We start from the raw sequence: 288358 nt of genomic DNA, 5'->3' as shown, positions 1-288358 counted from the left end.
TCAATCATCCAGGAAAGTGAGTCTGTTGCTTCTGTTCATCTGGACGCAGCGTTTTGTGGGAGAAACGTGTCGTCATCATCAGGTGACGTCTTCAGTCTCAGCTGCAGGTTTCAGTCTTACAAACAGGACATTTGCATAAAGACTGAAAGCAGCTGCAGGAACGATGGGCTGGGAGCTCCGTTCCTTCATCTTAATTATGCAGATTCTCAGGACCATTGATCAACAACCACTGATCCATGTCCATGAGTCCCATTCACAGAGATGTGGGAATGGCTGCAGTCACAGCATGTAAGATGGAAATAAATGAGAAGTATTTAGCTGAAGTGGATTTGATTTATGTTACTTCTTTTTTAACTTGTAGTTCTACATTGGAAGATTATTGTGATATTGGAATATAAAAATAAATTTATATTCTATTATTTTCTCAAAATAAGCGTCACACTCGTGGAAGCCGGTGTAGCCGCCGAAACGCCTGCATTTATGGAGACTTTCAGCCCCAGGTAGGCCAGTTATGGATCTTGGATCCACATTATGTCAGCAGCTGTTCTCCACCGTGAACTGTGTTCAAACAAACACGCTCACGCCTCACAGACGACAGCTTACAGTCCTGTAGAGATAAAGTGACTTCGTACAGCCCCGTCTTCAGTCTTGTGGAGATGATCTCGACGCTTTGGTGGATGTTACTAGCTCCTATGCAGTATTTTGTAAAGACATGATTACACCCCGTAAGCGCGTTAAAATTTACGCTAACAATAAGCCATGGGTCACTAAAAGTGTCAAATCCTGTTTAAGGAAAAAGAGACAGGCCTTTAAAGAGGGGCTGTTACCGATTTTCAGACAGCTACCAAGGAAATGAAAATCGAGATGTTGAAAGCAAAACAGACAAAAACCTTCTTGAAAGCAAATTTGCTGCAAAAACTTTTGGGTCTGCCTGGACTTGTATGAAAACCATAGCAGGGTTTCAAAATCCCCAGAGCAGCAGTCAGGTCATTTTAGATGTTTTAATTCAGACAGAGATTTTCAAATGCTTTAAACATGTTTTATGCTCGTTTTAGTTCTTCTGATTTCAGCGAGGATATTTGGGAAGTGAAACAGAAACTGAGAGATACTCAGCACTTTATCATTGAACTCAGCGATGTTAAAAAGGCCTTTCATACAGTCAATGTGAACAAGAGCCAGGTCCTGATAATATTAGTGGCCGCCTAATTAAATCTTGTGCTGATGAACTCAGTCCTATATTTCAGGTTATTTTTAACAAATCCTTGCAAACACAACATGTGCCCTCTCTTTGCAAAGAAGCAGTCGTGGTTCCTGTCCCTAAATCTAAACGACTTCAGGCCTGTTGCCTCACTTCAGTTGTCATGAAAGTCTTTGAAAAAATCATCAGAAATGTGATTATGAAGAGACTGAAGGTCAGCTGGATCCAATGCAGTTTGCATACAGGCCCAACAGAGGAGTGGAGGACGCACGTTTGACTTTACTAAATCTGATTCTTAAACATGTAGAGAGTAAAGGGACTTTTGCAAGACTTCTTTTCATTGATTTTTCTTCGGCTTTTAATACAATACAGCCCCATATTTTAATTAAAAGACTTTTAGAACAGTTTGAAATCAGGAAAAACCTGGTGGGCTGGATTTTAGATTTTCTAACTGACAGGTCACAAAGAGTGAGAATAAATGGGGTTCTGTCTGACCCAGTGTTCTCCTCCACAGGTTCTCCTCAAGGCTGCGTCCTATCGCCCTTATTATTCACTCTCTATACAAACATGTGTCAGGGCAGACATGAAAACAGGGTCATTATTAAATATGCAGATGACTCTGTTATTGTCAGCTTACTGAAAGAGGGTGAAACTAACCACGGCCCAGTCATTGATGACTTTGTTCAGTGGTGGGAGGAGTCTTATCTCCAGCTGAACATATCTAAAACAAAAGACATGGTTGTTGATTTTAGGAAAGAACAAAATGGGCACGGAGTCACTTTAATTAAAGGTCAGAAAATAGAGCAAGTACAATCATATAAATATCTTGGGACCATAATCAATGAAAAACTGAACTTTGATCAAAATTGCAAATCAGTTTGTAAAAAGTGTCACCAGCACCTTTATTGCCTTAGGAAACTTGTTCATTTCCACATTGACCAAAAAATGTTAACTTTGTTTTCTCGTTCTTTTATTGAGTCTGTTTTATCCTTTTGTTTGGTGGCATGGTTCGGTCAGACCTCTGTCACAGAGAAAAACTCTCTGAATCAGATAGTGAGATGGTCCAGTCGTCTGATAGGTGAGCCACAGTCTTGTTTAGCCTCCCTGTACTCTGAGCAGGTACAGAGGATGGCTTTATCAATCCTTAAAAATGGTTCCCATCCTCTAAGGGGTGAATTTCAGCTTCTTCCCTCAGGACGGAGGTTTCTATTTCCGAGATGCAGGACAAAGCGTTATAAAAACAGCTTTGTCCCCGTTGCTGTCACTGAATTAAATAAGAACTGTTTTTGATTCGAAATATTAAAGTATGTGTCACAGTGAGTTTTATATATTTACTAAGTATGTGTGTTTTTAAAGGGATGTCAAATGCTGTCATTTGTCTGTAAAGCAAATTTACCTTGCCTTTGGGTATAAATAAAGTTACCTTACCTGCAGACGCTGTGCGCAGAGGTTCAGGAGCAGAAGTCCCGTTGTAAACATATCACGGCAGACCCGACGATGTTTGCATGAACGCGCTTTTTTTAAAAGTCAGGTCAAGGCTCCAAAAGCCCAAAGGCGATATAACAGTTTGTGTTTGCTACATGGATCATTGTAGTTCAGCTTTCCTTTGTTATATTTCTTTAAGAGCTCAAAATGTCTTCATTACATAAATCAAATGTAATTTTCTCTGTAGCACTTCATGGATTTCATAAGCAACACACTGTAGTTGTTCACACAAAGCATAAAGGTAAAAACAATATACACAGTGTTATCTTCATTTTAGATGTCACAAAGTATTTGCGGCTCCCAGTGTTTTCCCGAACCCTGACCCTTTGCGTGGAAACCGGGTCCAAAAGGCTCTTTGGGTGTTAAAGGTTGCTGACCCCTGCACTAGGCCCAACTGACACATATATTTGATTCCAAATACAAAAAATAATGTGTAACCTGCTGGAAGAATGTAGGAGGTTGAGACAGGATCTCAACACTTGGTGTCTGCAACAAAAGACAACAATATGTGGGCCGATCGTGGCTCAAGAGTTGGCAGCTCGTCTTGTAATCGGAAGGTTGCCGGTTCGAGCCCCGGCTTGGACAGTCTCGGTCGTTGTGTCCTTGGGCAAAAAAGCACTTTGGGGTCCTTAGGGACGAGTAAAGCGCTCTACAAATACAGGCCATGTAATGGCAGAAACATTCTCTAGTGTAAATCCTGACTAGTTCATTAACTACAGATCAGTTTCAGTGAACATTATTCACAGAGGGATCTGAGTTCCTTATACCAGACTCTACAGAAACTGTAACACTGTGCAGCTCTGCGACTCAACAATATGACAACAATGTAACACACACTAGAATAATCAAATAAAGCCCCACTAACCACTAGAACTAGAACTAACTAACTAGCACTGGACACTTGCATATTAGAGATTTCTACCACCATAGGAGGCGAGATATCATCCTTGAACCAGAGCATCCAGCCCTCAGTTTCGGACATAAAAAGCGACGTGGCCAGGCATGATAACACTTTGACTGAACTGCAGGACTGTGCCTCGAACCACTCTGACACCATCGCCACTCTCCAGGCCACTGTGGAGCGTTTGTCTGCGGAGGTAAAGAAGTTAGATGAGAGATGTGGAGCTCTTGAGGCACTCCAGGAGGAATCATTTAAGAACTGCAGGAATACCAGAAGGCACAGAGGGACCCAAGATGACTGAGTTGGTTCACACCTGTTGGCGGAGGCGCTATCTCTCGAGGAGAAGCCACTCATCGATCGAGCACATAGAGTGAATCGCCAGCGTCCCAAACAAAGTCATCTTCCTCGGCCCATCATCTTGAGATTGCACTACTACCACATTGGTGAGGAAATTCTGCTGAAAGCTGCAGAGAACAAGAACCTGATGTATAAGGGTTTTTAAAATAAACATCCTCCCAGATTTCCCTCCCTCTGTTGGAAACGCAGAGCCGCATTTGCAAATATGAGAGGAAGACTACGTGGGATGACCGGCGTCAGGTACAGACTGCTATACCCTGCAAAGCTGTTAGTGACCCATGGTGATGTGAGGAAAAGCTTTACCGATCCAAAAGAGACCGTAGACTACGCGGAGAAGCACCTCTCCCACCCACCTTCAAATGTATTAAAAGCAAGGATATATCTATATGTCTAACGCTGACACAGCACTGTGTTTCTTCTTTCCCTTTATATTCCATGTAAAGGTGAATATGGAGCGTTTATGGAGCTCGTTTATTGACCAGCTGTCAGTTAGAAGGTAAGAGTTACTAGGTTAACAGAGGTTAGCAGTAACAGTACGGGGAAGTATATTGTGTTGTTCTTTTGTTGTTTTTTATTTTATCCTACTTTACTTTGTTATTTTGATTTTACCTGTTGTGAGTGCTTCCCGTAATTCTCCTTTTTCTTGCGCCGCTGCGGCCAGAGTTCACAACATTACATATTTTTGTATCTATAAACAGGAAGCTGACACTCTCCAGACTTTATCAAAGGTGTGAGCGTCACAGCAGAGGCCTTTGTGTCAACGTAGCTGAAGACAAAACACAGAAACACATGAAGGAGATTTTCCTGGCCTGGATTTTATACAAATATTCTGCAGTACATCAAAAATGAAAGAAAACCATTAGTCAACATATGAACATCACCTCTGAAGTTACAGAGCTTTGATTGGAGACACAGCTGAGCGTTTTGCATTTTGCATAATTAATTACATAATTAATTATGTAACCATAATTAAATGGTTACATCATCTTTAAAGTCCCCAGAGATCAGGAAAAGGGCCTGAGGGTGCTGTGTTTGGAGTCTGCTGGTTACAGTGTGCAGGACCTCACAGGCTGCTGCAGCGTTAGCAGAGGGCGGGACATACACAGCTATCATAATCACGTGTGTAAACTCTCGTGGTAGATAGTACGGTCTCATGCTAACCGCTAGCAGCTCAATGTCCTTACAGCATAGCGTCTCTTTGATAGATAAATGCCCAGAGTTACACCATCTATCGTTCACAAACACAGCCAGACCCCCTCCTCCCTTCTTACCACTCTCCGCTGTTCTGTCATAAGAGGCTCAGCAGCTAAAGCAGCACACCTGGGTCTCCCAGCCTATTAAAAGCAGCCCTTTGCTTCACCTGCTTCACTAAACATTATTATTTTAAGCAGAGTGGTGTGATTTATGTAGGCATTGCTGTGTGACAGGATGACTTTTCTTGCACACCCACCAAATGAGGGCGCACATGCTTCCACGCCCACTGGTGACTGCACACATCCTTTCAAGGAAGCATTTCATTCATCCCTAACAAATGGAAGAAAACACTGTGCAGCGTGTTCAGGTTTGAACGTGGCCCTGGCCTCTCTCTGCATCCACCTGGCACATGCAACACACATCCACTCCCTGCTGAACTGCTTGTATTTGATGTGTTGAAGTTTTGGTAAAGTTTGAATAAATTCCACTTTATTTATAGGAACATTTCATCTGTGGACTCCTGCTTCCCCTCTCCTTGAGCCAGTTTGTGACGGGAACATGACATAAGAAAAGTAATTTATCCCTTTTTGATTCTGTGTATCTGGCGCTCATCCAGTGAGTTCACACTTGGCAGAAACAGACTGAATTTGTCTGGAGAACTTTGGCTTCAGCCAAGTTAGATAAACACACTGTGTCTCTGTCAAAACAGCAGTGTAGTTGTGGCACCCCTGTGAGGGAATGACCACATGAATATTATTTTGTGTAAAACACTCATGTAACGGGACATTTTTCATTGCTATATGTATTTATTTTCAGTTTCTTTAAGAGGATAGAAAATCCATGTAACAGGGATTCATTTTATGTTAGAAAGCAGTGAGGGCGGAACTTTGGTGCTTGCTCCGGGGTTTCGGGGTGCAGTAAGTGGAGCCCACCTTCCGCTGCTTCCTCAGACACGTTCTGGAGGAAAGCAGAGACGCATCGTGTCTTCCTTACTCTGCTCTTCACCTGCTTTTACAGGTCGGTACACGGTGCTCGCACCGAAAATGTTGTTTATTGTCACCATGGTTACCCACGTTAATGTGAATGGGAGAGTTAAGGCGGTCCGCCAAAGTTATTTATATGTAAACACGGGAGAAAACCAGAGGAGTGTCCCGCGCGACCGCACCGCGAGCCCGCTCGTTAGGTGGAGCGCTCGTGAAGCAGAGTCAGTGCGCTCCTATGCTCTGTGCAAACGTGTTGTAATGCTCCAATCAAATCAGTTCTGTGAGATGTGAATGTTAATAGTTCTGTTAAAGTGACTGAGTAGATTAGCTAGTGTAACACAAGCACTCTGAGCAACTCTGTGTAGCTAACAGAGGCATTCATGGGTTGATTCAACAAGCTGTGTTTCATGATGCACTAAATAGTGATTTTGCCAGTAAATTACTGGAGGGAACAAATGTAATGTATTTACCAATGCTGTTATTGAATAGAACTGTTTAGCCAGTAAGACACTGCAGAAGACAATGTGATGTGTTTATTGATATGATAAAAGGATGTAGCTGTTATGGAAAGAAGTGTGAACTTGAGAAACTGAACCAGTTAAAAAGAGTATATTTCACTGATGTTGTGAAATAAGTAAATGTAATTGATGTGAATGAGGAACCAGCTGAACAGTATATTGAAAGCTCATGTTTAGTGTTTTATAGCATTTATTTGTGTGAAATAAATCAGACTCAGACACGTTCTGGAGGAAAGCAGAGACGCATCGTGTCTTCCTTACTCTGCTCTTCACCTGCTTTTACAGGTAACATATTTGTCATCGAGGTCTTCATCCTTGGGACCCGTAACATAGTAACTTCTTCATTGTTATACTTCTATAGTTTTCCCATTTTGTGAGCTGTGGATGTGGAAAGTGTCTCAGTGACACATCCACATGAAAACGGCGTTACCTTCGTTCATTTGCACGTCAAATGAACGAGCTGTTTGGACTTTAACGTCACAGCTGATGCTTCGATACTCGAACTCAAGAGTTCAGCTTCCACTCAGAGGTACAAGTACACACAGCAAAGATAAACGTGTACACAAGGTGGAACCCACAAGTGCACAGCTCCAACCAGAGATGGGCAGTAATCCCATTACTTTTTTCAAGAAACGAGTAAAGTGAGGGATTACTATTGCAAAAAAGGTAATTAGATTACTGTTACTTTGCCGTAAGCACGCTGCGTTACTGCATTACTAAAACCGCAGCTGTGTGCAGATGAACAATGGATAATCTATCGAGTGTGGAGAGAGTGTGAGCGTGCAGCGTTTAAAGCGTGGAAGCACTGACCTTACTTTGAGTTTGACTCTGTAAAAAGTGACAAAAACATTAGCATCCGCTGTTCACTGCGTGGGAAGACAACATGCTCACTCACTATGTGTTAATGGGCACGCTTATTTATAACTTTGATAAAATGTCATAAAAATAATTCCATGCCAGCTCTCCATTGGTGATCAGGTAGTTTCTGTTCCAGTTCCAGTCCCATAAATCATGAAGCTTGCTGCCAGAAAAGCTTCAAATCTCCTTTGAAAGCTGTTTGTGGTCTTGATTGTGGGAGCTTCAGTTGTCTGACTCCAGCTGCCACACAGTGCTCACTGATATCATTTGCAAAAACCCCAGTGTGACAATATTTATCAGTGAAGCAGAAATCAGGAAGTGACGACTTTTCTTTGAACATTTGCTCAGGCTAAGCTGTGCTTTCTACCACAGTTGGGAATTTCCTGGTTTACAACAAATTATTGTGTCAACACCGCATAAGATTTCAAACTACAGGAAAATCACTGGAGTTATAAGAGGCAGACAACGACACACACACCACATGCATGCTGTTGCTATTTATTGTGGATTAACCTGTCAAGGGCAAGAACAAAAGAATTCTGCCTCAAATACAGGAAATCATAGCTTTCCTGTATTTCCTCCATTGTTGGCATGCTGGTTAGTGCTGTTGCTCCACAGTAAGAAGGTCCTGGGCTAAATTATCCATGAATGTAAACGGCTGTGTGTTTCTATCTGATAGACTGGTGAGCTGTCCAGGGTGTACCCTGCCTGGTAACCTATCACTTCAGGGTTATTTCCCAGCCCTGCTGCAACCAGGATAGAGATAGGAGGATGGTAGTTGTTGTAGACCCATTCAGTTTCAATTGAAGGATTAAAATGTTCCAGGAGCTCAACTTACTCCATCTGAACATGTTTCAATCGTGTTTTATGAACACAACATGCAGGTTTACTGAATATGAAAAGGTTGTGTTGATTTAACTCAGTTGTTTAAGTTTCTGCCAAAGCAAAACCTTTGTGTGCAACCAGTGTCCACTATTGAATCAAGTAAATCCAACATGTTTTTGTCAGTGCAAAAGGAGTTACGGTGCCTGTATTCCTGCACAATATTGTCCCGGGAGGGAGGAAAACTTTCTGGTGAAGTTTTGGTTGATTTTTGGGTTTTGCTTGACACTAGGTTGATTTTATCAGTGAGGTTTGGATTGTTTTCTTTCTCTAAGAGAGAGAAAGATGGTTTTATGCTTGGACATGTTTGCAATGGGCCCCAGTATTTGTTACTTTATTAGTATTTTATTGGTTGCGTTTGTTTGTGCTTTTGTTACAGTGCACTGAGATAAGAACATCTGAGAGGTGTGATCCACCGGTGGTGATATTTTGGTATTTTGTGAGTTCCCGATTTAACAAATCAGCTCTTTAATCCAGACCTGAGAGGTTGAACTTTAAAGCGCTATAAAATATTCTTACTTGAAACAGTCGCAAAGTGTTTTTCTCCATGATTATAATGGGCTTGGGAGAAATTCACTTATATGTGACATTGATCACATGAGAAGTCCTGAGCCTAAAAGGATTGCAGCGAGTCAATCCAGTCCAAAAACAAGGAGCTGTTTTCCTTTAAAATGATGACGTCATCTTGCTGGTGATGGAGGCTCGAATAGGCTGCGCGTGAGACTCCATTATCAGCAATATCTGGTATGAATGTGTGTGGATGTATGCATGTGACTGGACTGTGACGGACTGACGACTAAAAGTTTAACTGACTTGATACTGAGACAAAAACGGTGCCGACTTTAGGATTAGTGAATGTCCACAACAATTCACCCAGCCTGTAGAAGAAGGGTGGAGGTTTTGTCTTGCTTTGTTTGTGCAGGAGCAGAAGGATGACAGAGACTAAAGGGGGAGGCTGTAGCTTCACATGAGTGTGAGCTGCAGACTGAACCCTTTGGTTGCTAATGTTGAGTCACTGATGTTTGCATTAAGAAAATTGTGTTTTATTAGCTGTGTTTTAATTAAGGTATCACATTATATTGTTGGGAATGTTAAATGCTAAAGTGAAGAAAAGCTTTGATTTCACTCATGACTGAACATGTTATTATTAACCATAGCAGGCCACTGTAAAGAGTCAATTAACTGTTATAGAGGAAAAAAAGGCCAAAAACTCTGTTAATACCTATGAATAACAGGCAATGATAGACTTGTCACATTCAAAATAGAGATATGTAATAACAAACACGGGTCCGTGTCATTTAGGTTCTCCATTGAAATAGTCAATCATTTAGAAAAGTAGAATATATATATATATATATGTCTCAACGCTGTTTCTCAATAATATTAAAAACCTAAAAACTATTGTTGTGGAAGATAGAAGTCACTGTGACAGCCCTCTGACTGTGGAGGACGTTTGTAATCCTATTTCTGCACTTAAGGCCAACAAATCTCCCGGCACAGATGGTTTGACTGCAGAGTTTTATGAATCATTTTCTAATCTCCTGGCTCCGTTCTTACTGCAGCTTTTCATAGGAAGTGTAGAGAATAACATCCTCCCTCCTACTCTTACTCAGGGTCTCATAACACTTATTCCAAAGCCAAACAAAGACTTACTTCTTATTGATAATTGGAGACCCATCTGTCTGCTCAATGATGACTATGAGATTATGGCTTTAGTACTTGCTAACAGAATGAAAGAGTTCTTGGACACAATTATCGATGAGACACAATCAGGCTTTATGAGAAACAGACACCTTTCTAAGAACATGAGACTGGTTTTAGATCTACTTGATTACTCTGATTTGGTATCTGACTATAGCTTCATTCTCTTCCTGGATTTTTAAAAGGCTTTTGATACAATTGAACATCAATTTATTTTCCAGTCTTTGGAAAAATTTGGCATTTTTCTGTAAAGCTATCAAAACCTTGTACACGAATGGCAATAGCTCAATTAAAATGATTAAGACTCCACCCCGAGATTTGACCTGTTATACAAGGAATCAGCACAGCTGATAAGGAGCTCATCATCAGCCAGCTAGCTGATGACACCACACTCTTCTTGAAGAATGCAAATCAAATCCGTCCAGCCCTTAGTGTTATTAGTGATTTCTCTGAGGCATCTGCTTTATGTCGAAATCTAAAAAAATGTGAATTACTAGCAATTAAAGGCTGCACTGCAAATGCTCTCTGTAACATTTCTGTTAAACAAGAAGTCACATATCCAGGACTGTTAATATCCAAAGACCAAAAGTCAAGATGCTCGTCAAACTTGTCAAACAGTGTTGGGGAATTCTCAATGGTGCTTGGTGCCATACCCTCAGGGACTTTAATGTTATATAAAAACACTGACAGCTCAATATCTGCCTCAGTCACTCTCCCTGATCCAGCTGAGTCAGCAGTGGGAAAAATCTGCTTTTCACAGGAACTTGGTAACAGCAATAAGAGAATACGTAGTTTATTCCAAGAAGATATCATGTCTCTCCCATATATAGAATATCTTACTGGAACCGACATGTTCCAGATATCACCTGGAAGACAGTCTGGATGATCCCATAAATATCTAATTGTGAACAAGGTGAAGGAAATCTCCTATAAAATTCTTCATAAATGTTACCCAGCCAGTCACTATATGGTGACATTTAAAAGAGACATAAATACTAATTGAACTTTCTGTGGGGATCATCCAGAAACTGTGGCACATGTCTTTTGGTTCCTCTACACAGAGATTCTGGAAGAATTTAGCAGTTTTGTTATTGTCCATATTTTAAGGGAGTTTTCTTTACGATGGGAAAATGTTTTATTCTGTTTCTTTAAGTTCCCCAGGAAGAATGATAAATGTTTTTTTATTAAAAATTGTTAATACTTTTAGCTATTTTATATCCATAAATGTAAGTTTATTAATAAAACACCATATTTCTGCCTTTTTATAAGGATATGAATTGTACATACAATCAATTTCAGACTCAACCAACAAAAAGCCTCTCAGAACAATATTTATATGTTGATTTTTTTCGCCTACTCATATCATAATTTTTTTACTCCTGGTTCTGTATGTTCATGTTCTGTTCTTTTGTAAACTTCATCTGTTTGTATGTTGTATACTCATTGTGTTTCAATAAAGTTCGATTTAAAAAAAGGTACGTTCTAAACGAAGCTTCAGACGTCACTGATCACGTGACTCTGGCCAAACAAATCAAGCCTCGACACGGTGCTTCTGAAGCAGCGCGTTGATCTTTCTGACACACGCACCGGAGCGTCAGCTTCAAGCGGACCATCACTACGTCTCACATCTAAAGGTGTCAAGGTAACTTTGAACTGAGTTCAGTCAATCTGGAGTTTTTCCAAGTTTTCTGTTGCTCTCTGTGAGAGAAGAGCGTTAAAGGCGGGGCTCTCCAGAGTCCAGCAAAACAGGAAACCACAGCTGGGTGTGTGTAAGTGTGCAAACCAATAGAATGCATCGTGGTGGGGGGGCATCACGGGCAAGAAAAAAATAAAATAATCGGTCGTACCCATGCTTCCCCGACGTCATGCCAGCGCATATTGGGAAATTCGTAGGCACCGATCGGTTTTCTATCAGCCATTTGCTGGGAGTAAGGGCGCCCTCCGTTTGCGAGGTGCGCCTGCTGCTGGCGGCACAGGGAGGAGAGGGCGGGGTGGCGGGGAGTCTCTGGCTGGCTGGAGCGGCATCTAATAACCAACTCGCAAAACAAAATAAAAACAACAAACAGATATTATGATACAGACTTATAATCTGCACCCATGTTTTTTCTACATTCTATAAAGTGAGCGCGAGAGCCCTCGGTGCGCCTGCGCGCTGCTGAAGTCAAAGTAAACTTTATTGTCATCTCCGCTACAGACAGTCCAGCATATAGAGAGACGAGACGACGAGGCTGCAGTTACAGCGGTGCAAGTAAACAAACAATAAATATAAGAAGAGTAAGAAAATAAATCTACACTTTAGGACTCGGGGTAAAGGATCAATAACAATTTAATTTATAATTTACAGTTTGATGATTTAAAGTCTCACACAAGCCGTCAAAAGGGGCGGGGCCGGCTGCTTCCAAGTAGAGCACATTTCATTTATAATGATGTAAATCCAAGCCCATCATGGATTCACGATCTGAATCCTGGGTTGTGTGAAATCCCAGAAATCAACCTTAGACAAAGTGAATCTGTGAACTAAGGTGTAGGTCTGTTAGGTTAATTGTGCTGATCCTCGGGTTGGGGGATTTGTGTTTGTACTGGAGCGCAAAATTCAAACCAATGGAAGATGGACAACAAAAGTTCAAAGCCATCAGGTGCTCAGGTTAGAAAAAAGAGAAAAGATGCAGGTAAGCAGACGTGTGATTGGATAATGGCAGGTCATCCTGAACCAATCAGACTAAACTCCAAACAATACATTATGTTACAGATTTTAATATTAATTAGTCATTGTTACTTGTTGATTTGTCCTTTTCTCATTGTGTGACGAATTATGACGACTGTTTGGTAGCTGTTATTGTCTCTCTCTCTTCATGTGTGTTTCTCTGGTGAAACAATAGTTTTGTGTTAATGTTAGGGCTGCACGATTTTGCATAAAATGAGAATCACGATTTTTTGGCTTAGAATTGAGATCATGATTCTCTCATAACAATAAATAAACATAAAACAACAAATGTCTCACGTTTTGTTGTTGCAGCAAAATGTTGTCCTGCTTGAAATTCCGTCTCCACCGTTGCTCGACGCTGCGTGTACAGAGCAGGTAGTGCAACAATAGAAAAATAGTTGCGGGACGGCACTGTGTAGCGTTTGTCTAGGGTGTTGATCGTTTTCCTAAATCCCTCGTTTTGCACAGTGTTGATGGAGCCATATCTTTGGTCAGGTGATAAGTGATAGCCTCCGTGATGTCTTTGTGCCTGCGGGAGTTCGACGTGTATAGGGAAGCGCTGTATAAGGTTCCCGTTATTGATGTTTGGGTGGTTGACCGGGACGGATTTTCTCCTGTCACTTTCTCGTCATCCCTGACGTGCTCTCCGTGGTTTTTTCCCTGCTAATTTTAGCATCACACGGCACAGCTTCTGTATCACGTGGTATAAGGCTCCGCCCTTGTCATTTGTTGAGCAGGAAGAGTGAGCGCTTGTTTTCATGCAGAGTACGTCCCGGATCAAAATGTGAAGTTTTACAAATCACCACTTCTTTAGTCAATATCATTTCAGTCTCAGACAACCTCGTTTCTCTTACAGAGGTTGAATGCACCTTCTGCGGATGGCGGTACCACACAGTGTGCGTGGACTTCCCCTGCACAGAACGCAACTACAAATGCTGTGAATGCTAAATAAACAGAAACAAATGATCCCTGTTGTCTTTGCTTGATGATTGGTTTGAGTCTTGACAATCCACATTGCTGGCGTTGCATCTTTCAAAGCCAGCAATGGCAGGTATCAGTGCTCAAACCTTTTGTGTTGTTTCCAACAAGTTGCCCACCTCGGGAAACAAAAATGTGTTCTTTTACTTGTCAGATGAACATATGAGACACTTTGACTCTTCAGTGCAGTGTGGAGCCTAACAAAGATCTGTTTTGTGTCCCAGCTGATCAGCAGGAGGAGGAGAGTCTGACGGAGCAGCAGAGGAACATTTTCAGCTACTTGGACTCAGCTCAGCCACTACAGAGGAAACAATGAGCTCAACACAGAAGGTGACAGACAGAGCAGGACCATATGACCAAAGATATTTATCACCATATACATTTGAACATTTGCCATAACGATGTAGCTGACGATAGAATTGACACCAGACAAAATACTTTACAGCTCCACAATGTCATGATTCGAGTTTTGAGGAGAAGACAAACGACTGCATGGTCTCAGTAGATGCCAGAATAGTGATCTTTATTACACACTTCTAAGACAGAAGCATGGGAAGACAAGCGTACAGCCACAGATCTCCGCCGGGCGGCGGCTCTCCATATCTTTTATATTATTCATGATGACGTCACACAGACCTTACTGGAAATGATATCAAGTCCCCACAAACCCAAAAGTCTTCCTTATATAGACATCAGATGGTACTTTTAGAGAAAAACAAGTGTGTGATCTGTTGTGCATTTTGTGAAACTGTGAGTCCACTAGAGAGGATGTCCTGAGACGACCTCCCTTTGTTAATAAGTGTGTATGTGAGGGAACGTGCGTGTCTTTCATAAGTCTGTATATATGTGCACGTTAGTGAGGCCTGACTACGTGCATAACTGAATGTAACAGTCCAGCTCGAGTGGAGTGGTGATGTTGCAACAGTTTAAGCAGAGAGAAAGTAAGCTGGTGGAGAATTACCTTGTAGCCGATTTACTAAGAATGATATGATGAATGATACAATGATATATTGCTGATAAAACTGATGCAGACTAATGAAGTAATAATGAACTAATAACAGTGCATGTAAATGATATCAGTGAGATTAAAATAACATCCATTATCCTAACAACTCCTTTGAAACAATGTAAGACATTCAACATAATACAGGTCAATCCAACAGATCTAATGATTTTCACACTCTTCTAAGTCAGAGGTCTAATGCAAACTAAAACTACATACCATATTATAATGCAACTACTTTGATCTCATATATAAGGTAACATATGATAACAAATTAATCTCCACATTTCCCCCTTTAATCTCTTATCTCAAAGAGATTCCTTACATCATACACTCTAATGTTGCAACGTCCACATCTCCTTGGTCCCGAGACCCTCTGTCCCCCTTTAACGGGTGGACCGTATGGGGGATGACCTCTGCGTTTACGCAGTTCAGATGCAAACAAAATTAGATTTACACCCATGACAGCAGTTACAGATGACACTCCCATCAGTCCCCAATTCTCCCACAGCTTTATTTTGGTGCTCCGGTTTTCCACCCCCTTTTTACCACTTATACCCTTCAAATGTACTTAGAATAGCCCCTCTGTCTAACGGGCTTTTAACCTTTATTTTATTGGTGCAGCTACCAGTATCTTCCAGTCGGGTGATTCTCAGCTTCTTTCTTCGACTTCCGGGGTTAGACCACCCTTTAGTCGTTACACAGATCTGGGGATTATTCTGCCCCACTTTCAAACAAAGATCTGTGTGTTTGTTGTCCGTTATCACCGCCGTGTCCCCCTTTTTGCCAAGAGCCTCTCGAACCTCGTCGGTCTCTTGTGTTCCTAGTTTTCGCCAACCCCTTCCTGGTTATTGCTGTGGTTATGGGATCCATCCTCTCAAGGAGCCCCAAGGCCATGACACTTGACCCCAGTTGCTATCTCGGCAGTTCCTACATCTGTCTCTGCTGTTAGGGGTCCTCCTAACTCCGTGTCCCCGTCTGGTGTCTGTTCCTTTCTCTGCAAGAGACAGAAAGCCAACACCTCTCCCTCGCTGGCTCTCCTAACCTAATGTTGTTGACTTTGTTTATTCCAATCCTATGCCATGCTTATGTGTGTAAGCGTGCATGCATTTAACCCTCTGCACGTGAAGTCAATAGCTCCAATATATCAATCCGATCCGTTGTCGGATGAAGCTTTTGACCTTCACAGACTAAGTGCCAGCTCCTTATAAGCACATTTGCAATGTGTGTACAAGTGAACAACAAACCTCAAACAAATTGGGCATTCTTAATTCCAACTTAAGTGTAGTACTCAGTTTCTGATCATCTAATTATGCTTCTCACTGGTCCCGTAAATTGTCTAAAAACCTTTAATTTTGCCATACCTAAATTATTAAAACACAAACCAAATCATAGACCCCCTATATAGCTTTTGCCTTTATGAACCTGAGCACAATTCTATAATGAGCAACAACCTGCAATACGTACCAAAAATCTTCATGGTCACACCTGCAATTAAAGATCAAATGCACTTTATACCTGTTTTAATTCTTCCTTATATAGAACCTCCTCAGTGTCAGGTTAGTTTTAATTAGTCTCAATTAATTGTTCTAGTTGTATTTTGCAATCTCCCCACTGCAAACTGCACAAGAACACTACACATCCTCTCTAAAACACTCTCCCGCCAACCTGTAACCCTGTGTAAAACATTAGTCAGCAGTTACCTGTTAAGCTCCTTTAACTCCCAATTCAGCTAAAAAGCAAACCTGTTAAATCAAACAGCTTATTTACAACCACCTGCAAATCATAAGAGTAATAAGAGATTCAGCACAACAGACAAGTATCATGTTCCGGTTTTCTCCAATCATTAAATCACTATTATTGCCGCAATTTGTTTTATTCACCCTTTGGGCAATGTTACTCCAAGAGCCCCCTAATTGGCCAGTTAGTGAGCTCTATGTCAAACTGTCCCCAAATTTGTTATTTGTTTTATTATTATTCTTTGTTTTCATGTCACTTGTCTGTTTTCTCCTCATGCATTCTTAACAAAGCAAAGCAAACATTAGCAGCACATTGACCGCGGTCAGCCATCTACCTCCCAGAGATGCTATAAAAGATTTCCTGTAAAAAACATCACAGTTTTCAAGACAGGATGTGTCTTATCCAACACCCTCCCAAGAATACAGTGTAATGGCATCACCAACTCCTAACCTAAAACACCGTTTCTTCACACATCAGCCCAGAAATCCTGTAATAAAAAACTTATTGGCAAGCATCAACCACTTGTCAACTTAAAAAGAGAGTGTTAACGCTGCGCAAGTGTGTACACACAATTTCACATACACAGAAAGTTAAAGTTAAATTGTCATGCAACCTCAGATGTCGCTGTCCTCCTTCTGCTCCTGTAGAAAGAAACACATAAATTCATCCACCCTTTTATCCTATCTAGGTGGAGGTTAACCTTGAGTCATGGTCAAGTCTTGTCATCTTTTACCAGTCAGTCCGTTTGTTTTTATTTCCATCCATTCTTTCTTTCTTTGCTGATAGTGGAAACCATCGCCGCATTTAGATTTCCGCCCTCAGCAAAATGAGCTCATTTCAAAAAGAAAAACAAGAACTTGAGATCGGATTACCTCGCTGAATCCTTTTTTAGACAGGGACTCTCGTTTCTAATTGTCCCCATAAGTGTTTCCTCCAGAACCCATTTCAATGCGGAGAATACTCACTTACAACAATTTTCTCGCCGACGTGTAATGCTTGTAATTTCCGATGTGCAGATCTGCTTAAAGAAAAGATTCACAAACCAAAATCAGTGCACTGTTCAAAATATAGAACAAAATAAAATGAAAGATAACAAAAACAAAAATGCAGACGCCCGGGTCTTAGGACTTGTCACTGAATATTCCTCCTATCAGTAAAAATACCAACCTAAACCTACACAGAGTCAAATCAACACCACCTCAACCTTTTCATATTCATAAACCTATATATTTTGCTTTCGTGCAACAAAATAGAACCATTTCCATATTATGTAATTTGAGCTCTTGAAATGTTTTAGTGCTCTTAACTCTGGCAGTTTACCCCAACACTCATTCAATAACTTTCATTCAACTGCTACTTGGTCACTCAGATTTTACCTGTTCAAATTGCCTAGGGTTCAACAAAGTCTAGATCCTAGTTATCATGAAACTTGAACGGGTCTACAATGATTTACTTACACTAATTTAGAATCATCACTCAACCTAGCTCTAAGACTGGCACTGCGTGACTTTTCTCACACTGGAAACCAGAATTTAGTACAGATCTTTAATACCTCAGGCAATCGTGTTCAACAACAGAGCTTTCTCTTCTTCTCTTTTTTTAGTGTACAGTAAACAATTGAGTCGAGGCCTTAAGCCCCAGATATCTCGCACGGGCATCGTTTTCATAACCAAACTGCTCTGGACCCTGCTCCCCAAACCACACAAATGCCCTCTGGGCTTATTATTATTGTAACAGATTCTGTATTTGGATTTGTTGTGTGCAGCATTGAGCCTTTGTCAATAAAGCATTCTTCATTGCAGCAGCTGGAGCATTGTGTGTCACTTCTTAGTGAATTGAATCAACATTTTGATTTTGGTGCATGGGTGTGTATCAATTTTCACTCACTCAACGAGTGCATAAGTGTTCATGTGTGTGTTTCTCTTTTTCCAAGTCGGCGCATGCAGAAGTGTGTGTTTTGTTCATCACCTTCCTGTTCTGTTGTTTGGGTAAACCAGCGGCCTGAAGCATGCCCTGGGGTCCTGCCCTCCTCTTTGGGTCTGTTTGCATCCGTTGTTGCAGCTGCCTGCATCTTCTCCTTGTAACTTGACCCTTTTGCTTCTGTAGCTGCCGCCTGATTTCAAGTCCTGTATGTGGGACTCCAAGTCTGACTGATGGGTTCAATTAGCAGCCAGCTCCTCTGGAGCCATGCTCAGTTTCTGCTTCTGATACCTTAAGCTCTTACTGAGGGCAAAAACCTCAGTCTTTTCCTTCCACGTCAGATCAGAGTCTATTTATGTTGTCCTTACTTTGCTCCACGGCCTTCTGCAGCTCTGCTGTTCGGTTCTTCTCAGAGGTCAGCATTCTTTTGCTCACCCTCCCTTTTCCTCCTAGCTCCATGTGCGTCTCGTCACAGCTCTGTCAGCTGACGCAGTCTGGGAATTTCCCCCGTGTAGTGAAACGGGCTTTAGGTTTAGTGCTCTCCGTCTCTGCTGCATGAGATCGCATTCCTGCAGCACTGTTGACATTTTCCGGTCGTTGTTGTGGGTCAAAGATGGTAGCGGAAAGGGCAACGATGGTAGAGGGGAGGGTAGGAGTCCAGGTCAGCCTCGGCTTTTCATAAAGAAAAAACAAAAACAGGCGAACAGGAAAATGATGTTGTGTTGGCTGTGTTATTCGGAGAGGGGAGAAACAACGGGGCCTCCTCTCCCCCCTTTTTGTTTTTTCTCACCCTATAATCAACTCATAACCCCCCAAGTTGGCAGGACAACACAGGTACGTGTTAAAATTCTTAAGATCCTGTTTAGAAACCTAAAAAGGAATTTTCTATCATTCAGTAGTCATTTGTCTTAAACAATCAACAAAAACATGTCCCAATTCGACCCTTTTAACCACTAAATTTGTCGTGTCCTCACTTAATCATCAGACCAATGTCTTTTTCTTTCCAAATTAAGTTGTTGTTCTGCACCCCAGAGAGTTTATTTGTCAGTAGTGGATAAACAATATCCTTTTAAAAACAGGTGTATGTTAAGTGTCGCTGCTTTAACCCTGCTTGTACGTGCACACGTATGTAAGCTGTTTCTTCCTTGTGTATGTTTGTGTTCTTAGCCAGGTTTAATTAATGTTTATGCATTAATCGTTATGCTTGTCCTTATGAGGTTAATGCATTTTCTGCTTATATATGTGAATTTGCATGTGTTGCTCTTGCAGTCTGTCAGACTCCTACACATTTCTCCACTTGAGCCGTCAGTTTTCTTCCCCCAATTTGCTAACCCAAATTTTAAGTTCTGTGGAGCAGGGAAATTATTTTACTGCTATTGTTAAATAATTGTCATCATTACCATTGCATTAATAATATAATCTGGAGTTTATATTGCATTCAGGGGTTGAACAGTGTGTCTTTCAGAAAGGCTAAAAGTAACAGGACAGGAAACAGGCTTGGAGAGTTTTGCAGAAGTGGAAGTTATTTTGAGCAGCAGGCTAAGACGAGGCTTTAACAATGTAACAGATAGCTTTAAGAAGGCCTTAAGCAGTTATGACTATTTTATACACAATGCATATCTGTGCTTATTAAAGAGTTGGAGCTCGGTCAATTAATTGGGGGTCGGAAGCTTTGTTCGGCGCGATGTTCGGACAATCTATTGTGCAAGTGACTTGGAGCCATAGAAGGAATTGCAATACATGCTTACAAAACACTTATATATCAGATCATTTTATATTAAGCTTTTAAGTAGAAGTTCTTGGTTAAAACATTTATTTAGTAGAAGACATACACATAGTCTCAGTGAGCCTCTGGTCTGGTGAAAGGTCAGAAGTGCAACAGGTGAATTGAGAAAGAGCATGTGAGGTCGTGACACACACACATGAGTTAAATTTATTTAGAGGAGAGATTAGTCATGTCTGGTTGTAACTGCAAAAGTGTCTCGGTAAAAGAGGAACCGTCCTTGTTGTCTCGACAAGAAAGAGGAACAATTCACTTTAAGATAAGAACGGAAAGTACCAGCCATGAAAATAGAAGATGATCTTCTGGGTGAAAAGCCATTGTGGTGTTGATCTGATCTATGTATAAAATGTATCTGTGACGCATGAAGGGGCGTCAGTAAATCAAACCCTGATGCTATAAAATATCTGTTTATGCTTTGATTAAGTCGAGGACTACTGGCTGTCTGCGTACAGAGTGTCTTCCCACACGTGTGTTCATTAAAATCATTGTTTGACCAAGAGCTTCTGGACCAAGGGTGGTTTGTACTCTCCTTCCTCAATTGTGAACCTTAACAGTTCCCACCTTATTAACAGCATTCCTGGTCCTCAGCCAGAAGTTAGGGCCCACTTGTCAGGTTTCATCGAGACATGGCGCTGTGAACAATTCAACCAGAAACTTGCCTTAACATATCCAGTCAAGTTAACCTATAGGTTTTTCCTCCCGACCGCTGCACGTGGAGAATTGATCCAGGTCTGTTTATTTTCCACCTGAAAAAACATAACTGAGACATTTTATTATCATCATGAGTACTTAAGCTACCCGTTTCCCCCTCTGGCCAGAAATACCAGCTTATGTCAAGTTCATAAGTGTAAGCAGGTCTTCGTTGCTTCTCCTATATGTTTTTGTTAATGTTCAGTGAGTGTAAGCTGCTTTCTTCATTGCCTCTATATGTTATATTCAGAGTGAATTCATGCATCGTTTCACTGATTTCTTCATTCAAAACTATCTCACTTCTGATTCTTTATAAGAGTATAATTTCACATGTAACACTTTGTGTATGTGTGTTTTCCATTCACTCATTTAATTGTCAGTTATTTTCTTTCTTTATTTTATCTTCTTCAGTTTACCTCTTTTAGTTTTCTAGTGGACATCTCTAAACACCATCATGAGTTCAGGCTTTCATTTCAATCTAATTATACCCTGTATTTTCGCAGTCAAGCTTCACCTCTCCACTGGTTCCCGTCCTCTTCTCTCAGTGTCCTTTTGTGGTCCAGAATTCTCCAGCACAGTCCGTGACCTCTCCGTTTCTCTTCAGTATTTCCTTCTGGATTAAATCCCAGCCAGCCTACAGTCCACCGTGCATTTCCATCACGTGGTTTCTTCTTCTCTGTTGATGCTTTCAATCGTCTCTTTCACGATTACTCCAAGCATGGCAAATCTGACAATCAGTGTCCAGTGCTTTCCCACCGTTCAACTGTCCAGCCTGTAACTCAGAGTGCATGTCAGTTTGGTTAACAGTTCAGTTGCACTATTTTCGGCTGCTTGTAAATTCTTCTCAAGTTCACGATGTTCTATTGGTCTTCATCAGGAGATTAATTGTCCTTTTGTACTTCTTCTCAGGATAGGGACAAGTGCCAGGTCAAGCTGTAAAATTTTAAGCCAAAATCTGGCCTGTTTTCTCCCAATTATACTACTCTACTGGTTTTGGCGCCGTACTCAAAATTCCAGGTTGAGAGAAGTCCACCTTTATTTATCTGTAACCTGTATTAACACACTAAAACATACAATTAATATCATTTCATTTCTTTCCTTAAAGTCTCCATGGCCTCAAGCCCATTCAACCCCCAAAGAAACAGAGAAAAAACAGTTTTGCACTTTTTCCTTTAATATTATTAAATGGACGCACGCTGGCCCCCCTTTCTCTCCTTCTCTCTCTGTGCACATACACACACTCAATGCAGGGTTACAGGCCCCCCTTCTTGCAGCTGCTTGAGACAGAGAGAGAGAGAGAGAGAGACACTTTTCCTTTTTTCCTGCCTAGAGCTTAACTCTTATATGGGCATGCACACTTCCTGTCACACACACACAGCCCCAACCTTTTTTCCTCCAACACAGAGAGTTTCTCTACTCTTCTCTTTTTTTTTTTTTTTTTTTTATCCCTCCAGCACACATACACACACAAAATCCCTTCTCAGAGGGAGAACAGAAAAGAGAAAAGAGTTTTCCTTTTTTCAACAGGCAGTTTCAGATTTAACAAGATGACAGTTTATACACTAATTTACACTTTATTCACACACACGCACACAAGTAATTTACATTCTATTTATATACGGGCCCGTATAGACATAAACACACCGCATGCCAGAACCACTTATCTCGTTTATGTCTCTAGCGGTGTTCCTAAACTTTTGAGTAATTTAAAAAGCCTCTAAGCCCAGGGCCGCGCCCTTACTGATCAATTACACGTTTCAAGTACGCCGCCTTGGAAACGGTCAGATTCCTAAGTCCTAGTAATTTATAACTGCTTCCCCACCAGGAAAAACCGGGACCTCCACCAGCCGCGTGAACTATCCCAGATCACGCTTTTGGCTTTACTTAAAGTTCCCAAGCCCCAATGTTAACAGGATACAGCCGAGTCCGACTCTGTCAATCAATCAATGCAGTAGAAGGCAATCACTCGTAGATTACCTGACCTGTTAACGGGCGTCCGAATCTCCGTGGAAGGTCACTCCAGGCTAGAACCTAACCACGCGTCTGCGATTAGGGGTCAGCGCCACCTGCTGGACAACTGCATTCTTAGAGAGCCGCGCTCTCAGTCCTAAACGAATTTACTTGTTTTAAAAGCCTCACTGTTGGACCCCTGCCATCCAGTTTCATTTATCTGAAGCCCAAGACCGCGTCTCTGCTAATCGATTGGATCAAATCCCCTACACTACCGATTGACTGGCTGGCATTCCCAGTCAACCCACATTTAAACCTTTTAAACCGTATAGACTTAAACACATAACCTCTTAACTCAACAGTTCACTCTCAAAATAAACAGCAATACATTTACTCAGTTCACTATTCCCTGCCTTTAACACTAATTACCCCAAAATCACCCCGGACAGACCAGAAGCCCCACTGAGTGAACATTTAATTTAACTCAATTTCCAATTCAGCACCTTTGGACATCACTCAACAGGCGGTGCTTACCTCTCCTATTTCGGGGCCCATCACTCAGTCGAGCTCCTGGCCGTCCGTCTGACACCACTAGACCGTCAGCCAAGGTCCATTATTAGTCTCCCCCTCAAACCGGTGTTTCGGCACCAAGAATGTCATGATTCGAGTTTTGAGGAGAAGACAAACGACTGCATGGTCTCAGTAGATGCCAGAATAGTGATCTTTATTACACACTTCTAAGACAGAAGCATGGGAAGACAAGCGTACAGCCACAGATCTCCGCCGGGCGGCGGCTCTCCATATCTTTTATATTATTCATGATGACGTCACACAGACCTTACTGGAAATGATATCAAGTCCCCACAATCCCAAAAGTCTTCCTTATATAGACATCAGATGGTACTTTTAGAGAAAAACAAGTGTGTGATCTGTTGTGCATTTTGTGAAACTGTGAGTCCACTAGAGAGGATGTCCTGAGACGACCTCCCTTTGTTAATAAGTGTTTATGTGAGGGAACGTGCGTGTCTTTCATAAGTCTGTATATATGTGCACGTTAGTGAGGCCTGACTACGTGCATAACTGAATGTAACAGTCCAGCTCGAGTGGAGTGGTGATGTTGCAACAGTTTAAGCAGAGAGAAAGTAAGCTGGTGGAGAATTACCTTGTAGCCGATTTACTAAGAATGATATGATGAATGATACAATGATATATTGCTGATAAAACTGATGCAGACTAATGAAGTAATAATGAACTAATAACAGTGCATGTAAATGATATCAGTGAGATTAAAATAACATCCATTATCCTAACAACTCCTTTGAAACAATGTAAGACATTCAACATAATACAGGTCAATCCAACAGATCTAATGATTTTCACACTCTTCTAAGTCAGAGGTCTAATGCAAACTAAAACTACATACCATATTATAATGCAACTACTTTGATCTCATATATAAGGTAACATATGATAACAAATTAATCTCCACAACAACTTTATTAAAAACCCATCAATGTATTTTCACTGAAACAAGCAGCTGTTGTTTATGTGCATTAAAGTTATATAAAAATGTAACAGTGCAAATGCAAATTCCTCGCTGACAGTTTAACCAAAAGGCGTTTCCAGTGGAAACTGGCCGACACATCCTGAGCATAACCATGTATAATATCCACTAAACTTCAGAAGAGGTTATACAGTCGTGGCCAAAAGGTTTGAGAATTGCATAAATATTGGAACCTGGAGAAGTTGCTGCTTAAGTTTTTATAATAGCATTTTGCCTGCACTCCAGAATGTTATGAGGAGTGATCAGATGAACTGCATCGTCCTTCTTTGCCATGAAAACGAACTTAATCCCCAAAAAGCCTTACCACTGCATTACATTGCTGTCATCAAAGGACCTGCTGAGACCATTTCAGTGATCGTCTTCTTAACTCAGGTGAGAATGTTGGCGAGCACGAGGCTGGAGATCATCATGGCTGTATCCCGATTCAGGTTCTGCAGCTTTAAAGTCCTCAAGGGCCGCGTACTCAAAGACCGCTAAGGCCGAAGTGCGAGGCTCGTAGGCTCGTGAAATGGGACGTCTAGCCTCCGTCGCGCTGCCCAGGTTGCCTAGCAACCATGATACTAACAGCTGGAAACGTTTCATACAGCTTTGTTTGACAGAAATGAAGGAGAACATATTTAGTTCATTTGTTTCTACATGAGCTCTGTGTGATTTGATGAGTATCTGAGGCTGAGACCACAGGACTGTGAAACATGATTGTTGGGCTTCATTTCTGTGCTGAACAGTCGTTTAAGATTAGCTGTAAATAACAATTAGCTGATGTTGTTCATGAGACTAAAGTCAGTGTAAATATAATATGGCCAATATTATAGTTATCATATTAATCACTTCACTCACAGATAAGTATCTGTGACAGTGTGTATACAGATGTATCATATATAAGAGACAAATATTGTTCTTGTAATATGTTGGTACTAAATGTGGCTCAATGCTTACATATATGTGTAAAAAGCAAATGTAGGAGCTGTGATAACTGTGTCTGATAGAATGAAGAGTAGACTGATATATGAAATATTCCTTTATTGGGTGAGAAAATCAGACCATGTCATAACTGCTTTAAGTCACACAGAATAGATATCAGAGCCTTAAACAGGCTGACTTCTGCTAAATGGGTCAAACTGGGCAGAAAGTCTACAAACACATAACATCCTTATAGAATATGATGTAACACTATAGATCAACTTAGCTCAGAATATATAAAGCATATAAACAGTTACAGCAATATGATGCAACAAAGACAGCAGCTACTGATCCAAAACACTCAAAGCTTCAAAGAACTGAAACCAACATTTATTTTTAGCTCCATCCTGCTGCTGATACAGACTTTAGGTTTCTGAACATTAAACTTGTTGCTGCCTTTCATAGTGTGTAACTTGAAGGCCCTGAGTACTTTCTCCCACACTGAAAACACTGGGATGATCACATTATTTGAACATTACCTAATAAGACTGATTCAGCACAGACAGTTATGTTAAACTTTCCTAGCAGTCCTTCACAAACAGGGAACAGTCTGTCTATTCCCTCCATCTGTCAGCAGCTGCTGGCTCTTCCTCCTCCTCTTCCTCACACACTGCTGAGTTTGTCCTGGTGGATCATCAGGGCTGCAAAGCCTCACAGATGATGTGCAGCAGTGGGTCCCTCAGTCTGTCCTCACTCTGGACACTTGCAGTCGTCACACATGGAAATCAAATGTGTGATAAGCTGCAGGATTCAAACACAAGTGTAACTTATAAACACATGTTCATACTTTTATTCCACAATCAGAGAGAAAGAAACAGAGAGAGAGTGCAGGACAGACAGACAGGTGACAGTCTCAGGTGTACACACTGCTACACAACAGCACCAGAGAAGCAGGATTTAGTGTTTGTGTTATTACGAGTGTAAACAAGAAGAGTTCCAGATGGTGCAGTGGACACATGTGTGACTGCTGTGATTAAAGCATCTTTCTTTCAGCTTAACGAGTGAACCGTCAGCTCGTTCAAACACACGTTAAAGTGCGTTTGGCTCGACACCACCGAACAGAGGCAGCAATATAACACAGCTAACATTAACAGTGCAGTGAATCCTGCTTGTGCCGTGATGTTCAGGACTGCAAACCGAGCAGCATCACTGACTTTCAGCTTGTTGTGTTTGTGGATATATGACTGACTTTAATTATCCACAAAATCATCACATTCTCTGTAGGATTAAGGTCGACTATTGAACGGCGTATATTTTAAAGGCTTTAAAACCAAGTTAACGCTGAAAGTACAAACATCACTAATGTCACATAACTCTGCCGACAAGGCATAGCTATGGCTATGAAATGCTCTTTGTGTATCACTTCTTCATTATGAAAGATGTCATTAATGCACTAGTAATGTCTCATCTGGAGTATTGTTCAATCATTTGGTCAGCAGCTAATAAGACAGATCTTAACAGACTTCAGTTAGTCCAGAATAAGGCGTCCAGATTAGTGTGAAGATGTTCATACTATACTAATATTGATAAAATGCATAATAACCTTTCTTGGCTTCCTGTACAGGCTAAAATATTCTATGGCTTACTTGTAGTTCTAAAGAAAGCAATTCTGTTAAACACACCACATTTATTCTGCTCAGCTGCAGTATCCAGATGAAATACATCATCATATTACACAGTTTTCAACAAGCTGCAATTTAGTAAATGCTCGAGTTAAAAGTAACGTTTTGTAAAACTGTTACATTTAGAGCAACTTTTAAGTGGAATAAGTTGCCTTAAAAAATTAGAGAATTATTCAAAACTTCAATGAACACTTAAAAGCCGATTTACAGAGCTTTTAGTTGTTGTAAATATTGTAAGACATGATTTGTTTTTGAAATTTGTGTAATGTGCCTCAATGTTATTGATATTATTATTATTATTATTATTGATTGCTTATATTTGAACAATTGTGAAACCTCACTGTGGATGTAAGAGTGAAATTATGTGGATATCTTGAATCCACTTTATTGTGTAATATTTTATGTGAGTATTTGACGGAAGACGAGCAACATCTGTTGTGGAAGCTAACGGGGTTCCTTTAGAATAAACAAACATAGGATTTATTATCACTGAATAATTCTGTATAAATCTATACAAATTATAGAAATATGTAATAGGAAACAACAAAATAATCTAAATTATAAAATTGTGTGTGTGTGTGTGTGTACAATCAGGAGGGATGGGCATGATTTTAGTGTTTGAACAGTCATGAATTATCTTTAACAGCAGGTTGGATGTAATGTGTTAGAACTACCAGCAGGTGGGGATAAGAGACCTTTAAGGTGTTTGGTGCCACGCTCCACCTTCAGGTTTAAAACTATTGTTAATGGAGTTTGAAGGTTGAGTTTGTTCCACGACTGCATTTCACTCACTGCCTCTGTTTGTATCTCTGTCACTGCAGGACCAACATGGAGCCAGAAGTCAGCGCTCTCAGGAGGCCGACAAACCTCACAGAAGAAAGGGAGAGAAAAAACACACCTGTGACGAGTGTGGGAAGGGTTTTACTGTGAGGGCTAAACTAAAACAGCATCAGGTCATCCACACTGGAGAGAGACCGTTCAGCTGTGACTTGTGTGGAAAGTCTTTTTCCTTCAAGGGTTCCCTAAAAAAACACCAACTCATCCACAGTGGAGTTAAAGCGTACAGCTGTGATCAGTGTGGCAGAGCTTTTACTGACAGTAGCAACTTACAGAAACATCTAGTTACCCACTCTGGAATTAAGGCATACAGCTGTGATCAGTGTGGCAGAGCTTTTACTCAAAGTAGCCACTTACAGAGTCATCTAGTTACCCACTCTGGAATTAAGGCATACAGCTGTGACGAGTGTGGGATGGAGTTTACTGTGAGGGCTTCACTAAAACAGCATCAGGTCATCCACACTGGAGAGAGACCGTTCAGCTGTGACTTGTGTGGAAAGTCTTTTTCCTTGAAGCGTTCCCTAAAACAACACCAACTCATCCACAGTGGAGTTAAAGCGTACAGCTGTGATCAGTGTGGCAGAGCTTTTACTCACAGTAGCCACTTACAGAGGCATCTAGTTACCCACTCTGGAATTAAGCCATACAGCTGTGACATCTGTGGAAAAACTTTCAGCCAGAGAGGGAGCCGAAATAAACACCTACGCATTCACACCAGACATGATGTGTACTGCTGTGAACAGTGTGGCAAAGAGTTTATAACTCACACACACTTACAACAACACATATTTACCCACACTGAGGACAGACCTTATCAATGTGACCTGTGTGAGAAGACTTTTAAAACTCCACGTCACCTGAGACGACACCAACAGATCCACACCAGAAAGAGACTCTACAAGTGCAGCTACTGTGAGGTATGTATTTATATTGTTATCTTGTCATTTTAGCCTGACTGTTTGGAACAACTCTGCTCATTAAACTGTGTTAGCATGTTAGCAATTCTACTGCATGGAAAAGCAGCTCTGAGTGATTATTCAGATTTTCCTTTCAGTTATGATTTTAGTATTACTGTAGTATTATGGTGGTAGTATTGTAGTTATTGCAGCCCAGTAAACTGAGTGTGTTAACTGAAACAGTCAAATGTAGTTGGACGTCTGCAGAGATGCTCTTTATTTCAGGCGACGTTCAGGATACAAATGTTGAAGGACTGACTTACACTGTCTTTGTGTCTTTGTTTAGAAGCAGAGCGACACAGATGGATCCAGTTCTCAACCCTGTCATCACTGTGGTGGTGGGAAAGACTTTCATTGTGACCTCTGTGGAAAAACTTTCAGTCGGCAAGCTGCCCTTAAAACACATCAACGTAGACACACTGGAGACAAACTGAAATACTGCAAAGAATGTGGGAGAAGCTTCACCACACCAAGTGATTTAAAAAAACATGAACTGATTCACAGTGGGGTTAAAAAGCACCTCTGTGATCAGTGTGGGTCATCCTTCACCACTGCAGGCGAGCTTAAATCACACAAACGAGTCCACACAGGGGAGAAACCACACAAGTGCAGACACTGTGAGAGAAGCTTCTCACATTCAGGTAATCGTAACATTCATGAACGTACACACATGGAAGGAAACTACAGCTGTGACCAGTGTGACAAGAGCTTCAGGAATCTCAGTTCATACTCTGCACACAAACGATCCCACGTTACTAATAAACTGTTTCACTGTTACCAATGTGCCCAAACATTCACCTCATTGTCTGCTCTGTGCAAACATCAGCGTGATCACTCAGGGCTGAAATCACTCCCATCACTGGATCACAGTGAATCTGAAGACACAGAAAGATCCTCTGGTTTCTGTGTCAGACTCAAAAAGCTTGAGATCAGGCTCCACAGAGTTCAGATAGAATCATTTGTGTTGAACTGAACTGGTTGCTGGGCTGAACTTCTACATAATACAGATCTACATGGGATCTTCTTTTCTGTTGTTTTACTGAGTCAGTTTTGTCCTTTTTTCTCTGTCCTGGTTTTGCTCGTCTGTAAATGATTGAAACTCAGTCAAATAGTTCATTGTTCTCCAGCAAAACGTTTTGGAAACTCATGTTTAACCTTTAAAACTCTGACATGTTTTAGCACACAAGGCTTCATCGGGGAGTTCACTCATGATTGGACCATGAGAACAAAGGTTTTTAGTTCTTTCAAAGAGAGTCTTGGAGATGTTTGATGTTTCTGTTTTTCTGAAACCACCTGAAAGAAAAACTATTTTTCTTGCTTTATGTAGTGTGGAAGTTTTTAATGTTTCTTCATCTGTGATGTTCTTGAATGTGTTCACGTGAAGATGGTACAAATAAACTGTCCTTTCAACTTTAGCTCCTAATTTATTCATTATTTATGGATGTAGCACAGCAGCCGTCTCTTGATTAACACATGGAGGGCTCGGGATCTGATGGTGTCGTCTCCCTAATTTGCCCACTCAGTAAATCTCACTCATGGCCAAGAAATTGAAATAAACCTTGTTTCCCTGCTGGATAGTGATCCACTGTAACTCTGCTCCTCCTTCCTGTTTAGGATTTCTGTGGCTGAAGTAAAATTCCCTCCATCCATCACTTATCCGGCGCCCCCCGTGTGCGGCAGCCTGTTACAGCAGCTCTGCTCATTCTGAGTTTCTTTCTTTCTTATCTTTTTCTTCTCGTAATTTTTTATAACTAACGTATCAGTAATTAGACTCTGCAACCATGTTCTACCGTTTTGTGCTAGTTCTGGTCGTTTTTCTTAGTTTATTTCTACTTTTTTCCCGCGTGTCTGGGGACCCAGAGCAGGGATCCTTTGTTTACAGTAAGGATCAGCTGTTAGCGCTGCGTCCTGCAGCGGTACTGTCGGCGGACAGACCCGACATTCCCAGCGAGCTGAGGAGGAAAAGACGGGGGTGTCGTGCTGGGAAGGAGCGCCGTCGCCCGAGAAGGAGACGTTATCGACCATCTCTTCCTTCTGTAATCATTGGAAACGTAAGATCTTTGCCCAATAAGATGGATGAGCTCACGTTGCTAACCTGGTCACAGAGGGAGTACCGACAATGTAGCATCATGATGCTAACGGAGTCGTGGCTAACACCGCTAACTCCGGACACGAGCGTGACACTACCGGGATTTCAGATGCTGCGAGCGGACAGGACGAGAGAGAGCGGTAAGAGGAAAGGAGGGGGACTGACAGTGTTTGTGAGCGACAGATGGTGTAACCCTGGGCACATCACTGTGAAAGAACAACTCTGCAGCAGAGACATTGAGCTGTTAGCCGTTAGCATGCGTCCGTACTCTCTGCCCCGGGAGTTCTCGCATGTTATCGCAATAACAGCATATGTCCCCCCCTCGGCCAACGCGGATGCAGCCTGTGACTCTCTCCACTCTGTGGTCAGCAGACTGCAAACACAATCACCGAGAGCCCTTCTCATAATATCAGGGGACTTCAATCATGCCTCACTGGACTCCACACTGCCCACCTTCACCCAGTATGTGACCTGCCCAACCAGAGACAATAAAACACTGGACTTACTGTATGCCAATGCAGAAGAGGCATACAGTTCATCACCTCTCCCTCCACTGGGCAAATCTGACCACAACCTGGTGCACCTTGTCCCTGTGTATGAGCCCTTAGTGCGCAGGGATCTACCAGCCACCCGCACAGTGCAGAGATGGTCGGAGGAGAGCGAGGAGGCTCTTAAGGATTGTTTTGAGTCGACTGTGTGGGAGGTGATCTGTGACGACCACGGAGAGGACATCGACAGCCTTACTACATGCATTACTGACTATATTAATTTCTGTGTGGATAACACCGTACCTACCAGGACTGTACGGTGTTTTTCCAACAACAAACCTTGGATTACCCCAGAAATTAAAGCTGTCCTCAAGCAGAAGAGGGGGGCCTTCAAATCCAAAGACAAAGAGGAGTTGAAAAGGGTGCAGAGAGAGTTGAGGGGACTGATAAGGAATGGGAAGGACAGCTATAGGCAGAAGATGGAGAACCAGCTTCAGCAAAACAACGTTGGTGAAGTCTGGAGAGGCCTCAGAACCATCTCGGGCCACAAACAGCAGAACTCTCTGCCTGGGAGGGATGTGAGATGGGCAAATGAACTGAATCATTTCTTCAACAGATTTGATTCAGCCATGAGGCAGTCTGCAACATCGGCTGCAGACTCACCCACCCCCACTGCTGCTGTTCCACCTCAGACACTTCACACCTCCTCTATTCACCCTGCTCACTCCCCCCACCCCCAACAACAGCATCCAATACACACTCAACACAAGGCTCCAGCCTGTCTCTCTCAACCACCCAGGTTAGGAGGGAACTGAGGAGGATGGCAAGAAGGCAGCGGGCCCAGATGGCATCAGCTCGAGGGTCGTCAGGTCCTGCGCGGACCAACTGTGTGGGGTGATGGAGCACCTCTTCAACCTGAGCCTGAGGCTGGGAAGAGTCCCACAGCTCTGGAAAACCTCCTGTGTTGTTCCAGTGCCAAAGACTTCACGCCCCAAGGACCTCAACAGCTACAGGCCGGTGGCTCTGACATCCCACCTGATGAAGACCCTGGAGCGGTTGGTCCTGGCTCAGCTTCGGCGCCTAACAAGCTCATCACTAGACCCACTTCAGTTTGCCTACCAGCCTGGCATTGGAGCAGATGATGCCGTCATTCACCTCCTACATCGTTCCCTCGCTCACCTGGAGACCGCTGGAAGCACTATGAGAATCATGTTCTTTGATTTCTCCAGTGCCTTCAACACCATTCTTCCCTCGGCTCTGAAGGACAAGCTGGAGAACTCTGGAGTGGACCATCACCTCACTACCTGGATTCTGGACTACCTCACCGACCAACCACAGTATGTGAGGACTCAGGGCTGTGTGTCGGACAGGGTCGTCTGCAGTACGGGGGCCCCACAGGGAACGGTTCTGGCTCCGTTCCTCTTCACCATCTACACTGCAGACTTCTCCCACAACTCCACCCAGTGCTTCCTGCAGAAGTTCTCTGATGACTCTGCAATAGTCGGCCTCATCACTGATGGGGACAAAAAGGAGTACAGAGGACTGACTCAAGACTTTGTGGACTGGTGCCAGCTGAACTACCTCCAGATCAATGCCAGTAAAACCAAGGAGCTGGTGGTAGACTTCCGCAGGCACAAGCATTCTCCACTGCAACTACTGAACATCCAAGGTATGGACATTGAGGCTGTGGACAGCTACAGGTACCTTGGTGTTCATCTGAACAATAGACTGGACTGGACTCATAACTCAGACGCCCTCTACAGGAAAGGGCAGAGCAGGCTGTACCTGCTGCGGAGACTCAGGTCATTTGGAGTGGAGGGCCCACTCCTGAAGACCTTCTATGACTCTGTGGTGGCTTCTGCTATCTTTTATGGTGTGGTCTGCTGGGGCGGCAGCATCTCTGCTGGGGACAGGAAGAGACTGAACAGGGTGATCCGAAGGACCAGCTCTGTCCTAGGATGCCCTCTGGACCCAGTGGAGGTGGTGAGTGACAGGAGAATGGCGGCTAAGCTGTCATCCCTGTTGGACAACATCTCCCACCCCATGCAGCAGACTGTGACAGCACTGAGCAGCTCCTTCAGTGGGAGACTGCGGCACCCACGGTGTGGGACGGAGAGATTTCGCAGGTCTTTCCTCCCCACTGCTGTCAGACTCCACAACAAAGACTTTAACTGAACAAACACACACATCCATACATATGCAATAATACTAAGTGCAATAATCTTTTCTGGCATCGTTGTATTTTTACTCAGTGTATATAGCATTTGTATTCTATTTTTATCTTATTGTATATTTTTATTCTATTTTATTCTACTGTATATAGTATATTATTTTATTTTATTCTATTCTGTACAGTTGTGTACTGTATTTATTCTTATCGTATTCTAATTTTTGCATCATAACTTTTGCACTGTCCACTTCCTGCTGTGACAAAACAAATTTCCCATGTGTGGGACTAATAAAGGTTATCTTATCTTATCTTTATCTTATTACTGATTACTTCCCCAAAAAAGTAATCCCGTTACTTTACTTATTTTCAAAAGTAATTAATTACTTAGTTACTTAGTTACTTTTTAAAAACACGATTTACAACCTGAAGAGGTGATAAAGCGATAGATCTTTCAGCCCAATTCTACTTTTTCTACATAATCCATCATACAAAATGTAATCAAATGGAAAAGTCTCTTTTTTTTACTTGTTTTATCAGTTTTAATCTTTTAACTTTATGCATCAAGCAAAAATTTAATTATATGCAATATTCTCTGACTTGAATAAATTAGTTTAACATTTAAACCTATTTTCTGCACATTCCAGCACATAAAATAAAATATTTTTGTGTTTACACTCACTCTTTCAAATAAATGCAAGTAAAACACAGCAGAAAATAAATAAAGTCAAAGACTCAGCGGTCCTGTTGCTCTATTTTCACCTGTAAAGCAGGAGTGGGGTAGGCGGAGGTTTACCCTGGTGCAGGTGTGCCGCGGTCAGTTGAAGAATCCGCGAGTTTCTCTGTGAATTTCCCATTACGTCGTTGGGCACTCTGAGCTTGCTTGGAAGTTTAGGGTTTTTTTTTTCCTTGTAAAAAGTTTTCTTCCCACGCACAGCGGACGCTAATGTTTTTGTCACTTTTTATGGAATCAAACTCAAAGTAAGGTCAGTACTTCCACGCTTTAAACGCTGCACGCTCATACTGTCTCCCACAATCGATATGTGATCCATTGTTGATCTGCACACAGCTGTTGTCACTGACGGCGCACTCGTCACTGTCGTGAGACATTCTCGCAAAAAATCACAGTTTTAATAACGCAGTAATGCAGCGTTCCTACGGGAAAGTAACGGTAATCTAATTACCGATTTTGCAATAGTAATCCCTTACTTTACTTGTTACTTGAAAAAAGTAATCAGATTACAGTAACGCGTTACTGCCCATCTCTGGTAAGTACATATGTGATCATAGCTTTAGCTTTTAAATGTTTATTCTAGTTAACACAGATCAGGTGGAACAACTCAAATAAAATATCAAAAATATTAAGTGGTCATCGGTACTCAGTTTGTTCAATACTGAATACAATGGAGCACAAATTGTCCATGTCCAAACTGTCACCAAAGTGCAATTTAGACCTGGCCTGTGGTTGTTATCTAAGTGATAACCATCAATTCTACTAAAACAAATACAAAACAAAGAAATTTGACACATTCTGTTGATATCAAAAGCACACTGAACAATTCAGTGTTGTTTTACTGCTGTTCTCTCTTCACTTCTTCTCCTCTGATTCTCTCCACATGTTGCTCTGCATCAGTGCTCAGTTTCCTGACAAAACAAGATTAAATATTGCTAAATATAATAGTATCTCACTACACTTCAACATAAGTGTTTTATTTTTGTAATTGTTTATCTGTTATTTTTCAGACTGAGTCACTGTGACCTGTCAGAGAGAAGCTGTGAAGCTCTGGCCTCAGGTCTCAGCTCTCAGACCTCTAATCTGAGACAGCTGGACCTGAGTAACATTAACCTGAAGGATTCAGGCGTGAAGCTTCTGTCTGAAGGACTGAAGAGTCCACACTGTACACTGGAATCTCTCAGGTGAGATCAAGCATTTTCCTTTCATCAACTGACAGAATTAGCAGATTAATAATAAGGCAGTCCTCTAATAAGAGGAGAAGTGGAGGTGTTTTGAAGGGCAACATACTCTTATGTTAACAAGACAGGAAGTAGTTCCTGGGAACTTCTTCCTTTGTTATTGTCTAAGTAGAAACATGATGGTGAAACAGTGATGAGTTTGCAGAGGTGGATCCACAGCACACAACACAACAATACTGTTGCGTGCTGAAAGCAGACTTCTCACAGATTCTGAGGCTGCAGGTTTCATCACTGTCCAACCAAAATTCACTGAACCAGCGGTAAATGAACGTCCAAAACTAAGCTTCATGTTTAAAAAACAGATGATCAGGGGGATTTGTGTTTACATCTTTTTTGTGTGATCTGCTCACCTGCTGTTTTAGCTGTTTGGTGGTTGTTGAGATGGTTTTGTGAACTTTTAGCTGAGATTCTGACATTTCTGTAGATACCACAAGTGTCTAATTACTTTGTACAGCATGAATGGCCATAACAAGGTTTTTAACAGTAAGAAAAGTTGTAAAACTTCAGAAAATATAGTTAAAAGTCCAAAACCTTCTACGTCTGGTGGCTTGTGGTAAGGAGCAGATCAAACGAGTAAAGAATTACGTTATAATTATAAATGGCTTCAACAGCACATTCAGGTCTGTGAGACTCATTCAGACACTGAGCTGTGGCTCTGTGCTACATGCACATATTTCTGCATCTCTGCCATTCAGACACACTTTATATATAGTTTATTTTATGTAGTATTCAATACTGAACTGTACATTTAGTCTTTTTAAAGGCAGCAAGTTTTATTCAGTGTTTTCATAAAAGCCTTATTTCTATCCATTTACTGCTATTAGGAAGAACACGTGAGGTTTAAGACCTGGACCAGTTTGAAACCTTTTGTCCTCCACAGTGGAAAATGGGTGGAAATAAAAATGGGTCTCACTTTAGCCATCTCCTAATTTTATCAGTTCTACTCTCAGCGTCTTCTGTATATCTCCTGTATAAATGTTGCACTCAGCTTTGTGGTCTCCAATATCACTGAAATGCAGCCAGATGCTGCTCATTTTGCCTTTTCACTCTTTCCTGACACGCTTGCATTTCAGTACAGCTCCCATTTCTCTGTGTACTGGTCTCTACCACTACCCTTGCTGTCTATGGGACATTTCCGTCCTCTTTCACATAATGGTATGATCCCAGTCTGTCTCTTAAAGTGTTTGGCCACATGGTTTGCTCATCAGTAGTGCATTGTGTACTTATTTTAATAGTACTGCCAGTGGCGTGCACAGACATTTTGGGGGGCAAGTGCTCCAGGGGGAAAAAAGGGCACTTTTTGCATATGTGGAAAACCTTTTCTTTTTATAATAAAAAAATCGCACAGGTTAAATGCAACTTTTAACCGGATTATTCGTCCAGAATTGCTGTGCGTTGCTGACCTACAGCAGACAAGAGCTTCTGGACATCTGGACTCACAACTCCAACAGTTTTATCGCTGATCTCCGACTCATCCCAGAGATCTCCAGAACACCGGAGGCTGCCCACTCTCCCCGGCCGGGCGGAAGTGCACGCAGACGGCGCCGAGATCGTAAACAAAGGCGAGGTAGGCACGGAGGGCTACGGGCTAAGCTAAAGCTAACACCACACCGGCTGCCTTTACCCAGTATTTTCCTTGCCAATGTCCGTTCTCTGGCAAACAAAATGGATGAGATACGGCTCTCCATCACTAACAACAGACGGATTATGGACTCAAATGTCATGTTTTTCACCGAAACATGGTTGAACAACAGCTGCCCGGACAATGCTATCAAGTTAGCAGGACGCCACACACACCGAGCCGACAGGCTAGCAGATGACTCCGGCAAGACCAGAGGTGGAGGTTTGTGCATTTATATTAACAATGCTTGGTGCATGAACTCCACTACTACTGAGAGTCACTGCTCACCTAATGCGGAGTTTTTAATGGTCAAATGCAGACCTTATTATCTCCCCAGAGAACTCACTTCAATCATACTCACTGCCGTGTATATCCCCCCCGACGCTAATGCTAGGTTAGCCATGAAAGAACTTTCTGCAGCCATCAACAAACACCAGAATAAACACCCCGAGGCTGCTTTTATTGTTGCTGGCGACTTCAACCACACCAACTTAAAGACAGTCCTCCCCAGATTCCACCAACATGTCTCCTGCCACACCAGAGGAGACAAGACTTTAGACCATGTGTATTCCAACCTGGCTGGAGCCTACAAAGCCACACCCCTCCCCCACATTGGACAATCGGACCATCTCTCCCTGTTCCTCACACCTAGGTATTCACCACTCATCCAACGTGTGAAACCTGCTGTGAGGACAATTAAAGTGTGGCCAGAGGGGACAGACGCAGTGCTCCAGGACAGATTTAAAAACACAGACTGGAATATGTTCACCCACACAGACCTGGACCAGTACGCCTCATCTGTACTGGATTACATCTCCAAAACCACAGACAGTGTTACCACCCAGAAACGGATCACCATGTACCCCAACCAGAAGCCTTGGATGAACCGGGATGTTCGTCTCCTCCTGAAGGCCCGCAACACCGCCTTTAGGTCAGGAGATACACACGCCTACAGCACAGCCAGGGCTAATCTAAAGAAGGGCATCAAAAAAGCCAAACACCATTACAAAAAGAAGGTAGAAGAACACTTCTCCAACTCCAACCCCCGACGCATGTGGCAAGGACTCCAGACCATTACAGACTACAGGACCACCAAACCCTCCCCCGCATCCTCTGATGTCTCCTTCCTCAACGAGCTCAACAACTTTTATGCTCGTTTTGAGCGAGGGAACCCCACAACCACAACCAAAGCAGACATGACGCCAGACCACCAACCTCTGACTCTCTCCCCCACCGATGTAGGAGCGGTGCTGAGCAGGATCAATGTCCACAAGGCTGCAGGTCCAGATGGCATCCCCGGGCGTGTTCTCAGAGCGTGTTCTGGGGAGCTTGCAGGAGTGCTCACAGACATATTCAATCTGTCCTTGGCCCACGCTGTGGTACCGGCCTGCTTCAAATCCACCTCCATCGTCCCGATACCCAAAAACTCCAACCCATCTTGCCTCAATGACTACCGCCCAGTAGCACTCACCCCCATCATCACTAAGTGCTTAGAGCAGCTGGTCCTAGCACACTTCAAATCCTGTCTCCCCCCCACCCTGGACCCCCACCAATTCGCATACCGCCATAACAGGGGCACAGAGGATGCAGTCTCCATCGCACTGCACTCTGTCCTCTCACACCTGGACAACAACAACACCTACGCCAGAATGCTGTTTATAGACTTCAGTTCAGCGTTCAATACAATCCACCCCTCACAACTCATCAGGAAACTGACAGACCTGGGCATCAGCTCCCTCATCTGCAAATGGTTACTGGACTTCCTGACCAACCGCCCCCAACATGTCCGGCTGGATAACCACTGCTCATCTACCATCACAATGAACACCGGTGTACCACAAGGCTGTGTGATGAGCCCTTTCCTCTACTCCCTCTTCACCCACGACTGCAGACCTGCTGATGGTTCCAACACCATCATTAAGTTTGCAGATGACACCACGGTGATTGGCCTCATCAGTGACAACAATGAGGCCGCCTACAGGGAGGAGGTGGATCGTCTGGCTGAGTGGTGCGACACAAACAACCTGCTGCTTAACACCGAGAAGACCAAGGAGCTCATCGTGGACTACAGGAGGAATGCTGACCCACATCCACCCATCCACATTAAGGGGACGGCTGTGGAGCGTGTGAGCAGCTTCAAGTTCCTGGGAGTCCACATCTCCGAGGATCTCACCTGGACGACCAACTGCTCCAAGCTGGTCAAGAAGGCTCACCAGCGCCTCTTCTTCTTGAGGACCCTGAGGAAGAACCACCTGTCCTCAGACATCCTGGTGAACTTCTATCGTTGCACCATCGAGAGCATCCTGACCAACTGTATAACAGTCTGGTACGGGAACTGCTCTGCCTCGGACCGGAAGGCGTTGCAGAGGGTCGTGAAAACTGCCCAGCGCATCGCCGGAGCACCACTTCCTGCCATAAAAGACATCTACAGGAAGCGGTGTCTGAAAAGGGCTGGGAAAATCATCAAAGACCCCAGTCACCCATCACATGGAGTCTTCACCCTCCTGCCCTCTGGGAGGCGCCACAGGAGCCTCCGGACTAAGACCACCAGGTACCGGAACAGCTTCTTCCCCACAGCTGTCAGACTCCTGAACTCTGCCTCCTGACATCTGACCCACGTTAAACTCATGCACTGAACATACACACCCCCACAATGGACAACTGTACCCTCAAACACACAATAATAACATGGACTGAACCACCACTCACAACCACTAGCACTTCATATAGCCTCTGTAGAAACTATCTACACCCTCACTTATCTTAACTGCACTACTGTATAGCTCTGTGTAAATAATCATTCTGTACATTCAATAATCTTTAATCCTACAACTGTTTACAACTTGCATAGTTCCCATTTCTGTATAGCTGTATATCTCAAATTTCTGTAAAGTTATTTATTTCATATTCTGTATAGTTTTTCATATTTATATCCTGTTCATAGCCTGTACATAGCTTGTACTCACTACAGCCTGTACATACTTAGTTATAGAATATTCACAACATACTTCATACCGTGTACATTATAACATACCATAATAGACCCATTTCTGTAATATACTTACATATCTATACTATTGCTAATATATATTGTAATATATCTATATCACTAAAGCACTTCTGGATGGATGCAAACTGCATTTCGTTGCCCTGTACCTGTGCATGTGCAATGACAATAAAGTTGAATTCTATTCTATTCTATTCTAAAGTGACTCTTTTAAAAACATGTCTGCCTGAAATTCACATTTCATTTATTTTGGGGGATTTTAACAGAGAGATAGAACTTTATGAATCCCTCATGTTTATCCTCCAGGGAATCCAGTTTGTAGTAGCAGAACACCGACAAATTTTTACACAGCACAGAATTAGGATATCAAATAAAGGGGAATAAGAGAATATGAATATAAGCATAAATACACTGAACAAAAATATAAACGCAACACCTTTGTTACTGCTCCCATTCCCCATGGGATGGACGTAGAGACCTAAAATTCATTCCAGATACACAATATAACCATCCCTCCCAAACAGTGGTCACAAATCAGTCCAAATGTGTGGTAGTGGGCACATCTGCTATATTGAGATAATCCATCCCACCTCACAGGTGTGCCACATCAGGATGCTGATCTGACATCATGAGTAGTGCACAGGTGTACCTCAGACTGCCCACAACAAAAGGCCACCCTGGAATGTGCAGTTTTGTCTCACAGCAAAATGCCACAGATGCCACAAGCAATGAGGGAGCGTGCAATTGGCATGCTGACAGCAGGAATGTCAACCAGATCTGTCGCCCGTGCATTGAATGTTCATTTCTCAACCATAAGCCGTCTCCACAGGCGTTTCAGAGAATATGGCAGCACATCCAACCGGCCTCACAACCGCAGACCTCGTGTAACCACACCAGCCCAGGACCTCCACATCCAGCAGGTTCACCTCCAAGATCGTCTGAGACCAGCCACCCAGACAGCTGCTGGAACAATTGGTTTGCACAACCAAACAATTTCTGCACAAACTGTCAGAAACCGTCTCAGGGACGCTCAACTGCATGCCCGTCGTCCTCATCGGGGTCTTGACCTGACTCCAGCTCGTCGCCGTAACAGACTTGTGTGGGCAAATGCTCACATTCGATGGCGTCTGGCACGTTGGAGAGGTGTGCGCTTCACGGATGAATCATGGTTCACATTGTTCAGGGCAGATGGCAGCTGAGAATGTCCCAGTTCTTGCATGGCCAGCATACTCACCGGACATGTCACCCATTGAGCATGTTCGGGATGTGCTTGACCGGCGTATACGACAGCGTGTACCAGTTCCCACGAATATCCAACAACCTCGCACAGCCATTGAAGTGGAGTGGACCAACATTCCACAGGCCACAATTGACAATCTGATAGACTCCATGCGACGATGTGTTGCACTGCATGAGGTAAATGGTGGTCATACCAGATACTGACCGGTTCTGGGTCCCCAGACCCCCAATAGCGCAAAAAACTGCACATTCCAGGGTGGCCTTTTGTTGTGGGCAGTCTGAGGTACACCTGTGCACTACTCATGATGTCAGACCAGCATCCTGATGTGGCACACCTGTGAGGTGGGATGGATTATCTCAATATGGCAGATGTGTCCACTACCACACATTTGGACTGATTTGTGACCACTGTTTGGGAGGGATGGTTATATTGTGTATCTGGAATGAATTTTAGATCTCTACGTCCATCCCATGGGGAATGGGAGCAAAAACAAAGGTGTTGCGTTTATATTTTTGTTCAGTGTATATACATATATACACAGACCTCACACAGAGACAGCAGCTACACTGTGTGTGGATGTGATCCAGTCACAGCTGTGGGTTTCAGTCAGTGTGTCTCTAACTTCATGGTCACATTTCAAAGCTTATTGGAGCCAGAAGATGTTCAAGTAAAAGATTTATTGCTGTACTCGTCTACCAGGATAACAGGAGGTTCATAAAGCTGTGTAATACTTCAGCTTTACATCATGGAGTAGTAGTTTATTAAACCCCCCAAAATATGACTATCCAGAGTTGGGACCAGGAAGCAGAGTTGCAGTCTTACACGCCTCTCTGCAGCTTCTCTCCTCCTGCTACCCCCCAAAAACCCATCTCCATAGAGACTGTGTCAGCTTCCAAACAGACAAAAAAACTAAAAACCAGCAACAAACAACTTAAACATAAACAATCACAAAGAAAGAACAATACATTATCCACATCTGAACCAAAGAGTAAAGCAGTGAAATGTGGATTATTAAACATTAGGTCTCTCTCCTCCAAGTCTCTGTTAGTACATGTTAGTAAAAACATTTCTGCATTTTACCCATATTTTATTTTTAACTCAAAATCAAAGATTCCAGATTCTCCTACATGTTGGTTTTGAATCAGATAGGACGACAGATTTCAGGTGGCCCTGTGTCTTTCTCTATTACATTTGCCACTGTGTAACTCAAAGTTATTTAAGGACTAGTTTATTTCAATGGATGAGTTTACTGACTGACGCGCAGAAGAAATAGTTCTTTATGGAGCCGAGATGGTGTGAATGATGAGACCAAAGACTGCAATATCTTGTACCAAAAATATATTGAATAAATGGAGGAAAGGGGAAATGGAACAAAATAATTAACACAACACACAACATAAATGCCCACAATTAAATAATAAATCAATGCTGTGATCTTTCTGTGCAAAAGTCCTTTTTGGTCCTCTTCTTTTTAAAGTTCACTTTTGAGGTATTCCTCCTTAGAGTCCAGCTTCATACAATGAGGAAATATGTCCGTAATCCAAAGACGGCTAAGTGGGGGAAAGAGGGGAAACAAAGAATGGTCCTACCGGCTCGCCACTTCAATATGAAGAAGATTAATTCAAAGGGAGGGAACAAAACCTGACCTGTAGGTCAGAAAAACATCCATTAGCACATCAAGTTCGATTCAGTTTACCGGTAAACAAATATATTTTTCTGCAAGCCTATGTAACAATGCAAATCATCATCAACCAATGTACAACAGTTAAATTATTAATTATCTTGGCTACGTAGCTTAATCTATACATTCCAGTAGCGTTCGCTACAAACAATACAAAAACAACAATAAAGGAAAACAGCTGTCTAACAGACAGCATAGCCGAATTCAAGGCAACACATAACAATAATCATTCAATCGCACTTTGTTTCAAAGTAAGCCCATTAAAATGCTCAAGTAAATAAAAGTGTTCAAAAACAGCGGTTTTTGAGCCGGAGTTCTGCTCGCGGTGGGAACGCCGCCGCAAAAAGCCACTTTTTAATCGCGAAAACGATCGGCTGGTTACTGACAACCAAAAGGTTGTTTTTGGTAGATATTAAAGATCATGGGTGGGCGGGGCAAATGGAGCAGTTTTCTACAGTCGAGTAAAATTCCAGGAAAGAGCTGGGTGTGGCTTTCCTTTAAATCACATGATCAACAGCTTTAAGATGGAGGCAACTCGCTCAGTGTTTCCTGTTTCATTCTTAGACTGTGGCGATGGTAAGTAGCAGCTTTTCACTTGTTACCTGGCATCTTTTCAGCCACCAATGATAGTCATTGTATGTTATCAACATTTCACTAACTATGTTTTCTCTCATGTTTAAAATAGGCCGACCAAGAGCAAAATAGGTATGTCTGCAGACTCTGCTGTAGCCAAAGTTATCAGATCTCCTGTGTCTTTAAATCCCTAACTGCTCGATCATTATCATTTTAGAAGACAATTTCTCAAAGGAGGTTCAAAACTAATGCCTACAAGATTACCAAGAGGATGGTTCGGGGCTCTTACATGACTCCGGGAAGTCAACACTTGGTGGATGAGGTGTGTTACCTTTGACACTTTTAAGACAGTCCTGTTTATCACTACTAACAATAAGCAAATATGTTTTCACTCAACAGATCCTTCACAGCATGTTGTTTCTGGGCAAAATCAACAACATCCCCTTTTCTCCAGAAGAAATCTTCCCTAATCCTTTTGTTTTGGGTTCTTTAATGAGAAGATATCCCAGGCCTTTAAAGTTGTATTCGACTCAGCTTCCCAGGCGAAGTCCCTTCTCCTGTGTGCTCGACATGGTAAGATAACTCTTCTCACATTTTCAGTCAATCTGACAAACTTCCAGTTTTTAGGAAAGTATAATGCAAAGTGCTTTTTTACTGAGAAATCCAAAGAAAATCCATACTGTACCTTATACTTCAACATATGCTTCTAGCTATACTTCTCCACCAAACACAGAGACTGCAGGAGAGCTGGAGACTTGCTTCAGAATTTGTTAGTTCTAAATAATGTCTAACAGACTCATTATTGGAGATGCTTACAGTCTTCAAGGCGTATATGATGCTGTCACTGTGTAGCTGCTGGATCTGTTAAGTCAGCTCAAAGACTCTAAATTCAGCGTGTTTTGACAGCCCGGCATAGCAAAATAGAAAAAAAAAGGTCAATTAGCAAATTTAATTATAAATTAGTGAGAACAAAGATGGATTTTTGCTTATTGATTTAAAATTAAATAGATTTTTGTGACTTGTTTCACCCCCTATCTTAAAATGTCTAAACCAAAAGCATCCAATGGTCCTGCATAGTTAAATAAGTCAAGCAGCGAAACAAACATGTTGATCAACTTTCTATGAAAAACAACTATATAATCAGGTGCAACACTTTGACCAGATCTGTAACTGTTTTCAGATCATCCTGCAAAATAACTCAGAGAATGAAGAGCAAATAAAGCAGAGTCTGCAAGATCTCCTCACAGACTTGGACTTAGAAGAGAATAATAAATAAACAGCTTTCGTCTCGTCCACCATCTGCATTTCTCAAAAATCCCAAACCAACAAATCAGAAAGGTACTGCGGAGTCTCCATGTCCACCAAAGGTCCTAACGCTGGGAAAATTATGATTGCTGCCTCCTGTCTTAGCAAATGGCATAAATATGTATCTGGTGCGGTGATGACCTATTATCCAAACACAGTCCAGAAAGATTACTTTGATGGAACAATTGAAGTACCTGGAAATATCAGGTGTGAGGCTTTTTGTCTCCGTGATGGTGCCAGAATGAAGCCTTGCAGATCATGTAAGAATTTGTTTGGCTTGAACACAGAAGACCTCAGAGAGTGGCCATATGGTAACTGTGCTGAAGCTGAGAGCCTGAGCAATTTGCTTGAAAATGAGAGAGAAGTTGAAACACATGTGGATGAATACTCAGCTGAAAAGGATAACAGGCAGAGAGCTGAGGATGAGGTTGGTAGGGTTCTTAGAACCGTGTTGCAAAGGATTCGGTTTAACTGGACAGGTGAATTTTACAACCCAGAACAAGAGTGAGATTTCATGAAATCATTTGCATTCATCATTCTGATAAATCAAAGATTCTCTGCTCTGACAGCATCTGTGTGGATTTTCTGTAATCACAGAGACGTGTATAAGCACGTTTACTTTCCATCTCCATGTAATTGTCACATTTAATAATTAAAACTGGCTTCTATGGGTTTTTGTTTGTTTGCTTACATATCTAGTGTTTAATGCAATATGAAGCATTATCAGACAGCATTTATTGGGAAGAATCCCATATTTATACTGGTCTGTACCCAGGGTACACAGAAAATAAAAACACATGTTTTCTTATTATGATCCCAACTATAATTTACTTAAGCAAAAGCACTACATGTGTAGTTATAATATTTATAGCAGTTACTGTTGAGCTTTAAATTTATCATCTTAAATGTTTATATGCTGATTATATTGCTTTATATAAGAAAGGCCTAACTCTGAGTACACTCTGTGCCAAAAAGTGCTGACAGGAAACTGCATGCTTTTGCAGAAACGTGCTTTTGCAGCTAGAAAGTGAAGCTGATATATATCAGTTTTAATTAGTTTTTACCAACTGCTTGCTAGGGCAATCCCACGAGTTTGGTGTTTTTGTATTGAACATGATTCCAAGTGCTTTCTATAACACATAGCAGAGGTGCCACAACAAAGACTGAGAAGAGGACAGGAAGAGACAGTGAAAGAGATGCACTCCTTCGCCATTCATGTTAAAGCGTTGCATAGCTTTAATTTTAGAGAGTGTTGCATAACTTTAGTCATTTTTCTACCACAGGTGAAGCCAAGAATTGTGAAGCTCTCTTTTGGCCAAATACCAGAATCTGTAAGAAGAAGAAAAAACAAACAATCAAATAGGTCATTATTAAGAGGACAACAATCTCTTGATGATTATCCACAGTGTCTTTGATAACTCTGAGATACAAACTGTCAAGTATATACACATCCCAGCAAACAATAGCTGTGTTTGACTAAAGCGATTAATAACAAGGACAGAGCTACAATCACTACAGTCAAACATAAAGGGCTTAATCCTGAATCCAAGTCTGAGCTGTGATGCCGTTGGTGCTGAAAGCTGCTCAGATCCTGAAGCTGCACGTTTTGTCTCTCTCTAACCAAACCAGCAGCAAAAGAAGACACATTTCGCTTGACATAAACATTGTCATGAATTCCCTCTTACTTTTGCTGGTTTGCTTCCACCACCATTAAAACACACACAGAAAAACAACACAGCACAGCTCTCTGCCTCTCTCAGTGTACTTTAAGAACACCGTTTCCCATCTCAAATCTCTGTTTTTGGCATTATTCGCTTGCTTGTTATGAAGCAGTCTACCGTTGTTTACAGCCATTTTTTTTTTAATGACTTCCGACAAGACAGCCTCATTTCTGCTGTTCAATACCAAATTTTATTTATTTTTTTCAAATTAAGTGAAACTGCAAAATGCTCTGCTGTGTCTCTATTAAAACCTCTTATTAAAACCTCTGAATCACTTCAGCAGCATCAGCCAATGTACATTTGTTGAGTCGTGGTTCTCGTCTGCTTTTGTTCTACTGCAGAATAATATTTTTAAGGTTATCTACTGTAAAAAGCTAGGCCAGGAAAATCTGCTTCATGGTTTTGTGTTTTATCCTCAGTTACTTTGACACAAAAGCATCTGCTGTGATGCTCACACCTCTGATGAAGTTTCACAAGTGTCAGTACTGATAAATGATCAGAATTATAATGTTTCTGACTCTCTGAGTAAGAATTAAATGGAATCTAATTGGGACCTTGTGAATTGGAATTGAACAGGTTCTAGAAATCAGTGATGATACTCAGCTCCAATACCCACCTATGATATGAGGCTTACGAACGCTGACTGGGTTTCATTTACCAGCTTTTTATGTTCTTCCTGCAGTTTCCTCCCCACATCACTCATCTTAACTTTTTTCCAGTCCTCCTCAGTCTAAACAGAACACACAACAATACAAAGAAAAGCTCAGGTGATTGATCTCTAACACTAGGCATCCCCAGTCTTATTCTTAGCAGTCTAACTTCTCACCATATCTTTGAAGGCCTCTCCATTGTAGTAGCGCTTGGATGCTGGATACTCTATCGTTTTGTCACATAGTTCCAGGAAACTGGAAGCCACCAGATGCAGCTCCTCTCCGTCATAGCCGTACAGCTTTTTGTCCTCACACGTCATCAGCACAAGCTCGTCACATGGACATGAGGTGCCCTTTACCACACCAATAACCTGCATTTTTACAATCTCGGGAAGGTAGAATTTTCCCCAGGCGTTAACTTCATCATCATCCCCGTTGTATTTGGTGTTCTCAAGCTCTTCTATCCACAGGTCAGCACCACTTGGCTTCTTCAGGTGAACGCACATGCTTTTGTTTTTGGAAACAAAATCTTTCACCCATTTCAGGTACTTTTCACCTGGAAAGAAGCAGACAAGGAAATATGGATGAATGTAGAAGTGTTGGAAAAGACAAATAGCAAGGTTATCCTACAGCAGTTTGTGAAAATGTTGTATCTTGAAATAAGCAGGCAAAATGAGGATCTCACTTATCTCATATGTTCTGACTACCGACTTTCTTCAGTTAAAGGACAAAAAAAGGGCACACTGGAGGCTGACAGAGTGTGCGATGGTGGGAATCATTTTGCAGAACTCACTAAAGTTTGTTTCTCCTGGAACAAGCTTTTTACACTTCGGCAAATGAAAATACTGTGTTAAACTAAAAAAGAGCACCAGACCAAGGTCTACAGTACTAACAGAAAAGCATGCCGTTACCTGTTGCCTGTCGACACAGCTGCTGATCTTCCTCACCAAAAAAATGAGGATCCCTGAAAGGAATAGAAAGGTTATGTTAAAATGAATGACTGTCACGGTGATCATGGGAAGCTCCAAAATATCACAACAATAGCTACGAAATCACAAAATGCAGTGTGATGTCTGTAAGCACCAAACATGACATCTCTGCAAATTCATCTTGAAATATGTAGGTACCTCACACGTACAGCTGCAGCCATCTCAGCCATTTATCACTGTGGCTGCCAAGTGGCTGCCACTTCACAAGCGCATGGCACAACATAGAAGAGCCACCTCCACAGGACAAGACTCAGCAGTCCATCTGCATCTTAAGGATAAAGGACACTCTTTCGAGGATGCTAATGTTCACATTTTGGGCAGAGAGGACAGATGGTTTGAAAGAGGAGTGAAAGAAGCATCTATGTCCACTGTGAGCGACCATCTTTGAACAGAGGCGGGGTTTACGACACCAACTCTCTGCCATCTATAATCCTGTTTTGAGATCCTTCCCAGACGCCTTAACGCCCACTCACATCCTGGGCCATCTGACCTCAGGAATTCGCATGATAAGGTGGGGCCAGGTTTCACAATGAACTCACCCGAAACTCTGGCTGATTGGGGCCCACACCCAGTTTCACACCTTGGCTCAGGTGATTAGAGGATCATCAGGGGGTCCTTTTGTCCCTCTGTGGGGGGTCACTCCCACTAGGTTTATATCTGGGACTCTCCACCATTTGACCTTAGAACTGAAGAAGCTTCTCGGATGAGAGGTGAAACGTCTTCAAGTAACTTAAAGAAGTCCAGACGCTTTTCTTTGCAAGCTCCTTTGACTACGATGACCTGGATGACTGAGAACCTTCACAGACATAAGGTGAATGTGACAAACAAAGCGCCTTCTTGTTCTCTGTGATAATGTAAAGTTATTAATGAAAAAACAAACGAGTAAAAAACGGACTGGAAACATGTCTTCAATCAAAACTCGACAAAAACAAAGAAACAGCCTCACTTCTCTGCGACGCTCCCTAAAAATGACGTTACGTGTTACGTACCAGAGATTTCTATACAGCCCTTTATCAAGCCGAGAGAAAGTGACGCAAAACCCTCCAACTAATAACGACTAGCAGAGAGGCTCAGCTGAGTGTAGTTACCTGGTTTGCAGACGCATACAGACGTTTCCTGTCCTCTCGGACGCAGCTGTGATAGAACATGTGGTGCATTACCGCCACCAACTGGCTTGGAGTGAGGACCGGAAATCGCTCATGCCAAATCAAAAAAAAAAAAAACATAAAGAAAGATTAAGTGAAGAGATAAATGAATACATTAAATCAAGAAGAAAAAAACCCACCACCGGACATATACATCCTCATATCCTTCTGTACAAATGAGTTTGTTTTAGAAACTGAAAAAAGCCACAAAACCTTCACATCTAGAAATCCTTTGCAGTAAAACTTGTTTTTTGGCAGGTTCCACAGGTTTTGAATCAGTTTTCTTCTTTATTCCTGATCATTTTGACAATGAAAAAGAACATGTTCTATAGGGCTTTGGAGTTGACGTCACGCCGCAATGCATTGTGGGAGCGCGGCACCATTTTCGAGGTCTACGAATCAAAACAAACACACTGTGTTGGAACGACGATTACAAGATGCTTAAAAGCAGCTCAAAAGAGAATGGACTGTATAGAGACCGATTGCGTCCAGAGGCGAAGCGGCGGTACTTGCAGAAAATAGCGTGCAGTGGAAATGTGGACCCGTATGAAATACGGCCGTGGAGTAGAAACCCTGAAGACGTAGCCTGATATATTTTCGTACCTTATCTGTGGAGTCAGCGCGTACAAGTCGTCATTCAAACAAAGGTAAGTCAGCTCGAGTACTGCGTGTGAAATGCGTTTGATTTCCCTGCAAACATTCACATTAGTGCAGCATAAATTCATTCATGAGGGGAAATTACAGTGAGAACATGTGGAGGCTGTTAGAGGGAGAAGATAGTGAGTTCAGTGCAGGGCTGTGCAGAGAGGTTTAAAGGGGCGGGTGCTCAAAGTTAAAAAGGGGCACATTGAACCAGGCTGAATAACAACAACACACATTCATCAAGAATCTAATATGGGAAGGGCAGGGCTGTGTTGGTCTGAGACTGTAGACATTAAAAAGTCCACAGGAGAGATGGTAGCTGATTAAACAAGTGTCATGAGATAATAACAAAATGCAAAGATTGGTGACAGCGCTTGGAACCATAAGGCAACAAAAAACTATGTATGTAAAAAAAAAAAAAAATATATATATATATATATATATATATATATATGTATATATATATATATATATATATATATATATATATACATACATACAGTGGGGCAAAAAAGTATTTAGTCAGCCACCGATTGTGCAAGTTCCCCCACTTAAAATGATGACAGAGGTCAGTAATTTGCACCAGAGGTACACTTCAACTGTGAGAGACAGAATGTGAAAAAAAAAATCCATGAATTCACATGGTAGGATTTGTAAAGAATTTATCCGTAAATCAGGGTGGAAAATAAGTATTTGGTCACCTCAAACAAGGAAAATCTCTGGCTCTCACAGACCTGTAACGTCTTCTGTAAGAAGCTTTTCTGTCCCCCACTCGTTACCTGTATGAATGGCACCTGTTTGAACTCATCATCTGTATAAAAGACACCTGTCCACAGCCTCAAACAGTCAGACTCCAAACTCCGCCATGGCCAAGACCAAAGAGCTTTCGAAGGACACCAGGAAAAGTATTGTAGACCTGCACCAGACTGGGAAGAGTGAATCTACAATAGGCAAGCAGCGTGAAAAAATCAACTGTGGGAGCAATCATCAGAAAATGGAAGACATACAAGACCACTGATAATCTCCCTCGATCTGGGGCTCCACGCAAGATCTCATCCCGTGGGGTCAAAATGATCATGAGAACGGTGAGCAAAGATCCCAGAACCACACGGGGGGGCCTGGTGAATGACCTGCAGAGAGCTGGGACCAAAGTAACAAAGGTCACCATCAGTAACACACTACAACGGCAGGGAATCAAATCCCGCAGTGCCAGACGTGTTCCGCTGCTGAAGCCAGTGCATGTCCAGGCCCGTCTGAAGTTTGCCAGAGAGCACATGGATGATACAGCAGAGGATTGGGAGAATGTCATGTGGTCAGATGAAACCAAAGTAGAACTTTTTGGTATAAACTCAACTCGTCGTGTTTGGAGGACGAAGAATACTGAGTTGCATCCCAAGAACACCATACCTACTGTGAAGCATGGGGGTGGAAACATCATGCTATGGGGCTGTTTTTCTGCCAAGGGGACAGGACGACTGATCCGTGTTAAGGACAGAATGAATGGGGCCATGTATCGTGATATTTTGAGCCAAAACCTCCTTCCATCAGTGAGAACTTTGAAGATGAAACGCGGCTGGGTCTTCCAACATGACAATGATCCAAAACATACCGCCCGGGCAACAAAGGAGTGGCTCCGTAAGAAGCATTTGAAAGTCCTGGAGTGGCCTAGCCAGTCTCCAGACCTCAACCCCATAGAAAATCTGTGGCGGGAGTTGAAAGTCCGTGTTGCTCGGCGACAGCCCCAAAACATCACTGCTCTCGAGAAGATCTGCATGGAGGAATGGGCCAAAATACCAGCTACTGTGTGTGCAAACCTGGTAAAGACCTATAGTAAACGTTTGACCTCTGTTATTGCCAACAAAGGTTATGTTACAAAGTATTGAGTTGTATTTTTGTTATTGACCAAATACTTATTTTCCACCCTGATTTACCAATAAATTCTTTACAAATCCTACCATGTGGATTCATGGATTTTTTTTTTTTCACATTCTGTCTCTCACAGTTGACGTGTACCTCTGGTGCAAATTACTGACCTCTGTGCAAGTTCCCCCACCTAAAATGATGACAATCGGTGGCTGACTAAATACTTTTTTGCCCCACTGTATATATCAGCAATCAATCAGAAAATCATTGGTTCATATTACAATTAAATATGAACAGGCTCCTTAGATGTAAGCAGTTCAGATCTGATGTCATTTACATTCTTCACACAGCACATTCGTCCAGGCTGACAGGTAAACATAGAACTAATCTCAGGTAACATGACTCATAGTAGAGATCCAGTAAGAAAGATTGCAGGCTCTAATATTATTACCACACAATCCAAGGACACACCAACAGCTCAGATTTGTAGAACTATTTAAACAAATGTCTTCTGAATATTCAATTCAGGTTCACAGTGGGGGGGGGGGGGGGTTTCGTGGAATTTTTTAAATAAAGTCTGCAACACAGAAAGAGCTGTGATCAAGCTATTTATTACTGCGCCAACACACATCAAACATCACAGTTCAGTCATGTCAGCGCTGCCACAGAGGTCGTGCTCCTCCTCCTTTACGCCTTCCAAGGAAGAGGGAGGAAGTTACAAACTGATCCTACCACACTTCACGTGTCTCGCTATGAAACCTAACGCATCAATGGTTGTGCTGTTTTGTGCCCTTGGCCTTATCAGCACCTGTAAAGGGAGTTGTTTTCTCAAACTGCTGAAGTAAGTTCATCTAGTTTTAGCAACTTTCACTGAACAGTAACAGTGTCACAACTAAGCATATGCATAAGCACTTAAACACTTTAAATGAGAATAACAGAACATTTCTATTACAGAGGCTGGAACCTGTCCCAGTAGTAGGTAGAGCACACCTGGACAGGTCACCAGTCTGTCAGAGGACTAACACAGAGACAGACATCAGAGTAACAAATCTATTTAAAATTAATGTAAGTTTGCTGCAGCTGTATGTATGAACATGTGTTTCTGTGCTCACAGTCCACCTCTCAGGAACCTGCAGTTCACTTTTAGTCTACTTTAAACAGACCTCACAAAAGGCTGATGTGGCTGGATCAGTAGTCTGATTTGAGTACGATACCTTTGGCCAGGGATTACTCTGGTGCATCGCTTCACTGCAGTCTTACGTATTTTCCCCACACCTGAATAAAAAAACTACTGATATATACAAATAACAGCTTCAGCTGATGCAGCCTGACTCAATCCTAGATGTTCAGCACACAGAGACACAGAGGTGCCGTTTAAAGTTTAGTGTTAACCTGAGTCACTGATCATTTGCAGTATTACAGAGTCTGGCAGTCTTTGCATGATGTCCACGTCACTGTAAGTTTCTAGCTGACTTCACTGCAATTTCAATTTCAATTTCTGCTGTTCACAAACGCTGTCCATCTAATCTGACTGAGCTGGAGCTGTTTTGCAAAGAAGAATGGGCAAAGATTTCAGTCTGTAGATGTGCAAAGCTGGCAGAGACAGACCCTAAAAGACTGGCAGCTGGAACTGCAGCAAAAGGTGGTTCTACAAAGTGTTGACTCAGGGGGCTGAATAATTACGCACACCCCACTTTGCAGTTATTTATTTGTAAAAAATGTTTGGAATCATGTATGATTTTCGTTCCACTTCTCACGTGTGCACCACTTTGTGTTGGTCTTTCACCTGGAAGTCCAATAACATTGATTCATGTTTGTGGCTGTAATGTGACAAAATGTGGGAAAGTTCAAGGGGGCCGAATACTTTTGAAAGCCACTGTATATGTAGACACAGGACTACAAGTAGAAGATCAGACATGAAAGTGGAGATAACACAGAAGACCTGCAGCAAAGGTCAGAGGTCAGACTGGGCCCCTGGATTCAACAATGAGCCAATGATCATCAAGCAGTGACTAAAGCAGAGCCCTGACCTTCTGACATTCATCACACAGTCAGAACAAATGTCTGCTGATGACTTCATCTCATGAAACGACTGATAGATGTCAGTTCATTGATCAGCTGAGCTGCTGATCTTCATCGTCACAGAAACATTCAGCTTGTTTCAATCAGTAAATAACTCCCACTACTCCCAGTTTGAACTGTTCCCACTCAAAATGCTGTGAGAACAATGATCATTGTAGAACTTCACAAACATCACGTGTTGTTTTCCACATGTAAGATCAGCAAACACACAGAAACTTCCTGTTGCCACACACGGCCTCTAAAATCTCTTCCACGCTTTCTGTCTGAAGTCCACTCTCTGTGTCGGATCCACAGGAAACAACAAGATCTTATTAACATGGTTTTCAATGTGTCTCCTTCCAAAAAGTCCAACCAATGAACAAATGTGTGTATTTGTGGAGGCCGAACAAAAGCATGACACATTTCTCTGTTTCTATAAACTGGAGTCAAACACAAACATGAAGAGTTTCACTGACAGACTCCAAAATGCCCCCACAGTGGATCAAAGGGAAACCCTACAGTGTGGCCAGAGACTCTTAATGGCTCCAACATCAACACATCCACAATGTTGGATCCAGTTCTGCCTCACAGAGTTACTAAGACACACCCTCTGCCAGCATCACAACAGCTCCACCTGCTTCACCTGCCTCCTCAGCATCTGTACACCTGAAGAGAAAAGAAAGGCTCCAACAGCTCAAATCTACAAAGGATTCATGAAGTTTCATCCAACAATAACATGTTTGCCTTCCACAGTGTGCTGTTAGACACCACTGTACCTCTGCCATTTCAAAAAGAGCAGCTTGGGAACATTTTGGCTCCAAACACTTTGTGTTTAAGTTCTTTGTTTTCTTTGTGAAGCCGACAACATCTGGAGCTTTGTGACTCATAGAAACATCATTTTGTTCTTTAGATGACAGCAGATTGGGACTGAATAATCAATCACTATCAAACCAATAAAGACAAACATGCTGATTTTACAGGAACTTTGTTGGAGAAGCTGCAAAGACATGAAACTGGTGGAGATCCCAAACCAGTTGATAGTGCTGGTTATTCCAAATAAAGCTGTTTCCCTTTGAGATGAAATGACTTTCTGTCCTGATATATAATAAAGATGTTGTTGTTTTTGAGCCCCTGTATTAAAAGTAGCTTAAAGTCAGCTTGAGTTTGATGTCTTTATGTCAAAGCTGCTCATGATGTTGAGCTGCTGATGGAATAAAAACAATATAAAAGCATGTAGTCCAGACTTAAATGTAGCCTGTTGTTAGCTGAGGTCCACACACAGTGTTTGACAGTGTAAAGTGTGTGAAAGGGCTGCTGGTGGAGCTCACTAGGATGAGCAGGTGACCACGAGGTGGAGAGCAGCTGGCCTGGCTTTGACCCGGGCCACGCCCCCTTTCTCTCTGCTTTGCTGTCACTTATCTTCACTGCTCTGTCCAATAAAGCTGAAAAAGGCCCCGAATCAAAGAAATCTGCTGCAGCCTCTGAAATGTCTTCTGTTTCCTTCCCGACGGCTTTTTCACCGTCAGCCCATCAGACAGTCCAGCAGCATTTATGATGATGTCATGATGTTGAAGAGGCTGCTACGGTGGCCTCCCGTGACCCCCAGCCTCATCACAGCTGAGATGCAGACATTTGAAAACATTCAGCAGACAACTGAATAACAGTCCAACACAACAGTCTGTGTGCAGACACACACTGACCTTTCATAGAGTCAAACACAGCTGGTTGAGTCATTTCTCTGTGAGTCTAAAGTGAATCTAGTATTTGAAAGTCCACTTCCTGTATTTGTTGTTGAAGACTTCTTCAGCTTCTTCTCAAGGACATCAGCTGCTTGTTTGGCAGCAGAGGCAGTTAAGAAGCTTCCTGAAAAACACTGAACAGTGAGTTCACTGTGGCATATGACAGATTCAGCTTTCTGTGTGCAAATGTGTCTGTGTCGACCTTTCAAATGCTGTTGAATCCAAAACATCAGCGGCTCCTCGGCTGCTCACTTCATGCACTTCTGTCTGTGTGACAGTCCAATGACATCACAGCTGTTTCCAGCCCCAGTGTCTCAGGACTGGACACCTTTAAACATGTCGAGGATCAAACAGCGTCCAGCTAAACACACATGAAACTATCAGAGCTGACAATCATTCCAATAACATCTAATGGTTCATGTATGTAGACACAGGACTACAAGGAAATGGCTCTCAGCATCTGGCTGTGGGAACACATGAGTCCCTGTTTGTGTTCAGATTGTGTGCATGTTTTAGACGTGTGTCACATGTAGAAACACAACAATCCCACAATGACACACAGATGTGTTTGACACAGCTGTGCAGCTGTAAGTTGTTTCTAATGATTCATTGAAGCTCTTCTAACATTCTGGAGACGATCAGTACATGAATCTGTTCAACACGACAACAATTTGACTTCAGTGTGAACGTTTGCATTAAATAACCTTCTTCATCCAGCTGACAGCATCTTCATCCTATGATGTGAACAGTTCCTCCTGTTGATGACAAACCTCTGACAGGATCTGCTTGAGGAGCTTTTTCATGTGCAGCTCTCTGAGCTCAGGGCTGAGCTGCTGTTTCATCTTTAAGAGCTGCTGCCTCCTCGCCGGACTTGTTCTCCTCTTCTTCTCCTAATGACACCATTTCTGCTTCATATAAAATTCAATAAAGATGCTGACATGTATCTGTAGCAACAACATCATTGAATCTAGAACAACTGGAGCCAAACCAGTGGCTCTGCTGGGATCACTGGTGAGCCAACACTTCCTTGTTGATGCAGATTTCAGGGCTTCCTTTTGCTCCTCCGTTATAACTGTTCTCTCTTCTCAACACATGATGACACAAAGGAATCAGCAGTGACAAAGATGATGCTGAAGAGAAGCACACACTTCACACATATAACAGACCAGTGCAGTTACACACACCTCTGCTCGACATCAGGCCTCAAACAAAGACACAAAACACTAACTTGACTCTAAACAGAAGAAACGAGCAGCTGTTTCTGTTCTGTGCTTATTTATATTTGACACACATGCTTCTCTTTGTGCAAACACACATCGCACTATAAGGGTAACCTCGCACACAATGATTGGACAGCACAGTGATGATGCTGGGAGATCCTATACGCAGCAACACAGAAACACTGAGAACTTTAAACAATGATGGAAAGTGTTATAAATGACTTGTTGGCCTCTGATCTGTCACAAACAGCTGAAACGTGTCTCTCATGAGTCACATGAAGGTTTTTGACAGAAAGGACAAAAAGTAGCTGCAGTCAGTTTGTGTCATTTTTATATTTATTCATCTGGGAGAAAAATCTGAGGGACATTAAAATGTGTTTTCAACAGAGACAAGAACATGAATATAACAGAACAGGTAAATGAACATGTTTCAAGTAAACAGCTGGACTGATCAGGTCCAAACACAGAGTGATAAACTTGTCAAACAGCTGTCATATCTTTATATAGAAGCTCTTTATAAATGCTGCTCACTGCAGTCTGTTTACTAATAATGTCAAAGTGTTAGAAACACAGAAACATCAGAATGGTCTTTGTTCACAGAAACCTGTCTGGGATCCTTTGTTGTTCTTTTGATGCAGAGTTACATTATAAATATAAAGAGTTATTTCAGAGTCTCATCAGTTTTCCTGCATGTCTTTATTTAACACATCAGCAGGGCTGAAGCTCTCATGTTAAACACACACTGATCTATGGACACGTTCATGTGTTTCTAACAGAACCAGGCTGTTATCAGCCTGCACTAACATTATGTCACACACACTGAATGTAACAGTGACAGTTTACATCATCACACAATCAGCTGTGATTGTTTCACTGTCATCAAACGAGTCAACAGGAAGTAGAATCAATAGAAACCAATCATTTACTGACAGCATGTCTGATGGAAATAAGTGCAGATTATGTATGAAGTCTAACTGCACACAGTAACTGTGTTACAATAAGGACTTAACAGCGCCCTCTGCTGGAGTGTTTCAGTACTGCGTTAACTAGAATACACCACCTCCTCCTCACACCACCTGCTACAGCTCTACTCTTCTATGACTACAGTCATCCACAGCACTGATGTGAGGTCACATGGTTCATATGTAAGGAGCACAGCTGACCTCAGGTCAGTTTAATGACTGTGAGCAGCAGCTGTGTTATTGTCACTGTGACAGGGAGACACTCTCAGACACAGCGCTCATGTCAGCTTGTTCTCATGCAGGAGGATCAGGAGCTCCATGTTTGTCTTTCTGTTTGAATCATGATGTGTTTGTGCCATCAGAGTCTGTCATGAGTACTCAGGGTTTCACAGCAGCTCTTCTGGATGCTGACGAGGACTCCAACCTCATGTTTCACCTCTCTGAGCTTCTGATGTCTGTGAACACTCGTGTTTCTTCTCTGGGCTCATCTGGACAAAAACACCTTTCTGTGTTTGGCTGCAGCCTCATTCTGACTGACAGGAAGTGTGTTATCCATGAGCTGCACTTCTGTGAGGAAGTTTCCTGCTGTGTTTCCTGTCTGTGGACAAACACGAGTGTTCCAGCTGAGGACTTGGTTCCTTCCACCTGTCCATACAGGACATCACGCTGTCTGCAGCTCTGTAAATGCAGCTCCAGGTCCTTCCACGTGCTGCTCTGTATTTGTGCAGTTTGTAGTGTGTCCTGGGAAACGTAGCACACATGGTGTTCTTCTGCTGTTTCCTCCTTTCACTGAGTGTGAAACACTGACGCTGTGCTGTTGTTCACAGAGGGGAGCTGATTCTAGCTGCAGCTGGACTCTGTCATCTAACTGAATGTGTTGGTGCTGATCACGGGGCTCTGAGGGGGGAGCAGCAGGAGGACTCTGGATGCTGACGTCAGTGTATCTGTGGAAGCTCCCACAGCGTGTCTGTCATTCAATATTGTGCTGTATATTGTATCTATGCAAAGATGAACAGACTGTGTGTTCACTGGTCTCTGTGCTGCAGCTCTGATGTCATCATCACTCCCTCCTCCACCCTCAGCAGTCCCAGCATGCTGCTGTGGTGCACCCCACCCTCACTCTACACCTGAGCCACAGACCACACCCTCCACCTCAATATACACCACAGTTTTCTCTGCTGTGGAAATGAGATCAGGAGGAAATCATCATTATTATTATTTAATAAACGCTCACATTAATGTGGGCTTATTTGTTTCATATTAGAAACATTAGTTGAGTGTTTTTAGTATAAAATGGTCAAAGTCCCTCTTTTTGCTCCTCCCCTCACCTGTGGATGGACGCTGCTGTTACCGTGGTGACAGCTTGGATGTGTTTCAGTCCTGCCTGGTTATCACTGCAGGAATCTTTCACATTTATTACAGGTAATAACTCTGATTTTTCTGTGTATTATGAACTAAATGTATCCTGATACACACAGAGATGGATGAGCAGAGGTCACATGATGAAAGAACAAACATGGAGTCTTTGATTTATTTAGATATTTATTGATGAATGCAAACAAACCTGACACTGAACCATCGTCCAGCAGAACAAACCTGATCACATGACCTGCTCACCCAAACAGTGCAAAGCTCCATGGCAACAACAACAAACAGCCTCACATATGTTAACAGAGGCTGTTAGAAGCACAGAGTCTTTACAGTCTTTCTCCTGTTTGGACACAGATCTCTGCACATCTTCATCACAGTTCCTCACAGACGTGCAGAGTGTGTGGATATCAAAGCTAAGTTTCCACCATGTTTGTAGTCTGTACTGGGACTCATGGAGCATCTCTCTATGAGCACTCAGTGCTTTAAACAGTGAGTCCCAGTTTAACCAGCAGCCTTCACACCACACATCACACAGACATGGAAACTTCAAACCTCAGACTGAAGACACCATCAGAAATAAACAGATTGTGATGAAGATGAAGAACTGGACCAGTTTGCTGTGGTTTCTTCTGTTCCTGTCAGAAATAAGAGTCTGGCAGCACTTTGCTCTCCTTCCACATGTTTAAGGAGGAAGTGAAGAAGAGCGAGTGAGTCGTCTTCCTCTGTGGGCCCAACATCAGGCAGCAGCCACGTATTTTTAAAAACCCAGCACACTGCTTCAGAAACACTGAGTCCAGGTGACCAGAGTCATGTGATCAGTGAGGTCTTCACTCAGGACGTCACAGCTTCAGGACCTGATTCAGAGGTTTATAAGGACGTGGATCATTGGTGCTGATGTTGTGTGAGAGCTGGTGAACCATGGGGAACATAAATAACAACCAGGCCATCAGCAGTTCTACCCCCAGCTCTAACACCTACATAATACACTATACATATAGTTATTGTTAAGGTTCAAATATTGAGGAAGGAGAGTACAAACAACCAGGTCCAGAAGAGCTTGGTCAAACAATTGATTTTAATGAACACACGCGTGGGGGGACCAGCGCCGTACGCAGACAGCGCTGATCTCCGACTAATCAAAGCATAAACAGATATTTTATACCATCGGGGTTTGGATTTAATGACGCCCCTTCAACGTCACACAGATACATACATACATACGTCAAATCAAAACCACAATGACTTTTAACACAGTTTGAAAAGAACATTATCTCTATCTTCATGGCAGATGTTTCCTGTCAACCTTTTGACTGCCGCTTCTCCAAAACCACAGACCATGCTCTGCAGTAAGATACCACTTCTGCACGCCCGCAGTTGCAAGCAAACATGATTAACCTCTCACCTATAACTGAATGTATCTACTATGTGTGTGTGTGTCACGACCTCACTTGGCACTCTGTGTCACCTCTCACCTACTAACGCTCGCAGTCAAACAGAGGCCACTCTCAAATGTGTCAGCAGTTTACTAAAACTATATATGTAGTATATTGAATAAATGTTTTAATCAAGAACCTCTACTAGAAGCTTAATAAAAGAATATAAAAGTATAAAAGATAATAATGAACAACCTGGTTATTCAAATAGCATCATCCAAACAGCTCCTCAGAATAAGCTGCACTTACACTCTGCTTTTAGTTTCACTTTTGCAAAAGCACGCTCTGCAAACCTGCAGTTTCCTGTCAAGACTTTGCACAGAGTGTCCTCAGAATCAACAGAATCAGCCCATACACACTTAAGATTATAACAAGCATTCAAAAGCATTTAAGATCATAGATTCAACTCAACAGTTTAAAGTGGTTATAACTGCACCTGTAGTAAAGGCTAATTGGGTACCAAAATGTTTAAACATCTGAATGCAATATCAATGCTGTAGATTATATTATTAATGCAATGGTAATGATGATGATTATTAACAGTAGCAACAAAATAATTTCCCTCATCTCCACATTATATAGGTTATAGTATGTTATATATAAACGTAGCTGAAGCAGTTTCATTTGTAGCTTCACGCTGCACTTCACATGTTTGTCCACCAGATGGCAGCACAGAGGCCTGTGTTGGAAAGCTTTGAGTAATGAAGCGTTTTCAATCCAAGCTTCAGGAAGCTTCATGTGGTCATCAAGGAAGCAACCAGGAAATATCTGCTGTGTGTAAAAACAGCAACACAAGAATCCAGGATGAAGACAAGAAACTCAAAGCTCACAAAACAGGTGGAGCTAATTTTGTGACGTGTTTCTGTAAAACCACCACAGAAGTGAATCATCAAAGTTTCCATGTGAGCTGATGATGCTGCTGCAGAGTTTCTGTGAACCTCCTGTGACCCCGCCTCCTCATACAGAGACATCTGATTGCTCTTCAAACTGCATCACGTGGACACATGTGATTGTGTGTTGTAGTATTGATCCCAATGCTGGTATCAGTCCTGGATCAATAACACTGGATGGATGCGTTCAGCATGGAGCCCTGAGCTGTGTTACAGACAAACATGGAAACTGACAGGTCTGTGTCATTCACAGTCTGTAACACTTCTAAACAACAGAGGCTGACCCAAGTGCCTCAGAGCCAGGCACGCTCACATCACAGCTCTCTAAATAAGCCAGTTTCAAAATAAGAGCTGAAAGCTGTGTTTGCTTGTGTTAGCTTATTATTGTGGAGACTAACATTCAGTGATCATGTGTTCAGACTCATAATGATTACTCTCAGAAATCCTGATCTTTGTATTTACTGTGTGTTGGATCAATAACTGAGATTCATGGTATCACACAGCTGTGCTGCTGCTGATGTCAGCACATCTGGAACAATACGAGGTATCTGCTACCAGACTGAGCAGGACGTGAGACCTGTGGACTGTTTAAAGCTGTCCCTCCACAGCTCACTCAGACCTGATCCACACCTCAGTGATATTCTCTGACTTCCTCAGTAGAGACAGAAACCATTCAGATCTGGGACCATCAGCTGACTGATGATGTCACACAGACTGTGTTTTTCAGGAACAGTGATTCTGATGTGAGCCTGCTAGCTGACAGCAGACCTGATGAAAGCACATGTTCACATCTGTGAGGACAGACTGGACTCTTTGACTGCACCTTGGTTCTCCTCAGAGGTCTGTACAGGAGCATGTCCACCCCCACTGAAGATCTCAGTCACTGTGAAACATAGAAAGCTGCTTGTGTGGCCTCTGCCTCACATGTAGATACAGCTACAGGTTTCTCTGTCAGTCAGACTGAAACAGTGTCCTGATGCTGCATCATTCAGCTCTGTGCCCCAGTCAGCATCACTGGGAGCTACCAGTGTTTCTGCCCTTTTCCTGTAACACTACACTCAGCACAGGCTCAGCTGGTATCCAGTGTTGGACTTTGGCTTCAGCTGCTGTGATAGATCCTCTAACATAGATCAGCTCTGCTACATGTTGTTAGATAAGTGCAGCTGCTGTCATGTCCTGATGTTTCTCTGGCTCAGCAGCTTCTCCATCAGAGGTTCACATGGAGCTGATCCAGTATCTCCAGTAACTGTGTTCTGTGCCTCACTGGTTCATCCTTCTGTCTGTGTGACGTCAGTCAGATGTTGAAGTTCAACTCTGTAATCTTCACTGTGTCACAGAGTTCAGTGAGTCCCGTTATTCACAGTATCAATCAGATCATCAGAGAACAGCTGATCAGCAATCAGTGGTGCCAACAGCGCCTCCTGTGGTGAGAGGATGCAATAATGCAATGTAGCATTTTTCCACTCAACACTTGCAGTCATGGAAACTGTCTGTTGGATCTGTGTGACGTTGCTTTCTTGGTTAGAGTTCCTCACAAATGTCCAGATGATTCTTCTAATGAGGCGTCGACCATGTTTGCAGCTCTTTGGAAGAAAACGTCGCCCTTTGCCATCCTTACTTTTCTTTGACTTCTTCAAATGCAGCTGAACTCCAGCTGGTATTTTCTTGGACTTTGCAGCTGTTTCTGGTCATCAGTTCATTCCTGCAAACCTCTGAAGCTGAACAACAATGATGCTGCATTGCTGGCTGATCCCAAAAGGTTGATTCTGTTCATCTGGACGTTTTCAGAAACGTTTGCTCACTGATCAGGTGACTTCTTCAGTCTCAGCTGACTGCAGCTTTACAAGCTTACAAACAGCACATTTGCACAATGACTGAAAGCAGCAGCACCTGATATATATGATACTAATATAATACATATACATATATAATCCATACTAATGATGAAGGAACTGAGCTCACAGTCCATTGTTCATTCAGTGAACTACTCAGTTTATTTTGGGCCTCAGAAATGCTCACTCTGTTTGTACATCACTGTCAGCAATAGACTCATTCTGCTGTGTGGACAGGAACACATGTGACATCACTTCCTGTTTGTTTGTGACTGAAGAGGAAGAAGTTTACAAGGAATCATTTAGAAGAGTTTCAAACATCAACTGATTGAATCCATGAATCTGAAAACGTGTTTGTGAGTGAAAGAGACAGACATGTACAGACTGAACTATCTGTTCAACAGTCAGAGTGTTTCTGTAACAGGAGACACTCTTTACACTCCACTCAGCACAGGGACACTGAGGAACCAGACCAGACCATAAACCCAGGATAAAGAGTTTGAGTGAATGTGGTGTTGAAGGTGTGGAGGTGGATCAGAGTGTCAGAGGAGACTCTGTAGAAGGACAGAGTGCCAGCAGGACAGTCCACATACACTGCTGCTCTGTTAGAGACAGAGGAGGAGGAGGAGGAGGAGGAGGAGGAGGAGATGGATGTTTGACTCTTATTGTGCCAGACAGACTGAGGACCATCATCAGAGCAGATCAGACTCCAGGACTGATCATTGTATCCAAACACACAGTCACTGTCTCCTTTCCTTCTGATGCTTCTGTAACTCACTGATATAAAAACGTCTCCTCTCCACTCGACCTCCCAGTAACAGCGACCAGTCAGACCATTTCTACACAGCAGCTGATAATAATCAAATCTGTCTGGATGATCAGGATATGACTGAACCTCCATCACACGTGTCACCTTCCTGTTGTTGTCAGACAGTTGGAGCTCTGTGTGCACTGTGTTTGTGTCGATTGTGAGTTGACAGGAATCTGATGGAGAGAACAAACACAATCCAGCTGCAGTTATTGATCCATCATCTGTTCATTGATTGACACTTTGATGATGACTCCTGACATGATGAAGATGGTTGAATGTGTGCTGCTTTGTTTTCATGAATCCCATTAAAAACACACTTACACTTCCTCAGACCTGGTCTCAACCATCGGACTCCAGCAGGCTCCACCCTGAAAGGAGGAGGGGGGTCAGAGCAGCACAGTCAGCATGCACACATGGACATTACATGGCTCTCACACACACACTGTTACACACTGAGCTCAAAGCTCGGCTCCACTGTTTTATTCAAAGAAATCTACATTTATTTATCAGCACATTTAAAAACAGCTTGAGCCAAAGTGCTGCACAGAGTAGAGAGAAAATAGGAAACATACACAGTAATGACTATAAAGACTGGTCAGGATTGAAAGCTACAGAGTACAAATGTGTTTCCAACCGGCTTTTAAAAATGTCCAGTGTTGGTGACGACCTGATGTGAAGGGCGACTGTTCCAGAGTTTGGCTGCAGCCATCGATAAAGCTCACCTCTGTTTTTACGTCTAGTTCTGGTCAGAAGCTGCTTATCTGCAGACCTGAGGGCTCCACTTGGATTCTTTTGTTAAAGAGAGATAAGATGGAGCCAATCCATTCACAGATTTAAAGACAACCAGATCTGGAAGTGGATTCTACCACGTACTGGTAACCAGTGGAAAAAGCTGGTGATGGGTCGTCTAGCACAGACCCACCGCTGGAACCAGACAATTGATGAGGGAGAGAACTGTGACAGCGCCGTTCCTTCACTTGACCTCAGTCGCTCTCGTCTGCTCCCTCGTAACACTGCTCTTTATTGAGCTTACATGAATATGCACAAGTTCATTATGACGTCTTACACAGGTATGAACAAAGAGTACCAGTCTGTGCATAGTGTGTGTGTGTGTGTGTGTGTGTGTGTGTGTGTGTGTGTGTGTGTGTGTGTGTGTGTTCCAGATGTGACCCTGTGACCCCAAAGCTGGTGCTAAGAGTCCAGCGGTCCCCCTAACAAAGGGCTCTTATACTTAACCAGACACAGAGTAGGTGTCCTCCTACACCAGGGGTCTCAAACTCGCGGCCCGAGGGCCAATTGCGGCCCGCAGGACGATAGTTTTTGGCCCCACCTTAATATGAAAATGTAATGTTAGTTTGATAATGTATGACACTTTACAGTGTTGTGGGCGGAGCTGAATTAACCCACCAATCAGGGTGGGATATGGATCTCAGGGGACACCAGCCGGGCTTGATGCAAGCAGGGAAACATTTCTCAATGAGTCAAAGTTCCAGCAGCGTTGCCCTGGAGTGTTTCTTTCTTTCTGTGCCTGGCTGGCTTCCTCCTTTCTATTGGGCAAACGCCGACATTCGCCCCAGCGCGCTGCGTTCACAACACTTCAAAAAAAGTTGTTTTTTTAAGTTGCTGCCCAGCGGGACATTATACGTATATAGATTTATACACACGTCAGTGGGATTTAAAGTTATTTTTCCACAGAGAGAGATCTCATATTAACTCTCACAGTGATGCGTAGGCGGCGGGATAAAAGAAAAGTCATGAACTCAATGCAGCCCAATTTAGTCTGCAGTCACATAGCGACACCTGTTCATCGGCAACAACAGTCCCCGGTAACCCGGACTAATTATAGGGTCGCACCGTAATTTGTGGCTCGATGTTTTTATTTGCATCACTGCGTTTGCATTGCAGCAAACATGAACATTACATATATTTCAATATAATGTAAAAGCAGTCAAAACAACTAACATCAGAAACAGCTGATGTTATTTGTTATATGTCACGGTGTCATTTCCGCTTCTTTCTCCTGTAACAACAGCCCGGCGCCGTGAGCAGTCGCCTTTTTTGCGCTCGCTATCCCTGCACTTTCTACCATCTGCAAACGCCACGGTGTTCGTGTCGTCATGAAAGACATGAACATCGAGCGTAAAAACAAAGGAGACTGCTACCGGCTTTTTATCTGCCGATCGCCGTGCTACGGTTGCAAGAAAAAGAAGCAGAAATGACGTTCTCTACGCGTTGAGACGTTCCCCGTCCGTCGGCTAAACGCTTGATTGAAACTTCAATGCGACAGTGACACCAAGTAGAATTATAAATGTCACATAGCCCCAAACATGTCTTTTTCAAAGCCTGCGGTGAAGAGAAAGGTTGGTGATGAGCACCGACAATTTCAGGAAAAGTGGGAAATGCAATATTTCTTTGTTGAGCACAGGGGCACCCCGACCTGTCTTATTTGCACAGAGAAAGTTGCGCTGCACAAGGAATACAATTTGAAACGTCATTACACAACTAGACATGCTGAGCTGGATGCAAAATACCAGGGAGACGAGAGAGCGAACCGGGTTGCCAGTCTTAAAACAGATCTACTGAGGCAGCAAGATTTCTCCAAGAAAGCAACCAAAGAGAATAATGCAGCAGTCGGAGCCACGTGGTTAGTGAGATGATTGCTAAAGCAGGGAAGCCATTCACAGAAGGTGCATTTGTCTAAAAGTGCATATTGCAGGCTGCAAATATAGTCTGTCCGGGAAAGAAAGGTCAGTTTAGCAACATCAGCCTTTCTGCCAACACCGCAGCAGATCGCATTTCTGACCTGTCAAGTGACATTTATGACCAACTGTGTGAGAAAGCCAAATGTTTCAGTGTATACTCAGTCGCTCTTGATGAGACCACAGACATCACCGACACTGCCCAGCTCCCAATGTATGTCCGTGGTGTTGATGACAGTTTTGAAGTGATGGAGGAGCTGCTCACAGTAATTCCAATGCATGGCCAGACCACCGCTCAGCAGATATTTACAAGCTGTGTGATGCCATTGAGAATGTTGGTTTGCCATGGAAGAGGTTTGTTGGAATAACAACAGATGGAGCGCCATCAATGACAGGGAGGAAACATGGACTGGTGGCACAAAACAAACTGGAAGAGGAAGGCGTGGAGGAGGCCATTGCTCTGCACTGCATCATCCATCAGCAGGTCCTTTGCAGCAAATGCCTGAAGTTTGACGATGTGATGTCTATTGTTGTGAAATGCATCAACCAAATCAGATCCAGGGGCTTAAAGCACCGAAGGTTCTGTGCTTTTTTAGAGGAAATGGAGTCAGAATATGGGGATGTGCTCGACTTCACTGAGGTACGTTGGCTCAGCAGGGGAAATGTACAGGGAGTGCAGAATTATTAGGCAAATGAGTATTTTGTCCACATCATCCTCTTCATGCATGTTGTCTTACTCCAAGCTGTATAGGCTCGAAAGCCTACTACCAATTAAGCATATTAGGTGATGTGCATCTCTGTAATGAGAAGGGGTGTGGTCTAATGACATCAACACCCTATATCAGGTGTGCATAATTATTAGGTAACGTCCTTTCCTTTGGCAAAATGGGTCAAAAGAAGGACTTGACAGGCTCAGAAAAGTCAAAAATAGTGAGATATCTTGCAGAGGGATGCAGCAGTCTCAAAATTACAAAGCTTCTGAAGCGTGATCATCGAACAATCAAGCGTTTCATTCAAAATAGTCAACAGGGTCGCAAGAAGCGTGTGGAAAAACCAAGGCACAAAATAACTGCCCATGAACTGAGAAAAGTCAAGCGTGCAGCTGCCAAGATGCCACTTGCCACCAGTTTGGCCATATTTTGGAGCTGCAACATCACTGGAGTGCCCAAAAGCACAAGGTGTGCAATACTCAGAGACATGGCCAAGGTAAGAAAGGCTGAAAGACGACCACCACTGAACAAGACACACAAGCTGAAACGTCCAGACTGGGCCAAGAAATATCTCAAGACTGGTTTTTCTAAGGTTTTATGGACTGATGAAATGAGAGTGAGTCTTGATGGGCCAGATGGATGGGCCCGTGGCTGGATTGGTAAAGGGCAGAGAGCTCCAGTCCGACTCAGACGCCAGCAAGGTGGAGGTGGAGTACTGGATTGGGCTGGTATCATCAAAGATGAGCTTGTGGGGCCTTTTCGGGTTGAGGATGGAGTCAAGCTCAACTCCCAGTCCTACTGCCAGTTTCTGGAAGACTCCTTCAAGCAGTGGTACAGGAAGAAGTCTGCATCCTTCAAGAAAAACATGATTTTCATGCAGGACAATGCTCCATCACACGCGTCCAAGTACTCCACAGCGTGGCTGGCAAGAAAGGGTATAAAAGAAGAAAAACTAATGACATGGCCTCCTTGTTCACCTGATCTGAACCCCATTGAGAACCTGTGGTCCATCATCAAATGTGAGATTTACAAGGAGGGAAAACAGTACACCTCTCTGAACAGTGTCTGGGAGGCTGTGGTTGCTGCTGCACGCAATGTTGATGGTGAACAGATCAAAACACTGACAGAATCCATGGATGGCAGGCTTTTGAGTGTCCTTGCAAAGAAAGGTGGCTATATTGGTCGCTGATTTGTTTTTGTTTTGTTTTTGAATGTCAGAAATGTATATTTGTGAATGTGGAGATGTTATATTGGTGTCACTGGTAAAAAATAAATAATTGAAATGGGTATATATTTGTTTTTTGTTAAGTTGCCTAATAATTATGCACAGTAATAGTCACCTGCACACACAGATATCCCCCTAAAATAGCTAAAACTAAAAACAAACTAAAAACTACTTCCACAAACATTCAGCTTTGATATTAATGAGTTTTTTGGGTTCATTGAGAACATGGTTGTTGTTCAATAATAAAATTATTCCTCAAAAATACAACTTGCCTAATAATTCTGCACTCCCTGTATTAAAGAGACTTTTTGAGTTGAGAGCAGAAGTGAAGCCTTCATGGAGAAGGATGGAGTTAGTGTTCCTGTGCTAACTCATCCCAAATGGCTCATGGACTCAGCTTTTCTTGTTGATATGACACATGAGCTTAATGTACTGAACAAGACGTTACAAGGCCAGGGGCAACTTGTCAGTGCTGCCTATGACAACGTGAGAGCATTCTCCACAAAACTGGCGCTCTGGAAAGCTCAGCTCTCTCAGACAAACCTTTGCCATTTCCCAGCATGCAAGGCACTCGTGGATGCAGGCACACCATTCAGTGCTGACGAGTATGTTGATGTCATTTTGAGGCTACAGGAGGAATTTGATCACAGATTTGCTGACTTCAAGACACACAGAGCCACCTTTCACATTTTTGCGGACCCCTTCTCCTTTGATGTGCAAGATGCCCCTTCTGTGCTTCAAATGGAGCTCATTGAGCTGCAGTGCAACTCTGAACTCAAAGCAAAGTTCAGGGAGGTGAGTGGAAAAGCAGACAAGCTTGGACAATTTTTGAGAGAATTGAGCCCTAGTTTCCCTCGCCTTTCCCGAATGTTCAAGCGGACCATGTGCCTTTTTGGTAGCACATACTTGTGCCAAAAGCTCTTCTCCACTTTGAACTTCAATAAGTCCAAGTACAGGTCCAGACTTACGGATGATCATCTTCAAGACATACTGAGGGTCGCAACTGCTTCCTCCCTCAGGCCAAATCTGGCTCGGCTATGCGAGAGGAAACGCTGCCAGGTCTCTAGCAGCAAGGAGTAGGCAAGAGAAGCCATGTTCAGAAGAACAGTTCATTTTCTACAGTGTTCCATTCATGTTCAGAAGAAGGTTATAGAACTGTTAATACAGACATTTCAATCTAAATACAGCAGATATAGAAGACTGAAAGATACACACAAGTTCACTGACTAAAAATATCTTATTATTATTTTATTTATGTATTACAGATTGATTTATTTTCTTATTAATTCTTAATTTGTTTATTTATTTTTCATATTTTGTATTAAAAAATAAAAATAAAGAGATTTGAGAAGATTGGAATTTTTTAACCATGCCTTTCTTGTGGAAAACCTAATGCGGCCCAGCCTCACCCAGACTCTGCCTGCAGCGGCCCCCAGCTAAATTGAGTTTGAGACCCCTATCCTACACCATAAATCAGTAAGAAAGGGTAGGACCTCTCTCATGGCCCCAAGTGGTGTGTGCATGCCAGAGCACTCTGGAAGGCACACAGAGTCTTTACAGACTACTAAGGATCAAACCTCTATCATCATGCAATCGATTATACAACTCTAAGCATATATGAGTAAATATTTCTAAGCATAAATGACAGTCAACAATATAAACCTTACAGCTGGTTTTAATAACAGAATTTATTTGTTTCTCAAATGAGAAAGAGCTATCGAGAAACACTCCTAAATCTTTAGTTCTGAACTTTTCCAGTGGGCCAAGGTCAACATTAACTGCTAATGCTAAATAGGCTGCCGTTATTAACTAATGCTAATTTGATGTGAATTAGCATTATGCACTAATGCTAACAGTTTTTAACAATGTGAGTAGCTAATGCTAACACTATTTCCCTTAACACTATAACAATGTGAACGGCCAATGCTAACACTCTTTTCCCTAGCATTACAACAATCTGAGCTGCTAATGCTAAGTAGGCCGCCATTAGCACCTAGGTCTAATTTAAGGCAAATACGCATTAGAACCTATCGTTTAGCATTAGCTAATAAAAGCAGTCTAATTTAATGCAAGTTAACCTCATTTGCATTATAACGATGTGAGGAGTTAATGCTAAGTAGGCTGCTTTTAGCGGCTTATTCTAATTAGGGGTGAATAATTATTAGCAGCTTATGCTAATATCATTTTCTCTTTCCTTATAACAATATGAGCAGCTAATGCTAATTTGATGTGAATTAGCATTAGTAGCTAACGCTAATACCCTTTCCTCTTGTGTTATAATGTGGTGAGACGTTAATGTTAAATAGGATTCCATGAGTGACTCCTTTCCCTTGCATTATAAAGATGTGAAGTGTTTATGCTAAGTAAGCTGCCATTAGCAGCTAATGCTAATATTGTTTTCCCTTGCTTCATACAACTTGAGCAGCTATTGCTAAGTAGGCCACTTTGCTCTGCTAAGGATTTATGTGACCATGATGGAAACTGATAAGCTAATGCTGCTAAGCTAATGCTGTTTATGGGTCCTGTTAGAATCAATATTTCATTCTCATTCTGTTATTTGAGAACAATAACAGAAAAATGTGCACTTGAGAACAAATTTATTGTGAATTCAGCTGTGAATGTAGAGCTTGTCATTATTTAAGCTTCCATTTCCAAATGTTAGCTGACACTTTATTAGGTACACTGGCATCTATCTCAGGTACACCTGTGACCTAAATGTTCCTGCAAACAGACTCCTTGGAGACTCCTACATAAATATCCACGTACTATCCAGCTAGACTGGTGTGTCTGTCCCTGAAAATATTTCTGCATGTGTGATTGTTCATGTCTCATCTGCAGGAAACAAACAGGAAGTGAGTGAAAGACACAGGAAATGTTTCCAGCTCTTCCTCCTCTATCAGACATTCTTCATACCTGAGAGTGTCCAGTCTCCAGCCTGGTTCCTTCAGTCCAGCCAACAGCAGCTTCATTCCTGAGTGACCTGGATGATTGTAGCTCAGGTCCAGCTCTCTCAGATGGGAGGGGTTGGAGCTCAGAGCTGAGGCCAGAGAAGTACAGCCTTCCTCTGTGATCAGACAGCCTGACAGACTGCAGACACACAAAACAACAATCTATCTGTCAACAACCGTTTTCTCTTTGTCACAATAACATCTATCCATTTACATCCATTCAATGTAACTTTATTTATAAGTGACAATACCCAACAGACAACAACAGTCATCTGAAGCTGTTTAACAGAGTAAGGTAACAGCCTCCAATATTAGAGAGAAAGCCCCAAACATCAGACAATCGACTGTGAGCAGCACTTGGTGATGGTGTGAAGAAGAACTCCCTTTGACACAAAGATCCTCCCAGTGAAAACAGGCTCCAGGAGGAGCATCTACCATGACTGGTTGCAGGGTGAGGGGAAAGAGAAGAGATGAGCTCAGAGAGACAAGAACAAAACACAAACTAAGGAGAGGAGAAATATGCAGAACATGTGATTCATGTTGCACAGCAGTGGGACATTTGAAATACAGTCAGCACACTCAGTACAGATAGTGCATCAAATATGATGCTGCTGCCAGACGTCTGCCTTTGAACACGTCCCTGCATCGCGCACAACACCAAGGTTGCCATGGCAATCACAGCTGACAGGGACAAAGTGCACAGCTGGAAGCCTGCAGGTATATTTAACATGATGTGTTTCTCAGTGTCCTGTCGGTGTGTGAGAGACAAACAGCCTCTGTATGTGTGTGTAAATACAGCATGAATATGTAGAGGACATGTTTGTGGATATAAGTAAATGAAAGCTCTGCGTCATTTGAATCTTTGACTCTTGTTTCTGTTGCAGGTCTGTGACTGAACTTCTGGGAGGAGAAACGTTGGTTTCATGCTCTGTGATTCTGTGTTTTGTTATCTCTCTCAGGTGATGGAGAGCTCAGATGATGACCCCGCCTACGTGGTCAAATTCAAGTCTACATTCAGAACAGACCTGGAGACACGCAAGCAAAATGCCAACATTTTCTTTATCATCAGAAAATGTCAATGAGCTTGTGAGTCTTAGCAGCTGGCTCGGTGCAGAGGAGGAAGAACATGTCAGTCAGAGGAAGATAAATGCAGTTCATGTTGTCAACTCAACCTGGACTGTTGAAAGAGTTTTTCTTTGTCTGGTTTCTGACTGAGATTCTCCAAAGGAAATCCAGCACAAACACACACTTCACACACTCAAAGTCCTGCACAGTAAATGAGCTGATGAGCGTTTGTGCTGCTGCCTGATAACAGAACAATAGTTCTGCTGCTTCCTGTTCTGCAAACACACATTTATAAATGTTCACTTGCTGTTGATCAAAGGTATGTTGGTGGCTCTGGACGCTGAGGGAACTTTGTAAAAAACTAGATCAAATGTTAACGTCCTGGCAGAGGCAAAGAACTTTGATTTGATATTTGATTAGATTCATGTTTCAGCTCAGACTGACAGAAATATTTGAACTGCTGCTGTGTTAAAGGGAACACTGCTGTTAGAAAGCACCTGATCTGTTTCTGCACACTGAATGTTGCACTTCTCATACTGCAGTACTATTAAAATAAGTACACAATGCACTACTTTTGAACTCATGATTGAATGTTGCTGTAACAAAGCCATTAATGTGATTCAAAGTGTTCATGGTTTCCCAGCACAACAAATGATTGCACAAGTGTGACTGATCCACTTTCTAATGTGTGTGTAGCCCACACTGTGTGTCACTGTGTCACAGGTGAGTCTGTGTGTCCAGGTTCTATGAGGACAACAGGATATAGTGACTGAGTCCAGCAGCTTAAAGTCTGACTCCATCCTCCATTTAAATAACTCACAGCAACAACTGAATAGCTTTGCCTTTGTGTAGCTGACACTTCATTTTAATGTCCTTCTATTCTGGTTCATCTGGTCTCAGTTTCTATAAGCACACAGGTTTCATCAGGACTCTATGACCTCAGTGATCTTTGCTGGGCCTTAATGCTCTGAACAAAGCTGCACAGCACAAGACCAAATAGAAATGAATCAGTCTTTCATTTCTCACTGCTGTTTGACTTCAGCTCTCAATGTCCCACCATAACCCATGGAAAGAATTACTGTCCATCCAGGCTGCTGAACATGAAGCTGATGAAGGTGGAGTATTGTGAGGGCTGATGGAGATGATGATGAGGAATCCAGGAGCAGTGGGTGGATGGCAGCATCAGCATGAAGGATCAGTGTGAGAACACATCATCATCCACAAAGGAAACCAGTCTGAGTGTCTGACGCTCTTGTTAGAAAGACGCAGTCCCAGCAGTTAGCTTGTCTGCTAGTTAGCTGAGAGCTAGCTCACTTGTACATTGAATACCAAACTGTGTAAACCAGGGGTGTCAAACATATTTCAATTCAATTCAATTTTATTTATATAGCGCCAAATCGCAACAAAAGTCGCCTCAAGGCGCTTCATAGATACAGAGAAAAACCCAACAATCATATGACCCCCTATGAGCAGCACTTTGGCGACAGTGGGAAGGAAAAATTCCCTTTTAACAGGAAGAAACCTCCGGCAGAACCAGCCTCAGGGAGGGGCGGGGCCATCTGCTGCAACCGATTGGGGTGAAAGAAGGAAGACAGGATAAAAGACATGCTGTGGAAGAGAGACAGAGGTTAATAACAGATATGATTCAATGCAAAGAGGTCTATTAATACATAGTGAGTGAGAAAGGTGACTGGAAAGGAAAAACTCAATGCATCATGGGAATCCCCGGCAGCCTACGTCTATTGCAGCATAACTAAGGGAGGATTCAGGGTCACCTGGTCCAGCCCTAACTATATGCTTTAGCAAAAAGGAAAGTTTTAAGCCTAATCTTAAAAGTAGAGATAGTGTCTGTCTCCTGAATCCAAACTGGAAGCTGGTTCCACAGAAGAGGGGCCTGAAAACTGAAGGCTCTGCCTCCCATTCTACTTTTAAATACTCTAGGAACAACAAGTAGGCCTGCAGAGCGAGAGCGAAGTGCTCTAATAGGGTGATATGGTACTACAAGGTCATTAAGATAAGAAGGGGCCTGATTATTTAAGACCTTGTATGTGAGGAGCAGGATTTTGAATTCAATTCTGGATTTAACAGGAAGCCAATGAAGAGAAGCCAAAACAGGAGAAATCTGCTCTCTCTTTCTAGTCCCTGTCAGGACTCTTGCTGCAGCATTTTGGATTAGCTGAAGGCTTTTCAGTGAGTTTTTTGGACATCCTGATAATAATGAATTACAGTCGTCCAGCCTGGAAGTAATAAATGCATGAACTAGTTTTTCAGCGTCACTCTGAGACAGGATATTTCTAATTTTAGAGATGTTGCACAAATGGAAGAAAGCAGTCTTGCATATTTGTTTAATATGTGCGTTGAAGGACATGTCCTGGTCAAAAATGACTCCAAGGTTCCTCACAGTGTTACTGGAGGCCAAGGTAATGCCATCCAGAGTAAGAATCTGGTTAGATACCATATTTCTAAGATTTTCAGGGCAGAGTACAATAACCTCAGTTTTATCTGAAGTAAGAAGCAGAAAGTTAGCAGCCATCCAGGTCTTTATGTCTTTAAGACATTCCTGCAGTTTAACTAATTGGTGTGTGTTATCTGGCTTCATGGACAGATAGAGCTGGGTGTCATCTGCATAGCAGTGAAAATGTATGCTATGTCTTCTAATGATGCTGCCTAAGGGAAGCATGTATAATGTAAACAGAATTGGTCCTAGCACTGAACCCTGTGGAACTCCATAATTAACCTCAGTGTGTGAAGAGGACTCTCCATTTACATGCACAAATTGGAGTCTATTAGATAGATATGATACAAACCACTGCAGCGCAGTACCTGTAATACCTACAGCATGTTCTAATCGCTCTAATAGGATATTATGGTCAACAGTATCGAACGCTGCACTGAGGTCTAGCAGGACAAGCACAGAGATGAGTCCACTGTCAGAGGCCATAAGAAGATCATTTGTAACCTTCACTAAAGCTGTTTCTCTGCTGTGCTGAGCTCTGAAACCTGACTGAAACTCTTCAAATAAACCATTCCTCTGCAGATGATCTGTTAGCTGTTTGACAACTACTCTTGACCCACGGGCCAAATCCAGCCCTTGAGATAATTTCATATGTCAAATATTGATGAATTTTCAGGCTTGCTGATAATCAATGTGAGCACGGCTGAGGTTTTATTCTGATGAGCAAACCATGTGGCCAAACACTTTAAGAGACAGACTGGGATCATACCATTATGTGAAAACAAACGGAAATGTCCCATAGACAGCAAGGGTAGTGGTAGAGACCAGTACACAGAGAAATGGGAGCTGTATTGAAATGCAAGCATGTCAGAAAAGAGTGAAAAGGCAAAATGAGCAGCATCTGGCTGCATTTCAGTGATATTGGAGACCACAAAGCTGAGTGCAACATTTATACAGGAGATATACAGGAGACGCTGAGAGTAGAACTGATAAAATTAGGAGCTGGCTAAAGTGAGACCCATTTTTATTTCCACCCATTTTCCATTGTGGAGGACAAAAGGTTTCAAACTCGTCCAGGTCTTAAACCTTAAACCTAATAGCATCCATCCATCTTCATCCGCTTTATCCGAGGCCGGGTCACGGGGGCAGCAGCCTAAGCAAAGAGGCCCAGACCTCCCTCTCCCCCTCCACCTCCTCCAGCTTATCCGGGGGAACACCAAGGCGTTCCCAGGCCAGCCGAGAGATATAATCTCTCCAGCATGTCCTGGGTCTGCCCCGGGGCCTCCTCCCGGTGGGACATGCCTGGAACACCTCACCCAGGAGGCGCCCAGGGGGCATCCTTGTCAGATGCCTGAACCACCTCAGCTGGCTCCTTTCGATGTGGAGGAGCAGCGGCTCTAGTCTGAGCCCCTCCCGGATGGCCGAACTTCTCACCCTATCTCTAAGGGAGAGGCCAGCCACCCTTCGAAGGAAGCTCATTTCTGCCGCTTGTATCCGCGATCTTGTTCTTTCGGTCACTACCCACAGCTAATAGCAGTAAATGGATAAAAATAAGGCTTTTATGAAAACACTGAATACAAATTGCTGCCTTTAAAAAGACTAAATGTACAGTTCAGTATTGAATACTACATAAAATAAACTATATATAAAGTGTGTCTGAATGGCAAGGATGCAGAAATATGTGCATGTAGCACAGAGCCACGGCTCAGTGTCTGAATGAGTCTCACAGACCTGAATGTGCTGTTGAAGCCATTTATAATTATAACGTAATTCTTTACTCGTTTGATCTGCTCCTTACCACAAGCGACCGGATGTAGAAGGTTTTGGACTTTTAACTATATTTTCTTAAGTTTTACAACTTTTCTTACTGTTAAAAACCTCCTTATGGCCATTCATGCTGTACAAAGTAATTAGACATGTGTGGTATCTACAGAAACGTCAGAATCTCAGCTAAAAGTTCACAAAACCATCTCAACAACCACCAAACAGCTGAAACAGCAGGTGAACAGATTACACAAAAAAGATGTAAACACAAATCCCCCTGATCATCTGTTTTTTAAACATGAAGTGTAGTTTTGGACGTTCATTTACTGCTGGTTCAGTGAATTTTGGTTGGACAGTGATGAAACCTGCAGCCTCAGAATCTGTGAGAAGTCTGCTTTCAGCACGCAACAGCATTGTTGTGTGCTGTGGATTCACCTCTGCAAACTCATCACTGTTTTTCCATCATGTTTCTACTTAGACAATGACAAAGGAAGCAGTTCCCAGGAACTACTTCCTGTCTTGTTAACATAAGAGTATGTTGCCCTTCAAAACACCTCCACTTCTCCTCTTATTAGAGGACTGCCTTATTATTAATCTGCTAATTCTGTCAGTTGATGAAAGAAAAATGCTTGATCTCACCTGAGAGTTTCCAGTGTACAGTGTGGACTCTTCAGTCCTTCAGACAGAAGCTTCACGCCTGAATCCTTCAGGTTGATGTTACTCAGGTCCAGCTGTCTCAGATTAGAGGTCTGAGAGCTGAGACCTGAGGCCAGAGCTTCACAGCTTCTCTCTGACAGGTCACAGTGACTCAGTCTGAAGAATAACAGATAAACAATTACAAAAATAAAACACTTATGTTGAAGCGTAATGAGATACTATTATATTTAGCAATATTTCATCTTGTTTTGTAAGGAAACTGAGCACTTATGCAGAACAACATGTGGAGAGAATCAGAGGAGAAGAAGTGAAGAGAGAACAGCAGTAAAACAACAGTGAATTGTTCAGTGTGCTTTTGATATCAACAAAATGTGTCAAACTTCTTTATTTTGTATTTGTTTTAGTAGAATTGATGATTATCACTTAGATAACAACCACAGGCCGGGTCTAAATTGCACTTTGGTGACAGTTACACCCAGAAATATTTCAGAAATGTTGACAATTTGTGCTCCATTGTATTCAGTATTGAACAAACTGAGTACCGATGACCACTTAATATTTTTGATATTTTATTTGAGTTGTTCCACCTGATTTGTATTAACTAGAATAAACATTTAAAAACTAAAGCTATGATCACATATTTACTTACAGAGCTTTGTTGGAGGCTTTGACCACTGGCAGCAGCCTCAGAAGAGCCTTTTTCAAGGCTCATGTTCTCACTTAGATCATTTATTTCTACTTACATTTCTTTCTGGGAAAAATGGAGATTACTTTGAAAACAGGAACTATTTTCCCCAAAAATCAGCCCTGGATTAGTAAATCACTCCAACATGTTCTCAGTCAGAAGAAGCTGTCTTGTTATGAGGGAGAGAAGAAAAAGATTGAGGCACAGAAACTTGTTAAAAGAGAGCTAAAGCAGCTAAAATCAGGTCTAAAAGTAAAGCAGAGCATAGGTTGAATAAAGGACACTCAAGGCTGGCTTGGAAAGGAATGAAGTCCATGGTGGGGATGCAGAACAAGGAGCAAAGATGAATGTGATGCTGAATCAGCAGAAGACTTGGACTCATTTAATTCCAGCTTTGATATCATTGATTTCAATGAAAAGCTTTGTGATTGTAGCAAAGGGCTGGTAGCTCAGAGTCCCACTGATGAGGTGTCTGTGAAGGTTCGCAGTCATCTAAAGAACTTAGAAAAAAAGGCATCTGGACTTCTTTAAGTTTCTTGAAGACGTTTCACCTCTCATCCAAGAAGCTTCTTTATTTCTAGGGTCAAATGGTGGAGAGTCCCAGATTAGCCTGTGTACAAACAGACTTCAGCTATATGAGAGTGAGTGTGAGTGAATGAGAGCACACACAGGACACTCTGATCTGTCTGCGACTGGGGAGAGTGCCCGCCCTATGGAAGACATCCTGCATCGTCCCGGTCCCCAAAAGGAAACGGCCCAATGAGCTGAATGACTTCCGACCGGTGGCACCGACGTCACATCTTATGAAGACTCTAGAGTGGCTCTTCCTCAACCTCCTCCGACCACAGGTACATCATGCCCAGGACCCACTACAGTTTGCATACAAGGTGGATGTCGGAGTGGAGGATGCCATCCTGTACCTCCTGCATAGAGCCCACTCACACCTGGATGGGGGAAAAGGCACGGTCAGGATCCTGTTTCTTGACTTTTCCAGTGCCTTTAATACCATCCGGCCCTGTATGCTTCAGGAAAAACTGAACAGGATGGAGGTGGACCCCTGCCTGGTGGCTTGGATCTCCAACTACCTCACCGACAGACCACAGTACGTCAGGCTGAAGGACATCACGTCTGACACTGTGGTCAGCAGCACAGGAGCACCACAGGGAACTGTGCTGTCCCCTCTTCTCTTCACCCTGTACACCTCTGACTTCTGCTACAACTCTGAATTATGCCACATTCAGAAGTTTGCAGATGACACAGCCATCATGGGGTGTATGTGGGATAATCAGCAAGAGGAGTACAGAAGTCTGGTGAGGAACTTTGTCGCATGGAGTCACACAAACCACCTGCAACTCAACACCTCAAAGACTAAGGAACTGGTTGTGGACTTCGGGAGGTCCAGAGAAGGTCCACTGCCGGTTCAGATAGAGGGGGAGGAGGTGGAGGTGGTCAACAAGTACAAGTACCTCGGGCTGTGGGTGGACAATAAACTGGACTGGTCATGCAACACAGAGCACCTGTATAAAAAAGCCCAAAGCCGACTGTACTTCCTCAGGAGGCTGAGGTCTTTTAACATCTGCAGGAAGCTCCTGAGGATGTTTTACCAGTCAGTGGTTGCTGGAGTACTTTTCTATGCTGTGGTGTCCTGGGGGAGCAGCACAGCAAAGAAGGACTCATCCAGGCTGGAGAAACTGATCAGGAAGGCTAGCTCTGTGGTCGGCATGAAGCTGGACACTCTGGTGACAGTGGCAGAGAAAAGGACACTAAAAAAAACTGTTGGACATTATGGACAATGCTGGGCATCCTCTGTACACGGCCATAAACAACCAGAAGAGTCTGTTCAGTGACAGGTTGCTTCTCCCCAAGACAAGAACTAACAGACTTAAAAACTCCTTTGTCCCACACGCCAGCAGACTGTTTAACTCCTCTCTGGAGGGGAGAGGGAGGGGAAACAGGAGGACAAAGGAGGGGGGAACAACTAAGCTGTAGTGCCTCTTCACCTCACTGTGCAATACCTTTTGTGCAATACTTTTGTTAATAGTCAATGGTGCAATAGACCTCAATACTTGAAATGTGCAATTCACCCGTATTTTTATTTTTATTCCTATTTATTCTATTTATCCCCTTCGTATATTTTATTTATATATGTCTCTGTATTTATATATATGTGTATGTATGTGTGTGTGTGTGTGTGTGTGTGTGTGTGTGTGTGTGTGTGTGTGTGTGTGTGTGTATAATATTCTGTAACTGTAACTTCTATCGGTGCTGTGAAAAAGAGGATTGTATTGGATATACTGTGACTGACAGAGTTTAAAGAGAAAGGTGTTTGGATTAAAATGGATTATGCTAAAGTGAACGCGCTAATGAAATCTGAACTGACTGAAATGTGAAGTGAAGATAATTCAGATGTAAAAGAGAGAGAGAGGTGGTGATAATAAGGTGGGGCTAAAGATCAGGGAAGGGCATGTAAACACCTGATTGGCTGAGTAGATATCAGATCGACAGTTTCATAGTGGCCTTCAGCAAAACTTGCTCTCGGCAAGATGGCGCCTGTGTTTGGCTTTGCCGCTGCCGAGTGTAGTTGGTCTCACTCTATTGTCATGTTTTTTCTTTCTACTCTGCTGTTTTTTCACTGTTTTAATGATGTACTGGTTGCCTTGGTCTACGATCGTCTGATGCTGTTATCCATCCGTTCGTCAATGACGGCCAAAGATGTTTTTTCTTCTTCCTTTTGTGGGACTTTCCATTCTCCACACTTTCCTCCGCACTCCTTTGGTACCTTCCACCCTCTGCCTGTGACTGGATCTTCGGCCAGTGCTTTCAGCGTTCCCCGTAGACTACGGAGAAGAAGAGGAAAGAGATCGGGCATCCAGGTGAAGTTTAGGCTCCTCTGGCGGCGGGGGCTGATTGGAAAGCAATGTCGGGCGTTTTCTGTTGCCTACGCACATGACAGCTATATGGAGAGGAATCTGTCTCCCAAGGCCCTACTTGGATATAGGGGGCCCGGCTCTCCGAGGCCGTGTTATCTCAGAAGGGTTCATCCAGACTCTCCTGCCGACTGGCTTTTCATCCCCTCGGTGAGTGGAATATATGAACGTGAAGGCTCTGATCCCGAGAATTTACGCCCTTTAATTCGAGAAACTCAAGCTTTTTCCAACAACAATGTTTTCACCCCGCTGTCTATGGCGCTCTTTAATGCCCGTTCTTTGACGAATAAATCGTTTGTGCTTAACGATTTTGTTTCTAAAAATCTGGACTTCCTGTTCTTGACTGAGACCTGGCAACGGGGGTCGGATTATTCGACTACTATTGAAATGTGCCCAAATGGCTTCTCTGTCATTAGCCAGCCTCGAGGATCTGGTCGTGGAGGAGGCCTCGCGGTGGCATTTCGGAGCCGTTTTAACTGCCGTTCAGTGAAAGTTGGACACTTTCTGTCTTTTGAACTGCAGCTCATCAAAATCGGAAAGAAGGATCCTTTTTACTGTGCGTTGGTTTATCGCCCTCCTGGCCCAAACAGCTCGTTTTTAGCCGAGTTTAGTGATTTTCTGTCCTCGACTATGAGGTTGTCTAAATTACTTCTTGTGGGAGATTTTAATATACATGTTGATGATGAGTCCGACCTCTTTGCTAGGGGTTTTACCAGCATCATGGACTCTTTTCATTTTATCCAACATGTATCTGGCCCCACACATAACAAAGGCCATACACTGGACCTTGTTTTTTCTTTGGGTCTGAATATTGATTATATTTGTTCTAAGGACATTTTTATTTCTGACCATTATTGTGTCTTTTTTAATATGTCTTTTTATGAGCCTATGTCTCCTGTTCATCGGACAGTTATTTCCCGCAGCACAGAAGTTCTCTGATGCTTTTAATTTAACATTATCCTCACAAAACGATGTTGATTTTTCTATAGATCTATTCAATTATCATTGTCTTTCGATCTTAGATGAAATCTGTCCGATTAAAATGAGACCTGTGCCTGTTTCCAAGTCTGTACCCTGGTTAAATGACAACATTCGTCTTATAAAACGTAATTGTCGTAAAGCTGAGCAGTTATGGAGGAAAACCCACTTAAATGTTCATCTCCTTTATTTAAAGGATCTTTTAGCCTCCTTTAACAATGCTATTAGAGTTGCGAGGGCTGCTTACTTTTCTCAGTTGGTTGCAAAGAGCAGAGGTAATCCTAAAGTTTTATTTGATACTATTACTAATATTATTAATCCTGCTCCACCTGCTGCTATTATTTCTTCTGTTGAAGATTGTGAAACTTTTCTTAGCAACATAAGGAAAAACCTGTCTTTTTCAGCGTCTGCGCTGTCAGTTCCCACGCCAGCTCGGCCTGTTGTTTTAGAAGGTTTTTCACCTGTTTCACTACTAGAGCTGGGAAAAATAGTTAGTGCAACAAAATTATCCTCTTGCTCTCTTGATTTTTTTACCTGCATCATTATTCAAAAATGTCTTTTACTCTACTGGTCCCTGTATTCTTACTATAATTAATACCTCCTTGGCCTCGGGCATAGTCCCTGCCTATTTTAAAACTGCTGTTATACATCCCTTGTTAAAAAAGCCTATGCTGGACCCATCTCTCACTAGCAATTATAGACCGATCTCAAAAATTCCGTTAATTGCTAAGATTCTAGAGAAGATCGTGGCTAAGCAGCTTACAGCAGTTTTAGATAAATATAGTATTTTCGACAAATTTCAATCTGGCTTTCGTAAAGTTCATTCCACTGAAACAGCCCTTCTTAGAGTTTCTAATGACATTTTGTTACAAAGCGATGCAGGTAAATGTTCTGTTCTCTTAATGTTGGATCTTACGTTGGCCTTTGATACTGTTGACCACTATATTTTACTTAACAGGCTGAAATACTGGGTCGGTGTCTCTGGGACTGCATTGAAATGGTTCTCCTCGTATCTCTCTGAACGATATTCTTCTGTGGCAGTTTCTAAGTATAGATCATCTTCTGCGTCCCTGTCTTTTGGTGTGCCACAAGGCTCTGTGCTAGGGCCATTACTGTTTCTAGTTTATTTACTCCCTCTCCAGCACATTTTGAGCCCTTTTGAGGATATTTGTTACCATTGTTATGCAGACGATATCCAACTCTATATATCTTTTAAACCGGAAGAGGCCTCGAAGCTGCAGCTTTTAAATGTGTGCTTGGAAACCATTAAAGGCTGGATGGCTGAAAACTTCCTCCAACTAAATGAAAATAAAACCGAAGTCCTCTTATGTGCCCCAGATAGACATATACCCAGTATAATAAATGCTCTTGGTCCTATTTCAACATTTGTAAAACCATCTGTCAGGAACTTGGGGATTATCCTTGATCCTGCTCTTACGTTAGATAGTCATGTTAAATCTCTTGTTCGGTCTTGCTTTTATCATTTAAGAAATATTTCTAAATTGAGCTCTATAATATCCTATACCGAACTGGAAATTGTTATTCATGCTTTTATCTCTTCCCGACTGGACTATTGCAATTCCCTGTTTACTTGTCTAAACAAAGGTTCTTTGGAGCGTCTGCAGATCGTTCAGAATGCTGCAGCAAGACTTTTGACGAAAGCTTCTAAATATTCACATATAACACCGTTGCTTATGCAGTTACATTGGCTTCCTGTCGAATTTAGAGTCCATTTTAAGATTTTGGTTTTAACTTTTAAGGCTCTTCAACAACAAGCACCACCATATACAGTGGGGCAAAAAAGTATTTAGTCAGCCACCGATCGTGCAAGTTCCCCCACTTAAAATGATGACAGAGGTCAGTAATTTGCACCAGAGGTACACTTCAACTGTGAGAGACAGAATGTGAAAAAAAAAATCCATGAATTCACATGGTAGGACCTGCACCAGACTGGGAAGAGTGAATCTACAATAGGCAAGCAGCTTGGTGTGAAAAAATCAACTGTGGGAGCAATCATCAGAAAATGGAAGACATACAAGACCACTGATAATCTCCCACGATCTGGGGCTCCACGCAAGATCTCATCCCGTGGGGTCAAAATGATCATGAGAACGGTGAGCAAAGATCCCAGAACCACACGGGGGGACCTGGTGAATGACCTGCAGAGAGCTGGGACCAAAGTAACAAAGGTCACCATCAGTAACACACTACAACGGCAGGGAATCAAATCCCGCAGTGCCAGACGTGTTCCGCTGCTGAAGCCAGTGCATGTCCAGGCCCGTCTGAAGTTTGCCAGAGAGCACATGGATGATACAGCAGAGGATTGGGAGAATGTCATGTGGTCAGATGAAACCAAAGTAGAACTTTTTGGTATAAACTCAACTCGTCGTGTTTGGAGGACGAAGAATACTGAGTTGCATCCCAAGAACACCATACCTACTGTGAAGCATGGGGGTGGAAACATCATGCTATGGGGCTGTTTTTCTGCCAAGGGGACAGGACGACTGATCCGTGTTAAGGACAGAATGAATGGGGCCATGTATCGTGAGATTTTGAGCCAAAACCTCCTTCCATCAGTGAGAACTTTGAAGATGAAACGAGGCTGGGTCTTCCAACATGACAATGATCCAAAACACACCGCCCGGGCAACAAAGGAGTGGCTCCGTAAGAAGCATTTGAAAGTCCTGGAGTGGCCTAGCCAGTCTCCAGACCTCAACCCCATAGAAAATCTGTGGCGGGAGTTGAAAGTCCGTGTTGCTCGGCGACAGCCCCAAAACATCACTACTCTCGAGTAGATCTGCATGGAGGAATGGGCCAAAATACCAGCTACTGTGTGTGCAAACCTGGTAAAGACCTATAGTAAACGTTTGACCTCTGTTATTGCCAACAAAGGTTATGTTACAAAGTATTGAGTTGTATTTTTGTTATTGACCAAATACTTATTTTCCACCCTGATTTACGGATAAATTCTTTACAAATCCTACCATGTGAATTCATGGATTTTTTTTTCACATTCTGTCTCTCACAGTTGACGTGTACCTCTGGTGCAAATTACTGACCTCTGTCATCATTTTAGGTGGGGGAACTTGCGCAATCGGTGGCTGACTAAATACTTTTTTGCCCCACTGTATTATTGAACTTTTACAGCCCTATGCCCCTAGTAGGTCTCTGAGGTCGAGTAGTCAGGGCCTACTTGTCATTCAGTATACGAGATTGAAAACTAGGGGTGATAGAGCTTTTGCTACTGTGGCCGCCAGACTGTGGAATTCCCTTCCTCAGGACTTACGATCCGCTGATTCATTGATTACTTTTAAAAAACAGCTAAAAACACATCTTTTTAAAATTGCTTTTTGTTAACTTTGTTTGTATTTTGTCTTTTTAATCTGTTATATCTTGTAAAGCACTTTGTGATCTCTATCTAGACATGTGCTATATAAATAAGATTTTACTTACTTACTTACAGTTTTCCCTGTGGATTATAACTTTAAGAAGATGTGACATTCATCAAGAAATCCTGCTCTCTGGATTATTTCCATGAACACTGAGCTGGAACACATCTACAGTGCTGGAAGTGCCCATCTCACCACCAACCTCTCTGTGCACATTCACTTTTCAACCCTTTGTGAGACAATGAAGATGTAAATCTGAGTATTTATCTATGTTAGTGCAAACACCTCTAATAGGTTGCTTTGGCCTTTCCAAGTAATATCTTCCGTCGGATCTGCGGTCCAGGCTCCTAAAATCATCCTAGTTTAACAAGCACTACAATCTAGAGGAGAGCTGCACTAACAGGTGTGACTGATAAGATCTGACCTGCAAGGATACTCATGTTTCTCCAAAAGCTGGTTCTGACAAATAAAACTGAAAACTGAAAAACTGAAAACTAAAACATGTGACTGACCTCAGAGTTTCAAATCGACATCGTGGATTCTCCAGAAGAACACACAGCTGCTTCACTCCTGAATCCTGCAGGTTGTTGTAGGTTCCACTCAGGTCCAGCACTCTGGGATACGAGGGGTTGGACTTCAGCGCTGCTGCCAGATAATCACAGCTGATCTCTGACAAACCACAGTCCCACAATCTGTATAAAGAATGAAAGATGTAAGTTTATTAGACAAAGTGCTTGAAATCGGTCAGTGTTTCATCATCTGTTCAGAGCTGAAGAAGGTTCAGAATGTAGAAGTTTAGAAAATGGAAACTCCAAACAGCTGAAGCCAACAGGAAGCAGCTTCAAACAAACACAACAAGAGAAAAAACTCTTAACGTTTCACATTAAAGTCGTACATTTATCATAAAAACATGAAAAAGTCGTGTTTTTCCTTCCAGGAACCACAAGGCTTCACTTTTAAAGGTGAAGTGTGAAAGAAATGGACATATTTGAAGTCCAACACCTTTTTCCAGTCACATTATTAAAGCAGACAGACTACAAGCTCATTTTCATTGCAACAAGTCATGTTCTGACCCTTTATTATTATTGTTATTATTAAACATTTATGGAGGATGTTTTTAAATTAGGCTCAAATATGTGACAGACATTTCATCCCATGTCTGTTTGGCCTCATCCTGGGCCGGATTATCCAGCACACACTCTGACCACAGGCCCAGGGGCCACGCACAGCTGGGCTCCATCCAAGAGACAGGAAACAAACCAACACAATAATAAAAAGCACCATGTAATCTTCTTACATCTTCAAGACAAACATAGTAAAAACATGAGCATATTTGTTTCCTGATAAAATGATGTGACAGGTAGAACAGAGTAAAGTGGTGGTGTTACAGCCTTTCTCCCCTCTGCTGCTGAGGCTGTTAGTCTCTCCCAAACTCAGCTACAGGACTTCCAAATGAATGAAAGCAGCAGAAGTTGCTTTACAAATGAAAGAGGAAGAGAAGAGGGAGGCCACCCTGACCATCACTCCAGCTGAAAACATCACACTTGGCACCTGGCAGAGCTTCTTAGCATTTACCGCCCCAGGAGATCTTTGAGGTCAGCAGACCTGATGCTTTTAGATGTTCCCAGGTACAGACTAAAGACTAGGGGAGAGAGGGCTTTTGCTGTGGCTGCACCCAGACTGTGGAACAGTTTACCTCCTCAGATCAGATTCTCCACAAGCCTAGGAACTTTTAAAACTGCTCTTAAAACTCACCTCTTCCTATTGGCTTTTAGCAAGGTTTAACTTATTGTTTTATTTTATTGTTTTATCAGTGAGGTGTTTTATGTACTTGTGTTTTATTGTATTTTATATTTGTATTGTACAGCACTTTGGTCAGCCTAGGTTGTTTTTAAATGTTCTTTATAAATAAACTTGACTTGACTTGAGAGTCTGTATCTCTGTCTGCAAAATACAGTAAATAATGACCAATGTTGGGAAATTAATTATATAGTTACTTCTTCAAAAAAGTTACTGAGTTTTGCAAACCACAAAGTTTGTTGCAATAAATACTGAATACTATCGTTGTTATAAACAACAATAGTATTCAGGAAGAAAACCAAACATTGCAGATAGTTTTATCATAACTCTGGTTTTACGTGGCCGATCAACACAATTTAAAAACTGGTATAAAGTCCACACTTTTTCCATCAATTGTTCCGTCTGTCCTGCTCACATCTCCAATGGTTGTACACGTTGTCATTTTTTTTTTTTTCACGGTTCAACAATACTTTATTAATCACACTGGTGCGCTACGTACACGTGAAGGGGGGGAAACACCAGGTCCCGGGGATCAATAGGCTGGGGAAATAGGCTGTACACGTTGTCATTAACGTGGTTTCACTCCACATCAGCCACGCCACTTTGCTAGCTAAAACACCGGTGTCGGCACATAAGGACGCTGTCATAGCCTGTCAACCATGTTGATTAGCTGCGTATATACCAGGAGTCGGCAACCTGCGGCTCTTTAGTCCTTATAGTGCGGCTCCGGGTGGTTTGGGAAAATAAATTATAAGTATTTAGCTGAAGTGTATTTTATTTGTGTTTAGTTCTTTTTTTAACGTGCAGTTCTAAATTGGAAGATTGTGATTTTGAAATATAAAAATAAAATTATATTATCTTATTTTTTCACCGCTCAAAATAAGCGTTACACTCGCAGAAGCCGGTATACCCGCCGAAACGCTGTGCATTTATCGAGACTTTCGACCCCAGGTAGGCCAATTATGGATCTTCGGATCCACATTATGTCAGCAGCTCCACCGTGAACTATGTTAAAAACAAACAGCGCTCACGCCTCACAGATGGCAGCTTACAGTCCTGTGTAAAGATGAAAGCCCCGTTTTGCAGACGCTGTGCGCAGAGGTTCAGGAGCAGAAGTCCCGTTGTAAACATATCACGGCAGACCCGACGATGTTTGCATGAACGCGCTTTTCAGCATCTCTTTATTGACCACTTTTCACACACGGTTGCTGTACGCACACAGCCGGCTGTAGCTTTGCTGCTCACAGCCCGACAACACAACAGCAGAGAGAGCACAGACTTGAAGGTGGCGAGGCGTGATTGCGGGTGCCACTCAGGTGCCTCCCCTGCAGCGGCGCTGCAGACCACGCCCCGCCACACACAGTAACCAGGTAAAATACATATTTAGGCAGAATTTTGCAAATATCTATTTTTCCTTTTTTAGCAGCATAGAGCTTTTTTCCCAGTTATTTTTCAAAAGTCAGGTCAAGGCTCCAAAAGCCCAAAGGAGATATAAGGGTGGCGGCTCACAGCAGTTTTTGTTTGCTGGATCATTTTAGTTCAGCTTTCCTTTGTTATATTTCTTTAAGAGTTCAAAATGTGTTAATTACATAAATAAAATGTAATTTTCTCTGTAGCACTTCATGGATTTCATAAGCAACATACCTTAGTTGCTCTGTGGATTCTTTTAAAAAGCAGTTAAAAACTTTTCTGTTCAAACAAGCCTTTTGTTGATCTACGTATTTTATATTCTTTACATTATTTACATTTGATCTTTTACATTGTGTATAATGTCTATTGATTGTATTGTTTATTTTAATATTTGTGTACAGCGCTTTGTGACTGCCTGTCTGTGAAAAGCGCTTAATTAATAAACTTTACTTACTTTAGTTGTTCACACAAAGCATAAAGGTAAAAAAAACAATATATGCAGTGTTATCTTCATTTTAGATTTCAAAAAGTATTTGCGGCTTCCAGTGTTTTCTTTTGCGTGGAAACCGGGTCCAAGTGGCTCTTTGGGTGTTAAAGGTTGCTGACCCCTGCTATATACGAATGTGAATCGCATCATTGGCTGGACTATGGGATAAGGTGGCATCGTTCTAATCCCATACGGGAGCAGCCGGTCACTTACTGACTCACACTGCAAAACAGAATTGTTAAAGTTTTAATTTTAATTTCAATTGAGATTTGATATTTTTTTTGTGCGCAACACAGATTTCCTGTGCGCAGAGACCATGCCAGCAGTGCACAACTGCGCACGCGCACAGCTTAGAGGGAACATTGGGCACCACCACAGTTCACTTCAACAAAACTTTACTTCAGATTTGTTTTCATGTTTTGATCCAGTGATGAGAGCCGTTTCCCCCATGTCCAGTCCTTGTACTAAGCTAGGCTAAACATGTCCAGGATGAACCTGAAAAGAGAGTATTAGCCAAAGGACTCAATTTTGCCATCTCTCCACAACAGTTGCCCATAGTGGACCTCATCACAGCCACGGAATCTGCCATACGGATTAATAAATTATCACAGACAGAAGCAGAGCAAATCAGGATGAAAGTCTCAGCCACGCTCTCCAGTGCCAAAGTCCCTCCATCCAACCTCACAATACAGGAAAAGAAGGCCGTCGCTTCCCTGAGCAAAGACCACAACATCACTGTTTTACCAGCTGATAAGGGAAGATGCACCGTGGTCCTAAACACTACAGATTACCATACAAAGATCACTACTCTCCTCAGTGACAACAATACCTACGAAGCCCTAAAGCGAGACCCCACAAGCAGCTACAAAAAGAAAGTTATAGCTTGCCTTCAAGACTTTGAAAAGGACAAAATTATTGACCGCCTTACATATCACCGCCTTTACCCAGGAGATGCCATACCCTGCATCTATGGACTTCCGAAGATCCACAAGGAAGCTGTCCCACTCAGACCCATAGTCAGCAGCATAAACTCAGCCACGTATAACATTGCAAAACACCTTGCTACCATCCTTGCGCCTCTCGTGGGGAACACCCCACACCACATCAAGAACTCCACCGACTTCACCGAAAAGGTTCAGAAACTTACCCTGGATCCAGATGAAACCATGGTGTCCTTTGATGTAGTCTCTCTCTTCACTTGCATACCCACCACAGAGGCCGTGGAGACGGTCAGAAAACGATTACAAGAAGACAGCTCCTTGGAGGACAGGACCAACTTCACACCCGATCAGATTTGCACCCTGTTAGACCTCTGCCTCACCACTACATATTTCAAATACAACGAAGGCTTTTACAGACAAAAACATGGCTGTGCCATGGGCTCCCCCGTGTCACCTATTGTAGCCAACCTTTACATGGAGGAAGTGGAAAGGAAGACTCTTGGCTCTTTCAAAGGAAGAGTACCCAGCCACTGGTACAGATATGTGGACAACACCTGGGTCAAAATCAAGACACAAGAAGTGGAATCCTTCACTGCGCACATTAACGCTGTGGATAAAAACATCAAGTTCACCAGGGAAGACACAAAGGATGACTGTTTGCCTTTCCTGGACTGCGCTGTGCACATTGAAGAGAACGGCAAACTCAACATCGAAGTTTACCGGAAGCCCACACACACGGACCAGTACCTCCTCTTTGACTCCCATCACCCTCTGGAACACAAACTTGGAGTAATTAGGACCCTACACCACCGGGCAGAACATGTTCCCTCTCAACCTGAAGGAAAAAAGAAGGAACACACACATGTAAAGGAAGGACTCAAAACGTGCGGCTATCCTAAATGGGCGTTTTTAAAGTCAGCAAAGAGGCACAGAAAAGAAGACCAGACACCAGCGAAGGAGGATAAGAAGGACAGACGCAACAACATTGTCATCCCCTATGTAGCCGGTGTATCAGAAAAACTCAGGAGAGTTTTCTCCAAGCATGACATCCCGGTGTACTTCAGACCCAGCAACACACTCAGACAGAAACTGGTTCACCCGAAAGACAAAACGCCAAAACACAAACTTAACAACGTGGTGTATGCTGCACAGTGCAGCGAGGAATGCTCAGACCTCTACATTGGAGAGACCAAACAGCCACTTCACAAGCGCATTGCACAACACAGAAGAGCCACCTCCACAGGACTAGACTCAGCAGTCCATCTGCATCTTAAGGATAAAGGACACTCTTTCGAGGATGCTAATGTTCACATTTTGGACAGAGAGGACAGATGGTTTGAAAGAGGAGTGAAAGAAGCCATCTATGTCCACTGTGAGCGACCATCTTTGAACAGAGGCGGGGGTTTACGACACCAACTCTCTGCCATCTATAATCCAGTTTTGAGATCCCTTCCCAGACGCCTTAACGCCCACTCACATCCTGGGCCATCTGACCTCAGGAATTCGCATGACAAGGTGGGGCCAGGTTTCACAATGAACACACCCGAAACTGGCTGATTGGGGCCCACACCCAGTTTCACACCTTGGCTCAGGTGATTAGAGGATCATCAGGGGGTCCTCCTAAGCAATCCAAAGATAAAGAAAAGTTCACCTGCCAATAGGGATGCACCGATACAGATACTGGTATCGGGTATCGGGGCTGATACTGTAAAATGTGTGTGTACTCATACTCGTAAAAGTTAACCAATACCATGAACCGATACTAACTTATTTCATTAATCAGAGGGTGGCTTGTCATTTCTGTTGTAGTTTTTTGATTGGCCACTAGGGGGACATCCCATGCTAAACAGGCACAGGGTTAGATGAGTGAGACTGGCGGCTCCAGATAAAAAAGAGAAACTGGAGGCTGCTGTAGCTAGGCTAAACAAAATGTCAGCAGTGTGGACCGGAACAGCCAATTTTTAACTCAGGTTTTGGAAAAGCGATGAACAATGTCAAGAGAAAATGCACGGGCAGTTAAAATAACAGAGGCTCTGACTCATTTTATCGTTCTGGATGACCAGCCAATGCCGGTCGTGGAAAACATAGGATTGCACCGCCTTCTAAGCATACTCGAGCTGCGATATGAAATTCGCAACCGCCCATACATCAGGGAGATAATGGTGCCAAAACATTCTGAAGAGGTAAAGACAAGCAGTATGTGCGCGATGTCAGTCCTTGGTTTAACGGCACAGTGGACTGATGATCCACGGGCAGATGAGGAGTTTGTTCATCAATGCCAAATACTTTCGTTATTTTGTTTGTTTGTTTACAATATGGACACTCTGCAATAATTTAAAAGTTTGTTTTATTCTCAAACCTAATTTGTATTTATTTTATTCCAAACAGAAGTGTTTATTTATTATTCTGAAAGCTCGAGACAGTGCCAATAGTTCAGTGATATTTTGTTAAATTACAATGTGGACACTCCGCAATAATTTAACAGAAGTGCTTATTTTTCACTTGAAATTTTTTTGTGGTCATTTTTATTAAGATTTTAATTTTTATCGGCAGAGAATAAAATAAAACCTGTCTTCCAATTCATTGCATTTGTGTGTGTGTGTGTGTGTGTGTGTGTGTGTGTGTGTGTGTGTGTGTGTGTGTGTGTGTGAGATAGAAGAATTGGTTTTTATACTCTGTATCGGCAAGTACTCAGATCCAAGTATCGGTATCGTATCGGTTTGAAAAAATTGGTATCGTTGCATCCCTACCTGCCAATTCTATAAAGCTTGGTTGTTTATAAAATAATATAATTTAATTATCAGCAGTGGGGATGTGTTGATCCTGACCTGAGAGTTTCCAGTGTACAATGTGGACTCTGCAGTACAGCAGACAGAAGCTTCACTCCTGAATCCCGCAGGTCATTGTTACTCAGGTCCAGCTCTTTCAGACTAGAGGACTGGGAGTTGAGAACTGAGGACAGAGCATCACAGCTTCTCTCTGAGAGGTTACAGCCACTCAGTCTGGAAGAAAAAACAAACACACAAATTAATTAAATCAGTCAAATGAAACATTTTTTAATGCCAGCATGCAATACAATTATTGGTTAACTAAATAGCTTCATTAAAACACAACTCTTCTTCTATAGCAGCACTTACTCCTTGTAAGCTCCACCTGCTCCACCTTCTGAGTCAGACGACATGAAAACAAACTGTAAATCTAGTAGAAATATGATTGGAAATCTTCTCAGATCCATTTGTACATTTAGAGCCTGATCCTGACAGTGTAGTTTTTCACTGCCGTCACTTGTCGTTTGCAATATACTTTTTGCTCTTTTGTATACTGACGTTTCTTCTGCTGCTTTAATATATGATCGGGATACACTGTTAAACATCAAAGACTCAATGGAGATCTACTGTGACAGCTGGGACAGCTACAGAAAAACTTTTCCTCCTCCTCTGGAGTGTTCCGCACCTGACTGCGTGCTACTGTGCACAACCCGCGGCATTTCCACCCTCAAGAGACGAAAAAGGGGAACGAGGGCCGGCGTCCAGGTGAAACGGAGAAGGTACCGGAGGCTAGCTGCTTTGCTGCTGGGTGACTCTCGGTGTCTGCGACCAGTTCCTCTCCTGTCGTTTGCTGGGGATGTTACGCCGCCGCCTGGGACCCGAGCCCCATGGCTCGAAAGCAGTTTGCTCACTCTGTGTCCATCATCCATTTCCCGTTTTGCTGGTGACAGCTACGTCTGCTCATCGATCAAGTTTTTTCCAACTCTGGAGTCGCTGCCCTGCCCGGCAGGTCCACAGGTTTGCACAGGTGTTTAATTCAAGTACCGCTGCAGTCGGCTGTAGATTCCGCAGATAAACCGTCATCAATTCGGTTCGCCCTGCTTAACGTTCGCTCTATAACGAACAAATCATTTATTTTAAATGATCTTTTTATCAAAGAGTCTCTAGATTTTATGTGTCTGACTGAGACGTGGCAGCAAAATAAGGATTATGTCCACTTGAATGAAATCTGCCTGTCTGGCTGTTCTGTCATTGGAACTCCGCGTCTTTTAGGACGTGGTGGAGGACTTGCTGCTGTTTACCAGGACAGACTCATATGCAAACTGGTGACTTCTGACTTTTTCTCTTCATTTGAGTCACAGATGATGAAGGTCGGTTCTCTGAAAACCTTTTATTGTATTTTAATCTATCGACCTCCTGGACCTGCTGGGGTCTTTCTAACTGAATTTAACGACCTTCTGACATCGATCATTAAACTGGAGAAGGTTGTAATATTGGGAGACTTAAACCTTCATATTGATGACGCTTCCTGTAACACTGCTGCTGAGCTCATCACTATCACTGAGTCTTTTAACTTTAAGCAGCATGTTTCTGGCCCCACACATACGAAGGGCCACACTCTTGATCTTGTTTTCTCCCTGGGTTTAAATATACATGATGTATGTGTGGAAGATGTCCATGTGAGTGACCATAGTTGTATATTCTTTAATTTGTCATTTTACGTGGATCCTTCACCTCCTAAATTAATGATCCAAAGGTGGATTATAAACCAGGATGCTGCTAGAAGGTTTTCTGCCATGTTTGTCCCTCGCATGGCTCAAAATGATATGGATTGTCTTTTAACAATCAATGTAAATCTATTTTAGATACGGTGGCACCTCTGAAACTAAATGTTGTCCATTCTTCAAATTTCTGTCCTTGGATAAATGAAAGTATTCGAAATTTTAGGACATATTGTCGCAAATTAGAACGTTTATGGAAGGCTTCCAAGCTTGAGGTCCATAGGGTACATCTCAAGGAATCAATTTTCTCACTTAACGACATGATAAAAAATGCCAGAACGGAATATTTTGCTAATCTAATAGCTTCAAAAAAGAAAGTATTGTTTGATACAATTAAAAACATTGTCTCTCCTGATATTCCTCATGTACCAGTCTATACTAAATCTGATTGTAATGACTTTTTAAACTACTTTGTTAATAAGGTCGCTGCTGTCATGTCTAATATTTCTCCATCATCCTCTCAGTATCACACTGAAACGTTGCTTACCCCTGATACCTGGTCCTCTTTTACTCCTGTTACCTTACAGGACATCAGTGCGCTGCTTGGTCGAATGAAACTGACTTCAAGACACCTTGATGTACTTCCTCCATCATTTTTCATTAGTATGTTTGATTCTATTGGCCCCTGTATTCTGGAAATAATTAATACTTCTCTTTATACTGGCTCAGTTCCCAGCTATTTTAAACAAGCTATTGTTGAACCAATGTTAAAGAAACCAAATTTGGATCCATCTCTTCCAAGCAGTTACAGGCCAATATCAAAACTACCATTGGTGTCAAAGATCTTGGAAAAAACAGTTGCAGAACAACTTAACAACTTTTTGGAAAAGAACAATGTTCTGGACATTTTCCAGTCTGGTTTCCGCAAATTGCACTCCACTGAAACCGCTTTGCTTAAAGTGTCTAGTGACATTCTGATGGCAGCAGACTCTGGAGAGTACACTGTTCTGGTTATGTTGGATCTCACCTCTGCTTTTGATACTGTTGATCACAGCATCATGATAAATAGGCTGAAGGACTTGTTTGGGATTACTGGCGTTGTTTTAAAATGGTTTATGTCGTATCTATCTGAGAGATCCTTTACTGTCTGTATAAATCATGTGCTGTCGGAAACATCAGTTCCGTCTTCTGGGGTACCTCAAGGATCTGTTTTAGGTCCTATTCTCTTTTTGCTGTATATCCTCCCTCTAGGCCACATTATCAGGCGTTACAATAATATTTCTTATCATCTCTATGCTGATGACATTCAGTTGTACTGTTCTTTCAAAGCTTCTGAGTTGTATAAATTGTCTTGTTTAAATAATTGTCTGTCAGAAATCAAACAATGGTTAAATGACAATTTCCTTCAGTTAAATGCAGATAAAACAGAAACTTTGATTATTGCACCTGATCACATGCTCTCAGAAATTAGGCAGCATATCAGCTTTTTAGACCCTTCATTTCAGTCGAGTCTTAGAAACTTAGGTGTTATATTTGACAGTTCGATGTCTCTTGAGAAACACTCTAAACAACTTGTCCGGAACTGTTTTTATCATCTAAGAAACATTTCTAAACTCAGGCTACTGGTGTCAAAGGCAGAACTTGAGATGATTATTCATGCTTTTATCTCTTCTCGTTTGGATTATTGTAACGGTCTTTTTACGTGTCTTAACAAATCAGCTCTGGATCGCCTTCAGTCTGTACAGAATGCAGCGGCAAGACTTTTAACTGGTACAAACAAGAGGTCACACATTACTCCAGTTTTGGCTTCTCTTCATTGGTTGCCTGTAAATTTTAGGGTTCATTTTAAAATTTTAGTTGTAACTTTTAGAGCTCTGCACGGTGAAGCTCCCCAGTATATCTCTGACCTGTTGAAACCTCATGCTTCATCCCGAGCACTTAGGTCTTCAGGTCAGAGGCTACTGGTGGTCCCACGTACTAGATTTAAAACACGTGGGGATCGAGCTTTTCAGGCACTGGCACCTAGGCTGTGGAACTCAATGCCGTTGTCTTTACGCTGTCTAGACTCTACTGACTCATTTAAAAAGCAGCTGAAGACATTTTTATACAAACGGGCTTTTAATTAATTTAACTAATTTTAACTTGTGTGTCTGATCTTACTGTAAAGCACTTTGTGATTTTTATCTGTGAAATGTGCTATATAAATAAATTTTACTTACTTACTTACTAATGCTGCAGGCCCGGATGCGCTGTCTACACCGGCTGTCTCTCACCTTTTACCCATCCCTGTTACTTGTCATGTGTTTCTATGGCGCATTAAGAGTTTTCATGTGCTCTGCGCTAAGGTCATTTTTTTCTGTTCTCAAACTGATCTCCCTGTTGGAGCTCAGTCTGGGAGGAGTTCTTTTTTCTCCTCATCTTTCCTGATGTTGTGCATTTTCCGCTGTTCGGTTCCGGGTCGCTGCTCTAGCGGCTGACCAGCCAGCTACCTGGCCTGACCTGTCTCCCCAATGTGATGTTTGTGTATTGTATGTACGGTTGGAATGCTCAGTATCCTAATTGCCCCTTGAAAATAAATACAGTGTTCTGAATCTGAATCTGAAAAGATTACAGAAGACGACTCTGTTCAGTAAATATTACGCTCATGCTGTCAAGAAATACCAAAGGTAGGTAAAACTCTGGTTGTTGCAGCCATCCAGTATGACATGCTTTGTACTGTTCTGCTGCAGTTTGTGACACCTGGTTGATGAGTTGTGAAGAATGATGAAACAAACACTTCACTCAATGTTTGTCTTCTAAACTGGATGTAATTTTGGCAGCCGATAGTTTTTCACAATCTATCCCAGCTGCAAATAGGAACACAACAAATGAATAACTTTACCCACTTGGATCCTTATCATTCAAGATTGTGAAAAGATTCTCTACTCAGAGAATACTGGAGATTTTAGATGAGAGAGATGGAAGATGATGAAGGGGAAGAGTTTTCAGAACTTGAGGCCTTTTGTCTTCACTGTATAGGACAGAGAAGACAGGAAGGGAGGGAGAAGTGAGGAGAATAACACAGGAAATGGTCTTGGGCAGACTCAAACCAGGCCCTGGAGTCACGACTCTAACCTTCAGTGCATGGGTCACCTGCTCAGCCAGGTAAGCTACAGCAGTCAGCAGTGTGTGAGTTCATTTGAAGACAATGATGACTATAAGTCAGGTAAAAAAAATACTATCATCAACCAACAAGGGGAAAACAGTGAGCTTGAATGACCAAGCTTTGACCAAGGGTGGCTCACTCCTCGGTCTTCTTGCCCAAGGAGTGAACCACCCTGCATGGCTATCAATGTGGTGCAACCAAGGCCATCATACAGTACAGGCCATCCAAGCTGATTTTAACTTTTCCTCCCAGATACCACCTTAGAAATCATCTAGATTAGGATATGTTGGCTGTTCTAGATCCAATCACAACAAACAGAGAGCTGCTGTGTGTCCAAGGTGAACAGGAAGAATATATACATGCATAAAGTCAATAAAGTCAGAAGGTTTGCTTTAGACTGTGCTGCAGTTTATCATCAAAGACAAACAGGCACCATGCTGCCAATAAATGGCATCAAGTCTGACTTTTTTTGTTCTTTTTTTTTTAAATCAAGATTAAATTTTATAGCAACCACAGCAGAGATGACCAGGGAAGGTGTGCTTGAGGGGATATAGCTACAACAGCTGGTTTCAGACTGAAGATGAACTGAGGTGCTGCACCCAAGTCTGCAGGTTCAGGGAGGGACAAACATCTGCTGCAACCAGATTGGAGTGAGAGGAGAGAGCAGGCCAACAACAACAAAGAAACAACAAACACACTGTGGAAGACCGAAGCAGAGTTTAGTTTAAAGTGGAACTAAGGATGTTTCTCTGGCTGCCAGGATTCACTGAGTAATTCAAATGCTTTCTTTAATGCAGGACCCACCATGCATGTAAAAGCAAGTGTTTCACCAACATTTGTGACTAAAATAGACCTGCAGTAGAAATGAATCTAGGAGCATGCATGTGAATATGAAGTATCACAACATTAGGCAAATGCAGCCTAAGTGTTTAAACAAAGACTGATAACATAACAGCAGCAGTGATGATCAGAGTTTTTGGCGAATTCAGCGTCTCGAGTACACCGAGTTCTGGAGGCATCAAAGAGGTCACAGTTGTACTGGAGAAATCCCAAAACTTTAGGATACAAATTCATACAAAGACAGAAAGCCTGGTGAAATAAATTACTGACACAGTTGGATGTTAAAAGTAAAGACATGAGTACAAATGTACTCACAGAGCTTTGTTGGAGGCTTTGACCACTGGTAGCAGCCTCAAAAGAGCCTCCTCTGAAGCAGAGTATTTCTTCAGGTCAAACACATCCAGATCTTTTTCTGATGACAGTAAGATGAAGACAAGAGCTGAGCACTGAGCAGGAGACAGTTCATCTGTGGAGAGACTTCCTGATCTCAGGGACTGTTGGATCTTCTCCACTAGAGAACGATCATTCAGTTCATTCAGACAATGGAACAGATTGATGCTTTTCTCTGCAGACAGATTCTCATTGAGCTTCTTCTTGATGTACTGGACTGTTTTCTTATTGTACTGTGAGCTACTTCCTGTCTGTGTCAGCAGACCTCGTAGGAGAGTCTGATTGGTCTGCAGTGAAAGACCCAGGAGGAAGCGGAGGAACAAGTCCAGGTGTCCATTTGGACTCTGCAAGGCCTTGTTCACAGCACTCTGGTAGAAGTGTTTCTTTGCAGATTCTCCTGTTTCAGACTTCTTGGAGGTTGTTTGTTGTTCTTCCAGCAGATTGAGTCCAGAGTTGATGAAGGTCAGATGGACATGAAGAGCAGCCAGAAACTCCTGAACACTCAGATGGATGAAGCAGAACACCTTGTCCTGGTACAGTCCTCTCTCCTCTTTAAAGATCTGTGTGAACACTCCTGAGTACACTGAGGCTGCTCTGATATCGATGCCACACTCTGTCAGGTCTGATTCATAGAAGATCAGGTTTCCTTGCTCCAGCTGATCAAAAGCCAGTTTTCCCAGAGACTCCATCATCTTCCTGCTCTCTGGACTCCAGTGTGGATCTGTCTCAGCTCCTCCATCATACTTGACCTTCCTCACTTTGGCCTGAACTACCAGGAAGTGGATGTACATCTCAGTCAGGGTCTTGGGCAGCTGTCCTCCCTCTCTGGTTTCCAGCACATCCTCCAGAACTGTAGCAGTGATCCAGCAGAAGACTGGGATGTGGCACATGATGTGGAGGCTTCGTGATGTCTTGATGTGGGAGATGATCCTGCTGGCCTGCTCCTCATCTCTGAATCTCTTCCTGAAGTACTCCTCCTTCTGTGGGTCAGTGAACCCTCTGACCTCTGTCACCATGCCAACACAGTCAGGAGGGATCTGATTGGCTGCGGCAGGTCGTGTGGTTATCCAGAGGCGAGCAGAGGGAAGCAGTTTCCCCCTGATGAGGTTTATCAGCAGCACATCCACTGAGGTGGACTTTCTAGGGTCAGTTAGGATTGTAGTTTTGTGGAAGTCCAGAGGAAGTCGACACTCATCCAGACCATCAAAGATGAACACAACCTGGAAGTCTTCAAAGCTGCAGATTCCTGCTTCTTTGGTTTCAGTAAAGAAGTGATGAACAAGTCCCACCAAGCTGAACTTTCCCTCTTTCAGCACATTCAGCTCTCTGAAAGTGAATGGAAATATGAACTGGAGGTCCTGGTTGGCTTTGTCTTCAGCCCAGTCCAGGCTGTATTTCTGTGTTAAGACTGTTTTCCCAATGCCAGCCACTCCCTTTGTCAGCACTGTTCTGATTGGTTCATCTCTTCCAGGTGAGGCTTTAAAGATGTCTTCTTGTCTGATTGTTGTTTCTGGTCTGTCTGGTTTCCTGGATGCTGTTTCAATCTGTCTGACCTCATGTTCATCATTGACCTCTGCAGTCCCTCCCTCTGTGATGTAGAGCTCTGTGTAGATCTGATTCAGAAGGGTTGGGTTTCCTGCTTTAGCGATGCCCTCAAACACACACTGGAACTTCTTCTTCAGCTTAGACTTAAGGTTACGATGACAAACTGGAGCTTGAAGTTCTGAATGAGAAGAAAAATAAACACTCAATTCCAAAAAGAACTAATCTTTAAAACATGTTGCTCCATCTTCCATCTCTGGGAAATGTTCATTTATCCAGCAGCTTAAATCTTTACATAAATCCTCTTACTGCTCTGCAGATGGTCAGCCAGCTCCTCCTGCTTCATTCTCCTCAGGAAGTCCACTGTGATCTTCACAAACGCCTCTCTGCTGCTGCTCCTCTGACTCTCTAAGCATTCTGGGTAATCTGGACTCAGAACCTTCTGGAGCTTCTTCAGCTCGTTCTTCACAAAAGTGATGATGTTGTCCTCCAGCAGCTGGAACAGAATATTTATGAATGAGCCAATCAGACTGAAATCATGGAGCCAAACATCAGATCCATGTTGGACACACTGACGATCCACTGGTCTACAAAGAGCAGCATGGAGATGACTGTGAACAGAACAGATGTAACAGTAGTTGTTGTACATGTACAGACCATAAATATGGAGTCCAGCTGTGTTTGATGCTGCTGGGCAGACTGACCACTGGGAACCTCTGAGCTCTGCTGCTCCACTCTGTGGAGGAACCATGAAGGATTAGATCAACACAGGATAAAGATCCAGGAGTTTCTGCTCAAATAACTTCATCTGAATCAAGTCTGTCAAGTTTTAGACTCTCAGATTCTGAAGATATATTTTCTGTTTTCTATGAACTTTCTTTCATCAGTGATGGAAGTGATGATGTTGCAGAAGCTCAGAGGAAACTTTGAGACTTCATCAAACTGATAAATTCACTCACTGGAAGGTAAAACTGTGATGAACCATCAACTAATGCTCTCAGGAGGCCAAAGGTCCCTGAATGTAACTGTGCAGTAGATTCATCGAGTGTTTGAAACCTGACCTCTTCCATATGTTTTCATTCTAACACAAGAAGTCCTTTTCTCATTGGTTTGATTTGAGTTTTCATTTGAGTTTTCCGAGTCTCGTATTTGGAGTCGAGTCTAATCAATGATCTGACAGAAGAACATTAAAAAGGATTTACCAGTGCTGTCAAAATTAACATGTAGGGTTAGGGTTAGGGGTTCATCTGTTATCATGATTAACATGATAAAAACCTTTAACACGACACATCTGGATGCAGAACGACTCAAAATCCCTGAAATGTTTCTATCAACGCACTTCGAGCAGTTTGTCCGAGTAGAGTTACCTTTGCACACGTGCAGATGTGCAGCACATCTGTTAGTGACGGCAGCTGAACCAATCAGCTCAATATGGAAGATGACAAACACACACTGACCTCTCGATGGAAAGTTTGAGCATTAAAAAAATAACAAGACGGACCAGCCGACCAACATGAAGGATTCTGCACATCGTGACAGAAGGAATTTTCTTTTCACCGAAGCACTTCCAGCTTAAAATATCACAACGATGCAAAGCACTGATGACACAACTGCCAAGTGGACAAACTGCAGACCTGTTAGTGTTGTTAATAACATAGTTTTGGTTCCTCGTGTCAAAGACTTGAAGAAGAGTGACAGAGAGTGTTAGACTGCTGCAGGATCAGTGCCACCTCCACAGACCTGTGAAGAAAATGATTGTTTGACAGATGGGCTCAGATTCAGGATCAGCTGAGGAGTTTGTGGCTGACAGAATCCTGCAGGTACAGAGCAGAGCCCATCATTAGCATGCAGGACTGTCCCTGGGGGGGTCGGCTCATTCGGGAGGTTAATCAATGTTTACATGTTCAATAAACATGTTAAGTGTGTAAATTTGCCCTTTTCTCTCGAGTCTGTTTGCTCATGAAATGAACTTTGATTCGTTTACATTAAAAATGATGTTTAATGGTGATTAATCCAAATGAATCCACAGTAACCCTGTGATGAGTCTGATTAAACATTTTCATTAACAGCAGTAATATAGATTATATATTATTATATATTAGTGCACACTTAGCTTTTAGTATATATGTTTGTTACAAAGTTGTATTTACAGCAGAGAAGCTGAGTTAAAGACTGAAAACTATTCAAAGTCTCTTTGAATTGAAGCGTTTAACATTCTTTGTGTTTATTCTGCATTGACTTCATTATATGGTGTAAACGTCTGTTACAGGCTTAAATATAAAGTTGGAAAATGTAACTGCAGCTATTGATCAAGTAATTGTGATTAATCAGGATTAATGACAGAAGATTGTGTCATTAATTAGTCATGTTTTAATCTACTGACAGCACTAGTGTTCACTCTGGTGCCTCCAACTGTTTTACGCCCTTTCAACACCTTCGTGGTCAAAAGTGTACACGCACAAAATCTACAATAAAACCCTCACGCAGCAATAGGACAGACACACAATCCATTTATCTCTGTGTCTCAAACACACACACGTGTATTCAAAGCCTCGATTTGTTCATATTTCATCTGTTGTGTTTTTATCTTCAGCGTTTTCAGTGTTGCTGCATTTACACCAAAAATGTTTCCATTGATGAATCAGATTGATTTGAATGTGTTTCATCCATACAAATCCCTCCCTGGTGGTCACATGACTCTATAACATAACAGGAGTCATGTGACAAGAGTTTCATGCTGTAAAATGTCAAAATGGTTGAATGTGGTGGAGTAAAAATGTGAGATGTCAACTACTTTTCTTCAATATGAAATGTTTGCAGGGCCTGACAGGAAGTGGACGGACGCTCTGATCACTTCCTGTTTGCTGAAGTGGGTTTTCAGTTGTTTAGAAACCAAAGGCTTGTTTTAAAAGACAGTTTAAATGGGACTGAGGGAACGACGTGTTTGTAGTTTATATCCAACAACATCGAGCAGTTTAATCAAAGAGTTCATGTTGCTAACAGCTCACCTCTCTGCAGCAGACACAGGCTGGACTTTAAAATCAATGAGACGATCTTCAGACCAGTGACTCCTTAAGGACACAGAGCTGGCTTCAGGTTCATGTTTACGTTTAGTTCCTTGTTTCTTCCTGTGAATAATGGTGGAGCAGTGATGTGAGTGCTGAGCTGTGACATGGAGAAGAGTCATGGACAGTTAGAGATGGTCATCTCACCTCTGAGCTTTGGTCTGGCTCTCATGTTCCCCACACAGAGTGCTTTTAGAGGGAGGGACTCCCTCCTCTCTGTCCTCACACTGATCCATGCTGCTCAATTCACATCAGCTCACACACACTTTCTACCTGCAGAGGAAACACAAATCATTCATGTGCACATCAGCTGAAATCCTCCTTTCATCATGTGTGCTGTCCAAATATCAGCTGCTTCTTTCCTGCTTCATCTCAGTGTCAGCTGGATGCAGTCAGACAGCAGTGTGAGGCAGAGGAAGCTGCCATCAGCTGCTCTGCTATCAGTCCACTAGATGGAGCCTGAAGCACACACGATGCATTCACTGACACACACTGATTCACTGTGACTGGAAGCTTCAGTCAGTCCAACATGTGTGAACAACATTTTAAACATTTCAGCTGATCCAGGATTCAAAGAGGATCAGCAGAGTTAAAGCTTCACACTAATTCTTCCTGCTGAGTTTGCAGAGAACTGCACACACACTGATTCACTGCTAATGAGAAGCTTCTTCCATCCAGTAATTCATCATCCATCAGCTCTGCTGCTGCTCTCAGTCCTGGACTCTGATCACACACTAAAAGCAGCTTTTTAACTCGTGTCTGTAAGAACTCTTAGTGTTAGCTTAGCGTTAGCTTAGCGTTAGCATGCTGTGTGCTAGCTTAGCGTCAGAGCTCTGCAGGTGTCTCGTGTGTAAATATTAATCACAGTGACAGTAAAGGAGGTAAAGGGCTGTGACGTCATCACGTACGCTGCGTCCTCTGTGGGCTCTGAGTGAACTCAAAGTACAAACTACAAGTACACAAACACGAACGTAGCTCAGAGTGGCGGACACACTCGGCCTCGTTGGTCCAGCTGTGAGTCCGTTACCGTGAACTATGGAGCGGCAGATTTGTGCTGAACTAAGCTGCACACAGCTGATGTTAGCCAGGAAACATTACACACTGACTTTAATGGAGAGACCGGAAATACAAACACACACAGTTTGTTGTGTGAAGAAATCAAACACGAGCTGAACAAACAGTAAAGTTCCTAAAGACAAACTGTTAAAGGAGGAAACAAAGCAAACTTACAGTTTCTTCACACACCAACAACAAGCTCCACTCCACACCTGGACACTAAACACGGACACACAGGTGAGCTGCTTCCTGGAAGGAGGCGGGACTCCACCTGAAACTCAGCACAGGTGGGAGGGGCTCAGCTCTGTGTGTGCTGATGTGTTAACTTTAAAAATATGCCGTCTGACTGCTCAGACTGAGTCAGAGTAAAGTTCACATGCTGACGTGTGGAGACATGAAACCTTGTTGTAGCTGCAGGTGTGAACACACTGATCCCAGATCAGCTCTGCTGTATTTGTAACATGAACATTTCTGCTGCAAAGCTTCAAATGTTCAGCATGTTTCTCTGTTTCCAGTCTATAGATCCAGTCACACTTTCTACCTTCACCTGTGCAGTAAAGACTGAGAGCAGAGCTGAAAGCAAGCGTCCAATCAGTGAGCAGCATCAACACCTGAGCTTCATTCAGACTCTGTTATTGAAGATGTTGTTGGTACAAAGTTCATCTGCTGCTCACATGAATCCATGAAAGATTTATTTCACTGAATGTTTCTTCAAAGCTCATTTCAACCTGTTGAAGTCATGAATGAAAGTGCAGACTGAGAGTGGATCACATGATGTTTGAGGTGTGTCATGTGACATGTTCAGTATTGTCACACATGTCTAGATTGTCCCTGATATCATAACTGCTCAAACACTGATGATTATATTTGAAGAATTATTCCTGATGGCAGCAAAGTTTGAATGGAGCTCTCTGTCTGTGCTGATTTGTCGCCCTCTGGAGGTCAAAGCACAAACTGCATGATGTCACTGTAACCACCACAGTGACAGGAAGTGTTTTTATGACTGAAACACTGAAATGATGCTAACGGCTGTCGTTAGGCTCACTGACAGCAGTGCTGATGTGTTCATGTCAAACACTGGCTCAGGTCAGGCTCCTTCATCCTTCTCCAGCGTGAGGCCGCCCTCAGACCCACAGGAGCTCTGACCTTTGACCTCCTGACCCTAACCATTTTAGTCTTGTTGCATCTTTAAATGCAAATCCATCCAAACTGTAGCCGAGCAAAAGAAGCTGGAAGCTGTTCTATGAATGATGTTGTCGAAGGAGCTTGGAAAGAAAAGCGTCTGGACTTCTTTAAGTTGCTTGAAGAGGGACATGGACGTCTTAACGCCCACTCACATCCTGGGACATTTGATCACAGGAAATCACATGATAGCGTGGGGCTAGATCTCACAATGGGTTCACCCAAGACACGAGTAGTTCTTTATGTTTCTCGTGCACGGGAGAGAACTGGACCAATGCCGTTCCTTCGCTTGACCACAGTTGCTCTCGTCCGTTCCCTCGTAACACTGCTCTTTTATTGAGGTTACATGAATATACATAGGTTCATTAACATACACGTGAACAAAGGTACCAGTCTGTATGTTATGTAGGTGTGTGTGTGTGTGTGTGGAGTCAGAGTGTGACCCCATAAACGACTTCCCTAAACCTGCTGGTCTGGAAGTCCAGCAGTTCATCTAAACAAAAGGCACTTAGACTAAAACAGACATCCTACCACAAAACAATAAGAAGGTAGCACCTCTCCCATGATCCCAGGACGTGGGTGTGAATGCCAGAACACTCTGGAGTCACACAAAGTCTTTAAAGACTACTATCATTACACAATTGGTTCTACACCTCTGAGCATATATGGTTAGATATTCCCCAATAACAATGACAATGATAAAATATAAATCCAACAATGGTTTTCAGGGTTTTTATCGTTAACTTCGTTTCCCTGGGTCTTTTCCCGTGTTGTAGTCGTGTGTCTTATTTTGAAAGAAATGTTTACGCGTTACCATAGTGACCAGAGAGCATTAAAGGAGCAGACAGGTGCATCCAACAACATTTTATTTTCCCTTATTTGATTTATGGACCTAACTGTATGAACTGGACTTTGGCTTTAATGCTGCTCCTCTTCATCATTGCTGTGTTGCATTTCCATCATTCTGCTGCTGGATTCACTGCAGGCTTTAACAAACACTCCTTTGGGTCCAGGCCCAGCCACGTGTTTGTAAGCTGCTGTGCTCCTCACAAATAAAGCCTGAAGCAGCTCAGACTGTTAGAAGCAGCACTGAGCCCTGTTACAGTTATAGTGTTAGAGCAGCGGCTGCAGCCTACAGCATTTAAACTAGCTGACAGTAAACACATCAGTCCAGATGTTACCACATTACTTTGTGATGCTGAGAGTTAAAGGAGACTGGCTGATTAAAATCCCATTCCTTACATCACCGTCCTCTGCTCTGACTGCTTTCACTTCATTTAATCACAATCAGAATACTTTTTTGATCCCCAGGGGAAATTATTTAGGTTACAGTGCTGCAGCACAAACAGGAACAAAGACACAACACACTAAGTAAGAAATAGCACAACATACACAATATATACATGCATATATATACATATGAGTCACTTATAAGTAATATGTGAGTGCTGGGGTCTATGACAGCAGGCAGGTCTGTATTTATGTCCAGGACGGTGTGGAAACCCAGCTTCCTCCAGCCGAGTGATGTGTGGATTCACCTTTCTCACTCACTATGTGTTCACAGACCTCTCTGCATCGAATCATATCTGTTATTAACCTCTGTCTCTCTTCCACAGCATGTCTTTATCCTGTCTTCCTTCTCTCACCCCAACCAATCACAGCAGATGGCCCCGCCCCTCCCTGAGCCTGGTTCTGCCAGAGGTTTCTTCCTGTTAAAAGGGAGTTTTTCCTTCCCACTGTCGCCAAAGTGCTGCTCATAGGGGGTCATATGATTGTTGGGTTTTTCTCTGTATCTATAATTGTGCGATCTACTGTACAATATAAAGCGCCTTGAGGCGACTGTTGTTGTGATTTATATAAATAAAATTGAATTGAATTAAGAAGCTCAGAAACAAAAGTGTCTGGACTTTTTTAAGTTTCTTGAAGACATTTCATCTGAGAAGCTTCTTCAGTTTTACACTGTGTGCACAATTATTATGCCAGAACTATTTTTGAGGATTAATGTCATTATGGACCAAGGACAGTACTCTGGGTCTCCTGCAGAACAACTCGAGCTGTGATACCTGAATGAAGAGCCTCTGCTGCTTTAAAGAAGGAGGCTCGAGGCAGAGGTGAGGTGCAGACCAACCAGCTTTTATTCAGCAACTTTAACAGAAGGATCAGAAAAATAAAACTATACAGCACAGTGATGCTGACTGAAGCCACAGCATTAAACTAAACAAGCATCGGATCATCTTTAACAACATCTAATAAATAATGACAACTATTTAATCCTGTATTTCCTACAATAAAGCCTGTTCAGATATTTGTTGCTGATGGAAATGTAAAAGGCTCCCAGGAACCAAAGGACAAAAACAGAGGCAACAGTCACAGCTGCAAAGGATCCCCTAACACATAAACTGGTTCGAAGATATTTTCTAGCTCTGCAGAGGAGCTTGATTGCACGGACAGTAAAAAGTGGATTCAATAACAGCAGCGAGCGCTGAGTGATATAACGGTGCTGCGAGCAGCAGTGCAAAGGCTCACACAGAGACAGCAGCTACACTGTGTGTGGATGTGATCCACAGTCACAGCTGTGGGTTTCAGTCAGTGTGTCTCTAACTTCATGGTCACATTTCAAAGCTTATTGGAGCCAGAAGATGTTCAAGTAAAAGATTTATTGCTGTACTCGTCTACCAGGATAACAGGAGGTTCATAAAGCTGTGTAATACTTCAGCTTTCCATCATGCAGTAGTAGTTGTGTCCCTTTGTGTTTATTAGTGTGTTCACACGTCTACTTTAACTTCACTCTGTAATGAAAGGATTCAAATCACTGATAAATACATACATGCTGACTCTGAGTCTCAGTGAAGGAGGAAAGGATGGATGAAGGCAGCCTAGTGTGGGTCATGTGTGTCCAGCAGTCATCCAGGGCCTGGATCCATCTGTAACAGGAAGACAAAGTCCAGCCTGTAATCATCCTATCAGGCACAGCGTTTCCATCCAGCATCCTGACGACGCTAACAACCCGTCAAACGTCTCCTCTGGTCCACAGAAGTCACACTTCCTGTGTCATGTTTACCTTTTTAAGTGTGCTATTCAAGCCTGTGTGACCAACTCTGACTCTCCAGATTCCATCCTGGTCTCTGCTGCAGCTTCTTCTACACGACTGTTTTCTGTATAATAATATCTGCCTTTCCCGTCTCTGTCCCAGTGTGCCTGCCACTCGTCCTTCATCTTTACCTTCATTATACTCTTCACCTCACTTTCACTGTATTTTATAGTCAAACCTGCACGACTTCTTCTTGCTGCACCTTTTTAAACTTATCGTCCTGTTCATTGCATCAACACCGATATTCACAGGGAGCCATAAGAAATCCACTTCTATCCCTCTGTGTTTGATTCTATACAGTAAATGAAGTATATCAAAAACAATATGTTGCCTAGAGTCTGAAGACATATCACCTGTGCTCACTAGCACGCTGCTAGAGTCCCAGCAAACCACATACCTGCATATTAGTGCGTCCTCCACCCAGTTCAAGCCAGTAACATCACTACCAGCTCCCAGTATAAACTGCCACATCATCTGTAATTCTTTTACTCATCACCAAACTTATTTGTGGGAGAACAAATGCAGCAGCCGTTCTTTTATCTGACAGTGTTGACGCATCAGTAAATATCCTCACATGACCTGAGGACTTTCCCACTATATGAACCTGCTTTTAGTCGCCCCTCCTCCCTCGCCACAAGCTTCCTTTACAACATAACTTATAAAAAACAACTTTATTGACAATCAGCAATAACAATTACAGACAGTCTAGAAGAAGAATCACATGATCAAGGAGCAGAAGTTTATGGTTTTAATAGCTTTTACATTTTGGGAAAGTTTTAAAAACATTGTTGGGTTTTCTTTCTTTGCATCAGAAAAGTAAGATCAGCAAATGAATCCATTAAAGTTCTTTTGCCTTGTTTGCAAAAGAAGCCAAACAACATTTGTGTCACAAAGAGAGACTTCAGAACAGATCAAAGATCACAAACATCAGGCACTGATGGAAACAGCCAAACACAGAAACAGAGGCACCAGCAGGTGAAGGAGGCCTGTTGTAGAAATGACTCTGAGTGCTCAGGTAGAAACGCATGAAGAACCAGTGCGTCTAATATTTGGAAACCAGTCTGTGTTTGAGCGTCCTGGATGAAACACAGATCATGTTGCAGAGCGAGGACGTCGTCTTTCCTCCCGAGTGTGTAACTACAGGACGTGTGCAGAAGGTTTAATCGTCCTCCTGACAGTTACTGATGAACGAGTCCTTCAGGGAGGCTCCAGGATCACTGTGGCTTTTACCAGCTGCTGCTAAACTGAGAGGTGTTGCTGCTTCATGTGTGAAGATGTTTGCATGGCTTTAACAGTGCAGACGTTCCTCATGTGCACCCATTTCATATGTTTTATTGTGATGTTTAGTAACATCTGCTTCCCTCCTTCAGGCAGACGATAAAGTGAGCTCAGCCTTAAACATGTGGAGAGAACGTTTGACCGACAGTCCTGGGACGACTGCAGAACAATGGTTTGTTTTTAATGATAAAGTTTCATAATGGAAATAAATGCTGAGCCTGTTTCATGATGTTGGCCCTGCAGCATCAGGCAGGATTAATACTGTAACAAACGTGTGTCACAGTTATAATGACTTTAAATGAAGACTTGGGTTGGATGGAGATGTCAGCTGGATTTGTGCTGACTGTCACTTTAAATGTTTTCAGTTCAGCTTCTAAATCTACTTTTGTATAATGTTTGCTGAGTTTTGCACTTCATGACGCTTTTAAGAAGAGCCAATAAATCCTGACTTTACACCAAAATAAAGGTTTAATGTGTTTAGTGTGACAGTGGAGGAGAGCGCACATAATAAGAGTCATTAACAGAATGGTGACAATTATAATCTGTCTCATTTTAGGAGCAGCTCACAGGCACAACAGACTACAGAGCAATCAAAGCACCAGTTAAACGTCCATGTGACCGGCTTACAGCCAATGAACAATCAGTCCCCACTGTCCCCACCAACATCACTGTACTGGAGAGACTGTGCTGCCATGGTCAGAGATGAACTGGTACTAAAATGTAAGGCAGCTGATGTGTGTGGCCTTAGCAGCACAAATGCATCACGGCTGCAACGCTGCAGTGTGTTTAAACATTTGGACATTTCTGTGGCTTCAAACCAGCAGCTGCTCTGTACTCAGTCGTGTTTGTGTGTCTGTCAAAGTGATTGTTGTCTTTAAAAAGCCTTTTGTGTTGAGTTTTGTGAGCAGTGCCGAGCTTCTCTGTAGTCTAAGCTGAGTCGATATATTTGATTCCATGTTTGGTGTGATTTTCAAAGTCAGCAGCAGCAAACGCTGAACAAGCAAAGTTTGGGCCCATCAGAGACGGCAGTGGACCTGCTGACCTGTAGGTGTTGGAGGTGTTTGTGTGCAGCTGTGGGTCAGTCAGCTTTATTTCACTTATCCATGACAGAGCGCTGTTAGCTGTGAGTTAGCATCCACTGAGCTGTTTCATCTACTCTGTCACTGCCAGCAAGCAGAGCCCAGGGTTGGCTTCATAAGCTGGACGTGGCCTTGCTCAAGGGCACTTTAGCAGCATGTTCCCAGCAGTAACAGAGGGGTTCAAACTGGTGACCCTGGAGTAGGAATCACCCAGAAAAGTCACCTTATGCCAGAAGTTTTAGTGAGACGGGAACAACATTACAGCTCTGATGTCATTGACCTGTGCAGTGAGGACATATTGAACTGTGAGGACACAGCTTATAGGTTCAACACTGACCCTGGGTCAGCATGTGCAGGTGACATGGTGTTGGTGTCACCACTACAGACAGCTCAGGTTCAACTGGTTCTTCTTTGATTTGCTTCTATAGCACAAAGGTTGACACCAGTCTGGTCCAGTTAGCATCTGAATCCATAAACGTGTGAGCTCGTCCCACCAGAGGACGTCAGCATCATGGGGAGAATGTCTACAGCAGGAAAACACAGGGACAGTTGGGTTTGCTGCACATCTGGAACACACAGTTAGCTCAGATATGTTCATGTCGCTAACACCAATACAGTGACTGAGTGCTCTATAGCAGCTAATGCTAACAACTGTAACACTGCTGTTTGTCATGGTTTTCAGACCAAATGATAACAAACGTTGGGAAAAGTGAAATATTGGAACATGAAATCATAAATTATTACATTTAAACAACAATAATACAGCTAAATTTCCCCTGTTGGCTCATAAGCTGCTCACCTGGATGCTACATCAGTGCAGTCCTCTCTGAACATTAGATAATCAACACACACACACTTATTGTTGAGAGGCTGACTTCACTAAACTCACAGAAACTCTTAAGAAGCTCCTCAAATGATGACTTTGGAGTTTTGTGTTACTGTCAGTGTATAAAAGCTAGAAAAGGAAGAAAAGCAGGAGAAATGATCAAAGTGCTGCTGTGTGCAGGAAGAACTACAACATGTTAGTGAGAAACACAAACAGGGTGTGAAACACACTCCAGAGGAAACGCTGTGTGCAGGCTGTCTGTGACTTCCTGTATCTCTGCCACAGACTGGGACAGACACCAGTGAAACCAGTCACTGTGGTCATGTGCTTGTAGCCAGCAGCCTGTGATGTGAGGCTGCTTGAGTCAGTCGTCTGCTTCCACCATGTAAACCTTGGTGTCTCCTACATGCACAGATGTTTCCTGCAGACTGTGCTGCTCCAGCTGTCACACAGATGTTGAATCAGCAACATCTGCTGTCACGTCCTCCCTGGTCCCACAGATAACAGGCTGCATACAAGAGGCTCACCTCTGCTACCTGCTGCTCCACTCCCCATCGCTGTTTTGGTCAGCAGGTAAAGGTGAAGCCTGGGACATGGAAGCCTTTACAGCAGAGCTTCATGGGCCTGTCCAGCAGCAGGCTGAGGAGAGAAAGGTGACAGAGTTCGCTGTTACAAACAGTTTCTCAGCTTTGATCTAAAAGAGCTTCTTTCCTGTTAAAGCAGCTGAGAGTGAGCACATGTTCTCCCCCTGAGGTTCTCATGACAGAGGAAGAACTCACAGCTGAGGAGGACCAGGATCTCCATCCACTCACAGTCCCTGCAAACAAAACCACCATTTGAACTTTAACATTTGTTGTCAGTTCTTGTGTCACTCAGCACATCTCAGCTGTTCCTCTGAGTTTCTTCTGAAAGTCTTCCTGTGATTGGCTGTTCACAGACACATGACTACATGAATCAGCTCCACATGTTCTCAGCAGCAACATCTGGGCAGCTGTGACAGGTTAAAGACAACATGTTTCTAAGTGCAATTAGAAGAAGAAGCCAGTAAAGACGCGTCTGTGATGCAAAGCAACAGAAGAGCAACGTGAGCCACAGTAAGTGATGGAGGATGAACTGGTCCTGTCTCTGTTGGTGGGCTCGTATACTGGCAGGAAGGAAGCTTCTCTGGGATTTCTCCCTCAGCACCAGTGAAGCCTCTGTTTCTGTCACTATTGTCTCTTTGAACTGTGATTATTTTGTGCTTTCACAGCATTTTCCTGTTTCATGGTGTTTTAGAAGCAGCAGTGTGTGTGAGCTCTCAGGGCCACCGTCCATCCTGTGTACTTGTTGTTTGTAGTGTCACCAGTGCAGTGATGACCACAGGGTGGCGCTGTGCTGCATCACAGGCAGCCTGAGCTGGGCCTGTTCCATAACATATATATCAGATGATGATATGAAACATCGTTTGTTTCATGGTGTAAAATATGTTACATGGTTGTGATGCTCACTGTAGTGTCTGTATTAAAGTTCTCTCTTTCTCTTATATTTAATATAACCACACTACGGACGCTCGTTAGCAACAACGCCGGTAAAACCATCGCGTGGCTCCGCCGTCCGCTTCTTTATTTTCCACATAAACCTTTCACAATAAAGCTCAAGATCCTATTGAGACTTTTCAAAATAAAACGAATCACATGAAAGAGCATGCAGAGAGTTTAGGGATGAAAAGCCAAAAAGAGCCGTCAGGGGCTAAAACATGAATGTTACAACAGGCTTTTCCCCGCAGCACGCCGTGTGATAAATACTCACAAATACTCACAAACGTGTCGTTTCATGCGTCGGTCAAACACTCGACGCCCAGCTGGAAACACTTCAGGGAAGTTCATCTGCCCGAGATTCAGAAAATCGCCATAAACGCTCCATATTCACCTTTACATGGAATATAAAGGGAAAAGAAGAAACACAGTGCTGTGTCAGCGTTAGACATATAGATATATCCTTGCTTTTAATACATTTGAAGGTGGGTGGGAGAGGTGCTTCTCCGCGTAGTCTACGGTCTCTTTGGGATCGGTAAAGCTTTTCCTCACATCACCATGGGTCACTAACAGCTTTGCAGGGTATAGCAGTCTGTACCTGACGCCGGTCATCCCACGTAGTCTTCCTCTCATATTTGCAAATGCGGCTCTGCGTTTCCAACAGAGGGAGGGAAATCTGGGAGGATGTTTATTTTAAAAACCCTTATACATCAGGTTCTTGTTCTCTGCAGCTTTCAGCAGAATTTCCTCACCAATGTGGTAGTAGTGCAATCTCAAGATGATGGGCCGAGGAAGATGACTTTGTTTGGGACGCTGGCGATTCACTCTATGTGCTCGATCGATGAGTGGCTTCTCCTCGAGAGATAGCGCCTCCGCCAACAGGTGTGAACCAACTCAGTCATCTTGGGTCCCTCTGTGCCTTCTGGTATTCCTGCAGTTCTTAAATTATTCCTCCTGGAGTGCCTCAAGAGCTCCACATCTCTCATCTAACTTCTTTACCTCCGCAGACAAACGCTCCACAGTGGCCTGGAGAGTGGCGATGGTGTCAGAGTGGTTCGAGGCACAGTCCTGCAGTTCAGTCAAAGTGTTATCATGCCTGGCCACGTCGCTTTTTATGTCCGAAATTGAGGGCTGGATGCTCTGGTTCAAGGATGATATCTCGCCTCCTATGGTGGTAGAAATCTCTAATATGCAAGTGTCCAGTGCTAGTTAGTTAGTTCTAGTTCTAGTGGTTAGTGGGGCTTTATTTGATGATTCTAGTGTGTGTTACATTGTTGTCATATTGTTGAGTCGCAGAGCTGTACAGTGTTACAGTTTCTGTAGAGTCTGGTATAAGGAACTCAGATCCCTCTGTGAATAATGTTCACTGAAACTGATCTGTAGTTAATGAACTAGTCAGGATTTACACTAGAGAATGTTTCTGCCATTACATGGCCTGTATTTGTAGAGCGCTTTACTCGTCCCTAAGGACCCCAAAGTGCTTTTTTGCCCAAGGACACAACGACCGAGACTGTCCAAGCCGGGGCTCGAACCGGCAACCTTCCGATTACAAGACGAGCTGCCAACTCTTGAGCCACGATCGGCCCACATATTGTTGTCTTTTGTTGCAGACACCAAGTGTTGAGATCCTGTCTCAACCTCCTACATTCTTCCAGCAGGTTACACATTATTTTTGTATTTGGAATCAAATATATGTGTCAGTTGGGCCTAGTGCAGGGGTCAGCAACCTTTAACACCCAAAGAGCCTTTTGGACCCGGTTTCCACGCAAAGGGTCAGGGTTCGGGAAAACACTGGGAGCCGCAAATACTTTGTGACATCTAAAATGAAGATAACACTGTGTATATTGTTTTTACCTTTATGCTTTGTGTGAACAACTACAGTGTGTTGCTTATGAAATCCATGAAGTGCTACAGAGAAAATTACATTTTATTTATGTAATGAACACATTTTGAGCTCTTAAAGAAATATAACAAAGGAAAGCTGAACTACAATGATCCATGTAGCAAACACAAACTGTTATATCGCCTTTGGGCTTTTGGAGCCTCGACCTGACTTTTAAAAAAAGCGCGTTCATGCAAACATCGTCGGGTCTGCCGTGATATGTTTACAACGGGACTTCTGCTCCTGAACCTCTGCGCACAGCGTCTGCAGGTAAGGTAACTTTATTTATACCCAAAGGCAAGGTAAATTTGCTTTACAGAAAAATGACAGCATTTGACATCCCTTTAAAAACACACATACCTAGTAAATATATAAAACTCACTGTGACACATACTTTAATATTTCGAATCAAAAACAGTTCTTATTTAATTCAGTGACAGCAACGGGGACAAAGCTGTTTTTATAACGCTTTGTCCTGCATCTCGGAAATAGAAACCTCCGTCCTGAGGGAAGAAGCTGAAATTCACCCCTTAGAGGATGGGAACCATTTTTAAGGATTGATAAAGCCATCCTCTGTACCTGCTCAGAGTACAGGGAGGCTAAACAAGACTGTGGCTCAGCTATCAGACGACTGGACCATCTCACTATCTGATTCAGAGAGTTTTTCTCTGTGACAGAGGTCTGACCGAACCATGCCACCAAACAAAAGGATAAAACAGACTCAATAAAAGAACGATAAAACAAAGTTAACATTTTTTGGTCAATGTGGAAATGAGCAAGTTTCCTAAGGCAATAAAGGTGCTGGTGACCCTTTTTACAAACTGATTTGCAATTTTGATCAAAGTTCAGTTTTTCATTGATTATGGTCCCAAGATATTTATATGATTGTACTTGCTCTATTTTCTGACCTTTAATTAAAGTGACTCCGTACCCATTTTGTTGTTTCCTAAAATCAACAACCATGTCTTTTGTTTTAGATATGTTCAGCTGGAGATAAGACTCCTCCCACCACTGAACAAAGTCATCAATGACTGGGCCGTGGTTAGTTTCACCCTCTTTCAGTAAGCTGACAATAACAGAGTCATCTGCATATTTAATAATGACCCTGTTTTCATGTCTGCCCTGACACATGTTTGTATAGAGAGTGAATAATAAGGGCGATAGGACGCAGCCTTGAGGAGAACCTGTGGAGGAGAACACTGGGTCAGACAGAACCCCATTTATTCTCACTCTTTGTGACCTGTCAGTTAGAAAATCTAAAATCCAGCCCAGCAGGTTTTTCCTGATTTCAAACTGTTCTAAAAGTCTTTTAATTAAAATATGGGGCTGTGTTGTATTAAAAGCCGAAGAAAAATCAATGAAAAGAAGTCTTGCAAAAGTCCCTTTACTCTCTACATGTTTAAGAATCAGATTTAGTAAAGTCAAAAGTGCGTCCTCCACTCCTCTGTTGGGCCTGTATGCAAACTGCATTGGATCCAGCTGACCTTCAGTCTCTTCATAATCACATTTCTGAGGATTTTTTCAAAGACTTTCATTACAACTGAAGTGAGGCAACAGGCCTGAAGTCGTTTAGATTTAGGGACAGGAACCACGACTGCTTCTTTGCAAAGAGAGGGCACATGTTGTGTTTGCAAGGATTTGTTAAAAATAACCTGAAATATAGGCCTGAGTTCATCAGCACAAGATTTAATTAGGCGGCCACTAATATTATCAGGACCTGGCTCTTGTTCACATTGACTGTATGAAAGGCCTTTTTAACATCGCTGAGTTCAATGATAAAGTGCTGAGTATCTCTCAGTTTCTGTTTCAGTTCCCAAATATCCTCGCTGAAATCAGAAGAACTAAAACGAGCATAAAACATGTTTAAAGCATTTGAAAATCTCTGTCTGAATTAAAACATCTAAAATGACCTGACTGCTGCTCTGGGGGTTTTGAAACCCTGCTATGGTTTTCATACAAGTCCAGGCAGACCCAAAAGTTTTTGCAGCAAATTTGCTTTCAAGAAGGTTTTTGTCTGTTTTGCTTTCAAGATCTCGATTTTCATTTCCTTGGTAGCTGTCTGAAAATCGGTAACAGCCCCTCTTTAAAGGCCTGTCTCTTTTTCCTTAAACAGGATTTGACACTTTTAGTGACCCATGGCTTATTGTTAGCGTAAATTTTAACGCGCTCACGGGGTATAATCATGTCTTTACAAAATACTGCACAGGAGCTAGTAACATCCACCAAAGCGTCGAGATCATCTCCACAAGACTGAAGACGGGGCTGTACGAAGTCACTTTATCTCTACAGGACTGTAAGCTGTCGTCTGTGAGGCGTGAGCGTGTTTGTTTGAACACAGTTCACGGTGGAGAACAGCTGCTGACATAATGTGGATCCAAGATCCATAACTGGCCTACCTGGGGCTGAAAGTCTCCATAAATGCAGGCGTTTCGGCGGCTACACCGGCTTCCACGAGTGTGACGCTTATTTTGAGAAAATAATAGAATATAAATGTATTTTTATATTTCAATATCACAATAATCTTCCAATGTAGAACTACAAGTTAAAAAAGAAGTAACATAAATCAAATCCACTTCAGCTAAATACTTCTCATTTATTTCCATCTTACATGCTGTGACTGCAGCCATTCCCACATCTCTGTGAATGGGACTCATGGACATGGATCAGTGGTTGTTGATCAATGGTCCTGAGAATCTGCATAATTAAGATGAAGGAACGGAGCTCCCAGCCCATCGTTCCTGCAGCTGCTTTCAGTCTTTATGCAAATGTCCTGTTTGTAAGACTGAAACCTGCAGCTGAGACTGAAGACGTCACCTGATGATGACGACACGTTTCTCCCACAAAACGCTGCGTCCAGATGAACAGAAGCAACAGACTCACTTTCCTGGATGATTGAGATGCATCAAGACTTCATTGTGTGTTACTTCTCATTCAGCACAGACACATTATTCCTGTTAGGTCATGTCAGCTGTCACTCAGTACAAGCACAACTGTGAACAACACAAACTTCTCTTCAATGTGTCACAGAAACACTAAGTGTGAGAGCCTGTATGACACACAGGACAGACTGTAAGCTCTGCTGGCTGCACAGCACTTTGTAGCAGTTTTCCAACATGTCCTCCACCCGTGATGTCAGTGGTGGGACCCCAGTCACAGCACTCAGCACCACCTCCTTTAAATGGATTTGATAGCAGTTCCTCCCGTTACTCGGTGCAACGCTTCTTAAATGTGTTTTTGCAGGATAAAACACAGCAGGTGGTGTAGAGAGGACGTCAGCTGACGGAGCAGAGGGAGGCAGACTGTGGATAAATGACAGAGTGAGAGGAGAGCAACCATGACAGAAGCACAGGTGTGGCAGATAGAAGTGGCTTTATAGACACTTATTGTCAGTCCTCGTGCATGCTGTGGAAATAAGTGTCTGTGTCATGAGGTGACATGTGAGCTTATCTTTGGTCAATAAAGCTGAACGACCAGTTTTCACTTTGCTTGTTACGCTTGTTTAGTGACGTCTGGGTTTCTGTGGAGCCCGAATTTTGATGAGTTCTGGTGAAATCATCTGAGATCATCTGAGCATCGGTGAAGAGTCAGCAGAGAAAGTGTGGGACAGAAGTTTGCTTTGGACACATGGACTGAAATCAAAAAGTAACAAACAGGATTTCCAATGGACAGTATGGAGAAGTGAAAGTACACAAAGGCTGTGCTGGAACACGTGTGTTACACTTTTTGACAGCTGAGAACAAAACACAATATTTTGCATCATCTCTGCAGTGTCTCTTCTTTCCTCTGCTGTTGTGCTTTTAGCTCCAAACTGTTTCAAATGGTTTGTCAGCAAGCTGACCTCTGACCTCTGCAGTACTAACTCCTGACCCGTACAAAGAGCGGGCGTTTCTGACCTTTGACCTGCAGCTGTATGTCTCTCAGTCTCAGTTCTTCTCTCCGTCACTGATGGAGCAGGTGTAGTTGCTGCTGACAGTCAGTCGTTTGTTTTCTCAGAGTGAGGCTGAAGTCTGAACTGTTCAGAGCATCAGGTCTCATCAACGTGCGCTGCTGTAACGCCGCTTTGTCCTCTGAGATCACCAGGTATGAAACCTGAGTGCTGACAGAGCAGCATGTTCCCCCTCATTCACCTCCACCACCACAGCCAAGGCATGCTGGGAAACTGAGGACACACAGACGGAGAACTGAAGTGTCTGCTGTGTGTTCATCTCAGAGTCCTCACAGGTGACACATTAGCTCCAGAACACCAAGCCAGGTGTTTGAAGCCTGACAGGGATTCTTCCCATCCAGAGGGAGGATTTAGCTGCACAACAATGAACATTAGTGTGTAGTTTAGAAACACAGACTGTGCCTGCACTGCATCTAGTGAAGAAAAGTGTTACTGCCAGAGAACGAGGCTCCTTTAAAGCAGCTGATATTAAGGTTGAAAAATCAACAATAAGCTGATGTAATCAACGTTTCACAAAATGGTCAGCAGCTAAAATCTGGAGCCGTTCTTTGGTGGTAATTAACAGTTTGTTCTTGTTAGCTAATTATGTCATTAAAGGTAGCAGCAGAAGCCTTGTGTTGAAAGCCCATTCACTCACACATTCACACAGTATGTGTGTGTCTGTGTTACACTGTGGACATCCCTTCTGTTGGAGCGCCATCTTGTGGCAGGTTTAAGAAATGTTCTTCTTGTAAATCCAAACTGATGCACCTCCATAGCAGACTGTGGAGGCTTTCAGTGACATGAAGACTTGATTTATACTGTCATATTCTCCTGTTACACAAAGCACAGCACGCTGAACATGGATGAACTGAAACTCCCAGCATCTGACTGAGGAAAAGCACAAATCATTCTCACACTGACTCCTGCTTGATTTTAGATTTGCTTTCAAATCCTCACACTTTCATATGAAGCACTAAATGGGCTCCAGACTGTTTATCTCAGCTTCCTGTCAAACACACTGCTGCTCACACCGAGGCTCAGTTTACTCCTCCAGCCTGGCTTAACCTGCTGTCTGTTAAAAACAGTCCCACACTCCTCTGTTTAATCCTTCTGATCAGACTCTTTGATTTTGTATTGTTTTTACCTGAAGTTGTGTTTTTGACATGGTTCTGTCTGTGAAATAAAGCTCACACACACACTGCTACAGTCCTTCATACACTTAGAAACGAAGCTGCTCCTTTCCTCAGTGCTGACACATAAAGAAGAGTTGCTTTTATATCCAACACGTCTCTGTTCCAGAAAACAGCTTCAGCAGCCTCTGAGTCTGAACTTGGAGTTGGTTATAAGCCACAGGCCTGTGTGCACAGCAATGAGGAAATATAATGCAGTAAGTGAAACATGGATGTGTGGAACAGATTATCCCAAAGGTTGATTCTGTTCATCTGGACGTTCTCAGTGAAACATTTGGTCTCTCGGTCAGGTGACTCCTTTAGTCTCAGCTGACTGCAGCTTTCCAAACCTTTGTCACTGGATCACTCACTTCATCTCCAACGTGTCCCTGACACAGACAGCTGGAGCCGTTACAGCAAAATCATTGATCATCGTTTTTAGAACATTAGCTGGTGTTGGTGGGCAGGCTAGCAGTGCTAATTGTTAGCACTAGTTCTGCTGCTCTCCCTTTGTCTCTGTTATTGTTGGTCTTTAGTGAACAATAGAAAGTGTCTTCATGAGACTGTTGCCTAATGTTCAAATGTAGATAACACCACCTGCACCAACCTGTTACACAGCACAACCCTCTGGTGTAGCTTTGGCTGGAGCACATATTGGCAGCTCCAGTGACATCACCACTCCATGGTGACATCATCTCTACAGACTGTGGCTGTTACATATCCTCACCTGGTAATAATAAGACTGTCCTCAGCTGCACACAGCTCCAAGATGAACAAACTGAAGTAAATACAAATTAGAGTTACCATAGATTGAAATCTTGTAATCAGAGCTAATTCTTAGTGAAACTCTCACAACATCATATCATGATCCTGGGTTAGTGTCTCGGTCTCAGATCACAACATCAGCACAGGCTTGGCTTGGGTGAGGTATTGAGTGGTTCTTGTCCATGACAGCTGCAGGTACAGTGCCATCAGCCATGCTGCACCACATGTCTGCCCAGGAACATTAGTGTGGCTGAGTCTCATGTAAACATTGTGCTAAAGTGGTGGGAAAGTGGCTGCAAGCTGGCTGCACTGTGTCCAATACTCTCAGTATGATATCCACAAACCTCTGAGTGTCACAGAGTGGGCCTGTGCTCAGCTCACTGTGCCCCATTCAATTCTACTTGCATAGTTTTACAAGTTAAATTAAATATACAAGTTGCTCAATGATAAGTTATTGTAGTAACAACTAAGTCCATGGTCATTATTTGTTAATAGTAGCTTAAAGCTTCTGCACCAATCATGGAGCACCAGGTTTAGAGCATGTGGATCTACAAAAGTAAGTCCCAGTAAGATGGGCTGAGCCTTACATACTAGAAGAAACATGTCATTCCCAGCAGATGAAGCGCCCTTTAAAGCAGGATCTCACTTTAAACCTAAAGAACTTGCTATGAGCATGCAGTGCATTCATGGTTATTATTCATACGATTGTGGGGAGCTAATAAAGTGCAACTATCACATTACATTTTATTATTAAATTGTTGTTAACAATCCCTTCACTTCTGCTTATCTAATTCATGGTTGCAGGATGGCTGACAGCTTCCATTAGGCAGGAGGTAATGTCCATTCTGGCCACAGTGCAACCCACAATGTGTAACTGACACTATTATATTGCATTATGTCACATTGTTACATCTTTTTAATAAATGATGACAGTCAGCTGAATTTGCTGCCCCCTTGGTGGAGGACATCAGGATCTGCTGCTCCATCACAAACACCACAGAAGAAGAACAACACTGGATCAGATTATCTGGACGTGTTTGGCAGGGACAGTGTTCATGTTCATGGACATCAGGACAAAAACAGACGATGGAAACCTGCCAGATTTGAGCTAAACTGCTCGTTTCCATGTGTAGTCCCTGGGAGGTCACATGACCAACAAAGACACACAAGCTGTGTCCCAAAACGTTGGCTGCATCCTCCGGAGGCCGCATTTGAAGGCCGATGACGTCACAGCCAGGCGACGAAGGCTGTCCCGATTCCTCGACTCCTTCAAATGCGTCCTTCATTCCCCCGAGTTTGAAGGATGGGTCGGGTGTGTCCTTCGTGGCCCACCATATCCCAGAATTCATAGCGCGGCCCAGCCAAATTTCAGCTGCCAACAATGGCGGCCGCTACTAAGTTTTAAAATTTAACGAGGGAGTACTACTTACTTACAATGAATTCCTTACACTATATAATTTTCCCGTCAGTGTTGGGGAATTCTCAATGGTGCTTGGTGCCATACCCTCAGGGACTTTAATGTTATATAAAAACACTGACAGCTCAATATCTGCCTCAGTCACTCTCCCTGATCCAGCTGAGTCAGCAGTGGGAAAAATCTGCTTTTCACAGGAACTTGGTAACAGCAATAAGAGAATACGTAGTTTATTCCAAGAAGATATCATGTCTCTCCCATATATAGAATATCTTACTGGAACCGACATGTTCCAGATATCACCTGGAAGACAGTCTGGATGATCCCATAAATATCTAATTGTGAACAAGGTGAAGGAAATCTCATATAAAATTCTTCATAAATGTGACCCAGCCAGTCACTATATGGTAACATTTAAAAGAGACATAAATACTAATTGAACTTTCTGTGGGGATCATCCAGAAACTGTGGCACATCTCTTTTGGTTCCTCTACACAGAGATTCTGGAAGAATTTAGCAGTTTTGTTATTGTCCATATTTTAAGGGAGTTTTCTTTACGATGGGAAAATGTTTTATTCTTTTTCTTTAAGTTCCCCAGGAAGAATGATAAATGTTTTTTATAAAATATTTGTTAATACTTTTAGCTATTTTATATCCATAAATGTAAGTTTATTAATAAAACACCATATTTCTGCCTTTTTATAAGGATATGAATTGTACATACAATCAATTTCAGACTCAACCAACAAAAAGCCTCTCAGAACAATATTTATATGTTGATTTTTTTCGCCTACTCATATCATCATTTTTTACTCCTGGTTCTGTATGTTCATGTTCTGTTCTTTTGTAAACTTCATCTGTTTGTATGTTGTATACTCATTATGTTTCAATAAAGTTCGATTTAAAAAAAGGTACGTTCTAAACGAAGCTTCAGACGTCACTGATCACGTGACTCTGGCCAAACGAATCAAGCCTCGACACGGTGCTTCTGAAGCAGCGCGTTGATCTTTCTGACACACGCACCGGAGCGTCAGCTTCAAGCGGACCATCACTACGTCTCACATCTAAAGGTGTCAAGGTAACTTTGAACTGAGTTCAGTCAATCTGGAGTTTTTCCAAGTTTTCTGTTGCTCTCTGTGAGAGAAGAGCGTTAAAGGCGGGGCTCTCCAGAGTCCAGCAAAACAGGAAACCACAGCTGGGTGTGTGTAAGTGTGCAAACCAATACAATGCATCGTGGTGGGGGGGGCATCACGGGCAAGAAAAAAATAAAATAATCGGTCGTACCCATGCTTCCCCGACGTCATGCCAGCGCATATTGGGAAATTCGTAGGCACCGATCGGTTTTCTATCAGCCATTTGCTGGGAGTAAGGGCGCCCTCCGTTTGCGAGGTGCGCCTGCTGCTGGCGGCACAGGGAGGAGAGGGCGGGGCGGCGGGGAGTCTCTGGCTGGCTGGAGCGGCATCTAATAACCAACTCGCAAAACAAAATAAAAACAACAAACAGATATTATGATACAGACTTATAATCTGCACCGATGTTTTTTCTAAATTCTATAAAGTGAGCGCGAGAGCCCTCGGTGCGCCTGCGCGCTGCTGAAGTCAAAGTAAACTTTATTGTCATCTCCGCTACAGACAGTCCAGCATATAGAGAGACGAGACGACGAGGCTGCAGTTACAGCGGTGCAAGTAAACAAACAATAAATATAAGAAGAGTAAGAAAATAAATCTACACTTTAGGACTCGGGGTAAAGGATCAATAACAATTTAAATTTATAATTTACAGTTTGATGATTTAAAGTCTCACACAACCCGTCAAAAGGGGCGGGGCCGGCTGCTTCCAAGTAGAGCACATTTCATTTATAATGATGTAAATCCAAGCCCATCATGGATTCACGATCTGAATCCTGGGTTGTGTGAAATCCCAGAAATCAACCTTAGACAAAGTGAATCTGTGAACTAAGGTGTAGGTCTGTTAGGTTAATTGTGCTGATCCTCGGGTTGGGGGATTTGTGTTTGTACTGGAGCGCAAAATTCAAACCAATGGAAGATGGACAACAAAAGTTCAAAGCCATCAGGTGCTCAGGGCCCTGTTTCAGGAAGCCGGTTTAGTGGAAAAACTGAGTAAGTATACCCTGAGTTAACGAAAACTCTGGGTTTTCGGTTTTACAAAGCGAGTTCAGCTGAAGCCTGAGTGAGTCACTATGACGACACACGCCGTGAAGCTAACCTGCCCCCTAGCAGGTTTACTACAACTAACCCTGACTGTCTCCGCCCCTTTGTCGGAAACCTGACAGTAGGAAGTGTCGGACATGGCGTGTCCCTTCCTTGAAGAGCCAGTAGATCGTGAAGCCCAAATTCTCCGCAGAGCTCTCCGCCGGGAGAGAGTGATTAGAGTGCGTTCGGACATTTTATCATTTCCTGATGATTTCCTGTGTGAACGTTACCGTTTCTCAGCACAATCTATAAGTTATTTGAATAACATCCTCAGGCCATATATTACGCATGTGACACATCGCGGACATGCTCTCAGTTCTGTACATATTATTTGTATCGCACTTCGTTTTTTTGCAAACGGGAGCTTTCTGTATAATATTGGTGACGCTGAGCACGTTTCCAAGGCTACCGTCTGTCGGGCAGTCAGGAATGTTACAGTTGCACTGAAACGTCTCCTGTACTCGTCTGTGGTGTTCCCCGGTCATAGACCCACAAGATTTATCAAAGAGGGATGCCACAAAATTGCAGGTAGCAGGATGAACAAAACTTAATTCATGATGTGGTGATACTTGAACTACTACTTAAATTTCACATTTATTTTCAGGGTTCCCAGGCGTGATTGGCTGTATAGATGGCACTCACATTCCAATCATTGCTCCTTCAGTAAATGAAGGAGACTATGTGAACAGGAAGTCTTTCCACAGCATTAATGTACAGGTACATAGTTCCCTGTAGCATTTCAAACTAACAAATTATTTTATCATAGTAATGGATGCTAATTTGTGTTCTCTGCACTGTGAAGATCATATGTGATGCTGCCAACATTATCACAAATGTGGAAGCCAAGTGGCCAGGCTCTGTCCATGACTCACAAATATTCCGTGAATGTACACTGAGCACAAAATTTGGACATGGTGAGTTGAGAATACTGTAAAATATATAAAGACCAATTGCTTCAGGGACATTTGAACTGAAGTGTATCCTTCTGTCTTAGGAGAGTTCACTGGCTACTTGCTTGGTGATAGGGGGTATCCATGTTTACCCTATTTGCTTACCCCTTACTCTGACCCTGAACCGGGCCCACAGCAGCGATATAATCTGGCTAATTGCAGGACAAGAGCCAGAATTGAAATGACTATCGGAATGCTTAAGGCCCGGTTCCAGTGCCTGCAAAGACTCAGGGTCACCCCAGGAAGGGCATGTGACATTATTGTGGCATGTGTGATTCTTCACAACATTGCCACAATTAGAGGAGAACACTGTCCTTCTGAACCAAACATCAGCAGTGATCCAAACCATGAACATCCTGACCCTCCCACGGACATACAAGATGGAAGCGCAGTCAGAGACACCATATGTCACAATCATTTCCTTTGACCCATCACCTCAACATGTTGAAAGAAGAATAAACAGATTTTTTGTTCAACTGGCTTTATTGGTCGCCTGTATTTCCTGTACACAAAGTATTAAAAGATGTAAACCTCATAAAGTGTCTCTGTTGCTTCCTCCTCTGTAACAGCTGTCAATGTTTCTTCATTATTTTCCTGTAGTAAAGAAATAAACAACATTGCTGTTCTACTGTAAACTCATATAATCTGTGGAGTATTACTCACAACTGCATGTTGGTCTGGCTCAACAGGAGGCTGCACCAGATGCAGTACACCACCACCATCAACTGTTAGAATATGAGGTTTATACAGGTCACTTATAACTTACAAGGGACCAAATGGCAATTAACAAACATACCAATCACCTTACACTTCATTGTCATTATGCTCTCAAAGACAACCAAGACTGAGGGAAGGCAAAATCAGTAGGAAAATAACTTCACTACAAAATAATTCATTATGGTAAAGAGTTTATCAAATGAATGTGTCGCACTGCAAAGGTGACTGTGAAGAAAGGATGTATGCACATCATGTATTATTTTGAATTTACCCCCTATGTAGGCACTTGTGTCTTGCGGGGTTATTGCCTCAGAGGATGTCCCCGCAGAGATGCCTTCGGCCACAGGGCGCCCACTGTTTTGGCTGAGGGCAAACTGCTCAGCCTCTGTGAGTGGTGGTGGTGGAGGACCCCCACCTGTTTTTCGGGCCTCCGCTTTTTTTCTGTTGGCTATAACGGGCCACATTTGAGCATACAGAGTAAGCAAATATGTACTTGTAATGTGCTCAGATAATTTCAATAAGTGCTTACAGAAAGAAAATTAATGTAGCCTCTAACTGCAATTGATTTACATCGGACAAACAGACCAAGCACTATGGCTCATAATACAATTACACCTTACCTGTTTGGACTATATTTTTATATTTCATTTTTACTTGCTGCCAGGCACGTTTGGGGCCTGTTGGGTTGCACCTGCGCTCACATCACATCACAACATAAAATGTATAAAATAACAAATAAAATGACATATGATAAAATAACGTGTTAAATGGGTGGAAATCCCTCGATCAATGTTTAAATTAACACTCATGCATTGACTCTGTCGGCTATGTTTTGCCATGCATGCTCCCTTTCTTTTGCAGCTGAAGCTGTGTTACTTTTTTCCGCGGAATTTGCATGTTATCGGCATATGCTGCCATCAGAATTTCGGCCTCAAGCGCTGTGAAATACATTGACCGCGCCTTCTTTCCCTCCGTCTCCATGGTGACTCGCTTAATCTGTGCTCCGCTTATCAGGGCTTTATGTATCCTCGTCCGCGCGCTTCACTTGGGGTTAAAGCAACTCCGCGTTGACTGAACTAATTGTTATCAGCCTTTCTGAAACCGAATATTCCGAGTTGGACAGTTCGGGGTTACTCAACCGTGAGTGTCGTTTTTCACTCTGAGTTTTCTAAACCGGCTTCCTGAAACAGGGCCCAGGTTAGAAAAAAGAGAAAAGATGCAGGTAAGCAGACGTGTGATTGGATAATGGCAGGTCATCCTGAACCAATCAGACTAAACTCCAAACAATACATTATGTTACAGATTTTAATATTAATTAGTCATTGTTACTTGTTGATTTGTCCTTTTCTCATTGTGTGACGAATTATGACGACTGTTTGGTAGCTGTTATTGTCTCTCTCTCTCTCTTCATGTGTGTTTCTCTGGTGAAACAATAGTTTTGTGTTAATGTTAGGGGTGCACGATTTTGCATAAAATGAGAATCACGATTTTTTGGCTTAGAATTGAGATCATGATTCTCTCATAACAATAAATAAACATAAAACAACAAATGTCTCACGTTTTGTTGTTGCAGCAAAATGTTGTCCTGCTTGAAATTCCGTCTCCACCGTTGCTCGACGCTGCGTGTACAGAGCAGGTAGTGCAACAATAGAAAAATAGTTGCGGGACGGCACTGTGTAGCGTTTGTCTAGGGTGGTATAAGGCTCCGCCCTTGTCATTTGTTGAGCAGGAAGAGTGAGCGCTTGTTTTCATGCAGAGTACGTCCCGGATCAAAATGTGAAGTTTTACAAATCACCACTTCTTTAGTGAATATCATTTCAGTCTCAGACAATCTCGTTTCTCTTACAGAGGTTGAATGCACCTTCTGCGGATGGCGGTACCACACAGTGTGCGTGGACTTCCCCTGCACAGAAGGCAACTACAAATGCTGTGAATGCTAAATAAACAGAAACAAATGATCCCTGTTGTCTTTGCTTGATGATTGGTTTGAGTCTTGACAATCCACATTGCTGGCGTTGCATCTTTCAATGCCAGCAATGGCAGGTATCAGTGCTCAAACTGTTGGGTCTAAACTCAGACCCCGCTGTATCCAAGACTTATTCCCATGAAAGAAAAGCAAGGCAACAATGTTCGATCGATTTCTTGCGCAAGGGAGGCCTCTCATCTGTGACCAGCACTTCGAAATGACCACAATGGTGGCCTCCTCTCGCTGCCTTTTATTGACAAACTTCAAACAATAGTTTACAAAACACCTCCCCCTGCAACCCCCCTTTGGTTACAAAGACAAGGACTGTATGTAAATGTATACACTGTGTGTGTGTGTGTGTTATGTGAGAGTGTGTGTGTGTGTGTGTGTGTGTGTGTGTGTGTGTGTGTGTGTGTGTGTGTGTGTGTGTGTGTGTGTGTGTGTGTGTGTGTGTGTCCTCCTGCTGACCACAAGGGTCATAAACCCAGGAAGTTTACATCAGAAGAAACAGATCTTTCAGATAGGATGTATCTACAATAAAACCTCCCCCAGCACAGAGTGGCTGGAGAGGTGGTCAGGATCAAAGGAATGGCTTTGATCCTACTGCTTAAACTAAGACTGTACAAATTTAAGAAAGGAGAGAAGCACAGAATGTTAAAAGAGCAATATTGCAAGAAGTAGTTGTGAAACCAGAGGATGAAACTACAGCTCAATCCACTGCAACTACTCTAGAACAACACCGTAGAAAAGCATTAGAAAAAGCAAGAATGTTAGCAGAAAGAAGAGCCAGAGAAGAGTGTGAGAGAGCAGAGGCAGAGGTGGAGGAGAGATTAAAGGCATATTAGGAGCAGCATTGAGTCCATTACAGACTAGGCAAGGTAGGAAACAGAAAGTAAAGTTAGTGAACACAAACGTTACAACTACATATCCATCCCTGACACAACACAACACAAAAAAAAAAAAAAACCATATGGTGTTTCTGTAACAGAGTGTGAAGATGAAGAAAGTTTTTCTCCTGATCAATTTGGCGAGTGTGAGAGTGTCTGACGTCATGGTGTGTGTGAAAGGTATCCAGCTGGGGCAGACGTGATTCTGCAGGTCACCTGCCCAGTGGACAAAAAGAAATAAAATAGTTGTGTGGATGAATGATAGCATGATGAGTGTTTGGTGTTTCTCAGTCTGAAACAGCTGTAATGCTATTTTCTGTTTTTCAGTTAAAGAAAAAAACAGAGAGAGATGTGTGTTGTTTTAAGCAGTGATGAGAATAATGAAAGTGTGATGAGAGAGGAACACAAAAACATACAGAAAATGCATTAACTATACTAACCCCACATGCATATACACATACAATGATACTAATGAGACCAGACAGCATCTTAAGCATGAGATTCTGTTTGTCATCTTGTCCAAGTCACTAGTAAGATGAAAGTGATACATAGACTAGTGGACTGAATATTATAGGAGGACAGATGGTTGCATCATAGAGGAGAGGTCTTAAATGAGTGAGCTGAGTGAGCTGATTGTGAGTTTCTGGTGTGTGAAGAAGTTTTACCATGGCACACATTTAGTTACATGAGAACTAAAACTTATTATGTGCTAAGACAACAGGGTTATGCTGTATGTTGTGTGTATGGCTGATTGGATGAATGTTTGAGATTAAACTGGCTGTTGATTTGTCTTTTGTTACTAAGTTGAACCTGCCAATTGGGTTGTTACGATTTATCCCCCTGGCATGAAGAACACGTGTCATGACTTAAACAAGGCCTATCTTTCTTTTATTTTGTTACTTTCATGGTGCACTGAAAGTTTTGTTTGATGATCTCTGTTTGAGAAGATCTGCACGATTAGAACCGAAGCGTCGTCGAGAAAACTGTTGCAAAGTGAGCTTCTCCAAAATTAAAATGGGCTCTTATTTGGGACAATTAGGAAACAAGTTCCTGTCCAAAAGAATTCAACGAGGAAATCCAGTCTAAATTATTTTTCTTTTTGAAATGACGTTGTTTTGCTGAGCGTGGAAACGAATGCGACGATAATTTCCACAATCAGCAAAAGAAGGAATCACTGAGTGAATGAGTAAGAATTTTAAAATAAATGGGGAACTGACTGACTGACAAAAGCTGACAAGACTGACTGACTTAACACCATTGTGTGAAGTCAACCCCCACCTGACAAAGGTGTGGATGTATCTCTGTGTGTGTCTCTGTTGCAGGAGAAGGAGACCACAGGATTCCTCCTGTGGGTCACATGACTATGTGAACTCTGAAAATTTAACCTTTTTAGTTTAAATTCTCTGTCTGTGAATTTACCATGTGTGTGTGTTATTCACTAACTTGTGTTGCTCACAGACATTACTGTGAGAAAGTGTATACACCTGCGCAGCGCTAACATTTACATTTCTTTTTACAGCAGATGGTTGATCATGTGATTTGTAAAGGATTCAGCACAGACAGACGAGTGACGATTGAACAGATGTGCAGTGGTTACAGAATAGTTACATGGAGCTCATTATCTGACCACACTGTTGGGCTCATGGTGAGTGACAAACTTAAGGGAAGTCACTGATTACAATGTGGAATAACATTGAGATGTTAAATAATTTGGAACAAATTATGGGAAAAAGTAGGAGTTTAATGAGTTTAGAATAAACCTGCAATGATACTTGTCTCTGTGATGCTAAATACTTTATTACTCTTATGATCTACAGTTGGTTGCAAATGTGAAGTTGTTTTAATTTTAAGACTTTGTCTTCTGTGATACAGGAGCTGGGAGTTAAACAAGCTGAACATTTAAGTGCTGACTAATGTTTTTACACAGGGTTACAGCGAGTGAAGCTGCTCCAAGGGACAAACCCTGGAGATTGTTTTAGGGAGACTGTGCAACATTCTTGTACATGTCTCATTGGGGAGTTGACACATGGCGAAAGCCGTGTGGCGAGAGGAGTGTCATTTTTTCAATTTGTAGATGTCGTGAGATGCCATGATGAGAAGGAGTGACTGAGAGGATCGCCCATAAGATGGAAGCTGAGGGAGCGTGCCAAGCTCCAAAAAGTGATAGCGCAGAGGAGGTCCAGCGATGGACTTGTGGTTCTGTGAACAGCACAAATGCCAGGTGACTGTAAAATAACTAACAGCACTTTTTCCACAAGTGAAGCCAGTAGCTTACTATCCTAAAAGATTAGCTCTAGTTGCTCGTGCTTTACCTCCATGCGTGAGATCAGTATGTGCAGCAGCTTAAGCTGTACAATGTTTCAGGAAATAGTTTATTTCACCTTTTGACATTGTTAGTTCCACACAAGGTAGATGTTTACTACTGCAGACTAAACTTACATTTCTGTCACCTACAAGACACTTGTCTTTAATGTTACTGTTACTCTCACAACCACACATATTACCATAAAGTGGTGCACAATTCTGAATCTGTCCAACCCTTTTTGCCAACGGAGGAGGGCACTTCTCATGAGAGTAGAGAGCGCGAGGAGAAGAAGTGTAAGCTGAGGGATGACTTAATAGATGTGCCACTTGTTGAGGGAAAGGTTTGGTTTGTTGATGATTTGAGTTTTACAACAGCAGAGGGACAGACTAGAACAGGTTTTACTGTAGCAGACAGTGAGAGAGAGTTATCTATGTAGGACAACTAGCATGTTTCATATTTGCTTGAGCTAGCTTTAACGGAAGCGTGTAAAGCTGTAGAGAGACAATATACACTGATAGGCAGTATGCATTTGCTACTGTACATTTCTTTGTAGTGCAGTGAGTGAGACGAGGTGAGATAACTTCAACAGGGAAACCTGCAGAACACACCAAACTCTTGCAAAATCTGCTGGAGGCAGTGTTATTAACCAGTAGAATTGCCGTTTGTAAATGTGCAGCACACATGTGAGGGAGAGATTCAGTTGCATTAGGGAAAGTTTTTGCAGATAAGATCACAAGAGAAGCAGCTGTAGTTAAACATGGTGTTAACCTTTTATCAGTACAACATCAGCAGACATGCAGGCCCACTCACCTACAGCAGGAAAACAGTTGTGACTTACAGAGGGAGCAAGCTTGCAGGATGATTTTTTATCTGTGTGATAAACCAGTACTGCCTAATAATTTGTATAAGACTGCTGCTATTTTGAGCCATTGGCTATACCATGTCTCAAACAGGAGGGAGATGAGCAGTCGTTATACTCACTCTAGAATTAGTTTATACTCTAGGATTATTAAATACTTTTAAACAATAGTTTACAAAACACCTCCCCCTGCAACCCCCCTTTGGTTACAAAGACAAGGACTGTATGTAAATGTATACACTGGGTGTGTGTGTGTGTGTGTGTGTGTGTGTGTGTGTGTGTGTGTGTGTGTGTGTGTCAGTCAGACCTCCTGCTGACCAAAGGGTCATAAACCCAGGAAGCTTACATCAAAAGAAACAGATCTTTCAGATAGGATGTATCTACAATAAAACCTCCCCCAGCACAGAGTGGCTGGAGAGGTGGTCAGGATCAAAGGGATGGCTTTGATCCTACTGCTTGAACTAAGACTGTACAAATTTAAGAAACACAATGGCAACATTCAACAATTAGACTTAACAACCTTCTTGAAAGCAAATTTGCTGCAAAAACTTTTGGGTCTGCCTGGACTTGTATGAAAACCATAGCAGGGTTTCAAAATCCCCAGAGCAGCAGTCAGGTCATTTTAGATGTTTTAATTCAGACAGAGATTTTCAAATGCTTTAAACATGTTTTATGCTCGTTTTAGTTCTTCTGATTTCAGCGAGGATATTTGGGAAGTGAAACAGAAACTGAGAGATACTCAGCACTTTATCATTGAACTCAGCGATGTTAAAAAGGCCTTTCATACAGTCAATGTGAACAAGAGCCAGGTCCTGATAATATTAGTGGCCGCCTGATTAAATCTTGTGCTGATGAACTCAGGCCTATATTTCAGGTTATTTTTAACAAATCCTTGCAAACACAACATGTGCCCTCTCTTTGCAAAGAAGCAGTCGTTGTTCCTGTCCCTAAATCTAAACGACTTCAGGCCTGTTGCCTCACTTCAGTTGTCATGAAAGTCTTTGAAAAAATCCTCAGAAATGTGATTATGAAAGAGACTGAAAGTCAGCTGGATCCAATGCAGTTTGCATACAGGCCCAACAGAGGAGTGGAGGACGCACTTTTGACTTTACTAAATCTGATTCTTAAACATGTACAGAGTAAAGGGACTTTTGCAAGACTTCTTCTCATTGATTTTTCTTCGGCTTTTAATACAACACAGCCCCATATTTTAATTAAAAGACTTTTAGAACAGTTTGAAATCAGGAAAAACCTGCTGGGCTGGATTTTAGATTTTCTAACTGACAGGTCACAAAGAGTGAGAATAAATGGGGTTCTGTCTGACCCAGTGTTCTCCTCCACAGGTTCTCCTCAAGGCTGCGTCCTATCGCCCTTATTATTCACTCTCTATACAAACATGTGTCAGGGCAGACATGAAAACAGGGTCATTATTAAATATGCAGATGACTCTGTTATTGTCAGCTTACTGAAAGAGGGTGAAACTAACCACGGCCCAGTCATTGATGACTTTGTTCAGTGGTGGGAGGAGTCTTATCTCCAGCTGAACATATCTAAAACAAAAGACATGGTTGTTGATTTTAGGAAACAACAAAATGGGCACGGAGTCACTTTAATTAAAGGTCAGAAAATAGAGCAAGTACAATCATATAAATATCTTGGGACCATAATCAATGAAAAACTGAACTTTGATCAAAATTGCAAATCAGTTTGTAAAAAGGGTCACCAGCACCTTTATTGCCTTAGGAAACTTGTTCATTTCCACATTGACCAAAAAATGTTAACTTTGTTTTCTCGTTCTTTTATTGAGTCTGTTTTATCCTTTTGTTTGGTGGCATGGTTCGGTCAGACCTCTGTCACAGAGAAAAACTCTCTGAATCAGATAGTGAGATGGTCCAGTCGTCTGATAGGTGAGCCACAGTCTTGTTTAGCCTCCCTGTACTCTGAGCAGGTACAGAGGATGGCTTTATCAATCCTTAAAAATGGTTCCCATCCTCTAAGGGGTGAATTTCAGCTTCTTCCCTCAGGACGGAGGTTTCTATTTCCGAGATGCAGGACAAAGCGTTATAAAAACAGCTTTGTCCCCGTTGCTGTCACTGAATTAAATAAGAACTGTTTTTGATTCGAAATATTAAAGTATGTGTCACAGTGAGCTTTATATATTTACTAGGTATGTGTGTTTTTAAAGGGATGTCAAATGCTGTCATTTGTCTGTAAAGCAAATTTACCTTGCCTTTGGGTATAAATAAAGTTACCTTACCTGCAGACGCTGTGCGCAGAGGTTCAGGAGCAGAAGTCCCGTTGTAAACATATCACGGCAGACCCGACGATGTTTGCATGAACGCGCTTTTTTTAAAAGTCAGGTCAAGGCTCCAAAAGCCCAAAGGCGATATAACAGTTTGTGTTTGCTACATGGATCATTGTAGTTCAGCTTTCCTTTGTTATATTTCTTTAAGAGCTCAAAATGTGTTCATTACATAAATCAAATGTAATTTTCTCTGTAGCACTTCATGGATTTCATAAGCAACACACTGTAGTTGTTCACACAAAGCATAAAGGTAAAAACAATATACACAGTGTTATCTTCATTTTAGATGTCACAAAGTATTTGCGGCTCCCAGTGTTTTCCCGAACCCTGACCCTTTGCGTGGAAACCGGGTCCAAAAGGCTCTTTGGGTGTTAAAGGTTGCTGACCCCTGCACTAGGCCCAACTGACACATATATTTGATTCCAAATACAAAAAATAATGTGTAACCTGCTGGAAGAATGTAGGAGGTTGAGACAGGATCTCAACACTTGGTGTCTGCAACAAAAGACAACAACATGTGGGCCGATCGTGGCTCAAGAGTTGGCAGCTCGTCTTGTAATCGGAAGGTTGCCGGTTCGAGCCCCGGCTTGGACAGTCTCGGTCGTTGTGTCCTTGGGCAAAAAAGCACTTTGGGGTCCTCAGGGACGAGTAAAGCGCTCTACAAATACAGGCCATGTAATGGCAGAAACATTCTCTAGTGTAAATCCTGACTAGTTCATTAACTACAGATCAGTTTCAGTGAACATTATTCACAGAGGGATCTGAGTTCCTTATACCAGACTCTACAGAAACTGTAACACTGTACAGCTCTGCGACTCAACAATATGACAACAATGTAACACACACTAGAATCATCAAATAAAGCCCCACTAACCACTAGAACTAACTAACTAGCACTGGACACTTGCATATTAGAGATTTCTACCACCATAGGAGGCGAGATATCATCCTTGAACCAGAGCATCCAGCCCTCAATTTCGGACATAAAAAGCGACGTGGCCAGGCATGATAACACTTTGACTGAACTGCAGGACTGTGCCTCGAACCACTCTGACACCATCGCCACTCTCCAGGCCACTGTGGAGCGTTTGTCTGCGGAGGTAAAGAAGTTAGATGAGAGATGTGGAGCTCTTGAGGCACTCCAGGAGGAATAATTTAAGAACTGCAGGAATACCAGAAGGCACAGAGGGACCCAAGATGACTGAGTTAATTATGTAACCATAATTAAATGGTTACATCATCTTTAAAGTCCCCAGAGATCAGGAAAAGGGCCTGAGGGTGCTGTGTTTGGAGTCTGCTGGTTACAGTGTGCAGGACCTCACAAGCTGCTGCAGCGTTAGCAGAGGGCGGGACATACACAGCTATCATAATCACGTGTGTAAACTCTCGTGGTAGATAGTACGGTCTCATGCTAACCGCTAGCAGCTCAATGTCCTTACAGCATAGCGTCTCTTTGATAGAGAAATGCCCAGAGTTACACCATCTATCGTTCACAAACACAGCCAGACCCCCTCCTCCCTTCTTACCACTCTCCGCTGTTCTGTCATAAGAGGCTCAGCAGCTAAAGCAGCACACCTGGGTCTCCCAGCCTATTAAAAGCAGCCCTTTGCTTCACCTGCTTCACTAAACATTATTATTTTAAGCAGAGTGGTGTGATTTATGTAGGCATTGCTGTGTGACAGGATGACTTTTCTTGCACACCCACCAAATGAGGGCGCACATGCTTCCACGCCCACTGGTGACTGCACACATCCTTTCAAGGAAGCATTTCATTCATCCCTAACAAATGGAACAAAACACTGTGCAGCGTGTTCAGGTTTGAACGTGGCCCTGGCCTCTCTCTGCATCCACCTGGCACATGCAACACACATCCACTCCCTGCTGAACTGCTTGTATTTGATGTGTTGAAGTTTTGGTAAAGTTTGAATAAATTCCACTTTATTTATAGGAACATTTCATCTGTGGACTCCTGCTTCCCCTCTCCTTGAGCCAGTTTGTGACGGGAACATGACATAAGAAAAGTAATTTATCCCTTTTTGATTCTGTGTATCTGGCGCTCATCCAGTGAGTTCACACTTGGCAGAAACAGACTGAATTTGTCTGGAGAACTTTGGCTTCAGCCAAGTTAGATAAACACACTGTGTCTCTGTCAAAACAGCAGTGTAGTTGTGGCACCCCTGTGAGGGAATGACCACATGAATATTATTTTGTGTAAAACACTCATGTAACGGGACATTTTTCATTGCTATATGTATTTATTTTCAGTTTCTTTAAGAGGATAGAAAATCCATGTAACAGGGATTCATTTTATGTTAGAAAGCAGTGAGGGCGGAACTTTGGTGCTTGCTCCGGGGTTTCGGGGAGCAGTAAGTGGAGCCCACCTTCCGCTGCTTCCTCAGACACGTTCTGGAGGAAAGCAGAGACGCATCGTGTCTTCCTTACTCTGCTCTTCACCTGCTTTTACAGGTCGGTACACGGTGCTCGCACCGAAAATGTTGTTTATTGTCACCATGGTTACCCACGTTAATGTGAATGGGAGAGTTAAGGCGGTCCGCCAAAGTTATTTATATGTAAACACGGGAGAAAACCAGAGGAGTGTCCCGCGCGACCGCACCGCGAGCCCGCTCGTTAGGTGGAGCGCTCGTGAAGCAGAGTCAGTGCGCTCCTATGCTCTGTGCAAACGTGTTGTAATGCTCCAATCAAATCAGTTCTGTGAGATGTGAATGTTAATAGTTCTGTTAAAGTGACTGAGTAGATTAGCTAGTGTAACACAAGCACTCTGAGCAACTCTGTGTAGCTAACAGAGGCATTCATGGGTTGATTCAACAAGCTGTGTTTCATGATGCACTAAATAGTGATTTTGCCAGTAAATTACTGGAGGGAACAAATGTAATGTATTTACCAATGCTGTTATTGAATAGAACTGTTTAGCCAGTAAGACACTGCAGAAGACAATGTGATGTGTTTATTGATATGATAAAAGGATGTAGCTGTTATGGAAAGAAGTGTGAACTTGAGAAACTGAACCAGTTAAAAAGAGTATATTTCACTGATGTTGTGAAATAAGTAAATGTAATTGATGTGAATGAGGAACCAGCTGAACAGTATATTGAAAGCTCATGTTTAGTGTTTTATAGCATTTATTTGTGTGAAATAAATCAGACTCAGACACGTTCTGGAGGAAAGCAGAGACGCATCGTGTCTTCCTTACTCTGCTCTTCACCTGCTTTTACAGGTAACATATTTGTCATCGAGGTCTTCATCCTTGGGACCCGTAACATAGTAACTTCTTCATTGTTATACTTCTATAGTTTTCCCATTTTGTGAGCTGTGGATGTGGAAAGTGTCTCAGTGACACATCCACATGAAAACGGCGTTACCTTCGTTCATTTGCACGTCAAATGAACGAGCTGTTTGGACTTTAACGTCACAGCTGATGCTTCGATACTCGACCTCAAGAGTTCAGCTTCCACTCAGAGGTACAAGTACACACAGCAAAGATAAACGTGTACACAAGGTGGAACCCACAAGTGCACAGCTCCGACCAGAGATGGGCAGTAATCCGATTACTTTTTTCAAGAAACGAGTAAAGTGAGGGATTACTATTGCAAAAAAGGTAATTAGATTACTGTTACTTTCCCGTAAGCACGCTGCGTTACTGCGTTACTAAAACCGCAGCTGTGTGCAGATGAACAATGGATAATCTATCGAGTGTGGAGAGAGTGTGAGCGTGCAGCGTTTAAAGCGTGGAAGCACTGACCTTACTTTGAGTTTGACTCTGTAAAAAGTGACAAAAACATTAGCATCCGCTGTTCACTGCGTGGGAAGACAACATGCTCACTCACTATGTGTTAATGGGCATGCTTATTTATAACTTTGATAAAATGTCATAAAAATAATTCCATGCCAGCTCACCATTGGTGATCAGGTAGTTTCTGTTCCAGTTCCAGTCCCATAAATCATGAAGCTTGCTGCCAGAAAAGCTTCAAATCTCCTTTGAAAGCTGTTTGTGGTCTTGATTGTGGGAGCTTCAGTTGTCTGACTCCAGCTGCCACACAGTGCTCACTGATATCATTTGCAAAAACCCCAGTGTGACAATATTTATCAGTGAAGCAGAAATCAGGAAGTGACGACTTTTCTTTGAACATTTGCTAAGGCTAAGCTGTGCTTTCTACCACAGTTGGGAATTTCCTGGTTTACAACAAATTATTGTGTCAACACCGCATAAGATTTCAAACTACAGGAAAATCACTGGAGTTATAAGAGGCAGACAACGACACACACACCACATGCATGCTGTTGCTATTTATTGTGGATTAACCTGTCAAGGGCAAGAACAAAATAATTCTGCCTCAAATACAGGAAATCATAGCTTTCCTGTATTTCCTCCATTGTTGGCATGCTGGTTAGTGCTGTTGCTCCACAGTAAGAAGGTCCTGGGCTAAATTATCCATGAATGTAAACGGCTGTGTGTTTCTATCTGATAGACTGGTGAGCTGTCCAGGGTGTACCCTGCCTGGTAACCTATCACTTCAGGGTTATTTCCCAGCCCTGCTGCAACCAGGATAGAGATAGGAGGATGGTAGTTGTTGTAGACCCATTCAATTTCAATTGAAGGATTAAAATGTTCCAGGAGCTCAACTTACTCCATCTGAACATGTTTCAATCGTGTTTTATGAACACAACATGCAGCTTTACTGAATATGAAAAGGTTGTGTTGATTTAACTCAGTTGTTTAAGTTTCTGCCAAAGCAAAACCTTTGTGTGCAACCAGTGTCCACTATTGAATCAAGTAAATCCAACATGTTTTTGTCAGTGCAAAAGGAGTTACGGTGCCTGTATTCCTGCACAATATTGTCCCGGGAGGGAGGAAAACTATCTGGTGAAGTTTTGGTTGATTTTTGGGTTTTGCTTGACACTAGGTTGATTTTATCAGTGAGGTTTGGATTGTTTTCTTTCTCTAAGAGAGAGAAAGATGGTTTTATGCTTGGACATGTTTGCAATGGGCCCCAGTATTTGTTACTTTATTAGTATTTTATTGGTTGCGTTTGTTTGTGCTTTTGTTACAGTGCACTGAGATAAGAACATCTGAGAGGTGTGATCCACCGGTGGTGATATTTTGGTATTTTGTGAGTTCCCGATTTAACAAATCAGCTCTTTAATCCAGACCTGAGAGGTTGAACTTTAAAGCGCTATAAAATATTCTTACTGGAAACAGCGGCAAAGTGTTTTTCTCCATGATTATAATGGGCTTGGGAGAAATTCACTGATATGTGACATTGATCACATGAGAAGTCCTGAGCCTAAAAGGATTGCAGCGAGTCAATCCAGTCCAAAAACAAGGAGCTGTTTTCCTTTAAAATGATGACGTCATCTTGCTGGTGATGGAGGCTCGAATAGGCTGCGTGTCAGACTCCATTATCAGCAATATCTGGTATGAATGTGTGTGGATGTATGCATGTGACTGGACTGTGACGGACTGACGACTAAAAGTTTAACTGACTTGATACTGAGACAAAAACGGTGCCGACTTTAGGATTAGTGAATGTCCACAACAATTCACCCAGCCTGTAGAAGAAGGGTGGAGGTTTTGTCTTGCTTTGTTTGTGCAGGAGCAGAAGGATGACAGAGACTAAAGGGGGAGGCTGTAGCTTCACATGAGTGTGAGCTGCAGACTGAACCCTTTGGTTGCTAATGTTGAGTCACTGATGTTTGCATTAAGAAAATTGTGTTTTATTAGCTGTGTTTTAATTAATGTATCACATTATATTGTTGGGAATGTTAAATGCTAAAGTGAAGAAAAGCTTTGATTTCACTCATGACTGAACATGTTATTATTAACCATAGCAGGCCACTGTAAAGAGTCAATTAACTGTTATAGAGGAAAAAAAGGCCAAAAACTCTGTGAATACCTATGAATAACAGGCAATGATAGACTTGTCACATTCAAAATAGAGATATGTAATAACAAACACGGGTCCGTGTCATTTAGGTTCTCCATTGAAATAGTCAATCATTTAGAAAAGTAGAATATATATATATATATATATATATATATATATATATATATATATATATATATATATATATATATGTCTCAACGCTGTTTCTCAATAATATTAAAAACCTAAAAACTATTGTTGTGGAAGATAGAAGTCACTGTGACAGCCCTCTGACTGTGGAGGATGTTTGTAATCCTATTTCTGCACTTAAGGCCAACAAATCTCCCGGCACAGATGGTTTAACTGCAGAGTTTTATGAATCATTTTCTAATCTCCTGGCTCCGTTCTTACTGCAGCTTTTCATAGGAAGTGTAGAGAATAACATCCTCCCTCCTACTCTTGCTCAGGGTCTCATAACACTTATTCCAAAGCCAAACAAAGACTTACTTCTTATTGATAATTGGAGACCCATCTGTCTGCTCAATGATGACTATGAGATTATGGCTTTAGTACTTGCTAACAGAATGAAAGAGTTCTTGGACACAATTATGGATGAGACACAATCAGGCTTTATGAGAAACAGACACCTTTCTAAGAACATGAGACTGGTTTTAGATCTACTTGATTACTCTGATTTGGTATCTGACTATAGCTTCATTCTCTTCCTGGATTTTTAAAAGGCTTTTGATACAATTGAACATCAATTTATTTTCCACTCTTTGGAAAAATTTGGCATTTTTCTGTAAAGCTATCAAAACCTTGTACACGAATGGCAATAGCTCAATTAAAACGATTAAGACTCCACCCCGAGATTTGACCTGTTATACAAGGAATCAGCACAGCTGATAAGGAGCTCATCATCAGCCAGCTAGCTGATGACACCACACTCTTCTTGAAGAATGCAAATCAAATCCGTCCAGCCCTTAGTGTTATTAGTGATTTCTCTGAGGCATGTTAATACTTTTAGCTATTTTATATCCATAAATCAATGGCGTGTCCAGCGGGGTGGCCTGGGGGGGCACAGGCCACCCCCCCCAACCAGACTGGCCACCCCAGGTGCCACCCCAAAGGTAAAACAATAAAATTCAATCAAATATCAAATGTCCGATTATGTTTTCACGGTGAAGCTCAGATATCCGAGTGTAAGTGAATGCAGCATCGGCTTCTGCGCTATGCGCATCACGTTAGCAAAGGTAGGCGAGCCAAGCACGAAGGACAACACTGCAGGAAACAATTTTTCGGTGAAAGAAAATGAGGACAGAATAAATGTCCCGGTAAGTAATATTAAGTTTGTTGAGTTTAGTAAACTTCGGTGAAATTAGAATCCCAAGGAAAAAATAACACTTAAAGAATTATTGCAGCCGTGGAATATTTCAGACAGTATGCTACTGAGGGCAGCTAACATAAGAGTTATGAGTTATAAGATGCAGGTCGATGTGTAAAAATAACTCCGTTGTTTGGTGGTGGCTATGGGAGGGCTTCCACAGAGGCCAGCAGGTGGATGAGGGAAGGGGAGGCAGGAGGAGAGACCCGAGGCAGCCACCAGTCCGAGTGTCAGGTGAACTGAACTTCAGGTAAGAAGTTATGACCTGCAGTCTATCTGGGTCAGATATAAACTAAGTTTAGGTGGAGTTTATTTTCGTTGTGCTGACTTTTTACCCTCAGTTGCAATAACTCGTACTGCGTTCTAGCCAGCTTGATGGAGTTTTTATACAGCTGGGTGGGTGCTATGATGTTACTGATAGTGAACTTTATTTTATTCATGCCAACGGCTCCTTAAAAAAATGGAATGGTCCCTCATTCAGAGAAAATATTACACGTTTCGTATTGAGCTGAGAAGAGGCGCAGTTTGTCCTGGACTTTAGCTAGAATGGAAAAAGACACAAAGCTGGAGTTATTCTGTCTTTACGCTGCACAGCTGCCTCTTCTTCTCTCATTCTCTCACCCTCTCTCTCCTGCTGCTACTTCAATCATGAAACTGATCAATGATCAGCTGATCGGCTTTTCTCTCTCATTTATTTATCGCCCACTTTGCTGGGTGATGTCGGTTTGTATATGTGGTGAGAGGGAAACATGAAGATGAAACCAGGAGATGTCCTTACTGGATCATCAGAGCTGAACAGGTGATGGAGAAACAGGTTTACCTTTTAGGTGACATGAATGAGTTGAAGGGAAGTTATGGACTGTTTCTGAGAGACAAACAACACCAGGATCCTTTTTTATGTAGCTGACAGCTGGTAACTGTGCAGGGGTGGATCTAGCAAAGTGTTGCCAGGGGGCCAGGTAGGGCATTAACAGGGAGAGGGGGCACAAAGAAATACTTTTCTTTCTTATTCTCATTTAAAATATCTAGCTTTTATTAAATAATTATCTAAATCTTACAACCAAAGTTTTTATCTGACGTAAAATGTATAGAAATCATACATATACCAACAAAACTGTACATCACTGTCACAACAGGGTTTGTTTTCATTCAAAGGCTTTATGGCTTTAATACCTGGTGGGCCGGTCTCTAGTCAAAATGCCCGATTTTCTGTACCGGTCCAGCCCTGCAGGTTAATACTGGCAGTGTCACCATGCCAGCTGACTGTATTTCATCATCAGCCAGTGTTGTTCTTTATCAATATTACCAAAGTTTACCATAAGGCAGCATAGAAAGTATTTACTTGCTTTCAGGTTTCATTCAAATATTAGTCTTTTCAGTTGTTTCTCCACTTTTTCCCTGTTTCAAAATCAAACACCAGTTTGTGAGAAGATTATCTTCTTTTTTTAATAGGCAGATAAAGTTTTGCATTGGCATTGGCTAATTTGTCAATTGTTTGCTACAAATGTTCGTATTTTAATATTAAAAAATGTTTTTGCCCAAAACATATGTGCACTATATGTCAGTAAAAACACTATGCAAATATTGCTGTCCTTGAATGCTGAGTAAACACTGACAAAACACTGATTGTATCTCTTGTACTTTATCAACGCACTATCTAAAAACTTTGCACCGGAGTGGTTAAAATCTCATTCTAATAAGAGTTAAAAGCGCATTCGGTTATTAGGTTTACAGGATTATTGAATTATGGTTAATGGTTGGTAGAATTTTTTTTAAACATTATCTGCCAATTACATCTGCCACCCTTCTCCAAATCTGTGCCCCTACCTGGCCCCCCCAACAAAAATTTTCTAGACACGCCACTGCCATAAATGTAAGTTTATTAATAAAACACCATATTTCTGCCGTTTTATAAGGATATGAATTGTACATACAATCAATTTCAGACTCAACCAACAAAAAGCCTCTCAGAACAATATTTATATTGTAACAGTTGCTATTGTAATGCAGTGTATCACCACATGGCGGCGCCTCCTGTCTCACGACTGGTGTCTCCCCCTTTTTGTTCTTCTTCGCACTCCTCCTGTAATGGATGCTCCCGTGTGTACGCGGACTAGTGTGCTCTTTAGTAATGTGTGGTAGAGGTAGCACTTTTATTTTTGATATTGTAAATAAATGAGTACTTTTTGGAAAGTCAGAAGCTGTTGCTCATTCGCTATCCACCTGCACACCTCCGCGGCTGGCTTCATCTCCACTGCACGTTACAACTGGCGCCTGAACTTTTTCCCCTTGGACTTCAGACGATTTTTGCATCCCGCCGAGGATTCTTCTCTTCTAGCACGTGAACTGTCTCGGAAATCCCCCCAGTTTTGCGGACGCTCGGACGTTTTCTCCAGCCATGGCCGCAGCCTCAGCTCAGGTGGGACCCGACTAATTTCTGGATACCGTGGTGTGCCGCTGCTCCGCTTGGGAGAAAGAAAAAGAGAGAAGCTGACTCCGCGACGCGAATGGACTCCGTGGATTTGTTATTTGTTGTTGGTTTCGTCTTCTAAGGATTAATTCTTCTGTGGAGAGCCTGGACATGAACATTTCTGCTGGCTTTTCATTCCCCTTTCCCTCTGCTGAGACTGACTGTAGCACATGTAAGTGATAGCTTGGCCGACTACAACCATTGGTGCTGGTCTTCGGCTCAGTATAACGAAACGACTTAAAACTAATCTTGCATTGAGCTCTAGTGTTGCAGACATGCTATTGTAATAACATGGTTCTGATCACTCCAGTCTAATTTCAGTTGTTGGGCGAAATTTTATATGTGGTTTTTCTAAATTTAATCTTGAACGCATTTTTGCAGTTTTGTCTTTCTAGTCTGACCTAACTGACTCTTTTACTGCTATATCAATAACTGCGCTGTGCCCTGGAGCGGCTTAATTTTTTTGAAATCGCAATGGCACACTGCCCAGACGACTCTGACTCAGACATGGAACTTACCTCGTTACCTATGATAGGTTTGTAGCTTGAACCCATCCGCTGGAACGTTGGAGACAATATAATTACACTGCAAAGCAAGACACAAGTAGGCAAGCTTCTTCATGTTTCTCGTGCACGGGAGAAAACCGGACAAAGCGCCGTCCCTTCGCTTGACCCCAGTTGCTCTCGTCCGTTCTCCCGTACCACTGTTCTTTTATTGAGGTTACATGAATATGCATAAGTTCATTAACATATGACTTCTACATACAAACAAAGAGTACCGTGTGTGTGTGTGTGTGTGTCTGTGTGTGTGTGTGTCTGTGTGTGTGTGTGTGTGTGTGTGAGAGAGAGATCTGTGTGGGGTCAAGATGTGACCCTGTGAAGACTCTGGTGCTAGCTGGTGCCAGGACGTCTGGGTCCATCTAACAAAAGGCTCTTATACTTAAACAGATATACGTGTGCTTGCTATACCATAAATCAAAGATAAACTCTCCTAGGGAGTATGTGATTTATACCAAGGATACTGAATAGAGGAATGTATGCACCCCCCTCTACACAGAGTTAATACAGACCTCTTTTAGGATGAGACATCCTTTCAATCTACCAATGATTATATACTTCTAAGCATATATGAGTAAATGTTTCTAAGCATAAATGACAATCAACAATATAAAATCTAACATTCCCCCCTTATTGACGTTTATGCTTGAAAAGTCCCCAGTTACGAATACCTCATGTCTGACAGTTTCAATGCAAACATTGTTATATTCAGCATATGTCAAATCACCCTAAATTACTGAAAAAATACACAGTTTAACAAATGTATTAGCGGTTAACCCATTCCTCATTGAGCTCATCTCATGGCAAACTGCATCCTACAAACAAACAAAGAAATTGTTAATTTAATAGTGAAAATAAGAAAGTAACATTTTCAAAACCATCTCAGCTTGGTGGTGTTTTCTCCAGGTGTGCAAATCACATGTCTCTCTGCAGAGTGGTTTGAGTTCTGCAGGGCGTCATGAATGTCTCTTCCAGTTGTTTCCATCACTGTCCATAGGACCAGAGTCCAAATGTATGTAGAATAGACATTCAAACATACCAGTTAGTTTTGTTGTTTGTCAACATGGGTCTCAGCTATTTCCAAAGCTGCAGACCTCTCAGCACTCTAGTTTTATGGCCTCTACCAACCCCCATCACCTCATTCAAGCCTTCGTCCTGTGAGAGGGATATTTATGACTCCTTCATTGTCCACGCTCTGCAGAGAAACACCTCTGTGGAAAGGGTGCAGGGTTCCGTTATCTTACTGCTGTTGTGATCCCAGCAGTCTTCAGGGTATCATCGTATTCACAGTACAGTGGCACAGCATTAGGTGATGTTCATAGGAAACTGCTGTCATCACCACCATAGCTTCTGGTTCCTGTGCTTTTCACAGAATCATGATGTCATCCTCGAACTCCTTCTGCGCTGTCGATGGAGCCTGGCACGCTCCCGTCATCCCTCGAGTTTTCCTGTCCCTACGCTGCTGAAGATGATCTCTGATCCTCCTGAAGTCTCTCTCCTGGCCTCAGCTCCCATCCTGTGGACGATCCTCTCAGGCACTCCTTCTCGTCATGGATAGTCCTGATTTTGGGCCTGCTGGATCTGTCTCAAAACACTCAGCTTCTCTGCCTTCCTCCTGGTTCAGCTGATTCAGCCATCACGCCTCGCACTTGGTTGCCCTAGAGTTGATCAGAGGCTGGAGGTTGAAGTGCGAGCTTACCCTACGGGGGCTCAATCAGCACTCCCCCCTCACCACCGAAACAACCAAGTGTGAGATTTCTCTATTGTGCTGTCTTGAGGGTGCTGGGGTTTCCTGGGACCTCGACCTCTTTGCAGTGGCTCTGATAAATCCAGGAGGGTCTCTCCGCTATTTTGCAGGCAGTTTCATGGTCCTTGCTGTGGCTCCAAGGTCTGATCTCATGATGGGCCCCAACCAGCTTGACCTTTGACCTCAACCACTGCCTGGGCTATGCCTGGAATGTTTCTCGCTTCTCACTGCTGCACCTGTATTTCAGAAAGACTTCTATTTGGAGAGCATGTCAACAATCATCAAACCACATTCTTTAGTTCAGTGAACTTCACTAATAGGCCATCAAAGCCTCATCTGAACATGGGTGCACCACTTGCATAGATTTAATACTTGTAAATAAACAGCTAATCACACAAATCACTGCAACAATAATAGTAAACATTGTTTAATGTTAATTCTGGACCCCACCTCTTGACGCATGGACAACCATGCGTCAACTCACCAAACCAGGATCCCTGTCTTAAAAACTGGCTCCACCAGGAGCCTGCATACAATAAAATCAACTTCACTCTTATAAACAATATATCAGAAGAGTAATAAGCATTCAACATCAGCAAGACAAGTGTCATGTGCAGGTTTTCTCAAATCGGGAAACTACAATTATTTCCCTAATTTGCCTCAGACATGGATCATCCCATGTGCTCAGTTAACATTAATGTAATCGGTGACTTCTCTTAAGCAAATTCACTCCACTCATATATTACTATGGGCTCAAAGTGGCCAGCTAAGAGCCCATATTCAACTTTCCCAGAAACACCGTAACCTCATATTTGTTTTACTCATGTCACTTTCCGCTTCTGCCGAATCCTCCACAGCATTCTCAAAGAAACAAACATTAGCAATACACATTGACTGTGGTCAGACGGAGGTCAGACACAGGTCAACAGGTTCCAGAGGTGCCATAAAAACACCATAAAGGTAGCCAACCCTAGCTGTGGAAAGAATGACAGTCACATATAAACCCAGAAATCCTGTAGTAGGAAAACATTAACTAATCCTCTTATAAATCACATGATCAAACACATGATTAATCATCTGCTGTAAAAAGAAATGTAAATGTTAGCGCTGCGCAGGTGTGTACACTTTCTCACAGTAATGTCTGTGAGCAACACAAGTTAGTGGATGACACACACATAGTAAATTCACAGACAGAAAAGATGGCATTTAAAAGATTAAATCGTCATGCAACCGCGAATGTTGCTGTCATCTTTCTGCTCCTGTAACAAAAAACACATAAATTCATCCACCCTTTTGTCCTGTCTAGGTGGAGGTTAACCTTGAGTCGTGGTCATGTCCTGTCAGCTTTTACCAGTCAGTCAGTTTGTTCTTTATTTCCATTCATTCATTCATTCTTTGCTGATAGTGGAACCTGTCGTCGCATTTAGTTTCCACTTCCAGCAAAATGACGTCATTTCAAAAAGAAAAAGAACTTCTAGATCGGATTACCTTGCTGAATCCGGTTTAGGCTGGGACATTCATTTAATAATTGTCCCAAATAAGTGGCTTTCTCCTGAGCCCATTTTAATGTGGAGAAAACTCACTTGTAAGGCTTTCTCGACAGGTCGTATAGCACTTTTAATTTCTGACGTGCAGATCTGCTTAAAGAAAAGAAATAGACAAACAAAATCAGTGCCTGTTCAAAAGATAAAATGAAAAATAACAGAGATTATCAAACCAAACTTTCAGTGCACTGTGAAAGTATCAAAATAAAAAGGCCTTGTTAAGTCATGACACAAACTCCTCATCTCAGGAGGGTAAATCATACCATTAGCATGGTTCATCATACCATCATACTAATCGGCAGGCTCGACTTCACAACAGAAGAAAAATCATCAGCTAGATTCACTCCAAGCCAACCATCAGCTGCACAACACACACATAAGCCTAATGTGTCTTATTAGCTATGAGTTTAATCACCAGGTCTGTGCTCTTCACTCATTTAGGCCACAGATCTATTGTATTCAATTTTCCTTTTCCCTTCATCATAAAACATGTGACATGCTGTCATGCACCTCATAAAAGAAGTTTGTTCTGACGTATTCAGAGTTGTGTATCTAAATACAGGATTCACTCGCACATCAAAACAGGAAACTCAGTGTTTTAGAGTCTCCACTCAACACAACAACTCCAACACATCTCATTCACTCGTGCTAGAATTCAGTCACCTTTCATTAATCTAAAACCGATCAACTAATTTGCATATCAGCTATTAACCCACTAAGTTGACAGGACGACAGAAAAGCATGTTCAAAATAGTATCACAAAAATAGAATTTCCCTCATACAGTAAATTACTTATGCTGCATTAATCAAGCAGGAAGCTTCTCCCAATTTACCATTTTAACACTAAATTTATTGTCTGATCACTGGTTAGTCAAACCAGGATCTTTTTTTCCCCACAAAGGTTAAATTGTTGTCCTGCAACCTAGAGAGTCAATTTTTTTTTCTTTAGGATAAATTCAGTATTTGATAACAAGTGTCTGCTAAATTGACACTATTTTAACACTGATGAAAGATAAGCTAATTTTCATTGCATGGGTGTTTGTGTTATTAGGCAGGTCTAATGCATGTCTGTGGAGCTGCATCTCCAGCAGAGCATGTTCTTAAACCTGCCTTTCCTACACACTTCTCTGCTATTATTTGATCATTTCTTAACTAATGTGCTATGAGTCTTCATGAGTCATTTTGTGTTTGGAATTGTTAGTAGGGTTAATGCATGTTCTGCTTGTTTGTGTGATTTTGTATGTTTCTATTTGTTTCAGACTCCGTCTCAATTTTCCAACTTAAGCAGTCAGTTTTCTTTTCCCCAGGTTTGCTAACCCAAATTTTGATTTCCCACATTTAATAACAGCATTCCTCTGTGTTTCCACTTTCTCTCACTCTTTTGTCATCTCACTCTCTTGTCCTCTCCCACTTTCAACAGTTCACAGCCGGCAGTTCTCCTTCAGCTTTGTCCTGTGTTCCACTGTCTCTTCTTGCCATTTTACTCCACAGGTGGCAAATGTCAAACTCCAACAGTCTCCTCAGTTCTCCTCAAAAGTTTTCTTCACATGCATAGTGAAGTTGCAGCTTGTTGGAAACACAGTGCCATTCATCCGATCAGTCAGGATGATGGGTTTGCTCTTCTTCTCTGGTGCTGTTTGTCCACATTGCTGCTGCTCACTGGGACTTTTTGTTCAGGACTTTGCTGCTGTCTCTTTATCTGCCATGTTATTGCTTTGGAGCTGCATTCCTTGTCTTCAGGGAGGTGTGAGCTTGCTTGTGAGGTTGAGAAACACATGGTGCTGTAAATAAGTCAGCCAGAAACTTGGCCTGAACGTTTCCAATGATGTTAAACTATAACTTTCTTCCGACCGCTGCATGTGGAAAATTGATTCAGGTCTGCTTTTCACCTGAAAGTGACAAACTAAGACATGTTCATTATCATCATCACTGCTTAATCAACACATCTCTCTCTCTCTCTGTGTTTGTGTGAACAATCCTTTCTTAAAAGCAGAAAATGACATTGTAGTTGTTTTTCGGCTGATCAACACAAAACCTTTTTCCTATGATTATTTTTCTTCGTCTACAATGTAATTTGTCTCTTTTTCACTCTTTTTTTTCCCTTTACAATAGCTTGTGATCCGCAAAATCACTGCTCTCACTCACAATCAGAGGCAATTACTTTTGCACAGTGCACAAAAACACTGTGATGTCAGACACATTCACACTCACTTTGTCATCTGCATAAATAAATCATATGGCTGGAGATATGTGCCATGGTGATCCATAGGCATGATCACACGTTTATTTAATTATTTTCAACCCAACAAAACAAATAAACAAAAACATGATGCTGATGCTATGAACACTCCACACACATGAGTCAAGATGCAGGAAAACTGCTCATGGAAACGCTGCACACTCCAGTTATCATATGTCTGTGAAGGTTCTCAGTCATCCAGGTCATCGTAGTCAAAGGAGCTTGCAAAGAAAAGCGTCTGGACTTCTTTAAGTTGCTTGAAGACGTTTCACCTCTCATCCGAGAAGCTTCTTCAGTTCTAAGGTCAAATGGTGGAGAGTCCCAGATATAAACCTAGTGGGAGTGACCCCGTGACCCCCACAGAGGGACAAAAGGACCCCCTGATGATCCTCTAATCACCTGAGCCAAGGTGTGAAATTGGGTGTGGGACCCAATCAGCCAGAGTTTCGTGTGTGTTAACACACACCCAGGAGTTGTTTGCTCAAACACTCTAAGAAATATCTGTGCTGTTAACACAGTTTCATGCTTCAAGAGACACTCTTTAAAGCCTCGTGCTTTGGCACAAACAGCTGGCTTTTCTTTCTCCCTCTTTTCAATGGCTTCCATCGTCAGCACTACATCAACGAAGAGGCCATCATCTGGTTTTCCAAAATGTCCAAAGATTTTCTGGAGGGCATCATGCTTGGCCCACCACCGTGTCTCACCTATTGGACTAAGGCGTCTGTGTCTTGTGTTTTTGGTTTGTTTCTCCCACAGATTAACCCTGTGATAGGACTCCTTGATGAACACAGCTATGTCATTAAGTAAATTAAAGAGTGATCCACTTTCAATGACACTTTGTGTTGTGTCAGCAATCACAAGATTAAGTATGTGTGCATAGCACCACACATGCACATGAGTTGGAGACTGGGCAGTCATGAGTGCTGAAAAGCCTTTGTACTGGCCCTGCATATTTGAAGCACCATCTGTTGCATTCCCAATGCACATGGCCTTGTCTAGATTCAGATGCTCTAAAACTCCGGAAAGCAAGTTTACAAAGTACTGCCCCGTGGATGCTTCGCACCTCACTATGGAGACAAGCCTCTCCTGCACAGACTCAGTAACATACCTGATGATTACTGAACACTGATCATAACCTGTGATGTCTTGGGTTGTGTCTAGCTGAACAGAAAACATCCCAGCTTTCTGGACATCACTGGCGATGCTCTCTTGAAGGAGATGGCCAAGTGCATCAATCACTGAGTTGACAGTTGTTTTGGAGAGTAGGGTGATGAGAGATCCTCTACCTCTTGATCCACTGGTCTGATGCAACTTCTTGCTTTTTTTCAATGCAGTCATTCAAATGTTCTCCAAGGCACATATCATACTTGCCTAATAACACAATTAGTTCCAGAAAGTTACCATGATCGATGGTGTTATCACCTAAGGTGTATGCAGCCTCATTCTCCACATGCCTATAGCTGAGTCCCCTCTTCCCAAGTACTTTGATCACATCCACTATACGCTCTAAAACTTGCCGTCTCTTTTTCACTTGTGCTCTGTGAGCTGACAACTGACTGCCAGCAAACAAGCTCCTGATGTTGCCTTTTGAGCACCTTAAGAAAAAAGCTTCAGCACAGGTCTGGTGTGTATTGCTCTTTTCATGCTCCTCTGTGCGCAGATGTATATGTCGCCAGTCACTCATGCCTGTTATAAATGTGCTGGTGTCAGTCAGCCTTGCAAATGCCAGACACACAAAGCAGAACAATAAATGGCGTTCTTTGCAATAAGTAAGCCACTTCCTGTTGGTGCCATCTTTACAGCTGAACACCCTCATCACAACTGCACTGCTACTGTTCTGCTGTGGGTGGTAATCTAAGAAGGCCTGTAATATGGCAGGTTCAGGGCGAGCAAAGTAATCGATGCCCTGGCTCTCTCTCTCTCTTGCTCTTCCATCTCTCTCTCTTGCTCTTCCATCTCTCTCTCCTGCTCTTTTATTTCTCTCTCTTCCTTTTCCTAAATCCCTCGTTTTGCACAGTCCCTGACGTGCTCTCCGTTGTTGTTTCCCTGCTAATTTTAGCATCACACGGCACAGCTTCTGTATCACGTGGTATAAGGCTCCGCCCTTGTCATTTGTTGAGCAGGAAGAGTGAGCGCTTGTTTTCATGCAGAGTACGTCCCGGATCAAAATGTGAAGTTTTACAAATCACCACTTCTTTAGTGAATATCATTTCAGTCTCAGACAATCTCGTTTCTCTTACAGAGGTTGAATGCACCTTCTGCGGATGGCGGTACCACACAGTGTGCGTGGACTTCCCCTGCACAGAAGGCAACTACAAATGCTGTGAATGCTAAATAAACAGAAACAAATGATCCCTGTTGTCTTTGCTTGATGATTGGTTTGAGTCTTGACAATCCACATTGCTGGCGTTGGATCTTTCAATGCCAGCAATGGCAGGTATCAGTGCTCAAAGCTTTTGTGTTTGTTTCCAACAAGTTGCCCACCTCGGGAAACAAAAATGTGTTCTTTTACTTGTCAGATGAACATATGAGACACTTTGACTCTTCAGTGCAGTGTGGAGCCTAACAAAGATCTGTTTTGTGTCCCAGCTGATCAGCAGGAGGAGGAGAGTCTGACGGAGCAGCAGAGGAACATTTTCAGCTACTTGGACTCAGCTCAGCCACTACAGAGGAAACAATGAGCTCAACACAGAAGGTGACAGACAGAGCAGGACCATATGACCAAAGATATTTATCACCATATACATTTGAACATTTGCCATAACGATGTAGCTGACGATAGAATTGACACCAGACAAAATACTTTACAGCTGCACAACTTTATTAAAAACCCATCAATGTATTTTCACTGAAACAAGCAGCTGTTGTTTATGTGCATTAAAGTTATATAAAAATGTAACAGTGCAAATGCAAATTCCTCGCTGACAGTTTAACCAAAAGGCGTTTCCAGTTGAAACTGGCCGACACATCCTGAGCATAACCATGTATAATATCCACTAAACTTCAGAAGAGGTTATACAGTCGTGGCCAAAAGGTTTGAGAATTGCATAAATATTGGAACCTGGAGAAGTTGCTGCTTAAGTTTTTATAATAGCATTTTGCCTGCACTCCAGAATGTTATGAGGAGTGATCAGATGAACTGCATCGTCCTTCTTTGCCATGAAAACGAACTTAATCCCCAAAAAGCCTTACCACTGCATTTCATTGCTGTCATCAAAGGACCTGCTGAGACCATTTCAGTGATCGTCTTCTTAACTCAGGTGAGAATGTTGGCGAGCACGAGGCTGGAGATCATCATGGCTGTATCCCGATTCAGGTTCTGCAGCTTTAAAGTCCTCAAGGGCCGCGTACTCAAAGACCGCTAAGGCCGAAGTGCGAGGCTCGTAGGCTCGTGAAATGGGACGTCTAGCCTCCGTCGCGCTGCCCAGGTTGCCTAGCAACCATGATACTAACAGCTGGAAACGTTTCATACAGCTTTGTTTGACAGAAATGAAGGAGAACATATTTAGTTCATTTGTTTCTACATGAGCTCTGTGTGATTTGATGAGTATCTGAGGCTGAGACCACAGGACTGTGAAACATGATTGTTGGGCTTCATTTCTGTGCTGAACAGTCGTTTAAGATTAGCTGTAAATAACAATTAGCTGATGTTGTTCATGAGACTAAAGTCATCTCACTGTGGTAATGTAAATATAATATGGCCAATATTATAGTTATTATATTAATCACTTCACTCACAGACAAGTATCTGTGACAGTGTGTATACAGATGTATCATATATAAGAGACAAATATTGTTCATTTAATATGTTGGTACTAAATGTGGCTCAATGCTTACATATATGTGTAAAAAGCAAATGTAGGAGCTGTGATAACTGTGTCTGATAGAATGAAGAGTAGACTGATATATGAAATATTCCTTTATTGGGTGAGAAAATCAGACCATGTCATAACTGCTTTAAGTCACACAGAATAGATAAATTCAAATTCAAATTTTATTTGTCACGTACACAGTCATACACAGTATGATATGTAGTGAAATGCTTGGACAACTGCTCGTGACCTAAAGAAAACAAAAAAGGAAAAGGCTATGAATAAGATAGGAAATAAATATGAAAAATTAAAAAGGGTAAATTTAACTAGGAAGGAATAAAATATAAATTAAGGTTAAAAATGAAATAACTGTACAACACACTGGGAAAGAATAAGATAAAATATATAAATTAAATTGGAAATAAAATAACTGTACAACAAAATACACAATATAGAACTATATAAGAATGTATGAACAAAATACACAAGAAGTATAAATAAATATATACACAATAACAGCAGCAGTGATTTAAGTGATGAAGTGAAAACAAAGTCCAGAAAGTCCAGTGTGTGTGTAAGAACCATATGTGTGGGTCAGTACTGTGTGGTGGTGTGATTGAGAGACCGTATGGCCTGCGGGAAGAAGCTCCTCCTCAGTCTCTCTGTGTTGGTCTTCAGGGAGCGGAATCGCTTTCCTGACCTCAGCAGAGAGAACAGTCTGTTGTTGGGATGGCTGAGGTCCTTCACGATCTTCCTGGCCTTGGTCCAGCACCGCCTGCTGTAGATTGAGTGCAGGTCAGGGAGCTCGGAGCGGATGGTGCGCTCAGCTGACCGCACAACCCTCTGTAGAGCTCGTCTGTCCTGCATGGTGCTGTTCCCGAACCAGGTTAAGATGTTTCCCGCCAGGATGCTCTCTATGGTGCAGGAGTAAAAGTTCCTGAGCACCTTGGAGGGCAGTTGGAAGTCTCTCAAGCGTCTGAGGTGGTAGAGACGCTGTCGGGCCTTTTTCACCACGGTGTTGATGTGACAGGACCATGACAGGTCCTGCGTGATGTGAACTCCGAGGTATTTGAAGCTGTCCACTCTCTCCACTGGGCACTCGTTGATGACGGGGGTCTGGTAGTTCCTCTCCTGCTTAGTGCTGAAGTCCACTATCAGCTCCTTTGTCTTACTGACGTTTAGAAGGAGGTTGTTCCTCTGGCACCAGTTCTCCAGATTCCTAATCTCCTTCAGGTAGGCCGTCTCGTTGTTATCAGAGATCAGGCCCACCACGACGGTGTCGTCAGCAAACTTGATGATGGTGGTGGAGCTGGTAGTGGCCACGCAGTCATATGTGTACAAAGAGTACAGCAGGGGGCTCAGAACACACCCCTGGGGGGCTCCAGTGCTGAGAGTGGTGGAGGCTGAGACATGTCCGCCCATCCTTACTGCCTGTGGTCTGCCAGTTAGGAAGTTGGAGATCCACTGACACATAGATGAGCTGAGTCCCAGATGCTCCAGCTTGGTGGTGAGTGTGGAGGGAATTATGGTGTTAAATGCAGAGCTGTAGTCTATGAAGAGCATTTTAACATAATTCCCCCTTCTAGTGTCCAAGTGAGTGAGTGATGTGTGGAGGAGATGAGAGATGGCATCGTCTGTGGAACGATTTGGACGGTAAGCGAACTGTAGTGGGTCCAGTGTGTCTGGTAGTGAAGAAATGATGAAGTCTCTGACCAGGCGTTCAAAGCACTTCATCACTACTGAGGTGAGGGCTACAGGGCGATAGTCATTGAGAGAAGCAGGGTGGGGTTTCTTCGGGACAGGAACAATGATGGACTCCTTGAAGCATGTGGGGATCACCGACTGAGATAAAGAGATATTATAGTTATTATATTAATCACTTCACTCACAGACAAGTATCTGTGACAGTGTGTATACAGATGTATCATATATAAGAGACAAATATTGTTCATTTAATATGTTGGTACTAAATGTGGCTCAATGCTTACATATATGTGTAAAAAGCAAATGTACCAGCTGTGATAACTGTGTCTGATAGAATGAAGAGCAGACTGATATATGAAATATTCCTTTATTGGGTGAGAAAATCAGACCATGTCATAACTGCTTTAAGTCACACAGAATAGATATCAGAGCCTTAAACAGGCTGACTTCTGCTAAATGGGTCAAACTGGGCAGAAAGTCTACAAACACATAACATCCTTATAGAATATGATGTAACACTTGTTAAGGTTCAAAATTGAGGAAGGAGAGTACAAACCACCCATGGTCCAGAAGATCTTGGTCAAACAATGATTTTTAATGAATACACACGTGTGGGAAGACAACTCTGTACGCAGACAGCAATTAGTCTTCAACTTAATCAAAGCATGAACAGATATTTTATAGCATCAGGGTTTGATTTACTGACGCCCCTTCATGCGTCACAGATACATTTTATACATAGATCAGATCAACACCACAATGACTTTTAACCCAGAAGATCATCTTCTATTTTCATGGATGGTACTTTCCGTTCTTGTCTTAAAGTGAATTGTTCCTCTTTCTTGCCGAGACATGACTAATCTCTCCTCTAAATAAATCTAACTCATGTGTGTGTGTGTGTGTGTTGACCTCACATGCTCTTTGTGTCACCTCTTCACCTACTAACTGTCTGTGTCTCGTCCTCAAATGCTCTTTCTCAATTCACCTGTTGCACTTCTGACCTTTCACCAGACCAGAGGCTCACTGAGACTATGTGTATGTCTTCTACTAAATAAATGTTTTAACCAAGAACCTCTACTTAAAACCTTAATATGAAATGACCTGATATATAAGTGTTTTGTAAGCATGTATTGCAATTCCTTCTATGTTCTAGTTTTCCCTCAGCATGTATCACCTGAACAGTCACGTCAGTGAAGCTTAAGACCTTTAAAGAACCTGAACATCAACTCAAATAAGCACAGATATGCATTGTGTACACAATAGTTATAACTGCATCTGAAATACAAAATTAACATCATCATAAACATCTTAAGGCCATCTTAAAGCTATCTATTACATTGTCAAAGCAATGATCATACTGCAGATTATATTATTAATGCAATGGTAATAATGATGATTATTTAACAATAGCAGTAAAATAATTTCCCTGCTCCACACACTATAGATCAACTTAGCTCAGAATATATAAAGCATATAAACAGTTACAGCAATATGATGCAACAAACACAGCAGCTACTGATCCAAAATACTCAAAGCTTCATAGAACTGAAACCAACATTTATTTTTAGCTCCATCCTGCTGCTGATACAGACTTTAGGTTTCTGAACATTAAACTTGTTGCTGCCTTTCATAGTGTGTAACTTGAAGGCCCTGAGTACTTTCTCCCACACTGAAAACACTGGGATGATCACATTATTTGAACATTACCTAATAAGACTGATTCAGCACAGACAGTTATGTTAAACTTTCCTAGCCGTCCTTCACAAACAGGGAACAGTCTGTCTATTCTCTCCATCTGTCAGCTGCTGCTGGCTCTTCCTCCTCCTCTTCCTCACACACTGCTGAGTTTGTCCTGGTGGATCATCAGGGGTGCAAAGCCTCACAAATGATGTGCAGCAGTGGCTCCCTCAGTCTGTCCTCACTCTGGACACTTGCAGTCGTCACACATGGAAATCAAATGTGTGATAAGCTGCAGGATTCAAACACAAGTGTAACTTATAAACACATGTTCATACTTTTATTCCACAATCAGAGAGAAAGAAACAGAGAGAGAGTGCAGGACAGACAGACAGGTGACAGTCTCAGGTGTACACACTGCTACACAACAGCACCAGAGAAGCAGGATTTAGTGTTTGTGTTATTACGAGTGTAAACAAGAAGAGTTCCAGATGGTGCAGTGGACACATGTGTGACTGCTGTGATTAAAGCATCTTTCTTTCAGCTTAACGAGTGAACCGTCAGCTCGTTCAAACACACGTTAAAGTGCGTTTGGCTCGACACCACCGAACAGAGGCAGCAATATAACACAGCTAACATTAACAGTGCAGTGAATCCTGCTTGTGCCGTGATGTTCAGGACTGCAAACCGAGCAGCATCACTGACTTTCAGCTTGTTGTGTTTGTGGATATATGACTGACTTTAATTATCCACAAAATCATCACATTCTCTGTCAGATTAAGGTCGACTATTGAACGGCGTATATTTTAAAGGCTTTAAAACCAAGTTAACGCTGAAAGTACAAACATCACTAATGTCACATAACTCTGCCGACAAGGCATAGCTATGGCTATGAAATGCTCTTTGTGTATCACTTCTTCATTATGAAAGATGTCATTAATGCACTAGTAATGTCTCATCTGGAGTATTGTTCAATCATTTGGTCAGCAGCTAATGAGACAGATCTTAACAGACTTCAGTTAGTCCAGAATAAGGCGTCCAGATTAGTGTGAAGATGTTCATACTATACTAATATTGATAACATGCATAATAACCTTTCTTGGCTTCCTGTACAGGCTAAAATATTCTATGGCTTACTTGTAGTTCTAAAGAAAGCAATTCTGTTAAACACACCACATTTATTCTGCTCAGCTGCAGTATCCAGATGAAATACATCATCATATTACACAGTTTTCAACAAGCTGCAATTTAGTAAATGCTCGAGTTAAAAGTAACGTTTTGTAAAACTGTTACATTTAGAGCAACTTTTAAGTGGAATAAGTTGCCTTAAAAAATTAGAGAATTATTCAAAACTTCAATGAACACTTAAAAGCCGATTTACAGAGCTTTTAGTTGTTGTAAATATTGTAAGACATGATTTGTTTTTGAAATTTGTGTAATGTGCCTCAATGTTATTGATATTATTATTATTATTATTATTATTGATTGCTTATATTTGAACAATTGTGAAACCTCACTGTGGATGTAAGAGTGAAATTATGTGGATATCTTGAATCCACTTTATTGTGTAATATTTTATGTGAGTATTTGACGGAAGACGAGCAACATCTGTTGTGGAAGCTAACGGGGTTCCTTTAGAATAAACAAACATAGGATTTATTATCACTGAATAATTCTGTATAAATCTATACAAATTATAGAAATATGTAATAGGAACCAACAAAATAATCTAAATTATAAAATAATGTGTGTGTGTGTGTGTGTGTGTGTGTGTGTGTGTGTGTGTGTGTGTGTGTGTGTACAATCAGGAGGGATGGGCATGATTTTAGTGTTTGAACAGTCATGAATTATCTTTAACAGCAGGTTGGATGTAATGTGTTAGAACTACCAGCAGGTGGGGATAAGAGACCTTTAAGGTGTTTGGTGCCACGCTCCACCTTCAGGTTTAAAACTAGTGTTAATGGAGTTTGAAGGTTGAGTTTGTTCCACGACTGCATTTCACTCACTGCCTCTGTTTGTATCTCTGTCACTGCAGGACCAACATGGAGCCAGAAGTCAGCGCTCTCAGGAGGCCGACAAACCTCACAGAAGAAAGGGAGAGAAAAAACACACCTGTGACGAGTGTGGGAAGGGTTTTACTGTGAGGGCTAATCTAAAACGGCATCAGGTCATCCACACTGGAGAGAGACCGTTCAGCTGTGACTTGTGTGGAAAGTCTTTTTCCTTGAAGGGTTACCTAAAAAAACACCAACTCATCCACAGTGGAGTTAAAGCGTACAGCTGTGATCAGTGTGGCAGAGCTTTTACTCACAGTAGCCACTTACAGAGTCATCTAGTTACCCACTCTGGAATTAAGCCATACAGCTGTGACGAGTGTGGAAAGTCTTTTTCCTTGAAGGGTTACCTAAAACAACACCAACTCGTCCACAGTGGAGTTAAAGCGTACAGCTGTGATCAGTGTGGAAGAGCTTTTACTCACAGTAGCAGCTTACAGAGTCATCTAGTTACCCACTCTGGAATTAAGGCATACAGCTGTGACGAGTGTGGGAAGGGTTTTACTGAGAGGGCTAAACTAAAACAGCATCAGGTCATCCACACTGGAGAGAGACCGTTCAGCTGTGACTTGTGTGGAAAGTCTTTTTCCTGGAAGGGTTACCTAAAAACACACCAACTCATCCACAGTGGAGTTAAAGCGTACAGCTGTGATCAGTGTGGCAGAGCTTTTACTCGCAGTAGCAGCTTACAGAGGCATCTAGTTACCCACTCTGGAATTAAGGCATACAGCTGTGACATCTGTGGAAAAACTTTCAGCCGGAGAGGGTACCGAAATACACACCTACGCATTCACACCAGACATGATGTGTACTGCTGTGAACAGTGTGGCAAACAGTTTACAACAGACGCACACTTACAACGACACATGTTTACCCACACTGAGGAGAGACCTTATCAATGTGACCTGTGTGAGAAGACTTTTAAAGCTCCACATGACCTGAGACAACACCAACAGATCCACACCAGAAAGAGACTCTACAAGTGCAGCTACTGTGAGGTATGTATTTATATTGTTATCTTGTCATTTTAGCCTGACTGTTTGGAACAACTCTGCTCATTAAACTGTGTTAGCATGTTAGCAATTCTACTGCATGGAAAAGCAGCTCTGAGTGATTATTCAGATTTTCCTTTCAGTTATGATTTTAGTATTACTGTAGTATTATGGTGGTAGTATTGTAGTTATTGCAGCCCAGTAAACTGAGTGTGTTAACTGAAACAGTCAAATGTAGTTGGACGTCTGCAGAGATGCTCTTTATTTCAGGCGACGTTCAGGATACAAATGTTGAAGGACTGACTTACACTGTCTTTGTGTCTTTGTTTAGAAGCAGAGCGACACAGATGGATCCAGTTCTCAACCCTGTCATCACTGTGGTGGTGGGAAAGACTTTCATTGTGACCTCTGTGGAAAAACTTTCAGTCAGCAAAAGACCCTAAAAGTACATCAACGTAGACACACTGGAGACAAACTGAAATACTGCAAAGAATGTGGGAGAAGCTTCACCACACCAAGTGATTTAAAACGACATGAACTGATTCACAGTGGGGTTAAAAAGCACCTCTGTGATCAGTGTGGGTCATCCTTCACCACTGTAAGGGACCTTAAATCACACAAACGAGTCCACACAGGAGAGAAACCACACAAGTGCAGACACTGTGAGAGAAGCTTCTCACATTCAGGTAGTCGTAACATTCATGAACGTGGACACATGGAAGGAAACTACAGCTGTGACCAGTGTGACAAGAGCTTCAGGAATCTCAGTTCATACTCTGCACACAAACGATCCCACGTTACTAATAAACTGTTTCACTGTTACCAATGTGCCCAAACATTCATCTCATTGTCTGCTCTGTGCAAACATCAGCGCGATCACTCAGGGCTGAAATCACTCCCATCACTGGATCACAGTGAATCTGAAGACACAGAAAGATCCTCTGGTTTCTGTGTCAGACTCAAAAAGCTTGAGATCAGGCTCCACAGAGTTCAGATAGAATCTCCTGTAAAAATCTGATGAGGCAGCTGTGAATCAAACTCTTCCCCTAGTTCCATTTTAAGCTTTCAAAACTGTCCTACTGTAGAGTTCATGTCAAGTGGTTAGATTTCTTTTCATCAGTTGGTTGAAAACTGTTTCCTATTATAAAGTTTTTGTTTTAATGTATTTTGATGCACATAAATGTTTTCTTGTTCAGGTTCTTTATGTTATTGAATCTTGCAAATGTTAAATAAAAAATTCAAATGTTAAATATCTTCACTGATGGTTTAAATAAACTGTCCTTTCAGCTTTAGCTCCTAATTTATTCATTATTTATGGATGTAGCACAGCAGCCGTCTCTTGATTAACACATGGAGGGCTCGGGATCTGATGGTGTCGTCTCCCTAATTTGCCCACTCAGTAAATCTCACTCATGGCCAAGAAATTGAAATAAACCTTGTTTCCCTGCTGGATAGTGATCCACTGTAACTCTGCTCCTCCTTCCTGTTTAGGATTTCTGTGGCTGAAGTAAAATTCCCTCCATCCATCACTTATCCCAGCTAACCCAAAGTGAAATAAAGTTTTGCTCGTCTTAAAAAAGCATTACTGATGATGATGATGATGATTTATATAAAATGCATATAGCAACAGTAGCACTTTAGTTTGGACTTTATGATTTCTGTAACTGGAAAATATTATTTTGTTTAAAGACAGAAGTGACCGCATAGTTGCAACATCAAAGGGAAATATTAATTAATTAGCATCAAGTATATTTGTTGCTTAAGCGTTTGCACTATAACTTAAGTAGGATTATAACTTTTAAGGAAGGAAAGATTTCAGATATTTAGTTCACTGTTTCAGTTATTTTATATGAAATTAAAACATTTACGTTGGTCAAACATGATGCTCTAAATCAAATAAAAGTTTGAAAATAAATGATGTTTTTTTAAATGCTGCAACAAATGTTCACAAAAAGTAACTATAATTAAAACCAGTTAAACAAAATCAAATGTTTGAATCATGCTTAACCAAATGCCAGGCTGGAGAGCTGAACCTAAAGTATACGTAGAAAGATTTCAACATCTGAGCAGTTTTTAATGTTTTTATCACATATAAATGTCACAGCAGTGGGTCCTGGCCCAATGCTTTGTGTTTTTGGTTTTCTTTGACTCTTGTTTTTCTTGGTTTTTGTTCTTCTTATTTATCAGTGTGGTGGGGCGTGGTCTGCGGTGCCATGCGGACGCACCTGCACGGCATCCGCAATCACGCCCGCCGTGTTAAAACACGGGGACTCAGGGGTTGGTGGTTGTGTGGTGTGACGTCTGAGGTGGCAGCGAGGCTGGACTAGCCAGCCCGCCGACCCCCGGCCTAGCGGGGCTGTCCCGCTCCTCTGCCTCCAACTCCGGCTGCCCTGGAGCAGGGACCTCCGTCTCCTCGCACAGCTGCTCCGCCACCGCCTCCGCCACTCCCGTTTGGAGTGGCTCCCCGCACTGCGCCTCCGCCCCCAGCAGGCACAGCCCCTCGTCCACCTCTTGGTGGAGCGACTCCTCTGCCTCCGGCAGGTATAGACCCTCGCCCGCCTCGTCCTCGGCCTCCGATTGGAGCGGCTCCTCCACCGCTCCCGGCAGGAGCAGCCCTTCACCCGGCTGCTCCTCCTTAGTTTCTGTTCCCGTGTCCCACGTTTCATCGTTTCATGTCGAGTCAGCCCTGTCTCTCTGTTTCCTGTGTCTCCCCAGTCAGCCCCGCCTCCCTCGGGCACTCATGTGTGATACAGAGTAATAAACCTGACTACATTTGTTACACTCTCTTTATTACCTGTTACTTTAAAATTCATACACTAATTATGTCTGCCCATCTCTCTAATGTGAAGGTCAAAGGTCAACATCCCAGTGACATAAGAATAATCCCAAAGGGGCAAAGGCAGCGGTTAATTTAGCACATTTAGCATTAAGGGTACAGCAAGGATATACTTTTACTTATTGCGGCAGGGGTGTGGTCTCTGGCCTGCTGCAGTGGAGGCTGGTGGCGGGACGTTGGACGGCACAGGTGAGGGTGATGGAGCTCATGACTCTCCCCTTTATAGTGACGGAGGAGACCAGCGTGGGGGAAGCGTGTAGTGGAGGAAGCCGAGGAGAGAGCTGGTTTCTGGCTACAAAGACGGCGTCAAACCAGAAAAGATTGCTCGTGGTCAAATAATGTGTCAATCACCTGTGAATCAAACTGTGTGTGGCTCAGTTCATGTCACAGTGTTGTTTAGTATATCTTCACTTGTCTCACTCTCCTTCTGTTCTGTCCATCAGGACGATCCTCAGCGCTTACACAGATCCTCCATCGATGTTTTGGATCCAATCAGTGATCAGTTCTACGAGGAGGCCTGGATGTTCACCAGCGCTCGCTACACCTCCATCTACCAGAAGGTGAGTGTACTCCTTTGTACTCAGATTAACATTTTACTTCTTAAAATACATTTTCATATATGAGCTTTCTATTATTTCATGGGCCATTTAATCAATATTAAAATTACAAGCATATCAACAAAGGTGAAGCTGGTTTTTTCCACTTGCTGTCACACAGTCATGGAGGAATACAATAAATACATAATCAGTCATAGATCCTGAACAATGACATTAAAAGAAAGTCTGTGGCTCTAAAAACTAAACAGTATAAAGACATGCTCCAAGCTGCTGTTTCTCTCCTACTCCTCTAGGTTTTCCACTGTCGGCCATCCAGCGATGCTGGAGGGCTACCTGGCCAATGCTGGCCTACACAAAGAGGTCCCGGCTCGGAGGAGCTGAAGAAGATCCTTGCCTTCCTCGTCAGTTTCCTCTTCAGTTCCTATCCCAACAAAACCTTCTTGCACCTATTAGCTCCAAAGAGGCTATGGTGCCCGTGGAGGTCTGGACCTGAGGCCTGTGCTCATCACGTGGATAGAAAACACTCTGACACCATTCTGGAGGTCTGATGGGACTCTGACCAAAACACAGATGAAATAAAACTTGTGGCTGGAGCTTTTAAAATGACTTTTTCACCTCATAGATTAATGCTCATGATTGCATGTTAGCAAGACAGCATCTCCCCAAGGTGAAACTCTCAGGAGACATTTACTCTTAAACTGTAATCTGGTTGAGACTACTTGAGGAGATCTTAGTAGCGAGTATGTGGATTTAGTCTCTTCACCAACAGCAGACAGACCCATGCCAAGAAAGCAGACATGTTCTCAAAGAAAGCCGAGAGCAGAGATTGGAAAAAGCTAAAAAGAAAAAGCTGCAGCTTCAGACGACTATCTGCCTGTAAGGCTGAAAAAGTCCAGTTACGCTCTATTTTGGAAAAGCTCCCAGTTTTGGTAACCTGGACTTTTATTTCCCCTCTTCTGCTACAGATGTTGACTGTGACCTCAGAGGCCAACTGGACCACACAGCTGCAGCAGGAGTGAGGGAGAGGAGTCTTCATCCAGCTTCAAAGAAAACATCCAGGTAAAGTGACGTGGATCAGCGGATAAAGCCGTCTCCACTTTCAAAGGAGATCCTCTGAGAGAGAGACTCTCTGAGCCATTTTAGCCTCAAATTATAGGACTTTATAGTACAGCAACACTTTTAAAGGACAAAAATAACATAAACTGTGACTGTAATACAAAGTATTGCATGTGTTTTTAAAAGTGTTCCTCCGATGGGCAGGATATCACTATTAGACTGTCCCACCAGCCAACTTCAACAAGAGACCACAGCAGCATTCAGTGATCAGCACAGATGTTCCTCTAACACTCAGCATCTGATCCCTGTTGGTCTGTGTGCTTCTGCTTTTGCTCAGTTAGAAACCCTGCAGCAACCCGACCCAAAACTGTGTCTTCTTGTTGGCCTCAACGCTGAAGTGTCAAACGTCCAACATCTGGAAAGGAAACCACGCCAGTGTACTGTGATGTTTCACCAACATGTGGCAGACGCTGGTCCTGCCTTTCATGCTGACATCAGCAGAGAGCCCCGCCTACCTCAAAGCCTCCCCTGTCATGTATTGATCAGGATGATTATGAAGATGAGCGAGTGCAAATAAGACTGTAAAAGTCCACGAGCAGAATGTTTGGATGCTTTCTAATGATTCATGAATATCATGAGAGTGTTTGTGTGTTTTGTCTTTTCTTTGCTGACGTTTGTTACTAACAAAGACAATTTACGCTCTGTGTGTGTTTTCATCCTTACCAGCCGCACTCTAACTGCAATGAAGGAAACAAACTGTAGAAATGGTCGACTCAGTGACTTCATAAAATATTGAAGTGGTTCAGGTAGAGCCAGTTTTTAAATGACCATGAACACTGAGCGTATTGTATCTGTACAGCATGTTTTTCTATTAGACAGATTTGTAACAGAGGCCTTGCTCTCAGTAAGTTTGAAATCCTTTTCTGATTTCTTTTGTAATCTCTGATCTTTGTGTATCCTGCTCAGTTTGCGTGCTGCCTGTAGGAGTTTCTGTCTTTGTATTTGAAGAGAATTCATTGAATATACTCAGCTGCTTCCCTTTGGTGCCTCACACATCACTGAAGTTTTTCAGTGTCCAGTTATTTGTTTTTAATAGCTGTTTGAATTCTCTGTATGTTTGACCCTGTAGACTGTTTAATGGACTGCTCGTCTTCCTGTTTGTAACCACTGCCTGTTTAGGACTAAAGATTTGGATTTTTGACTTTAACACAGCCTCTGCGTGTCGTCCCTTTGTGTCCTCGTCCTCTGTGAATGTGTCACAGATGTTTCCATGATAATAACACAGCTTTCCCACAGTGGCTTGCAGCAGCATTTATTCACAGCACATTTGAGAAAGGTTCAGATTAACTCGATGAGTTTATATTCAGAATGATTCTGACAGTGGGCCACTGTGAATTGTGATCTTTCATCAGGTCAATGTTTAAGTTCAGTATTTCAAAGCAGGAGCTATGAACAGTCATCATGTTGGCATTAGAATTATTATTATTAATCATTATTAATAATGTCGTTACTCATGTATAACTTTGATTAGTATACATGAATTTTATCAATAGTAAAAATAATGAATAATTCATGTGTAACTTTTATTGTGTTTTGCATATTAATTATATTTAAATAGAGATGTTGACCCTGTCTCTACAGTAGCATCAGTGTAACATACATTATTGGTCCAAGCTGTCATAAATGGGGAGCCTGATCCTTTATTATGAAAACATGACGAGTATTTTTCTTGTCAGTTGGGAAGAAGTTGGTCTTTTTTTCCTTCTTTTTGCTCAGTTTGTCTTTTCTTTGATAATTGAAACTCTGATCAAACCTACTCATGTTCACAGCATGTAAAAGCAGCTGACAGTCCGTGGCATTGTTGTTTGTAGAGGTGCAGTGTAGTGGGAGCATAAATCAAAAGAAAACAGTAACATTTATGTAATAAAACATCTGAATGAAAATGAACAGGCCCTTTATGAACTTCAAAGGGATCTGAAAACAACACTTTTTAAAAGAGTATCTTGGGGTGTAGGTGGTCAAAATAGAAAACTGAGCTGAGACTTTAAGTTCAATCCATCCATTCGTTTTTACTTAGGAGGAAGAAATGTCAGGCTGGTGCAGGCTGGTTAGGTGCATGTGGTTATCTTTACCTAAATGAGTTCACTTTGTGGCTGCCAGGTTGGGCAGAAGTACCTGTCCCCTGTTAGGCTTAGTTAGGCTGTTCTCTTCTAATCAGACAAATAAGGCGATGACTTTCTGTGAACAGTATTTCTTATAACTCAGCAGTATAATGCATCATAAAACAATATCATTCATTCACAATAAATCAGCAGTCTAATGCAAATCAGTTTAATAAATGCAATAGTTATTACCTTTAGGTTATTACCTTTAAACCTTTAGGAGAGCCGTCTCTGTGCTGTGGTTCACCCTAAATCCAGACTGGAATATCTCCAGGATCTGTCTATCATTCAGAAAATCAGTAATCTGAGTAAAAACAAGTTTTTCTAAGACTTTACTTAAAAATGGTAAGTTGGATACAGGTCTGTAGTTATTAAAATCATTACAATCCAAATTGCTCTTCTTCAGAAGGGGCCTCACCACCGCCGTTTTAAAGGCAGCAGGGAAGACACCCAACTGAAGAGAGCAGTTCATCATGTATAAAAGCTCAGCCTCAAAAAATCCATAAAGTGTTTTAAAGAGTGAAGAAGGAATTGGATCTAAAAGACATGTGGTGGGTCTCACTGTGGAGAAAACCTTCTGAAGGTTCTCAGCATTAACCAGGACAAAGCTGTCCAGTGTCTCCTCAGGTACAATCGAGCCCTCAGATGTGTTTACAATCATATCGCGATTAGATAAAATATCAGATCTGATGGCGCTGATCTTTCCCCTGAAGTGGTCTGCAAACTGCTCACAGAGCGAGTCTGTGGGGCTTCTTTGGGAGCTGTTAAAATCAGGGTTAAATAAATGATCTATGGTGGAAAAGAGGACCTTGGGATTATTTTTGTTAATACTGATTATTTTGGCGAAGTATGAATTTCTTGACTTCCTTAATGTATTATTGTACATTTTAAGTTGCTCGCAAAATATTTGATGGTTGATAGTATTTTTATTTTTCCTCCACCTCCTTTCTGCTGCCCTGCAATTTCTTTTGAGTTTTTTGACTTCTTCGTTTCTCCAGGGTGATGCATGTTTTACGTTAATCTTTTTGGTGGTGAGTGGAGCAACGGAGTCAAGGCTTTTCTTCAGTTTGCTGTTAAAATAACTAAAAATCAAATCGCAGGGTGCAGGTAAAATCACAGGGGGGCATTCGTCTAAAACCCTGGTAAGATTTGCAGCCACTTCAGAGGTTAGATAGCGCCTCCTCACAGTTCGCACTGAGGTCTCCCGCTGAATAAAACCGGTGATGTTAAAAAACACACAGTAGTGGTCAGAGACAGCCAAGTCAACAACAGAGGACACGCTGGTGGACAGCCCATGGGTGATGACCAGGTCCAGAGTGTGTCCTCTGTTGTGAGTCGGCTGCGTGACATGCTGGGTAAAATCCAAACAGTGAAGAATGTTTAAGAATTATTTTGCTGCAGGGTCAGAAGGATTATCTATGTGCAGGTTAAAAGCACCGGTTAAAATTATCATATTATATTTTGAGTGTATGTTTGTTAAAAATTCAGAGAATTCCTTGATAAAAGCAGCGCTGTCTTTAGGTGGTCTATAAATTGTGACAGATAAAACTGGAGGGCTGCTGAAAACAATAGCACGGAATTCAAAAGTGGTAAAATGATCAAATAAAATTTGTTTGGTGGTGAGTGTGTTGTTGGCTAAAGATGCAGTCCCACCACCTCTCTTACCACTTCTAATAGAAAAAGAGAAATTAAAATTTGGTGGGGAGGCCTCAGTGAGAACAACTGGTGCATCCGAACCCAGCCATGTTTCAGTTAAAAATAAACAGTCAAGTTTATTATCTAAAATTAAATCATTAATAATAAAAGACTTGTTCGACAGAGAGCGGACATTTAAAAGTGCCATACTGATTGAGACTGGTGGATTTTTGACAATAGAGTTGAATGGATGTTGATATTTTTGAAGAGGCCGGAGGTTATTAATGTTTTTGGAGTTACTGGATTTATGATAATTCTGTTGCTCTCTGTTTGTGATTATGACAGGTATTGTGTTGACTGTGGGAGAGAGAGGTCCGAGTCCAGAGTTTTGTGTATTACTGTTAAAAGTGGAACAAATATAGGAGCTGGGACCAAGGGGACATCAGTCAGTAGCAGACGGATCAGCAGGTAATGTCAGTTTGGGGTAGTGACAGGGCGATGTGCGGCAGTGCTGTACGCCAAATGCCAAATTGGCGGACAGCAAACGGCGTCCCCAGGCGTTGAGGTGGAGCCCGTCTGCCCCAAAAAGATGCCTCCTCTCCCAGAAGGCATCAAAGTTGTTAATAAAACCCAAGCCGTGGGAGACACAGGCGGAGGAAAGCCAGGTGTTAAGGCTGAGCAGCCGGCTGAAACGGCCTATCCCTCTGCCACAGGTCGGGGTGGGCCCAGAGATAAAAGCACTCACCTGCAACTGACCAAGGAGGCTGAAGAGTTGGAGGAAGTCCAACTTCAGCAGCTCAGATTGCTGTTTGGGGATGTCATTGGTGCCGATGTGGATGATGAGCCGGTTAACCTGTGGGTGGGATGCCAGAATGTTGGGAATTCTGTCCACTATGTCAACAACAGTGGCTCCCGGGAACGACAGCGTGAGCGCCCCCCTCATCCGCACGTTCCTGACGATGGAATCCCCGAGGACCAGCGTGGAGAGAGGAGGTGCCACCAAGGGCTGTTGGCCATCTGAGACGCCCGCGCCGCGACACCGGAGGTGTTCAGATGGAGATGCGCCAGCCGGACTGCGTGAGTGACTCCCAGGTTTAGCTCTGACTCTACGCTCTGCTGAATCCTTTGAACCTGCTGATCAGTAAAGCTCTACGTGCTGCAGCAGATTGACCTCATCTGTGTTCACAGGTGTGGACCTCAGCGCTGAGGTGCAGGAGACTTTCATTCAGTTCTCCCTGCAAACAGCATCCAGCCTGGAAATACTGTCATCTTTCCCACAAATGGTGCTCTTATCTCAGAGAAGAAGTCTGATGTAAATAACTGCAATCAACAGTGATGTTCTGCACAGATCACTTTTCCATTTTGCTCTCTAGATGAGTCCCAGCTGCCTGACCTTGTGTCCAGGTGATCGTCTCACTGAGGAGCTTTTGTTCTGAAAATCTCACGTCCATCACCTGTTTCCTTTTTACTATCTCTGCTCTTTCTTTATTCACAATGCTCATAATATCACACAATTATATTCATCACCTGCATGTTTTTATCCAGCTGCTGTTAGAACCAAACAAATAAAAAGGATGAAAAGCCTGAAATCCTTTGATTTATTACATTTGAAACAAATATGAGAGCATCCCTAACAGCACAGCTGAGACCTTTGTTTTAATCAAGCCTCTGTATCGACACACTTGTAAAGATTCATATACAAAACATAATAGAATAAATCAATATAAAATACACATAGTCACAAAAATGCAGCCATGTTGTGAGTTTGCATCTAAAACATGCATGTTTCCCTTTGTACAGGCAGATTTACAGCAGACAAAGCAACACGCTGATCGACTTTGACCGCTGCAAAAACAAAACACCCACCAAGTCTGAAGTCGATCAGAGGAACTGTTGACAGACTGACAGACAAACAGATGCTTGATTCATTAGTGCGATTAAATGTTCTTCTTTAGCAGCATCACTTCATGTGTTTGTGTTCCAGGAATAAAGGTGTTAGGGGTTCCGAAAGAGACTCAGGCGCAGGCCAGGGTTTCCCTTTAAGCGAAGAACAGTGCGTTTATTCACAGTGAACACAATCACCAAGTGGCTATGTACAATGTGCAGGGGAAACGGGTCCGGGTCGCCAGGGTCCGTGGGAAACAGGGTTAGGGGAAAAGGTGCTCCACACTTTTTGTACAAAAGCTCCTCCTCAGTCACTCCTCTCAGAATCCGGTTCCAAAAACGATCTAAACACAAAAGGTCGGGTTAGCGGGATAATAACAAAGGGCTTTCAAGATACAGGTTGGCAGATACACAAGTTTGACTGACGCTGATAGTTCAACGATCCAGCGAAGACTAGTGCAGACTCGCCATCTAAGTAGTGCAGTAATCAGCTGGGATCAGCGGCCGGTGTGGTGATGAGCAGGTGTGTGGGCCAGCAGCGGGAGCCCGCAGTGAGCATCGCCGTGGCGAGAGAGAGAGAGAGGGCGAGAGAGCAAACAAACCACAAACATATTGCCCAATAGAGGATTGACCAGCAGGGCACAGGGACCATGACAAAAGGTCTGTTTAAACTGGACGTCTCCTCAGCATCACTCGTGCTGTCATGGTTTCAAAGCTGTGCAGAAAGAATCTGAGGGATGATACAGAGGTGACCAAAGTTACAAACATCCAGCTGTGCTGCAAATGTTTGCAGAGCTCCAAACTCTTTGGCTTTCTGCAGAGCAAGTATGGAAGAAGCACCTGAGCTAACTTCAGTTTAGACGATATGAGGAAAAATGCTGCTTCCCAAAGTTTCCTACAAGTATCCAGTTTATATTTAGAGAAGCGAAGGCTCTTTATCCTGACAACTACTCCCTGGTGGATCCCTGTCCTGTGACAGCAGCAAAGACTGTGTATCAGTATCATCAAAGCCACTTCAATAACCAGTGTTTAAAGCTCTCTAGCAGATGGACTTCAGTGGCAGCAGCCTCTGTCTGCTGTGTACAGAAGGTTCTCTGATGAAGCACACAGCAGATGCTGCACTACAACAGCAGCAGCAGCTCAGCTTCAGTTTGCTTCGACGCCCTTTTTGACCTGTGAAACAGCAGAAAATGAAACATTTCAACACCCGTTTGTTAGCGTGAGCTATTCTGCTGTTTTTCATCATTTCACAGGTGAAATAAAATCACATTTACTTCCTGTAGGAGTGATCGTGTCCAGCCTGACTGAGACCATGTGCTCCATCCTGCACAGGTAATAAACCTCTGACATGAAGGGCTGTCAAGTAGTTTTAGACAAATGGGGGTAAAAGAGACGTTAAAAGCTTAAAGAGAAACTACATTTTCTAAGAACTGTCTGACGTTCACCTCTCACACAGTGGATACGATTCTGCCGCTGCAGGAATAATCTTTGTGCTTATGAAACTGTCCATGTGTTTGCAGAAAATGTCACATGTTCAAAGCCATCCCAGCACCTGGGGTTTGTATAAGTGCAGCTGTTGGTGGGGAGATAGTCTCACTCTTCTATATAAAGAGTCAGCAGGCAGCAGATCTTCATCTGTGATCTCCTCCATCATCACGTCTTCACTCTTCAGCAGCTATGGCTTCACTTCGTGCCCTTCTGGGAGTGGTGCTGTGCTCCTCATGGTTTCTGCTTCTGCCTCAGGCCGACTTTGATTTACAGAGTCATCCATAATATTTTTTATTTTTTATTTTACTGCCCATCTATTTTCATACAAATGTCTCCGTCTTATGGAAAAGGGGTGGAGCTTATCCAACGAGGACAGGCAGGGCCCCCCCAGACAGTTTAGCAGTCTATACAGGAGGCTGACCTTTGCAACATGTACTTCTATAATGACTTCACCATTTAGGTTATTTGGTTATGTTTCACCCTGGATTTTGTGTGATAATATTTATTTTGTCCACTGATTTAAAAACAACAAACTATATGAATATAAAACAGAGTGAACAACAAAACATCAGCTTTGGAAACTTTGATGTAAAATTCTGCAGTTGTTTTCTCAGATATAGCATAAATCAAACTAACATACATCAGTGTGTTATTAATGTGCACACACACACACACACACACACACACACACACACACACACACACACACACACACACACACACACACGTGTTACAATAAACAGCTCTTATGCTTCTGTATGATTCTCAGTGCTTTCCATTTGCGTGTCCACAGGTTGCTGTAAGTGCTGCTTGACTGCAGTTTGCTCTCATTTCAAGTGGTTTGCTGTCACAAAGCCAACAGGAAGTCCGGCCATGGTTGAGCCAACTGAAGATGGGTTGAAGGTGGCGTCCTCGTTTCCTCTGTGAGTGCGAGAGGACAGACAAAGCAAACACCGTTTGGACAGCATTAAAATATTTACACTGATGATTAATGTTGTGTCTTTGCACCTGTAGCGATACATGTTGGAAAATGGAGACTTTAGCCACCAAGACTGACGTGCCTGGAAACTTCCCTGTGAGTACGCCCACAAAGACAGGAAACAGTTTAGCCACCGCGGTTAATCCTCCATCATCATCATCCAGTATTTTTCACATCTTTTCTTCTGCTGTTTCCCTTGTTGTCAGTCACGGGGTTTGTGACTGAAATGCGTGTGGTCGACGGGAAGCCTGACGAGTACGGCCTGAATCATTCCATCAACACCGGACGGAGTGAAACCTTTGTTGAAAACAGATTATATGGTAACGTTGCATTTAGCTTCAGTAAACTGTGAAGTTACAGCAGCAGATTTACATCACGTGGCTTCACAGGAAGTAGTCTGGACCTCAGCGCTGAGGTTCAAGCAGCTCTGCTTGCAGACGGCATCCTTCCTGAAAATGTTCTTCATCTTCCTAAAACCAGAACTTTTACATTGGTGCTGAAGTTCTATATAAAAACAGCCTGAAATACAAAGTGATGTTGTGCACTGATTACCTCAAACTTTCCATGTTTCCTTCTACAGAGGAGTGTCCGCCTGAGTGTTTTGTCTGATCTGTTGTTGATCGTCTCATTGACACTGCATGCAGATCTGACACCAGGGCTGGACTGGGACAAAAAATGGTCCTGGGCATTTTGACTGGAGACCGGCCCCCCAGGTATTAAAGGAAAAACCATGAAGCCTTTGAATGAAAACAAACGCTGTTGTCACAGTGATGGACGCTGTCTTGTTGGTATACATGCATCAGTCTAATAAACTTAAACCTGCACCATCCTCCCTGTCCTGGTATTCTAAACAGGAAGTAGACTGTTGGTCGAGTTAACCTCCTGAACATCTACAACACACGGTGGAAACCTGACATTAAGACAGAGACTAGAGGTGAGACATGATCATTGCTGATTACTGATGACAGATTTAGATATATTTTCATAAACCTTTCATTTGCCACATCAATAAACAGCACGGCAGGGCAAAATATGTTTTCTAACATGGCAACCTTTAAAAAGTGAAAGGAGACAGAAAGACAGCTGAGAAAGAATCAAACGGACTTTTTGATGCATTTTACACACAGTACTGGTGCAGAATCTAGAAAATGTGGGAAACACTGGCATCATATGCAGTACTTACTTCTGAAGAAATTATGATGGGACCCCAAAAAAATGACTATGTACAATAATGGATTTCTATACATTTTACATCAGATGAAAACGTTTGTTGTAAGATTCAGATAATTATTTATTAAAAGTGAGACATTTTAAATGAGAATAAGAAAGAAAAGTATTTCTTTGTGCCCCCCTCTCCCTGTTAATGCCCTACCTGCCCCCCTGGCAACACTTTGCTAGACCCGCCCCTGCACAGTTACCAGCTGTCAGCTACACAAAAAGGATCCTGGTGTTATTTGTCTCTCAGAAACAGTTCATAACTTCAACTCATTTTTGTTTTGTCATGTTTTGTTCTTTACATTGTCTTTCTTCTATATAATTGTTAAACATTTAATAAATATGTCTACAAAAAGATTTTAAAAACCAGACATTTCACACAGACACCCAAATGATTTCTGACTGATGAAGGGGGCTGAAGGTGCCCTGCTCTTGCCCAGCTTCTGCTGCTCTCTCCCTGCTCACTGTCAGCAGCTGGCAGCCTCGGTCCTGCCTGAGACTCTTCATCTATCAGTGCCAAAGAATATGGGAAATAGCAACGCACAACATGCACATTACAAAACAAGCACATGAATCAGCATTACATTCATTAGTGAAGTGCTGACGTTCGTTCCTAAACTTTGGGCCTTAATTAACATCACTGTGAACTAATGTTTGCTTTGCTTCTTAACCAGTGAAGCAGCGAGGGGCTTTCTGAGGTTCCTGCTCGTAAATGCCCAAAATGAGTCGAGTATTTCTCTGCAACTACAAACTCTGCTTTCATCAGAGGTGTAAATATTACAGCACTGTGTCAGAGTCACTGAGGCTGGAACACAGAAAAAGGAAGTAGATGTATTTATTTTTAGGCTTTATTGCCTGGAACCACTTTAAAAATACGCTTTGGGTCACAATTAACTGCAGAAAACCAGGAATCCACATATGAACATTATCTGTGCAGAGATTTATGCTTCTGAAGGTAAACAGTGAAAACTTGCAGCACTAAATGCACAGATAGCCAGGCGTTTCACATTTTGGGACCATCTGCCAGTTTTCATTTCTTAGGTATTGAAGAGCAGAAATGATTGAATTTTATTTACATGCTTAAAAATGTTTGCTTTTGAATATTATTTGAAGAATTACCCACACACTCAGGCACTGTGGGCCTGTTTCCCTTTGCACAACCGAGTGTTGGAAACGGGCCTTTTCTCTTTAAACTCTGAGGGGCTGTAACTTTGGCTTCTATTGGCAGATTTGCATGATTGACCCTCTTTTTTAAATAGTTTTAGCCAAGAGAATCAAGCTAACATCACTGTTTTTACGTCAGCTCACGTCACACGAGCTGTTTCAAGAAAAGTCCTCCTGTCACACAGCAATGCCTACATGAATCACACCACTCTGCTTAAATAATAATAATAATGTTTAGTGAAGCAGGTGAAGCAAAGGGCTGCTTTTAATAGGCTGGGAGACCCAGGTGTGCTGCTTTAGCTGCTGAGCCTCTCATGCTAGCCTCCATCTATAAGCTGGGATCACAGGAGCACTGCAGTCCTGACTAGATCAAGGATTGTTATTCATGCAGGTGACAAAAGTTTACATTCACAGAGTCATAGGATTGAGCCTGGTTTGAAAAGCAGCTGTTTAATGCAGCTGCTTAGAGTTCACACACAGCAGAAGAATCAGACTTGAGTCACATTTCAAACACTGGAAAAATACTCAGCAAGTAACAATGAAAACAGCACAGACTCAGTATATCCTGTTCAGTCCTGTGTTTGATATGAATGTGCTGTTCAGAGAGGATCTCATGTCCTCTTTTACAAAGCCTTTGTTTCATGATGTTTGTGTATAAATGAATGTAGGTGTGTTTCTAAGTGTGAAGGAGCCCTGGGAGAAAAGACTGAAGCTTGTGCCAAAGAACAAACAGGAAAGAAAGATCAGCATTAATGAAGACGAGCACAGAAGGAGCCCAAGCACGTGTTGCTTTTTCAGATTTCTCTAAAAGTGTGTGTTCATTTGTTCCATCCTTCACAACAAACAACAGCTGACAGACACACATGCACTCTGTGTCACTTCACAGGGGCTGATGAAAGTGGACACAGTAAAGGGAGAGCTGGACCTGCTCTACACATCCTGCACTCTGTTAACAGACTTTATTCTGCAGCATCAACAGATAAAAATATATGAAGATATAGAAACGTTTAACATTGTGACTGTTCACATTAGTGAAGCTGTTACTTTGCTGCCAGGTGGGAAAAGAAGCCTAAAGCTGAGTCTGATTAAACATCTGCTGCACCAGAGAGTTTCATGGCCCTGCTTTATCCTGTGCTTGCTGACCACCTCGTCCTGAAACCTCTTCATCATCCTCACAGTTGTGTGAAGAAAGAGGGAAGCAGGTGGAAACCATCTGTGCTGCTGTGTTCACTTGTGTGTGTGCGTCTATGGTCATATCTAATGTGTACCTACAGACAAACACAAACACCTGGCATTGCACAAGAGTCTCTATGGAGCAACCTGCAGATGTCAGAGATGTGATTAGAGGGTAAAGTGGACTAGTGAGAGCATCTATGTTGTTGTTGTCTGCTGGGGGACAGCATCAGCTCCAGAGATGCATCAGGATCAGCAAACTAATCTGCAAGGCTGCAAGTGTCACTGAAGGAGTTTGAGTCAGTGAGGGACTCAAACTCACACAGCTGGTCAAGAAGGCTCAGCAGCTGCTGTATTTCCTGAGGAGGCTGAGGAAATTTGGTATGTTGGCCAAGATCCTCAGCAGGTTCTACAGCTGCACTGTGGAGAGCAGCCTGACAGCTGCATCACTGCATGGTACGGCAGCACTACTGCAAACCGCAAACGCCTGCAGAGAGTGATAACAACTGTGGAGAAGATCATCAGGACCCCGCTGCCCTCTCTGCAGAGCAGCTACCATCACAGAGTCCAGAGGAGAGACACACCTCTGCCCTCGAGACGAAGGTTCAGAAGTGTGAAATGTAGAACATCCAGACTCAACAACTCCATCTTCCCCACTGCTATCAGACTCCTGAACAGCTGACCGACCTCAAACTGCAGTTTGCACATCAGGTCACTTTGCACACTAAGTTCATTTTGCACATTAAACTCCATGTACATCCATGTACATCGACATCTGCAGACCACACGTGTCTTCAGTTACTTATTTGTACTTATTTGCAGTTATTTATCTTTTTATTTTATTTTTTTAAGTTATTTTTTATCCTTATTTTATCTTTTTATTTATTCTTATCTTGTTCTTTTAACCATTATCTAACTTGGCATTGTGCACGGTGTGTTTAGATTCAGTTTAAATTCAGGGACACGGAGCCCCTGTTGATCCTCTACCTAATCACACGAGCCACGGTGTGAGAACGGGTGTGGGTCTCAATCAGCCAAGGTTTTGGGTGAACCCATTGTGAGATCTAGCCCCACGCTATCATGTGATTTCCTGTGATCAAATGTCCCAGGATGTAAGTGGGCGTTAAGACGTCCATGTCCCTCTTCAAGCAACTTAAAGAAGTCCAGACGCTTTTCTTTCCAAGCTCCTTCAACAACATCATTCATAGAACAGCTTCCAGCTTCTTTTGCTCGGCTACAGTTTGGATGGATTTGCAGATGCAACAAGACTAAAATGGTTAGGGTCAGGAGGTCAAAGGTCAGAGCTCCTGTGGGTCTGAGGGCGGCCTCACGCTGGAGAAGGATGAAGGAGTCTGACCTGAGCCAGTGTTTGACATGAACACATCAGCACTGCTGTCAGTGAGCCTAACGACAGCCGTTAGCATCATTTCAGTGTTTCAGTCATAAAAACACTTCCTGTCTCTGTGGTGGTTACAGTGACATCATGCAGTTTGTGCTTTGACCTCCAGAGGGCGACAAATCAGCACAGACAGAGAGCTCCATTCAAACTTTGCTGCCATCAGGAATAATTCTTCAAATATAATCATCAGTGTTTGAGCAGTTATGATATCAGGGACAATCTAGACATGTGTGACAATACTGAACATGTCACATGACACACCTCAAACATCATGTGATCCACTCTCAGTCTGCACTTTCATTCATGACTTCAACAGGTTGAAATGAGCTTTGAAGAAACATTCAGTGAAATAAATCTTTCATGGATTCATGTGAGCAGCAGATGAACTTTGTACCAACAACATCTTCAATAACAGAGTCTGAATGAAGCTCAGGTGTTGATGCTGCTCACTGATTGGACGCTTGGTTTCAGCTCTGCTCTCAGTCTTTACTGCACAGGTGAAGGTAGAAAGTGTGACTGGATCTATAGACTGGAAACAGAGAAACATGCTGAACATTTGAAGCTTTGCAGCAGAAATGTTCATGTTACAAATACAGCAGAGCTGATCTGGGATCAGTGTGTTCACACCTGCAGCTACAACAAGGTTTCATGTCTCCACACGTCAGCATGTGAACTTTACTCTGACTCAGTCTGAGCAGTCAGACGGCATATTTTTAAAGTTAACACATCAGCACACACAGAGCTGAGCCCCTCCCACCTGTGCTGAGTTTCAGGTGGAGTCCCGCCTCCTTCCAGGAAGCAGCTCACCTGTGTGTCCGTGTTTAGTGTCCAGGTGTGGAGTGGAGCTTGTTGTTGGTGTGAAGAAACTGTAAGTTTGCTTTGTTTCCTCCTTTAACAGTTTGTCTTTAGGAACTTTACTGTTTGTTCAGCTCGTGTTTGATTTCTTCACACAACAAACTGTCTGTTTGTATTTCCGGTCTCTCCATTAAAGTCAGTGTGTAATATTTTCCAACAAGGCCGAGTGTCTCCGCCATTTTCTGAGCTTTTGTGATCAGAGTCCGGGAATCAGACTAAACACACTGAATGTGGCCTGAGCTCAACCGGAGAGCCGCTGAGCTCCAGATGTTTTTATTTACACGCACAGCAGGAGACAGAGAGCGCACTTTGTAAATGAATACTTCGTATAGATGTGTGTTAGATACAGGTTCAACATGTCGGTCTTAAAAATACTGCGTCACAAACTGTTGGCTCCTCTCCAACAGGAAGAAGTGTTACAAAACACACAAAACTGAAACTCAACTTAGAACTACAGCTAGATCTGAAAAAAGTTAAAGTAGAAATAAAAACACAAACTAAAACTAAATTATTGAGAATGATCAATGAAATGATTTTGGAAAACTGATTAACATTTTACAGGAAATGGCCTGTTAGTGTTGTTAGTTTGGCTAAAAAAAAAAGACTGAGTCACTGCTTTCAAAAAGTTCCGTTTTTATCATAAAATCTGCATTAATCTACGTCAGTCCAGCCTCTGACCCCGTAAATATATAATAAATAAAAAATCAAATATAAACTGAAACAAGCAAACTCACCGTGGAAACTAACTGAAACTAAACAGAATTAAAAACACAAAGTGAAAAAGAAATGCAAATAAAAACTAATTAAAAATTACAAAACTACAACAACCTTGCTGTCTGTGGATATGTTTTGGGTGGAGGTTTCAGCCACCACAGATGTCTTCCTTCATTTGTCTGTAAGTCAGTGAGATCATTTAAAGATGGTTACATATCTGCCACAGTGTTAATTTAAAGTTCTCACCCTTTGTGTTCAGAGGCAGCAGGTGGAGGGACAGCAGAGGACTTTGTTTTTTAAAACAAATTTGATTCAGCAGGTCGGCCTCTGTTAAAAATATCACGAACTGTCCGCTCAGACTGTTCACACTGAAACAAAGATGGAGGATAAAACATGTTTTACATTTCTCAGACTGAACAAAAGTTACTGCATTAAGTTTAAAACACTGTTAATAAATCGGAACATTTAAAGATGCTTCAGTCACGGTTTTTATATTAATAGTAAGTCAGATGTTGAGCTTTGATGTGAAAAAAGTTTTTCTTTTTTCCTGGTGAGGAAAAAAGTTTGAAAGAAATCAGTTTAAAGTTTTATATACATATTTGATTTGTACGGGACTCATATTTTAATACTAAAGTAAACCTTTTGTCTTCTGTCTGTACAAAATACCAGATATTAAAGTGCAGATGTTACAGATGTTTATATCTATATTTTATTATGAAACAGAACAAATGAACAGTTTAGCACAAACAAACGTTAACATGTAGATATTGTACAAGACTGCAGTGAATATGAACTCAAACTCTGACTTTTAGAAGATTAAACTTTATAGTGACGTGTAGGAGAGGAACAGATGAACACGAACTTTGACATTTGAATACAAACAAGTGATTCTGAGCATTTTTTTCTCACCTCTCATCATCTTATAATATATTTGCTTATTCTTCATAAACAGTAAAAAAATCAGATCAGTGGATCTATTTTACCGTTTTAATGGCAGAATGGACAGAAGTTTTATATCTGTGTTTATTTTTGAGGGGATCACTGTATATCAGTACTGTTATAGTTTAATATTATTTCTGTACAACTGCTTCAGCAAAAAAGCTTAAAGTTTGAAACCAGGAGTTTCCATAGTGAGTTAAAAATATTTGCACAGCAGCTCCGAGAACTTTTATCAATATTTCTTTGAATCCTCTAAATTTCATTCATAGGTGTTGGACTGTTCATAGGTCTCAATAAAGTTTGTTTCAAAAGAAAAAGACTGACACAGACACGTCATCCGTCTGTGTTCATGTCACATGAAACTTAGTGGAAAATTCCTTCTTATGCTGCATTCAGGAGCACCAGTAAAACCTCGGTTCTCCAGAGATTAGAAACACTTTGGGTCACGTGAATGGCGGCCATGAAAACGACATTCTTGTATCAGAACCAAGAAATGTTGATTTCTCAGGGAACATTACTGATAATTAAGAATTTAGAGAAAGACACAAACATATTTATTTTAATAAAAGCTGAACCTGCTCAGTGGACAAACAGAAATGTGTTACGGCCCTAGCAGGGCCTCCTCCTGAAGGTGCCTGTGTGGGAGTGTCCTTCAATGGCTTCTGCCTGAGGTGCCAGCTCTCCCTTTTACACAGCTGACTCTCGTCAGTAATCAAAAGTATTTAATCCCAGGGAAAGGTGAGCTCTGGGCCAGAGTGCCATGTGAGTGGTTACAGCTAGTGAGCTGCTCGCTTTCTTTTTGGTTTACATTTTACTTTATTGACCAACGCCTGAGTTTTGTTTGTTTTCTTAAATGGTGATAGCGGCTTGTCCGTCTCTTAGTTGAGCTAGTTTAATAAAACTCTTTAATTTAACCCCTTTGCCTTCTTGTCTCCTTTTTCTGACCCGGACACTTTTTGTTACTTCCCCCTCACCGCCTAGACCCCTCAGGGGAACGTAACAAATGAGACGAGATTAAATCTGACATCACGAAGTTAAACAGTCAGAAACTCTTCTGAAAATCTGCCTCCTCCCCCCCTGTGCTAAGCTTCAGGTGGAGTCCTGCCTCCTTCCAGGACGGCTGTAAGTTTGCTTTGTTTCCTCCTATAACAGTTTCTTTAGGAACTTTAGGGGCTTTTTTTCTCCTCATGAACATGATGTGAGACAGAGGACAGAGCTGCTTGTGTTCTGCTTTTTTGGGTTTCCCTCAATAAGCTGCTCCCTTTATGTTCTCAGTTCTTCTGTATCTAATGTCAGCATGTGAGTCATCTTCAAACACAAGCTGAACATGTTTTCATGGTAGCATCGGTAGGATTCATGGAAAAAGCACTGATTCAGGTCACTAACCAGGTTCAGGGGGATGACTGGAGTATTTCCCAAACAGAGACATCCTGCGGGGATCTTTGTTCTCTTGTAGACTCTGATATTGTTTCCAATGTTTCCAATAACAAAAGAGAAAATCTGTTTGATTCACTTTTCTTTCTTTCTTTTGTAGATATAGAGATATACCTCTAGGTTAGATTTATTTCTCTGAACCTCCACAGCTGCAGGTGGAGGAGATGGTGTCTCCATCAGCAGATTCAGTGGAAAGGCCGGACTTAAAGGAGGCTTCAAAAGGCTTCCAGACAGGATGAACTGGGCTAAGTGAAAGAGAGGATAGAAAGGATTGTTTTGAACTTTGAATCATATAAAATCATTCCTGTAGTGTATAAATGTATGTATAAAAACATTGTAACATTTGAATGTCACAGCATATCTGAGTGAAGAATAAGTCAGTGTCTTTAGCTTGTATAAAACAGCCTCAATTCACCAAAGACATCTTGCTTAACTATAGCTGAGAGCCAATAAGCAGATTTTTAGAGCCCAGATCTAAAAATGTCTAAGAACAGTTGGTTCATAGACTCTTGGTCTGAGGAACAGAATATAGCAACACACTACTTAATCTAGTGAGTAACTAAGTAATGTACTGCATTACTTTTAAGAAAAGCAAGAAGAAGAACCCGAACAGAGCAAATCAGCATGTGAACTTTACCCTGACTCAGTCTGAGCAGTCAGACGGCTTTTTTTTTTTTTTTGGAGTAACACATAAAGGTGTGACACACACACACACTTAAATCCAATCTGAAGTGAGACTCAAAGTTCAGTTTGTACATAAACAGTAAAAGAAACTGCATTTACAGTATTTCACAGAACTGAGTACACTGATTTTCCTGCCTCCATCAGTCTGTGGAGGAGGTGGAGAGGAGCTGCTGCTCTCACTGACACACTGACTGCAGAATGAGCTCAGCTGCTGTTCCACAGTAACTGCTGCGAGGTGGACACATCTGTTTGACCATAACCAGTTACTGTGTCAACAGCTGTTGGAGGTCAGGGGTCTCCAGGATATGCATCCACCTGCACTGCACCATATGCATGCATATCTATGAAGCGCCTTGAGGTGACTTTTGTTGTGATTTGGCGCTATATGAATAAAATTGAATTGAATGTAGTGTAGAACTGAATTAAACATGCTGACGTTTAAAATCCTTCATTACAAATATTGGATCTGCTTCAACAGGAAGTAATTATGACAACAATACAAAGGTTTTTGGGTTTGATATTTAGACTGACTTAATTAGATAATGGTAAATGGCCTGTATTTGTACAGTGCTTTACTAGTCCCAAAGGACCCCAAAGCACTTTACACATCCAGTCATCCACACATTCACACACTGGTGATGGCAGCTACAGTGTAGCCACAGCTGCCCTGGGGCGCACTGACAGAGGAAACATTAGTGATGGTGAGATGAAGCCTCATGATGAACTGAAGCTTCCCATCCAACTGGTCGACTCATGGTTCGAAGCATTGTGATGATTCATTTGCTCTACTGCGCCATCAAGTGGACAATTCAAGTGAAACGGGCTCAATGATTATAATGATGTGATGTGTAAACCGCTAAACCGAATAAATAAATTGTTTTTCATGGTTATTTATCCCGAATATTGTCTCAGTATGTCTGATACAAAAGAGAAAGTGGAAACTATCAGTACACAGTTTTTGGGATGATTGTGTAACTGCGTAATCATTCTTATGTACATCTCAATAATGACACAAACTAGTGTGTGGCACTTCAAGTTGAATGAATAAAGGAATTACTATTGTTCATGACACCAATAACTGAACTCTAAATATTAGTTATATTTAATATTATACTAATTTTATATTATATTAATTTAATTAATATTTGTGTATAATAAATTGGCAGCTTAACACAGGAATGTACATGGAAACAAAAAGGGAGGGAGTTGTGATGTGAATGTGCTTGTATAACAGTGCTCATGACACTAGGGAAAAGTTTTCATTTGTTTTTATTCAAAAATAGCAGCTTTCCCACAGTGCTGGGCTTAAGACGGTTCCTCTTTTTTGAGAGGATTTCTCCTGCTTTTGAAAATATCCTCTCACAGGGCACAGATGAAGCAGGGGTTGCAAGAAAAACCACAGCAAGTTTATACAAGTTTGGATAAAGAAATTTGTGTCCAGTACTCCAGTAGCTATGTACGTAATCCAATTCCACAACACGATGTGATGAGGGAATCAGCTGTGTTTTGCTGCCCATTTTATTTCGAATCTGGCGCGAACCGGTGAACCAGTTCCCGAATCAGTCACGTGATACGGACTGCCCGCGAGGCCTCGAACGTCACTGCATACGTAATCAACGCAAGCCTCGATACGCGCTTCAGAAAAACGCCCCCGCGATTACCCGACGCGCGATTCGAAGCTTCGACACACAGGACACATCACTAGGAAACATTCCACAACGGCAACACAACATCAACACAAGTACAGAAACAAACTGTCACTTCTAATTTTTCTTATTAATAGTGAATCAGTGTGTGTCAGTGAATGCATCGTGTGTGCTTCAGGCTCCATCTAGTGGACTGATAGCAGAGCAGCTGATGGCAGCTTCCTCTGCCTCACACTGCTGTCTGACTGCATCCAGCTGACACTGAGATGAAGCAGGAAAGAAGCAGCTGATATTTGGACAGCACACATGATGAAAGGAGGATTTCAGTTGATGTGCACATGAATGATTTGTGTTTCCTCTGCAGGTAGAAAGTGTGTGTGAGCTGATGTGAATTGAGCAGCATGGATCAGTGTGAGGACAGAGAGGAGGGAGTCCCTCCCTCTAAAAGCACTCTGTGTGGGGAACATGAGAGCCAGACCAAAGCTCAGAGGTGAGATGACCATCTCTAACTGTCCATGACTCTTCTCCATGTCACAGCTCAGCACTCACATCACTGCTCCATCATTATTCACAGGAACCAGCCTGGACCTCCACCCAGCTCTGTGTCCTTACAGAGTGACCGGTCTGCTGGTCGCATCATTGATTTTAAAGTCCAGCCTGTGTCTGCTGCAGAGAGGTGAGCTGTTAGCAACATGAACTCTTTGATTAAACTGCTTGATGTTGTTGGATATAAACTACAAACACGTCGTTCCCTCAGTCCCATTTAAACTGTCTTTTAAAACAAGCCTTTGGTTTCTAAACAACTGAAAACCCACTTCAGCAAACAGGAAGTGATCAGAGCGTCCGTCCACTTCCTGTCAGGCCCTGCAAACATTTCATATTGAAGAAAAGTAGCTGATATCTCACATTTTTACTCCACCACATTCAACCATTTTGACATTTTACAGCATGAAACTCTTGTCACATGACTCCTGTTATGTTATAGAGTCATGTGACCACCAGGGAGGGATTTGTATGGATGAAACACATTCAAATCAATCTGATTCATCAATGGAAACATTTTTGGTGTAAATGCAGCAACACTGAAAACGCTGAAGATAAAAACACAACAGATGAAATATGAACAAATCGAGGCTTTGAATACGTGTGTGTGTTTGAGACACAGAGATAAATGGATTGTGTGTCTGTCCTATTGCTGCGTGAGGATTTTATTGTAGATTTTGTGCGTGTACACTTTTGACCACGAAGGTGTTGAAAGGGCGTAAAACAGTTGGAGGCACCAGAGTGAACACTAGTGCTGTCAGTAGATTAAAACATGACTAATTAATGACACAATCTTCTGTCATTAATCCTGATTAATCACAATTACTTGATCAATAGCTGCAGTTACATTTTTCCAACTTTATATTTAAGCCTGTAACAGACGTTTACACCATATAATGAAGTCAATGCAGAATAAACACAAAGAATGTTAAACGCTTCAATTCAAAGAGACTTTGAATAGTTTTCAGTCTTTAACTCAGCTTCTCTCCTGTAAATACAACTTTGTAACAAACATATATACTAAAAGGTAAGTGTGCACTAATATATAATAATATATAATCTATATTACTGCTGTTAATGAAAATGTTTAATCAGACTCATCACAGGGTTACTGTGGATTCATTTGGATTAATCACCATTAAACATCATTTTTAATGTAAACGAATCAAAGTTCATTTCATGAGCAAACAGACTCGAGAGAAAAGGGCAAATTTACACACTTAACATGTTTATTGAACATGTAAACATTGATTAACCTCCTGAATGAGCCGACCCCCCCAGGGACAGTCCTGCATGCTAATGATGGGCTCTGCTCTGCACCTGCAGGATTCTGTCAGCCACAAACTCCTCAGCTGATCCTGAATCTGAGCCCATCTGTCAAACAATCATTTTCTTCACAGGTCTGTGGAGGTGGCACTGATCCTGCAGCAGTCTAACACTCTCTGTCACTCTTCTTCAAGTCTTTGACACGAGGAACCAAAACTATGTTATTAACAACACTAACAGGTCTGCAGTTTGTCCACTTGGCAGTTGTGTCATCAGTGCTTTGCATCGTTGTGATATTTTAAGCTGGAAGTGCTTCGGTGAAAAGAAAATTCCTTCTGTCACGATGTGCAGAATCCTTCATGTTGGTCGGCTGGTCCGTCTTGTTATTTTTTTAATGCTCAAACTTTCTATCGAGAGGTCAGTGTGTGTTTGTCATCTTCTATATTGAGCTGATTGGTTCAGCTGCCCGTCACTAACAGATGTGCTGCACATCTGCACGTGTGCAAAGGTAACTCTACTCGGACAAACTGCTCGAAGTGCGTTGATAGAAACATTTCAGGGATTTTGAGTCGTTCTGCTCTCCAGATGTGTCGTGTTAAAGGTTTTTATCATGTTAATCATGATTGAATTGAATTGAATTGAATTGAATGAATGCTTTGTTGGCCATATGCAGTTTGCCCCACAGAGGAATAGGACCCCCCGCCCCCCCCGACTTACACATGATGTAACACATGATAACAGATGAACCCCTAACCCTAACCCTACATGTTAATTTTGACAGCACTGGTAAATCCTTTTTAATGTTCTTCTGTCAGATCATTGATTAGACTCGACTCCAAATACGAGACTCAGAAAACTCAAATGAAAACTCAAATCAAAGCCATGAGAAAAGGACTTCTTGTGTTAGAATGAAAACATATGGAAGTGGTCAGGTTTCAAACACTCGATGAATCTGCTGCACAGTTACATTCAGTGACCTTTGGCCTCCTGAGAGCATTAGTTGATGGTTCATCACAGTTTTCTCAAAGTTTCCTCTGAGCTTCTGCAACATCATCACTTCCATCACTGATGAAAGAAAGTTCATAGAAAACAGAAAATATATCTTCACAATCTGAGAGTCTAAAACTTGACAGACTTGATTCAGATGAAGTTATTTGAGCAGAAACTCCTGGAACTTTATCCTGTTTTGATCTGATCCTTCATGGTTCCTCCACAGAGTGGACCAGCAGAACTCAGAGGTTACCAGTGGTCAGTCTGCCCAGCAGCATCAAACACAGCTGGACTCCATATTTATGGTCTGTACATGTACAACAACTACTGTTACATCTGTTCTGTTCACAGTCATCTCCATGCTGCTCTTTGGAGACCAGTGGATTGTCTGTAGGGCTGAGAACAAAGTACAAATACTTCATTTGTTCTGTCCTCACTAAGCGTTGTCCTCGTGAACGTAGACTCAGCTATACAGACAGCTAAACACTCTCCTAATCAAAATCCAGGGAACAGGCCAATGTGTTGAGTTGGATGATTTAATAAGGAAAAAGTGTGAAACTGTTGACAAAACCAGAAATAAACCAATAAAAATGTTGCATCAACATACAGTATAACAAACACATATTCAAAAATATGAACACAATATTTATCTGCTTAGTGAGTGCCCGAATAAAACATCAAATGAAATCACACTCATGATCAAAACGTTAAAGAAACCACATGGCATATGAGCTAGCTTAACCTTACTAGCTTAGGTTATACACGCATTCAAATTAAATTCTAACTACAAACTATATCACGCCTTCACAACAAGAAAGAAAGAAAGTGTGTACATTATTGTACTTTATTGAGCCCCGTGGAGAAATTGCTCTCTGCATTTAACCCATTCACTCAGTGAAGCAGTGGGCAGCCATTGGGCGCCCGGGGAGCAGTGTGTAGGGACGGTACCTTGCTCAGGGGTACCTCAGGGTAGCTGTTAAGGGGAATCGAACCCCCGACCTTCCGATCATGGGGCAACCACTCTACCTACTGAGCTATCCCTGCCCTATAATAATGCACACAAGTTGTCTCAGTGATAACAAACAATATTACTCACAGATGATGCCGTTTATCAACTTGTGAAGGCATGGATGGCAACAGATTAACGGAGGTGAAACTGCCTCTGGCTAGATCTTACAGAGTAAAAAAAAAAAATACACAAAAACAACCACTAGAGGGCAAACTGCTGCAGAACAGAAAATGCCTAATGCCAGCACACTCCCCACCTGACATCCCTAGGATGTCAAACTGCACATCACCTGACAGAGTTTCTCTGCAACAGGAGTATAACCTCAGACACTGGCCTTAAGTAAAGTTTTGGAACACTGTCTCTGAAAACTTTCACCTCGACCTTCCTGACCTTTCCATCGTCACTTGGAAAAGTCCTTGTGATCAGTCCTGTGGGCCAGTCATGTCTCTTCAGTGAATCGTCTTTCATTAGAACAACGTCTCCGTCCATGAGATTAGGTCTCTCCGTTCTCCATTTCTTTCGACCTTGTAGACTACTGAGGTACTCCCTTTTCCACCTCTCCCAGAATGTGTTGGCCATGCTTTGAACCTGATGCCACTGACGTCTGAAGATATTACTATCATCAAAGTTACCAGGAGGAACAGGGAGTACAGCAATCTTCTGAGTTAGCAGCATAGCAGGAGTGAGGATGAGAGATTCGTCTGGATCTGTGGACACTGAAGTAAGTGGTCTGGAAGTGACAATTGCAGTTACCTCTGCCATAAATGTTGTCAGGACCTCATGTGTGAGCTGAACAGACCCAAGCTTGAGGAACATTGCGTCAAGGATCCGACGTGTGACACCGATCATCCTCTCCCAGCTTCCCCCCATGTGTGAAGAGTGGGGAGGGTTAAACAGCCATACACAGCCCTGATCAGACAGGTAGTTGGACACTTCCTTGTTGTTACAGCCTTTGGGAGTGATCCCAAGCTCTCGACAGGCTCCAACAAAATTAGTACCACAGTCTGACCTTAGCTGTTTGACAGGCCCTCTAACTGCAAAGAAGCGTCTTAGAGCGTTAATGAAACTGGATGAATCCATTGATTCGATGACCTCGATGTGTATGGCACGCACGCTCATACATGTGAAGATGATTGCCCAACGCTTACTGTTGGCTAGCCCTCCACGTGTCCTCCTTGAGGTGACACACCATGGTCCGAACACATCCAATCCAACAAAGGTGAACGGAGGATCTGTACTCAAGCGATCAGCAGGCAGGTCTGCCATTATCTCCTCCTCCTCTCTCCCACGCAATCTTCGACATGTCACACAGTTGTAGACCAAACTGCTGACAGACCGTCTTCCTCCAACAATCCAGAAACCAGCACTCCTCAAAGCGCCTTCCGTCAAGTGTCGTCCTTGATGGCTGACTTGCTCATGGCAGTGTCTGATAAGCAAGGAGGTAACATGATGTTTACCAGGCATGATAACTGGCTGACCCTCTTCTGCTGTGAGCTGTGACTTTTTCAGTCGTCCTCCGACGCGGAGAAGACCTTCAGAATCAATGAAAGGACAAAGCTTGCTGAGAGAACACTGTTTAGGGACCTGACCTTCCTTTTGTAAGCAGTGTATTTCTTCTGAATAGACCTGCCTTTGGACAGCAAGCAAAATTCTGATCCTTGCATGATGCAGCTGGTCTGGACTGAAAAGCAGCTTGCAGTTGTGCCAACCGTGGCAAGGACCTTCTTTTGCTGCCCTTGTAAAGGAATAAGCAATGTGGCAGAGCCTGGCAATAGCTCTGGTGAGTGACCTCCAACTTGAAAACCGCTCAAAGCGTTTACTGCCCAACTGAAATGACAAATTTGTGGCACAAGTCACTACTTCTGGACGTAGTTCCACATCTGTTGCGGGTTCAACTAGGCTGAAAGCTTCCTGTTTTAAGTGACAATGTTGCTTGTCTACAAGAAAGGCTGGTCCAGACAACCAGGAGGAAGCTGCAAGCTGGTTAGCTGGAATCGCTCTAGTTGCATGGTCAGCTGGGTTGACATCAGAAGGAACATAGTTCCATTGGCTTTTGTTGGTTGAACGTCTTATCCTTTGTACCCTGTTATGAACATAGACGTAGAACCGTCTAGAGTCATTAAATATATACCCAAGTACTACTTTACTGTCTGAGAAAAGCTTGATGTCGTCTACCTGAATGTCCAACTCTGCAGACATAACCTCTGCTAGTTCCACTGCAAGAACGGCTGCACAGAGCTCAAGCCTTGGGATGGTGATGTCAGGCTTAGGTGCCAACTTTGTTTTCCCAAACAGGAATCCAACTTCGCTATGTCCTGCAGCATCTGTGACTCTCAGATAAGCAACAGCAGCAATAGCTTTGGTAGATGCATCACAAAAGATACAGATCTCCTTGCTCTGAGCTGTGGAGAGTGGGACCGTTGTGTAGGCCCTTGGGATCTTCAACTCTCTTAGGTCTTGAAGAGATGTACACCACCTCTGCCACTGTTCAAGCTTTTCTCGGGGCAGTGGTGCATCCCAGTCACAAGTCTCAGTGGTGAGTTCTCTCAAAATAAGGCGGCCCTGAACACTGAAGGGAGCAGCGAACCCCAACGGGTCAAATAAGCTGTTGATAGTATACAACACACCCCGACGTGTAAAGGGTTTTTCTGCGCTGTCCACATGGAAAGTTAGAGTATCTGTAGCAAGGTCCCAACCAAGACCCAGGCTGCGCTGCATGGGAGGGGAGTCCTGACCCACGTCCAGGTCTTGCAGGTTGCTAGCTAGATCTTCAGCTGGAAATGCCCTCATGACCTCAACACTGTTAGACACAATCTTGTGTAGTCTGAGGTTGGATTGCGCTAGCATGTCTTGTGCACCTTTCAGCACTTTGATGGCATCTTCTGCACTGAGGAAAGATTTCAGGCCATCATCAACATAGAAATGTCTGTGCACAAAGCTCCTCACTTCGGGTCCATAGTCCTCTTCACCCTCCATAGCCGTCCTCTTCAGGCCATAAATGGCCACAGCTGGCGAGGGACAGTTACCAAACACATGAACCCTCATGCGGTACTCCAGCACTTTGTCATCAAGTTGGTGGTTACGAAACCACAAGAATCGGAGGTGGTCCCGATGATCCTCCCTCACTAGGAAACTGTGGAACATCTGTTGAATGTCTGTCATCACAGCAACTGGGTCCGTTCTGAAACGCATGAGAACCCCAATTAGGGTGTTGTTGAGGTCCGGGCCTTGTAAGAGCACATTATTCAATGAGATGCCTTTGAACTGTGCGCTTGAATCAAAGACGATCCTTATTTTTCCCAGTTTCTGGGTGTGATAGACACCAAAGGAAGGTAAATACCAATACTCTCTGTCAGGCTCTAGTGGAGGAGCTGGCTCAGCGTGTCCATTTTTGAAAATATCCTCCATGAAATCTATGAAATGATGTTTCATCTCCGGTTTCCTATTCAAGGTACGGCGAAGTGACATCAGTCGGCTGAGGGCTTGCTCTCGATTATTCGGTAAACGTGGTCTTGGACTACGAAATGGCAGGGGAGCCACCCAGCTGTTGGAGTCATCTTTCTTGAACTCCTTGTTCATGATGTGGAGGAAGATTTCATCTTCGATGGAGGGTGCCAGCTAATCATCCTCTTTTGAATGGCTGAAGACCAGCTCACCTAAGCTTGGCTGACTGGAAGTCAGTGTGTCGGAGGATATTAGCTGTTCCTCTATGAACTTTTCTTTGCAGATGATCCTGTTCTCACAAGGCTTGAAGTAGCTTGGTCGCCCATTCTCAAGGACATTGGTCTTGAATGTGTTGACAGTCGGCCGGTGAGCCCCACCGAGACAGACGTCACCGACTATTACCCAACCCAGGTCCACTTGTTGGGCATAAGGTTCGTTGTGACGGCCGTTACGCTGACTGCGCACTTTGTGAACTCGGATGATGTCCCTCCCAAGTAACAAAAGTATCTCAGCTGACGCATCAAGAGGAGGGATCCTTTCAGCAATAGACTTGAGATGCTTGTGGCTTTGGGCAGCTTCTGGAGTAGGGATTTCGTCCCTATTATTGGGAATCAGGTTGCACTCAATAAGAGTCGGCAATGATAAGTGCAACTGTCCATCAGCTGACTCCACCATAAATCCAGAGGCCCTTCTTCCAGCAGTCTCTGTGATTCCTGAGCATGTTTTGAGGGTATAGGGGGAAGCCTCACCCTGGATGTCAAACATGTCAAAGAATGCTGATCTGGCTAGCGACACATTGCTTTGGTCATCTAGCATCACGTATGCCCTCACCTTTTGGTCTGGGCGACCCTTCGGATACACACTGACCAGACAGATTTTGGAACATGATTTACCTTTAAGACCCTCACCACACACGGCTGTGCATGAAGAGGCTGCTATGTCAGTGACACACCCGATAGCCTCCCCACCATGCTCTGCAGAGGGTGGTCTGGAACTTGGAGCCCAAGGTGCCGGTCCAGGATGGAGTGCTGCGATGTGCCGGTCGCTGTCACACTCAGAGCAGTGGGTGTCAGCTTTACACTCTTTAGCTTGATGAGTTGCTGAAGCACAACATTTAAAACATATGGAGTGCTCCACCAGGAAGCGTCTTCGCTCTGCAAGTGATCTTTCTCGAAAGCCTCGGCATTTCCTGAGGGAGTGAGGTTTCTTGTGGAGAGGACACTCTCTGTCCAGATCAATGGTGAGTCCTTTGGAGGACTGAGAGGTGGGGGGGTTTCCTACCTCAGTTTTACTTACGGATAAAGGAGGTTTGGATTTCCATTGTTTGGAGAAGGATCCGTCACCTTTGAATGCAGCTGAACTAAAGTTAGCAAAAGCAAAGCTAGGATCATTTCTCATCTCTGCATGGTTATACACAAAGTCCACAAAAAATGAGAAAGGGGGATATGGAACTTGGTGCTCCCTCTTATAGCGAGACCCCTGAGTTATCCACTGTTCTTGGACGTTGTGGGGCAGTTTCTCCGCTATAGGGTTTATTCCCCTTGCAGTGTCTAGGAAGCTGAGCCCTGGCAAATATCCCTCTTGCTTAGCAGCTTCGATCTCTAGGAGCAGGTCTCCGAGATCTTGAAGCTTCTGGTGATCTCTATTTGAAATCTTTGGGAAGTGGTTCAATCTATCGAAGAGAGAAGCTTCAATGGCCTCTGGAGAGCCATAGCACTTGTCCAGCCTTCGCCAAAGCATGTTCAAACCCATGAATGGATTGTTGACATAAACTGCCCTTATTCTCTTGGCGTGGTGTAGCGACTCCCCACCAAGCCACTTAATGAGCAGGTCCAGTTCTTCACTAGGTTTGAGGCTAAGTCCCTCCACAGCGTTAACAAAGCTAGATTTCCATGACAGATAACTAGCAGGCTGGTTATCAAACACTTTTAGTCCAGCGGTGACAAGGTCTCGACGCGCCAGATATACAGCTAACTCAGATACACCTTGAGCCTCCAGTGGTGAGCCGGGTGGAAGTTGGTTTGTTGAGTCTGTGCAGCGATGTGTGTGCATGGAGGGGACATCTCTATCTGTGTTAAAAGACAGAGGGTCAGGGCGATTCTTTCTCTGGTTGCCTGGGTGCAGGCCTTCAGCCGAGCAAGCAGAAGGATACGGCTGTTGTGTGTCACGTCTGACGCGATGAACTTCGGTATCTGGGAGGTGTCTGTGTTGTGGTACAGAAGACGCAGCCTCTGTTTCTTTCTCATTTTGAGCTAAAGCATAACTCTGCCCTGAAGAGAAATGTGCTTGGATGAACTCACCAGTTCGCTGTAATGACTGCTTCATTGCTTGAGCATGACTGGCTTTACTCCCAAGGTCACGTGTCTAAATCTGCAGCAGCCTCAAACACTTGAGCCTCTGCTGAGGCAGCCTCAGCTTCACACTCTTCTTTTAGTGCATTCAATGTAGCCTCTATGCGTGCTTTCTCCACTTGCATGTCTATTTGACGTTTTGCATAGGCTGCTCGCGTGCGTGCAGCTTCCGCCTTGGCACGAGCTTTAGCAGCAGCGGCACTAGCTGAAGATTTATTTGAACTTTGCTTGGAAAATGCAGCTGAGGCAGCACACTCTGACCTAACCTCCAGGCTCTGAATATCGGCATCAATAGGGTTTGAGCTGGACATCGTCTTCAAATCCCGTAAAAAGATACAGAAGAAGCGAACGTAGCCTCTTTGATGTTTTTCTTCTACTTACTGGTTACTGGTGGCGAAGAAATAGGCTGCCGAGATTCCTTCAAAGCTTGATGTGATGGTGCATCTTTTCACTGTTCTGTCTGTATAGCTGAGTCTACGTTCACGAGGACAACGCTTAGTGAGGACAGAACATCATTACATAACCTAATAACTGTTTTCAGGTATCTGTAGTTTACTTGAGTAGTAACTATTTTTTACTTCGTACATTTTTAAACAAATATCTGAACTTTCTACTTCTTAAAAGTAGAAACGTCCTCCAAAGACCTGCTTTCTTTTTTACTATCACTTTTAAGTTAAATGAGTACTTCAACTTTTACTGGAGTAGTTTTTAATAGTAGTAGTTTTCCTTAAACACAAGTACAGACTTGGTGTACTTTGCTGATTCTTACAATGATTCAGTTCTGATTCACAAATTCAGTTTTGACTCAGTCAGAAATATTATAATCATGATTATTTATCTTGGATTTCACTGTTGAAAGAACCTGTAAACCTTGTAAAGTAAAAACATTTAATTCCAAATGATTTGAGTCTTTCTCTGCAACTACAAATTCCATGTAAACTACTGTGGTATAAAAACAAAGCTGAGACTTCATCAGAGGTGGAAACATCAGGTTAAGGATCCACACTTTGTGTTTACATGTTTTCATGATTACATGATTTCACTCTGATTGGCTCATTCATAATTATTCTGTTCCAGCTGCTGGAGGACAACATCATCACTTTTTTGAACGAGCTGAAGAAGATCCAGAAGGTTCTGAGTCCAGATTACCCAGAATGCTTAGAGAGTCAGAGGGAGGATGAGGAGGAGAGGAGCAGAAAGGCACTTGTGACAATCACAGTGAACTTCCTGAGGAGACTGAAGCAGGAGAAGCTGGCTGAGCGTCTCTATTGCAGTAAGAGCATTTCTGTAAGCGTTTAAGCTGATTGATGACTACAACAGTCATTAAACAACCACTGCTGTCCTACCGAGAGACTTCAAAGCTCATGTGGGCAATGACAGTGAGTCCTGGAGGGGCGTGATTGGGAGGAACGGCCTCCTGGATCTGAATCCGAGTGGTGTTTTGTTTTTGGACTTCTGTGCAAATCACAGTTTGTCCTTAATGAACAGCATGTTTGAACATAAGGGTCCATAAGTGCATGTGGCACCAGGACGCCGCAGGATGCTGGACAGACCTGGCACAACTAAACGTGCGTGTGAACGCCTCACAGAGGCCCTGGTCTGCAAGACCTTGAACATACACCTCTGGCAGAGCTTCAGCTGCAGTCTGAGGCAGACTGGTGCTCTACTTGCACTGTGTATAGTGCGGGTGGAGCACTGCTGACGTCGACAGAGAATATTGTCGGGCGGTGGAAGGAATACTTTGAGGACTTCCTTAATCCCATTGGCTTCCTCCTCCTGTAGAAGAAGCAGAGGCTGTGGATGAGGGGATGACTCGCCTGTCTCCGGGGGCGAGGTCCCTAAGAGAGATAAACGACTCCTTGTTGGGTACACTGGAAACCCGAATAAGTCCAGTGAACTCAACATTTATGAGGAAACTGATTATATAATAGTTTTAAAGTTAACTTACAGTGAACTTGTAGTTTTTAAGTAAGTTAAAAAATATGACCTGAATAAGATCAAGGAATTGAACTACCTCCAACCTGTAACTTAGTATTTAAGTAACTTACAAAGTTTAATTTCACTAAACTTGTATATTTTACTTTATTTGAACTTTATTTCATTACTTTACTAACTTAAATATTATAACTTATATAAACTCTAATTACCTATTAAAGCGCATGCTAAGTCTAACCCTTCATAGACAGGGTCTTTCTGTAAAGAAAGAAAGCTGAGACAGATTTGCAATTGCAAGTTTATTTCTACAAAACTTTACATACTTCTGCATTTGGACATGTTTTTAGTGCTTATTGTACAACGTGTACAGTGAAAATGTTAAACAATATAGTGCTTCAGCCTTTTCTTTGGCTCTCTTTTAAAAATAATTCTGGAAACAACATAAAAAAAAGTATCAGCCTGATGCTGTTATAATTTAATAAAAAACATTTTTATAAACATTTAAACCAAATAAATAGTCTCAGTCTACTCTTTAGCTTTTCCCTTAAACTTCAACATAAATAGTTTTTTTTATAACAAATAATCTTTTTTCTCCAGTTGTTCCCTTTTAAAACTTTTAAAAATAGAAACATTTAAAACAAAAAATATGTATGAGCATTTTCTTCCACGTTTTCATTATAAGACTAAGTTAAATAGAACACCCACCATATAAAAAAAGCTATCTAGAGGCATGTTTGTCTCAGTCTGTCTCAGGCTGTGGGGAACAGATAGCAGCAGATGTCCTAAACCTACAGATCTTTGTATGAAACTTTACTACAGTTTAGTGCAACTAGTCATGCGAGCCATCAACTTCAGTGGAACAGTTTGAATTTTGCCAGCAGTATAGTGCCAGCACCTGTACGTGCTACTCTGGCAGTAAAAGATTGTTTTTGAGGCGAAGAAGACATGGTTTCAACTGTTTACCATCCTCAAGGCCCATCATGAATTTCTGGATGAATGTGTTAACCAGGCTTTTTGGATAGTCCAGATGTAAGACATAAAACAATCGGAACAACAAGACAAATGCATCAGCCCACTTGGGAATGTCGCCAACCACAAGCTCATCTTCCACTACAGCTGCTGCACTGACTACAACATTATTAAAACACAATAAAAAAAAAAAAACTTACCTCGGAGCTTAGCGATAACTGTGTTTAATGCTCAAATCCCACTTCAAGCTGTTCGAACGAAAAGAAAAACCACAACTGAGACAGCTAGCTTAGCCCACATTTACACCGCAGCGGTTATTAGGTTAATATGTAAAACATATTTCGCCAAAACGTAACCATTACCATATCACAACGCTTATGGTGAAAATAAGTAAACCACTGGCAATAATAATTCCCAACAACTGGTACGTGGCTGCCACTGGCATTTTAGGCAGACCCAGGACACAATGGAAACATTATATCTCTTGGCTTGCCTGGGAACACCTTGATGTTCCCCCAGACAAGCTGGAGGAAGTGGTCATGAAGAGGGTTGTCTGGGCTAATCTGCCTAGGCTGCTGCCTCCTTGACCGGCCCTGGATAAGCGGAAAAATATAAATGGATGGATGGATGACTAGAACATTTGTTATTGTCTTAAGAGATTGACCAACATGTAGCCAAATATCCATGCTTTAAAGAAATGAGACGTAATGTTTTGCATTCTTTTTCCAGAACATTTTCCTACGGTATGTCAATGTAACCTTAAATCTGCACTGAAGAAGAAGTTCCAGTGTGTGTTTGAGGGCATCGCTAAAGCAGGAAACCCAACCCTCCTGAATCAGATCTACACAGAGCTCTACATCACAGAGGGAGGGACTGCAGAGGTCAATGATGAACATGAGGTCAGACAGATTGAAACAGCATCCAGGAAACCAGACAGACCAGAAACAACCATCAGACAAGAAGACATCTTTAAAGCCTCACCTGGAAGAGATGAACCAATCAGAACAGTGCTGACAAAGGGAGTGGCTGGCATTGGGAAAACAGTCTTAACACAGAAATACAGCCTGGACTGGGCTGAAGACAAAGCCAACCAGGACATCCAGTTCATATTTCCATTCACTTTCAGAGAGCTGAATGTGCTGAAAGAGGAAAAGTTCAGCTTGGTGGGACTTGTTCATCACTTCTTTACTGAAACCAAAGAAGCAGGAATCTGCAGCTTTGAAGACTTCCAGGTTGTGTTCATCTTTGATGGTCTGGATGAGTGTCGACCTCCTCTGGACTTCCACAAAACTACAATCCTAACTGACCCTAGAAAGTCCACCTCAGTGGATGTGCTGCTGATAAACCTCATCAGGGGGAAACTGCTTCCCTCTGCTCGCCTCTGGATAACCACACGACCTGCAGCAGCCAATCAGATCCCTCCTGACTGTGTCTGCATGGTGACAGAGGTCAGAGGGTTCATTGACCCACAGAAGGAGGAGTACTTCAGGAAGAGATTCAGAGATGAGGAGCAGGCCAGCAGGATCATCTCCCACATCAAGACATCACGAAGCCTCCACATCATGTGTCACATCCCAGTCTTCTGCTGGATCACTGCTACAGTTCTGGAGGATGTGCTGGAAACCAGAGAGGGAGGACAGCTGCCCAAGACCCTGACTGAGATGTACATCCATTTCCTGGTGGTTCAGGCCAAAGTGAAGAAGGTCAAGTATGATGGAGGAGCTGAGACAGATCCACACTGGAGTCCAGAGAGCAGGAAGATGATGGAGTCTCTGGGAAAACTGGCTTTTGATCAGCTGCAGAAAGGAAACCTGATCTTCTATGAATCAGACCTGACAGAGTGTGGCATCGATATCAGAGCAGCCTCAGTGTACTCAGGAGTGTTCACACAGATCTTTAAAGAGGAGAGAGGACTGTACCAGGACAAGGTGTTCTGCTTCATCCATCTGACTGTTCAGGAGTTTCTGGCTGCTCTTCATGTCCATCTGACCTTCAGCAACTCTGGAAAAAATCTGCTTGAACAGAAACAAATAACCTCCAAGAGTTTTAGCTTTTTAAACCAAAAAGAATCTTTTCACCAGAGTGCTGTGAACAAGGCCTTACAGAGTCCAAATGGACACCTGGACTTGTTCCTCCGCTTCCTCCTGGGTCTTTCACTGCAGACCAATCAGACTCTCCTACGAGGTCTGCTGACACAAACAGGAAGTAGCTGGCAGACCAATCAGGAAACAGTTCAGTACATCAAGGAGAAGCTCAGTGAGAATCTGTCTGCAGAGAAAAGCATCAATCTGTTCCACTGTCTGAATGAACTGAATGACCGTTCTCTAGTGGAGGAGATCCAACAGTCCCTGAGATCAGGACGTCTCTCCACAGATAAACTGTCTCCTGCTCAGTGGTCAGCTCTGGTCTTCATCTTACTGTCATCAGAAGAAGATCTGGATGTGTTTGACCTGAAGAAATACTCTGCTTCAGAGGAGGCTCTTCTGAGGCTGCTGCCAGTGCTCAAAGCCTCCAACAAAGCCCTGTGAGTAAATCTGTGATCATGTTTATTTTTAAAATGTTGATTAAAAGTGGTCATAGATTTCTTCCATGACAGATCCATGTCCTAAAACCATGAGCCAGCCTAGTTGTATAGTATAAAAGAAAAAAGGAGAACTTTTGACCACAATATTGTAACTTAAATTCTTTTGATACAGCCTTTAAAAATAAAATTTATGAACAGAATCGGTGACAATGGGCAGCCCTGGTGGAGCCCATCACCCACCGGACTTATTGCTATCAAACGTATTGCCGGCTATGCCAACCAAGCTCTTGCAGTGGTTGTAAAAGGATCGAATGGCCCGTAGCAATGGCCATAAAATGTTTCTCAGTTTTATTATTTTCAGTCACATCTGTTTTTGATTATTAACTGAATATTTTAAAATTCAGGCTTTTTATGTTATACAAAATATATTTTCTTATGTCTTGTATTGATTCTGAAGGAATAGTTTTCATCAGTATCGTAGATACCAGCCTGAATTTTACTTTGTATTGGATCAGGAAGGAAATCAGTGGCATCACACATCACTTACAGCAACTTCAGTACCTCTTCATTTTAATAAACTGGGGGGAGGTGCACCAAGATTCAGTATGAGATAAAGAATTATTTTTAACTGTAAGGTTGGAGAAATCTGTTGTTGGAAATTGGAAGAACAGGTCATCTTAAAAATCACTGCATTGTAGTTTTATTCAGGCCCCTTCAATCTGTGATCGCTGTTGCTTTGCATTGTAAATGCTACTATTACAAAAGTCACAAATATTAGTGTATGTGTGTGCTATTGGGTAAGAAACCAAAAGAACAGAATCTACCAGCACCTCACTGATTTCTGCTTAAAAACAACAAAAAAGCAATAAAGCTCTGATTTGTTTGGTTGATCTTCTCTCCCTTCCACCTTGATTTCAGACTGAGTGGCTGTAACCTGTCAGACAGAAGCTGTGAAGCTCTGTCCTCAGTCCTGAGCTCCCAGTCCTCCCATCTGACAGAGCTGGACCTGGGTAACAACAACCTGCAGGATTCAGGACTGAACCTTCTGTCTGCTGGGATAAAGAGTCAATACTGCAAACTGGAAACGCTGAGGTCAGATCAAGCAATATCGATTTTTCTTTTCATCAATTAACATCATTTAATCAATTTCATTTGGAAAAAATTAACATTGAGCCAGTGTATTTTTTTTTTTTAATGAATCCATGCAAGTCACAGTAAACTGCCACATTTGTCTTTTGTAACATGAGGCATAAGGATTCCAGCATGTCCTGAAACAGTGTTGAAATATTGTAAATGTAGTAGCTCCTCATGGCACCATGAATATACTTGAACACAAGTGTTTCATGTCTTCTTGTCATCCTTTCTTCAGACTGAGTGGCTGTAACCTGTCAGACAGAAGCTGTGAAGCTCTGTCCTCAGTCCTGAGCTCCCAGTCCTCCCGTCTGACAGAGCTGGACCTGGGTAACAACAACCTGCAGGATTCAGGACTGAAGCTTCTATTTTCTGCAGTGGAGAGTCCAAAGTGTACGCTTGGGATTCTCAGGTCAGGATTCAGTCTTTTCTGATGATGATTTAAAACCTGAGTCAGGTCGATAAATGGCTTACTCATTTACAACAGACATGATTTGTTAAATCACCTTATATATGTGTGCTTAAGTTTTGTGGTGCTCTGATTTATTGCCCGTGCTGTCTTTCAGTTCAGCTTTGTCGAGTCTCTGGTAGGATTTCTTTTACATGACCTGTGTAAAAACAAAACAGGAAACACATTAAGCTGAAGTAAGATGCACAATTTGACAAATGAGGCACAAATAATGTTGCTGCTTTCTGGAAAGTGCGTCTAAGAAGACCCAATGGAGAAAGTGAAGAGAAAAATCAAAGATTAAGAAGAAGAAAATGGCAGAGGCAGTTTCTCTTGGACTGCCTGCAGATGGGGTGAGACTCTAGAAACAGGGATGATTGGAGAAAATGTAAAGAGGCCATATGATAAACAAGGAGATGAATACTCTGGTGTTCTGGGGATAGTGGGAGTGAGAGGGAGAGATGCCAGTAAATGATTTCAGAGAATCAGAGCTAAGAAACCAAAGCAAGTGGGAAACTACAAACATGTGGACAGACTCATAATTAGGCCAAAGACACATTAAAACAATTATTACAGGTTTAGAAACGGATGGATATGAAGGAGCTTAGCATGAATTTGCATTGAGGAAAGAATAGCAACGAGCATCAGAGGAAACAGTTAGGAAAACTAAAAGGATGTACTGGCAGGAATACTGCAGTACTTTAGGAAGAACTACACCAGTTAAGAACATGAATGCAGACAGGAAACAACAGCAGCTGTTGTAAAGTAAATTCAAACTCCTTCATTAAATGCAGCTGGTTGAGTTGAAAACAATGGAGACTGATTGTGTTACGTTGTTTATTCTCTATAGAAATGGAGCAGAAGGAGTGCATGCAGAGCTGGACGTGGGCTGAATATACATGCGTGTATCTGTGTTGTCTGTGAGCAGAGAAAACAAAGCGCTGGAAATGTCCAGTGTATCATAAGCCAGCCAGTCCTGTTACTGCAATTCACTTCTTCACCAGAAAGTGTCACCATCAGGCTTCAACAGCAGTTTCCAGTATTAATAATGTTAATGAGCTCCAGGTAGTATGGATGGGAAAATGTAGAGATGCTGGGCAAACAATATGATCAAATCCACAGTGGGAATAATTGAAGTGATGACGGCAGGTGTAGAGAACAAAAATGAATCATATTGAAATGTTAAATCAGGAAAATCCTGGAGAAGAGGATAGTTCTAATGTTCAGTTTGTAATGTTGAATTCAAAGCAGCTCTTAAGTGCATAAAAATGACTTCACCTGGGAAGGATCAGGTGTGTTACATCATGATGAAGCAGTTAGAGGAGGCTCTGCTGCTCTTCTATAATAGAATATATCAGGAAGCTGGAAAGAACTGTGAAAGCAGGGAAAGACCCCACTAAGACCACAGGTTATAGGCCTACAGCTCTAACATCTCATCCAGGGAAAGTCATGGAAAGACTGTCAGTGGACAGACTGATGTATGTGACTGAAAGAAGGCAGCTGTTTGCACCTTCTCAGCAGGGGGAGGAACACCATGGACCCAGCAGTCAGTTACAGTCAGAGATGAGGAAAGCTCAGTGCATTAGGAGATGAGGTGTGGTTTGTATCAGCCAACTTAAATGATGGAAATGAAGGAGCTGTTCCTGGTTAATATTCTGTGTTTGCTAACAGTACCACAGACCCAGGCCTAATCTGTCATCTGTTAACACGTCCAACATCTCCTCATTTATTGGTGGATAATCCACTAACTTGTTTTAATGCACAAGTTCATGTGATGTGTGTGGCTCGCTGCTGCTGATACAAAGTTGGAGGTAAACAGGTCGGCTAAAAAAGCTGAAGGGAGATGGCTCATAACAAATGACCGCCACTTTATTAGGTCACGGGTGAACTGTACCTGAGACAGTGGGCACTGTGTACCGAATAAAGTGTCAGCCATGGTAAATGTGTTTCCAAGAGGAGAAAACCAGCTGGCAGCAAAGGCAGGGAGGTGTCCTTTCCACCTAAACAGGAGAGGAATATAAAGATAATGAAGGTCACGGTTTGTATTTCATTCAGTACAGTGATGTACTGATCTAGGATCAGTCCAATCATCAGCAGTTTGATCCACGTATGGATTGAAGTGTGTTTGTGAAAATGTTGGACGGTTCCTTTATCAGTGTGTAACAGTGTGTGTGTGAGAGCCATGTAATGTCCATGTGTGCATGCTGACTGTGCTGCTCTGACCCCCCTCCTCCTTTCAGGGTGGAGCCTGCTGGAGTCCGATGGTTGAGACCAGGTCTGAGGAAGTGTAAGTGTGTTTTTAATGGGATTCATGAAAACAAAGCAGCACACATTCAACCATCTTCATCATGTCAGGAGTCATCATCAAAGTGTCAATCAATGAACAGATGATGGATCAATAACTGCAGCTGGATTGTGTTTGTTCTCTCCATCAGATTCCTGTCAACTCACAATCGACACAAACACAGTGAACACAAAGCTCCAACTGTCTGACAACAACAGGAAGGTGACATGTGTGAAGGAGGTTCAGTCATATCCTGATCATCCAGACAGATTTGATGGTTTTTATCAGCTGCTGTGTAGAAATGGTCTGACTGGTCGCTGTTACTGGGAGGTCGAGTGGAGAGGAGACGTTTGTATATCAGTGAGTTACAGAAGCATCAGAAGGAAAGGAGGCAGTGCTGACTGTTGGTTTGGATACAATGATCAGTCCTGGAGTCTGTACTGCTCTGATGATGGTCCTCAGTCTGTCTGGCACAATAACATACAAACATCCATCTCCTCCTCCTCCTCCTCCTCCTCCTCTGTCTCTAACAGAGCAGCAGTGTATGTGGACTGTCCTGCTGGCACTCTGTCCTTCTACAGAGTCTCCTCTGACACTCTGATCCACCTCCACACCTTCAACACCACATTCACTCAAACTCTTTATCCTGGGTTTAGACTCGGTTCCTTGTCTCGTGGTTCCTCAGTGTCCCTGTGCTGAGTGGAGTGTAAAGAGTGTCTCCTGTTACAGAAACACTCTGACTGTTGAACAGATAGTTCAGTCTGTACATGTCTGTCTCTTTCACTCACAAACACGTTTTCAGATTCATGGATTCAATCAGTTGATGTTTGAAACTCTTCTAAATGATTCCTTGTAAACTTCTTCCTCTTCAGTCACAAACAAACAGGAAGTGATGTCACATGTGTTCCTGTCCACACAGCAGAATAAGTCTATTGCTGACAGTGATGTACAAACAGAGTGAGCATTTCTGAGGCCCAAAATAAACTGAGTAGTTCACTGAATGAACAATGGACTGTGAGCTCAGTTCCTTCATCATTAGTATGGATTATATATGTATATGTATTATATTAGTATCATATATATCAGGTGCTGCTGCTTTCAGTCATTGTGCAAATGTGCTGTTTGTAAGCTTGTAAAGCTGCAGTCAGCTGAGACTGAAGAAGTCACCTGATCAGTGAGCAAACGTTTCTGAAAACGTCCAGATGAACAGAATCAACCTTTTGGGATCAGCCAGCAATGCAGCATCATTGTTGTTCAGCTTCAGAGGTTTGCAGGAATGAACTGATGACCAGAAACAGCTGCAAAGTCCAAGAAAATACCAGCTGGAGTTCAGCTGCATTTGAAGAAGTCAAAGAAAAGTAAGGATGGCAAAGGGCGACGTTTTCTTCCAAAGAGCTGCAAACATGGTCGACGCCTCATTAGAAGAATCATCTGGACATTTGTGAGGAACTCTAACCAAGAAAGCAACGTCACACAGATCCAACAGACAGTTTCCATGACTGCAAGTGTTGAGTGGAAAAATGCTACATTGCATTATTGCATCCTCTCACCACAGGAGGCGCTGTTGGCACCACTGATTGCTGATCAGCTGTTCTCTGATGATCTGATTGATACTGTGAATAACGGGACTCACTGAACTCTGTGACACAGTGAAGATTACAGAGTTTAACTTCACCCTTTAAGACTGACCACAGAACCAAGTCCGCCAGAGCTTTTGTTATATTTTTACATGCTGTGGAGCCATTTGTGGGAGCATTTCAAGTTGCTATACATCAATACAACTGTTATAGCCCTAATTTTAATAATATGTATGCATTAAGTCCATAGTAACTACATAAATTGCAAAAAAAACCTCTGCTCATCCATCTCTGTGAGTATCAGGATACATTTGGTTCATAATACACAGAAAAATCAGAGTTATTACCTGTAATAAATGTGAAAGATTCCTGCAGTGATAACCAGGCAGGACTGAAACACATCCAAGCTGTCACCACGGTAACAGCACCGTCCATCCACAGGTGAGGGGAGGAGCAAAAAGAGGGACTTTGACCATTTTATACTAAAAACACTCAACTAATGTTTCTAATATGAAACAAATAAGCCCACATTAATGTGAGCGTTTATTAAATAATAATAATCATGATTTCCTCCTGATCTCATTTCCACAGCAGAGAAAACTGTGGTGTATATTGAGGTGGAGGGTGTGGTCTGTGGCTCAGGTGTAGAGTGAGGGTGGGGTGCACCACAGCAGCATGCTGGGACTGCTGAGGGTGGAGGAGGGAGTGATGATGACATCAGAGCTGCAGCACAGAGACCAGTGAACACACAGTCTGTTCATCTTTGCATAGATACAATATACAGCACAATATTGAATGACAGACACGCTGTGGGAGCTTCCACAGATACACTGACGTCAGCATCCAGAGTCCTCCTGCTGCTCCCCCCTCAGAGCCCCGTGATCAGCACCAACACATTCAGTTAGATGACAGAGTCCAGCTGCAGCTAGAATCAGCTCCCCTCTGTGAACAACAGCACAGCGTCAGTGTTTCACACTCAGTGAAAGGAGGAAACAGCAGAAGAACACCATGTGTGCTACGTTTCCCAGGACACACTACAAACTGCACAAATACAGAGCAGCACGTGGAAGGACCTGGAGCTGCATTTACAGAGCTGCAGACAGCGTGATGTCCTGTATGGACAGGTGGAAGGAACCAAGTCCTCAGCTGGAACACTCGTGTTTGTCCACAGACAGGAAACACAGCAGGAAACTTCCTCACAGAAGTGCAGCTCATGGATAACACACTTCCTGTCAGTCAGAATGAGGCTGCAGCCAAACACAGAAAGGTGTTTTTGTCCAGATGAGCCCAGAGAAGAAACACGAGTGTTCACAGACATCAGAAGCTCAGAGAGGTGAAACATGAGGTTGGAGTCCTTGTCAGCATCCAGAAGAGCTGCTGTGAAACCCTGAGTACTCATGACAGACTCTGATGGCACAAACACATCATGATTCAAACAGAAAGACAAACATGGAGCTCCTGATCCTCCTGCATGAGAACAAGCTGACATGAGCGCTGTGTCTGAGAGTGTCTCCCTGTCACAGTGACAATAACACAGCTGCTGCTCACAGTCATTAAACTGACCTGAGGTCAGCTGTGCTCCTTACATATGAACCATGTGACCTCACATCAGTGCTGTGGATGACTGTAGTCATAGAAGAGTAGAGCTGTAGCAGGTGGTGTGAGGAGGAGGTGGTGTATTCTAGTTAACGCAGTACTGAAACACTCCAGCAGAGGGCGCTGTTAAGTCCTTATTGTAACACAGTTACTGTGTGCAGTTAGACTTCATACATAATCTGCACTTATTTCCATCAGACATGCTGTCAGTAAATGATTGGTTTCTATACATTTCTAAACACAAAACCTCTTCACACTTCTAACATGCACATTTACACAACTAAATGGCAGTATTGATGAAAAGAAACACATTCAACAAATCCATTTAAACCTTAAAACAAACAAAAGGAAGCATCTCTATGGACAAACAAACCCCTCCACTTGGTTTGACCTGCTGATGTCATGTGTGACATCAGCAGGACTTTAAAATGAGGAAATGCCGGGCGGGCGTTTCCCCACACCTGACCCTCATGAAGACTGAAAAGACAAACAAAGTAAGAACAAATGACTTAATCTGTAACATAATAAAATGTAAAGAAACATGTAACTGAGTATTCAGCTTCATTTGCAGAATGTTTGATTTGCCAGCAACTGAATGCTTCCACACACAAACCCGGCATAGTGAGTGAAGCAATGTTACTTAACAAATAGCAAATCATAGCAAATACATAGAAACAGAATAATGTGTTTAATATGCAAAAGAAGAAGAAGAAGTAAACACATATGGGACAAATGGAGACCATTGCAGCTCATCCACCAGTGGGGTAAAAAGAGCAACCAAGAAAGTGGCAGCCTGCACGGCCACAGATGTGCTGGAGGAGCTAGAAGCTCTACCCATGGAGAAACTCCTGGAGAACCTTGCTAAGCCTAACAGGGGACAGGTACTTCTGCCCAACCTGGCAGCCACAAAGTGAACTCATTTAGGTAAAGATAACCACATGCACCTAACCAGCCTGCACCAGCCTGACATTTCTTCCTCCTAAGTAAAAACCAATGGATGGATTGAACTTAGAGTCTCAGCTCAGTTTTCTATTTTGACCACCTACACCCCAAGATACTCTTTTAAAAAGTGTTGTTTTCAGATCCCTTTGAAGTTCATAAAGGGCCTGTTCATTTTCATTCAGATGTTTTATTACATAAATGTTACTGTTTTCTTTTGATTTATGCTCCCACTACACTGCACCTCTACAAACAACAATGCCACGGACTGTCAGCTGCTTTTACATGCTGTGAACATGAGTAGGTTTGATCAGAGTTTCAATTATCAAAGAAAAGACAAACTGAGCAAAAAGAAGGAAAAAAAGACCAACTTCTTCCCAACTGACAAGAAAAATACTCGTCATGTTTTCATAATAAAGGATCAGGCTCCCCATTTATGACAGCTTGGACCAATAATGTATGTTACACTGATGCTACTGTAGAGACAGGGTCAACATCTCTGTTTAAATATAATTAATATACAAAACACAACAAAAGTTATACATGAATTATTCATTATTTTTACTATTGATAAAATTCATGTATACTCATCAAAGTTATACATGAGTAACGACATTATTAATAATGATTAATAATAATAATTCTAATGCCAACATGATGACTGTTCATAGCTCCTGCTTTGAAATACTGAACTTAAACATTGACCTGATGAAAGATCACAATTCACAGTGGCCCACTGTCAGAATCATTCTGAATATAAACTCATCGAGTTAATCTGAACCTTTCTCAAATGTGCTGTGAATAAATGCTGCTGCAAGCCACTGTGGGAAAGCTGTGTTATTATCATGGAAACATCTGTGACACATTCACAGAGGACGAGGACACAAAGGGACGACACGCAGAGGCTGTGTTAAAGTCAAAAATCCAAATCTTTAGTCCTAAACAGGCAGTGGTTACAAACAGGAAGACGAGCAGTCCATTAAACAGTCTACAGGGTCAAACATACAGAGAATTCAAACAGCTATTAAAAACAAATAACTGGACACTGAAAAACTTCAGTGATGTGTGAGGCACCAAAGGGAAGCAGCTGAGTATATTCAATGAATTCTCTTCAAATACAAAGACAGAAACTCCTACAGGCAGCATGCAAACTGAGCAGGATACACAAAGATCAGAGATTACAAAAGAAATCAGAAAAGGATTTCAAACTTACTGAGAGCAAGGCCTCTGTTACAAATCTGTCTAATAGAAAAACATGCTGTACAGATACAATACGCTCAGTGTTCATGGTCATTTAAAAACTGGCTCTACCTCAACCACTTCAATATTTTATGAAGTCACTGAGTCGACCATTTCTACAGTTTGTTTCCTTCATTGCAGTTAGAGTGCGGCTGGTAAGGATGAAAACACACACAGAGCGTAAATTGTCTTTGTTAGTAACAAACGTCAGCAAAGAAAAGACAAAACACACAAACACTCTCATGATATTCATGAATCATTAGAAAGCATCCAAACATTCTGCTCGTGGACTTTTACAGTCTTATTTGCACTCGCTCATCTTCATAATCATCCTGATCAATACATGACAGGGGAGGCTTTGAGGTAGGCGGGGCTCTCTGCTGATGTCAGCATGAAAGGCAGGACCAGCGTCTGCCACATGTTGGTGAAACATCACAGTACACTGGCGTGGTTTCCTTTCCAGATGTTGGACGTTTGACACTTCAACGTTGAGGCGAACAAGAAGACACAGTTTTGGGTCGGGTTGCTGCAGGGTTTCTAACTGAGCAAAAGCAGAAGCACACAGACCAACAGGGATCAGATGCTGAGTGTTAGAGGAACATCTGTGCTGATCACTGAATGCTGCTGTGGTCTCTTGTTGAAGTTGGCTGGTGGGACAGTCTAATAGTGATATCCTGCCCATCGGAGGAACACTTTTAAAAACACATGCAATACTTTGTTTGTATTACAGTCACAGTTTATGTTATTTTTGTCCTTTAAAAGTGTTGCTGTACTATAAAGTCCTATAATTTGAGGCTAAAATGGCTCAGAGAGTCTCTCTCTCAGAGGATCTCCTTTGAAAGTGGAGACGGCTTTATCCGCTGATCCACGTCACTTTACCTGGATGTTTTCTTTGAAGCTGGATGAAGACTCCTCTCCCTCACTCCTGCTGCAGCTGTGTGGTCCAGTTGGCCTCTGAGGTCACAGTCAACATCTGTAGCAGAAGAGGGCAAATAAAAGTCCAGGTTACCAAAACTGGGAGCTTTTCCAAAATAGAGCGTAACTGGACTTTTTCAGCCTTACAGGCAGATAGTCGTCTGAAGCTGCAGCTTTTTCTTTTTAGCTTTTTCCAATCTCTGCTCTCGGCTTTCTTTGAGAACATGTCTGCTTTCTTGGCATGGGTCTGTCTGCTGTTGGTGAAGAGACTAAATCCACATACTCGCTACTAAGATCTCCTCAAGTAGTCTCAACCAGATTACAGTTTAAGAGTAAATGTCTCCTGAGAGTTTCACCTTGGGGAGATGCTGTCTTGCTAACATGCAATCATGAGCATTAATCTATGAGGTGAAAAAGTCATTTTAAAAGCTCCAGCCACAAGTTTTATTTCATCTGTGTTTTGGTCAGAGTCCCATCAGACCTCCAGAATGGTGTCAGAGTGTTTTCTATCCACGTGATGAGCACAGGCCTCAGGTCCAGACCTCCACGGGCACCATAGCCTCTTTGGAGCTAATAAATGGCCTGCATTTGTATAGCGCTTTTCTAGTCCCTAAGGACCCCAAAGCGCTTCACACTACATTCAGTCATTCACCCATTCACACACACATTCACACACTGGCGATGGCAAGCTACATTGTAGCCACAGCTACAAGCTAATAGGTGCAAGAAGGTTTTGTTGGGATAGGAACTGAAGAGGAAACTGACGAGGAAGGCAAGGATCTTCTTCAGCTCCTCCGAGCTGGGACCTCTTTGTGTAGGCCAGCATTGGCCAGGTAGCCCTCCAGCATCGCTGGATGGCCGACAGTGGAAAACCTAGAGGAGTAGGAGAGAAACAGCAGCTTGGAGCATGTCTTTATACTGTTTAGTTTTTAGAGCCACAGACTTTCTTTTAATGTCATTGTTCAGGATCTATGACTGATTATGTATTTATTGTATTCCTCCATGACTGTGTGACAGCAAGTGGAAAAAACCAGCTTCACCTTTGTTGATATGCTTGTAATTTTAATATTGATTAAATGGCCCATGAAATAATAGAAAGCTCATATATGAAAATGTATTTTAAGAAGTAAAATGTTAATCTGAGTACAAAGGAGTACACTCACCTTCTGGTAGATGGAGGTGTAGCGAGCGCTGGTGAACATCCAGGCCTCCTCGTAGAACTGATCACTGATTGGATCCAAAACATCGATGGAGGATCTGTGTAAGCGCTGAGGATCGTCCTGATGGACAGAACAGAAGGAGAGTGAGACAAGTGAAGATATACTAAACAACACTGTGACATGAACTGAGCCACACACAGTTTGATTCACAGGTGATTGACACATTATTTGACCACGAGCAATCTTTTCTGGTTTGACGCCGTCTTTGTAGCCAGAAACCAGCTCTCTCCTCGGCTTCCTCCACTACACGCTTCCCCCACGCCAGTCTCCTCCGTCACTATAAAGGGGAGAGTCATGAGCTCCATCACCCTCACCTGTGCCGTCCAACGTCCCGCCACCAGCCTCCACTGCAGCAGGCCAGAGACCACACCCCTGCCACAATAAGTAAAAGTATATCCTTGCTGTACCCTTAATGCTAAATGTGCTAAATTAACCGCTGCCTTTGCCCCTTTGGGATTATTCTTATGTCACTGGGATGTTGACCTTTGACCTTCACATTAGAGAGATGGGCAGACATAATTAGTGTATGAATTTTAAAGTAACAGGTAATAAAGAGAGTGTAGCAAATGTAGTCAGGTTTATTACTCTGTATCACACATGAGTGCCCGAGGGAGGCGGGGCTGACTGGGGAGACACAGGAAACAGAGAGACAGGGCTGACTCGACATGAAACGATGAAACGTGGGACACGGGAACAGAAACTAAACACAGGCTGAAATGAACACTGAGGGAGGGAGAACTAAGATTACTGAGAGCCTGATAAATAAGAAGAACAAAAACCAAGAAAAACAAGAGTCAAAGAAAACCAAAAACACAAAGCATTGGGCCAGGACCCACTGCTGTGACATTTATATGTGATAAAAACATTAAAAACTGCTCAGATGTTGAAATCTTTCTACGTATACTTTAGGTTCAGCTCTCCAGCCTGGCATTTGGTTAAGCATGATTCAAACATTTGATTTTGTTTAACTGGTTTTAATTATAGTTACTTTTTGTGAACATTTGTTGCAGCATTTAAAAATACATCATTTATTTTCAAACTTTTATTTGATTTAGAGCATCATGTTTGACCAACGTAAATGTTTTAATTTCATATAAAATAACTGAAACAGTGAACTAAATATCTGAAATCTTTCCTTCCTTAAAAGTTATAATCCTACTTAAGTTATAGTGCAAACGCTTAAGCAACAAATATACTTGATGCTAATTAATTAATATTTCCCTTTGATGTTGCAACTATGCGGTCACTTCTGTCTTTAAACAAAATAATATTTTCCAGTTACAGAAATCATAAAGTCCAAACTACACTGAAAAAAATATGTTGTTGGATTTACTTAATTCAATGGTGGACATTTGTTGCACACAGATGTTTTGCTTTGGCAGCAACTTAAACAATTGAGTTAAATTAACACAATTTATTCATGTTCAATAAGCCTGTGCAATTTGTGTTGATAAAATGTGACTTAAACATGTTTTGATGAAGTAATTTGAGCTCTTGGAATATTTTAATCCTTCACAATTTTCTCACTTTATCCCAACACCATTCAATAACTTTTACCCAATACTACTTGGTCACTTAAGTACTACATGTTATCTTCAAATTACATTTTGCTATTATATTCTAGTATCAAATACACAATTTTCAAATGGAGGCCTTATAACAGATTATATTGTTCTCTTCCAAGATGGTTGCTGGCATCCACCAGTAACCTTTCAAAACAAAATGTCTAATTTCACTGCATTGACAGTAGGTAAAGAATTAAACTGACATTACTCCTCCACTGAATCTACATAAATCAACAGTTAAATAATGTCAGTTCTTCCGTGTTCTCTGGAATCAATCACAGCAAAGAAATTAGACTGTTTCTTTTGAAAAATGTTGGGAAAGAACAAATCAAGATCAAAAATCAAGATTCAGTTAAACAACAATTATAACTAAACAATTTGAGATAATGTTAGTTTCCATTAACATTAAATTAGGTTACTGAATTGGCAAACACCTTCCTATTAACATTACCCATTTTACCCCAATAACTAAAGAAATTAGCACTTGCAGGTCAAAACCTTTATTCAAGAGATGCAAAAATAACATTGATACAGTGACTGTCAAAAATTACAGCACTGATCATACTGTGACATGTTGGTTCAAAACAGCACACTTAGAAATATTCAACGTTCTTTACTTCAACTGAATGAAACTGAAAACACCATTTCACACGACCCATATGGGATATTTAGACTGTATAACTGTTCACGCTACATCTCTTCACTAGTAAAAGAAAGAAAAAATACAAAGAGAAATTTAAAAATGCTGCCAAAGTGCTGCACAGAGCAAAAGGAAAAACAAACAACAACAAAAAAATGGCCCTGTCCTCATGGCAGTTGCAGTGTATATACCCAGATAGCAAGGAGACATTGAACAGATGTTGATTTTCCATCTGAATCATCAGAATCGTCAGGATTGAAATGTCAACACAAAACCAATGTTGAAACAACATTGAAATACTGAAGAAACCTGACACTGACATTGAAATAACATTGATTCACTGTTGTTCTGTCATCGTTGATTGTTGATCTATTTATAGTTGACAAGGTGACAACAATCACGTTGAAAAATCATCAATTTATGGTTGAGTGGGAAATTAAAGCTGCTACCACTTGGACTATTCCGCAGCACCCCTATCACATTGGTACGTCCCTCCAGGTAACCATTGTCTTGTACAGTAGAGCGGGACATTAGATTTACTCTCAGTGGAATTGACCGGAGAAGGCATCAGTTCATGCACCGCACTGGCCTGCACCACGATTAGTATAAGGTAAGAATGAATGACTTTTGTTCTATTCGTTATTTCCACGGTTGCATTTGAATAACAGTAAAAAAAACAAAACAAACTTGTTAATGTAAAGTTTCGGATAAGATGTGGGAGCCCGATATTGTGTCTACTTTCATCTTACAATCCGGCAACAAATAAATTGCACTGCAAACAAAGTCTATCAACAAAGAAAACATTTTCGTTTCATACTTTTCCGTTATATTCCCTTACAAAGCTAGCTTTAACGCTTCGAGGGTTCCTTTGTTCTTGCCGTCGCCTCGGCGCTTGACCCAGACTTTCGCTCTGTAGTTGCTTTTTAGCATAGTACTACAAAAAATTGTAAATCTGTGATATATGATTGATAAACGTAAAGGTAACTGTATAAATGTGTTCAATGACTTTGTTACTTTTAATGATTGGAGAGCACCCGCTTCGATTCGCACTCAATTCAAACTTTACGCTACACGCTCACCTACCTTGCGTTTGCACCTTTTGTCCACACGTAAACTGCGTTTCATCAACTGAAAACTGAGATTTTTAAAGACGCCTGCCAGGGCGGATATTTTCGAAACCTCTGCTTTAGCATTTACGTGTGGACGAGGAAGACGGAGAAAACGCAGCGTCAAAGGTGTGCGCCTATTTTGATGCCACACTGTGCGCCAAGTTTTTGTCTCGGTGCCATGAATTCCTACAATGGCAGACTTAGACAAAATACTGTTAATTTTATTATCTTCAGTGTTTAAATGCTTACATATACACACGCAGTTGTATGTTAAATGTTAAATCAAACTGTAACTTTAGGAAATAATATTCCAAAAGCACATTTGTAATTACTTATGACCGTTTTCAACTTTTTTTCTTTAGACAAAATCCCCTGTACACATATAGTGACTCAGAGGATGAGCAGCCCACAAAAAAACGGTTTCCCCAGCCCCCTCGAGTGAAAATACCAGGTAATAAAATACTGTCTTGTGTCTTTGTACATATCTGTGTGTGACACAAGGAAACTTTTGACAAGTTGTCTGTATTCTTAAATACTTAAAAAAAATTATCTTTTTCTGTCAGACCTGACGAGAGCTGTTAACGAACTCCGTGAGGAGGTCAGAGCCATCCGCCGTCCCTGCTGCAATGAATCGGTAGATGCTGGGGTACTGCCTCTGGATTTGCCCTTGCACAACATTGAGGAGCTAAACAATGCAGAGGCAGCTCTTCAATCACAAGAGGCAAATAAGGCAATGGTAAGTATATAAAGGTTATGTACACTTTGTAACTATAAAGTGTAATAGCTGTCAGATGTGATTTAAATACATAACAACGGCCTGTTGATTAAACACACAAGCACTTGCATACACATTAAAGACATGAGACACGCTAATTCCATCTCTTAAAATGTGTCTATAGGTGAGACGCTTTGCCTTGATTGGAGGGACCACACTGGAGGTGCGAGTCCGCCGTGTAATGGCTTATGCCATTACAAACGAGCTGGCCTCGGTACTAAACTGGGCAGGGAAAAAAACCAAGGACCAGACAAAGCAAAAAAGGGCATTTAAAGATACAGCGCTCTGCAAATGCATATTTGGTAATTTTTACCGTTTTTTTGCTATATTACTTTGTCCTTCTTAATAACAAGACTTTCATGTCCGGTTAATCTGGAGATGGAGTCTTTGGTCTTTGGCTTGTTTAGTCCTCGGGTTGTAGTTTGTACAGCCCGAGGACCCCATGTTTATTTTGTTTTAAAGACAGTTAACAAGAGCTTATTCATGTGCTCTAATTCACTTTTTTTGTTTGTGTGTGTGTATTTTTGTCCTAGATGGCCTGACGCAGCAGTTAGGGGCAAACTCTATGTCCGAGTTTGTCTTTGCACAAGCAGTGCAGAAATGGCTCCGATACGCCCCAGATCGTTTGGGTGGTGCAGGACGCACATCCATGCATCCCCATCCCAGAGTAAAAAATTACAAACTTCTGTGAAACATATAAATGGAAATAGGAAACTGTCTTTTAATAAAGTATTTAGCAAACGAAACATGCCTATTGACCTTTTTTTGTTTAGTTTTTTCTCTGTTACATCACATGCAATACTTTCTTATTTTAGGATATTAATATTGACATGATACATTGTGAGACATTTGTTGTTGTTTTTTAAAGGGTGTCCAATTTGAGGAATAAGTACAATTATGTGATTAGGTGGTTTAAGTATTGATGGACACATGCAGTAGTTTAGTATTGGTTAAAATACCTATAAAGAGAGGTAGATTTCCAGTCATGATTTAACTGTTGTTTTAATAAAAAGCAACTGTGCGAAAGAGGTGGAAAATCAACACCATAGCTCAACAGTGTTTCAATATCAGAATCTGACATTGTTTCAATGTCAACAGTATTAGAAAATATAACGTTGAATCAATGTCAGGTTTCAACATTGATTCAACATCAAAACCTGACGTTGTTTCAACATTAAAAAAGGGTGCAAGAGTGACGTTAGGTCAACGTCACACTTCAACGTTGATTCAATGACACAGCCTGATATTGACTCAACATTGTTTCAATGTTTCCTTGCTATCTGGGTAAAAATGAGCCCTGCGATCTGTTCCTGGAATTGAGCTTCAAAAATGCAGCAGAACAAGTGTGAGATTTAAATGTCTTCTCACCTAGAGCTGATCACCTTGCATGCATAACAGTGAGCTTTCCTTGCAGGAGCAGTTTTGTCTTAGTTGTGAGCTTTTCTTGTACCGGACTCTGCGCCCCAATTTTAGTGTCAGACCACACCTTCAGAGTATTCCATCAGAACCAACCACGACGCAAGAGGAACACTGATGACGTGCAACCCCATGACCCAATCTGGGGCAGTGATGTACCAGCGGAGTTCAAGTTGTGGACCACCGGACAGAAGGTCCTGCACTCACTGTTCCCTTGGGTCGGAACTGGAAAAAACACGTTAAGAATTGAGACTCTTGACTACCGATTTGGACTTTTCCTGAACAGCTCAACAAAGATAAATAAGGCTCAGAATGAGGAAATCGACGCGATCAGAATAGTGGTCATGCAACACAGGGTCGCCCTGGACATGATTCTCGCTGAGAGAGGGGGCCTCTGTGTCTTATTCAACACCACTTGTTGAACCTATATCCCGGACAACGTGCACTCCTTGACCATGACCACCGCCCTAGACAAGTTGCGACAACTGAGTAATGCGCAGCAACAAGACTATGTCACGAACAATGAGGACTGGCTGACCTGGCTGCTGAGTGGCAGCTGGAAGACCCTCGTGATAAAAGGACTCGTACTGATAGGAGTTCTGCTTCTATTATTGTGCTTGTTTTCTACATGTATCCTACCATGCATAAGATCCATGATTGACAAAATGGTACAGGCCACAGTAATTACCTATGTTGGACTGCCACTAGAAGATGAACCGGATGAAGAAGATTTAGTATAGAAACACACACACACATACTGAATGATGCTACAATTGAAAATGTTATAAGCAAGTGATTGTTGGCTGATAATAAAGTATGATTAAGTGAAAAATATTAACATCAGGAGGGGATGTTAAAGAAGAAACGCTTTAATGAGTTTTATGTTGCATTAAAGTATATGTTCATATTTTACTCTTAATAGGAAAAGAACAAAATGTACTACTCGCTCTGTTTATAGAAAGAGGAAGTTCACCCTATGATATTTATACGAACTTACACACACACACACACATATATGCAAAATTAGAGGAAACTGCTATGCTTGTTTCACCCTGCTATAAATAATAAACGACTACTGCAGCTCGGTGTGAGTCCTCTCTGAGCCCTCACCCGTGCAGCACGTTAACCGTCTCCAAGTGTCTCAGTGTTGTTTATTCACCTGTTTGATAACTGTAAATCTCTGACAAGAGTTTATTTATATCATCTTCACGTGAACACATTCAAGAACATAACAGATGAAGAAACATTAAAAACTTCCACACTACATGAAGCAAGAAAAATAGTTTATTCCTTTATGTAGAAAAAACAGAAACATCAAACATCTCCAAGACTCTCTTTGAAAGAACTAAAAACCTTTGTTCTCATGGTCCAATCATGAGTGAACTCCCCGATGAAGCCTTGTGTGCTAAAACATGTCAGAGTTTTAAAGGTTAAACATGAGTTTCCAAAATGTTTTGCTGGAGAACAATGAACTATTTGACTGAGTTTCAATCATTTACAGACGAGCAAAACCAGGACAGAGAAAAAAGGACAAAACTGACTCAGTAAAAAACAGAAAAGAAGATCCCATGTAGATCTGTATTATGTAGAAGTTCAGCCCAGCAACCAGTTCAGTTCAACACAAGTTTAAATGATTCTATCTGAACTCTGTGGAGCCTGATCTCAAGCTTTTTGAGTCTGACACAGAAACCAGAGGATCTTTCTGTGTCTTCAGATTCACTGTGATCCAGTGATGGGAGTGATTTCAGCCCTGAGTGATCGCGCTGATGTTTGCACACAGCAGACAATGAGGTGAATGTTTGGGCACATTGGTAACAGTGAAACAGTTTATTAGTAACGTGGGATCGTTTGTGTGCAGAGTATGAACTGAGATTCCTGAAGCTCTTGTCACACTGGTCACAGCTGTAGTTTCCTTCCATGTGTCCACGTTCATGAATGTTACGATTACCTGAATGTGAGAAGCTTCTCTCACAGTGTCTGCACTTGTGTGGTTTCTCACCTGTGTGGACTCGTTTGTGTGATTTAAGCTGACCTTCAGTGGTGAAGGATGACCCACACTGATCACAGAGGTGCTTTTTAACCCCACTGTGAATCAGTTCATGTCGTTTTAACTCACTTGGTGTGGTGAAGCTTCTCCCACATTCTTTGCAGTATTTCAGTTTGTCTCCAGTGTGTCTACGTTGATGTACTTTTAGGGTCTTTTGCTGACTGAAAGTTTTTCCACAGAGGTCACAATGAAAGTCTTTCCCACCACCTCAGTGATGACAGGGTTGAGAACTGGATCCATCTGTGTCGCTCTGCTTCTAAACAAAGACACAAAGACAGTGTAAGTCAGTCCTTCAACATTTGTATCCTGAACATCGCCTGAAATAAAGAGCATCTCTGCAGACGTCCAACTACATTTGACTGTTTCAGTTAACACACTCAGTTTACTGGGCTGCAATAACTACAATACTACCACCATAATACTACAGTAATACTAAAATTATAACTGAAAGGAAAATCTGAATAATCACTCAGAGCTGCTTTTCCAGGCAGTAGAATTGCTAACATGCTAACACAGTTTAATGAGCAGAGTTGTTCCAAACAGTCAGGCTAAAATGACAAGATAACAATATAAATACATACCTCACAGTAGCTGCACTTGTAGAGTCTCTTTCTGGTGTGGATCTGTTGGTGTCGTCTCAGGTGCTGTGGAGTTTTAAAAGTCTTCTCACACAGGTCACATTGATAAGGTCTCTCCTCAGTGTGGGTAAACATGTGTTGTTGTAACTGTGCGTCTGTTGTAAAGTATTTGCCACACTGTTCACAGCAGTACACATCATGTCTGGTGTGAATGCGTAGGTGTGTATTTCGGTTCCCTCTCTGGCTGAAAGTTTTTCCACAGATGTCACAGCTGTATGCCTTAATTCCAGAGTGGGTAACTAGATGCTTCTGTAAGGTGCTACTGTCAGTAAAAGCTCTGCCACACTGATCACAGCTGTACGCTTTAACTCCACTGTGGATGAGTTGGTGTTTTTTTAGGGAACCCTTCAAGGAAAAAGACTTTCCACACATGTCACAGCTGAACGGTCTCTCTCCAGTGTGGATGACCTGATGCTGTTTTAGTGAAGCCTTCACAGTAAACTCCATCCCACACTCGTCACAGCTGTACGCTTTAACTCCACTGTGGATGAGTTGGTGTTTTTTTAGGGAACCCTTCCTGGAAAAAGAATTTCCACACAAGTCACAGCTGAACGGTCTCTCTCCAGTGTGGATGACCTGATGCTGTTTTAGTTTAGCCCTCACAGTAAAACCCTTCCCACACTCGTCACAGCTGTATGGCTTAATTCCAGAGTGGGTAACTAGATGACTCTGTAAGTGGCTACTGTGAGTAAAAGCTCTGCCACACTGATCACAGCTGTACACTTTAACTCCACTGTGGATGAGTTGGTGTCTTTTTAGGGAACACTTGAAGGAAAAAGACTTTCCACACATGTCACAGCTGAACGGTCTCTCTCCAGTGTGGATGACCTGATGCTGTTTTAGTGAAGCCTTCACAGTAAACTCCATCCCACACTCGTCACAGCTGTACGCTTTAACTCCACTGTGGATGAGTTGGTGTTTTTTTAGGGAACCCTTCCTGGAAAAAGAATTTCCACACAAGTCACAGCTGAACGGTCTCTCTCCAGTGTGGATGACCTGATGCTGTCTTAGTGAAGCCTTCAGAGTAAACTCCTTCCCACACTCGTCACAGCTGTATGCCTTAATTCCAGAGTGGGTAACTAGATGACTCTGTAAGCTGCTACTGCGAGTAAAAGCTCTGCCACACTGATCACAGCTGTACGCTTTAACTCCACTGTGGATGAGTTGGTGTTTTTTTAGGGAACCCTTGAAGGAAAAAGACTTTCCACACAAGTCACAGCTGAACGGTCTCTCTCCAGTGTGGATGACCTGATGCTGTTTTAGTGAAGCCTTCTCAGTAAAACCCTTCCCACACTCGTCACAGGTGTGTTTTTTCTCTCCCTTTCTTCTGTGAGGTTTGTCGGCCTCCTGAGAGCGCTGACTTCTGGCTCCATGTTGGTCCTGCAGTGACAGAGATACAAACAGAGGCAGTGAGTGAAATGCAGTCGTGGAACAAACTCAACCTTCAAACTCCATTAACACTAGTTTTAAACCTGAAGGTGGAGCGTGGCACCAAACACCTTAAAGGTCTCTTATCCCCAGCTGCTGGTAGTTCTAACACATTACATCCAACCTGCTGTTAAAGATAATTCATGACTGTTCAAACACTAAAATCATGCCCATCCCTCCTGATTGTACACACACACACACACACACACACATTATTTTATAATTTAGATTATTTTGTTGTTTCCTATTACATATTTCTATAATTTGTATAGATTTATACAGAATTATTCAGTGATAATAAATCCTATGTTTGTTTATTCTAAAGGAACCCCGTTAGCTTCCACAACAGATGTTGCTCGTCTTCCGTCAAATACTCACATAAAATATTACACAATAAAGTGGATTCAAGATATCCACATAATTTCACTCTTACATCCACAGTGAGGTTTCACAATTGTTCAAATATAAGCAATCAATAATAATAATAATAATAATAATAATAATAATATCAATAACACTGAGGCACATTACACAAATTTCAAAAACAAATCATGTCTTACAATATTTACAACAACTAAAAGCTCTGTAAATCGGCTTTTAAGTGTTCATTGAAGTTTTGAATAATTCTCTAATTTTTTAAGGCAACTTATTCCACTTAAAAGTTGCTCTAAATGTAACAGTTTTACAAAACGTTACTTTTAACTCGAGCATTTACTAAATTGCAGCTTGTTGAAAACTGTGCAATATGATGATGTATTTCATCTGGATACTGCAGCTGAGCAGAATAAATGTGGTGTGTTTAACAGAATTGCTTTCTTTAGAACTACAAGTAAGCCATAGAATATTTTAGCCTGTACAGGAAGCCAAGAAAGGTTATTATGCATTTTATCAATATTAGTATAGTATGAACATCTTCACACTAATCTGGACGCCTTATTCTGGACTAACTGAAGTCTGTTAAGATCTGTCTTATTAGCTGCTGACCAAATGATTGAACAATACTCCAGATGAGACATTACTAGTGCATTAATGACATCTTTCATAATGAAGAAGTGATACACAAAGAGCATTTCATAGCCATAGCTATGCCTTGTCGGCAGAGTTATGTGACATTAGTGATGTTTGTACTTTCAGCGTTAACTTGGTTTTAAAGCCTTTAAAATATACGCCGTTCAATAGTCGACCTTAATCTGACAGAGAATGTGATGATTTTTTGGATAATTAAAGTCAGTCATATATCCACAAACACAACAAGCTGAAAGTCAGTGATGCTGCTCGGTTTGCAGTCCTGAACATCACGGCACAAGCAGGATTCACTGCACTGTTAATGTTAGCTGTGTTATATTGCTGCCTCTGTTCGGTGGTGTCGAGCCAAACGCACTTTAACGTGTGTTTGAACGAGCTGACGGTTCACTCGTTAAGCTGAAAGAAAGATGCTTTAATCACAGCAGTCACACATGTGTCCACTGCACCATCTGGAACTCTTCTTGTTTACACTCGTAATAACACAAACACTAAATCCTGCTTCTCTGGTGCTGTTGTGTAGCAGTGTGTACACCTGAGACTGTCACCTGTCTGTCTGTCCTGCACTCTCTCTCTGTTTCTTTCTCTCTGATTGTGGAATAAAAGAATGAACATGTGGTTATAAGTTACACTTGTGTTTGAATCCTGCAGCTTATCACACATTTGATTTCCATGTGTGACGACTGCAAGTGTCCAGAGTGAGGACAGACTGAGGGAGCCACTGCTGCACATCATCTGTGAGGCTTTGCAGCCCTGATGATCCACCAGGACAAACTCAGCAGTGTGTGAGGAAGAGGAGGAGGAAGAGCCAGCAGCAGCTGACAGATGGAGAGAATAGACAGACTGTTCCCTGTTTGTGAAGGACTGCTAGGAAAGTTTAACATAACTGTCTGTGCTGAATCAGTCTTATTAGGTAATGTTCAAATAATGTGATCATCCCAGTGTTTTCAGTGTGGGAGAAAGTACTCAGGGCCTTCAAGTTACACACTATGAAAGGCAGCAACAAGTTTAATGTTCAGAAACCTAAAGTCTGTATCAGCAGCAGGATGGAGCTAAAAATAAATGTTGGTTTAAGTTCTATGAAGCTTTGAGTATTTTGGATCAGCAGCTGCTGTGTTTGTTGCATCATATTGCTGTAACTGTTTATATGCTTTATATATTCTGAGCTAAGTTGATCTATAGTGTTACATCATATTCTATAAGGATGTTATGTGTTTGTAGACTTTCTGCCCAGTTTGACCCATTTAGCAGAAGTCAGCCTGTTTAAGGCTCTGATATCTATTCTGTGTGACTTAAAGCAGTTATGACATGGTCTGATTTTCTCACCCAATAAAGGAATATTTCATATATCAGTCGACTCTTCATTCTATCAGACACAGTTATCACAGCTCCTACATTTGCTTTTTACACATATATGTAAGCATTGAGCCAAATGTAATAATGCCAACATACTGAAGTAACAACATTTGTCTCTTATATATGATACATCTGTATACACACTGTCACAGATACTTGTCTGTGAGTGAAGTGATTAATATAATAACTATAATATTGGCCATATTATATTTACATTACCACAGTGAGATGACTTTAGTCTCATGAACAACATCAGCTAATTGTTATTTACAGCTAATCTTAAACGACTGTTCAGCACAGAAATGAAGCCCAACAATCATGTTTCACAGTCCTGTGGTCTCAGCCTCAGATACTCATCAAATCACACAGAGCTCATGTAGAAACAAATGAACTAAATATGTTCTCCTTCATTTCTGTCAAACAAAGCTGTATGAAACGTTTCCAGCTGTTAGTATCATGGTTGCTAGGCAACCTGGGCAGCGCGACGGAGGCTAGACGTCCCATTTCACGAGCCTACGAGCCTCGCACTTCGGCCTTAGCGGTCTTTGAGTACCCTTGAGGACTTTAAAGCTGCAGAACCTGAATCGGGATACAGCCATGATGATCTCCAGCCTCGTGCTCGCCAACATTCTCACCTGAGTTAAGAAGACGATCACTGAAATGGTCTCAGCAGGTCCTTTGATGACAGCAATGAAATGCAGTGGTAAGGCTTTTTGGGGATTAAGTTCGTTTTCATGGCAAAGAAGGACGATGCAGTTCATCTGATCACTCCTCATAACATTCTGGAGTGCAGGCAAAATGCTATTATAAAAACTTAAGCAGCAACTTCTCCAGGTTCCAATATTTATGCAATTCTCAAACCTTTTGGCCACGACTGTATAACCTCTTCTGAAGTTTAGTGGATATTATACATGGTTATGCTCAGGATGTGTCGGCCAGTTTCCACTGGAAACGCCTTTTGGTTAAACTGTCAGCGAGGAATTTGCATTTGCACTGTTACATTTTTATATAACTTTAATGCACATAAACAACAGCTGCTTGTTTCAGTGAAAATACATTGATGGGTTTTTAATAAAGTTGTGCAGCTGTAAAGTATTTTGTCTGGTGTCAATTCTATCGTCAGCTACATCGTTATGGCAAATGTTCAAATGTATATGGTGATAAATATCTTTGGTCATATGGTCCTGCTCTGTCTGTCACCTTCTGTGTTGAGCTCATTGTTTCCTCTGTAGTGGCTGAGCTGAGTCCAAGTAGCTGAAAATGTTCCTCTGCTGCTCCGTCAGACTCTCCTCCTCCTGCTGATCAGCTGGGACACAAAACAGATCTTTGTTAGGCTCCACACTGCACTGAAGAGTCAAAGTGTCTCATATGTTCATCTGACAAGTAAAAGAACACATTTTTGTTTCCCGAGGTGGGCAACTTGTTGGAAACAAACACAAAAGGTTTGAGCACTGATACCTGCCATTGCTGGCATTGAAAGATGCAACGCCAGCAATGTGGATTGTCAAGACTCAAACCAATCATCAAGCAAAGACAACAGGGATCAAATGTACCGCATTTTGATCCGGGACGTACTCTGCATGAAAACAAGCGCTCACTCTTCCTGCTCAACAAATGACAAGGGCGGAGCCTTATACCACGTGATACAGAAGCTGTGCCGTGTGATGCTAAAATTAGCAGGGAAAAAACAACGGAGAGCACGTCAGGGATGACGAGAAAGTGACAGGAGAAAATCCGTCCTGGTCAACCACCCAAACATCAATAACGGGAACCTTATACAGCGCTTCCCTATACACGTCGAACTCCCGCAGGCACAAAGACATCACGGAGGCTATCACTTATCACCTGACCAAAGATATGGCTCCATCAACACTGTGCAAAACGAGGGATTTAGGAAAACGATCAACACCCTAGACAAACGCTACACAGTGCCGTCCCGCAACTATTTTTCTATTGTTGCACTACCTGCTCTGTACACGCAGCGTCGAGCAACGGTGGAGACGGAATTTCAAGCAGGACAACATTTTGCTGCAACAACAAAACATGAGACATTTGTTGTTTTATGTTTATTTATTGTTATGAGAGAATCATGATCTCAATTCTAAGCCAAAAAATCGTGATTCTCATTTTATGCAAAATCCTGCAGCCCTAACATTAACACAAAACTATTGTTTCACCAGAGAAACACACATGAAGAGAGAGAGAGAGACAATAACAGCTACCAAACAGTCGTCATAATTCGTCACACAATGAGAAAAGGACAAATCAACAAGTAACAATGACTAATTAATATTAAAATCTGTAACATAATGTATTGTTTGGAGTTTAGTCTGATTGGTTCAGGAAGAGCTGCCATTATCCAATCACACGTCTGCTTACCTGCATCTTTTCTCTTTTTTCTAACCTGAGCACCTGATGGCTTTGAACTTTTGTTGTCCATCTTCCATTGGTTTGAATTTTGCGCTCCAGTACAAACACAAATCCCCCAACCCGAGGATCAGCACAATTAACCTAACAGACCTACACCTTAGTTCACAGATTCACTTTGTCTAAGGTTGATTTCTGGGATTTCACACAACCCAGGATTCAGATCGTGAATCCATGATGGGCTTGGATTTACATCATTATAAATGAAATGTGCTCTACTTGGAAGCAGCCGGCCCCGCCCCTTTTGACGGGTTGTGTGAGACTTTAAATCATCAAACTGTAAATTATAAATTAAATTGTTATTGATCCTTTACCCTGAGTCCTAAAGTGTAGATTTATTTTCTTACTCTTCTTATATTTATTGTTTGTTTACTTGCACCGCTGTAACTGCAGCCTCGTCGTCTCGTCTCTCTATATGCTGGACTGTCTGTAGCGGAGATGACAATAAAGTTTACTTTGACTTCAGCAGCGCGCAGGCGCACCGAGGGCTCTCGCGCTCACTTTATAGAATTTAGAAAAAACATCGGTGCAGATTATAAGTCTGTATCATAATATCTGTTTGTTGTTTTTATTTTGTTTTGCGAGTTGGTTATTAGATGCCGCTCCAGCCAGCCAGAGACTCCCCGCCGCCCTGCCCTCTCCTCCCTGTGCCGCCAGCAGCAGGCGCACCTCGCAAACGGAGGGCGCCCTTACTCCCAGCAAATGGCTGATAGAAAAACGATCGGTGCCTACGAATTTCCCAATATGCGCTGGCATGACGTCGGGGAAGCATGGGTACGACCGATTCTTTTATTTTTTTCTTGCCCGTGATGCCCCCCCACCACGATGCATTCTATTGGTTTGCACACTTACACACACCCAGCTGTGGTTTCCTGTTTTGCTGGACTCTGGAGAGCCCCGCCTTTAACGCTCTTCTCTCACAGAGAGCAACAGAAAACTTGGAAAAACTCCAGATTGACTGAACTCAGTTCAAAGTTACCTTGACACCTTTAGATGTGAGACGTAGTGATGGTCCGCTTGAAGCTGACGCTCCGGTGCGTGTGTCAGAAAGATCAACGCGCTGCTTCAGAAGCACCGTGTCGAGGCTTGATTCGTTTGGCCAGAGTCACGTGATCAGTGACGTCTGAAGCTTCGTTTAGAACGTACCTCTTTTTAAATCGAACTTTATTGAAACACAATGAGTATACAACATACAAACAGATGAAGTTTACAAAAGAACAGAACATGAACATACAGAACCAGGAGTAAAAAAATTAGTAGGCGAAAAAAAATCAACATATTGTAACGTGCAGTGGAGATGAAGCCAGCCGCGGAGGTGTGCAGGTGGATAGCGAATGAGCAACAGCTTCTGACTTTCCAAAAAAGTACTCATTTATTTACAATATCAAAAATAAAAGTGCTACCTCTACCACACATTACTAAAGAGCACACTAGTCCGCGTACACACGGGAGCATCCATTACAGGAGGAGTGCGAAGAAGAACAAAAAGGGGGTGACACCAGTCGTGAGACAGGAGGCGCCGCCATGTGGTGATACACTGCATTACAATAGCAACTGTTACATAGTCCCCCCCTGGTGAGAAAAAGGCTGTCCTCAGCCGTACACAGCTGAAAAAGCACACACCACACCAAACAGTACCCTATACATAGAGGTTACAGCTAAGATTGGTGCACACACGCAGGGCAAAAGACCATTTAAAAATGAAATTGGTGAAAATAAGACGAATATGTACAGTGGAAAATCAGTTTTCTTAGTTTTTTTCTTTCTTTTTTTCTTTTGTTCTTTTGTTTTTCTAAGTAAATGCCAAGAATGAACCTTAACGCACGAAAGAGCCATAAAACTGGATTAAGTAGAGCAAACAGAAACATCTACATATCATGACTCAAAGTAGCAATGCAACAAGACAGCATCAAACAGGTTTAACCAAAACATTTCACTTCAGATCAAGCCTGGTTGTGTGAAAATCATTAGTCCATCTTTTGTTGCTCCAGCCAGACGTAACTCTGGGGCAACGTCTGGGCCTGAGATTGTAATGTCCACCAGCAGCTGGGTGCTGGACAGATCTGGGTGAAACACTCTCTGGAACAGCGCCCACACCAGAAGAAGAGTCAATGTCCGGTAAATCAAAGGGGAATGGCTCAGAGTCAATGTCAGTGTCTGCAGGGGGGCCAGGGAGTTCAGACCCTCTGCGGTCTCTCTCTCAGCAGGCAATGAAACAGAATGTTCTTTGGAAGTGAGAGAGTCCCAGGTATGGAACGGTTGCATGTTCACAACATGATAAACACCTGCATCCACACCGGAGTCCACCCAAGTGAGCCTGTAATTAACATCACTGAGTCTCTGAGATACACACAATGGTCCCTGAAACAGTGGTGCAAGTTTAGCAGTAAAGTTAGACTGAGCGTCTGACCTGGAGTGCGTCTTAACTCTCACAAGGTCACCAACACGAAACATGGCATGTCGATGTCTCAAGTCATAGTAATGTTTTTGTCTGTCATGGCTATAGTCCAAAGCTGCTTTGGCGTGGTCGTGAGCTTCCTGCAGGGAGTCTCAGGGTAAGGCACACCCGGTTCATCAACACCTGCTGTAGAAGGCTGAGTGATAAGGTCAAGCGGGGTGTCTAACTCACGACCATAAAGCATCATGGCAGGAGTCATACCTGTACTGTCATGGGGGGCGGTGCGCAGAGCAAAGCAAATCTGAGGGAGAAACTTGTCCCATGATGTGTGCTTATCACCTACATAAGCGCGGATTGCAGTTTTCAGAGTCCGGTTGACGCGTTCAGTAGCATTTGTCTGAGGGTGATATGCCGTAGTGAGTCTGTGCACCGAGCCTAAGGCAGAAACAACATGTTCAAAAAGCTCACTCACAAAAGGAGACCCTCTGTCAGAAATGAGGTAAGTAAGTAAGTAAAATTTTATTTATATAGCACATTTCTAGATAGAGATCACAAAGTGCTTTACAAGATATAACAGATTAAAAAGACAAAATACAAACAAAGTTAGCAAAAGGCAGTTTTAAAAAGATGTGTTTTTAGCTGTTTTTTAAAAGTAATCAATGAATCAGCAGATCTTAAGTCCTGAGGAAGGGAATTCCACAGTCTGGCGGCCACAGTAGCAAAAGCTCTATCACCCCTAGTTTTCAGTCTCGTACACTGAATGACAAGTAGGCCCTGACTACTCGACCTCAGAGACCTACTAGGGGCATAGGGCTGTAAAAGTTCAATAATATATGGTGGTGCTTGTTGTTGAAGAGCCTTAAAAGTTAAAACCAAAATCTTAAAATGGACTCTAAATTCGACAGGAAGCCAATGTAACTGCATAAGCAACGGTGTTATATGTGAATATTTAGAAGCTTTCGTCAAAAGTCTTGCTGCAGCATTCTGAACGATCTGCAGACGCTCCAAAGAACCTTTGTTTAGACAAGTAAACAGGGAATTGCAATAATCCAGTCGTGAAGAGATAAAAGCATGAATAACAATCTCAAGTTCGTTATAGGATATTATAGAGCTCAATTTAGAAATATTTCTTAAATGATAAAAGCAAGACCGAACAAGAGATTTAACATGACTATCTAACGTAAGAGCAGGATCAAGGATAATCCCTAAGTTCCTGACAGATGGTTTTACAAATGTTGAAAGAGGACCAAGAGCATTTATTATACTGGGTATATGTCTGTCTGGGGCACATAAGAGGACTTCGGTTTTATTTTCATTTAGTTGGAGGAAGTTTTCAGCCATCCAGCCTTTAATGGTTTCCAAGCACACATTTAAAAGCCGCAGCTTAGAAGCCTCTTCCGGTTTAAAAGATATATAGAGTTGGATATCGTCTGCATAACAATGGTAACAAATATCCTCAAAAGGGCTCAAAATGTGCTGGAGAGGGAGTAAATAAACTAGAAACAGTAATGGCCCTAGCACAGAGCCTTGTGGCACACCAAAAGACAGGGACGCAGAAGATGATCTATACTTAGAAACTGCCACAGAAGAATATCGTTCAGAGAGATACGAGGAGAACCATTTCAATGCAGTCCCAGAGACACCGACCCAGTGTTTCAGCCTGTTAAGTAAAATATAGTGGTCAACAGTATCAAAGGCCGACGTAAGATCCAACATTAAGAGAACAGAACATTTACCTGCATCGCTTTGTAACAAAATGTCATTAGAAACTCTAAGAAGGGCTGTTTCAGTGGAATGAACTTTACGAAAGCCAGATTGAAATTTGTCGAAAATACTATATTTATCTAAAACTGCTGTAAGCTGCTTAGCCACGATCTTCTCTAGAATCTTAGCAATTAACGGAATTTTTGAGATCGGTCTATAATTGCTAGTGAGAGATGGGTCCAGCATAGGCTTTTTTAACAAGGGATGTATAACAGCAGTTTTAAAATAGGCAGGGACTATGCCCGAGGCCAAGGAGGTATTAATTATAGTAAGAATACAGGGAGCAGTAGAGTAAAAGACATTTTTGAATAATGATGCAGGTAAAAAATCAAGAGAGCAAGAGGATAATTTTGTTGCACTAACTATTTTTCCCAGCTCTGGTAGTGAAACAGGTGAAAAACCTTCTAAAACAACAGGCCGAGCTGGCGTGGGAACAGACAGCGCAGACGCTGAAAAAGACAGGTTTTTCCCTATGTTGCTAATTTTTTCTAAAAAGAAAGCAAGAAAAGTTTCACAATCTTACACAGAAGAAATAATAGCAGCAGGTGGAGCAGGAGTAATAATATTAGTAATAGTATCAAATAAAACTTTAGGATTACCTCTGCTCTTTGAAACCAACTGAGAAAAGTAAGCAGCCCTCGCAACTCTAATAGCATTGTCAAAGGAGGCTAAAAGATCCTTTAAATAAAGGAGATGAACATTTAAGTGGGTTTTCCTCCATAACCGCTCAGCTTTACGACAATTGCGTTTTATAAGACGAATGTTGTCATTTAACCAGGGTACAGACTTGGAAACAGGCACAGGTCTCATTTTAATCGGACAGATTTCATCTAAGATCGAAAGACAATGATAATTGAATAGATGTATAGAAAAATCAACATCGTTTTGTGGGGATAATGTTAAATTAAAAACATCAGAGAACTTCTGTGCTGTGGAGGAGTCTAAAGTGCGGGAAATAACTGTCCGATGAACAGGAGACATAGGCTCATAAAAAGACATATTAAAAAAGACACAATAATGGTCAGAAATAAAAATGTCCTTAGAATAAATATAATCAATATTCAGACCCAAAGAAAAAACAAGGTCCAGTGTATGGCCTTTGTTATGTGTGGGGCCAGATACATGTTGGATAAAATGAAAAGAGTCCATGATGCTGGTAAAACCCCTAGCAAAGAGGTCTGACTCATCATCAACATGTATATTAAAATCCCCCACAAGAAGCAATTTAGACAACCTCACAGTAGAGGACAGAAAATCACTAAACTCGGCTAAAAACGAGCTGTTTGGGCCAGGAGGGCGATAAACCAACGCACAGTAAAAAGGATCCTTCTTTCCGATTTTGATGAGCTGCAGTTCAAAAGACAGAAAGTGTCCAACTTTCACTGAACGGCAGTTAAAACGGCTCCGAAATGCCACCGCGAGGCCTCCTCCACTACCAGATCCTCGAGGCTGGCTAATGACAGAGAAGCCATATGGGCACATTTCAATAGTAGCCGAATAATCCGACCCCCGTTGCCAGGTCTCAGTCAAAAACAGGAAGTCCAGATTTTTAGAAACAATAAAATCGTTAAGCACAAACGATTTATTCGTCAAAGATCGGGCATTAAAGAGCGCCATAGACAGCGGGGTGAAAACATTGTTGTTGGAGGAAGCTCGAGTTTCTCGAATTAAAGGGCGTAAATTCTCGGGATCAGAGCCTTCACGTTCATATATTCCACTCACCGAGGGGATGAAAAGCCAGTCGACAGGAGAGTCTGGATGAACCCTTCTGAGATAACACGGCCTCGGAGAGCCGGGCCCCCTATATCCAAGTAGGGCCTTGGGAGACAGATTCCTCTCCATATAGCTGTCATGGTAAGTGGGTGTACCATGCCTAGCAAAAATGTCAGTGACGAATTTACCAGCTGCTACCTGAGATGTAGCTTCTTTGACAGCACTGGCTTCAACCCATTTAGTCAAATAGTCAACAAACACGATCAAATAAGCATTACCAGTGGGGGTGCGGGGAAGTGGCCCAACAAAATCCACACCCACATACTCCCAGGGTTTCTGGGGGACAATGGGAACCATAAGACCGGCTGCTTTTTTCTGACTTGGCTTGGTGAGTTGGCACACTGAGCATGAAATCACATAGCGTTTCACATCAGCTGCCATTTTGGGCCAGAAAAACCTAAAACGCAGTCTAGCCAATGTCTTAGAAACACCCAAGTGACCTGCTGTGGGGTGGTCATGGTAATAGTCCAGCAAGGTGCCTCTCATGGAAGTAGGGGCAAACAGTTTCAGCTCTTTCAAAGGGTGCAAAGCACATGTGGACTTGGGTTCTCTGTGATACAAAAGAGAGTCATACACAACATACTGTAACAAGGTGGCATTGTCCGAGCTGTTCAGAGAGTCTGCTTCAATGTCTCTGAGGAGTGGACCTGTGACATGATCGTCTAACTGCAGCTGTCTGAATTGTGAACGGTCAGCCAGAATGACGGGGGGCAGAGTACGAATGTCCAGGCTGCCCATAACAGCATGATCTGGTAAAAGATCAGTCGGCCTGTCACAGGTCAGAGGCAAAGGGTTGCGTGACAGTGCGTCGGGAACTTTGTTCTGTGCACCAGGTTTGTGCACTATTGTGAAATCAAAGTCCTGCAAACGAAGTGACCAGCGGGCGAGTCGGCCCGTTGGGTTTTGACGAGGGCGGAAGTGTTCCAGAGCCCATATCACAGCGAGTCACTCATTCTCTGAAGTGCAGTAGGGGAGTTCAGCTTTGTGAAGGGAGCGACTAGCAAAAGCCACAACGTACTCACGACCCTTGTCATCCTTTTGCATCAACACTGCCCCAAGACCAATGTCACATGCATCGGCGTGAATGGAAAAGGGACGGTTGAAGTCTGGAAATGACAGGATCGGGGCTGATGTGACATGATCCTTCAAAGTGTCCATGGCCCTTCGACAGCTGTCGTCCCAGTGGAAAGCATTGTCCTTTCTGGTGATGGCGTGAAGAGGTTCGGCATGGCGGGCATAATTCTGAATGAAGCGTCGATAATAGCCAGTCAAGCCAAGGAACTGACGGACGTGTTTCACTGAGGTTGGGGTATCAAACTCCTTAACCGCCTTTACTTTGTCCGGATCGGGCTTAACACCTGATGATGTGATGCGGTACCCGAGAAAGGTGAATTCATCGAGGCAGAATTGGCACTTTTTGAGCTTCAATGACAAGCCAGCAGCCTGGAGTCTGCCCAGCACCTCCTCAAGATCCACTAAGTGCTGTTCAAAGGTAGGTGAGGCGATAACAATGTCATCCAGGTAGACTGCGCACGTTTTGTAAATGAGGCCAGCAAGCACACAGTTCATGAGTCTCTGAAAAGTTGCAGGTGCGTTGCAGAGCCCAAAGGGCAGCACCCGAAACTGGAAGAGACCGCAGTGAGAGATGAAGGCAGTTTTAGGCTTCGAGTCCTCTGCTACAGCAACCTGCCAATAGCCTCGCGCTAAGTCCAATGTCGAGACAAACTTTCCTCTTGCCAGAAAGTCCAAAGACTCATCTACACAAGGCAGAGGATAAGAGTCTTTTCGGGTAACTTGGTTGAGCCCTCGAAAGTCCACACAAAACCTTGGTTCCATGGCCGCTCTATTTACAATGACTACAGGAGCTGCCCAAGGGCTTGTGGAAGGTTCAAAGATGTTGTCCTTCAACATTTGTTGCACTTGTTCTTCAATCACACGTTTCTTAGCAGGTGACGTGCGATAGGGTGGGAGATTGACAGGTGTTGCATTGCCAGTCTCTATGGCGTGCTCAGTGAGAGCCGTTCGACCAAGTTGACCATCAAACAAGGAGCTAAACTTGCTGAGCAGATTTAGTAAAGCATCCTTGTTGTTCTCTGAGAGACTTGCTTCAGACAGTTTGGCTGTTAAGTCGGAGCGAACCAAGTCCAAAGACATCAGTGTTCCAGGTGAATGTGAGTAATCATTTTGAAGGTCCTCTTCATTGTCTGCGAGTGGGCAGGGGATGTCCTCAATGTAGACTCGTCTAGTGGGAATGTGAATAGAAACAGAAGCTCTTGCCATAAAATCCATTCCCAGAATGAAAGGAGAGGACAAATCTGGTATTATGGCAAAACGCTGGTAAAAGTTCTTGTTCATGAATCCAATATTGAGCCAAATAACACCAACAGGGATACAGGGAGCATTATTGGTGAGGTTAACTGCAGGACCATTCCACTCACTTGTGTTTCTAGGGTAAGAGTCATTTACTTGAATGAGATCTGTTCGTACAGCCGAGAGGGAAGCACCCGTGTCGAGGGTAGCATCCACAGATGAAGCATTGAAGTTCACTTTCGTTCTTAGTGGGGTATTCCAGTGGACTTGTGAAAAATTGTCTTCCAAGAGTCCAAGACTGTGTCCACCCTGTAGTGAATCGGGCGTGTGAGGCTCCGTTAGTAATTGGGGGAAGGTTGGCCTCTGTGAAATGTCCTTCCCCCCCCCTGTAGTTTCCCGACTGCCTGTATTGTGGCTGGGATGTGGTGCTGCTTAATTCCACCTTTTCATGGCCAGGGTCAGAGGGGCCAGGTGCTGGCAATGGCTGGACTGGGCCATGCCTAGTGGTGTTCGAGGCTCGTTGTGGGTGTTACAGTTTGGGCAGGTGCGTGTAGTGAACCCTGGCTGAGAGCATTTGAAGCAGTAAGGTTCAGGCTTATAGTTGTCTTTGCTACATAAAGCAGGCTGTGGTCTTTGTGGTCCAAGCACTGAGTGAAGCTCATGAGCACGTAGCAGCAGGTCCATTACAGAAGTGACATTAGCGCCATACAGGGCAACTCTGTATTTTTCGAGAGCATGTTTACTAATTAGGTCAATTCTGTCTTTTTCAGGTGGGGGGGCTCTTCAGTTTGTCAAACTCACTCAACATGTGGGCGACAAACGTTGGGAGCTCGTCCTGAGCCTGAACACGATCCAAAATTCCTCTCAGGATGCGTTCTTGGTTGTCGGAGGGCAGAAAAAGTGTCTTAAACAGTTGACAGAATTGAGCCCATGATGTGATGTGGGAGCTCAGTGCCTTGAACCATTTCCCGGGCTCTTTTGCAAGTAAGTGTGGCAGTTCGTTTAGCAATTGCCCATCAGTTAGGTTCAATGAGGCTTTGTATGTGCCAACTGCATTTAACCAGTCCTCAGGTTGCACTTTTCCGTCCCCAGCATACACAGGAGGCTCCAGCTTTGCGTGATGTAAAGCTGCCGCAATCACTCTGGAAGTGCTGCTGAGTTTAAGTGAGTGAGATGGGAGGAAAGGATTTGTAGGTTGAAATGGGTTGCTGGGCAGGAACGGATTGGTACTGTTGGTGGGTTCAGTTTTGTCCATCACATGAACATGAGGTGTCGATGTGGCCATTGGGAAAACAGGAGACTGTGGGACTGCAGGAGGGGGAGAGTTCCCCGTTGTGAGTTGGTCCCACTGCCTTAGTAAACTCTGCTGTATGTTCAGTGAGTCACGTAAACAATCACTAAGCTTATTCACCTCAGTTCTTAACTCCACCACTTGTTGGCTAAGGCTAGGAGTCACATTTTCAACTATCTGGCACATAGGTAACGAGGTAAGTTCCATGTCTGAGTCAGAGTCGTCTGGGCAGTGTGCCATTGCGATTTCAAAAAAATTAAGCCGCTCCAAGGCACAGCGCAGTTATTGATATAGCAGTAAAAGAGTCACTTAGGTCAGACTAGAAAGACAAAACTGCAAAAATGCGTTCAAGATTAAATTTAGAAAAAACACATAAAATTTCGCCCAACAACTGAAATTAGACTGGAGTGATCAGAACCATGTTATTACAATAGCATGTCTGCAACACTAGAGCTCAATGCAAGATTAGTTTTAAGTCGTTTCGTTATACTGAGCCGAAGACCAGCACCAACGGTTGTAGTCGGCCAAGCTATCACTTACATGTGCTACAGTCAGTCTCAGCAGAGGGAAAGGGGAATGAAAAGCCAGCAGAAATGTTCATGTCCAGGCTCTCCACAGAAGAATTAATCCTTAGAAGACGAAACCAACAACAAATAACAAATCCACGGAGTCCATTCGCGCCGCGGAGTCAGCTTCTCTCTTTTTCTTTCTCCCAAGCGGAGCAGCGGCACACCACGGTATCCAGAAATTAGTCGGGTCCCACCTGAGCTGAGGCTGCGGCCATGGCTGGAGAAAACGTCCGAGCGTCCGCAAAACTGGGGGGATTTCCGAGACAGTTCACGTGCTAGAAGAGAAGAATCCTCGGCGGGATGCAAAAATTGTCTGAAGTCCAAGGGGAAAAAGTTCGGGCACCAGTTGTAACGTGCAGTGGAGATGAAGCCAGCCGCAGAGGTGTGCAGGTGGATAGCGAATGAGAAACAGCTTCTGACTTTCCAAAAAGTACTCATTTATTTACAATATCAAAAATAAAAGTGCTACCTCTACCACACATTACTAAAGAGCACACTAGTCCGCGTACACACGGGAGCATCCATTACAGGAGGAGTGCGAAGAAGACCAGGAGTGACATGTTTAGCCGCATGTTCTCCTTAAATTGCTGGCTGTCTGAGTGGTGTCCCAGAAACGATGTGGGCTTCATAGATAATTGGCAAACCTTCTGGAGGAAACCTGGTCTTGTTAGGAGAGATGGCATCCATCCCACTTTGGATGGAGCAGCTCTCATTTCTAGAAATATGGACAAATTTATTAAACCCCCCAAAATATGACTATCCAGAGTTGGGACCAGGAAGCAGAGTTGCAGTCTTACACGCTTCTCTGCAGCTTCTCTCCTCCTGCTACCCCCCCAAAAACCCATCTCCATAGAGACTGTGTCAGCTTCCAAAAAGACAAAAAACAAACTAAAAACCAGCAACAAACAACTTAAACATAAACAATCACAAAGAAAGAACAATACAGTATCCACATCTGAACCAAAGAGTAAAACAGTGAAATGTGGATTATTAAATATTAGGTCTCTCTCCTCCAAGTCTCTGTTAGTACATGACTTAATAATTGATCAACAAATTGATTTACTCTGCCTTACAGAAACCTGGTTGCAGCAGGATGATTATGTTAGTTTAAATGAATCAACACCCCCGAGCCATTCTAACTACCAGAAATCTCGAAGCACAGGCCGAGGGGGCGGTGTGGCAGCAATTTTTCACACCAGCCTATTAATTAATGAAAGACCAAGACAGACTTTTAATTCATTTGAAAGCCTGATGCTTAACATTGTCCACCCCAGCTGTGAAACTCAGAAACCAGTCTTACTTGTTATCATCTATCGTCCACCTGGGCCTTACACAGAGTTTCTGTCTGATTTCTCAGACTTTATATCTAATTTAGTTCTGAGCTCAGATAAAATAATTATTGTGGGTGATTTTAACATCCATGTAGATGCTAAAAATGACAGCCTCAACATGGCATTTAATCTGTTATTAGACTCAATTGGTTTCTCTCAAAATGTAAAAGAACCCACCCACCACTTTAATCACACTCTAGATCTTGTTTTAACATATGGCATAGAAACGGAACATTTAACGGTGTTTCCTGAAAACCCTCTGCTGTCTGATCATTTCCTGATAACATTTACTTTTACAATAATTGATTACACAGCGGTGAAGAGTAGACTTTATCAAAGTAGATGTCTTTCTGAAAGCACTGTAACTAAGTTTAAGAATATAATCCACCCACTGTTATCATCTTCAATGCCCTGTACCAACACAGAGCAGAGTAGCTATCTGAACGCTACCCCAACAGAGGTCGATTATCTTGTTAATAATTTCACCTCCTCACTACGTACGACTCTGGATACTGTAGCTCCTGTGAAAACTAAGGCCTCAAATCAGAAGTACCTGACTCCGTGGTATAATTCTGAAACACGTACCCTAAAGCAGATGACTCGTAATCTGGAGAGGAAATGGCGTGTCACAAATCTAGAGGATCATCATTTAGCCTGGAGAAATAGTTTGCTGCTTTATAAGAAAGCCCTCCGCAAAGCCAGAACATCTTACTATTCATCACTGATTGAAGAAAATAAGAACAACCCTAGGTTTCTCTTCAGCACTGTAGCCAGGCTGACAAAAAGTCAGAGCTCTTTTGAGCCAACCATCCCTTTAACGTTAACTAGTAATGACTTCATGAACTTCTTCACAAATAAAATTTTTATCATTAGAGAAAAAATTACCAATAATCATCCCACAGATGTAATATTATCTACAGCTACTCTTAGTACCATTGATGATAAGTTAGACTCTTTTTCTCCAATTGATCTTTCCGAGTTAACTTCAATAATTACTTCCTCCAAACCATCAACGTGTCTTTTAGACCCCATTCCTACAAAACTGCTCAAAGAAGTCCTGCCATTAATTAATTCTTCGATCTTAAATATGATCAACCTATCTCTAATAATCGGCTATGTACCACAGGCCTTCAAGCTGGCTGTAGTTAAACCTTTACTCAAAAAGCCATCTCTAGACCCAGCAGTCTTAGCTAATTATAGGCCAATCTCCAACCTTCCTTTCATATCAAAAATCCTTGAAAGAGTAGTTGTCAAACAGCTAACAGATCATCTGCAGAGGAATGGTTTATTTGAAGAGTTTCAGTCAGGTTTCAGAGCTCAGCACAGCACAGAAACAGCTTTAGTGAAGGTTACAAATGATCTTCTTATGGCCTCTGACAGTGGACTCATCTCTGTGCTTGTCCTGCTAGACCTCAGTGCAGCGTTCGATACTGTTGATCATAATATCCTATTAGAGCGATTAGAACATGCTGTAGGTATTACAGGTACTGCACTGCAGTGGTTTGTATCATATCTATCTAATAGACTCCAATTCGTGCATGTAAATGGAGAGTCCTCTTCACACACTGAGGTTAATTATGGAGTTCCACAGGGTTCAGTGCTAGGACCAATTCTGTTTACATTATACATGCTTCCCTTAGGCAGCATCATTAGAAGACATAGCATACATTTTCACTGCTATGCAGATGACACCCAGCTCTATCTGTCCATGAAGCCAGATAACACACACCAATTAGTTAAACTGCAGGAATGTCTTAAAGACATAAAGACCTGGATGGCCGCTAACTTTCTGCTTCTTAATTCAGATAAAACTGAGGTTATTGTACTCGGCCCTGAAAATCTTAGAAATATGGTATCTAATCAGATTCTTACTCTGGATGGCATTACCTTGGCCTCCAGTAACGCTGTGAGGAACCTTGGAGTCATTTTTGACCAGGACATGTCCTTCAACGCACATATTAAACAAATATGTAAGACTGCTTTCTTCCATTTGCGCAACATCTCTAAAATTAGAAATATCCTGTCTCAGAGTGACGCTGAAAAACTAGTTCATGCATTTATTACTTCCAGGCTGGACTACTGTAATTCATTATTATCAGGATGTCCAAAAAACTCACTGAAAAGCCTTCAGCTAATCCAAAATGCTGCAGCAAGAGTCCTGACAGGGACTAGAAAGAGAGAGCATATTTCTCCTGTTTTGGCTTCCCTTCATTGGCTTCCTGTTAAATCCAGAATTGAATTCAAAATCCTGCTCCTCACATACAAGGTCTTAAATAATCAGGCCCCATCTTATCTTAATGACCTTGTAGTACCATATCACCCTATTAGAGCGCTCCGCTCTCGCTCTGCAGGCCTACTTGTTGTTCCTAGAGTATTTAAAAGTAGAATGGGAGGGAGAGCCTTCAGTTTTCAGGCCCCTCTTCTGTGGAACCAGCTTCCAGTTTGGATTCGGGAGACAGACACTATCTCTACTTTTAAGATTAGGCTTAAAACTTTCCTTTTTTCTAAAGCATATAGTTAGGGCTGGACCAGGTGACCCTGAATCCTCCCTTTGTTATGCTGCAATAGATGTAGGCTGCCGGGGGATTCCCATGATGCATTGAGTTTTTCCTTTCCAGTCACCTTTCTCACTCACTATGTATTAATAGACCTCTCTGCATTGAATCATATCTGTTATTAACCTCTGTCTCTCTTCCACAGCATGTCTTTATCCTGTCTTCCTTCTCTCACCCCAACCGGTCGCAGCAGATGGCCGCCCCTCCCTGAGCCTGGTTCTGCCGGAGGTTTCTTCCTGTTAAAAGGGAGTTTTTCCTTCCCACTGTCGCCAAAGTGCTTGCTCATAGGGGGTCATATGATTGTTGGGTTTTTCTCTGTATCTATGAAGCGCCTTGAGGCGACTTTTGTTGTGATTTGGCGCTATATAAATAAAATTGAATTGAATTGAATTGAAGAACAAAAAGGGGGTGACACCAGTCGTGAGACAGGAGGCGCCGCCATGTGGTGATACACTGCATTACAATAGCAACTGTTACAATATAAATATTGTTCTGAGAGGCTTTTTGTTGGTTGAGTCTGAAATTGATTGTATTTATAATTTATATCCTTATAAAAAGGCAGAAATATGGTGTTTTATTAATAAACTTACATTTATGGATATAAAATAGCTAAAAGTATTAACAATTTTTTTATAAAAAAACATTTATCATTCTTCCTGGGGAACTTAAAGAAAAAGAATAAAACATTTTCCCATCGTAAAGAAAACTCCCTTAAAATATGGACAATAACAAAACTGCTAAATTCTTCCAGAATCTCTGTGTAGAGGAACCAAAAGAGATGTGCCACAGTTTCTGGATGATCCCCACAGAAAGTTCAATTAGTATTTATGTCTCTTTTAAATGTTACCATATAGTAACTGGCTGGGTCACATTTATGAAGAATTTTATATGAGATTTCCTTCACCTTGTTCACAATTAGATATTTATGGGATCATCCAGACTGTCTTCCAGGTGATATCTGGAACATGTCGGTTCCAGTAAGATATTCTATATATGGGAGAGACATGATATCTTCTTGGAATAAACTACGTATTCTCTTATTGCTGTTACCAAGTTCCTGTGAAAAGCAGATTTTTCCCACTGCTGACTCAGCTGGATCAGGGAGAGTGACTGAGGCAGATATTGAGCTGTCAGTGTTTTTATATAACATTAAAGTCCCTGAGGGTATGGCACCAAGCACCATTGAGAATTCCCCAACAGTGTTTGACAAGTTTGACGAGCATCTTGACTTTTGGTCTTTGGATGTTAACAGTCCTGAATATGTGACTTCTTGTTTAACAGAAATGTTACAGAGAGCATTTGCAGTGCAGCCTTTAATTGCTAGTAATTCACATTTTTTTAGATTTTGACATAAAGCAGATGCCTCAGAGAAATCACTAATAACACTAAGGGCTGGACGGATTTGATTTGCATTCTTCAAGAAGAGTGTGGTGTCATCAGCTAGCTGGCTGATGATGAGCTCCTTATCAGCTGTGCTGATTCCTTGTATAACAGGTCAAATCTCGGGATGGAGTCTTAATCGTTTTAATTGAGCTATTGCCATTCGTGTACAAGGTTTTGATAGCTTTACAGAAAAATGCCAAATTTTTCCAAAGAGTGGAAAATAAATTGATGTTCAATTGTATCAAAAGCCTTTTAAAAATCCAGGAAGAGAATGAAGCTATAGTCAGATACCAAATCAGAGTAATCAAGTAGATCTAAAACCAGTCTCATGTTCTTAGAAAGGTGTCTGTTTCTCATAAAGCCTGATTGTGTCTCATCGATAATTGTGTCCAAGAACTCTTTCATTCTGTTAGCAAGTACTAAAGCCATAATCTCATAGTCATCATTAGGGATGGGTATCGTTTAGGTTTTATCCGATACCGGTGCCAAATCGGTACTTTTGAAACGGTGCCGGTGCTCAAACGGTGCTCAAACCGGTGCTTAAAGAATGGAGAACACAAAATTGGTCCAAAAACCTCTCATGTTCAGCTGGTTTTGTGTAAAAAGATAACAATGTTAGCCTTTTCTGCAGCTATGGGGCATATATGGTATCACTCTTAGCTGGAAGCAGTGCTTAACCAATGGAAAAAATACAAACTTTATCCAAAAACCTCTCATGTTTAACTGTTTCCCTCTTTTTCTTTGGTCATTTTAGCCTTTTTGGCCAGGGTGAAGGGAGTATCTGCCATCAAACAAGAAGACAGCCGCATGTAGCTATGATGATGTTTGCTAGTTCACCTTACATGCATTAATGTAATAACGTGGTTAGCCTACTCAACGTAAATTACACGCGAACAACAGAGAAGAACGGCTGCTGCTGCCATCAAATACGGTGCATTTCTCGGCTTTAAAAAACCCGCTATGCGTCGCCAGGTGTTTCATCAGATTTGAGGTGTTACCTCCTTTGACAGTATCACAGTACCAGCTTAAAGCACTTGTTGCAGGCTGCTGAGTTTGCATATTTTGCTGTGAAGTACAGCCAGACTTTTGACCGCTTCGTCTTGGGCATTTCTAATTGGTAGCTCTGCTCTAACAGAACGTACGTACCTGGCCCCGCCTACTATCCTCGGAAACGTAAAATGATTGGCTAGAAGTGTATCAAGGCTCAGGAAAAAAAGCACCGAAATAAAGCACCGAAATGTGCGCTGCTTTTCGGTCTGGTTACTACCGTTTATGTCAGAACCGGTGCAATCATGGCACCGGACACCGGTACCCATCCCTAGTCATCATTGAGCAGACAGATGGGTCTCCAATTATCAATAAGAAGTAAGTCTTTGTTTGGCTTTGGAATAAGTGTTATGAGACCCTGAGCAAGAGTAGGAGGGAGGATGTTATTCTCTACACTTCCTATGAAAAGCTGCAGTAAGAACGGAGCCAGGAGATTAGAAAATGATTCATAAAACTCTGCAGTTAAACCATCTGTGCCGGGAGATTTGTTGGCCTTAAGTGCAGAAATAGGATTACAAACATCCTCCACAGTCAGAGGGCTGTCACAGTGACTTCTATCTTCCACAACAATAGTTTTTAGGTTTTTAATATTATTGAAAAACAGCGTTGAGACATATATATATATATTCTACTTTTCTAAATGATTGACTATTTCAATGGAGAACCTAAATGACACGGACCCGTGTTTGTTATTACATATCTCTATTTTGAATGTGACAAGTCTATCATTGCCTGTTATTCATAGGTATTAACAGAGTTTTTGGCCTTTTTTTCCTCTATAACAGTTAATTGACTCTTTACAGTGGCCTGCTATGGTTAATAATAACATGTTCAGTCATGAGTGAAATCAAAGCTTTTCTTCACTTTAGCATTTAACATTCCCAACAATATAATGTGATACCTTAATTAAAACACAGCTAATAAAACACAATTTTCTTAATGCAAACATCAGTGACTCAACATTAGCAACCAAAGGGTTCAGTCTGCAGCTCACACTCATGTGAAGCTACAGCCTCCCCCTTTAGTCTCTGTCATCTTTCTGCTCCTGCACAAACAAAGCAAGACAAAACCTCCACCCTTCTTCTACAGGCTGGGTGAATTGTTGTGGACATTCACTAATCCTAAAGTCGGCACCGTTTTTGTCTCAGTATCAAGTCAGTTAAACTTTTAGTCGTCAGTCCGTCACAGTCCAGTCACATGCATACATCCACACACATTCATACCAGATATTGCTGATAATGGAGTCTCACGCGCAGCCTATTCGAGCCTCCATCACCAGCAGGATGACGTCATCATTTTAAAGGAAAACAGCTCCTTGTTTTTGGACTGGATTGACTCGCTGCAATCCTTTTAGGCTCAGGATTTCTCATGTGATCAATGTCACATATAAGTGAATTTCTCCCAAGCCCATTATAATCATGGAGAAAAACACTTTGCCACTGTTTCCAGTAAGAATATTTTATAGCGCTTTAAAGTTCAACCTCTCAGGTCTGGATTAAAGAGCTGATTTGTTAAATCGGGAACTCACAAAATACCAAAATATCACCACCAGTGGATCATCCATCTTTCTCTCTCTTAGAGAAAGAAAACAATCCAAACCTCACTGATAAAATCAACCTAGTGTCAAGCAAAACCCAAAAATCAACCAAAACTTCACCAGAAAGTTTTTCTCCCTCCCGGGACAATATTGTGCAGGAATACAGGCACCGTAACTCCTTTTGCACTGACAAAAACATGTTGGATTTACATGATTCAATAGTGGACACTGGTTGCACACAAAGGTTTTGCTTTGGCAGAAACTTAAACAACTGAGTTAAATCAACACAACCTTTTCATATTCAGTAAAGCTGCATGTTGTGTTCATAAAACACGATTGAAACATGTTCAGATGGAGTAAGTTGAGCTCCTGGAACATTTTAATCCTTCAATTGAAATTGAATGGGTCTACAACAACTACCATCCTCCTATCTCTATCCTGGTTGCAGCAGGGCTGGGAAATAACCCTGAAGTGATAGGTTACCAGGCAGGGTACACCCTGGACAGCTCACCAGTCTATCAGATAGAAACACACAGCCGTTTACATTCATGGATAATTTAGCCCAGGACCTTCTTACTGTGGAGCAACAGCACTAACCAGCATGCCAACAATGGAGGAAATACAGGAAAGCTATGATTTCCTGTATTTGAGGCAGAATTCTTTTGTTCTTGCCCTTGACAGGTTAATCCACAATAAATAGCAACAGCATGCATGTGGTGTGTGTGTCGTTGTCTGCCTCTTATAACTCCAGTGATTTTCCTGTAGTTTGAAATCTTATGCGGTGTTGACACAATAATTTGTTGTAAACCAGGAAATTCCCAACTGTGGTAGAAAGCACAGCTTAGCCTGAGCAAATGTTCAAAGAAAAGTCGTCACTTCCTGATTTCTGCTTCACTGATAAATATTGTCACACTGGGGTTTTTGCAAATGATATCAGTGAGCACTGTGTGGCAGCTGGAGTCAGACAACTGAAGCTCCCACAATCAAGACCACAAACAGCTTTCAAAGGAGATTTGAAGCTTTTCTGGCAGCAAGCTTCATGATTTATGGGACTGGAACTGGAACAGAAACTACCTGATCACCAATGGTGAGCTGGCATGGAATTATTTTTATGACATTTTATCAAAGTTATAAATAAGCATGCCCATTAACACATAGTGAGTGAGCATGTTGTCTTCCCACGCAGTGAACAGCGGATGCTAATGTTTTTGTCACTTTTTACAGAGTCAAACTCAAAGTAAGGTCAGTGCTTCCACGCTTTAAACGCTGCACGCTCACACTCTCTCCACACTCGATAGATTATCCATTGTTCATCTGCACACAGCTGCGGTTTTAGTAACGCAGTAACGCAGCGTGCTTACGGGAAAGTAACAGTAATCTAATTACCTTTTTTGCAATAGTAATCCCTCACTTTACTCGTTTCTTGAAAAAAGTAATCGGATTACTGCCCATCTCTGGTTGGAGCTGTGCACTTGTGGGTTCCACCTTGTGTACACGTTTATCTTTGCTGTGTGTACTTGTACCTCTGAGTGGAAGCTGAACTCTTGAGTTCGAGTATCGAAGCATCAGCTGTGACGTTAAAGTCCAAACAGCTCGTTCATTTGACGTGCAAATGAACGAAGGTAACGCCGTTTTCATGTGGATGTGTCACTGAGACACTTTCCACATCCACAGCTCACAAAATGGGAAAACTATAGAAGTATAACAATGAAGAAGTTACTATGTTACGGGTCCCAAGGATGAAGACCTCGATGACAAATATGTTACCTGTAAAAGCAGGTGAAGAGCAGAGTAAGGAAGACACGATGCGTCTCTGCTTTCCTCCAGAACGTGTCTGAGTCTGATTTATTTCACACAAATAAATGCTATAAAACACTAAACATGAGCTTTCAATATACTGTTCAGCTGGTTCCTCATTCACATCAATTACATTTACTTATTTCACAACATCAGTGAAATATACTCTTTTTAACTGGTTCAGTTTCTCAAGTTCACACTTCTTTCCATAACAGCTACATCCTTTTATCATATCAATAAACACATCACATTGTCTTCTGCAGTGTCTTACTGGCTAAACAGTTCTATTCAATAACAGCATTGGTAAATACATTACATTTGTTCCCTCCAGTAATTTACTGGCAAAATCACTATTTAGTGCATCATGAAACACAGCTTGTTGAATCAACCCATGAATGCCTCTGTTAGCTACACAGAGTTGCTCAGAGTGCTTGTGTTACACTAGCTAATCTACTCAGTCACTTTAACAGAACTATTAACATTCACATCTCACAGAACTGATTTGATTGGAGCATTATAACACGTTTGCACAGAGCATAGGAGCGCACTGACTCTGCTTCACGAGCGCTCCACCTAACGAGCGGGCTCGCGGTGCGGTCGCGCGGGACACTCCTCTGGTTTTCTCCCGTGTTTACATATAAATAACTTTGGCGGACCGCCTTAACTCTCCCATTCACATTAACGTGGGTAACCATGGTGACAATAAACAACATTTTCGGTGCGAGCACCGTGTACCGACCTGTAAAAGCAGGTGAAGAGCAGAGTAAGGAAGACACGATGCGTCTCTGCTTTCCTCCAGAACGTGTCTGAGGAAGCAGCGGAAGGTGGGCTCCACTTACTGCTCCCCGAAACCCCGGAGCAAGCACCAAAGTTCCGCCCTCACTGCTTTCTAACATAAAATGAATCCCTGTTACATGGATTTTCTATCCTCTTAAAGAAACTGAAAATAAATACATATAGCAATGAAAAATGTCCCGTTACATGAGTGTTTTACACAAAATAATATTAATGTGGTCATTCCCTCACAGGGGTGCCACAACTACACTGCTGTTTTGACAGAGACACAGTGTGTTTATCTAACTTGGCTGAAGCCAAAGTTCTCCAGACAAATTCAGTCTGTTTCTGCCAAGTGTGAACTCACTGGATGAGCGCCAGATACACAGAATCAAAAAGGGATAAATTACTTTTCTTATGTCATGTTCCCGTCACAAACTGGCTCAAGGAGAGGGGAAGCAGGAGTCCACAGATGAAATGTTCCTATAAATAAAGTGGAATTTATTCAAACTTTACCAAAACTTCAACACATCAAATACAAGCAGTTCAGCAGGGAGTGGATGTGTGTTGCATGTGCCAGGTGGATGCAGAGAGAGGCCAGGGCCACGTTCAAACCTGAACACGCTGCACAGTGTTTTGTTCCATTTGTTAGGGATGAATGAAATGCTTCCTTGAAAGGATGTGTGCAGTCACCAGTGGGCGTGGAAGCATGTGCGCCCTCATTTGGTGGGTGTGCAAGAAAAGTCATCCTGTCACACAGCAATGCCTACATAAATCACACCACTCTGCTTAAAATAATAATGTTTAGTGAAGCAGGTGAAGCAAAGGGCTGCTTTTAATAGGCTGGGAGACCCAGGTGTGCTGCTTTAGCTGCTGAGCCTCTTATGACAGAACAGCGGAGAGTGGTAAGAAGGGAGGAGGGGGTCTGGCTGTGTTTGTGAACGATAGATGGTGTAACTCTGGGCATTTCTCTATCAAAGAGACGCTATGCTGTAAGGACATTGAGCTGCTAGCGGTTAGCATGAGACCGTACTATCTACCACGAGAGTTTACACACGTGATTATGATAGCTGTGTATGTCCCGCCCTCTGCTAACGCTGCAGCAGCCTGTGAGGTCCTGCACACTGTAACCAGCAGACTCCAAACACAGCACCCTCAGGCCCTTTTCCTGATCTCTGGGGACTAGTGGGCCTAGTGCAGGGGTCAGCAACCTTTAACACCCAAAGAGCCTTTTGGACCCGGTTTCCACGCAAAGGGTCAGGGTTCGGGAAAACACTGGGAGCCGCAAATACTTTGTGACATCTAAAATGAAGATAACACTGTGTATATTGTTTTTACCTTTATGCTTTGTGTGAACAACTACAGTGTGTTGCTTATGAAATCCATGAAGTGCTACAGAGAAAATTACATTTGATTTATGTAATGAACACATTTTGAGCTCTTAAAGAAATATAACAAAGGAAAGCTGAACTACAATGATCCATGTAGCAAACACAAACTGTTATATCGCCTTTGGGCTTTTGGAGCCTTGACCTGACTTTTAAAAAAAGCGCGTTCATGCAAACATCGTCGGGTCTGCCGTGATATGTTTACAACGGGACTTCTGCTCCTGAACCTCTGCGCACACCGTCTGCAGGTAAGGTAACTTTATTTATACCCAAAGGCAAGGTAAATTTGCTTTACAGACAAATGACAGCATTTGACATCCCTTTAAAAACACACATACCTAGTAAATATATAAAGCTCACTGTGACACATACTTTAATATTTCGAATCAAAAACAGTTCTTATTTAATTCAGTGACAGCAACGGGGACAAAGCTATTTTTATAACGCTTTGTCCTGCATCTCGGAAATAGAAACCTCCGTCCTGAGGGAAGAAGCTGAAATTCACTCCTTAGAGGATGGGAACCATTTTTAAGGATTGATAAAGCCATCCTCTGTACCTGCTCAGAGTACAGGGAGGCTAAACAAGACTGTGGCTCACCTATCAGACGGCTGGACCATCTCACTATCTGATTCAGAGAGTTTTTCTCTGTGACAGAGGTCTGACCGAACCATGCCACCAAACAAAAGGATAAAACAGACTCAATAAAAGAACGATAAAACAAAGATAAAATTTTTTGGTCAATGTGGAAATGAACAAGTTTCCTAAGGCAACAAAGGTGCTGGTGACCCTTTTTACAAACTGATTTGCAATTTTGATCAAAGTTCAGTTTTTCATTGATTATGGTCCCAAGATATTTATATGATTGTACTTGCTCTATTTTCTGACCTGTAATTAAAGTGACTCCGTGCCCATTTTGTTGTTTCCTAAAATCAACAACCATGTCTTTTGTTTTAGATATGTTCAGCTGGAGATAAGACTCCTCCCACCACTGAACAAAGTCATCAATGACTGGGCCGTGGTTAGTTTCACCCTCTTTCAGTAAGCTGACAATAACAGAGTCATCTGCATATTTAATAATGACCCTGTTTTCATGTCTGCCCTGACACATGTTTGTATAGAGAGTGAATAATAAGGGCGATAGGACGCAGCCTTGAGGAGAACCTGTGGAGGAGAACACTGGGTCAGACAGAACCCCATTTATTCTCACTCTTTGTGACCTGTCAGTTAGAAAATCTAAAATCCAGCCCACCAGGTTTTTCCTGATTTCAAACTGTTCTAAAAGTCTTTTAATTAAAATATGGGGCTGTGTTGTATTAAAAGCCGAAGAAAAATCAATGAAAAGAAGTCTTGCAAAAGTCCCTTTACTCTCTACATGTTTAAGAATCAGATTTAGTAAAGTCAAAAGTGCGTCCTCCACTCCTCTGTTGGGCCTGTATGCAAACTGCATTGGATCCAGCTGACCTTCAGTCTCTTCATAATCACATTTCTGAGGATTTTTTCAAAGACTTTCATTACAACTGAAGTGAGGCAACAGGCCTGAAGTCGTTTAGATTTAGGGACAGGAACCACGACTGCTTCTTTGCAAAGAGAGGGCACATGTTGTGTTTGCAAGGATTTGTTAAAAATAACCTGAAATATAGGCCTGAGTTCATCAGCACAAGATTTAATTAGGCGGCCACTAATATTATCAGGACCTGGCTCTTGTTCACATTGACTGTATGAAAGGCCTTTTTAACATCGCTGAGTTCAATGATAAAGTGCTGAGTATCTCTCAGTTTCTGTTTCAGTTCCCAAATATCCTCGCTGAAATCAGAAGAACTAAAACGAGCATAAAACATGTTTAAAGCGTTTGAAAATCTCTGTCTGAATTAAAACATCTAAAATGACCTGACTGCTGCTCTGGGGATTTTGAAACCCTGCTATGGTTTTCATACAAGTCCAGGCAGACCCAAAAGTTTTTGCAGCAAATTTGCTTTCAAGAAGGTTTTTGTCTGTTTTGCTTTCAACATCTCGATTTTCATTTCCTTGGTAGCTGTCTGAAAATCGGTAACAGCCCCTCTTTAAAGGCCTGTCTCTTTTTCCTTAAACAGGATTTGACACTTTTAGTGACCCATGGCTTATTGTTAGCGTAAATTTTAACGCGCTTACGGGGTATAATCATGTCTTTACAAAATACTGCACAGGAGCTAGTAACATCCACCAAAGCATCGAGATCATCTCCACAAGACTGAAGACGGGGCTGTACGAAGTCACTTTATCTCTACAGGACTGTAAGCTGTCGTCTGTGAGGCGTGAGCGTGTTTGTTTGAACACAGTTCACGGTGGAGAACAGCTGCTGACATAATGTGGATCCGAAGATCCATAACTGGCCTACCTGGGGCTGAAAGTCTCCATAAATGCAGGCGTTTCGGCGGCTACACCGGCTTCCACGAGTGTGACGCTTATTTTGAGAAAATAATAGAATATAAATGTATTTTTATATTTCAATATCACAATAATCTTCCAATGTAGAACTACAAGTTAAAAAAGAAGTAACATAAATCAAATCCACTTCAGCTAAATACTTCTCATTTATTTCCATCTTACATGCTGTGACTGCAGCCATTCCCACATCTCTGTGAATGGGACTCATGGACATGGATCAGTGGTTGTTGATCAATGGTCCTGAGAATCTGCATAATTAAGATGAAAGAACGGAGCTCCCAGCCCATCGTTCCTGCAGCTGCTTTCAGTCTTTATGCAAATGTCCTGTTTGTAAGACTGAAACCTGCAGCTGAGACTGAAGACGTCACCTGATGATGACGACACGTTTCTCCCACAAAACGCTGCGTCCAGATGAACAGAAGCAACAGACTCACTTTCCTGGATGATTGAGATGCATCAAGACTTCATTGTGTGTTACTTCTCATTCAGCACAGACACATTATTCCTGTTAGGTCATGTCAGCTGTCACTCAGTACAAGCACAACTGTGAACAACACAAACTTCTCTTCAATGTGTCACAGAAACACTAAGTGTGAGAGCCTGTATGACACACAGGACAGACTGTAAGCTCTGCTGGCTGCACAGCACTTTGTAGCAGTTTTCCAACATGTCCTCCACCCGTGATGTCAGTGGTGGGACCCCAGTCACAGCACTCAGCACCACCTCCTTTAAATGGATTTTATAGCAGTTCCTCCCGTTACTCGGTGCAACGCTTCTTAAATGTGTTTTTGCAGGATAAAACACAGCAGGTGGTGTAGAGAGGACGTCAGCTGACGGAGCAGAGGGAGGCAGACTGTGGATAAATGACAGAGTGAGAGGAGAGCAACCATGACAGAAGCACAGGTGTGGCAGATAGAAGTGGCTTTATAGACACTTATTGTCAGTCCTCGTGCATGCTGTGGAAATAAGTGTCTGTGTCATGAGGTGACATGTGAGCTTATCTTTGGTCAATAAAGCTGAACGACCAGTTTTCACTTTGCTTGTTACGCTTGTTTAGTGACGTCTGGGTTTCTGTGGAGCCCGAATTTTGATGAGTTCTGGTGAAATCATCTGAGATCATCTGAGCATCGGTGAAGAGTCAGCAGAGAAAGTGTGGGACAGAAGTTTGCTTTGGACACATGGACTGAAATCAAAAAGTAACAAACAGGATTTCCAATGGACAGTATGGAGAAGTGAAAGTACACAAAGGCTGTGCTGGAACACGTGTGTTACACTTTTTGACAGCTGAGAACAAAACACAATATTTTGCATCATCTCTGCAGTGTCTCTTCTTTCCTCTGCTGTTGTGCTTTTAGCTCCAAACTGTTTCAAATGGTTTGTCAGCAAGCTGACCTCTGACCTCTGCAGTACTAACTCCTGACCCGTACAAAGAGCGGGCGTTTCTGACCTTTGACCTGCAGCTGTATGTCTCTCAGTCTCAGTTCTTCTCTCCGTCACTGATGGAGCAGGTGTAGTTGCTGCTGACAGTCAGTCGTTTGTTTTCTCAGAGTGAGGCTGAAGTCTGAACTGTTCAGAGCATCAGGTCTCATCAACGTGCGCTGCTGTAACGCCGCTTTGTCCTCTGAGATCACCAGGTATGAACCCTGAGTGCTGACAGAGCAGCATGTTCCCCCTCATTCACCTCCACCACCACAGCCAAGGCATGCTGGGAAACTGAGGACACACAGACGGAGAACTGAAGTGTCTGCTGTGTGTTCATCTCAGAGTCCTCACAGGTGACACATTAGCTCCAGAACACCAAGCCAGGTGTTTGAAGCCTGACAGGGATTCTTCCCATCCAGAGGGAGGATTTAGCTGCACAACAATGAACATTAGTGTGTAGTTTAGAAACACAGACTGTGCCTGCACTGCATCTAGTGAAGAAAAGTGTTACTGCCAGAGAACGAGGCTCCTTTAAAGCAGCTGATATTAAGGTTGAAAAATCAACAATAAGCTGATGTAATCAACGTTTCACAAAATGGTCAGCAGCTAAAATCTGGAGCCGTTCTTTGGTGGTAATTAACAGTTTGTTCTTGTTAGCTAATTATGTAATTAAAGGTAGCAGCAGAAGCCTTGTGTTGAAAGCCCATTCACTCACACATTCACACAGTATGTGTGTGTCTGTGTTACACTGTGGACATCCCTTCTGTTGGAGCGCCATCTTGTGGCAGGTTTAAGAAATGTTCTTCTTGTAAATCCAAACTGATGCACCTCCATAGCAGACTGTGGAGGCTTTCAGTGACATGAAGACTTGATTTATACTGTCATATTCTCCTGTTACACAAAGCACAGCACGCTGAACATGGATGAACTGAAACTCCCAGCATCTGACTGAGGAAAAGCACAAATCATTCTCACACTGACTCCTGCTTGATTTTAGATTTGCTTTCAAATCCTCACACTTTCATATGAAGCACTAAATGGGCTCCAGACTGTTTATCTCAGCTTCCTGTCAAACACACTGCTGCTCACACCGAGGCTCAGTTTACTCCTCCAGCCTGGCTTAACCTGCTGTCTGTTAAAAACAGTCCCACACTCCTCTGTTTAATCCTTCTGATCAGACTCTTTGATTTTGTATTGTTTTTACCTGAAGTTGTGTTTTTGACATGGTTCTGTCTGTGAAATAAAGCTCACACACACACTGCTACAGTCCTTCATACACTTAGAAACGAAGCTGCTCCTTTCCTCAGTGCTGACACATAAAGAAGAGTTGCTTTTATATCCAACACGTCTCTGTTCCAGAAAACAGCTTCAGCAGCCTCTGAGTCTGAACTTGGAGTTGGTTATAAGCCACAGGCCTGTGTGCACAGCAATGAGGAAATATAATGCAGTAAGTGAAACATGGATGTGTGGAACAGATTATCCCAAAGGTTGATTCTGTTCATCTGGACGTTCTCAGTGAAACATTTGGTCTCTCGGTCAGGTGACTCCTTTAGTCTCAGCTGACTGCAGGTTTCCAAACCTTTGTCACTGGATCACTCACTTCATCTCCAACGTGTCCCTGACACAGACAGCTGGAGCCGTTACAGCAAAATCATTGATCATCGTTTTTAGAACATTAGCTGGTGTTGGTGGGCAGGCTAGCAGTGCTAATTGTTAGCACTAGTTCTGCTGCTCTCCCTTTGTCTCTGTTATTGTTGGTCTTTAGTGAACAACATAAAGTGTCTTCATGAGACTGTTGCCTAATGTTCAAATGTAGATAACACCACCTGCACCAACCTGTTACACAGCACAACCCTCTGGTGTAGCTTTGGCTGGAGCACATATTGGCAGCTCCAGTGACATCACCACTCCATGGTGACATCATCTCTACAGACTGTGGCTGTTACATATCCTCACCTGGTAATAATAAGACTGTCCTCAGCTGCACACAGCTCCAAGATGAACAAACTGAAGTAAATACAAATTAGAGTTACCATAGATTGAAATCTTGTAATCAGAGCTAATTCTTAGTGAAACTCTCACAACATCATATCATGATCCTGGGTTAGTGTCTCGGTCTCAGATCACAACATCAGCACAGGCTTGGCTTGGGTGAGGTATTGAGTGGTTCTTGTCCATGACAGCTGCAGGTACAGTGCCATCAGCCATGCTGCACCACATGTCTGCCCAGGAACATTAGTGTGGCTGAGTCTCATGTAAACATTGTGCTAAAGTGGTGGGAAAGTGGCTGCAAGCTGGCTGCACTGTGTCCAATACTCTCAGTATGATATCCACAAACCTCTGAGTGTCACAGAGTGGGCCTGTGCTCAGCTCACTGTGCCCCATTCAATTCTACTTGCATAGTTTTACAAGTAAAATTAAAAGTTGCTCAATGATAAGTTATTGTAGTAACAACTAAGTCCATGGTCATTATTTGTTAATAGTAGCTTAAAGCTTCTGCACCAATCATGGAGCAGCAGGTTTAGAGCATGTGGATCTACAAAAGTAAGTCCCAGTAAGATGGGCTGAGCCTTACATACTAGAAGAAACATGTCATTCCCAGCAGATGAAGCGCCCTTTAAAGCAGGATCTCACTTTAAACCTAAAGAACTTGCTATGAGCATGCAGTGCATTCATGGTTATTATTCATACGATTGTGGGGAGCTAATAAAGTGCAACTATCACATTACATTTTATTATTAAATTGTTGTTAACAATCCCTTCACTTCTGCTTATCTAATTCATGGTTGCAGGATGGCTGACAGCTTCCATTAGGCAGGAGGTAATGTCCATTCTGGCCACAGTGCAACCCACAATGTGTAACTGACACTATTATATTGCATTATGTTATCTTTTTAATAAATGATGACAGTCAGCTGAATTTGCTGCCCCCTTGGTGGAGGACATCAGGATCAGCAGCTGCTGCTCCATCACAAACACCACAGAAGAAGAACAACACTGGATCAGATTATCTGGACGTGTTTGACAGGGACAGTGTTCATGTTCATGGACATCAGGACAAAAACAGACGATGGAAACCTGCCAGATTTGAGCTAAACTGCTCCTTTCCATGTGTAGTCCCTGGGAGGTCACATGACCAACAAAGACACACAAGCTGTGTCCCAAAACGTCGGCTGCATCCTCCGGAGGCCGCATTTGAAGGCCGATGACGTCACAGCCAGGCGACGAAGGCTGTCCCGATTCCTCGACTCCTTCAAATGCGTCCTTCATTCCCCCGAGTTTGAAGGATGGGTCGGGTGTGTCCTTCGTGGCCCACCATATCCCAGAATTCATAGCGCGGCCCAGCCAAATTTCAGCTGCCAACAATGGCGGCCGCTACTAAGTTTTAAAATTTAACGAGGGAGTACTACTTACTTACAATGAATTCCTTACACTATATAATTTTCCCGTCAGTGTTGGGGAATTCTCAGTGGTGCTTGGTGCCATACCCTCAGGGACTTTAATGTTATATAAAAACACTGACAGCTCAATATCTGCCTCAGTCACTCTCCCTGATCCAGCTGAGTCAGCAGTGGGAAAAATCTGCTTTTCACAGGAACTTGGTAACAGCAATAAGAGAATACGTAGTTTATTCCAAGAAGATATCATGTCTCTCCCATATATAGAATATCTGACTGGAACCGACATGTTCCAGATATCACCTGGAAGACAGTCTGGATGATCCCATAAATATCTAATTGTGAACAAGGTGAAGGAAATCTCATATAAAATTCTTCATAAATGTGACCCAGCCAGTCACTATATGGTAACATTTAAAAGAGACATAAATACTAATTGAACTTTCTGTGGGGATCATCCAGAAACTGTGGCACATCTCTTTTGGTTCCTCTACACAGAGATTCTGGAAGAATTTAGCAGTTTTGTTATTGTCCATATTTTAAGGGAGTTTTCTTTACGATGGGAAATGTTTTATTCTGTTTCTTTAAGTTCCCCAGGAAGAATGATAAATGTTTTTTTTATAAAATATTTGTTAATACTTTTAGCTATTTTATATCCATAAATGTAAGTTTATTAATAAAACACCATATTTCTGCCGTTTTATAAGGATATGAATTGTACATACAGTTGTGGTCAAAAGTTTACATACACTTGTAAAGAATATAATATAATGGCTCTACCGAGTGTCCCGTTATTTCTAAAACTCTAATTTTTCTCTGATAGAGTGATTGGAACAGATACTTCTTTGTCACAAAAAACATTCATGAAGTTTGGTTCTTTAATGACTTTATTATGGGTTAACAGAAAAAAGTGATCACATCTGCTGGGTCAAAAATATACATACAGCAGTGCTAATATTTGGTTACATGTCCCTTAGCCATTTTCACTTCAATTAGGCGCTTTTGGTAGCCATCCACAAGCTTCTGGTTGAATCTTTGACCACTCCTCTTGACAGAATTAGTGCAGTTCAGTTAAATTTGATGGCTTTCTGACATGGACTTGTTTCTTCAGCATTGTCCACATGTTTTCAATGGGGTTTATGTCAGGACTTTGGGAAGGCCATTCTAAAACCCTTATTCTAGCCTGACTTAGCCATTCCTTTACCACTTTTGATGTGTGTTTGGGATCATTGTCCTGTTGGAACACCCAACTGTGCCCAAGACCCAACCTTCGTGCTGATGATTTTAGGTTATGTTGAAGAATGTGAAGGTAATCCTCCTTCTTCATTGTCCCATTTACTCTCTGTAAATCACCAGTTCCATTGGCAGCAAAACAGCCCCACAGCATAATACTCCCACCACCATGCTTGATTGTAGGCATGGTGTTCTTGGGGTTAAAGGCCTCACCTTTTCTCCTCCAAACATATCGCTGGGCATTGTGGCCAAAAAGCTCGATTTTTGTTTCGTCTGACCACAGAACTTTCCTCCAGAAGGTCTTATCTTTGTCCATGTGATCAGCAGCAAACTTCAGTCGAGCCTTAAGGTGCCGCTTTTGGAACTAGGGCTTCCTTCTTGCACGGCAGCCTCTCAGTCCATGGAGATGCAAAACACGTATGACTGTGGACAATAACACCTGTGTTCCAGCAGCTTCTAATTCTTGGCAGATCTGCTTTTTGGTGATTCTTGGTTGACTCTTCACCCTCCTGACCAATTTTCTCTCAGCAGCAGGTGATAGCTTGCGTTTTCTTCCTGATCTTGGCAGTGACGAAACAGTGCCATGCACTTTATACTTACAAACAATTGTTTGCACTGTTGCTCTTGGGACATGCAGCTGCTTTGAAATGGCCCCAAGTGACTTTCCTGACTTGTTCAAGTTAATAATTCGCTTTTTCAGATCCATGCTAAGCTCCTTTGACTTTCCCATTGTAGCGTTTGTGGGCGTTTGTATCCAATGAGCCCTATTTAACTGGCCTAAGAGAAGTCAGCAGCTGTAGTCACTCATAATCACTCACAAGAAGTTAAGAGGCCATGCTATGAAGCTCAGTTCACTGACAACTTTGTAAGTCACCAAAATTGCTAATTCATGTTGCTGTATGTATATTTTTGACCCAGCAGATGTGATCACTTTTTTCTGTTAACCCATAATAAAGTCATTAAAGAACCAAACTTCATGAATGTTTTTTGTGACAAAGAAGTATCTGTTCCAATCACTCTATCAGAGAAAAATCAGAGTTTTAGAAATAACGGGACACTCGGTAGAGCCATTATATTATATTCTTTACAAGTGTATGTAAACTTTTGACCACAACTGTATAATCAATTTCAGACTCAACCAACAAAAAGCCTCTCAGAACAATATTTATATGTTGATTTTTTTCGCCTACTCATATCATCATTTTTTTACTCCTGGTTCTGTATGTTCATGTTCTGTTCTTTTGTAAACTTCATCTGTTTGTATGTTGTATACTCATTGTGTTTCAATAAAGTTCGATTTAAAAAGAGGTACGTTCTAAACGAAGCTTCAGACGTCACTGATCACGTGACTCTGGCCAAACGAATCAAGCCTCGACACGGTGCTTCTGAAGCAGCGCGTTGATCTTTCTGACACACGCACCGGAGCGTCAGCTTCAAGCGGACCATCACTACGTCTCACATCTAAAGGTGTCAAGGTAACTTTGAACTGAGTTCAGTCAATCTGGAGTTTTTCCAAGTTTTCTGTTGCTCTCTGTGAGAGAAGAGCGTTAAAGGCGGGGCTCTCCAGAGTCCAGCAAAACAGGAAACCACAGCTGGGTGTGTGTAAGTGTGCAAACCAATAGAATGCATCGTGGTGGGGGGGGCATCACGGGCAAGAAAAAAATAAAATAATCGGTCGTACCCATGCTTCCCCGACGTCATGCCAGCGCATATTGGGAATTCGTAGGCACCGATCGGTTTTCTATCAGCCATTTGCTGGGAGTAAGGGCGCCCTCCGTTTGCGAGGTGCGCCTGCTGCTGGAGGCACAGGGAGGAGAGGGCGGGGCGGCGGGGAGTCTCTGGCTGGCTGGAGCGGCATCTAATAACCAACTCGCAAAACAAAATAAAAACAACAAACAGATATTATGATACAGACTTATAATCTGCACCCATGTTTTTTCTAAATTCTATAAAGTGAGCGCGAGAGCCCTCGGTGCGCCTGCGCGCTGCTGAAGTCAAAGTAAACTTTATTGTCATCTCCGCTACAGACAGTCCAGCATATAGAGAGACGAGACGACGAGGCTGCAGTTACAGCGGTGCAAGTAAACAAACAATAAATATAAGAAGAGTAAGAAAATAAATCTACACTTTAGGACTCGGGGTAAAGGATCAATAACAATTTAAATTTATAATTTACAGTTTGATGATTTAAAGTCTCACACAACCCGTCAAAAGGGGCGGGGCCGGCTGCTTCCAAGTAGAGCACATTTCATTTATAATGATGTAAATCCAAGCCCATCATGGATTCACGATCTGAATCCTGGGTTGTATGAAATCCCAGAAATCAACCTTAGACAAAGTGAATCTGTGAACTAAGGTGTAGGTCTGTTAGGTTAATTGTGCTGATCCTCGGGTTGGGGATTTGTGTTTGTACTGGAGCGCAAAATTCAAACCAATGGAAGATGGACAACAAAAGTTCAAAGCCATCAGGTGCTCAGTTTATGTATTTATTTTTGGCCTACATCAGTAAGAAATGCCAAATTATATACACAAAGTTACAGGAATCACCACTCCTGTTATTCATGATGATTTCAGTAACATCACATAATAACATGTAACGTTATTATGTGATGTGCGTACTGTTAATGCTGATACTGTGGTGAAATTCTCTGCTTCTTTTGTGTATTCTGCATCTATTACGTCAGATTGTCTTACCCCTCATATGGTTGAGAATTTTGCCAATACCCTGTTAACTACATGTTCCTCCATCCTCGACACTGTGGCACCTATTAAAATGAAGCGCCCCAGAACTTACTCACAATGTTGGTTAAGTGACTCTGTTCGCGCTCTACGACGTGCGTGTCGGCGGGATGAGAGAAGGTGGAGGAAAGATAAACTCCAGGCATCTTACGACATCCTACGTACTAGTCGCTTGAAGTTTCAAACTGCTGCCAAAATGGCTAAAGCAGCTTTTCTTTCAAAAATTATCTCTACCAATGGTAACAATCCTCGAATTTTATTTACAATTTTTAACTCTGTGGTCAACCCCTGCCCCACTATGCCGCTGCCGTGCTCCACGGTTCTTTGCGAACAATTTTTAAATTATTTTTTAGATAAAGTCTCATCTCTTAAATCTGCTCTTCCTTTAATGACAGGCCCTGCGTTTACCCCTGACTGTTCCTCTTCCTTCTATCAGTTTGAACCCGTTTCACTCCCTACTCTTAAGCGTCTGGTTGAACAACTGAACAATACTAATCTTGTATATGATGTTCTTCCATCTCGTATAGTTAAGGACTGTTTTAGTGCAATTGGACCTAGTATATTGTCCCTTTTGAACTCTTCTTTGCTCTCTGGTTGCGTACCATCAGCCTTTAAACATGCTATAATTCAGCCTGTTCTTAAAAAAAGGAACCTCGATTATAATGATTATGCGAACTATAGGCCGATTTCCAAGCTTCCGTTCTTGGCCAAAATTCTTGAGAAGATAGTGTTGCTTCAACTCCAGGCCTACCTGGATGAGAATAGCATTAATGATAAATTCCAATCGGCCTTCAAACCACATCATAGCACTGAGTCAGCGCTGCTCCGAGTTCTCAATGACCTTCTACTAATGGCTGATAATGGACGCTCCTCGGTCCTAGTGCTATTGGATTTATCGTCGGCTTTCGATATGGTTGATCATAAAATCCTATTGGCGAGACTTGAGCACGCTGTAGGCATCAAGGGTGTTGCCTTGGATTGGTTTAAATCATACTTGTCCAATCGGCTCTCCTCGGTTCACTTGGCCACTTCCTCTTCCTTCGCTGTACCTGTCTGTTGTGGTGTCCCTCAGGGATCTGTGTTAGGCCCTACTCTGTTCTCATTGTACATGCTTCCATTAAGCGCTATCTTTGAGAAATATCACATCGCTTTTCATTATTATGCTGATGACATTCAGATCTACTTTGAGTTAAATGATGACCTAGCTTTGTCCTTGAATAGTTTTCGAGAGTGCATGTGTGAGGTCAGGCAATGGCTCCTGGCAAATACTCTTATCCTTAATGATAAGAAAACTGAAATTGTGGTCTTTGGCAGTGACGTCCTTCGTGCCAAACTTTGTGATGCTTTTGGTTTTCTCACTAGCCCATTTTTTCGACACTGTTAGGAATTTGGGCGTGTTACTTGACAGCTCATTTAAACTTGATAGACAAGTGTCTGCTGTTGTTAGATCCAGTTTTTACCAACTCCGCCTTATTTCTAAGGCCAGGCAGTATATCCCGCATAAAGACCTGGAAAAACTCATCCATGTCTTTGTAACTTCGAGGCTGGATTACTGCAATTCACTCTATTTTGGACTCCACACTGCCCTCCTCCATAGATTACAGACAGTCCAAAATGCTGCTGCAGGCATTCTAACCAAAACTAAGAAGTTTGCCCACATTACTCCCGTCCTAGCTGATTTGCACTGGTTGCCTGTGAAATACCGTATCCAATTTAAAATTCTGCTGTTTACTTTTAAAATCACTAATAACACAGCACCGAGCTATCTTAAGGAACTCTTAAGCTTATATGTTCCTGCTAGGGCTTTAAGATCATCCTCACAGTTACTGTTGGTGCAGCCTAGATCTTGGCTGAAGTCTAGAGGTGATCGAGCGTTTGCCCTGGCCGCACCAGAGTTGTGGAACAACCTTCCCATTGGCATTCGGGCATCTGACTCTATTCAATCTTTTAAATCACGGCTTAAAACGTATTTGTTTAATCTTGCGTTTTCTACCGGTTAAATGCTGGCCTTGTCTGCAGTGATTTATTTTACTAATTTTCCTATCTTGCTTTTTATTTGCGCTGTGTATGTCTTATCCCCATTGTGTGTTGATGGCACAGTTATATTGTGCTATAGCTATGTGCTGTAGTTATATTTTTTCTATTGGTGGCTTTTTCCTGTGAACATAATTCTACACTTTTATTTTTATGACTCTGATTATACTTGTGTTAATTTGTTCTATGTTAAGCACTTTGGCATGCCGTTGGTTTTTAAATGTGCTCTATAAATAAAGATTGTTGTTGTTGTCCTGTAAGCACAGTCTGCCTGTGTCTTTTCTCTGCAAATGAACATTTTCAGCCAATATAGGTAATACATCAACATGGCTGCCGTGGCTAAGTTAGGAATATTTATAATGTCATTTCCAAAACTTGCATATGATCTGTAATTTGTAGCAGATCTACTGACTGTCACAGAGCAGCTGGAGCAGTCTCAAATGGAGGTCAGTCCACTGCTGCCACCTGTGGCCAAGTGCCATAGCTACTGCTGGATGAACTCGTGACACATGTGCACCTGTTTCTATGAACACATTGAGTCTGAGTGGCTGCACTTACACTGGTGCATTCAAACATATTGAAAGATGCCAGCAATGTGGATTGTCAAGACTCAAACCAATCCACATTGCTGGCGTTGCATCTTTCAATGCCAGCAATGGCAGGTATCAGTGCTCAAAGCTTTTGTGTTTGTTTCCAACAAGTTGCCCACCTCGGGAAACAAAAATGTGTTCTTTTACTTGTCAGATGAACATATGAGACACTTTGACTCTTCAGTGCAGTGTGGAGCCTAACAAAGATCTGTTTTGTGTCCCAGCTGATCAGCAGGAGGAGGAGAGTCTGACGGAGCAGCAGAGGAACATTTTCAGCTACTTGGACTCAGCTCAGCCACTACAGAGGAAACAATGAGCTCAACACAGAAGGTGACAGACAGAGCAGGACCATATGACCAAAGATATTTATCACCATATACAGGGAGTGCAGAATTATTAGGCAAGTTGTATTTTTGAGGAATAATTTTATTATTGAACAACAACCATGTTCTCAATGAACCCAAAAAACTCATTAATATCAAAGCTGAATGTTTTTGGAAGTAGTTTTTAGTTTGTTTTTAGTTTTAGCTATTTTAGGGGGATATCTGTGTGTGCAGGTGACTATTACTGTGCAGAATTATTAGGCAACTTAACAAAAAACAAATATATACCCATTTCAATTATTGATTTTTACCAGTGAAACCAATATAACATCTCCACATTCACAAATATACATTTCTGACATTCAAAAACAAAAACAAATCAGCGACCAATATAGCCACCTTTCTTTGCAAGGACACTCAAAAGCCTGCCATCCATGGATCCTGTCAGTGTTTTGATCTGTTCACCATCAACATTGCGTGCAGCAGCAACCACAGCCTCCCAGACACTGTTCAGAGAGGTGTACTGTTTTCCCTCCTTGTAAATCTCACATTTGATGATGGACCACAGGTTCTCAATGGGGTTCAGATCAGGTGAACAAGGAGGCCATGTCATTAGTTTTTCTTCTTTTATACCCTTTCTTGCCAGCCACGCTGTGGAGTACTTGGACGCGTGTGATGGAGCATTGTCCTGCATGAAAATCATGTTTTTCTTGAAGGATGCAGACTTCTTCCTGTACCACTGCTTGAAGAAGGTGTCTTCCAGAAACTGGCAGTAGGACTGGGAGTTGAGCTTGACTCCATCCTCAACCCGAAAAGGCCCCACAAGCTCATCTTTGATGATACCAGCCCAAACCAGTACTCCACCTCCACCTTGCTGGCGTCTGAGTGGGACTGGAGCTCTCTGCCCTTTACCAATCCAGCCACGGGCCCATCCATCTGGCCCATCAAGACTCACTCTCATTACATCAGTCCATAAAACCTTAGAAAAACCAGTCTTGAGATATTTCTTGGCCCAGTCTTGACGTTTCAGCTTGTTAGAATTAGAATTAGAATTCAACTTTATTGTCATTGCACATGCACAGGTAGAGGGCAACGAAATGCAGTTTGCATCCATCCAGAAGTGCTTTAGTGATATAGATATATTACAATATATATTAGCAATAATATAGATATGTAAGTATATTACAGAAATGGCTCTATTATGGTATGTTATAATGTACACGGTATGAAGTATGTTGTGAATATGCTATAACTAAGTATGTACAGGCTGTAGTGAGTACAAGCTATGTACAGGATATGAACAGGATATAAATATGAAAAACTATACAGAATATGAAATAAATAACTTTACAGAAATCTGAGATATACAGCTATACAGAAATGGGAACTATGCAAGTTGTAAACAGTTGTAGGATTAAAGATTATCGAATGTGCAGAATGATTATTTACACAGAGCTATACAGTAGTGCAGTTAAGATAAGTGAGGGTGTGGATAATTTCTACAGAGGCTATATAAAGTGCTAGTGGTTGTGAGTGGTGGTTCACTCCATGTTATTATTGTGTGTTTGAGGGTCCAGGGCCCTGTTTCAGGAAGCCGGTTTAGTGGAAAAACTGAGTAAGTATACCCTGAGTTAACGAAAACTCTGGGTTTTCAGTTTCACAAAGCGAGTTTAGATTAATCCTGAGTGAGTTACTATGACGACACACTCCGTGAAGCTAACCTGCCCCCTAGCAGGTTTACTTCAACTAACCCTTACTTTCTCCGCCTCTGTGTCAGAAACCTGACTGTAGGAAGTGTCAGACATGGCGTGCCCCTTCCTTGAAGAGCCAGTAGATGTTGAAACCCAAATTCTCCGCAGAGCTCTCCGCCGGGAGAGAGTGATTAGAGCGCGTTTGGACATTTTATCATTTCCTGATGATTTTCTGTGTGAACGTTACCGTTTTTCAGCACAATCCATAATTTATTTGAATAACATCCTCAGGCCTAATATTGCTCATGTGACACATCGCGGACATGCTCTCAGTTCTGTACATATTATTTGTATCGCACTTTGTTTTTTTGCAAACGGGAGCTTTCTGTATAATATTGGTGACGCTGAGCACGTTTCCAAGGCTACCGTCTGTCGGGCAGTCAGGAATGTTACAGTTGCACTGAAACGTCTCCTGTACTCGTCTGTGGTGTTCCCCGGTCACAGACCCACAAGATTTATCAAAGAGGGATTCCACAAAATTGCAGGTATCAGGATGAACAAAACTTAATTCATGATGTGGTGATACTTGAACTTAGAGCTGGGCGATAAAACGATAACGATATGTATCGCGATATAACTTTTACTCGATAGAGAAATTAAGCTATCGCGATAGACCTCGCCGCTCTTGTCCTCTTAAAAAAAAAAAAAAGAAGGTCAGCCAATCCAAATTAAGTAGCGCAGAGCCGAACCAATCACAGCCGCAGCGTCACGTCGCGTGACTTGTTACATACAGCACAAGTGCCAAGCCGCACGTGTGTTTGTTTGGGAAGCAGCCAGCGGGTAATGGAGGAAATGAGTGTGCCGACTAGAAAAATCAACCGAGCGTGACCGAAGAGAAAACAGATGATGGTTCCAATGCCGGAGAGATTGTCGAACGGAAGAGCCATAGAAGTTCCGTAGTGTGAAGGTATTTCGGCTATTTCAAGTCTGACAAAAAACAGAGTAGCGTGCACTGTAAATGTGCCGAAAGCAAGTCTGGAAATACAATAAACTGGTGCATGCGTCACACTGTGCGCCACGTTATTGTTTCGGTGAAATGAATTTCTACAATACTGTTAATTCTACTCTCTGCAGTGTTTAAATGCTTACATATACACACAGTTACTGTCCCTCCACACATACGACTCGGTTCTGCTTCTATGCCCCAGCTTTGTTTACTTTTTCCCACCGAGGCTTCTAGACTTCTGATTGGCCAACATTTCTGCACGGTTAGGAATCTAGCTCCACCTGCTGCTTTGGCATGTTCATAGCAGCGTTTTCCTTCATTTCTGCCTTTATGTGTGGACGGGATTATTTTTTAAAACGAAAACGGAAAATCTCTGTTTTCAAAAATACCCGTGTACGTGTGGACGTAGCCTCAGTCTCTGACTGGAAGCGCTAATTCGTCATTCGGCTTTTGTCAGACTAAAGTAACTGTTAAAACTGTTTGAAAAGCTCAGCTATACAACAAGGAGAGATTGAGAATTTCCTTTTAGTTCTCAGTTTATTTGATATTGACAAAAGTTAGTCAGTTTTGTCTGTTCTTCTGTAAAACAAACTAAGATTTATTTTTAGAATTAATATTTTGTTTCTAAGTGGAATTGACAATTTAGTAGTCTGTTTCGTTTGTTCTATTTTGAAACTTAAACGCTTTAGCGGCTGCCTTTTGTGTAGTTTGCAATATTTGCCTTTATTTATCTGAAAAAGTCTCATGTTCCTTAAGTACATCTACCCTGTTGAACTTATTATGGGAAATAAATATTTAAATAAAAACAAGCTGCTGATTATTTCACATTTTACTTGTGAGCAACGGCACATTTAAATCTTACAAATATAGTTATTTGGCTTATATCGTGATGGATATCGTTATCGCCTGAAATGAAAAAAACATATCGTGATATGAAAAAATCGCCCAGCTCTACTTGAACTACTACTTAAATTTTACATTTATTTTCACGGTTCCCAGGCGTGATTGGCTGTACAGATGGCACTCACATTCCAATCATTGCTCCTTCAGTAAATGAAGGAGACTATGTGAACAGGAAGTCTTTCCACAGCATTAATGTGCAGGTACATAGTTCCCTGTAGCATTTCAAACTAACAAATTATTTCATTATAGTAATGGATGCTAATTTGTGTTCTCTGCACTGTGAAGATCATATGTGATGCTGCCAACATTATCACAAATGTGGAAGCCAAGTGGCCAGGCTCTGTGAGTGGTGGTGGTGGAGGACCCCCACCTGTTTTTCGGGCCTCCGCTTTTTTTCTGTTGGCTATAACGGGTCACATTTGAGCATACAGAGTAAGCAGATATTTACTTGTAATGTGCTCAGATAATTTCAATAAGTGCTTACAGAAAGAAAATTAATGTAGCCTCTAACTGCAATTGATTTACATCGGACAAACAGACCAAGCACTATGGCTCATAATACAATTACACCTTACCTGTTTGGACTATATTTTTATATTTCATTTTTACTTGCTGCCAGGAACGTTTGGGGCCTGTTGGGTTGCACCTGCGCTCACATCACGTCACAAAATAAAATGTATAAAATAAAAAATGAAATATAATAAAATAATGTGTTAAATGGGTGGAAATCCCTAGATCAATGTTTAAATTAACACTCACGCATTGACTCTGTCGGCTATGTTTTGCCATGCATGCTCCCTTTGTTTTGCAGCTGAGGCTGTGTTACTTTTTTTCTACAAAATTTGCATGTTATCGGCATATAGGGCTTTGGAGCGTGATGTCACGGGGGTGGGCGTGGAAAGGATTTTGGCCCGATCCGCCATTTTGGGGGTCTAAGTAAGGAGCGAAAGCATAGCCATGGTTCGTACTTGCTGTGTGGTCGGCTGCAATGTTCGATCTTACGACCGGCACGGGAATAAGTTTGGATTGTCTTTTTATGCTTTCCCAACCTGGAAGCAACATGAAGGAGCTCATGTATCGGATATTACCAAACGAAGGCGTCTAGCCTGGATAGCAGCCGTGAGACGAGCTGATATCAAGTTCTGTTACGTCTCCAGATATCAGCTGGTGTGCTCAAGACATTTTCATTCCGGTAAGTTCTAAATATGTTCTTATCACACTTTATAGCTGAATAATATCATCGTTGGTGGTCTCGGAAGTTATAGAAATTGCGATCAAACATCGAATGGAGTGACTTGATTGGTTGATGTAAAGACAATAAATGAAATGAGACAGGAAGGACACAAATTGGCGTTAATAATTTGCCCGATTATCAATGTGTTAATTTGCATGTACTTTACAATTACGGGCATATAATATGATAACGATATTTTAGCAGTTCAATGATAAATGTATAACATTAATTATGGTCGGGGGTGGAAAATGGCTATTTCACTGGATGCACTCCAGCTGACTTACTTTGACGACATACTCAGAGTTTGGCGGCTTGAAAGTAGCCAAATCTTGCACCCAGCCATTTGTAAATTGGATGTGCGCCTCCAGTGACTTGTAATTACGAAACTGGTTCGCTGTGTAAGCGCTTACTCCACAAACAAGATACGTGAAGATATCGGGGTAGGACAGTGGCGGTAAGTCGTCTGGGTCTTTACTCCACTGCCGTATTTCATATGGGTCCAGATTTGCGATGCACTCTATTTTTTTCAAGTACCGCTGCTTCGCCTCTGGACGCAATCGGTCTCTATACCGTCCCTTTTCTTTTTTAGCTGCTTTTAAGCATGTTTCTTGTCGTCGTAGTTCCAACACAGTGTGTTTGTTTTGATTCGTAGACCCCGAAAATGGAGCTGCGCTCCCACAATGCATTGCGGCGTGACGTCAACTCCAAAGCCCTATGCTGCCATCAGAATTTCGGCCTCAAGCGCTGTAAAATACATTGACCGCGCCTTCTTTCCCTCCGTCTCCATGGTGACTCGCTTAATCTGTGCTCCACTAATCAGGGCTTTATGTATCCTCGTGCACGCATTTAACTTGGGGTTAAAGCAACTCCGCGTTGATTGAACTACTTGTTATCAGCTTTTCTGAAACCGAATATTCCGAGTTGGACATTTCGGGGTTACTCAACCCTGAGTATCATTTTTCACTCTGAGTTTTCTAAACCGGCTTCCTGAAATAGGCAAGGCAAGGCAAATTTATTTGTATAGCACAATTCAACAACAAGGTGATTCTAATAGGGTACAGTTGTCCATTGTGGGTGTGTGTATGTTGAGTCCATAAGTTAACGTGGGTCAGATGTCAGGAGGCAGAGTTCAGGAGTCTGACAGCTGTGGGGAAGAAGCTGTTCCGGTACCTGGTGGTCTTAGTCCGGAGGCTCCTGTAGCGCCTCCCAGAGGGCAGGAGGGTGAAGAGTCCATGTGATGGGTGACTGTAGTCTTTGATGATTTTCCCAGCCCTTTTCAGACACCGCTTCCTGTAGCTGTCTTTTATGGCAGGAAGTGGTGGTCCGGCGATGCGCTGGGCAGTTTTCACGACCCTCTGCAACGCCTTCCGGTCCGAGGCAGAGCAGTTCCCGTACCAGACTGTTATACATTTGGTCAGGATGCTCTCGATGGTGCAACGATAGAAGTTCACCAGGATGTCTGAGGACAGGTGGTTCTTCCTCAGTCCTCAAGAAGAAGAGGCGCTGGTGAGCCTTCTTGACCAGCTTGGAGCAGTTGGTCGACCAGGTGAGATCCTCGGAGATGTGGACTCCCAGGAACTTGAAGCTGCTCACACGCTCCACAGCCATCCCCTTAATGTGGATGGGTGGATGTGGGTCAGCATTCCTCCTGTAGTCCACGATGAGCTCCTTGGTCTTCTCGGTGTTAAGCAGCAGGTTGTTTGTGTCGCACCACTCAGCCAGACGATCCACCTCCTCCCTGTAGGCGGCCTCATCGTTGTCACTGATGAGGCCAATCACCGTGGTGTCATCTGCAAACTTAATGATGGTGTTGGAACCATCAGCAGGTCTGCAGTCGTGGGTGAAGAGGGAGTAGAGGAAAGGGCTCATCACACAGCCTTGTGGTACACCGGTGTTCATTGTGATGGTAGATGAGCAGTGGTTATCCAGCCGGACATGTTGGGGGCGATTGGTCAGGAAGTCCAGTAACCATTTGCAGATGAGGGAACTGATGCCCAGGTCTGTCAGTTTCCTGATGAGTTGTGAGGGGTGGATTGTATTGAATGCTGAACTGAAGTCTATAAACAGCATTCTGGCGTAGGTGTTGTTGTTGTCCAGGTGTGAGAGGACAGAGTGCAGTGCGCTGGAGACAGCATCCTCTGTGCTCCTGTTCTGGCGGTATGCGAATTGGTGGGGGTCCAGGGTGGGGGGGAGACAGGATTTGAAGTGTGCTAGGACCAGCTGCTCTAAGCACTTAGTGATGATGGGGGTGAGTGCTACTGGGCGGTAGTCATTGAGCAAGATGGGTTGGAGTTTTTGGGTATCGGGACGATGGAGGTGGATTTGAAGCAGGCCGGTACCACAGCGTGGGCCAAGGACAGGTTGAATATGTCTGTGAGCACTCCTGCAAGCTCCCCAGAACACGCTCCAGGGCTCTAGAGTGCGACCAATTTGGTCGCAAATGCGACCAAATTTTTCAGTGGTGCGACTAAAAAAAAAAAAATTTGGTTGCACCTGTGCGACCAACTGTTCGAGTAGCCAAAAAAAAAAAAAAAAATCTGCAACCTTCCCTGTGGTCAACAACAGACACACATTTTGCCCCTATCGTGGACTAAACCAATCAGAGATAGTCAGGGGCGGGACCTCTCTGATTGGCCGTGGTCCAGTTGAAAGTGCAGGTGGAAGTGGGAGGTGAGTAGCTTGAATAAAGCGATATCGATTCATTAAATCCTGAATCGACTTTTAAATATAACTGTGTTTTGCCAGAAACGCCAGATTCTCAGATTAAAGCTCACAAAACCAGTTCAACAACAACCAAACAGCAAATGAGAGCTGGGCCCTGTTTCAGGAAGCCGGTTTAGTGGAAAAACTGAGTAAGTATACCCTGAGTTAACGAAAACTCTGGGTTTTCGGTTTCACAAAGCGAGTTCAGATGAAGCCTCAGTGAGTCACTATGACGACACACTCCGTGAAGCTAACCTGCCCCCTAGCAGGTTTACTACAACTATCCCCGACTGTCTCCGCCCCTTTGTCGGAAACCTGACAGTAGGAAGTGTCGGACATGGCGTGCCACTTCCTTGAAGAGCCAGTAGATCGTGAAGCCCAAATTCTCCGCAGAGCTCTCCGCCGGGAGAGAGTGATCAGAGCGCGTTTGGACATTTTATCATTTCCTGATGATTTTCTGTGCGAACGTTACCGTTTCTCAGCACAATCTCTAAGTTATTTGGATAACATCCTCAGGCCATATATTACGCATGTGACACATCGCGGACATGCTCTCAGTTCATTACATATTATTTGTATTGCACTTCGGTTTCTTGCAAACGGGAGCTTTCTGTATAATATTGGTGACGCTGAGCACGTTTCCAAGGCTACCGTCTGTCGGGCAGTCAGGAATGTTACAGTTGCACTGAAACGTCTCCTGTACTCGTCTGTGGTGTTCCCCGGTCATAGACCCACAAGATTTATCAAAGAGGGATGCCACAAAATTGCAGGTATCAGGATGACCAAAACTTAATTTATGATGTGGTGATACTTGGACTACTACTTAAATTGTACATTTATTTTCAGGGTTCCCAGGCGTGATTGGCTGTACAGATGGCACTCACATTCCAATCATTGCTCCTTCAGTAAATGAAGGAGACTATGTGAACAGGAAGTCTTTCCACAGCATTAATGTACAGGTACATAGTTCCCTGTAGCATTTCAAACTAACAAATTATTTCATTATAGTAATGGATGCTAATTTGTGTTCTCTGCACTGTGAAGATCATATATGATGCTGCCAACATTATCACAAATGTGGAAGCCAAGTGGCCAGGCTCTGTCCATGACTCACAAATATTCCGTGAATGTACACTGAGCACAAAATTTGGACATGGTGAGTTGAGAATACTTTAAAATATATAAAGACCAATTGCTTCAGGGACATTTGAACTGAAGTGTATCCTTCTGTCTTAGGAGAGTTCACTGGCTACTTGCTTGGTGATAGGGGGTATCCATGTTTACCCTATTTGCTTACCCCTTACTCTGACCCTGAACCGGGCCCACAGCAGCGATATAATCTGGCTAATTGCAGGACAAGAGCCAGAATTGAAATGACTATCGGAATGCTTAAGGCCCGGTTCCAGTGCCTGCAAAGACTCAGGGTCACCCCAGAAAGGGCATGTGACATTATTGTGGCATGTGTGATTCTTCACAACATTGCCACAATTAGAGGAGAACACTGTCCTTCTGAACCAAACATCAGCAGTGATCCAAACCATGAACATCCTGACCCTCCCACGGACATACAAGATGGAAGAGCAGTCAGAGACACCATATGTCACAATCATTTCTTTTGGCCCATCACCTCAACATGTTGAAAGAAGAATAAACAGATTTTTTGTTCAACTGGCTTTATTGGTCGCCTGTATTTCCTGTACACAAAGTATTAAAAGATGTAAACCTCATAAAGTGTCTCTGTTGCTTCCTCCTCTGTAACAGCTGTCAATGTTTCTTCATTATTTTCCTGTAGTAAAGAAATAGACAACATTGCTGTTCTACTGTAAACTCATATAATCTGTGGAGTATTACTCACAACTGCATGTTGGTCTGGCTCAACAGGAGGCTGCACCAGATGCAGTACACCACCACCATCAACTGATAGAATATGAGGTTTATACAGGTCACTTATAACTTACAAGGGACCAAATGGCAATTAACAAACATACCAATCACCTTATACTTCATTGTCATTATGCTCTCAAAGACAACCAAGACTGAGGGAAGGCAAAATCAGTAGGAAAATAACTTCACTACAAAATAATCCATTATGGTGAAGAGTTTATCAGATGAATGAGTAGCACTGCAAAGGTGACTGTGAAGAAAGGATGTATGCACATCATGTATTATTTTGAATTTACCCCTTATGTAGGCACTTGTGTCTTGCGGGGTTATTGACTCAGAGGATGTCCCCGCAGAGATGCCTTCGGCCACAGGGCGCCCACTGTTTTGGCTGAGGGCCAACTGCTCAGCCTCTGTGAGTGGTGGTGGTGGAGGACCCCCACCTGTTTTTCGGGCCTCCGCTTTTTTTCTGTTGGCTATAACGGGTCACATTTGAGCATACAGAGTAAGCAAATATGTACTTGTAATGTGCTCAGATAATTTCAATAAGTGCTTACAGAAAGAAAATTAATGTAGCCTCTAACTGCAATTGATTTACATCGGACAAACAGACCAAGCACTATGGCTCATAATACAATTACACCTTACCTGTTTGGACTATATTTTTATATTTCATTTTTACTTGCTGCCAGGAACCTTTGGGGCCTGTTGGGTTGCACCTGCGCTCACATCACATCACAAAATAAAATGTATAAAATAACAAATAAAATAACATATGATAAAATAACGTGTTAAATGGGTGGAAATCCCTAGATCAATGTTTATATTAACACTCACGCATTGACTCTGTCGGCTATGTTTTGCCATGCATGCTCCCTTTCTTTTGCAGCTGTGGCTGTGTTACTTTTTTCCGCGGAATTTGCATGTTATCGGCATATGCTGCCATCAGAATTTCGGCCTCAAGCGCTGTGAAATACATTGACCGCGCCTTCTTTCCCTCCGTCTCCATGGTGACTCGCTTAATCTGTGCTCCGCTTATCAGGGCTTTATGTATCCTCATCCGCGCGCTTCACTTGGGGTTAAAGCAACTCCGCGTTGACTGAACTAATTGTTATCAGCCTTTCTGAAACCGAATATTCCGAGTTGGACAGTTCGGGGTTACTCAACCCTGCGTATCGTTTTTCACTCTGAGTTTTCTGAACCGGCTTCCTGAAACAGGGCCCAGGTACACGGATTCCACACAAAGACGTAAACACAGCACAGACCCGACGCATCAGAATTAACTTTGTCTTTCTCGGCTTTCTCACCCGACGGCCCGTAGACGGACACGCTGTCGGAGCTTAGCGATCCTGATGCGTCCGGTCCGCGCTGTGTTTACGTCTTTTTGCGCTGATTCTGAGCTGCAGGTTTTGTCTCTCCAACCAAAATTCACCGAGCTGAATTTTGCTGTTTTGCTTCCACGACTATTAAAATCGCACTTCATGCACAGCTAGCTCTCTCTATCTCTCTCTGTACTTCAAGAACAGTTTCCCGTCTCCAATCTCTGTTTTCTGTATTATTCATTCGCTTATTACCCACCAGTCTACCGTTGTTTACAGCGCTGCGGCTGCTGTCTTTTTCTTTTCTTTTTCTTTTTTTCACTTAAATGACCTCGAACAAGAAAGCCTGTTTTTTCTGTTGTTCAATACTGAAGAAATTTAAACTTTATATGCAGAACATTGTAGAATATTTTAAGGTTATCTGCTATAAAAAGCCAGACCAGGAAAATCTCCTTCATGTTTTTCTGTGTTTTATTCTCAGTTACTTTCACACAAAGGCATCTGCTGTGATGCTCACAATTCTGATGAAGTCAGTACTGATAAATGATCAGAATTATAATATTTCTGACTGTCTGAGGCTAAGTTGAATCGAATCGGGACTTTGAAAACCGGAATCGAATGGATTATAGAAATCAGTGATGATACCCAGCCCTAGTGAGCAGCCTAGGCACGACAGACGTGGATGTAGCTGTAATAGGAAAAGAACTATTGCTAACTTTTCTGTTAAGGCCTGATCCTTCTGAAATTCATAGCCAGTGCTCTGACACGGTGTCATCAATCTTTGAATGCTGAAAAAGCACAGTGTATCCAGAAAAACACATTATATTATATCAATTATTATAAAATTTGTGTGCGCCTAACTTTTGTGCCGGTACGCCTAACTTTTTAAAGTTAGGCGTACTGGTACGCCCATGGCAAAAAGTTAGTCTAGAGCCCTGCGCTCTGAGAACACGCCCGGGGATGCCATCAGGACCCGCAGCCTTGTGGACATTGATCCTGTTCAGCACCGCTCCTACATCGGTGGGGGAGAGAGTCAGAGGTTGGTGGTCTGGCGTCATGTCTGCTTTGGTTGTGGTTGTGGGTTCCCTCGCTCAAAACGAGCATAAAAGTTGTTGAGCTCGTTGAGGAAGGAGACATCAGAGGATGCGGGGGAGGGTTTGGTGGTCCTGTAGTCTGTAATGGTCTGGAGTCCTTGCCACATGCGTCGGGGGTTGGAGTTGGAGAAGTGTTCTTCTACCTTCTTTTTGTAATGGTGTTTGGCTTTTTTGATGCCCTTCTTTAGATTAGCCCTGGCTGTGCTGTAGGCGTGTGCATCTCCTGACCTAAAGGCGGTGTTGGGGGCGTTCAGGTTGGGGTACATGGTGATCCGTTTCTGGGTGGTGACACTGTCTGTGGTTTCGGAGATGTAATCCAGTACAGATGAGGCGTACTGGTCCAGGTCTGTGTGGGTGAACATATTCCAGTCTGTGTTTTTAAATCTGTCCTGGAGCACTGCGTCTGTCCCCTCTGGCCACACTTTAATTGTCCTCACAGCAGGTTTCACACGTTGGATGAGTGGTGAATACCGAGGTGTGAGGAACAGGGAGAGATGGTCCGATTGTCCAATGTGGGGGAGGGGTGTGGCTTTGTAGGCTCCAGCCAGGTTGGAATACACATGGTCTAAAGTCTTGTCTCCTCTGGTGTGGCAGGAGACATGTTGGTGGAATCTGGGGAGGACTGTCTTTAAGTTGATGTGGTTGAAGTCGCCAGCAACAATGAAAGCAGCCTCGGGGTGTTTATTCTGGTGTTTGTTAATGGCTGCAGAAAGTTCTTTCATGGCCAACCTAGCATTAGCGTCGGGGGGTATATACACGGCAGTGAGTATGATCGAAGTGAGTTCTCTGGGGAGATAATAAGGTCTGCATTTGACCATTAAAAACTCCGCATTAGGTGAGCAGTGACTCTCAGTAGTAGTGGAGTTCATGCACCAAGCATTGTTAATATAAATGCACAAACCTCCACCTCTGGTCTTGCCGGAGTCATCTGCTAGCCTGTCGGCTCAGTGTGTGTGGCGTCCTGCTAACTCGATAGCATTGTCCGGGCAGCTGTTGTTCAACCATGTTTCGGTGAAAAACATGACATTTGAGTCCATAATCCGTCTGTTGTTAGTGATGGAGAGCCGTATCTCATCCATTTTGTTTGCCAGAGAACGGACATTGGCGAGGAAAATACTGGGTAAAGGCAGCTGGTGTGGTGTTAGCTTTAGCTTAGCCCGTAGCCCTCCGCGCCTACCTCGCCTTTGTTTACGATCTCGGTGCCGTCTGCGTGCACTTCCGCCCGGCCGGGGAGAGTGGGCAGCCTCCGGTGTTCTGGAGATCTCTGGGATGAGTCGGAGATCGGCGATAAAACTGTTGGAGTTGTGAGTCCAGATGTCCAGAAGCTCCTGTCTGCTGTAGGTCAGCAACGCACAGCAATTCTGGACGAATAATCCGGTTAAAAGTAGATAAAAAACCGCTAAATAGATTCTGGAGAGACACTGAGCCTCGCGTTGTTCACGCGCCGTCATCTTGTGTGTCTTGTTCAGTGGTGGTCGTCTTTCAGCCTTTCTTACCTTGGCTCTGAGTATTGCACACCTTGTGCTTTTGGGCACTCCAGTGATGTTGCAGCTCTGAAATATGGCCAAACTGGTGGCAAGTGGCATCTTGGCAGCTGCACGCTTGACTTTTCTCAGTTCATGGGCAGTTATTTTGCGCCTTGGTTTTTCCACACGCTTCTTGCGACCCTGTTGACTATTTTGAATGAAACGCTTGATTGTTCGATGATCACGCTTCAGAAGCTTTGCAATTTTGAGACTGCTGCATCCCTCTGCAAGATATCTCACTATTTTTGACTTTTCTGAGCCTGTCAAGTCCTTCTTTTGACTCGTTGCCTAATAATTCTGCACACCTGATATAGGGTGTTGATGTCATTAGACCACACCCCTTCTCATTACAGAGATGCACATCACCTAATATGGTTAATTGGTAGTAGGCTTTCGAGCCTATACAGCTTGGAGTAAGACAACATGCATGAAGAGGATGATGTGGACAAAATACTCATTTGCCTAATAATTCTGCACTCCCTGTATACATTTGAACATTTGCCATAACGATGTAGCTGACGATAGAATTGACAGCAGACAAAATACTTTACAGCTGTACAACTTTATTAAAAACCCATCAATGTATTTTCACTGAAACAAGCAGCTGTTGTTTATGTGCATTAAAGTTATATAAAAATGTAACAGTGCAAATGCAAATTCCTCGCTGACAGTTTAACCAAAAGGCGTTTCCAGTGGAAACTGGCCGACACATCCTGAGCATAACCATGTATAATATCCACTAAACTTCAGAAGAGGTTATACAGTCGTGGCCAAAAGGTTTGAGAATTGCATAAATATTGGAACCTGGAGAAGTTGCTGCTTAAGTTTTTATAATAGCATTTTGCCTGCACTCCAGAATGTTATGAGGAGTGATCAGATGAACTGCATCGTCCTTCTTTGCCATGAAAACGAACTTAATCCCCAAAAAGCCTTACCACTGCATTTCATTGCTGTCATCAAAGGACCTGCTGAGACCATTTCAGTGATCGTCTTCTTAACTCAGGTGAGAATGTTGGCGAGCACGAGGCTGGAGATCATCATGGCTGTATCCCGATTCAGGTTCTGCAGCTTCAAAGTCCTCAAGGGCCACGTACTCAAAGACCGCTAAGGCCGAAGTGCGAGGCTCGTAGGCTCGTGAAATGGGACGTCTAGCCTCCGTCGCGCTGCCCAGGTTGCCTAGCAACCATGATACTAACAGCTGGAAACGTTTCATACAGCTTTGTTTGACAGAAATGAAGGAGAACATATTTAGTTCATTTGTTTCTACATGAGCTCTGTGTGATTTGATGAGTATCTGAGGCTGAGACCACAGGACTGTGAAACATGATTGTTGGGCTTCATTTCTGTGCTGAACAGTCGTTTAAGATTAGCTGTAAATAACAATTAGCTGATGTTGTTCATGAGACTAAAGTCATCACACTGTGGTAATGTAAATATAATATGGCCAATATTATAGTTATTATATTAATCACTTCACTCACAGACAAGTATCTGTGACAGTGTGTATACAGATGTATCATATATAAGAGACAAATATTGTTCGTTTAATATGTTGGTACTAAATGTGGCTCAATGCTTACATATATGTGTAAAAAGCAAATGTAGGAGCTGTGATAACTGTGTCTGATAGAATGAAGAGTAGACTGATATATGAAATATTCCTTTATTGGGTGAGAAAATCAGACCATGTCATAACTGCTGTAAGTCACACATGGAAATCAAATGTGTGATAAGCTGCAGGATTCAAACACAAGTGTAACTTATAAACACATGTTCATACTTTTATTCCACAATCAGAGAGAAAGAAACAGAGAGAGAGTGCAGGACAGACAGACAGGTGACAGTCTCAGGTGTACACACTGCTACACAACAGCACCAGAGAAGCAGGATTTAGTGTTTGTGTTATTACGAGTGTAAACAAGAAGAGTTCCAGATGGTGCAGTGGACACATGTGTGACTGCTGTGATTAAAGCATCTTTCTTTCAGCTTAACGAGTGAACCGTCAGCTCGTTCAAACACACGTTAAAGTGCGTTTGGCTCGACACCACCGAACAGAGGCAGCAATATAACACAGCTAACATTAACAGTGCAGTGGATCCTGCTTGTGCCGTGATGTTCAGGACTGCAAACCGAGCAGCATCACTGACTTTCAGCTTGTTGTGTTTGTGGATATATGACTGACTTTAATTATCCACAAAATCATCACATTCTCTGTCAGATTAAGGTCGACTATTGAACGGCGTATATTTTAAAGGCTTTAAAAGCAAGTTAACGCTGAAAGTACAAACATCACTAATGTCACATAACTCTGCCGACAAGGCATAGCTATGGCTATGAAATGCTCTTTGTGTATCACTTCTTCATTATGAAAGATGTCATTAATGCACTAGTAATGTCTCATCTGGAGTATTGTTCAATCATTTGGTCAGCAGCTAATAAGACAGATCTTAACAGACTTCAGTTAGTCCAGAATAAGGCGTCCAGATTAGTGTGAAGATGTTCATACTATACTAATATTGATAAAATGCATAATAACCTTTCTTGGCTTCCTGTACAGGCTAAAATATTCTATGGCTTACTTGTAGTTCTAAAGAAAGCAATTCTGTTAAACACACCACATTTATTCTGCTCAGCTGCAGTATCCAGATGAAATACATCATCATATTACACAGTTTTCAACAAGCTGCAATTTAGTAAATGCTCGAGTTAAAAGTAACGTTTTGTAAAACTGTTACATTTAGAGCAACTTTTAAGTGGAATAAGTTGCCTTAAAAAATTAGAGAATTATTCAAAACTTCAATGAACACTTAAAAGCCGATTTACAGAGCTTTTAGTTGTTGTAAATATTGTAAGACATGATTTGTTTTTGAAACTTGTGTAATGTGCCTCAATGTTATTGATATTATTATTATTATTATTATTGATTGCTTATATTTGAACAATTGTGAAACCTCACTGTGGATGTAAGAGTGAAATTATGTGGATATCTTGAATCCACTTTATTGTGTAATATTTTATGTGAGTATTTGACGGAAGACGAGCAACATCTGTTGTGGAAGCTAACGGGGTTCCTTTAGAATAAACAAACATAGGATTTATTATCACTGAATAATTCTGTATAAATCTATACAAATTATAGAAATATGTAATAGGAAACAACAAAATAATCTAAATTATAAAATAATGTGTGTGTGTGTGTGTGTGTGTGTGTGTGTGTGTGTGTGTGTGTGTGTGTGTGTGTGTACAATCAGGAGGGATGGGCATGATTTTAGTGTTTGAACAGTCATGAATTATCTTTAACAGCAGGTTGGATGTAATGTGTTAGAACTACCAGCAGGTGGGGATAAGAGACCTTTAAGGTGTTTGGTGCCACGCTCCACCTTCAGGTTTAAAACTATTGTTAATGGAGTTTGAAGGTTGAGTTTGTTCCACGACTGCATTTCACTCACTGCCTCTGTTTGTATCTCTGTCACTGCAGGACCAACATGGAGCCAGAAGTCAGCGCTCTCAGGAGGCCGACAAACCTCACAGAAGAAAGGGAGAGAAAAAACACACCTGTGACGACTGTGGGAAGGGTTTTACTGTGAGGGCTTCACTAAAACAGCATCAGGTCATCCACACTGGAGAGAGACCGTTCAGCTGTGACTTGTGTGGAAAGTCTTTTTCCTTGAAGGGTTACCTAAAAAAACACCAACTCATCCACAGTGGAGTTAAAGCGTACAGCTGTGATCAGTGTGGCAGAGCTTTTACTCAAAGTAGCAGCTTACAGAGGCATCAAGTTACCCACTCTGGAATTAAGGCATACAGCTGTGATCAGTGTGGCAGAGCTTTTACTCACAGTAGCAGCTTACAGAGGCATCTAGTTACCCACTCTGGAATTAAGGCATACAGCTGTGACATCTGCGGAAAAACTTTCAGCCAGAGAGGTAACCGAAATATACACCTACGCATTCACACCAGACATGATGTGTACTGCTGTGAACAGTGTGGCAAATACTTTACAACAGACGCACACTTACAACGACACATGTTTACCCACACTGAGGAGAGACCTTATCGATGTGACCTGTGTGAGAAGACTTTTAAATCTCCACGTTACCTGAGACAACACCAACAGATCCACACCAGAAAGAGACTCTACAAGTGCAGTTACTGTGAGGTATGTATTTATATTGTTATCTTGTCATTTTAGCCTGACTGTTTGGAACAACTCTGCTCATTAAACTGTGTTAGCATGTTAGCAATTCTACTGCATGGAAAAGCAGCTCTGAGTGATTATTCAGATTTTCCTTTCAGTTATGATTTTAGTATTACTGTAGTATTATGGTGGTAGTATTGTAGTTATTGCAGCCCAGTAAACTGAGTGTGTTAACTGAAACAGTCAAATGTAGTTGGACGTCTGCAGAGATGCTCTTTATTTCAGGCGACGTTCAGGATACAAATGTTGAAGGACTGACTTACACTGTCTTTGTGTCTTTGTTTAGAAGCAGAGCGACACAGATGGATCCAGTTCTCAACCCTGTCATCACTGTGGTGGTGGGAAAGACTTTCATTGTGACCTCTGTGGAAAAACTTTCAGTCGGCAAAAGACCCTAAAAGTACATCAACATAGACACACTGGAGACAAACTGAAATACTGCAAAGAATGTGGGAGAAGCTTCACCACACCAAGTGATTTAAAACGACATGAACTGATTCACAGTGGGGTTAAAAAGCACCTCTGTGATCAGTGTGGGTCATCCTTCACCACTGCAAGGGACCTTAAATCACACAAACGAGTCCACACAGGAGAGAAACCACACAAGTGCAGACACTGTGAGAGAAGCTTCTCACATTCAGGTAATCGTAACATTCATGAACGTGCACACATGGAAGGAAACTACAGCTGTGACCAGTGTGACAAGAGCTTCAGGAATCTCAGTTCATACTCTGCACACAAACGATCCCATGTTACTAATAAACTGTTTCACTGTTACCAATGTGCCCAAACATTCACCTCATTGTCTGCTCTGTGCAAACATCAGCGCGATCACTCAGGGCTGAAATCACTCCCATCACTGGATCACAGTGAATCTGAAGACACAGAAAGATCCTCTGGTTTCTGTGTCAGACTCAAAAAGCTTGAGATCAGGCTCCACAGAGTTCAGATAGAATCATTTAAACTTGTGTTGAACTGAACTGGTTGCTGGGCTGAACTTCTACATAATACAGATCTACATGGGATCTTCTTTTGTTTTTTACTGAGTCAGTTTTGTCCTTTTTTTCTCTGTCCTGGTTTTGCTCGTCTGTAAATGATTGAAACTCAGTCAAATAGTTCATTGTTCTCCAGCAAAACGTTTTGGAAACTCATGTTTAACCTTTAAAACTCTGACATGTTTTAGCACACAAGGCTTCATCGGGGAGTTCACTCATGATTGGACCATGAGAATAAAGGTTTTTAGTGGTTTTATTATAAAGGTTTTATTATTATATAACAATGTTAATAATAATATCAATAACATTGAGGCACATTGTGTGGAGGAGGTTCAGTCATATCCTGATCATCCAGACAGATTTGATGGTTTTTATCCTCACCTGCTGTGTAGAAATGGTCTGACTGGTCGCTGTTACTGGGAGGTCGAGTGGAGAGGAAGAGTTTATATATCAGTGAGTTACAGAAGCATCAGAAGGAAAGGAGGCAGAGACTGTGTGTTTGGAAACAATGATCAGTCCTGGAGTCTGAGCTGCTCTGATGATGGTCCTCGTTCTGTCAGGCACAATAACAGACTAACATCCATCTCCTCCTCCTCCTCCTCCTCCTCCTCTGTCTCTAACAGAGCAGCAGTGTATGTGGACTGTCCTGCTGGCACTCTGTCCTTCTACAGAGTCTCCTCTGACACTCTGATCCACCTCCACACCTTCAACACCACATTCACTCAAACTCTTTATCCTGGGTTTATGGTCTGGTCTGGTTCCTCAGTGTCCCTGTGCTGAGTGGAGTGTAAAGAGTGTCTCCTGTTACAGAAACACTCTGACTGTTGAACAGATAGTTCAGTCTGTACATGTCTGTCTCTTTCACTCACAAACACGTTTTCAGATTCATGGATTCAATCAGTTGATGTTTGAAACTCTTCTAAATGATTCCTTGTAAACTTCTTCCTCTTCAGTCACAAACAAACAGGAAGTGATGTCACATGTGTTCCTGTCCACACAGCAGAATGAGTCTATTGCTGACAGTGATGTACAAACAGAGTGAGCATTTCTGAGGCCCAAAATAAACTGAGTAGTTCACTGAATGAACAATGGACTGTGAGCTCAGTTCCTTCATCATTAGTATGGATTATATATGTATATGTATTATATTAGTATCATATATATCAGGTGCTGCTGCTTTCAGTCATTGTGCAAATGTGCTGTTTGTAAGCTTGTAAAGCTGCAGTCAGCTGAGACTGAAGAAGTCACCTGATCAGTGAGCAAACGTTTCTGAAAAGGTCCAGATGAACAGAATCAACCTTTTGGGATCAGCCAGCAATGCAGCATCATTGTTGTTCAGCTTCAGAGGTTTGCAGGAATGAACTGATGACCAGAAACAGCTGCAAAGTCCAAGAAAATACCAGCTGGAGTTCAGCTGCATTTGAAGAAGTCAAAGAAAAGTAAGGATGGCAAAGGGCGACGTTTTCTTCCAAAGAGCTGCAAACATGGTCGACGCCTCATTAGAAGAATCATCTGGACATTTGTGAGGAACTCTAACCAAGAAAGCAACGTCACACAGATCCAACAGACAGTTTCCATGACTGCAAGTGTTGAGTGGAAAAATGCTACATTGCATTATTGCATCCTCTCACCACAGGAGGCGCTGTTGGCACCACTGATTGCTGATCAGCTGTTCTCTGATGATCTGATTGATACTGTGAATAACGGGACTCACTGAACTCTGTGACACAGTGAAGATTACAGAGTTTAACTTCAACATCTGACTGACGTCACACAGACAGAAGGATGAACCAGTGAGGCACAGAACACAGTTACTGGAGATACTGGATCAGCTCCATGTGAACCTCTGATGGAGAAGCTGCTGAGCCAGAGAAACATCAGGACATGACAGCAGCTGCACTTATCTAACAACATGTAGCAGAGCTGATCTATGTTAGAGGATCTATCACAGCAGCTGAAGCCAAAGTCCAACACTGGATACCAGCTGAGCCTGTGCTGAGTGTAGTGTTACAGGAAAAGGGCAGAAACACTGGTAGCTCCCAGTGATGCTGACTGGGGCACAGAGCTGAATGATGCAGCATCAGGACACTGTTTCAGTCTGACTGACAGAGAAACCTGTAGCTGTATCTACATGTGAGGCAGAGGCCACACAAGCAGCTTTCTATGTTTCACAGTGACTGAGATCTTCAGTGGGGGTGGACATGCTCCTGTACAGACCTCTGAGGAGAACCAAGGTGCAGTCAAAGAGTCCAGTCTGTCCTCACAGATGTGAACATGTGCTTTCATCAGGTCTGCTGTCAGCTAGCAGGCTCACATCAGAATCACTGTTCCTGAAAAACACAGTCTGTGTGACATCATCAGTCAGCTGATGGTCCCAGATCTGAATGGTTTCTGTCTCTACTGAGGAAGTCAGAGAATATCACTGAGGTGTGGATCAGGTCTGAGTGAGCTGTGGAGGGACAGCTTTAAACAGTCCACAGGTCTCACGTCCTGCTCAGTCTGCTAGCAGATACCTCGTATTGTTCCAGATGTGCTGACATCAGCAGCAGCACAGCTGTGTGATACCATGAATCTCAGTTATTGATCCAACACACAGTAAATACAAAGATCAGGATTTCTGGGAGTAATCATTATGAGTCTGAACACATGATCACTGAATGTTAGTCTCCACAATAATAAGCTAACACAAGCAAACACAGCTTTCAGCTCTTATTTTGAAACTGGCTTATTTAGAGAGCTGTGATGTGAGCGTGCCTGGCTCTGAGGCACTTGGGTCAGCCTCTGTTGTTTAGAAGTGTTACAGACTGTGAATGACACAGACCTGTCAGTTTCCATGTTTGTCTGTAACACAGCTCAGGGGCTCCATGCTGAACGCATCCATCCAGTGTTATTGATCCAGGACTGATACCAGCATTGGGATCAATACTACAACACACAATCACATGTGTCCACGTGATGCAGTTTGAAGAGCAATCAGATGTCTCTGTATGAGGAGGCGGGGTCACAGGAGGTTCACAGAAACTCTGCAGCAGCATCATCAGCTCACATGGAAACTTTGATGATTCACTTCTGTGGTGTTTTTACAGAAACACGTCACAAAATTAGCTCCACCTGTTTTGTGAGCTTTGAGTTTCTTGTCTTCATCCTGGATTCTTGTGTTGCTGTTTTTACACACAGCAGATATTTCCTGTTGCTTCCTTGATGACCACATGAAGCTTTCTGAAGCTTGGATTGAAAACGCTTCATTACTCAAAGCTTTCCAACACAGGCTTCTGTGCTGCCATCTGGTGGACAAACATATGAAGTGCAGCGTGAAGCTACAAATGAAACTGCTTCAGCTACGTTTATATATAACATACTATAACCTATATAACTATATGTATAGTGTATTATGTAGGTGTTAGAGCTGGGGGTAGAACTGCTGATGGCCTGGTTGTTATTTATGTTCCCCATGGTTCACCAGCTCTCACACAACATCAGCACCAATGATCCACGTCCTTATAAACCTCTGAATCAGGTCCTGAAGCTGTGACGTCCTGAGTGAAGACCTCACTGATCACATGACTCTGGTCACCTGGACTCAGTGTTTCTGAAGCAGTGTGCTGGGTTTTTAAAAATACGTGGCTGCTGCCTGATGTTGGGCCCACAGAGGAAGACGACTCACTCGCTCTTCTTCACTTCCTCCTTAAACATGTGGAAGGAGAGCAAAGTGCTGCCAGACTCTTATTTCTGACAGGAACAGAAGAAACCACAGCAAACTGGTCCAGTTCTTCATCTTCATCACAATCTGTTTATTTCTGATGGTGTCTTCAGTCTGAGGTTTGAAGTTTCCATGTCTGTGTGATGTGTGGTGTGAAGGCTGCTGGTTAAACTGGGACTCACTGTTTAAAGCACTGAGTGCTCATAGAGAGATGCTCCATGAGTCCCAGTACAGACTACAAACATGGTGGAAACTTAGCTTTGATATCCACACACTCTGCACGTCTGTGAGTAACTGTGATGAAGATGTGCAGAGATCTGTGTCCAAACAGGAGAAAGACTGTAAAGACTCTGTGCTTCTAACAGCCTCTGTTAACATATGTGAGGCTGTTTGTTGTTGTTGCCATGGAGCTTTGCACTGTTTGGGTCAGCAGGTCATGTGATCAGGTTTGTTCTGCTGGACGATGGTTCAGTGTCAGGTTTGTTTGCATTCATCAATAAATATCTAAATAAATCAAAGACTCCATGTTTGTTCTTTCATCATGTGACCTCTGCTCATCCATCTCTGTGTGTATCAGGATACATTTGGTTCATAATACACAGAAAAATCAGAGTTATTACCTGTAATAAATGTGAAAGATTCCTGCAGTGATAACCAGGCAGGACTGAAACACATCCAAGCTGTCACCACGGTAACAGCACCGCCCATCCACAGGTGAGGGGAGGAGCAAAAAGAGGGACTTTGACCATTTTATACTAAAAACACTCAACTAATGTTTCTAATATGAAACAAATAAGCCCACATTAATGTGAGCGTTTATTAAATAATAATAATGATGATTTCCTCCTGATCTCATTTCCACAGCAGAGAAAACTGTGGTGTATATTGAGGTGGAGGGTGTGGTCTGTGGCTCAGGTGTAGAGTGAGGGTGGGGTGCACCACAGCAGCATGCTGGGACTGCTGAGGGTGGAGGAGGGAGTGATGATGACATCAGAGCTGCAGCACAGAGACCAGTGAACACACAGTCTGTTCATCTTTGCATAGATACAATATACAGCACAATATTGAATGACAGACACGCTGTGGGAGCTTCCACAGATACACTGACGTCAGCATCCAGAGTCCTCCTGCTGCTCCCCCCTCAGAGCCCCGTGATCAGCACCAACACATTCAGTTAGATGACAGAGTCCAGCTGCAGCTAGAATCAGCTCCCCTCTGTGAACAACAGCACAGCGTCAGTGTTTCACACTCAGTGAAAGGAGGAAACAGCAGAAGAACACCATGTGTGCTACGTTTCCCAGGACACACTACAAACTGCACAAATACAGAGCAGCACGTGGAAGGACCTGGAGCTGCATTTACAGAGCTGCAGACAGCGTGATGTCCTGTATGGACAGGTGGAAGGAACCAAGTCCTCAGCTGGAACACTCGTGTTTGTCCACAGACAGGAAACACAGCAGGAAACTTCCTCACAGAAGTGCAGCTCATGGATAACACACTTCCTGTCAGTCAGAATGAGGCTGCAGCCAAACACAGAAAGGTGTTTTTGTCCAGATGAGCCCAGAGAAGAAACACGAGTGTTCACAGACATCAGAAGCTCAGAGAGGTGAAACATGAGGTTGGAGTCCTCGTCAGCATCCAGAAGAGCTGCTGTGAAACCCTGAGTACTCATGACAGACTCTGATGGCACAAACACATCATGATTCAAACAGAAAGACAAACATGGAGCTCCTGATCCTCCTGCATGAGAACAAGCTGACATGAGCGCTGTGTCTGAGAGTGTCTCCCTGTCACAGTGACAATAACACAGCTGCTGCTCACAGTCATTAAACTGACCTGAGGTCAGCTGTGCTCCTTACATATGAACCATGTGACCTCACATCAGTGCTGTGGATGACTGTAGTCATAGAAGAGTAGCGCTGTAGCAGGTGGTGTGAGGAGGAGGTGGTGTATTCTAGTTAACGCAGTACTGAAACACTCCAGCAGAGGGCGCTGTTAAGTCCTTATTGTAACACAGTTACTGTGTGCAGTTAGACTTCATACATAATCTGCACTTATTTCCATCAGACATGCTGTCAGTAAATGATTGGTTTCTATTGATTCTACTTCCTGTTGACTCGTTTGATGACAGTGAAACAATCACAGCTGATTGTGTGATGATGTAAACTGTCACTGTTACATTCAGTGTGTGTGACATAATGTTAGTGCAGGCTGATAACAGCCTGGTTCTGTTAGAAACACATGAACGTGTCCATAGATCAGTGTGTGTTTAACATGAGAGCTTCAGCCCTGCTGATGTGTTAAATAAAGACATGCAGGAAAACTGATGAGACTCTGAAATAACTCTTTATATTTATAATGTAACTCTGCATCAAAAGAACAACAAAGGATCCCAGACAGGTTTCTGTGAACAAAGACCATTCTGATGTTTCTGTGTTTCTAACACTTTGACATTATTAGTAAACAGACTGCAGTGAGCAGCATTTATAAAGAGCTTCTATATAAAGATATGACAGCTGTTTGACAAGTTTATCACTCTGTGTTTGGACCTGATCAGTCCAGCTGTTTACTTGAAACATGTTCATTTACCTGTTCTGTTATATTCATGTTCTTGTCTCTGTTGAAAACACATTTTAATGTCCCTCAGATTTTTCTCCCAGATGAATAAATATAAAAATGACACAAACTGACTGCAGCTACTTTTTGTCCTTTCTGTCAAAAACCTTCATGTGACTCATGAGAGACACGTTTCAGCTGTTTGTGACAGATCAGAGGCCAACAAGTCATTTATAACACTTTCCATCATTGTTTAAAGTTCTCAGTGTTTCTGTGTTGCTGCGTATAGGATCTCCCAGCATCATCACTGTGCTGTCCAATCATTGTGTGCGAGGTTACCCTTATAGTGCGATGTGTGTTTGCACAAAGAGAAGCATGTGTGTCAAATATAAATAAGCACAGAACAGAAACAGCTGCTCGTTTCTTCTGTTTAGAGTCAAGTTAGTGTTTTGTGTCTTTGTTTGAGGCCTGATGTCGAGCAGAGGTGTGTGTAACTGCACTGGTCTGTTATATGTGTGAAGTGTGTGCTTCTCTTCAGCATCATCTTTGTCACTGCTGATTCCTTTGTGTCATCATGTGTTGAGAAGAGAGAACAGTTATAACGGAGGAGCAAAAGGAAGCCCTGAAATCTGCATCAACAAGGAAGTGTTGGCTCACCAGTGATCCCAGCAGAGCCACTGGTTTGGCTCCAGTTGTTCTAGATTCAATGATGTTGTTGCTACAGATACATGTCAGCATCTTTATTGTAGTAAAGTCTTGTAATGTGAAGATAGAAACAAGGCAGCAAACAGCTCCATGATCTGATCTTAATGATGTTGTTTTTATTCCTGTCTGTCAGAACTGGATTGGAAACTATCAAAGGTCTAAAAACAGCCTCGATCCTCCCACAGAGCAAACTTTACACACGTCATCTTTCAGCTACAATCTTTGTTGCAGGGATCTTCTGCCAAACAAGGCTGAGAGAAGATTTCTTACAGCTGTCATGTTGATGCTGTTTCAGTCTTTGGGCAAACACACTCATATATTAGGGCTGATATCAGGGCTGCACAAGTTCTTTGTGTTTGGAATCATGAATAATAGAAGTGTGGAAGGCAAACATGTTATTGTTGGATGAAACTTCATGAATCCTTTGTAGATTTGAGCTGTTGGAGCCTTTCTTTTCTCTTCAGGTGTACAGATGCTGAGGAGGCAGGTGGAGCAGGTGGAGCTGTTGTGATGCTGGCAGAGGGTGTGTCTTAGTAACTCTGTGAGGCAGAACTGGATCCAACATTGTGGATGTGTTGATGTTGGAGCCATTAAGAGTCTCTGGCCACACTGTAGGATTTCCCTTTGATCCACTGTGGGGGCATTTTGGAGTCTGTCAGTGAAACTCTTCATGTTTGTGTTTGACTCCAGTTTATAGAAACAGAGAAATGTGTCATGCTTTTGTTCGGCCTCCACAAATACACACATTTATTCATTGGTTGGACTTTTTGGAAGGAGACACATTGAAAACCATGTTAATAAGATCTTGTTGTTTCCTGTGGATCC

General features: G+C 42.4%; 4 protein-coding genes, 2 long non-coding RNA genes and 2 pseudogenes across 10 annotated transcripts; 5 read left to right on the top strand and 3 right to left on the bottom strand.

The window, feature by feature from the left end:
- Positions 1-11621: 11621 nt before the first annotated feature.
- On the top strand, positions 11622-37099 carry LOC146672567 (uncharacterized). Its single transcript, XM_085400881.1, has 6 exons — positions 11622-11719; positions 13984-14089; positions 27813-28745; positions 35297-35445; positions 36491-36657; positions 36912-37099. The coding sequence occupies exons 2-6, from the start codon at positions 14072-14074 to the stop codon at positions 37097-37099; spliced, it is 1455 nt and encodes a 484-aa protein (XP_085257007.1). The 5' UTR covers positions 11622-11719; positions 13984-14071.
- A 6645-nt stretch (positions 37100-43744) lies between these two features.
- LOC146672566 (uncharacterized) lies at positions 43745-45526 on the top strand (annotated as a pseudogene). Its single transcript, XR_014910361.1, has 3 exons — positions 43745-43946; positions 44024-44197; positions 44805-45526. The product of XR_014910361.1 is annotated as an uncharacterized LOC146672566 (transcript).
- Positions 45527-61579: 16053 nt separating this feature from the next.
- LOC146672565 (NACHT, LRR and PYD domains-containing protein 12-like) lies at positions 61580-105827 on the bottom strand. Its single transcript, XM_085401343.1, has 12 exons — positions 105100-105827; positions 104017-104142; positions 103813-103932; positions 101462-101540; positions 101114-101300; positions 99188-100985; positions 93227-93400; positions 86273-86452; positions 77764-77937; positions 71806-71979; positions 64580-64626; positions 61580-64431 (listed from the first exon to the last, which is right to left on the bottom strand). Exons 2-12 carry the CDS (start codon positions 104103-104105, stop codon positions 63893-63895), a joined length of 3561 nt encoding a protein of 1186 aa, XP_085257469.1. The 5' UTR covers positions 104106-104142; positions 105100-105827; the 3' UTR covers positions 61580-63892.
- Positions 105828-127796: 21969 nt separating this feature from the next.
- On the top strand, positions 127797-205848 carry LOC146672564 (protein NLRC3-like). 2 transcript variants are annotated; one of them, XM_085401267.1, is made up of 11 exons: positions 127797-128130; positions 179698-179733; positions 185502-185627; positions 185712-185813; positions 188163-188241; positions 195818-196013; positions 198374-200168; positions 201087-201260; positions 201538-201711; positions 203988-204034; positions 204183-205848. In XM_085401267.1, the coding sequence occupies exons 3-11, from the start codon at positions 185539-185541 to the stop codon at positions 204728-204730; spliced, it is 3204 nt and encodes a 1067-aa protein (XP_085257393.1). In that variant the 5' UTR covers positions 127797-128130; positions 179698-179733; positions 185502-185538; the 3' UTR covers positions 204731-205848. The 2 variants fall into 2 exon arrangements, with proteins under 2 accessions (XP_085257393.1, XP_085257392.1); XM_085401266.1 differs by lacking the exon at positions 127797-128130 and having other exon boundaries at positions 179009-179733.
- Positions 205849-209053: 3205 nt separating this feature from the next.
- LOC146672563 (uncharacterized) lies at positions 209054-210866 on the bottom strand. 2 transcript variants are annotated; one of them, XR_014910365.1, is made up of 3 exons: positions 210445-210866; positions 210262-210355; positions 209054-209923 (listed from the first exon to the last, which is right to left on the bottom strand). It is a non-coding gene; the product is annotated as an uncharacterized LOC146672563 (long non-coding RNA). The 2 variants fall into 2 exon arrangements; XR_014910364.1 differs by having other exon boundaries at positions 209054-209919.
- A 4590-nt stretch (positions 210867-215456) lies between these two features.
- Positions 215457-216342, top strand: LOC146672562 (uncharacterized). Its single transcript, XR_014910367.1, has 3 exons — positions 215457-215567; positions 215731-215908; positions 216140-216342. It is a non-coding gene; the product is annotated as an uncharacterized LOC146672562 (long non-coding RNA).
- An 18276-nt stretch (positions 216343-234618) lies between these two features.
- On the bottom strand, positions 234619-236563 carry LOC146672561 (uncharacterized; annotated as a pseudogene).
- A 21001-nt stretch (positions 236564-257564) lies between these two features.
- On the top strand, positions 257565-281141 carry LOC146672560 (uncharacterized). Of its 2 annotated transcripts, none has more exons than XR_014910358.1 (4): positions 257565-257811; positions 261924-262029; positions 270406-270715; positions 270796-270885. XR_014910358.1 is itself a non-coding variant. In XM_085401311.1 (4 exons), the coding sequence occupies exons 2-4, from the start codon at positions 262012-262014 to the stop codon at positions 280554-280556; spliced, it is 1392 nt and encodes a 463-aa protein (XP_085257437.1). In that variant the 5' UTR covers positions 257578-257811; positions 261924-262011; the 3' UTR covers positions 280557-281141. The 2 variants fall into 2 exon arrangements, 1 of the variants encoding a protein (XP_085257437.1); XM_085401311.1 differs by lacking the exons at positions 270406-270715; positions 270796-270885 and adding exons at positions 278858-279538; positions 279864-281141 and having other exon boundaries at positions 257578-257811.
- The last annotated feature ends 7217 nt before the right edge of the window (positions 281142-288358 follow it).

This window comes from Rhamphochromis longiceps, linkage group LG3, assembly GCF_057381845.1.
Source record: "Rhamphochromis longiceps isolate RC_006_pf linkage group LG3, R_longiceps_female_GT1.1, whole genome shotgun sequence".
NCBI classification, from domain to species: Eukaryota; Metazoa; Chordata; class Actinopteri; order Cichliformes; family Cichlidae; genus Rhamphochromis; species Rhamphochromis longiceps.
Note: the sequence above shows the minus strand (reverse complement) of the source record. Positions and strands in the feature narration are given on the sequence as shown.

Bases quoted from the DNA above. Each gene is read 5' to 3' on its own strand.
- LOC146672564 (XM_085401267.1), top strand. From the start codon at position 185,539: ATGGATCAGTGTGAGGACAGAGAGGAGGGAGTCCCTCCCTCTAAAAGC. The intron at 185,628-185,711 runs GTGAGATGACCA...CATTATTCACAG, and splicing joins AGCCAGACCAAAGCTCAGAG to GAACCAGCCTGGACCTCCAC. The intron at 200,169-201,086 runs GTGAGTAAATCT...CCTTGATTTCAG, and splicing joins AAAGCCTCCAACAAAGCCCT to ACTGAGTGGCTGTAACCTGT.
- LOC146672565 (XM_085401343.1), bottom strand. From the start codon at position 104,105: ATGGATCAGTGTGAGGACAGAGAGGAGGGAGTCCCTCCCTCTAAAAGC. The intron at 103,933-104,016 runs GTGAGATGACCA...CATTATTCACAG, and splicing joins AGCCAGACCAAAGCTCAGAG to GAAGAAACAAGGAACTAAAC. The intron at 93,401-99,187 runs GTGAGTACATTT...TTTTTCTTCCAG, and splicing joins AAAGCCTCCAACAAAGCTCT to ACTGAGTGGCTGTAACCTCT.
- LOC146672567 (XM_085400881.1), top strand. The intron at 28,746-35,296 runs GTATGTATTTAT...GACCTGTCAGAG, and splicing joins ACAAGTGCAGCTACTGTGAG to AGAAGCTGTGAAGCTCTGGC. The intron at 36,658-36,911 runs GTATGATCCCAG...GCTGACCTACAG, and splicing joins CCGTCCTCTTTCACATAATG to CAGACAAGAGCTTCTGGACA.
- LOC146672560 (XM_085401311.1), top strand. The intron at 279,539-279,863 runs GTATGTATTTAT...GTCTTTGTTTAG, and splicing joins ACAAGTGCAGTTACTGTGAG to AAGCAGAGCGACACAGATGG.